Raw genomic sequence first — 288,358 nt, forward strand, 5'->3', positions numbered from 1 at the left:
CTAAGCCACCAAGAATTGAATTAGGGCATTCCTTGGTGCATTTCATTCATTCATATTACAAGAGTTGCTGAAGGAGAACATAATCAACACTTAATCTTGAATTCCTCCCACTAGATGTAAACAGGACACTAGAAACGATTTCTAGTATTTTTAATTCAAGAGATTGTTGGCAAATCTCTTTGAATTGATAAGAGATGAAGAAGATGAGAGGGAGAGGCTGCTAAGGGTGGTGGCACCTTTGTACGAATGAGCAGATTATATTTTTCTTATTTATCCTTTCCCTTATATAGCTAGGTCACCACTTAAAACCCTTGCCACATGTCACCTTCTGATTGACTTTAGGTTTAATTGACCCAATCACACTGTGCCAAGCGTCAAACCTATATTTAATCTTGACTTTGATCATCTTACATGATTAAAAGACATATGGCAAGCTTATGTGTAGTGCCATGTGCCATCATCTCATGATGCCATATGTCACCCTGTGAAATGACCAAAATACCCCTGTGTTTTCATTTTGAGTTCTCAACCCAAAATAATTATTTCTCTTCTTCTAATCAATTTATATCAAATATTTCTCATAATTAAATTCATATTTAAACACTTTAAATATAAATTTAATTTATACAATATATCCAATAACCTAGATTTGGTTTCAAGCCATGCTAGGGACTTTGCAATCTAATTGCAAACCAAACCTATTTAATTAATCAATTAAACTCTTTAATTAATTAATTAAATCATATTTAATTTGGTGATTACTTGTGTATGTGTGTGACTTACTAGGCTCATCACTAATTGGCAATGAGACATGATATCAACTCTTAATATCATCAAAACTCTTTCTTACCATAAATAATTTCTCTGAATCATTTAATACAGCTTATAGACTATGGTTAACACCTTGCATAGCATGCCATAGCCACCCAATTAGTAACAAGGTTTACCTTAAATGAACCTATAATCATATGTTACCATGCCCTAGAATCTCTCTGTTATAAAATCCCAATTCGAGCTGGAGTTATGGTTTTTGTCGAACCCCATTTGCTATGAATATTATGTTCTCTTTTAATTCCAGTTCTTGATTAAAAAGATTTTCTCATCAGAAACTCTTTTCTGATTAAATCTATCTATCCTTGTCAGAAACTTGAAACATCAAGAACAATTAAATGAACATAGGATTTTATCCTTATTTACTTAGGGTAACAGATTCCATCTTGATCAACACCTACCTCCATATATAATTAGTAGGAGCCAACGCATGCCCATATACCCATACACAGTACAAGTATGAAAGTAGTATCAAACTCAAACTACCTATATACAATATAACTATGCTATCTTAGATCTAAAGATTATATGCACTAATATGATTTATGACAATATATTGACAAGAGTAAACTCCACGTGCTTATCATAAATGTCACTGGTTCGACCTACTTATCATGTATAAGTGCCTATCATGTTTGTTATATGGCATGAGACTCATCATTTTATCTTATTTACATCTCATATAAATAACTTAAGAATAAACATGATTACAATATTTTTGGATAAGTCATGTCATTATTGTGAAGTATCCTCGATTGTGAACCAATTTATGATACTTTGTGCTAGAAATACTATCGCTCATATTCTTAACAACTTAATAATAGAATTTCTAACAAAATATCAATGGACCTTTTCTATTACACATAAATATATTATGCAAACGGTAAAGTGAAATTGCCTTTTATTAATAAAATATGTACAAGATACATACTAAATGATATGCTCTAGGGCATACTACTGACAGGCATACCAAGGCGAATTTACAAGAGCATGGACTGTAAAGTCCTTAAATAAATGAAATTACTATCCAAAAATATTACAACCTTTATAATACATGCCACTAAAATTAAATTAATTAATTTACAACCCAAAGAAAAATAAAAGAAAAAAAATCCAATGACATTATTCTTTTATTGTCCATGATCATCCATCATGCATATCACCATTTAACAATTAAATAAAACATACAAACTAAGATTAAATTGAATATCTCATATTCAACTAAAAAATCTAGATTTTAATATCATTCAAACAAATTTAAAAATTCAGATTTGAATCACATTTAAACAAATTTAAAAATTCATATTTGAATCACATTCAAACAAATTTAATTGTGATTATAATTTCTAATTAAAAAATTTAATTAGTCATAGGCACAATTATGGGCATCAAAGCATACAACAATTACACAATTAAAGTCCAATACAATGCGCACCATGGTGGTGCTCAAACCATGCGCACCAAGGTGCACAACCAAGCATACCGCCACACTCTTCTTTGCAACCAGCAATGAATCAATCATCTTATGATCAAATCACACAATTAAATAATATATTAAACAATCTAATTAGGTCAATCAGAATGTTATTTTTTAGTTTTTATTCTTTTCCTTTTATAATTAGGTCATCACTCAAAACCCTTGCCACATGTCATCTTCTGATTGTATCTTAGTTTAATTGACCTAATCACATTAAGCCAAGTGTCAAAGCTAGATTTAATCTTGACTTTGATCATCATGCATGATTGGAAGACAAATGGCAAGCTTATATGGTGCCATTAGTCACCATCCCATGGTGCCACATGTCACCCTATGGAATGACCAAGTTACCCTTGTGTTGTAATTTTGAGTTCTCAGCCCAAAATAATTATTTCTCCTCTTCTAATCAATTTATATCAAATATAAATTAATTAATTAATCTCTATTAATTAATTTCTCATAATTAAATTCATATTTAAACACTATAAATATAAATTTAACTTATACTATATATCCAATAACCTAGATTTGGTTTCAAGCCATGCTAGGGACTTTACAATCTTATTGCAAACCAAACCTATTTAATTAATCAATTAAACTCTTTAATTAATTAATTAAATTTCATTTAATTTGGTGATTAATTGTGTATGTGCATGACTCACTAGGCTCATCACTGATTGGAAATAAGATATGATATCAACTCTTAATATCATCAGAACTTTTTCTTACCATAAATGATTTCTCTAAATCATTTTAGGCATCTCATAGACTAAGGTTAACACCTAGCATAGCATGCCATGCCCACCCAAACAGTAATAAGGAATACCTTAAATAAACCTATAATCATATCTTACCATGCACTAGAATCTCTCTGTTACAAAATCCCCATTCGAGCTGGAGTCATTGTAATAACCCTATTTGCATAGCCTGGTATATTTCACTGTTCCGGTGACCGGTGTCAGTCCGGACAATTAAGGAGATTAGAACCACACTTAAGACAACTAGAGAAGCCATAAACACAAATAATTAGTAATGTTCAATTAGTTAAGTATAAACAAGAAAAATAGAACCTAAGAAGTTAAATGAGCCGAGAGTCACAGCGATGGGTGACCATCTCGGGAACGACTCCGAAGTCATTTTAAACTCAAATTTCGAACTATAAAATATGACGCTGCGGTCCTTAGGACCATTACGAACACAGTGGAAAAGAGAAAATCATGAAAAAGAACTGTTAAGCTAGTCAAATAATTAGGTTAGGAAGCCGGAAGAAATATGGAATTAATTGCAAACTGGGATGAACCGGCGAGGGGCAATTTGTTCAATTGACCTCGATAGCTGACTCCTGACCTAACTGTCAAATTAAATCGGAGAAAATAAAATTTCGGAATCGAGAATTAAATTAAAGAACTAATAGAAAAATAAAAAAAAATAAAAAAAAGAAGAGAATGGAAAAGTTAAAAGGTGATGACATCATGCATGACCTCATGCATGATGCCATAAGAATATAATTAATTAATTTATTTATTTAGATTTTTGGTCTTCCTAAAGAGATAAAAGACAAAAGAAAAGAAAAGAAAAAAAAAAGTAAAATGCCTCATCTTCCTCACCATTTACGTTTCTCTCTCCCTCACCATTGTAAACCTCCATTAAAGCTTGCTTCAAGCTTTGAAACCACCATTAAACCCCAAACCCTCCCATACTTGTCTCAGAAAAACTTGATTTAATCACTTGAGAGGAAGATTGGTCATCAAAGAATTGAAGAAAATTGAGAGGAAGTGAAAGTTCAAAGACACCTAACAAGGTAAGTAATGCAAACTTCAAGTTTTTAGTTTAATTAGTGTATGTATAGCATCAAGAGCATAGAAATAAACTTAAAATAAAAAAAAAAATATGTGTGAGGCACTAAACTAAAATTCATCCAGCAGGGAGGGGAGAGTGATTTGCATGAGTTTGATTGAGTTAAATATGTTAAGATGCTTGAATGAGTTGAAAGATTGTGTTTATATGCTTTGAATTAGTTAATTGCAATGGATTAGAGTGGTTAGGGTTTGAGGCCTAGGGTTTTGAGGCAAAAATTTGGAGAAATTTGTAAATGGTGTCTTTGACCTAATGTGAAGTGAAAACTGGTCATTTGTGACCAAATGAGGTGTGTTAGAAGTGTTGGAATTAAAAGCCAATTCGGATTGGATAAGGTCATGTGGTGGCAGCATGACCAAAATTCCCTTTGAGGGATCAAAAATGAACTTTTACAAGTCCAATGGATATGGACCAATTGGGGATGAAAATAGGCACTAAATGACACAATTTTCATTTAGGAAGCATGCCCAAAAAGTGACTAAAACCTAGTGAACAAATTGACTAAAGTTGAGAAATCATAGTCTGCCTCTGCACAACCTGACCAAATGAACAGTGTTTGTTCATTTGGTCATAACTCGAGCTAGGCAGGTCAAAATGACCTGAAATTTTACCAGTGATTAGATGAGATATAGATCTAAAACTTTAATGAAGAACACAAACCCAAATTATGCTAATAACTAAATCAAATTACTGAACAAATTTGGGTCACTGAATCTGCAGATTGCAGATTTGCCATTTAAACAGTAAAGTTTCAATGGCTATAACTCTCTCTAGAAAACTCTGATTTAGGTGATTCTTGAACCAATGAAAACCTAAGACATAGTAGAACATTTCATATGAAGAAAATTAGATCAAATTATGGACTTAACTTGATCATATTGCTGAACAAAGTTGGAGCAACAAATCTGTAGAACCAAATTCTGCAGCATGAATAGTAAATGTAATTTGCTTATAACTTGAGCTACAAAACTCCAATTAGAGTGATTCAAAAAGGAGAATAAACTTAAGGGAATAGGGAACATTTTCTATGAAGAAAGGTTTGCCAAATTCCAACAGTAAACTAACCAATAAAACAATACAACTAGGGACACCAAAACTGAAAATTTGATAATTTTGCCTAAAGGACTTAAGCTTTGAGAAAATGACCAAAACCAACGAATTTAATGACCAAAATGTGGTATTTGGGTGAAGTTGGAGTTCCCATACCTATTAAGCCTTAGAAAGTCAATAATTTGACTAGAATAGTGTAGTGAATAGTAACCCAAAATGCAAAATTTCAAGAACGTCGAGTTTAGCACGTTAGAGCTAGGTAAAAATGAGGCTAAATTTATTTTAGATTTATGTTAAGTTCTAGTATTGAAACATTATAAAAATTTGTGTTTCAGTTGAAAAGAATACCGGGAAGGAACCCGAGGAACCGAGTCGAGGCCAAGAGGCGACTCACTTGAGGTTTGTACACAACGTATACTTTTTATAATCATCTTTTGCATATTGTTTTGAATAATGTGAAATATTGGATTATGGCATTCTTATGATGTTTGATTTAAATTGTTGAAAGTTATTATGTATATTTGAAATGACAATGTTTAGCAAATTGTTAAGATAAGTTTTGAAACCACAGTATCATGACTATATATTTGAACACCTCACTAGCACGACTAGTGGGGGTAATTAGTTTCGAATTTTGATTCCTTCTCTGGAGAAGTGTTGAGGTGTGCCAGTAGAAGAGGATGTGAATGGATATCTATATATTTGAGCTAGCTAGCCTTGTGATGTGATTTCTCTTTAGCCTCTGGCTATTGAGATTATATTTGTTTCGAATGGCATGATCTAACTGTGGGTTTTATGAAATGTGTTTTGATACTTTGAAATAAACTTGGTTTGCATTAAAATCTCATAATTAATGTTTTGTGTTTAATGCTCATGTTTAGTCAATTTTTTTGAATAAATGTGATTTAAGTTTTGCATAAAGATTATTTTAGTATGTTGTGCACTGCGAGTCCTAGTACTCGTGATAGCTTTATTCTTTATCGCAAATACAGAGACTAGAGGAGCGTGAGCGAGTTGAGGTGTGAGGAGCTATCAGCTTAAAGTCATCGGGTATAATTTATATCCTAATTGTAAATATTTCTTTTGATGTATGTATTGCATATAAAAGTATGGACATGTAAATGGGTCTTGAGCAGTTTGTATAAAATTTGTATAAAGTTGTAATATATATTGTAGTTTGAAATTCTCTTAATGTAAATTTTGTAATGATGTATCTAAATTGTTTTGTCTCTAATGAAATATGAGTGGGACTATTTTATTTAATTTGAATGAAATGTATTGCTAGTATTTTGAGGATTATTAAATTTTGAAATTGAGAAATTGAGTGAAATGATCGTGGAGTTGCTGAAATGGATTGAGTGTGACTGTGAAATTGAAGTAGTTGTTGGGAAAAAATTTTTAGAAGTGCTTTTTACAGGTATTTGAAGAACTGTTTTCTCAAAATACAGAGGGAACTCTATTAAAATTTTTATAAAATTTGCAAAAAAATAAAATAGACCAAAAATATTAACTAGTTTTAATTGTAACTAAATGTTTTAAATACTTATTAGAAAATGCTCACCACTTATCAAAAATAAGAAAATTGTTTTAAAATCCCTTGTAGGGTACTTAATGAGTTATCGGTAGGTGAAGTTTGATAGTTCATTAGGTATTCTACGGTATCATGTTATGCCTTACAGGGGGGTAAGGTGTGACATGTTTTAGTGGTATCAGAGCAAAATTTTTGAAGTATATTTTAACTTGAGAATTTGTGTCTTTCTTGTTAAGTACAACTGCTCAATGTCCATATTTGTTACATACAGTGCATTACATCATGAATATGAACTAACAGAGGGAAATCTCCATGTGTTACTTGTTCAGGAGATACCCTAACTTCAGCTTGAAATGGAAGAAGGGGATCGCTCAGTTGAGCAGTCTGTTGAAGCTAAGGCACAAGGGGAAGCCCCAGCTCTACAGAATGTTAGTGGTTCAGCAGCACCAGCCCCACAAATGCCACAGTTCCCTGCACAGTTTACACAGCAGATGGCGGTAATGTTTCAACAAATGGCTGGGGGTATGCCTGTTCAAGCTCCACCCCAACCACCTGTGGCACAACCATTGCCTCCAGCCAGACAGTATGATAAGTTATTAAAGTATGGTGCTGCAGAATTTAAGAGTACAGTGGACCCTTTGGAGGTAGAACAATGGCTTGAAAGAATAGACAAAGTATTTAAGAAGCTGCACTACCAAGATGAACTGAAGTTTGAGTATTCTGTATCGCTACTGCAAGGGGATGCGTATGATTGATGGAAGACCATCCCCCACAGCTTGGCTGAACCACCAGTGCTGACCTGGGATGACTTCATCAGAGAGTTTAGACAGAAATACATCCCAAATGCATACATTAATCAGAAATTGCAAGAATTTTTGAGTTTGAAATAAGGGAACCGATCAGTGGCGGAGTATGAGAGGGAGTTCTCTCGCTTAAGTCATTATGATGGGAGTCTCCTTACTACCAGTAAGGCAAGGTGCAAGAGATTTGAAACAGGTTTGAAGCCCAGCATAAGGATGCAAGTTGTGGGATTTCGACACAGCAACTTCTCAGAGCTTATGTCTCAAATACTTAAACTGGAGAGAATTGAATTAGAAGCAACCCCAGTGAAAGAAAAATCAGAAAAAGCTGAGAAATAAGAAAAAGACAAGGGGGAAAAGTCGGTGGAGCCGAGTTCTGGTGGTACCTCTGGAAAGAAAAAGAAATTTAGTGGACCCAACAGGGGTCGAGATGGAAGATTTGGTAGGGGCAGATTTTCTGGACAGATACCCCCTAGATCTGGTCAGCAGTCGAGCAGGGGTTCATATTCTGCCCGCCCCTGTGAGACTTGTGGCAAGATTCATGGGAGGGAATGTTATTGGGCCATTGGAGCCTACTTTAACTGCGGAGGCAAGGGTTATTTAGCAAGAGACTGCACTAGTGCTCCGTCTTCGAGATATGGTCCAGCTCCTACTACTGCTGAGGGATCTATTCAGAGTCCTGCTCTGTAACACCCCTATGTTCGATAGTGCATTCTACAGTTCTGGTGACCAGTGTTGTCCTGACAACTAGGATGCCTAGAACTACACTTTGATATGAGTGAGGAGACATAAAATAATGAAATACAAGAAAAGAAAATACAAGAAAAATAAAGGAAAAATAATAGCAAAGAAATGTAACCAAGTTAAGCGAGCCGAGAACCCTAGCGATGGGTGATCGCACCGAAAAGTCACAGCGTGGACCGTTGACTAGCCCTGGACCGCGGGGATGTTAGTAGTATGCCCTAGAGCATATCATTTAGTATGTACATTGTACATATTTTTATTAATAAAAGGCATTTCCACTTTGCAGTTTACATAATATATTTATGTTTAATAGAAAAGGTCCATTGATATTTTATTAGAAATATTATTCTTAAGTTGTTAAGAAAATGAGTGACAATATTTCTAGCACAAAGTATCATAAATAGGTTCACAATCGAGGATACTTGATAGTAAGTACATGACTTATCCAGAAAGATTGTATTCATGTTTGTTCCCAAGTTATTTATATGAGATATAAATAAGATGGAATGGTGAACGTCATGCCATATAACAAACATGATAGGCACTTATAAATGATAAGTAGGCCGAACCAGTGATACTTATGACAAGCACATGGAGTTTGCTCTTGTCAATGTTTTGTCATAAATCATATCAGTGCATATAATCTTTAGACCTGAGATAGCACATTTATCTTGTATATAGGTAGTTTGAGTTTGACACTGCTTTCATACTTGTATTATGTATGGGTATATGGGCATGTGTTGGCTCCTACTAGTTATATATGGAGGTAGGTGCTGATCAAGATGGAATCTATTCCTCTAAGTAAATAGAGATAAAATCCTATGTTCATTTAATTGTTCTTGATGTTTCAAGTTCTGCCGAGACAGATAGATTTATTCAGAAAAGAGTTTCTAATGAGAAAATCTTTTTAATCAAGAACTGGAATTAAAAGAGAACATAATATTCATAGCAAATGGAGTTTGACATAAACCATGACTCCAGCTTGAGTTGGGATTTTGTAATAGAGAGATTCTAGTGCATGGTAACATATGATTATAGGTTCATTTAAGGTAAACCTTATTACTAATTGGGTGGCCATGGCATGCTATGCTAGGTGTTAACCATGGTCTATGAGGTTCATAAAATGATTTAGAGAAATCATTTATGGTAAGAAAGAGTTCTGATGATATTAAGAGTTGATATCATGTCTCATTGCCAATTAGTGATGAGCCTAGTAAGTCACACACATACACAAGTTATCACCTATTTAAATATGATCTAATTAATTAATTAAAGAGTTTAATTGATTAATTAAATAGGTTTGGTTTGCAATTAAATTGCAAAGTCCCTAGCATGACTTGAAACCAAATCTAGATTATTGGATGTATGGTATAAGTTAAATTTATATTTAAAGTGTTTAAATATGAATTTAATTAATGAGAAATTAATTAATAGAGATTAATTAATTAATTTATATTTGATATAAATTGAATATAAGAAGAAAAATAATTATTTTGGGTTAAGAACTCAAAATTAAGACACAGGGACATTTTGGTCATTTCACAGTGTGACACGTGGCACCATGAGATGGTGACACGTGGGATTACACATAAGCTTGCCAAATGTTTTTTAATCATGTAAGATAATTAAATATAGGTTTTACACTTGGCACAATGTGATTGGGTCACTTAAACCTAGAGCTAATCAAGGGGTGACATGTGGCAAGGGTTTAATGTGTTAACCTAGATATTTAAGTGTTGTTATGAAAAGAAAAAGTAACCAGCTACCACTCCTCTCCTTTGTCACGCTACTTTGAGGCTTTTCATCTATTCTTCTTCATCTCTCATCAATTCAAAGAGATTAGCCATCAATCTCTTGAATTAAGAACACGAGAAATTGTTTCTAGTGTCCTTTTTACATCTTTAATCTCTTAAAAGGAAAAACTTGATTTTCTAATTAATAGAAAAGCTTTAGAAGCTGTTCAATGGCTGCCATAGGTGTTCTTGGTGTGGACAAGCTAGAGGGACAACATCTGGTGTCCTGAAGACGAACCTCAAAGGTGCAGACACGCTGCAGTGCATCAAGAGGTTAGTGTAATCGTTCTTGATTTAATCTAGGGTTCTAAAATTAATCTGATTAATTTTAAAATCTTAAATGGCAAATGTAGATCCAACATATTAAAAGAGTTTTAATATGTTGTTTATCATTGAAATCAAATAGATAAAAATAAATCTTGCATGATGCATGTGACCCTAGGTGAAAATTTTTGAATTCAATGGTATAAACTTGTGTTTTTCATGCTTCCGTTCCTTTAATTGGTATCAGAGCCACTATATTTGCCATTTAGATTGTTGATTATATGATTTAATTGTGTGTTTGATCATGAGATCAAAAGATCATTGCTGGTTGCAAAGCAAGGTGGTGGCATATTTAAAAAAAACACCATCAATGGTGCGCATGGTTTGGCTACCATGGGTGGTTCAAGGTTTGGCTTTTAATTCTGCAATTGTTATATGATCTAAGGCCTATTCTTTGACTAATTAAAGTGTTTAATTAGTGATTTTAATCAGACAATTAAATTATGATTCAAATCAGAATTTAAAAAATTGTTTGAATGTGATTCAAATCTGAATTTTAAAAGTTGTTTGAATGTGATTCAAATCTGAATTTTTAAAGTTGTTTGAATCATATTTAAATATGATTTTTTAAAATTGATTGAATAAAATTCAGATCTGATTTTTTAAAAAATGTTTGAATGTGATTCAAATCTGATTTTTTAAAAAAATGTTTGAATGTGATTCAAATCTGAATTTTTAAAGTTGTTTGAATGTGATTCAAATCTGAATTTATAAATTTGTTTGAATGAGATTCAAATATGAATTTTTAAATTTATTTGAATCATATTATATTTAATTGTTAAATATTGATATGCATGATGGATGATCATGGACTATAAAAGACCAATGTGATTGGATTTATTTCTTTTATGTTTCTTTAGGATTGTAAATTAATTAATTTATTTTAATTTATTTTGGGCATGTATTATTAAGTTTGTAATAATTTTTGGGTTGTAATTTCATTTATTTAAGTTCTTGTAAATTCGCCTTGGCATGCCAAGGATTACTATGTAGTATTGGATTACAAGAAGTTCAAGGAGGTCAAGAGCATTGGTGGGACCAGTGGGAGGAATTCAAGATCAAGTGTTGATTATGTACTCCTTCAGCAACTCTTGTAAAATGAATGAAATGCACCTAGGAATGCCCTGATTCAATTCTTGGTGACTCAGAATTGAATCCCTTAGAAATTCCATGATCATACCATATTTATTGCTTATCCATGAATGCATGAGATGTGTGGGAATGTATGCTATTATATGATATATGCATGCTAATTGGATAATGTGCAAAGTGAGACCTTAATAGTAATTAGAATGACCATAAAATCTTCCAAACAAATGATTAAGTTGGAAATGCTATAATTAAAGTAATTATAACATAGGCCCTCCATTGGGGCAATTATTTTAAGAAATTTTAAATAGTTGCATAAGATGCAATTAATTTAAGAGATTTTCTTAAGAATAATTGTTAAGCATGAGATGTTGTAAATATGTAAATGGTTTAGTGGCCAATATTGGATGTACTTGAGGACATTAAAATTATTTGCATAATTACTGGCTCAATGGGATCGACTTAACTAATGCAAGATAAGTCAATAATGGATGTACCTGAGATTTTGAGCATTAGGGGCTAGGTAAAGGATTGAACCTCACATGAGATGTGATGGGCAAGGAGTTTCTCACTTATAGTTTATTATAATTCCAATAATGGATGTACCTGAGGATGATCAATAGAATTATAAGAATTCAATCACCCACTAGAAATCCATCCAACTAGGATTTCCGTTTTTTACTTTGGAAGTGTAGGATTCGCTAAGTTAGTGGGAGGACCAATTTGATTAAAATACCATAATCATTTTGGTTAATTACATGATACATTTACTAATTAATCTGGTTATTTTCTGCAGTTAATTTTCTGATAAAAATGAGCACAAAACAACCACTTGTTAGTAGTATGGCCTAGAGCATATCATTTCGTATGTATCTTGTACATATTTTATTAATAAAAGGCATTTCCACTTTTCCGTTTACATAATATATTTATGTGTAATAGAAAAGGTCCATTGATATTTTGTTAGAAATATTATTCTTAAGTTGTTAAGAATATGAGTGACAATATTTCTAGCACGAAGTATCATAAATAGGTTCACAATCGAGGATACTTCATAATAAGGACATGACTTATCCAGAAAGATTGTATCCATGTTTGTTCCCAAGTTATTTATATGAGATATAAATAAGATGGAATGGTGAGTCTCATGCCATATAACAAACATGATAGGCACTTATAAATGATAAGTAGGCCGAACCAGTGACACTTATGACAAGCACAAGGAGTTTACTCTCGTCAATGTTTTGTCATAAATCATATCAGTGCATATAATCTTTAGACCTGAGATAGCATAGTTATCTTGTATATAGGTAGTTTGAGTTTGATACTGCTTTCATACTTGTACTGTGTATGGGTATATGGGCATGTGTTGGCTCCTACTAGTTATATATGGAGGTAGGTGTTGATCAAGATGGAATCTGTTCCTCTAAGTAAATAGAGATAAAATCCTATGTTCATTTAATTGTTCTTGACGTTTCAAGTTCCTGGTCAGGATAGATAGATTTATTCAGAAAAAGAGTTTCTGATGAGAAAATCTTTTTAATCAAGAACTGGAATTAAAAGAGAACATAATATTCATAGCAAATGGAGTTTGACATAAATCATGACTCCAACTTGAGTTGGGATTTTGTAACAGAGAGATTCTAGTGCATGGTAACATATGATTATAGGTTCATTTAAGGTAAACCTTATTACTAATTGGGTGGCCATGGCATGCTATACTAGGTGTTAACCATGGTCTATGAGGTTCATAAAATGATTTAGAGAAATCATTTATGGTAAGAAAGAGTTCTGTTGATATTAAGATTTGATATCATGTCTCATTGCCAATTAGTGATGAGCCTAGTAAGTCACACACATACACAAGTTATCACCTAATTAAATATGATTTAATTAATTAATTAAAGAGTTTAATTGATTAATTAAATAGGTTTGGTTTGCAATTAGTTTGCAAAGTCCCTAGCATGACTTGAAACCAAATCTAGATTATTGGATGTATAATATAAGTTAAATTTATATTTAAAGTGTTTAAATATGAATTTAATTAATGAGAAATTAATTAATAGAGATTAATTAATTAATTTATATTTGATATAAATTAATTAGAAGAAGTAAAATAATTATTTTGTGTTGAGAACTCAAAATTAAGACACAGAGGCATTTTGGTCATTTTGCAGTGTGACACGTGGCACCATGAGATGGTGACACATGGCATAACACATAAGCTTGCCAAATGTTTTTTAATCATGTAAGATGATTAAAATCAAGATTACATATAGGCTTGACACTTGGCACAATGTGATTGAGTCACTTAAACCTAGAGCTAATCAAAGGGTGACATGTGGCAAGGGTTTAATGTGTTAACCTAGCTATTTAAGTGTTGTTATGAGAAAATAAAATACAACCAGCAGCCACACTCCTTGGTCATGCCATTTTGCAGCCCTCCCTCTATTCTTCTTCATCTCTCATCAATTCAAAGAGATTAGCCATCAATCTCTTGAATTAAGAACACTAGAAATTATTTCTAGTGTCCTGTTTACATCTCTAATCTCTTAAAAGGCAGAACTTGCATTTCTAATTATTAGAAAAGGCTTTAGAAGCTGTTCAAGGGCTGCCATAGGTGTTCTTGGTGTGGACAAGCTAGAGGGACAACATCTGGTGTCCTGAAGATGAATCTCAAAGCGCAGAACATTGCGATTGCATCAAGAGGTTAGTGTAATCGTTCTTGACTTAATCTAGGGTTCTAAAATTAATCTGATTAATTTTAAAATCTTAAATGGCAAATACAGATCCAAAAACATATTAAAAGAGTTTTAATATGTTGTTTATCATTGAAATCAAATAGATAGAAATAAATCTTGCATGATGCATGTGACCCTAGGTGAAAATTTTTGAATTCAATGGTATAAACTTGTGTTTTTCATGCTTCCGTTCCTTCAATTGGTATCAGAGCCACTATATTTGCCATTTAGATTGTTTATTATATGATTTAATTGTGTGATTTGATCATGAGATGATTGATCCATTGCTGGTTGGATCAAGAGGTGTGGCGGCATGCTTGATGAACTCCATCAATGGTGCGCATGGTTTGGCTACCATGGGTGGTTCAAGGTTTGGGTTTTAATTCTGCAATTGTTGTATGATCTAAGGCCTATTCTTTGACTAATTAAAGTGTTTAATTAGTAATTTTAATCACACAATTAAATTATTATTCAAATCAGAATTTTAAAAATTATTTGAATGTGATTCAAATCTGAATTTTAAAAGTTGTTTGAATGTGATTCAAATCTGAATTTTTAAAGTTGTTTGAATCATATTAAATCTGATTTTTTAAAATTGATTGAATAAAATTCAGATCTGATTTTTTAAAAAATGTTTGAATGTGATTCAAATCTGATTTTCTAAAAAATGTTTGAATGTGATTCAAATCTGAATTTTTAAATTTGTTTGAATGAGATTCAAATCTGAATTTTTAAATTTATTTCAATCATATTCAAATCTGGATTTTTAAATTGAATATGAGATATTCAATTTAATTTAAGTATGTATGTTTTATTTAATTGTTAAATAGTGATATGCATGATGGATGATCATGGATTATAAAAGACCAATGTGATTGGATTTATTTCTTTTATGTTTCTTTGGGATTGTAAATTAATTAATTTATTTTAATTTATTTTGGGCATGTATTATTAAGTTTGTAATAATTTTTGGGTTGTAATTTCATTTATTTAAGTTCTTGTAAATTCGCCTTGGTATGCCTAGGATTACTATGTAATATTGGATTGCAAGAAGTTCAAGGAGCTCAAGAGCAATGGTGGGACCAGTGGAAGGAATTCAAGATCAAGTGTTGATTATGTAGTCCTTCAGCAACTCTTGTAAAATGAATGAATGAAATGCACCTAGGAATGCCCTGATTCAATTCTTGGTGGCTCAGAATTGAATCCCTTAGAAAGTCCATGATCATACCATATTTACTGCTCATCCATGAATGCATGAGATGTATGGAAATGTATGCAATTATATGATATATGCATGCTAAATGGATAATGTGCAAAGTGAGACCTTAATAGTAATTAGAATGGCCATAAAATCTTCCAAACAAATGATTAAGTTGGATATGCTATAATTAAAGTAATTATAACATAGGCCCTCCATTGGGGCAATTATTTTAAGAAATTTTAAATAGTTGCATGAGATGCAATTAATTTAAGAGATTTTCTTAAGAATAATTGTTAAGCATGAGATGTTGTAAATATGTAAATGGTTTGGTGGCGAATATTGGATGTATCTGAGGACATTAAAATTATTTGCATAATTACTGGCTCAATGGGATCAACTTAACTAATGCAAGATAAGTCAATAATGGATGTACCTGAGATTTTGAGCATTAGGGGCTAGGTAAAGGATTGAACCTCACATGAGATGTGATGGGTAAGGAGTTGCTCACTTATAGTTTATTGTAATTCCAATAATGGATGTACCTGAGGATGATCAATAGAATTATAAGAATTCAATCACCCACTAGAAATCCGTCCAACTAGGATTTCCGTTTGCTACTTTGGAAGTATAGGATTCGCTAAGTTAGTGGGAGGACCAATTTGATTAAAAGACCATAATCATTTTTGTTAATTACATGATACATTTACTAATTAATCTGGTTATTTTCTGCAGTTAATTTTCTGATAAAAATGAGCACAAAAAAACCACCACTATCCAATATCCTTGCAAGCATACTTGATCACAATAGGTTGACTGGACCTAATCTGTCTGATTGGCTAAGAAATTTGTAACTTGTCCTGAGCCTTGAACATATAGGATATGTTCTAGATTCAAATGTTCCTGGTCCCTTACCTCCAGAGGCCACACAAGAGGAACATCATACTTTGGACAAGTGGAAGGAGCATGATATGAGAGCTAAGTGTTATATGCTTGCTTCCATGAGTAATGAGTTACAGAAGCAACATTAGAACATGCAGAGTGCGAGTGAGATCCTCCTTCACCTACAAGAGTTGTATGGTGAGCACAGCAGGAATGCTAGGTATGAGATATCTAGACAGCTATTCCGTATGAGGATGTCTGAGGGACAGAATGTTGGGGATCATGTCCACAAGATGATTCGGCTGATTGAGCAGTTGGAACATCTTGACTTCAACATGGATTTCCAACTACAGACGGATTTGATCCTTCAGTCCCTTCCTGAGTCTTTTGGGAATTTTGTGACAAATTTCCATATGACTAAACAGGAATGCACCTTAGCTGGTTTACTCAACATGCTGGTTATTGCCCAAAAGAATATGCCAGGCAATAAAGGGAAAGAGGTAGCTTTGGTTGCATCTTCTTCTGCTAGAAAGTCCAACAAGAAGAAGGGCAATAAGAAAAAGAAACCTCAGATTCCTGGTCCTTCCAAGAAGATAGCCAAACAGAAAAAACAAAGATCAAAGTTGATAAAGGTAAAGGAAAGTGTTTCCACTACCAGAAGGAAAGTGTTTCCACTGCCAGCAGTTTCCACTGCCAGCAGGAAAGTGTTTCCACGGTCCAGAGTATAGCAATCTAAAAGAATGTAATGCCATGATGAAAATCAACTAAAAATTCAAAATATATTTGGCACTTAAGATTAGGTTATGTTGCAGAAGATAGGATTGCAAAATTGGAGAAAATGGAGATTTTATCATCATTGGGCTCTGAGCCTACTCCAACTTGTGAATCTTGCCTTCAGGGCAAAATGACTAGATCACCCTTTGTTGGACAAGGGCTAAGAGCTGAAAATATTTTGGAGCTAATACATAGTGATGTATGTGGTCCATTTAAAGAAATGGCTAGAGGGGGTTTTCATTATTTTATTACCTTTACTGATGATAAATCAAGGTTTGGGTATTTGTATTTGATGAAATACAAACATGAATCTTTGAAAAGTTCAAAGAATTTAAATCTGAAGTAGAAAATCAAATAGGAAAGAGTATTAAAGCTCTTCGATCAGATCGTGGAGGTCAATATTTGAGTACTGAATTTGATGAATACTTGAGAGAGCATGGCATTGTTTCTCAGCTGACTCCTCTAGGAACGCCATACGGTGTTGGTGTATCTGAAAGGAGAAATCGTACCCTATTGGATATGGTACGTAGTATGATGAGCTATACTGATATGCCAATCTTCTTTTGGGGATTTGCATTAGAATCAGCTTTGTATATTCTGAATAGGATTCCATCAAAATTAGTTTCTTCCACACCTTATGAGATATGGCATGGAAGAAAACCAAGTCTTAAGCATGTTAAGATTTGGGGTTGTCCAGCTTATATCAAAAAGCTGAACACTGATAAATTGGAGACCAGGTCAGAAAAAGGTCGATTTGTTGGATATCCAAAAGATAGTTTTGGATATTATTTTTATTTGCCTGCTTCATAAAAGGTTGTGATAAGCAAAGATGCCACATTTCTTGAACAACAGTTTATTCAAGAAAGAGGCAAAGGAAGGCAAATAGAGTTAGAATTGGAGAATTCTAACCAACCAACAGATCAGATGGATATAGATCCATCTAGTCAACCTATACCTGTTGATGAAACATCTACAGCTGTTCCTCGTAGAACAACCAGGGTATCTCATCCACCAGTGAGATATGGTTTCTTCATGAAGAAGAACAAGAGTTGTCTACTCATGAAGAAGTAGATCATGGAGATGATCCACTTACCTATGAAGAAGCTATATCAGATATAGACTCTTCAAAATGGATTGATGCTATGAAATCCGAGATTGATTCCATGTATAAGAATCAAGTTTGAGAATTTGTTGACCCACCTGAAGGTATTATACCTATAGGGAACAAATGGGTTTTCAAGAAGAAAATTGGTTCTGATGGAAAGGTAGAGACATATAAGGCAAGGCTAGTAGCGAAAGTGTTTTTCCAAAGGCAAGGAATCGACTATGAGGAGACTTTCTCGCTTGTTGCCATGCTTAAATCAATTAGGATTTTATTAGCAATAGCTGCATACTATGATTATGAGATTTGGCAGATGGATGTCAAAACAGCTTTTCTCAATGGATACATTGAAGAAAACATTTTCATGGAACATCCTAGGGGATTTGAATCCCAATATGGTTCCAAGGTATGCAAGCTAAAGCGATCCATTTATGGGTTGAAACAAGCTTCGAGGAGTTGGAACATCCGTTTTGATGAAGCCATTAAATCCTTTGGTTTTATCAAAAATGAGGATGAGCCATGTGTATATAAGAAGGTTAGTGGATGCTATCACTTTCCTTGTCTTATATGTGGATGACATACTGTTGATGGGTAATGACACAGGTATGTTGACGACTATAAAGGTATGGTTGTCAAATACATTCTCCATGAAAGACTTAGGGGAGGCAACCTATATTCTTGGAATTCGCATCTATAGAGATAGAGCGAAAAGAATAATTGGTTTATTCCAAAGTCTATACTTGGAAAAGGTATTAAAGAGGTTTAACATGCTTAATTCCAAGAGAGGATTGTTACCAGTGAGACATGGTATCCATCTTTCTAAAGAGATGTCTCCAAAGACACCTGAAGAAAGAGATAAGATGGGCAGGATTCCATATGCTTCGGCTATTGGAAGTTTAATGTATGCAATGTTGTGTACTAGGCGGATATCGCATATCTTTATTAGTTTGACAAGCAGGTATCAATCTAATCCAGGTTTGGAACACTGGATAGCTGTCAAGAATATTCTTAAGTACTTGAGAAGAACTAAGGATTTATTCTTGATTTATGGAGGTGGAGACTTGCAATTGGATGGATATCGATTACGATTTCCAATCGGATATCGATGATAGAAAGTCTACCTCTGGATATGTGTTCATTTGTAATGGAGCTGATCGGTTGGAAGAGTTCCAAGCGAGCACGATTGCAGATTCCACTCTGAGGTGAGTATATTCTTTGCATCGAACGCAAAGGAAGTCGTTTGGATAAACAAGTACGTGATAGAACTTACATTAGTTCCTTCCATTGAGTCGGCGGTTCCTACCTTTGTGACAACAATGGAGCAGCGATCATCTGAGCTAAGGAACTAAGGTCTCACCCAAAATCCAAACACATAGAAAGGCACTACCACATTATCGGAGAAATAGTTGGGCGAGCGATGTAGCCATGCAGAAAATAGCATCGGTGAAAATCCGGTGATCCATTCACTAAGCCTATGTCACAGACTCAGTTAGACCGACATCTTAAGAAGATAGGTCTAAGATATTGTAATGAATGGCTCTAGTGCTAGTGGGAGATTGTTAGTAGTATGCCCTAGAGCATATCATTTAGTGTGTATCTTGTACATATTTTATTAATAAAAGGCATTTCCACTTTTCCGTTTACATAATATATTTATGTGTAATAGAAAAGGTCCATTGATATTTTGTTAGAAATATTATTCTTAAGTTGTTAAGAATATGAGTGACAATATTTCTAGCACGAAGCATCATAAATAGGTTCACAATCGAGGATTCTTCATAATAAGGACATGACTTATCCAGAAAGATTGTATTCATGTTTGTTCCCAAGTTATTTATATGAGATATAAATAAGATGGAATGGTGAGTCTCATGCCATATAACAAACATGATAGGCACTTATAAATGATAAGTAGGCCGAACCAGTGACACTTTTGACAAGCACATGGAGTTTACTCTTGTCAATGTTTTGTCATAAATCATATCAGTGCATATAATCTTTAGACCTGAGATAGCACAGTTATCTTGTATATAGGTAGTTTGAGTTTGATACTGCTTTCATACTTGTACTGTGTATGGGTATATGGGCATGTGTTGGCTCCTACTAGTTATATATGGAGGTAGGTGTTGATCAAGATGGAATATGTTTCTCTAAGTAAATAGAGATAAAATCATATGTTCATTTAATTGTTCTTAATGTTTCAAGTTCCTGGCTAGGACAGATAGATTTATTTAAAAAAAGAGTTTCTGATGAGAAAATTTTTTTAATCAAGAACTGGAATTAAAAGAGAACATAATATTCATAGCAAATGGAGTTTGACATAAACCATGACTCCAGCTTGAGTTGGGATTTTGTAACAGAGAGATTCTAGTGCATGGTAACATATGATTATAGGTTCATTTAAGGTAAACCTTATTACTAATTGGGTGGCCATGGCATGCTATGCTAGGTGTTAACCATGGTCTATGAGGTTCATAAAATGATTTAGAGAAATCATTTATGGTAAGAAAGAGTTCTGATGATATTAAGAGTTGATATCATGTCTCATTGCCAATTAGTGATGAGCCTAGTAAGTCACACACATACACAAGTTATCACCTAGTTAAATATGATTTAATTAATTAATTAAAGAGTGTAATTGATTAATTAAATAGGTTTGGTTTGCAATTAGTTTGCAAAGTCCCTTGCATGACTTGAAACCAAATCTAGATTATTGGATGTATAATATAAGTTAAATTTATATTTAAAGTGTTTAAATATGAATTTAATTAATGAGAAATTAATTAATAGAGATTAATTAATTAATTTATAATTGATATAAATTAATTAGAAGAAGAAAAATAATTATTTTGGGTTGAGAACTCAAAATTAAGACACAGAGGCATTTTGGTCATTTTGCAATGTGACACGTGGCACCATGAGATGGTTACACATGGCATAACACATAAGCTTGCCAAATGTTTTTTAATCATGTAAGATGATTAAAATCAAGATTACATATAGGTTTGACACTTAGCACAATGTGATTGGGTCACTTAAACCTATAGCTAATCAAAGGGTGACATGTGGCAAGGGTTTAATGTGTTAACCTAGCTATTTAAGTGTTGTTATGAGAAAATAAAATACAACCAGCAGCCACACTCCTTGGTCATGCCATTTTGCAGCTCTCCCTCTATTCTTCTTCATCTCTCATCAATTCAAAGAGATTAGCCATCAATCTCTTGAATTAAGAACACTATAAATTATTTCTAGTGTCCTGTTTATATCTCTAATCTCTTAAAAGGCAGAACTTGAATTTCTAATTAATAGAAAAGGCTTTAGAAGCTATTCAAGGGCTGCCATAGGTGTTCTTGGTGTGGACAAGCTAGAGGGACAACATCTGGTGTCCTGAAGACGAATCTCAAAGCGCGAGACATATTGCGATTGCATCAAGAGGTTAGTGTAATCGTTCTTGACTTAATCTAGGGTTCTAAAATTAATCTGATTAATTTTAAAATCTTAAATGGCAAATACAGATCCAAAAACATATTAAAAGAGTTTTAATATGTTGTTTATCATTGAAATCAAATAGATAGAAATAAATCTTGCATGATGCATGTGACCTTAGGTGAAAATTTTTGAATTCAATGGTATAAACTTGTGTTTTTCACGCTTCCGTTCCTTCACCACCACCATCCAATATCCTTGCAAGCATACTTGATCACAATAGGTTGACAGGACCTAATCTGTCTGATTGGCTAAGAAATTTGAAACTTGTCTTGAACCTTAAACATATAAGATATGTTTTAGATTCAAATGTTCCTGGTCCCTTACCTCCAGAGGCCACACAAGAGGAACATGAAACTTTGGACAAGTGGAAGGAGCATGATATGAGAGCTAAGTTTTACATGTTTGCTTCCATGAGTAATGAGTTACAGAAGCAACATGAGAACATGCAGAGTGCGAGTGAGATCCTCCTTCACCTACAAGAGTTGTATGGTGAGCACAGCAGGAATGCTAGGTATGAGATATCTAGACAGCTATTCCGTATGAGGATGTCTGAGGGACAGAATGTTGGGGATCATGTCCACAAGATGATTCAGCTGATTGAGCAGTTGGAACATCTTGACTTCAACATGGATTTCCAACTATAGACGGATTTGATCCTTCAGTCCCTTCCTGAGTCTTTTGGGAATTTTGTGACAAATTTCCATATGACTAAATAGGAATGCACCTTAGCTGGTTTACTCAACATGCTGGTTATTGCCCAAAAGAATATGCCAGGCAATAAAGGAAAAAAGGTAGCTTTGGTTGCATTTTTTTCTGCTGGAAAGTCCAACAAGAAGAAGGGCAATAAGAAAAAGAAACCTCAGATTCCTGGTCCTTCCAAGAAAATAGCTAAACAGAAAAGGAAGACTAAAGCTGAAGGAGGCAAAAGAAAGTGTTTCCACTGCCAAAAGGATGGGCACTGGAAAAGGAACTACCCAGAGTATCTTGCTTCTCTGAAGGACAAGAAGGATACACCTTCGGAAGGTATGTCCATATCTTGTTATTTAGATTCTGATGATACTCATAGTTCATCTACAGATTGGGTTTTAGATACTAGTGCCAGTTCTCACATTTCTAATGATATGCAGGAACAAGCAAACAGTAGCAACTTGCGTTCTCAAGATATTAGAGTCCGGATTGGCAATGGTTCAACTGTTGAAGCTTTAGCCATAGGATCTAAATCTTTTTACATATTTGGACATATTTTGTGTTTGGATAATATTTTATATGTGCCTGATGCTTTTAAGAACATCATTTCTATATCTAGTTTGACTAGAAATGGCTATGAATTTCAGTTCACAGATGATGTTTTCAATATTTATTTTGGAAATAAATATGTTAGTTCGAGTTATATGAATGATGCTCTTTATTATTTGGATAATAATGACAAACACAAATTGAATGCAAGTGATCTAAAAGAATGCAATGCCATGATGAAAACCAACTCAAGTTCAAAATATATTTGGCACTTAAGGTTATGTCATGTTGCAGAAGATAGGATTGCAAAACTGGAGAAAATGGGGATTCTATCCTCATTGGGCTCTGAGCCTACTCCAACTTATGAATCTTGCCTTTCAGGGCAAAATGACTAGATCACCTTTTGTTGGACAAGGGCTAAGAGCTGAAAATATTTTGGAGCTAATACATAGTGATGTATGTGGTCCATTTAAAGAAATGGCTAGAGGGGGTTTTCATTATTTTATTACCTTTACTGATGATAAATCAAGGTTTGGGTATTTGTATTTGATGAAATACAAACATGAATCCTTTGAAAAGTTTAAGGAATTTAAATCTGAAGTAGAAAATCAAACAGGAAAGAGTATTAAATCTCTTCGATCAGATCGTGGAGGTGAATATTTGAGTATTGAATTTGATTAATACTTGAGAGAGCATGGCATTGTTTCTCAGCTGACTCCTCCAGGAACGCCACAGCTGAATGGTGTATCTGAAAGGAGAAATCGTACCCTATTGGATATGGTACATAGTATGATGAGCTATACTGATATGCCAATCTTTTTTTGGGGATTTGCATTAAAATCAGCTTTGTATATTCTGAATAGGATTCCATCAAAATTAGTTTCTTCCACATCTTATGAGACATGGCATCAAAGAAAACCAAGTCTTAAGCATGTTAAAATTTGGGATTGTCCAGCTTATATCAAAAACACTGAACACTAATAAATTGAAGACCAGATCAGAAAAAAGGTCGATTTGTTGGATATCCAAAAGATAGTTTTGGATATTATTTTTATTTGCCTGCTTCATAAAAGGTTGTGATAAGCAAAGATGCCACATTTCTTGAACAACAGTTTATTCAAGAAGGAGGCAAAGGAAGGCAAATAGAGTTAGAATTGGAGAATTCTAACCAACCAACAGATCAGATGGATATAGATCCATCTAGTCAACCTATACCTGTTGATGAAACATCTACAGCTGTTCCTCGTAGAACAACCAAGGTATCTCATCCACCAGTGAGATATGGTTTCTTCATGAAGAAGAACAAGAGTTGTCTACTCATGAAGAAGTAGATCATGGAGATTATCCACTTACCAATGAAGAAGCTATATCAGATATAGACTCTTCAAAATGGATTGATGCTATGAAATCCGAAATTGATTCCATGTATAAGAATCAAGTTTGGGATCTTGTTGACCCACCTGAAGGTATTGTACCTATAGGGAACAAATGGGTTTTCAAGAAGAAAATTGGTTCTGATGGAAAGGTAGAGACCTATAAGGTAAGGCTAGTAGCGAAAGGGTTTCGCCAAAGGCAAGGAATTGACTATGAGGAGATTTTCTCGCCTGTTGCCATGCTTAAATCAATTAGGATTTTATTAGCAATAGCTGCATACTATGATTATGAGATTTGGCAAATAGATGTCAAAATAGCTTTTCTCAATGGATACATTGAAGAAAACATTTTCATGGAACAAACTAGGGGTTTTGAATCCCAAGATGGTTTCAAGGTATGCAAGCTAAAGCGATCCATTTATGGGTTGAAACAAGCTTCGAGGAGTTGGAACATCCGTTTTGATGAAGCCATTAAATCCTTTGGTTTTATCAAAAATGAGGATGAGCCATGTATATATAAGAAGGTTAGTGACAGTGCTTTCACTTTCCTTGTCTTATATGTGGATGACATATTGTTGATGGGTAATGACACAGGTATGTTGACGACTATAAAGGTATGGTTGTCAAATACATGCTCCATGAAAGACTTAGGGGAGGCAACCTATATTCTTAGGATTCGCATCTATAGAGATAGAGCGAAAAGAATAATTGGTTTATCTCAAAGTCTATACTTGGAAAAGGTGTTAAAGAGGTTTAACATGCTTGATTCCAAGAGAGGATTGTTACCAGTGAGACATGGTATCCACCTTTCTAAAGAGATGTCTCCAAAGACACCTGAAGAAAGAGATAAGATGGCCAGGATTCCATATGCCTTTGCTATTAGAAGTTTAATATATGTAAAGTTGTGTACTAGGCTGGATATCGCATATGCTATTAGTTTGACTAGCAGGTATCAATCCAATCCAGGTTTGGAACACTGGATAGCTGTCAAGAATATCCTTAAGTACTTGAGAAGAACTAAGGATTTATTCTTGATTTATGGAGGTAGAGACTTGCAATTGGATGGTTATACTGATTCTGATTTCCAATCAGATATCGATGATAGAAAGTCTACCTCTCGATATGTGTTCATTTGTAATGGAGGTGCAGTCAGTTGGAAGAGTTCCAAACAGAGCACGACTGTAGATTTCACTACAGAGGCTGAGTATATTGCTACATCAGATGCTGCAAAGGAAGCTGTTTGGATAAAGAAGTTCGTGACAGAACTTACAGTAGTTCCTTCCACTAAGTCAGCAGTTCCACTGCACTGTGACAATAATGGAGCAGTCATACAGGCTAAGGAACCAAGGTCTCACCAGAAATCCAAACACATAAAAAGGCGCTACCACATTATCAGAAAAATAGTTGGGCGAGGCGATGTAGCCAAGCAGAAAATAGCATCAGCTGAAAATCCAGCTGATCCATTCACTAATCCTATGTCACAGACTCAGTTAGACCGACATCTTGAGAAGATAGGTCCAAGATATTGTAATGAATTGCGCTAGTGCTAGTGGGAGATTGTTAGTAGTATGCCCTAGAGCATATCATTTAGTATGTATCTTGTACATATTTTTATTAATAAAAGGCATTTGCACTTTTCCGTTTACATAATATATTTATGTTTAATAGAAAAGGTCCATTGATATTTTGTTAGAAATATTATTCTTAAGTTGTTAAGAATATGAGTGACAATATTTTTAGCACAAAGTATCATAAATAGGTTCACAATCGAGGATACTTCATAATAAGGACATGACTTATCCAGAAAAATTATATTCATGTTTGTTCCCAAGTTATTTATATGAGATATAAATAAGATGGAACGGCGAGTCTCATGCCATATAGAAAACACGATAGGCACTTATAAATGATAAGTAGGCCGAACCAGTGACACTTCTGACAAGCACATGGAGTTTACTCTTGTCAATGTTTTGTCATAAATCATATCAGTGCATATAATCTTTAGACCTGAGATAGCACAGTTATCTTATATATAGGTAGTTTGAGTTTGATACTGCTTTCATACTTGTACTGTGTATGGGTATATGGGCATGTCTTGGCTCCTACTAGTTATATACGGAGGTAGGTGTTGATCAAGATGGAATCTGTTCCTCTAAGTAAATAGAGATAAAATCATATGTTCATTTAATTGTTCTTGATGTTTCAAGTTCCTGGCCAGGACAGATAGATTTATTCAGAAAAGAGTTTCTGATGAGAAAATCTTTTTAATCAAGAACTAGAATTAAAAGAGAACATAATATTCATAGCAAATGGAGTTTGACATAAACCATGACTCCAGCTTGAGTTGGGATTTTGTAACAGAGCGATTCTAGTGCATGGTAACATATGATTATAGGTTCATTTAAGGTAAACCTTATTACTAATTGGGTGGCCATGGCATGCTATGCTAGGTGTTAACCATGGTCTATGAGGTTCATAAAATGATTTAGAGAAATCATTTATGGTAAGAAAGAGTTCTGATGATATTAAGAGTTGATGTCATGTCTCATTGCCAATTAGTGATGAGCCTAGTAAGTCAAACACATACACAAGTTATCACCTATTTAAATATGATTTAATTAATTAATTAAAGAGTTTAATTAATTAATTAAATAGGTTTGGTTTGCAATTAAACTGCAAAGTCCCTAGCATGACTTGAAACCAAATCTGGATTATTGGATGTATAGTATATGTTAAATTTATATTTAAAATATTTAAATATGAATTTAATTAATGAGAAATTAATTAATAGAGATTAATTAATTAATTTATATTTGATATAAATTGAATAGAAGAAGAAAAATAATTATTTTGGGTTAAGAACTCAAAATTAAGACACAGGGGCATTTTGGTCATTTCACAGTGTGACACGTGGCACCATGAGATGGTGACACGTGGGATTACACATAATCTTGGCAAATGTTTTTTAATCATATAAGATGATTAAAATCAAGATTAAATATAGGTTTGACACTTGGCACAATGTGATTGGGTCACTTAAACCTAGAGCTAATCAAAGGGTGACATGTGGTAAGGGTTTGATGTGTTAACCTAGATATTTAAGTATTGTTATGAATAGAAAAAGTAACCAGCAGCCACTCCTCTCCTTTGTCACGCCACTTTGAGGCTTTTCATCTATTCTTCTTCATCTCTCATCAATTCAAAGAGATTAGCCATCAATCTCTTGAATTAAGAACACTAGAAATTGTTTCTAGTGTCCTGTTTACATCTCTAATCTTTTAAAAGGCAGAACTTGAATTTCTAATTAATAGAAAAGGCTTTAGAAGCTGTTCAAGGGCTGCCATAGGTGTTCTTGGTGTGGACAAGCTAGAGGGACAACATCTGGTGTCCTAAAGACGAATCTCAAAGGCGCAGACACGCTGCAGTGCATCAAGAGGTTAGTGTAATCGTTCTTGATTTAATCTAGGGTTGTAAAATTAATCTGACTAATTTTAAAATCTTAAATGGCAAATATATATCCAAAAACATATTAAAAGAGTTTTAATATGTTGTTTATCATTGAAATCAAATAGATAAAAATAAATCTTGCATGATGCATGTGACCCTAGGTGAAAATTTTTGAATTCAATGGTATAAACTTGTATTTTTCACGCTTCCGTTCCTTCAGGGGAACCCTGGAAAATATTTTTGGGAGTTAGATAAATATCTATTGAAGTATAAATGCTATTAAAAATATCATAGAAAAATTAATTAATTAGTACAAAGAAAAGTGTGAAATCGAAAAACGGACAAAACTCGGTGTTATCGAAAAATCGGGAATGCAACCCGAACAGGGGCATTGTGGTCATTTGACACCCCGAGTTGTCTTTTGACCTAAATCTCCATTAAATATACATGATATTATATTTGTAAAATGTCATGAAAATTAAAATTGTGGTACATAGTATAAATGATGGAAGTTTGGGGCATAAAAATGAAAATTGAGAAAGTTTGAATAATTAAACATTAAAAAAAGTTAAGTGCTCCACTAAGGCAGCTTGGACCACCTATAAAAGACACTTTGGACAGATGAACATCATCTTCAACCTCCAGAAACTGAACCAGCCGAATGCATCCCAAAGAAAACTCCATGGCCATTCATGCATGAAGCTCTAATCCTCCATGATCAAGCCCTAGTTTCTTCAAGAGTCCTTCACTAAAGTTGTTCTATAAAACTTGGGCAGTAGATAGGCAGCAAGAAATGTAAGTTTTAGTGAGGTTTTGAAGAATTTAAAAAGTGGTAAGTATGTATTTTTTATTGTTGTTTCATTAAAGTTTGTGAGGAGGTTATGGGTACTTGAATTGTGGAAAGAATTTTGATGTTTGATGTTTAAAGGGAGAGCTGTATTTTTGGCAGCCATGGAAACTCCTTGAAGACAATATATTTTTGCTTGTAAATGGTGTATTAAAGGATTGATTAAATGTTTATGTGTGTAGGAAATTATTAGGGTTATGTATACTTAGTATATGTGAATGTATAATTGAAATTTGAAGCTTGGGAATTAATGGAATGTAAATGCATGAATCGGCAGCCTGGTTTGGTGAACCATAAGGATGTTATTTCATGTTTGGATTATGGAATATTAATGTTGAATTGGGATAGTTGTTAGGGCAGCTTGGGTATATGTGTGATGGTGTGAGGTTAGGCATGTAAATGAGCATGAATAGGTGATTAAATTATTGTAATTGAGTTTGACAAATTCTGCACTTTATGGTGTATGTTGAATGTGATTGTAAGCTGCCAAAATGATCAATAATATGTGGTAAAATATCTTTAGGTTATGGTACAAACCAGAATGGGCATGAATGTGAGGTTTGGTAAGTGTTAAAGGTGACCTTTGATGAGTATGAACAAAATACAATAGGGTAGTTTGTGTTTTGGGCTTAGAACCTTAAGTGTGTGGCTCCAATTGGTATGAGACCAATTGGAGGTGAAACTAAGCACAAAATGTGCCAACTTTCATGAAGGATGCTTGCCAAAATTCTACTTGTAAGGTAACTTGAAAAGTGACCGAATCCGGATTAGTGCAATTAAGGCCTGAAAATTGACCAATTGGGCAGTAGTTAGTATTTAGGCCATAACTCACTCAAAACAGGTCCAATTGACCTAAGATTTTGACCATAAATAGTTAAGACCTATATCTACAAGTCTTATGAAGGTACCAAAGCCCATAAATGACCGTAAGCAAGTCAAACAGCTTGCACAAGTTCGGGTCCAAAAACTGGCCGAACCTAAAATGACCTAAAAGGACCTAAAGTGACCAATTTTGATGCATTTTGACCAGTAATAGTAAAATGACCATAACTTGGTCTACATAACTCAGAATGACCTGAAATGTTACCCCACTTACAATAAGACATAGATCTACAAGTTTGTAGTTTTGACCGAAACTTGAAAACTGAGGGAGCAAGGTCGTCCGGCTAGGTCAAACTAGTATCCCGGAATCCAGCAAATTGCAAGAAAATGCAAGATACATGGAATTGTATTTGGTAACGTGTACCAACCCTAAAAGACTATCGAATGTGACATATTAGTAACATTAAAACCTAATTTACCTAGAATGCATCGAGAGTCGACATATTAGGCTGACTAAGCAAGTAATAGAATCCAGTGAATTAATTATCAAGCATTATCGTTAGAGATAGTTTAAATGAGAACTGAAACACTTCAAATTGTGTTCTCAGCTAGCAAAGACTCAGGGAAAGGGAAGGAAACACCAAGTCAAGGCCAGGAGACAGTTATCAAAGGTTTGTGCACAACAGTTATTTCTTTTGAATTTTTCAATTAAAATAAATTATGACTATTTATATATTACTGTTTTCAACTATGGATATGTGTTTGAATGGATACTTATTGCTTGAAAAGCATTGTAAATGGTTTGAAACTGTGGAAAAATTGATTTAGTGTGATTTGTGAAAATTGAAGTTAATTATGAATTGTGTTGCCATTTTGTGAATGAAATTATAACTTTGGAAATTTATTGGATTCTTACGAATCATTTGAATAAAATGTTTGGAATTGATTTTGTGTTCGCACTTAGCATGACAGTATCACATCATTCCTTCTCCATTTATGGGGTTGTGATTGTTCATTTTCCTTCTCCATTTATGGGGTTGTGATCATTTATTTTCCTTCTCCATTTATGGGGTTGTGATCATTTATTTTTCCCCCTCTCTGGTTTACCAGTTGAGGTGATCGGATGAGTACTCATTATATAGCTAGCTTCCTTTCTCATTGATTTCGATTAGTGGGGTTGTGATTGCTTTGTCATGGTGTACAACACCACATTGATCGGAAAATTGTGTCATCGTTTAAGTTGTGTATGAATTGGCAACACTGTATTTTTAAATTATTTGACTAAATTGTGTTATTATGAGCTTTGATAATTTGTCAAATGGAGTTTAAATTCTTATTGACATTCACTGTCTTTTGAATTTAACCATGTTTTGACTATTGAGATTTATTGTGATATTGTGAAATAGAGTTTAAATTCCTTATGATATTCATTGTCTTGAAATTAATTATGGTTTTACGTATCCATCATTTATATGATTTATGAATTGTGATTTAATGTTGTATTTGGTTAATGTTGTGCACGACTGAGACATTATCTCAGCGATAGCTTTTTATTGCTATCGCAGGTAGACAAACGGATAGGGCAGCAGACTAGGCTGCTAGTGCATTCAGTAAGAGATCATCGGGTATATTGAGTATATTACATTTTACATTTTGTACTGTAATGTATGTTCACTGTATGTATATATTATTCTTGATTTTGAGCAGTTGTAAATTAAAATTGTACATTAAAGTTGTAAAATAAATTATGAGTTATTTTGGCTTGTAAAAAAAAATTGTACTGTATTTCTTTTATCTTAGTCTTTGAAAAATTATTGTGGATTCGTGTTGAAAAACTTATTGTGTTGAATTATGTTGGAGTTTGAGATTGAGAAAAATATTGAAGTGCTTTTTTTACAGGTTTTCTGAAGAACTGTTTTGTTCAAAATACATATGGCACTATGCCAAAATTTTTACAGAAATCCCTACTAGTCCAAATGTTTTAGCTGTTTCACTTCAGTTCAAAAAGGTTTTTAACACCTGTAAATAGTGCTCACCACTATGAAAAGAAGTAAGAAAAGTTTTAAAATCCCTTGTAGTGTATTTAATGGGTTATCAGTAGACAAAGTTGGTAATTCATTAGGTATACTACGGGATCATGTTATGCCTTATAGAGGGGTGGGGTGTGACATGTTTTAGTGGTATCAGAGCAAGTTTTTAAATTCTGTTTTCACCTGTAATTTGAATATTCTTTCTTCATAGTACAACTGCTCAACATCATTGTTTGATACATACAGTACATTACATTATAAATATGCACTAACGGGAGGAAATCTCCTTTTGTTAATTGTTCGGGAGGTCTAAGATCCTTGAATTGACTATGGAAGAGGGTGATCATTCAGTCGATCAATCGATAGAGGCTGAGGTACAAGTTGAGGCCCCAGCTCCACAAAGTTTTGAAGGCTCGACTGTATCAGTTTTACCGGTACAAATTACTGGACAAATGGCCCAGCAAATGGCCACCTTCTTCCAAGAAATGGCTGATAATCTGTCAGCCCGAGCCCAAGTACAGACCCAACCCCCACAAGGGAAACATGAAATAGAGAAGAGGGAGAAACCTATGGGTCAGAGCTCAAGTAGTAATTTGAGAAAGAGAAAAGAATATGAGGAGCCCCGAGCTCAGGGATATAACAGAGGTGGATCATCAAGGCAGAGACCACCAAGGTCCAATCGTCGAACAACTAGAAGTTCCTACCCTCCCTGCTAATGCGAAACTTGTGGTAGAAATCATGGTGGGGTATGCTACAAGGCCATAGGAGCCTGTTATAACTGCTGAGGCATAGGACACTTTGCCAAGGACTGCACCAGTAGTCGCAGAGTTGGACCACCTCCTACTACTGCAGAAGGTCGCCTGAGCCCCACACCAAGTTCACAACCACCCAGTAGAGGTAGAGGCAGGAGTAGAGGTAGCACAGCAGGCAGCCAAGGCACAGTGAAACATTCAGAGCAAGATAGTGCTCCAGTCAGAGTCTATGCATTGAGACAAAGAGAAGAGGCTGAGACATCTGATGTTGTGGCTGGTACCTTCTCAACTTTTAATCAAGATGTGTTTGAGTTATTTAATCCGGGTTCTGCCCATTCTTATGTGAGTGCTAGCATCATTGATTGCATTGCTGTTCCATGTACAAAAATGGACTTTGAGGTGCTAGTAACAAGTCTGTTAGGACAGGAGGTTAGGGTTAATAAAATGTATAGGGATTGTCATTTGGTGACCCAAGGACACACTTTTCTATCTGATTTCATTAAAATGCCCTTTAGAGATTATGATATCATCTTGGGCATGGATTGGTTAGCCAAGCATCATGCCATGATTGACTGTAGGCTGAAGACAGTCACTTTTGGTCTCCCTCAGTACAGTGATGTGGTAATACATGGGGAGAGGCAGCTATTGCCATCAAACATCATTTTGGCTGCACTAACCAGAAAAATGATCAGAAAGGGGTGTGAAGCATACTTGGCACATGTGGCAGACACCCAAGTGGGGACTCCAGCATTGAAAGACATCCCTACAGTACATGACTTTCCAGATGTGTTTCCTGATGAATTGCCAGGATTACCTCTGGAAAGAGAAGTGCTGTTTAAAATTAATGTTATGCCTGGTGTGGATCTAATCTCCATAACACCATACAAAATGGCACCAGCAGAGTTGAAGGAGTTGAAGGTACCGTTGCAAGAACTACTTGAAAAGGGCTTCATCCGCCCTAGTGTGCCACCTTGGGGAGCACCAGTATTGTTGTTAAGAAGAAGGACGGCACTGTTCGTTTATGTATTGTTTGACCTGGAATCGACATACTTTTATGTTAGTGTTAGAACTATATGTTCTGTTATTATTCCTTTATAGGGGAATAAATTGTGATGCATTAGTGATTAGTCCTTTAAGATAAGGATTGTGATAATAAGTGAAATTAGTTTTGAAAGAGTTTATCGGCGAAAAGTATTTTCTAACACACCATAAATTATAAAGCTAAATGGCAAGGCTACTTAATATAAGGCAAGAAGACATAAAAGTAAGATGCGGTAATAGAATTGTTCTAGATGAAGGCATAAATGTTACAGTTAGTAATTGTTAATGGATATTGTAATCAGAATAAATTTTGGATATCAGTAAATTCGAAAAGGATAAAAGATAAGAAAGTTTGATCTATTGGGATGTATCGTAGTAACTATGCAATGTTCTTGATGTTTATCTTTGTAAGTGCAGATTCTGATCGACTTGAGATTATTGTGTAGAGCTACGTACTACCCGATAGTACACCTAGATGAGAATAGTTGCCAACGGCATCTATTTTGGTATAGTTATGCTAGGACAGAATTTAATTGTTAGAAATAAGTTTAAAAATCCTACTTAGGGATCTAAAACTCAAAAGTTAGAATATCGAAAGGTTATAGTCAATACAAAAGGAAGTAAGTTATAGAATATTGACAGATAAAAAGAGTTATGGACGTAAAAATTCAAAGAGTTGGTTCAGATATAACAAACAAATGCTACGAAGGTGAGGAAGACTATGGCAAGTCTCAGAGTTTCTCCTTTGTCCATGGTATATGAATTGAAAGCACAGTATGCCAGTTTAGAGATTGATGATGAGGGTCAGACAGTGGTTGCATGGCATGTACAACCAGTATTGATTGATCAGATCAGAATGGCTGTTCAGAATGATGATAAATATTAGAAGCTACTGAAAGAAGTCCAGCAGGGCAAGAAACCTGAATTTTCTGTGAAAGATGATGGTTTATTGCTACATCAGGGCAGAATGTGCGTTCCTAATGATGCTGAATTGAGACAGATAATTATGAAGGAAGCACATGAGTCTCCTTTTGCTATACACCCTGGTGGAACTAAAATGTATAGAGGGCTGAAAGAGCATTACTGGTGGATGGGTATGAAGAGAGATATAGCTGAATTTGTTTCCAAATGCCTAACTTGTCAGCAAGTAAAGGTAGAACATCAAGTTCTAGCTGGTTTGCTACATCCGTTGCTAGTACTAGAGTGGAAATGGGAACGAATAACTATGGATTTTATTACAGGACTTCCAAGAACACAGAATAGTCATAATGCAGTATGGGTTATAGTTGACAGATTGACCAAGTCTGCTCACTTTTTGCCAATTCGAATGGACTATAGCCTAAAAAGATTGGCCAGATTGTACATATATGAGATTGTAAAACTGCATGGAGTGCCAGTATCAATTGTGTCTGACAGAGATCCTAGGTTCACTTCTAGATTCTAGGGTAGTCTTCAGAGAACCCTAGGAACTAGATTGAACTTCAAGACAAAGATTCCATCCACAGACAGATGGCCAGTCTGAAAGGGTAATTCAGATATTGGAGGATATGTTACAGGCTTGTGTGATTGAGTTTGAAGGTAGTTGGGATACACACTTGCCTTTGATTGAGTTTGCTTATAACAACAGCTACCAATCAAGCATTGGGATGCCTCCATATGAAGCTTTGTATGGCAAAAAGTGTAGAACTCCTTTATGTTGGGATGAAGTAGGTGAAAGGAAGATGATTGGGCCAAAAATTGTTCAGCAGACAGAGGAAAAGATCAGATTGATCAGAGATAGACTCAAGGCTGCATCAGACCGTCAGAAGTCCTATGTTGATCTGAAGAGAAGAGATATTGAATATGTAGTGGGTGATAAGGTATTCCTCAAAGTTTCTCCTTGGAAGAGGATTATGAGATTAGGCAGAAAGGGGAAACTAAGTCCTCTTTTCATTGGACCGTATGAGGTTCTAGAAAGAGTGGGTCCTTTGGCATATCGGTTGGCATTACCTCCAAAGTTAGCAAGGATACACAATGTTTTCCATGTGTCCATGTTAAGGAGGTACATATCAGACCCATCTCATGTACTATCAGTTTAAGAGATTGAGGTAAATCCAGACCTCTCCTATGAGGAAGAACCCATAGAAATTCTGGCTTATGAGGTGAAGTAGCTGAGGAATAAACAAATACACCTGGTTAAAGTGCTGTGGAACCATCATTCAGGCCAGGAAGCTACTTGGAAACGTGAAAAGGATATGAGGAGATAACACCCACAGCTGTTTAGAGACTAATGCCAGGTAAAATTTCGAGACGAAATTTATTTAAGGGGGGGAGAATTGTAACACCTCTATGTTCAGTAGTGTGTTCTACTGTTCTGGTGACCAGTGTTGTTCGGATAGCTAGGATGCCTAGAACTACACTTTGATATGAGTGAGGAGACATAAAATAATGAAATACAAGAAAAACAAAGGAAAAATAATAGCAAAGAAATGTAACCAAGTTAAGCGAGCCGAGAACCCTAGTGATGGGCGATCGCACCGAGAAGTCACGGCGTGGACCTTTGACTAGCCCTGGACCACGGGGAACCCTGGAAAATATTTTTGGGACTTAGATAAATGTCTATTGAAGTATAAATGCTATTAGAAATATCAAAAAAATTAATTAATTAATTAGTACAAAGAAAAGTGAGAAATCAAAAAATGGACAAAACCCGGTGTTACGGAAAAATCTGGAATGCAACACGAACAGGGGCATTGTGGTCATTTGACACCCCGAGTTGTCTTTTGACCTAAATGTCCATTAAAAATACATGATATTATATTTGTAAAGGATCATAACAATTAAAATTGTGGTACATAGTATAAATGATGGAAGTTTGGGGCATAAAAATGAAAATTGAGAAAGTTTGAATAATTAAACATTAAAATAAGTTAAGTGCTCCACTAAGGCAGCTTGGACCTCCTATAGAAGAAACTTTGGATAGATGAACATTATCTTCAACCTCCAGCAACTAAACCAGCCGAATGCATCCCAAAGAAAACTCCATGGCCATTCATGCATGAAGCTCCAATCCTCCATGATCAAGCCCTAGTTTCTTCAAGAGTCCTTCACTAAAGTTGTTCTATACAACTTGGGCAGTAGATAGGCAGCAAGAAATTTAAGTTTTGGTGAGGTTTTGAAGAATTTCAAAAGTGGTAAGTATGTATTTTTTATTATTGTTTCATTAAAGTTTGTGAGGAGGTTATGGGTACTTGAATTGTGGAAAGAATTTTGATGTTTGATGTTTAAAGGGAGAGCTGTATTTTTGGCAGCCATGGAAACACCTTGAAGATAGTTTATTTTTGCTTGTAAATGGTGGATTAAAGGATTGATTAAATGTTTATGTGTGTAGGAAATTATTTGGGTGATGTATACTTAGTATATGTGAATGTGTAATTGAAATTTGAAGCTTGGGAATTAATGGAATGTAAATGCATGAATCAGCAGCCTGGTTTGGTGAACCATAAGGATGTTATTTCATGTTTGGATTCTGGAATATTATTGTTGAATTGGGATAGTTGTTAGGGCAGCATGGGTATATGTGTGATGGTGTCAGGTTAGGCATGTAAATGAGCATGAATAGGTGATTAAATTGTTGTAATTGAGTTTGACAAATTCTGCACTTTATGGTGTATGTTGAATGTGATTGTAAGCTGCCAAAATGATCAATAATATGTGGTAAAATATGTTTAGGTTATGGTACAAACCAGAATAGGCATGAATGTGAAGTTTGGTAAGTGTTAAAGGTGATCTTTGATGAGTATGAACGAAATACAATAGGGCAGTTTGTGTTTTGGGCTTAGAACCTTAAGTGTGTGGCTCCAATTGGTATGAGACCAATTGGAGTTGAAACTAGGCACAAAATGTGCCAACTTTCATGAAGGATGCTTGCCAAAATTCTGCTTGTAAGGTAACTTGAAAAGTGACCGAATCCGGATTAGTGCAATTAAGGCCTGAAAATTGACCAATTGGGCAGCAGTTAGTGTTTAGGCCATAACTCACTCAAAATAGGTCCAATTGACCTGAAATTTTGACCATGAATAGTTAAGACCTATATATACAAGTCTTATGAAGACATCAAAGCACAGAAATAACCATAAGCAAGTCAAAAAGCTTGCATAGTTTCGGGTCCAAAAACTGGCCGAACCTAAAATGACCTAAAATGACCTAAAGTGACCAATTTTGATACATTTTGACCAGCAATAGTAAAATGACCATAACTTAGTCTACATAACTCAGAATGACCTGAAATTTTTCCCCGCATGTAATAAGACATAGATCTACAAGTTCGTAGTTTTGACCAAAACCCGAAAACCGAGGGAGCTAGGTCGTCCGACTAGGTCAAACTAGCATAACGGAATCCAGCAAATTGCAAGAAAATACAAGATACATGGAATTGAATTTGGTAACATGTACCAACCCTAAAAGACTATCGAATGTGACATATTAGTAACATTAAAACCTAATTTACCTAGAATGCATTGAGAGTCGACATATTAAGCAAGTAATAGAATCCATTGAATTAATTATCAAGCATTATCCTTAGAGATAGTTTAAATGAGAACTGAAACACTTCAAATTGTGTTCTTAGCTAGCAAAGACTCAGGCAAAGGGAAGGAAACATCGAGTCAAGGCCAGGAGACAGTTATCAAAGGTTTGTGCACAACAGTTATTTCTTTTGAATTTTTCAATTGAAATAAATTATGACTATTTGTATATTATTGTTTTCAATTATGGAAATGTGTTTGAATGGATACTTATTGCTTGAAAAGCATTGTAAATGGTTTGAAACTGTGGAAAAATTGATTTAGTGTGATTTGTGAAAATTAAAGTTAATTATGAATTGTGTTGCCATTTTGTGAATGAAATTATAACTTTGGAAATTTATTGGATTATTACGAATCATTTGAATAAAATGTTTGGAATTGATTTTGTGTTCACACTTAGCATGACAGTATCACATCATTCCTTCTCCATTTATGGGGTTGTGATCGTTCATTTTCCTTCTCCATTTATGGGGTTGTGATCGTTTATTTTCCTTCTCCATTTATGGGGTTGTGATTGTTTATTTTTCTCCCTCTCTGGTTTACCAGTTGAGGTGATCGGATGAGTACTCATTATATAGCTAACTTCCTTCCTCATTGATTTCGATTAGTGGGGTTGTGATTGCTTTGTCGTGGTGTACAACACGGCATTGATCGGAAAATTGTGTCATCGCTTAAGTTGTGTATGAATTGGCAACACTGTATTTTTAAATTGTTTGACTAAATTGTGTTATTATGAGCTTTGATAATTTGTGAAATGTAGTTTAAATTCCTATTGACATTCACTGTCTTTTGAATTTAACCATGTTTTGACTATTGAGATTTATTGTGATATTGTGAAATAGAGTTTAAATTCCTTATGACATTCATTGTCTTGAAATTAATTATGGTTTTATGTATCCATCATTTATATGATTTATGAATTTTGATTTAAAGTTGTATTTGGTTAATGTTGTGCACCACTGAGACATTGTCTCAGTGATAGCTTTATTCTTTATCGCGAGTAGGCAGACGGATAGAGGCGTGAGACTAGGCTGGTAGTGCATTCAGCAAGAGATCATCGGGTCTATTGAGTATACCACATTTTGCATTTTGTACTGTAATGTATGTTCACTGTATGTATATATTGTTTTTGATTTTGAGCAGTTGTAAATTAAAATTGTACATTGAAGTTGTAAAATAAATTATGAGTTATTTTGGCTTGTAAAAAAAAATTGTACTGTATTTCTTTTATCTCAGTCTTTGAAAAATTATTATGGATTCTAGTTGAAAAACTTATTGTGTTGAATTATGTTGGAGTTTGAGATTGAGAAAAATATTGAAGTGTTTTTTTTACAGGTTTTCTGAAGAACTGTTTTGTTCAAAATACATATGGCACTCTGCCAAAATTTTTACAGAAATCCCTACTAGTCCAAATGTGTTAGCTGTTTCATTTCAGTTCAAATAGGTTTTTAACACCTGTAAATAGTGCTCACCACTGTAAAAAGAAGTAAGAAAACTTTTAAAATCCCTTGTAGTATATTTAATGGGTTATCAGTAGACGAAGTTGGTAATTCATTAGGTATACTACGGGATCATGTTATGCCTTACAGAGGGGTAGGGTGTGACATGCTCCCAGAGGCTCACAGTCTATTGGCAAATGAAGAGGCAGAGGTGGAGGCACTTCTTCAGGTAGTCAAGGCACAGTTGGTCAGTCGGCACTAGGGAGTGCTTCAGTCAGGGTTTATTCAATGAGACAGCGACAAGAGGCTGAGACTTCTGATGTTGTAGCCGGTACATTCTCTATCTCTTAGTAAGATGTATTTGTGTTGTTTGATCCGGGTTCAACCCATTCATATGTTAGTGCTAGCATAGTCAGTTCACTTGCTGTTCTTTGTGTGCAAATGGGTTTTGAAATGCTAGTAACTAGTCCGTTAGGACAAGAGGTCCTGGTCAACAGATTTTATAGAGACTATCCTTTGGTGATCCAAGGACATGTTTCCTGTCAGACTTGATTGAAATGCCCTTCAGAGAGTATGATATCATCTTGGGTATGGATTGGTTAGCTAGGCATGACGCCACGATTGACTGTAGATTAAAGATAGTCACTTTTGGTCTCCCTTTGTACGGTGATGTGGTAACACTTGGGGAGAGACATTTACTGCCATCAAACATCATTTCGGCTGCACTAGCCAGAAGGATGATCAGAAAGCGGTGTGAAACATACTTGGCACATGTGATAGACACCCAAGTGGGGAGTCCAACACTAAGAGACATCCCTACTGTATGTGATTTTCCGAATGTGTTTCCTGATGAATTACTAGGATTACCTCTAGAAAGAGAGGTGCAGTTTTAGATTGATGTTATACCTTGTGTGGACCCAATCTCCATAACGCCATATAGAATGGCACCTGCAGAATTGAAATAGTTGAAAGTGCAGTTGCAAGAACTGCTTGACAAGGGCTTTATCCGCCCTAGTGTGTCACCTTGGGGAGCGCCAGTGTTGTTTGTTAAGAAGAAGGATGGCACTCTTTGCTTGTGTATTGATTATCGGCAGTTGAATAAGGTGACAATAAAGAATAGATATCCATTGCCCCGTATTGATGACTTGTTTGATGAGTTGAGGGGTGGAGCTGTGTTCTCCAAAATTGACCTGAGATCAGGTTATTATCAGCTGAAAGTACAAGAGCAGAGTATTCCTAAAACTGCCTTCAGAACCCGCTATGGCCATTATGAGTTTTTGGTTATGCCATTCGGGTTAACTAATGCTCCGGCTGCTTTTATGGATATGATGAACACTATCTTCAGACCATACCGCGACCAGTTTGTTGTGTTATTCATAGATGATATATTGGTCTATTTGAGGAATGCAGAAGAGCATGATAGACATCTGCGGATTATACTACAGACTTTGAGAGAGAAACAGCTATATGCCAAAATTGTTGAAGTGTGAATTTTGGCTGAAGGAGATATCCTTTTTGGGGCATGTAGTATCAGAAGAGGGCATTAAGATAGATCCATATAAGATTGAAGCTGTCCTTAATTGGAGGCCACCAAGAAATGTCACAAAGATTCACAGTTTTCTGGGTTTAGCTAGATACTACAGTAGATTTATGAAGGGATTCTCCATGTTGGCATCTCCATTGACCAAGCTGCTTAGAAAAGATGTGAAATTTCAGTGGACGGATAAATGCCAACAGAGTTTTGATGAATTGAAGAAATGTTTGACTGAAGCTCCAGTCCTAACTTTACCTACTCCGGGTAAAGAATACACAGTTTATAGTGATACTTCTCACAATGGGTTAGGCTGTGTATTGATGCAAGATCGAAATTTCATTGCCTATGCATCGTGGCAGCTAAAACTGCATGAGAGGAATTATCCGACACATGATTTGGAGCTTGCAGCTATAGTGTTTGCTCTTAAGATCTGGAGACACTATTTGTATGGGGAAAAGTGTTACATCTACACAGATCATAAGAGTTTGAAGTATTTGGGCACCCAGAAAGAGCTGAATTTGAGACAGAGGAGATGGTTAGAGTTGATAAAAGACAATGATTGTCTGATACACTATCAGTCAGGGAAAGCTAATGTTGTAGCTGATGCCTTAAGTCGCAAGACTATGGCAAGTCTACGGTTACTCCTTTGTCTTTGGTACATGAGTTAAGATCATTGCATGCCAGCTTAGAGATTAATGATGATGGGCAGACAACAGTTGCATGGCATGTACAACCAGTGTTGATTGATCAGATTAGAATGCCTGCTCAGAAAGATCAGAGGTATCAGAAGCTGTTGGAAGAAGTTAGGCAGGGCAATAAACCTGAGTTCTCAGTTAGAGATGATGGCCTACTACTACACTAGGGCAGAATGTGTATTCCTAATGATGTTGAATTGAGGAATATCATTTTGAAGGAAGCACATGAATCTCCTTTTGCCATGCGCCCTGGTGGCACAAAAATGTATAGAGGGCTAAAGGAGCATTACTGGTGGATGGATATGAAGAGAGATGTGGCAGAGTTTATTTTCAAATGCCTAACTTGTCAGCAAGTGAAGGCAGAGCATCAAGTACCCGCCGGGTTGTTACATCCACTACCAATACCAGGATGGAAAATGGGAGAGAATAATAATGGATTTTGTGATGGGACTTCCAAGGACACAAAAGAATTATGATGCAGTATGGGTCATTAATGACAGGCTAACCAAGTCTGCTCATTTTTTACCAGTTCGGATGGACTATAGTTTAGAAAGATTGGCCAAGTTATACATTGATGAGATTGTGAGACTGCATGGAGTGCCAATATCCATTGAATCAGACAGAGATCCTAGGTTCACTTCTAGATTATGGGGTAGTCTTCAGAGAACCCTAGAAACTAGATTAAACTTCAGTACGACATTCCACCCACAGACAGATGGCCAGTCTGAGAGGGTAATTCAAATCTTTGAGGATATGCTATGGGCTTGTGTGATTGAATTTGAGGGCAGTTGGTATACACACTTGCCTTTGATTGAGTTTGCTTACAACAACAGCTACCAATCAAGCATTGGGATGCCTCCATATGAAGCTTTGTATGGCATAAAATGTAGAACCCCGTTGTGTTGAGATGACGTGGGTGAAAGAAAGATGATTAGACCCGAAATTGTTCAGTAGACTGAGGAAAAGATCAGGGCGATCAGAGATTGACTTAAGACTGTATCAGACCATTAGAAGTCCTACATTGATCTGAAGAGAAGGGATATTGAGTATGCAGTGGGTGAGAAAGTTTTCCTCAAAGTTTCTCCATGGAAGAAAATTATGAGATTCGGCAGAAAGGGGAAACTGAGTCCTCATTTTATCGGGCCATATGAGGTTCTGGAAAGAGTGGGTCCTTTGGCATATCGTTTGGCACTACCTCCAGAGTTAGAGAAGATACATAATGTCTTTCATGTGGCTCTGTTGAGGAGGTATCGATCAGACCCATCTCATGTACTACTAGTAGAGGAAATTGAAGTGAATCCAAACCTCAAATATGAAAAAGAACCCATAGAGATTCTGGCTTATGAGGTAAAGCAGCTACGAAACAAACAGATACCGTTGGTAAAAGTGCTGTGGAACCATCATTCAGGCCAAGAGGCTACTTGGAAACGAGAGGAGGACATGAGGAGACAGCACCCACAGCTGTTGAGAGATTAATAATAGGTAAAATTTCAAGACGAAATTTATTTAAGGGGGGGAGAATTGTATTTGCATAGCTTGGTATATTTCACTGTTTCGGTGACCGGTGTCAGTCCGGACAATTAAGAAGATTAGAACCACACTTAAGACAACTAGAGAAGCCATAAACACAAATAATTAGTAATGTTCAATTCGTTAATTATAAACAAGAAAAATAGAACATAAGAAGTTAAACGAGCCGAGAGTCACAACGATGGGTGACCTTATCGGGAACGATTGCGAAGTCGTTTTAAACTCAAATTTTGAACTGTAAAATGTGACACTGCGGTCCTTAGGACCATTACGAACAAAGTGGAAAAGAGAAAATCACAAAAAATAACTGTTAAGCCAGTCAAATAATTAGGTTAGGGAGCCAGAAGAAATATGGAATTATTTGCAAAGTGGGATGAATCGGCGAGGGGCAATTTGGTCAATTGACCCCGAGAGCTGACTCCTGACCTAACTGTCAAATAAAATCGGAGAAAAAAAAATTTTAGAATTGAGAATTAAATTAAAGAACTAATAAAAAAATAAAAAAATAAAAAAAAGAGAAGAGAATGGAAAAGTTAAAAGGTGATGACATCATGCATGACCTCATGCATGATGCCATAAAGAATATAATTAATTACTTTATTTATTTAGATTTTTGGTCTTCTTAAAGAGATAAAAGACAAAAGACAAAAGAAAAGAAAAGAAAAAAAAATGTAAAAAGCCTCATCTTCCTCACCATTTACGTTTCTCTCTCCCTCACCATTGTAAACCTCCATTAAAGCTTGCTTCAAGCTTTGAAACCACCATTAAACCCCAAATCCTCCCATACTTGCTTCAGAAAAACTTGATTTAATCACTTGAGAGGAAGATTGGTCATCAAATAATTGAAAAAAATTGAGAGGAAGTGAAAGTTCAAAGACACCTAACAAGGTAAGTAATGCAAACTTCAAGTTTTTAGTTTAATTAGTGTATGTATAGCATCAAGAGCATAGAAATAAACTTAAAATAAAAAAAAAAATGTGTGAGGGACTAAACTAAAATTCGTCTAGCAGGGAGGGGAGAGTGATTTTCATGAGTTTGATTGAGTTAAACATGTTAAGATGCTTGAATGAGTTGAAAGATTGTATTTATATGCTTTGAATTAGTTAATTGCAATGGATTAGAGTGGTTAGGGTTTGAGACCTAGGGTTTTGAGGCAAAAATTTGGAGAAATTTGTAAATGGTGTCTTTGACCTAATGTGAAGTGAAAAATTGTTATTTGTGACCAAATGAGGTGTGTTAGAAGTGTTGGAATTAAAAGCCAATTCGGATTGGATAAGGTCATATGCTGGCAGCATGACCAAAATTTCCTTTGAGGGACCAAAAATGAAATTTTACAAGTCCAATGGATATGGGACCAATTGGGAATGAAAATAGGCACTAAATGACACAATTTTCATTTAGGAAGCATGCCCAAAAAGTGACTAAAACCTAGTGAACAAATTGACCAAAGTTGAGAAATCACAGTCTGCCTCTGCACAACCTAACCAAATAAACAGTGTTTGTTCATTTGGTCATAACTCGAGCTAGGCAGGTCAAAATGACATGAAATTTTACCAGTGGTTAGATGAGATATAGATCTAAAACTTTCATGAAGAACACAAACTCAAATTATTCCATGAACAAAATCAAATTACCAAGCAAATTTGGGTCACTGAATCTATAGATTGCAGATTTTCCATTTGAACAGTAAACTTTCAATGGCTATAACTCTCTCTAGAAAACTCCGATTTAGGTGATTTTTGAACCAATGGAAACCTAATACATAGTAGAACATTTCATATGAAGAAAATTAGACCAAATTATGGACTTAACCATATTGCTGAACAAAGTTGGAGCAACAAATTTATAGAACCAAATTCTGCAGCATGAATAGTAAACGTAATTTGTTTATTACTTGAGCTACAAAACTCCAATTGGGCTGATTCAAAAGGAGAATAAACTTAAGAGAATAGGGAACATTTTCTATGAAGAAAGTTTTGCCAAATTCCAATAGTAAACTGACCAATGAAACAGTACAACTAGGGACACCAAAACTAAAAATTTGACAATTTTGCCTAAAGGACTTAAGCTTTGAGAAAATGACCAAAACCAATAAATTTAATGACCAAAATATGGTATGTGGGTGAAGTTGGAGTTCCCATACCTATTAAGCCTTAGAAAGTCAACAATTTGACTTGAATAGTGTAGTGAATAGTAACCCGAAATGCAAAATTTCAAGAACGTCGAGTTCAGCACGTTAGAGCTAGGTAAAAATGAGGCTAAATTTATTTTAGATTTATGTTAAGTTATAGTACTAAAACATTATAAAATTTTGTGTTTCAGTTGAAAAGAATACCGGGAAGGAACCCGAGGAACCGAGTCGAGGCCAAGAGGCGACTCGCTTGAGGTTTGTGCACAACGTATACTTTTTATAATCATCTTTTGCATACTGTTTTGAATAATGTGAAATATTAGATTATGGCGTTCTTATGATGTTTGATCTAAATTGTTGAAAGTTATTATGTATATTTGAAATGACAATGTTTAACAAATTGTTAAGATAAGTTTTGAAACCACAGTATCATGACCATATATTTGAACACCTCACTAGCACGACTAGTGGGGGTAATTAGTTTCGAATTTTGATTCCTTCTCTGGAGAGGTGTTGAGGTGTGCCAGTAGAAGAGGATGTGAATGGATATCCATATATTTGAGCTAGCTAGCCTTGTGATGTGATTTCTTTTAGCCTCTGGCTATTGAGATTCTATTTGTTTCGAATGGCATGATATAACTGTGGGTTTTATGAAATATGTTTTGATACTTTGAAATAAACTTGGTTTGCATTAAAATCTCATAATTCATGTTTTGTGTTTAATGCTCATGTTTAGTCAATTTTTTTGAATAAATGTGATTTAAGTTTTGCATAAAGATTATTTTAGTATGTTGTGCACCACTGAGTCCTAGTACTCAGCGATAGCTTTTATTGCTATCACAAATACAGAGACTAGAGGAGCAGCAGACTGAGCTGTTGAGGTGTGAGGAGCTATCAGCTTAAAGTCATCGGGTATAATTTATACCCTAATTGTAAATATTTCTTTTGATGTATGTATTGCATATAAAAGTATGGACATGTAAATGGATCTTGAGCAGTTTATATAAAATTTGCATAAAGTTGTAATATATATTGTAGTTTGAAATTCTCTTAATGTAAATTTTGTAATGATGTATCTAAATTGTTTTGTCTCTAATGAAATATAAGTGGAACTATTTTATTTAATTTGAATGAAATTTATTGCTAGTATTTTGAGGATTATTAAATTGTGAACTTGAGAAATTGATTGAAATGATTGTGGAGTTGTTGAAATGGATTGAGTGTGATTGTCAAATTGAAGTAGTTGTTGGGGAAAAATTTTTAGAAGTGCTTTTTATAGGTATTTGAAGAACTGTTTTCTCAAATTACAGAGGGAACTCTGTCAAAATTTTTATAAAATTTGCGGAAAAATAAAATGGACTAAAAATATTAACTATTTTTAATTTTAACTAAATGTTTTAAATACTTATTAGAAAATGCTCACCACTTATCAAAAATAAGAAAATTGTTTTAAAATCCCTTGTAGGGTACTTAATGAGTTATCGGTAGGTGAAGTTTGATAGTTCATTAGATATTGTATAGGATTATGTTATGCCTTACAGGGGGCTAAGGTGTGATAGTCATGGTCTATGTGAAATGCCATTTGCTATGAATATTATGTTCTCTTTTAATTCTAATTCTTGATTAAAAAAAAAAATTTCTCTTTAGAAACTCTTTTCTGATTAAATTTGTCTATCCTGGCCAGGAACTTGAAACATCGAGAACAATTAAATGAACATAGGATTTTATCCCTATTTACTTACGGTAACAGATTCCATCTTGATCAACACCTACCTCCATATATAACTAGTAGGAGCCAACACATGCCCATATACCCATACACAGTATAAGTATGAAAGCAGTATCAAACTCAAACCACCTATATACAAGATAACTATGTTATCTCAGGTCTAAAGATTATATGCACTAATATGATTTATGACAATGCATTGACAAGAGTAAACTCCATGTGCATGTCATAAGTGTACTGGTACGGCCTACTTATCATGTATAAGTGCCTATCATGTTTGTTATATGGCATGATACTCATCATTCTATCTTATTTATATCATATATAAATACCTTGGGAACAAACATGAATACAATCTTTCTGGATAAGTCATGTCCTGTGTGAAGTATCCTCGATTGTGAACTAATTTATGATACTTTGTGCTCGAAATAATGTCACTCATATTCTTAATAACTTAAGAATAGAATTTCTAACAAAATATCAATGGACCTTTTATATTACACATAAATATATTATGTGAATAGAAAAGTGAAATTGCCTTTTTATTAATAAAACATGTACAAGATACATAGTAAATGATATGCTCTAGGGCATATTACTAACACATGTAACAAAGAAGGAGAATTATTGAAGTTTGTGCACAACTAACTTTTTCTTCGTTTTTAAACTTATAAATTATTTAGAATGAGTTTATTTCAATGAGTTTGCTTTCAACAAGTTTACATTAACTGAAATATAGTTTTTGTCTTGCATTTAAGAAATTTGGGTGTTGCCACCTTTATATGGATATTATGATGAATTTAAATATGTTTATTGGTTTATAAATGTGATTGTTTAGTGGGAAATTTTTTGGAAACTGTTTTGAAACCAAAGTTAGCATGACAGTCCCTTTTGAAATTCCCTAGTAGTAACGCCTATTTGGGGTTGATAATTGATATTGATTATGTCTCCCATTAATAACGGTTAGTAGGGTAAGACTATATAAGTACTCATTAGCTAGCTAGCCCTTCCCTCATTAATAACGGTTAGTGAGGTTGAGATTGCTTTGTCATGGTGTACAACACGGCACTGATCGTGAAATTTTGTGTCATGGCCTAAACTGTGTCTTGATGTTGGCAACACTAATGCTTTGTGAATTATGATTTATGAAGTGTGATTTCATATTTGAAATGTTATTCCAATAAATGGCTCTTATGGACTTAGAACTATTGTGAAGTTTTCATGCTTAAGAAAAATGTGATTTATTATGCTTCGACAAATTGTATTTTACCTTAAGTTTTAAAGTTATTAGTTGTGCACCACTGAGTGATATACTGAACGATAGCTTTTTTATGCTGTCGCAGGTAAGGGAAAGGAGAAGGCTACCGAGTGATAGACTTGGAAGTAGCATTTTGGTATTGATTGTGGGTATTTACGTTAGGTATACCCTTGTGATTCTTTTAGATATATTTTGTACCTATATATATGGATGTATAGAAATTGAGCAGTTTGTATTAAAAAGCACTGTATTACTAAAGTATTTTTAGTTTGTAACTATTTGTATTTTATTTTGAAGCTTATGGAAATGTAGCTTTTGCAATATTTAGTCTATCATTATTTCCAATGAATGTTTACATTGAATTTTAACTATTCCCATGCAGTTTTCAGCAAAAGAATTGATAAAATCAAAAGCTATAATTTGTTTAAAATCCCTTGTAGCATAATTAATGGATTATCGGTAGGTGTAGTCGACAATTCATTAGGTATGCTATGAAAACATGTCATGCCTTATGAGGAAATAGGTGTGACAAATTAACTAATTTATATTTGATATAAATTGATTAGAAGAGGAGAAATAATTATTTTGGGTTGAGAACTCAAAATTACAACACAAGGGTAATTTGGTTATTTCACAGGGTGACATTGTTAGTAGTATGCCCTAGAGCATATCATTTAGTATGTATCTTGTATATATTTTTATTAATAAAAGGCATTTCCACTTTTCTGTTTACATAATATATTTATGTGTAATAGAAAAGGTCCATTGATATTTTGTTAGAAATATTATTCTTAAGTTGTTAAGAATATGAGTGACAATATTTCTAGCACAAAGTATCATAAATAGGTTCACAATCGAGGATACTTCATAATAAGGACATGACTTATCCAGAAAGATTGTATTCATGTTTGTTCCCAAGTTATTTATATGAGATATAAATAAGATGGAATGGTGAGTCTCATGCCATATGACAAACATGATAGGCACTTATAAATGATAAGTAGGCCAAACCAGTGACACTTATGACAAGCACATGGAGTTTACTCTTGTCAATGTTTTGTCATAAATCATATCAGTGCATATAATCTTTAGACCTGAGATAGCACAGTTATCTTGTATATAGGTAGTTTGAGTTTGATCTGCTTTCATACTTGTACTGTATGGGTATATGGGCATGTGTTGGCTCCTACTAGTTATATATGGAGGTAGGTGTTGATCAAGATGGAATCTGTTCCTCTAAGTAAATAGAGATAAAATCCTATGTTCATTTAATTGTTCTTGATGTTTCAAGTTCCTAGCCGGAGACAGATAGATTTATTCGAAAAGAGTTTACGATGAGAAAATCTTTTAATCAAGAACTGGAATTAAAAAGAACATAATATTCATAGCAAATGGAGTTTGACATAAACCATGACTCGGCTTGAGTTGGGATTTTGTAACAGAGAGATTCTAGTGCATGGTAACATATGATTATAGGTTCATTTAAGGTAAACCTTATTACTAATTGGGTGGCTATGGCATGCTATGCTAGGTGTTAACCATGGTCTATGAGGTTCATAAAATGATTTAGAGAAATCATTTATGGTAAGAAAGAGTTACGATGATATTAAGAGTTGATATCATGTCTCATTGCCAATTAGTGATGAGCCTAGTAAGTCACACACATACACAAGTTATCACCTAATTAAATATGATTTAATTAATTAATTAAAGAGTTTAAATTGATTAATTAAATAGGTTTGGTTTAATTAGATTGCAAAGTCCCTAGCATGACTTGAAACCAAATCTAGATTATTGGATGTATAATATAAGTTAAATTTATATTTAAAGTGTTTAAATATGAATTTAATTAATGAGAAATTAATTAATTGAGATTAATTAATTAATTTATATTTGATATAAATTAATTAGAAGAAGAAAATAATTATTTTGGGTTAAGAACTCAAAATTAAGACACAGGGGCATTTTGGTCATTTTGCAGTGTGACACGTGACACCATGAGATGGTGACACATGGCATAACACATAAGCTTGCCAAATGTTTTTTAATCATGTAAGATGATTAAAATCAAGATTAAATATCGGTTTGACACTTGGCACAATGTGATTGGGTCACTTAAACCTAGAGCTAATCAAAGGGTGACATGTGGCAAGGGTTTAATGTGTTAACCTAGCTATTTAAGTGTTGTTATGAGAAAATAAAACATAACCAGCAGCCACACTCCTTTGTCACGCCACTTTGAGGGTTTTCATCTCTTCTTCTTCATCTCTTATCAATTCAAAGAGATTAGCCATCAATCTCTTGAATTAAGAACACTAGAAATTGTTTATAGTGTCCTGTTTACATCTTTAATCTCTTAAAAGGCAGAACTTGATTTTCTAATTAATAGAAAAAGCTTTAGAAGCTATTCAAGGGCTGCCATAGGTGTTCTTAGTGTGGACAAGCTAGAGGGACAACATCTGGTGTCCTGAAGACGAATCTCAAAGGCGCAGACACGCTTCAGTGCATCAAGAGGTTAATGTAATCGTTCTTGATTTAATCTAGGGTTCTAAAATTAATCTGATTAATTTTAAAATCTTAAATGGCAAATACAGATCCAAAAACATATTAAAAGAGTTTTAATATGTTGTTTATCATTGAAATCAAATAGATAAAAATAAATCTTGTATGATGCATGTGACCCTAGGTGAAAATTTTTGAATTCAATGATATAAACTTGTGTTTTTCACGCTTCCGTTCCTTCAGACATGTGGCACCATGAGATGGTGACACATGGCATCATGGTTTGTCATTTGTCTTCCTATCATGCAAGATGATCAAAGTCAATATTAAGTCTAGCTTTGACACTTGGCTTAATGTGATTAGGTCAATTAAAATTAAGATGTAATCAAGTGATGACATGTGGCAAGAGTTTTAAGTGATGATCTAATTATAAAAGGGAAAAAATGAAAGAACAAATATAACATTCTGATTTTTCTAAAGAGGTGCCGCCACCCATAAAGCTATCATGCTCTCTTCTTCTTCTTTTCTCATCAATTTAAAGAGAATTGCCCATAGTCTCTTGAATTAAAATTGCTAGAAATTATTTATAGTGTCTTATATACATCTACAACCTCTCTAAAGGTAAATCCCTAATTTCTAATTGGTTGGCAAGGCTTGAGAAGTTGTTCAAGGGCCTGCAATTGGTGATCTTAGTGTGGACAAACTAGATGGACAACATTTGGGGTCCTAGGTGCTTCCCAAAAGTATAATCACATCTGCAGTACATCAAAAGATTAGTGCACATATTCTTGTATTAATCTAGGGTTCTAATAAATTAATTTGTTAATTCAAAAATCTTAAATGGAAAATGTAGATCCTAATACATATTAAAAGGTGGTTTAATATGCAATTGAACATTGAAATCAATTAGGCAAATAGTGAATATTGCATGATGCATGAGATCCTAGAAGAAAATTTTTGAATTCAATGTTATAATCTATCAATTTTCATGCTTCCGCTCCTTCAATTGGTATCAGAGCTACTATATTTGCCATTTAGATTGTTTAATATGATTTAATTATGTGATTTGATCATAAAATGATTGATTCATTGCTGGTTACAAAGAAAAGTGTGGCGGCATCATGGTTTGATGAATCATGGAGTGTATGGTTTTGGGTCTTCAATGGTACGCATGGTTTGGGCTTTGAATGTGCAATTATTGTATGATCTAAGGTCCATCCCATGACTAATTAAAATGTTTAATTAGAAGTTTTAATCACACACTTAAATTTTGATTCAAATCTGTCACACCCTACCCCTCTGTAAGGCATAACATGATCCCGTAGTATACCTAATGAATTACCAACTCCGTCTACTGATAACCCATTAAATACACTACAAGGGATTTTCAAAACTTTTCTTACTTCTTTTACAGTGGTGAGCACTATTTACAGGTGTTAAAAACCTTTTTGAACTGAAGTGATAAAACTGACACATTTGACTTAATTGGAGTTTCTGTAAAAATTTTGGCAGAGTGCCATCTGTATTTTGGATAAAACAGTTCTTCAGAAAACCTGTAAAAAGCACTTCAATATGTATTTGCAAATCTCAACTCCAATATATTTCTCAACACAACATATTTCTCAATTCAAATCCATAGTGATTTTTCAAAGACTGAGATACAAGAAATATAATACAAAACTATTTAAGTAAATGAAATCTCAGATTTACATTCACGATAATTTACATTTAATTACATACCAAAATATTTTACAAGAGTTTCTATACAACTGCTCAAATAATTTACATACATATTATTACATGCTTACATCAAAACCTATGTACATGGGTATATCTATGATATACCTGGAGCTGATCTGAATGTATCCTCAAAGCAACTTAATCACTGCTCTATGCTCGCTTACTGCGACGACATACAAAGCTATCATTGAGTGGTGAACTTCGATGGTGCACAACTATAATTTAAAGCGTAATACAATATACATTGACAAATTTCTGATAAATAATTTGAGAATCGAATCTTGATCAAATTTCACAACTCAAAATATTCATTGCCAATAATGTAAATCATTTGTATAAATAACTTGGAGCACAAAATTCAATTTATCAAATCTTGACTATCCATTTAAGTAATTCCAACAAAATCAATTACACACAAACCATAATTGAAATCACCATTCCTTGCCATTCAAAAGCCATTACGTATCTCAAAATCATTTTGTATCTCAAAAATCATACGGTATCTCAAAAGTCATTATGCATCTCAAAAACCATGTTGTATCTCAAAAATCAATCTTTATCTCACTAACTATGCAAGACTAATCCGAAAGGGCCATATTCGATGTGATTCTAACTCCCTATGGTCGGGGAGGTCGAATCTGATTCTAACTCCCTATGGTCGGGAGGTCGAATCATCGTGCCTGATACCATCACAATAATGAATCTTCCGTAAGGGCCATAACGATAAAATAAACTTAGATCTAACCTCAAATCGGAGGAGAATCTAAGCTTTGTGCACGTACCATGGTAATCAAAACACAACTCACTCCATTGTCTTCTCAACAAATGAGAGAGACGGGTAATAACCTAGTCAAGCATCTATAGTGAGATATAAAACAATATCACAATCCTTTTAGCGAGCATAAATCACAATATAATTCGATTCAAAGTCAATTCCAATATCCAATAATTTTTATGCTCATCACAATTCAAATAATAAAGTTTTCATTTTTTCCATGAATATTACCATCACAATTCAAAACATATTCTATCACAATTTTCCAAAACATAATTTACTTAATCCATAACAATGCTTAATACTTATGGAAATACCATTTCACAAAGCCAAATTCATACATACAATAACAATTTTCAATAATCATGGAATTAAATCCAATGCTTGTTAAACATAATTCATAAGAAAATATATCATTTAATCATATGAAATATTCAAAACAAAATCAGTTAAAAACTAGTTGTGCACAAACCTCTGATGATTGTCTCACGATCGGACTCGGTGTTTCCTTCCCTTTTCTTTGAGTCCTTGTTAACTGAGAAACACAATTTGAAGTGTTTCAGTACTAAATTAAACTATCTCTATCGATGGTGTTTGGTAAATAATGCACTGAACTCAATTATTCACTTAATCACCTAATATACCGACTCTCATTGCGTTTTAGGTAAATTAGGTTTTAGTGTCGTTAATATGTCACATTCGATAGGGTTTTAGGTTTGGTACGTTTTACCAAAGTCATTTCCTTGTTTAGTGCATTTTAATGCAAATTGCTGGATTCCGGAACACTGGTTTGACCTAACCGGACGATCTAGTTCCCTTGGTTTTTGGGTCTCGGTCGAAACTACAAACTTGTAGATCTAGGTCTTATTGCACGCGGGGCAAAATTTCAGGTCAATCCGAGTTAAGTAGACCAAGTTATGGTCATTATACTATTGCTGGTCAAGTGGTACCATTTTAGGTCAATTTTAGGTCAAATTGGTCAATTCTGGTTCGGCCAGTTTTTGGACCCGAACTTGTGCAAGTTGTTTGACTTGCTTATGGTCATTTCTGGGTTTTGGTGTCTTCCTACGACTTGTAGGTATGGGTCTTAATTATTCATGGTTAAAATTTCAGGTCAATTGGACCTGTTTTGAGTGAGTTATGGCCTAAAAACTAACTGCTGCCCAATTGGTAAATTTTCAGGCCTTGTTGCACCTTAATCCGAATTGGTCATTTTTCATGTCACCTTGCAAGCAGAATTTTGGTATGCTTTCTCAATGAAAGTTGGCACATTTTGTGCCTAGTTTCACCTCCAATTGGTCTCATACCAATTGGAGTCATACAATTCCATTTAGAGCCTAAAATACACACTGTTTTTACTAACACACTTTGCATTGCAAATTTTTGCAATTCTAATAGACATTATGCACTTTATACTTAGGTCAATTGTCCAATATCAATATACTACAACCAATATCCAGCCACAATATATGTGATCAAATATCCAGCAATTAAATCAATGTCCAAATACAAATTCAACTCAAGTAATTCTCCATCACACTCAATTGATCAAATCCATGTCTAACAACAATTTAATTGCTCAAACTTAATCCAACTAACCAAGATCAATAACATACATCTCATTGTTCTTAAATCAACATTAAATATACATGAATTTAAGGCCTTCCTAAGCACATCAAGGCTGCCCAATTTACACATATACTTCAATCTCCCATATTGACTTCCTAACCTCATTTTCAATGCACAATTTACACATACAAATGGTAATTAAGCTCTTATACATTTAAGCACTTTAATCCCCACTAATTCTCATCAATTAACATCAATTACAAGTGAGAATAATCTGCTCACCTTTCCTTTCCATGGCTGCCAAAAGTTACACCCAATAATTATTCAAGTAATTCTTTCAATTTTTCAACCAAAATACTACCCACAACCTCAACACAAGTTTTAATTAAGCAAGGGAAGAAAATGGACACTTACCTCTTGTTGGAGTTTAAAACCTCACCAACCATGCTTCTTTTGCTGCCATAACACTTCCCAAGCTGTGTAGACTAAATTTAATGAAGGAAATCATGTGGAAAATGGCTTGAAAATGGATGCATGGAGCTTGGTTTAGGGACATCAATGGAGGTTTCTATGGGAGAGCAATACGGCAATTGAAAAAAATGAAGAAGAAGATGAAATATTCTGCCCATTTTAGCTCTTAAGTGTCCCACATAATATTTATTTAATCCCCATAGTGCTCCACTTACATAAAATCAATTATTTTATATGTTTAATTATGTTAATTACCTAATTTGAACTCCATTTTGCTATTTATATTAGGTACCCCTAAATTAATTTTTCATTATATTTTCCAAGTGTAATATTATTTATTTTTAATGGACATTTAGGTCAAAAGACAACTCGGGGTGTCAAATGACCACAATGCCCCTGTTCGGGTTGCATTCCCGATTTTTCTGTAACACCGGGTTTTGTCTGTTTTTCGATTTCTCACTTTTCTTTGTACTAATTATTTAAATTTTCTTTGATATTTCTAATGATATTTATACTTCAATAAGGGTCTATTTAAGTCCAAAAAATATTTTCCGTGGTTCCCATGATCCGAGGAGCTAGTCAACGGTCCACGCAGTAACTTCCGGTCATGTCACCCATCGCTAGGATTCCGGCTAAGCTTAACTTGGTTACATTTCTTTGCTATGATTTTTCCTTTGTTTTTCTTGTACTTTCTTTTCTTGTATTTCATTATTTTATGTCTCCTCACTCATATCGAAGTACGGTTCTAGGCATCCTAGCTGTCTGGACAGCACTGGTCACCGGAGCAGTAGAACGCACTACCGAACTTAGGGGTGTTACAATTCTCCCCCCCCTTAAATAAATTTCGTCTCGAAATTTTACCTGGCATTAGTCTCTGAACAGCTGTGGGTGCTGTCTCCTCATATCCTCTTCACGTTCCCAAGTGGCTTCCTGGCCTGAATGATGGCTCCACAGCACTTTAACCAGGTGTATCTTTTTGTTCCTCAGCTGCTTCACCTCATATGCCAGAATTTTTATGGGTTCTTCCTCATATGAGAGGTCTGGATTTACTTCAATCTCTTCAACTGACAGTACATGAGATGGGTCAGATCTGTACCTCCTTAACATGGACACATGGAAGACACTGTATCCTTGCTAGCTCTGGAGGTAATGCCAACCGATATGCCAAAGGACCCACTCTTTCCGAACCTCATATGGTCGATGAAACGAGGACTCGCTTTCCCCTTTACGCCAAATCTCATAATCCTCTTCCAAGGAGAAACTTTGAGGAATACCTTATCACCTTTGCATATTCAATATCTCTTCTCTTGAGATCAACATAAGACTTCCACGTATGCGATGCGACCTTAAGTCTATCTTTGATCAATCGATCTTTTCCTCTATCTACTGAACAATTTCTGGCTCAATCATCTTCCTTTCACCTACTTCATCTTAACATAAGGGAGTTCTGCACTTTCTGCCATACAAAGCTTCATATGGAGGCATCCCAATGCTTGATTGGTAGCTATTGTTATAAGCAAACTCAATCAAGGAAAGTGTGTATCCCAACTACCTTCAAATTCAATCACACAAGCCCGTAGCATATCCTCCAATATTTGAATAACCCTTTGAGGTTGGCCATGCATGCGTGGATGGAATCTTTGTCTTTGAAGTTCAATATAGTTCTTAGGGCTCTCTGAAGACTACCCCAGAATCTAGAAGTGAACCTAGGATCTCTGTCAGACACAATCGATACTGGCATTCCATGCAGTTTTACAATCTCATATACGTACAATCTGGCTAATCTTTCCAGGCTATAATCCATCCGAACTGGCAAAAAGTGAGCAGACTTGGTTAGTCTATCAACTATAACCTATACTGCATTATGACTATTCTATGTCCTCGGAAATCTCATCACAAAATCCATAGTTATCTATTCCCTTACAATGTTTCATAGGGTGCCACTTGTATGCTAGCTTGACACTTATTAATGTATACAAATTCTATTAGTGGGATGTATCTGTCCCATCTCCCCTCGGATTCAAGGACAGAAGTTCTCAGTATTTTCTCGAGGGTTTATCACATTTTACAGGTTATTTTTATCATTTCATTTCATTATTTATAGGAACTCAATGAGTTTCCGAATTTACCTGAATTACTTGTTTATTTGTCCATCCGTTTGAGGATGATAAGTAAATCTTGATATCTTTAAGCTTATAGCAATTACTAACAGTAACATCTTTGCCCTCATCTAGAGCAATTCTATTACTGTAACTTACTTTTAGGTCCTCTTGCCTTACATTAAGTAGGCTCGCCAATTAGCTTTATAATTTATGGTATGTTAGAAAATACTTTTAGCTAACAATTCTTCCAAAATTAATGTCAATCATACTTGTTATTGTAGTTTTAATCCTAAAAGACTAGTCACTAACACATCAAAATTCATTCCCATGTAAAGGAATAACAACAGAACATATAGTTCTTACACTAACTCACAACTAAGTAGTCTTTGGGATCAAATAATAACTAATTGTTTCTTTCAAAATTAAGAACTTACCACAGCCTACATCTGAAGTTCTGCTCTTTCTCCTTGGAGCATAGTGGGCCTTTCGGTGAGTGCGCTACTATATTCGGGTTGATTCATTTGTGTTATAGTGGTGAGGAGTACTAACTCTATTTCTATCTTGACTCTGACTAACGGTCTGTGAACTCCGGAGAGCAGATCGAGGTGGTTTAGTACAATCTTTAGCAAAGTGTCCAAGTTTTCCACAATTGTAGCAGGCTCGGAGGCCTTATAGCATATCCCACCATGATATTTTCCACAAGTTTCACACTGGCGGGAAGGGTAGGAACTTCTAGTTGTTCGACGACTGGACCTTGATGGTCTCTGTCTTACTGATCCACCTCTATCATATCCTTGAGCTCGGGGTTCCTCAAATTCTTTTCTCTTTCTCAAATTACTGTTCGAGCTCTGACCCATAGGTTTCTCCCTCTTTTCCATTTCACACTGCCCTTGTGGGGTTGGAGTGCATGCTTGGGCTTGGGGTGACAGTTATTAGCCATTTGTTGGAAGAAAGTGGCCATTTCTTTGGGCCATTTGTGCGATAATTTGTACTTTGGTAAAAGCCCAGTACAGTCGGGCCTTCGACACTTTGTGGAGTTGGGGCCTCAACTTGTACTTCTGCCATCACGGACTGTTCTATTGTCTCATTCCTCTCTTCCATATCTTTTCACAGGATTTTCTATTCCTGTACAACCAACATAAGGAGATTCCTCTCCATTAGTTCACATTTATGATGTAAATGTACTATATGTATCAAACATTTGAGCAGTTGTAGTTACCGACAAAAAGATTTCAAATTCACAGTTCGAAATTCACTTTAAAACCATTGCTCTGATACCACTAAAACATGTCACACCCTACCCCTCTGTAAGGCATAACATAATCCCGTAGTATACCTAATGAATTACCAACTCCGTCTACTGATAACCCATTAAATACACTACAAGGGATTTTCAAAACTTTTCTTACTTCTTTTACAGTGGTGAGCACTATTTACAGGTGTTAAAAACCTTTTTGAACTGAAGTGATAAAACTGACACATTTGACTTAATTGGAGTTTCTGTAAAAATTTTGGCAGAGTGCCATCTGTATTTTGGATAAAATAGTTCTTCAGAAAACCTGTAAAAAGCACTTCAATATGTATTTGCAAATCTCAACTCCAATATATTTCTCAACACAACATATTTCTCAATTCAAATCCATAGTGATTTTTCAAAGACTGAGATACAAGAAATATAATACAAAACTATTTAAGTAAATGAAATCTCAGATTTACATTCACGATAATTTACATTTAATTACATACCAAAATATTTTACAAGAGTTTCTATACAACTGCTCAAATAATTTACATACATATTATTACATGCTTACATCAAAACCTATGTACATGGGTATATCTATGATATACCCGAGTCGATCTGAATGTATCCTCAAAGCAACTTAATCACTGCTCTATGCTCTGCTTACCTGCGACAGCATACAAAGCTATCGCTGAGTGGTGAACTCAGTGGTGCACAACTATAATTTAAAACGTAATACAATATACATTGACAAATTTTACAGTAAATAATTTGAGAATCTGAATACTGATCAAATTTCACAACTCAAAATATTCATTGCCAATAATGTAAATCATTTGTATAAATAACTTGGAGCACAAAATTCAATTTATCAAATCTTGACTATCCATTTAAGTAATTCCAACAAAATCAATTACACACAAACCATAATTGAAATCACCATTCCTTACCATTCAAAAGCCATTCTCAGATCTCAAAATCATTTTGTATCTCAAAAATCATATCAGATCTCAAAAGTCATTATGCATCTCAAAAACCATGTTGTATCTCAAAATCAATCTTTATCTCACTAACTATGCAAGACTAATCCGAAGGGCCATATTCGATGTGATTCTAACTCCCTATGGTCGGGAGGTCGACCGATTCTAACTCCCTATGGTCGGGAGGTCGAATCATCGTGCAGCATACCATCACAATAATGAATCTTCCGTAAGGGCCATAACGATAAAATAAACTTAGATCTAACCTCAAATCAGAGGAGAATCTAAGCCTGTGCACGTACCATGGTAATCAAAACACAACTCACTCCATTGTCTTCTCAACAAATGAGAGAGACGGGTAATAACCTAGTCAAGCATCTATAGTGAGATATAAAACAATATCACAATCCTTTTAGCGAGCATAAATCACAATATAATTCGATTCAAAGTCAATTCCAATATCCAATAATTTTTATGCTCATCACAATTCAAATAATAAAGTTTTCATTTTTTCCATGAATATTACCATCACAATTCAAAACATATTCTATCACAATTTTCCAAAACATAATTTACTTAATCCATAACAATGCTTAATACTTATGGAAATACCATTTCACAAAGCCAAATTCATACATACAATAACAATTTTCAATAATCATGGAATTAAATTCAATGCTTGTTAAACATAATTCATAAGAAAATATATCATTTAATCATATGAAATATTCAAAACAAAATCAGTTAAAAACTAATTGTGCACAAACCTCTGATGACTGTCTCCCTGATCTGGACTCAGTGTTTCCTTCCCTTTTGCTGAGTCCTTGTTAACTGAGAAACACAATTTGAAGTGTTTCAGTACTAAATTAAACTATCTCTATCGATGGTGTTTGGTAAATAATGCACTGAACTCAATTATTCACTTAATCACCTAATATACTGACCCTCATTGCGTTTTAGGTAAATTAGGTTTTAGTGTCGTTAATATGTCACATTCGATAGGGTTTTAGGTTTGGTACGTTTTACCAAAGTCATTTCCTTGTTTAGTGCATTTTAATGCAAATTGCTGGATTCCGGAACACTGGTTTGACCTAACCGGACGATCTAGTTCCCTTGGTTTTTGGGTCTCGGTCGAAACTACAAACTTGTAGATCTAGGTCTTATTGCACGCGGGGCAAAATTTCAGGTCAATCCGAGTTAAGTAGACCAAGTTATGGTCATTATACTATTGCTGGTCAAGTGGTACCATTTTAGGTCAATTTTAGGTCAAATTGGTCAATTCTGGTTCGGCCAGTTTTTGGACCCGAACTTGTGCAAGTTGTTTGACTTGCTTATGGTCATTTCTGGGTTTTTGTGTCTTCATAAGACTTGTAGGTATGGGTCTTAACTATTCATGGTTAAAATTTCAGGTCAATTGGACCTGTTTTGAGTGAGTTATGGCCTAAAAACTAACTGCTGCCCAATTGGTAAATTTTCAGGCCTTGTTGCACCTTAATCCGAATTGGTCATTTTTCATGTCACCTTGCAAGCAGAATTTTGGTATGCTTTCTCAATGAAAGTTGGCACATTTTGTGCCTAGTTTCACCTCCAATTGGTCTCATACCAATTGGAGTCACACAATTCCATTTAGAGCCTAAAATACACACTGTTTTTACTAACACACTTTGCATTGCAAATTTTTGCAATTCTAATAGACATTATGCACTTTATACTTAGGTCAATTGTCCAATATCAATATACTACAACCAATATCCAGCCACAATATATGTGATCAAATATCCAGCAATTAAATCAATGTCCAAATACAAATTCAACTCAAGTAATTCTCCGTCACACTCAATTGATCAAATCCATGTCTAACAACAATTTAATTGCTCAAACTTAATCCAACTAACCAAGATCAATAACATACATCTCATTGTTCTTAAATCAACATTAAATATACATGAATTTAAGGCCTTCCTAAGCACATCAAGGCTGCCCAATTTACACATATACTTCAATCTCCCATATTGACTTCCTAACCTCATTTTCAATGCACAATTTACACATACAAATGGTAATTAAGCTCTTATACATTTAAGCACTTTAATCCCCACTAATTCTCATCAATTAACATCAATTACAAGTGAGAATAATCTGCTCACCTTTCCTTTCCATGGCTGCCAAAAGTTACACCCAATAATTATTCAAGTAATTCTTTCAATTTTTCAACCAAAATACTACCCACAACCTCAACACAAGTTTTAATTAAGCAAGGGAAGAAAATGGACACTTACCTCTTGTTGGAGTTTGCTAAAACCTCACCAACCATGCTTCTTTTTGCTGCCATAACACTTCCCAAGCTGTGTAGACTAAATTTAATGAAGGAAATCATGTGGAAAATGGCTTGAAAATGGATGCATGGAGCTTGGTTTAGGGACATCAATGGAGGTTTCTATGGGAGAGCAATACGGCAATTGAAAAAAATGAAGAAGAAGATGAAATATTCTGCCCATTTTAGCTCTTAAGTGTCCCACATAATATTTATTTAATCCCCATAGTGCTCCACTTACATAAAATCAATTATTTTATATGTTTAATTATGTTAATTACCTAATTTGAACTCCATTTTTGCTATTTATATTAGGTACCCCTAAATTAATTTTTCATTATATTTTCCAAGTGTAATATTATTTATTTTTAATGGACATTTAGGTCAAAAGACAACTCGGGGTGTCAAATGACCACAATGCCCCTGTTCGGGTTGCATTCCCGATTTTTCTGTAACACCGGGTTTTGTCTGTTTTTCGATTTCTCACTTTTCTTTGTACTAATTATTTAATTTTTCTTTGATATTTCTAATGATATTTATACTTCAATAAGGGTCTATTTAAGTCCAAAAAATATTTTCCAGGGTTCCCCGCAGTCCAGGGCTAGTCAACGGTCCACGCCGTAACTTCCCGGTGCGGTCACCCATCGCTAGGATTTCCGGCTCGCTTAACTTGGTTACATTTCTTTGCTATGATTTTTCCTTTTGTTTTTCTTGTATTTTCTTTTCTTGTATTTCATTATTTTATGTCTCCTCACTCATATTGAAGTACGGTTCTAGGCATCCTAGCTGTCCGGACAGCACTGGTCACCGGAACAGTAGAACGCACTACCGAACTTAGGGGTGTTACAAAATCTGAATTTTTAAATTTGTTTGAATCATATGCAAATCTGGATTTTTTAGTTGAATATGAGATATTCAATTTAATCTTAGTATGTATGTTTTATTTAATTGTTAAATAGTAATATGCATGATGGATGATCATGAACAACAAAAGACCAATGTGACTGGATTTATTTCTTTTATTTTTCTTTGGGTTGTAAATTAATTAATTATTTTGGTGGAATGTATTATAAAGGTTGTAATATTTTGGGTTGTAATTTCATTTATTTGAGGACTTTAAAGTCTATGTTCTTGTAAATTTGCCTTAGTATGCCAAAGATTACTATGTAATTAGATTGCAAGAATATCAAGGAGGTCAAGAGCGTTGGTGGGACTAGTGGGAGGAATTCAAGATCAATTGTTGATTATGTACTTCTTCAGCAACTCTTGTAATATGAATGAATGAAATGCCCTGATTCAATTCTTGGTGGCTCAGAATTGAATCCGTTAGAAAGTCCATGATCATACCATATCTATTGCTTATCCATATATGCATGAGATATATGTGAATGTATGCAAGTATATGATATATGCATACTAATTAGATAATGTGCAAAGTGAGACCATAATAGTAATTAGGCTGACGACTAAATCTTCCAAACAAATGATTAAGTTGGAAATGGTATAATTAAAGTAATTATATCATAGGCCCTCTATTGAGGCAATTATTTTGAGAAATTTTAGATACTTCAATATGATGCAATTAATTTAAGATATTTTCTTAAAAATAATTGTTAAGTATGAGATGTTGTAAATATGTAAATGGTTTGGTGGCCAATAATGGATGTGCCTGAGGACATTAAAATTATTTGCATGTTTACTAGCTCAATGGGATCAACTTAACTAATGCAAGATAAGTCAATAATGGATGTGCCTGAGATTTTGAGCATTAGGGGCCAGATAAAAGATTGAACCTCACATGAGATGTGATGGGCAAAGAGTTGCTCACTTATAGTTTATTGTAATTCCAATAATGGATTTGCTTGAGGATGATCAATAAGACTATAAAAATTCAATCACCCACTAGAAATCCATCCAACTAGGATTTTCGTTTCCTACTTTGGAAATGTAGGATTCGCTAAGTTAGTGGGAGGACCAATTTGATTAAAATACCATAATCATTTTAGTTAATCACATGATACATTTTTGAATTAATCTGGCTATTTTCTGCAGTTAATTTTCTGATAATAATGAGCACACAACAACCACCACCATCTAATATCCTTGCGAGCATACTTGATCACAATAGGTTGACAGGACTTAATCTTTCTAATTGGCTAAGAAATTTGAAACTTGTCCTGAACCTTGAACATATAGGATATGTTCTAGACTCCAAGGTTCCTGGTCCCTTACCTTCAGAGGCCACTCAAGAGGAACATGAAACTTTGGACAAGTGGAAGGAGCATGATATGAGAGCCAAGTGTTACATCCTTGCTTCTATGAGTAATGAGTTATAGAAGCAACATGAGAACATATAATATGCAAGTGAGATCCTCCTTCACCTATAAGAGTTGTATGGTGAACATAGCAGGAATGCCAGGTATGAGATATCTAAGCAGCTATTTCGCATGAGGATGTCTGAGGGAAAGAATGTTGGGGATTATGTCCACAAGATGATTTAACTTATTGAGCAACTGGAACATCTTGACTTTAACATGGATATTCAACTGCAAATAGATTTGATCCTTCAGTCCCTTCCTGAGTCATTTGGGAATTTTGTGACAAATTTCCATATGACTAAGCAGGAATAGACCTTGGATGGTTTACTTAACATGTTGGTTATTGCCCAAAAGAATATGTTGGGCAATAAAGGAAAAGAGGTAGCTTTGATTACATATTCTTCTACTAGAAAGTCCAATAAGAAGAAGGGCAATAAGAAAAAGAAACCTTAAATTCCTGGTCCTTCTAAGAAGATAGCCAAACAGAAGGGGAAGACCAAAGCTGATAGAGGCAAAGGAAAGTGTTTCCACTGCCAGAAGGATGGGCATTGGAAAAGAAACTTCCCAGAGTATCTTGCTTCTCTGAACGACAAGAAGGATAGACCTTCAAAAGGCATGTGTGTGTCTTATTATTTAGATTCTGATGATACTCATAGTTCATCTACAGCTTGGGTTTTAGATACTGGTGCCAGTTCTCACATTTCTTATGATATGCAGGAACTAGTAAACAGTAGCAGCTTGCGTTCTTGAAATGTTAGACTTCGGATTAACGATGGCTCAATTGTTAAAGCTTTAGTTATAGGATCTAAATCTTTTTACATGTGTGGACATGATTTGTGTTTGAATGATATTTTATGTACCTGATGCTTTTAAGAACGTCATTTCTATATCTAGTTTGACTAGAAATGGCTATGAATTTCAGTTCACAGATGATGTTTATAACATTTATTTTAGAAATAAATATGTTGGCTCGGGTTACATGCATGATGGTCTTTATTATTTGGATAATAATGATAAACACAAATTGAATGCAAGTGATCTAAATGAATGCAATGCCATGATGAAAATCAACTCGATTTTAAAACATATTTGGCACTTAAGGTTAGGTCATGTTGCATAAGATAGGATAGAAAAACTGGAGAACATGGGGAATTTATCCTCATTGGGTTCTGAAACTACTCTAACTTGTGAACCCTACTTTTAAGGCAAAATGACTATATCACCCTTTGTTGGACAAGGACTAAGAGCTGAAAATATTTTAGAGGTAATACATAGTGATGTATGTGGTCCATTTAAAGAAATGGCTAGAGGTGGTTTTCATTACTTTATTACCTTTACTGACAATAAATCAAGGTTTGGGTATTTGTATTTGATGAAATACGAACATGAATCCTTTGAAAAGTTCAAAGAATTTAAATCTGAAGTAGAAAATCAAACAGGAAATAGTATTAAAGCACTTCAATAAGATCGTGGAGGTGAATACTTGAGTACTGAATTTGATGAATACTTGAAAGAGCATGGCATTGTTTCCCAGTTGACTCCTCCAGGAATGCCACAGCTGAATGGTGTATCTGAAAGGAGAAATCGTACCTTATTAGATATGGTATGTAGTATGATGAGCTACACTGATATGCCAATCTCCTTTTGGGGATTTGCATTAGAATCAACTTTGCATATTCTGAATAGGATTCCATCAAAATCAATATCTTCCACACCTTATGAGATATGGCATGGAAGAAAACCAAGTCTTAAGCATGTTATGATTTGGGGTTGTCCAGCTTATATGAAAAAGCTGAACACTGATAAATTAGAAACCAGATCAGAAAAGGGTCGATTTGTTGGATATCCAAAAGTGAGTTTTGGATATTATTTTTATTTGCCTACATCACAAAAGGTTGTGATAAGTAGAAATGCCACATTTCTTGAATAACAATTTATTCAAGAAGGAGGCAAAGGAAGGCAAATAGAGTTAGAATTTGAGAATTCTAACCAACCAACAGATCATATGGATATAGATCCATCTAGTCAACCTACACCTACTGATGAAGCATCTACAACTATTCCTCGTAGATCAACTAGGATATCTCACCCACTAGTGAGATATGGTTTTCTTCATGAAGATGAACAAGGGTTGTTTACTCATGAAGAAGTAGATCATGGAGATGATCCACTTACCTATAAAGAAGCTATATCAGATATAAACTCTTTAAAATGGATTATTGCTATGAAATCTAAAATTGATTCCATGAATAAGAATCAAGTTTGGGATCTTGTTGACCCACCTGAAGGTATTGTACCTATTGGAAATAAATGGGTTTTCAAGAAGAAAAATAATTCTGATGGAAAGGTAGAGACCTTTAAAGCAAGGCTAGTAGTGACAGGGTTTCGTGAAAGGAAAGGAATCGACTATGAGGAGACTTTCTCGCCTGTTGCCATGCTTAAATCAATTAGGATTTTATTAGCAATAGTTGCACACTATGATTATGAGATTTGGCAGATGGATGTTAAAAAAGCTTTTCTCAATGGATATATTGAAGAAAACATTTCATGGAACAACCTAGGGGTTTTGAATCTCAAGATGGTTCTAAGGTACGCAAGCTAAAGTGATCCATTTATGGGTTGAAACAAGCTTCGAGGTGTTGGAACATCCATTTTGATGAAGCCATTAAGTCATTTGGTTTTATCAAAAATGAAGATGAGCCATGTGTATATAAGGAGGTTAGTGATAGTGCTATCACTTTCCTTGTCTTATATGAAGGAGCGGAAGCATGAAAAACACAAGTTTATACCATTGAATTCAAAAATTTTCACCTAGAGTCACATGCATCATGCAATATTTATTTTTATCTATTTGATTTCAATGATAAACAATAAAACTCTTTTAATATGTTTTTGGATCTGTATTTGCCATTTAAGACTTTAGAATTAATCAGATTAATTTTAGAAACCTAGATTAAAACAAGAACAAATACACTAACCTCTTGATGCACTGCAGCGTATTTGTACCTTTAGGATGCGTCTTTGGGACACCAGATGTTGTCCCTCTAGCTTGTCCATCCCAAGATCACCTATAGCAGACCTTGAACAACTTCCAAAGCTTTTTCTATGAATTAGAAAATCAAGTTTTGCCTTTTAAAAGATTAAAGATGTAAACAGGACACTATAAACAATTTCTAGTATTTTTAATTCAAGAGATTGATTGCTAATCTCTTGGAATAGATGAAAGATGAAGAAGAACAGAGAATGGGAGCTTCAAACATGGCAGCAAAAAGGAGGGAGCAGCTGATTGTTATTTTATCTTTTTATAACAACAATTATATAGCTAGGTCACCACTCAAAACCCTTGCCACATGTCACCTTCTGATTGGCTCTAGGTTTAATTGACCCAATCACATTGTGCCAAGTGTCAAACCTATATTTAATCTTAATTTTAATCATCTTACATGATTAAAAGATATTTGGCAAGCTTATGTGTAGTGCCATGTGTCACCATCGCATGGTGCCACATGTCACCCTGTGAAATAACCAAAATGCCCCTGTGTCTTAATTTTAAGTTCTCAATTTTTTTAAGAAATTTTAAATAGTTGCATAAGATGCAATTGATTTAAAAGATTTTCTAAGAAAATTTGTTAAGCATGAGATGTTGTAAATATGTAAATGGTTTGGTGGACAATATTGGATGTACCTGCAAACATTAAAATTATTTGCATAATTACTGGCTCAATGGGATCAACTTAACTAATACAAGATAAGTCAATAATGGATGTACCTGAGATTTTGAGCATTAGGGGCTAGGTAAAGGATTGAACCTCACATGAGATGTGATGGGTAAGGAGTTGCTCAGTTATAGTTTATTGTAATTCCAATAACGGGTGTACCTGAGGATGATCAATAGAATTATAAGAATTCAATCACCTGCCAGAAATCCATCCAACTAGGATTTCCATTTTCTACTTTGAAAGTGTAGGATTCTCTAAGTCAGTGGGAGAACCAATTTGATTAAAAGACCATAATCTTTTTGGTTAATTACTTGATACATTTACTAATTAATCTGGTTATTTTCTGCAATTAATTTTCAGATAATAATGAGCACAGAACAACCACCACCATCTAATGTTCTTGCAAGCATACTTGATCGCAATATGATGATAGGACCTAATCTCTCTGATTGGCTAAGAAATTTGAAACTTGTCCAGAACCTTGAACATATAGGATATGTTCTAGATTCAAATGTTCCTGGTCCCTTACCTCCAAAGGCCACTTAAGAGGAACATGAAACTTTGGACAAGTGGAAGGAGCATGATATGAGAGCTAAGTGTTACATGCTTGCTTCCATGTGTAATAAGTTACAGAAGCAGCAAGAGAACATACAGAGTGCGAGTGAGATCCTCCTTCACCTATAAGAGTTGTATGGTGAGCATAGTAGGAATGTTAGGTATCTAGGCAGCTGTTCCACATGAGGATGTCTGTGGGACAGAATGTTGGGGATCATGTCCACAAGATGATTTGGCTGATTGAGCCATTGGAACATCTTGACTTCAACATGGATTTCCAACTAAAAACGGATTTGATCCTTCAGTCCCTTCCTGAGTCTTTTGGGAATTTTGTGACAAATTTTCATATGACTAAACAGGAATGCACCTTAGCTGGTTTATTCAACATGCTGGTTATTGCCCAAAAGAATATGCTGGGCAATACAAGAAAAGAGGTAGCTTTGATTGCATCTTCTTCAGCTGGAAAGTCCAATAAGAAGAAGGGCAATAAGAAAAAGGAACCTTAGATTCCTGGTCCTTCTAAGAAAATAGCTAAATAGAAAGGGAAGATTAAAGCTGATGGAGGCAAAGGAAAGTGTTTCCACTGCCAGAAGGATGGCCACTAGAAAAGGAACTACCCAGAGTATAGCAATCTAAAAGAATGTAATGCCATGGTGAAAACCAACTCAAGTTCAAAATATATTTGGCACTTAAGGTTATATCATGTTGCAGAAGATAGGATTACAAAATTAGAGAAAATGGGGATTCTATCCTCATTGGGCTCTGAGCCTACTCCAACTTGTGAATCTTGCCTTAAGGGCAAAATGACTAAATCACCCTTTGTTGGACAAGGGCTAAGAGCTGAAAATATTTTAGAGCTAATACATAGTGATGTATGTGGTGCATTTAAAGAAATGGCTAGAGGGGGCTTTCATTATTTTATTACCTTTACTGATGATAAATCAAGGTTTGGGTATTTGTATTTGATGAAATACAAACATGAATCCTTTGAAAAGTTCAAAGAATTTCAGTCTGAAGTAGAAAATCAAATAGGAAAGAGTATTAAAGCTCTTCGATCAGATCGTGGAGGTGAATATTTGAGTACTGAATTTGATGAATACTTGAGAGAGCACGGCATTGTTTCCCAGCTGACTCCTCCAGGAACGCCACAGCTGAATGGTGTATCTGAAAGGAGAAATCATACCTTATTAGATATGGTACGTAGTATGATGAGCTATACTGATATGCCAATCTCCTTTTGGGGATTTGCATTAGAATCAACTTTGTATATACTGAATAGGATTCCATCAAAATCAGTTTCTTCCACACCTTATGAGATATGGCATGGAAGAAAACCAAGTCTTAAACATGTTATGATTTGGGGTTGTCCAGCTTATATCAAAAAGCTGAACACTAATAAATTGGAGACCAGATCAGAAAAGGGTCGATTTGTTGGATATCCAAAAGATAATTTTGGATATTATTTTTGTTTGCCTACTTCACAAAAGGTTGTGATAAGTAGAGATGCCACATTTCTTGAACAACAGTTTGTTCAAGAAGGAGGCAAAGGAAGGCAGATATAGTTGGAATTGGAGAACTCTGATCAACCAACAGATCAGATGGATATAGATCCATCTAGTCAAACTACACTCGTTGATGAAACATCTACAGTTGTTCCTCGTAGAGCAACCAGGGTATCTCACCCACTAGTGAGATATGGTTTCCTTCATGAAGAAGAATAAGAGTTGTCTACTCATGAAGAATTAGATCATGGAGATGACCCACTTACCTATGAAGAAGCTATATCAGATTTAAACTCTTCAAAATAGATTGATGCTATGAAATCCGAGATTGATTCCATATATAAGAATCAAGTTTGGGATCATGTTGACCCACCTGAAGGTATTGTACCTATAGGGAACAAATGGGTTTTCAAGAAGAAAATTGGTTCTGATGGAAAGGTAGAGACCTATAAGGCAAGGCTAGTAGCGAAAGGGTTTCGCCAAAGGCAAGGAATTGACTATGAGGAGACTTTCTCACTTGTTGCCATGCTTAAATCAATTAGGACTCTATTAGCAATAGCTACATACTATAATTATAAGATTTGGCAGATGGATGTCAAAACAGCTTTTCTCAATGGATACATTGAAGAAAACATTTTCATGGAACAACTTAGGGGTTTTGAATCCCAAGATGGTTCCAAGGAATGGGTTGAAGCAAGCTTCGAGGAGTTGGAACATCCTTTTTGATGAAGCCATTAAATCCTTTGATTTTATAAAAAATGAGGATGAGCCATGTGTATATAAGAAGGTTAGTGATAGTGCTATCACTTTCCTTGTCTTATATGTGGATGACATACTATTGATGGGTAATGACACAGGTATGTTGACAACTGTAAAGGTATGATTGTCAAATAAATTCTCCATGAAAGTCTTAGGGGAGGCAACCTATATGCTTGGGATTTGCATCTATAGAGATAGAGCGAAAAGAATAATTGGTTTATCCCAAAGTCTATGCCTGGAAAAGGTGTCACACCCTACCCCTCTGTAAGGCATAACGTGATCCCGTAGTATACCTAATGAATTACCAACTTCGTCTGCTGATAACCCATTAAATACACTACAAGGGTTTTAAAACTTTTCTTACTTCTTTTTTTTTTTACAGTGGTGAGCACTATTTATAGGTGTTAAAAACTTTTTGAACTGAAGTGATAGAACTAACACATTTGAATTATTAGGAATTTCTGTAAAAATTTTGGCAGAGTGCCATCTGTATTTTGGATAAAATAGTTCTTCAGGAAACCTGTAAAAAAAACACTTCAATATATTTCTCAATCTCAACTCCAACAGTTAAACACAATATTTTCCTCAACTCAATTCCACAATAAATTTTCAAAGACTGAGATTAAAGAGATACAGTACAAATTTTAAAAGTCAAAATAACTCATAATTTATTTTACAACTTCAAGGTACAATTTTATTTTACAATTGGTCACACCAAGAACAAAATATACATACAGTGAATATACATTACAGTACAAAATGCAAAATGGAGTATACTCAATATACCCGATGCTCTCTCACTGAATGCTCTAGTAGCCTAATCACGCCTGTCTGCTCTGCTCACTGCGACAAGAATAAAGCTATCGCTGAGACAATGTCTCAGTGGTGCACAACATTTACCAAATACAACTTTAAATCACAATTCATAAATCATATAAATAGTGGATATGTAAAACCATAGTTAGATTCAAGACAATAAATGTCATGAGGAATTTAAACTCTATTTTACAATATCACAATAAATCTCAGAAATCAAAACATAGTTAAATTCAAAAGACAATGAATGTCAATAAGAATTTAAACTCCATTCACAATCTTACAATACATATCAATAAATCACACACAGCTTAATCATGTTCCAAAGTTCAATTCATCCCAAAAGACAATGGCTAATGAGGTATTCAATTCGTCCCAGAAGCCGATGACTAATGAGGAATAACATAGCTAGCAAAAATATGAGTACTCATTCTATTCGTCCTCAACAGGCACACACCTCAACACTTCAGCCAGAGAGGGAATTCAATTCGTCCCATTAGACAAGCTAGCGAGGAATACAATCAATATACATGATAGCTGTAGTTTCAAATCATTTCCAATGCTTTTCAATCAATAAGTATCCATCAATATCATTTAAACAAATTTTCACAGTTTCAAACCATTTACAATGCTTTTCAAGCAATAAATATTCATTCAAACACATTTCCACAATTTAAAACAATAATGTACAAATAGTCATAATTCATTTCAACTGAAAAAATTCAAAAGAATTAGTTGTTGTGCACAAACCTCTGATAACTGTCTCCTGGCCTTGACTCAGTGTTTCCTTCCCTTTCCCTGAGTCTTTGCTAACTGAGAAACACAATTTGAAGTGTTTCAGTATTCATTTAAACTGTCTCTAACAATAATGCTCGATAATTAATTCACTGAATTCTATTATTTGCTTAGTCAACCTAATATGTTGACCCTAAATGCGTTCTAGGTAAATTAGGTTTTAATGTTACTAATTTGTCACATTCAATAGTCTTTTAGGGTTGGTACATGTTACCAAATTCATTTCCTTGTATATTGCATTTTCTTGCAATTTGCTGGATTCCGGAATACTAGTTTGACCTAGCCGGACAACCTAGTTCCCTTAGTTTTCGAGTTTCGGTCAAAACTACAAACTTGTAGATCTATGTCTTATTGCACGCGGAGCAAAATTTCAGGTCATTCTGAGTTATGTAGGCCAAGTTATGGTCATTTTACTATTGCTGGTCAAAATGCATCAAAATTGGTCACTTTAGGTCAATTTTGGTTCGGCCAGTTTTTGGACCCGGACTTGTGCAAGCTGTTTGACTTGCTTATCGTCATTTATGGATTTTGGTGTCTTCATAAGACTTGTAGATATGGGTCTTAACTATTCATTTTCAAAATTTCAGGCCAATTGGACCTGTTTTGCGTGCGTTATGGCCTAAACACTAACTGCTGCCCAAATGGTAAATTTTCAGGCCTTAATTGCACTAATTCGGCTTTGGTCATTTTTCAAGTTACTTTACAAGCAGAATTTTGGCATGTTTCCTTCATGAAAGTTGGCACATTTTGTGCCTAGTTTCACCTCCAATTGGTTTCATACCAATTGGAGTGACCACACTTAAGGTTCTAAGCCCAAAACACAAACTGCCCTATTGCATTTTGTTTATACTCATCAAAAATCACTTTTAACACTTACCAAACTTCACCTTCATGCCAATTCTGGTTTGTACCCTAACCTAAACATATTCCAAAACATATTATTGATCATTTTGGCAGCTTACAATCACTTTCAACATACACCATAAAGTGCAGAATTTGTCAAGCTCAATTACCACAATTTAATCACTTAATCATGCTCATTTACATGTCCACTATCATAACATATATCTTCACTACTAATTTACATACATATTTGGCAAACTTTAGGATCACAATTCATTAAACAACTTCATGAATTCCAGCATCCTTTAAAGAGTTAACAAGCTGCCATATTTGTCAAGCCTCCATAATTGCCTTCAAACTCAATTTCCACTTGGTCCACCATTACATATGCATGAAGTTAACTTACCAACACTTTAAATCACATTAGTCAACATTAATTCTTCACAATACATGTAATAATATTTCATTTAGGGTACAATTTCATGGCTGTCCATTTAGGCACTCACGCATAGAATTTTAAATTCAACAAAATTTTCAACTCAAGTGCTCAAGTTTAACATACACCAAGAATTAACCTACTAAAACTTTTATTCACTTTTATCAACATCAATACCCATCAATTGCATGTGAAAATAATTCAAAATATTTAAGTACCATGGCTACCTAACTAGTGCATAATAACAACTCACCAAAACCTTAAATTTTCTTCATCAATTTGTTCATCTCAAGCTTCCCATAAACTTTACTTAAGAAATAAATCAATTTAAACACTTACCTATTATTGGGGCTTGTTAAATCTTCACCAAACTCCCTTGAATTTAGTATCTACTTCTTCCTTGTGAGGTGGGGATCAAAATTAGTGAAGAAACTTTGGTTTTTGGAGGTGGAAATGATGGAGATTATGAAACTCTAAACAAAACGGCCATGGAGGATTTTCAAGCTTTTCATTTCGGCAATGGTGAGTGAATGAAGAAGATGAAGGTGTTAGTGGGGTTTACACTTGCCCACATATTGATTATTTTAACCCCATAGTGCTCCACTCACTAATATTTAATTACATTATAAGTTAAATGTGTTAATTACTCAATTTGAATCCCATTTTTGTTATTTACATTAGGTACCCCTAATTTAATTTTTCATTATATTTTCCAAGTGTAATATTATTTATTTTTAATGGACATTTAGGTCAAAAGGCAACTCGGGGTGTCAAATGACCACAATGCCCCTGTTCGGGTTGCATTCTCGATTTTTCGATAACACCGGGTTTTGTCCGTTTTTCGATTTCTCACTTTTCTTTGTACTAATTAATTACTTTTTCTTTGATATTTCTAATGATATTTATACTTCAATTGTTGTCTCTTTAAGTCCTAAAAATATTTTTCAGGGTTCCCCGTAGTCCAGGGCTAGTCAACGGTCCACTCCATGACTTTCCGATGCGGTCACCCATCGCTAGAGTTCTCGGCTCGCTTAACTTGGTTACATTTCTTTGTTATTATTTTTCCTTTGTTTTACTCGTATTTTCTTTTATTGTATTTCATTATTTTATGTCTCCTCACTCATATCGAAGTGTAGTTCTACGCATTCTAGCTGTCCGAACAACACTGGTCATTGGAACAGTAGAACGCACTACCGAACATAGGGGTGTTACAATTCTCCCCCCCTTAAAATAAATTTCGTTTCGAAATTTTACCTAGCATTAGTCTCTGAACAGTTGTCGGTGTTGTCTCCTCATATCCTCTTCACGTTCCCAAGTAGCTTCCTAGCCTGAATGATGGTTCCACAACACCTTAACCAGGTGTATCTGTTTGTTCCACAACTGCTTCACCTCATATGCCAGAATTTCAATGGGTTCTTCCTCATATGAGAGGTCTAGATTTACCTCAATCTCTTCAACTGATAGTACATGAGATGGGTCAGATCTGTACCTCCTTAACATGGATACATGGAAGACACTGTGTATCCTTGCTAGCTCTGGAGGTAATGCCAACCGATATGCCAAAGGACCCACTCTTTCCAGAACCTCATATGGTCCGATGAAACGAGGACTCAGTTTCCCCTTTCTGCTAAATCTCATAATCCTCTTCCAAGGAGAAACTTTGAGGAATACTTTATCACCCACTGCATATTCAATATCTCTTCTCTTCTGATCAACATAGGACTTCTGGCGGTCTGATGCAGCCTTGATTCTATCTCTGATCAATCTGATCTTTTCCTTTGTCTGCTGAACAATTTCTGGCCCAATCATCTTCCTTTCACCTACTTCATCCCAACATAAGGGAGTTCTGCACTTTCTGCCATACAAAGCTTCATATGGAGGCATCCCAATGCTTGATTGGTGGCTCTTGTTATAAGCAAACTCAATCAAAGGCAAGTGTGTATCCCAACTACCTTCAAACTCAATTACACAAGCCCGTAGCATATCCTCCAATATCTGAATCACCCTTTCAGACTGGCCATCTGTCTGTGGGTGGAATGCTATGCTGAAGTTCAATCTAGTTCCTAGGGCTCTCTGAAGACTACCCCAGAATCTAGAAGTGAACCTAGGATCTCTGTCAGACACAATTGATACTGGCACTCCATCCAGTTTTACAATCTCATATATGTATAATATGGCCAATCTTTCCAGGCTATAGTCCATCCGAACTGGCAAAAAGTGAGCAGACTTGGTCAATCTGTCAACTATAACCCATACTGCATCATGACTATTCTGTGTCCTTGGAATTCCTGTAACAAAATCCATAGTTATTTGTTCCCATTTCCACTCTGGTACTGACAAAAAATGTAACAAACCAGCTGGAACTTGATGTTCTTCCTTTACTTGCTGACAAGTTAGGCATTTGGAAACAAACTCAGCTATATCCCTCTTCATACCCATCCACCAAAGAATGCTCTTCAAATTTCTCCAGTACATTTCAGTTCCACCAGGTTGCATAGCAAAAGGAGACTCATGTGCTTCCTTCATAATGATTTGTCTCAATTCCACATCACTAGGAACGTACATTCTGCCTTGATGTAGTAATAACCCATCATCTCTCACAGAGAATTCAGGTTTCGTGCCTTGCTGGACTTCTTTCAGTAGCTTCTAATATTTATCATCACTCTGAGCAGCCATTCTGATCTGATCAATCAACACTGGCTGTACATGCCATGCAACTACTATCCGTCCCTCATCATCAATCTCTAAACTGGCATGCTTTGCTTTCAATTCATATACCATGGATAAAGGAGAAACTCTGAGACTTGCCATAGTCTTGCGACTTAAGGCGTCAGCCACCACATTTGATTTCCTTGGCTGATAGTCTATTAAGCAATCATAGTCTTTAATCAGTTCTACCCATCTCCTCTGCCTCAAATTTAATTCCTTCTGGGTGCCCAAATACTTGAAGCTCTTGTGATCTGTGTAAATGTAACATTTCTCCCCATACAAATAGTGTCTCTAGATCTTCAGAGCAAAAACAATAGCTGCTAGCTCTAAATCATGTGTTGGATAGTTCCTCTCATGTGGTTTCAGCTGGCGTGACGCATAAGCAATGACATTCCGATCTTGCATCAGTACACAGCCTAACCCATTGTGAGAAGCATCACTATAAACTGTGTATTCTTTACCCGGAGTAGGTAAAGTGAGGACTGGAGCTTTAGTCAAACACCTCTTAAACTCATCAAAACTCTGTTGACATTTATCTATCCACTGAAATTTTACATCTTTCCGAAGCAGTTTGGTCAATGGAGAAGATAACATAGAAAACCCCTTCACAAATCGACGGTAATATCCAGCTAAACCAAGAAAACTGCGAATTTCTATGATGTTCCTGGACGGCTTCCAATTAAGGATAGCTTCTACCTTGCTGGAATCTACCTTGATCCTTTCAGCTGACACAACATGTCCCAAAAAGGAGATTTCTTCCAGCCAAAATTCACACTTCGGTAATTTGGCATATAGTTGTTTCTCCCTTAAAGTCTGCAGTATAATCCGCAGATGTCTGTCATGCTCCTCTGCATTCCTTGAATATATCAAAATGTCATCAATAAACACCACCACAAATTGGTCGAGATATGGTCTGAAGATAGTGTTCATCATATCCATAAAAGCAACTGGAGCATTTGTTAACCCGAATGGCATTACTAGATACTCATAGTGGCCATACCGAGTTCTGAAAGCAGTTTTTGGAATACTCTGCTCTTACACCTTCAACTGATAATAACCAGATTGCAAATCAATTTTGAAGAATACAGTTGCACCCTTCAACTGATCAAACAGATCATCAATGCGAGGCAATGGATATCTGTTCTTTATTGTCACCTTATTCAACTACCGGTAATCTATACATAAGTAGAGAGTACCATCCTTCTTCTTAACAAAAAACACTGGTGCTCCCCAAGGTGACACACTAGGGTGGATGAAGCCCTTTTCAAGTAATTATTGCAACTGTATCTTCAACTCCTTCAACTCCATTCTATATGGTGTTATGGAGATTGGATCCACACCAGGCATAACATTAATTTCAAACTGCACTTCTCTTTCCGGAGGTAATCCTGGCAATTCATTAGGAAACACATCTGGAAAGTCATATACTATAGGGATGTCCTTCAATGCTGGACTCCACACTTGGGTGTCTACCACATGTGCCAAGTATGCTTCACACCCCTTTCTGATCATTTTTCTAGCTAATGCAGCCGAAATAATATTTGATGGCAATAACTACCTCTCCCCATGTATTACCACATCACTATACTGAGGGAGGCCAAAAGTGACTATCTTCAGCCTACAGTCAATCATGGCATGATGCCTGGCTAACCAATCCATGCCCAAAATGATATCATAATCTCTGAAGGGCATTTCAATGAAATCAGATAGAAAAGTGTGTCCTTGGATCACCAAAGGACAATCCCTATACATTCTATTAACCCTGACCTCCTGTCCTAGCGGACTTGTTACTAGCACCTCAAAGTCCATTTTTGTACATGGAACAGCAATGCAATCGATGATGCTAGCACTCACATAAGAATGGGTAGAACCTGGATCAAATAACACAAACACATCTTGATTAAAAGTTGAGAAGGTACCAGCCACAACATCAGATGTCTCAGCCTCTTCTCTCTGTCTCATTGCATAGATTCTGACTGGAGCAATATCTTGCTCTGAATGTTTCACTGTGCCTTGGCTGCCTGCTGGGCAACCTCTACCCCTGCCTCTACCTTTGCTAGGTGGTTGTGAACTTCTAGTGATGTGGCTCGAATCGACCCTTCGCAGCAGAGTAGGAGGTGGTCCAACTCTGCGACTACTGGTGCAGTCCTTGGCAAAGTGTCATGTGCCTCCATAGGTATAACAGGCTCCAATAGCCTTATAGCATATCCCACCATGATTTCTTCCATAAGTTTCACATTGGCGGGGAGGGTAGGAATCTCTGCATCACGACTGTGATAGAGGAGGCTTCTGTCCGAATATCTTCCCCTACTGCACTTCTTGCCACCTCTGCCGTGTCCCCATGGTTCTTCCTCTTCCAAAGAGGACCACCGAACTCGTTTCTACCGATTTTCCTCTTTCTCTGCCTTCTCCGATTTCTTTTCTCAGAGCCTGCACTCAATTCTTTCCAACTCTAGGGCTTGAGAAACAAGTTCAGAGAAGTTAGTGTGTTTGAATCCGACTACTTGTAATATGATACTGGGCTTCAAGCCGGTTTCAAACCTCTTGCATCTCTCCCTGCTGGTAGAAAGTAGACTTACTGCATAATGGCTTAGGCGGGAAAATTCTGTTTCATACTCAGCCACTGATCTGCTCCCCTGTTTTAGACTTAGGAACTCTTGTAGCTTCTTGTCTACATAAGCATCAGGGATATATTTTTGTCTGAATTCCCTGAGAAAGTCATTCCATGTTAGCACTGCAGGTTCTACCAGACCGTGGGGAATTGTTTTCCACCAGTCATAAGCATCCCCCTGTAGCAAAGATACTGAGTATTCAAATCTGAGTTCCTCCGTCCAATGCAGTTTCTTAAATACCCTATCCATCCTCTCTAACCACTATTCAGCCTCTAGAGGATCTACTGTCACCTTGAACTCTATAGCCCCATATTTCATCAATTGGTCATACTGCCTAGCAGGAGACTGTGGTTGTATCACTGGTGTCTGTATTGGGACTTGAGTAGGCACATTACCAGCCATTTGTTGGAACATTGCAGCCATTTGCTGAGCGAACTGAGCAGAAATCATGCAGATCAGAGGGGCCTTGTCACGAACCACTGAAATTATGTGGGGCTGGGGCATCCCCTTGCACCTCAGCCTCTATAGGTTGATCGACTGAATGATCACCCTCTTTCATAGTCAATGCGAGGATCTTAGATCTCCTGAACAAATAACACAATAAGATTTCCTCCCGTTAGTGCATATTTATAATGTAATGTACTGTATGTATCAAACAATGATATTGAGCAGTTGTACTATGAAGAAAGAATATTCAAGTAACAGGTGAAAACAGAATTTAAAAACTAGCTCTGCACTAAAACATGTCACACCCTACCACTCTGTAAGGCATAACATGATCCCGTAGTATACCTAATGAATTACCAACTTCGTTTACTGATAACCCATTAAATACACTACAAGGGATTTTAAAACCTTTCTTACTTCTTTTTTTTTACAGTGGTGAGCACTATTTACAGGCGTTAAAAACTTTTTGAACTGAAGTGATAGAACTAACACATTTGAATTATTAGGAATTTCTATAAAAATTTTGGCAGAGTGCCATCTGTATTTTGGATAAAATAGTTCTTCAGGAAACCTGTAAAAAAAACACTTCAATATATTTCTCAATCTTAACTCCAACAGTTAAACACAATATTTTCTTCAACTCAATTCCACAATAATTTTCAGAGACTGAGATTAAAGATATGCAGTACAAATTTTAAAAGTCAAAATAACTCATAATTTATTTTACAACTTCAAGGTACAATTTTATTTTACAACTGGTCACACCAAGAACAAAATATACATACAGTGAATATACATTACAGTACAAAATGCAAAATGGAGTATACTCAATATACCCGATGCTCTCTCACTGAATGCTCTAGTAGCCTAGTTTGCTGCCTTGTCTATCTGTCTACCTGCAACAGCAACAAAAAGCTATCGCTGAGACAATGTCTCAGTGGTGTACAACATTTACCAAATACAACTTTAAATCACAATTCATAAATCATATAAATAGTGGATATGTAAAACCATAGTTAGATTCAAGACAATAAATGTCATGAGGAATTCAAACTCTATTTCACAATATCACAATAAATCTCATAAATCAAAACATAGTAAAATTCAAAAGGCAGTGAATGTCAATAAGAATTTAAACTCCATTTCACAATCTTACAATACATATCAATAAATCACACACAACTTAATCATGTTCCAAAGTTCAATTCGTCCCAAAAGCCGATGGCTAATGAGGTATTCAATTCGTCCCAGAAGCCGATGGCTAATGAGGAATAACATAGCTAGCTAGCAAAAATATGAGTTCTCATTCTATTCGTCCTCAACAGGCACACACCTCAACACTTCAGCCAGAGAGGGAATTCAATTCGTCCCATTAGACAAGCTAGCAAGGAATACAATCAATATACATGATAGCTATGGTTTCAAATCATTTCCAATGCTTTTCAATCAATAAGTATCCATCAATATCATTCAAACAATTTTTCACAGTTTCAAACCATTTACAATGCTTTTCAAGCAATAAATATTCATTCAAACACATTTTCACAATTTAAAACAATAATGTACAAATAGTCATAATTCATTTCAATTGAAAAAATTCAAAAGAATTAGCTGTTGTGCACAAACCTCTGATAACTGTCTCCTGGCCTTGACTCAGTGTTTCCTTCCCTTTCTCTGAGTCTTTGCTAACTGAGAAACACAATTTGAAGTGTTTCAGTATTCATTTAAACTGTCTCTAACGATAATGCTCGATAATTAATTCACTGAATTCTATTATTTGCTTAGTGTGACACCCCTTACCCGTCTACAGTATATCCGAGTAAGATATGTCACACTGTGTACCAAAACACTCTACTTTATCTCAATCATTTTTATTCTTCCTTAATTTACTTTTATCATAGTTTTGAATATAATTTATGAAAAAAAATTTATTTAAGTCATTTATTGAAATTATAATTTATTTGAGGTTCCGAAAATTTTATAGAAAATCCGGCAGAGTACCGACTAAAAATGGAGAAAACAGTTCTTCAGAACCTGTGAAAAACACTTCCAATAATCATATTCAATCATTCTCAAGCTCCAATATCAAAATCTCAATATGTTTTCCAACAACATTTCCATTTCTCAATCATTCATCTCATGTAATAATCATGTAAAAGTCATAAATAAATATTCACTTTTCCATTCACAAACACAATTTCCATTATTTACATGAACATCAAAATGCATTACATACGTTTCAATTACACAAAAGAAAATAAAAGTTAGTTACAAAATACCCAAATGAAACCTAGTGTCCTACCAATGCACTGAAGATGGTGAGGTGACACGGACACTATGCAGAACTGCAGGAGGTCTCACCCAGCTTGTGGTCTATCGGCTCGCTCAAGATTCTCAGAACCTACGCATGGCAAAAGCAATGCGCTAAGCAATAATGCTTAGTGGTGCCAATAATAAAATAAAAAGAAATAACAGGAAGTAAATATGCAGTGAATGTATCGGTGTCTTATTGCAAATAAATTTTCGATGAGTATTTGTAGTCTTACTTATTTTGTACTTGTTATATTCATTATTTCATTAAATTTATCCACTTTCATTTTTGGTTGCCCAAGTAACCTATACTGGACGACTGGACTGGATAAACGGGTAAACTGGCACTGGTTATCTAGTACCTCGGGCCGTCACACCATCGTTTACATTCAAAATTTGTTGGTATTGGTTAACAATACCATTTCTAAGCTTAAAATTAATGGAGCAGAATTTTCAATTTTCATACCCTATCTTTATTGTTTCATTAGTTACTGTTACAGTGGGAATTTGGAAAAATGATAAACATGAAAGTTGTTCCTTATTTTGTCTAGTTGAATTTATTTTTTTGAATCACTCCATTTGGAGTTTTATAGCTCAAGTTATAGTCCAAAAACCACAACTGGATTGAAAATTTTCAGGGCTGACCATATCTACAAAGGCAAAGTGAATAAAGGATCGCAACTCAATTATTGGATAGGTTCTGGTCATAATTTTGGGTAGGTTTCTTCATGAAAGTTGTTGGTCTATATCTTAGCTTGTTGCTGAAAAAATTTCAGGTCAATTGGGCCATTCTATAATGAGTTATGGCCAAATGAATAATCACTGTTCATTTGATCATTCTGCATAAACTGGTTGCAGGACACCCGGATTGGGGCAAGTTTTTGGTCCACTTAGTTTGGTCTTATGGGCATGGTTTCTTCACCAAAGTTGTGCAATTATGTGTCTAGTTTCATGTCCAATTGGCCAAACACCAATTGAACTTACATAGCCCATGTTATGGCTGTCCAAATAGGCTTGACGCACAGCCACCCTGGAAGTCTCACTAGGCAGCATACCAAATCAGTTTTCTAATGCTACAATTCACTCCAAGTTATGGTCAAATTACCTCAAATGGTCACTAATTGACCATTAAAACTTTAGTTTGTGTCCATTTTCATTCACCACCAAAATTAAATTTCAAAACCCTAACCCTAATTGTCCAAGCCTCCAATTCATGCATCTTACTCCTAATTTGCTATACTAATCATATAATTTATAAGAGGGGCAGCTAATATATCACTTTAACCAAAGAATTCTCCTAACTCTAACTCATGTCAAGGCTGCCAAAATTTCATGAAATATAACCATGCTTCATTAATTCAATTTTCATCAAATTTTCAACTTAACTTAGCTCAAATTCATGATTAGAAAGGTATAAAAGCAAAGTATATGGCACTAACCTTAGTAGGGCAGAATTTTCTCTTGTTAATTCTTCACTTTCTTTGGCTTTCTTGGCAGCCAAACACTTGCTTAAGATGTAGAGACAAATTTTATTGAAGTGGACTTAGGGTTTTAAGTGAGATTTGGGTGGGTTATAAAGCTTTGGTAAGCTTTCAATGGTGGAATGGTTATGGAGTTTGAGGGATACGGGAAGGTGATGGGCTGCTGGATTTTTATGAGTTTTTTGCTGTATTCTATCCACATTTTATTAGTTAATGTAAGTGTTGATTCAATATGATTGGTGGGTAAGTGTTTAATGACATCATATGATGTCATAATTGGTATTTTCTTCCATTTTTTTTTTCTTCTCTTCTCTACTCATTTTTAATTTAATTTTTAGCATTATTTATTCACATTTTATATTACAATAATTATTTACTTAACTGGAAAAGTCGGCCAAAAATCACCTCTGAAAGGCGAAATGACCAAAATGCCCTCCGTTTGGCTCAACTGGCCAAAATTGTCTGTACCGATTGAAAAATTTATCTAAATATTTTCTTGGAATTCTAATGCTATAGGAACCTCAATGACCCTTCTCTGGAGTCCCAAAAATAATTTTATGAATTTTCTCTCGGGGCTAGGGCTCCTAGTTGCGAGAACCGCAACTTCCCACTGGGTTACCCATTGCTTGGGCATCGGCTCATTTTACTTGGTTGTATTTTATTTCTAAAATTTTTTCTAAATTTTTCTTATTAATATTTAAGTTAATTATGGTTCCTCACTTTAGTTTAAATATTTTTTTCGGACGTTCTAGCTGTCCAGACCGACACTGGTCACTGAAACAGTAGAATGTACGGAGTTGCTACAGGGAGGGTGTTACACTTAGTCAGCCTAATATGTTGACCCTAAATGCGTTCTAGGTAAATTAGGTTTTAATGTTACTAATTTGTCACATTCAATAGTCTTTTAGGGTTGGTACATGTTAACAAATTCATTTCCTTGTATATTGCATTTTCTTGCAATTTGCTGGATTCCGGGATACTAGTTTGACCTAGCCGGACGACCTAGTTCCCTCGGTTTTTGAGTTTTGGTCAAAATTAAAAACTTGTAGATCTATGTCTTATTGCACGCGGGGTAAAATTTCAGGTCATTCTGAGTGATGCAGACCAAGTTATGGTCATTTTACTATTGCTGGTCAAAATGCATCAAAATTGATCACTTTAGGTCATTTTAGGTCAATTTTGGTTCGGCCAGTTTTTGGACCCGAACTTGTGCAAGCTGTTTGACTTGCTTATGTTCATTTCTGGGTTTTTCTGTCTTCCTAAGACTTGTAGATATGGGTCTTAGCTATTCATGGTCAAAATTTCAAGTCAATTGGACCTGTTTTGAGTGAGTTATGGCCTAAACACTAACTGCTGCCCAAATGGTAAATTTTCAAGCCTTAATTGCACTAATACGGATTTGGTCATTTTTCAAGTTAATTTATAAGCAGAATTTTGGCATGCTTCCTTCATGAAAGTTGGCACATTTTGTGCCTAGTTTCACCTCCAATTGGTTTCATACCAATTGGAGCCACACACTTAAGGTTCTAAGCCCAAAACACAAACTACCCTATTGCATTTTGTTTATACTCATCAAAAATCACCTTTAACACTTACCAAACTTTACCTTCATGCCAATTTTGGTTTGTACCCTAACCTAAACATATTCCACAAAATATTATTGATCATTTTGGCAGCTTACAATCACTTTCAACATACACCATAAAGTGCAGAATTTGTCAAGCACAATTACCACAATTTAATCACTTAATCATGCTCATTTACATGTCCACTATCATAACATATATCTTCACTACTAATTTACATACATATTTGGAAAACTTTAGGACCACAATTCATTAAACAACTTCATGAATTTCAGCATCCTTTAAAAAGTTAACAAGCTACCATATTTGTCAAGCCTCCATAATTGCCTTCAAACTCAATTTCCACTTGGTCCACCATTACATATGCATGAAGTTAACTTACCAACACTTTAAATCACATTAGTCAACATTAATTCTTCACAATACATGTAATAATATTTCATTTAGTGTAAAATTTCATGGCTGTCCATTTAGGCACTCACGCATAGAATTTTAAATTCAACAAAATTTCCAACTCAAGTGCTCAACTTTAACATACACCAAGAATTAACCTACTAAAACTTTTATTCACTTTTATCAACATCAATACCCATCAATTGCATGTGAAAATAATTCAAAATATTTAAGTACCATGGCTGCCTAACTAGTGCATAATAACAACTCACCAAAACCTCAAATTTTCTTCATCAATTTGTTCATCTCAAGCTTCCCATAAACTTTACTTAAGAAATAAATCAATTTAAACACTTACCTATTGTTGGGGCTTGTTAAATCTTCACCAAACTCCCTTGAATTTAGTATCTACTTCTTCCTTGTGAGGTGGGGATCAAAATTAGTGAAGAAACTTTGGTGTTTGGAGGTGGAAATGATGGAGATTATGAAACTCTAAACAAAATGGCCATGGAGGATTTTCAAGCTTTTCATTTCGGCAATGGTGAGTGAATGAAGAAGATGACGGTGTTAGTGGGGTTTACACCTGCCCACATATTGATTATTTCAACCCCATAGTGCTCCACTCACCAATATTTAATTACATTATAAGTTAAATGTGTTAATTACTCAATTTGAATCCCATTTTTGTTATTTACATTAGGTACCCCTAATTTAATTTTTCATTATATTTTCCAAGTGTAATATTATTTATTTTTAATGGAAATTTAGGTCAAAAGGAAACTCGAGGTGTTAAATGACCACAATGCCCCTGTTCGAGTTGCATTCCCGATTTTTCGGTAACACCGAGTTTTGTCCGTTTTTCGATTTCTCACTTTTCTTTGTACTAATTAATTAATTTTTCTTTGATATTTCTAATGATATTTATACTTCAATTGATGTCTCTTTAAGTCATAAAAATATTTTTCAAGGTTCCCCACAATCCAAGGCTAGTCAACGGTCCATGCCGTGACTTCCTGGTGCGGTCACCCATTGCTAGGGTTCTCAGCTCTCTTAACTTGGTTACATTTCTTTGCTATTATTTTTCCTTTGTTTTTCTTGTATTTTATTTTCTTGTATTTCATTATTTTATGTCTCCTCACTCATATCGAAGTGTAGTTCTAGGCATTCTAGCTATCCGGACAACACTGGTCATTGGAACAGTAGAACGCACTACCGAACATAGGGGTGTTACAAAAGGTGTTAAAGAGGTTTAACATGCTTGATTCCAAGAGAGGATTGTTACTAGTGAGACATGGTATCCATCTTTCTAAAGAGATGTCTCCAAAGACACCTGAAGAAAGAGATAAGATGGCCAGGATTCCCTATGCTTCGGCTATTGAAAGTTTAATGTATGCAATGTTGTGTACTAGGCTGGATATTGCATATGCTGTCAGTTTGACTAGCAGGTATCAATCCAATCCAGGTTTGGAACACTGGATAGCTGTTAAGAATATCCTTAAGTACTTGAGAAGAACTAAGGATTTATTCTTGATTTATGGAGGTGGAGACTTGCAATTGGATGGTTATACTGATTCTGATTTCCAATCAGATATCGATGATAGAAAGTCTACCTCTGGATATGTGTTCATTTGTAATGGAGGTGCAGTCAGTTGGAAGATTTCCAAACAGAGCACGACTGCAGATTCCTCTACAGAGGCTGAGTATATTGCTGCATCAGATGCTGCAAAGGAAGCTGTTTGGATAAAAAAGTTCGTGACAGAACTTACAGTAGTTCCTTCCATTGAGTCAGCAGTTCCACTACACTGTGACAACAATGGAGCAATCATACAGGCTAAGGAACCAAGGTCTCACCAAAAATCCAAACACATAGAAAGGAGCTACCACATTATCAGAGAAATAGTTGGACAAGGCGATGTAGCCATGCAGAAAAGATGGGTCTAAGATATTGTTAGACCAACATCTTGAGAAGATGGGTCTAAGATATTGTAATGAATGGCTCTAGTGCTGGTGGGAGATTGTTAGTAGTATGCCCTAGAGCATATCATTTAGTATGTTTCTTGTACATGCTTTTATTAATAAAAGGCATTTCCACTTTTCCATTTACATAAGATATTTATGTGTAATAGAAAAGGTCCATTGATATTTTGTTAGAAATTCTATTCTTAAGTTGTTAAGAATATGAGTGGCAGTATTTCTAGTATAAAGTATCACAAGTAGGTTCACAATTAAGGATACTTCATAATAAGGACATGACTTATCCAGAAAGATTGTATTCATGTTTGTTCCCAATGTATTTATATGAGATATAAATAAAATGGAATGGTGAGTCTCATGCTATATGACAAACATGATAGGCACTTATAAATGATAAGTGGGCCGAACCAATGACACTTATGACAAGCATATGGAGTTTACTCCTGTCAATGTTTTGTCATAAATCATATCAGTGCATATAATCTTTAGACCTGAGATAGCACAATTATCTTGTATATAGGTAGTTTGAGTTTGATACTGCTTTCATACTTGTACTGTGTATGGGTAAATGGGCATGTGTTGGCTCCTACTAGTTATATATGGAGGTACGTGTTGATCAAGATGGAATCTGTTGCTCTAAGTAAATAGAGATAAAATCCTATGTTCATTTAATTGTTCTTGATGTTTCAAGTTCCTAGCTAGGACAGATAGATTTATTCAGAAAAGAGTTTCTGATGAGAAAATCTTTTTAATCAAGAACTGGAATTAAAAGAGAACATAATATTCATAGCAAATGGAGTTTGACATAAACCATGACTCCAGCTTGAGTTGGGATTTTGTAAATGTAGAGATTCCAAAGGCATGGTAACATATGATTATAGGTTCATTTAAGGTAAACCTCATTACTAATTGGGTGGCCATGGCATGCTATGCTAGGTGTTAACCATGGTCTATGAGGTGCATAAAATAATTTAGAGAAATCATTTATGGTAAGAAAGAGTTTTGGTGATATTAAGAATTAATATCATATCTCATTGCCAATTAGTGATGAGCCTAGTAAGTCACACACATACATAAGTTATCACCAAATTAAATATGATTTAATTAAGTAATTAAAGAGTTTAATTGATTAATTAAATAATTAAATAGGTTTGTTTTGCAATTAGATTGCAAATTCCCTAGTATGACTTGAAACCAAATCTAGATTATTGGATTTATAGTATAAGTTAAATTTATATTTAAAGTGTTTAGATATGAATTTAATTAATGAGAAATTAATTAATAGAGATTAATTAATTAATTTATATTTGATATAAATTGATTAGAAGAAGAGAAATAATTATTTTGGTTAAGAACTCAAATTTAAGACACAGGGACATTTTGGTCATTTCACAGGGTGACATGTGGCACCATGAGATGGTGACATATGGCATTACACATAAGCTTGTCAAATGTCTTTTAATCATGTAAGATGATTAAAATTAAGATTAAATATAGGTTTGACACTTAGCACAATGTGATTAGGTCAATTAAACCTAGAACCAATCAGATGGTGACATGTGGCAAGGGTTTAATGCGTTGACCTAGCTATATTAGTGTTGTTATGAATTAAAAATAAGACAACCAGCAGCCACTCCTCCTTTTTCATGCCATTTTGAGGCTCTCCATCTATTCTTCTTCATCTCTCATCAATTCAAAGAGATTAGCCAGCAATCTCTTGAATTAAGAACACTAGAAATTATTTCTAGTGTCCGATTTACATCTTTAATCTCTTAAAAGGCAGAACTTGAATTTCTAATTAATAGAAAAAGCTTTAGAAGCTGTTCAAGGGCTGCCATAGGTGTTCTTGTTGTGGGCAAGCTAGAGAGATAACATCTGGTATCCTATAGATGAATCTCAAAGGCACAGACACGCTGTAGTGCATCAAGAGGTTAGTGTGTTTCTTCTTGATTTAATCTAGGGTTCTAAAATTAATATGATTAATTTTAAAATTTTAAATGGCAAATACAGATCCAAAAACATTTTAAAAGAGTTTTAATACGTTGTTTATCATTGAAATCAAATAGATAAAAATAAATCTTGCATGATGCATGTGACCCTAGGTGAAAATTTTGAATTCAATGGCACAAACTTGTGTTTTTCCTCGCTTCCGCTCCTTCATTTGGTATCAGAGCCACTATATTTTTCATTTAGATTGTTGATTATATGATTTAATTGTGTATTTGATCATGAGATGATTTACCCATTGCTGGTTGCAATGGATATGTGGCGGTATGCTTGAAGAACACCATCAATGGTGCGCATGGTTTGGCTTCATGGGTGGTGCAAAGGTTTGGGTTTTTAATTTGCAATTGTTGTATGATCTAAAAGCTCATCCTATGTCTAATTAAATTGTTTAATTAGAATTTTAATCACACAATTAAATTTTGATTCAAATCAGAATTTTAAAAAATTGTTTGAATGTGATTCAAATCTGAATTTTTAAAGTTGTTTGAATAATATTTAGATCTGAATTTTTAAAAATTGTTTGAATGTGATTCAAATCTGATTTTTTAAAAATTATTTGAATGTGATTCAAATATGAATTTTTAAGGTTTTTTGAATGAGATTCAAATATTAATTTTTAAATTTATTTGAACTATATTCAAATCTGGATTTTTAAGTTGAATATGAGATATTCAATTTAATTTAAGTATATATGTTTTATTCAATTGTTAAATAGTGATATGCATGATGGATGATCATGGACAATAAAAGACCAATGTGATTGGATTTATTTCTTTTATGTTTCTTTGGGATTGTAAATTAATTAATTTATTTTAATTTATTTTGGGCATGTATTATTAAGTTTGTAATAATTTTTGGGTTGTAATTTCATTTATTTAAGTTCTTGTAAATTCGCCTTGGTATGCCAAGGATTACTATGTAATTGGATTGCAAGAAGTTCAAGGAGGTCAAGAGCATTGGTGGGACCAGTGGGAGGAATTTAAGATCAAGTGTTGATTATGTACTTCTTCAGCAACTCTTGTAAAATGAATGAATGAAATACACTTAGGAATGCCCTGATTCAATTCTTGGTGGCTCAGAATTGAATCCCTTAGAAAGTCCATGATCATACCATATTTACTGCTTATCCATGATTACATGAGATGTATGGGAATGTATGCAATTATATGATATATGCATGCTAAATGGATAATGCACAAAGTGAGACCTAAATAGTAATTAGGATGACCATAAAATCTTCCAAACAAATGATTAAGTTGGAAATGCTATAATTAAAGTAATTATAACATAGGCCCTCCATTGGGGCAATTATTTTAAAAAATTTTAAATAGTTGCATAAGATGCAATTAATTTAAGAGATTTTCTTAAGAATAATTATTAAGCATGAGATGTTGTAATATGTAAATTGGTGGCCAATATTGGATGTACCTGAGTACATTAAAATTATTTGCATAATTACTGGCTCAATGGGATCAACTTAACTAATGCAAGATAAGTCAATAATGGATGTACCTGAGATTTTGAGCATTAGGGGCTAGGTAAAGGATTGAACCTCACATGAGATGTGATGGGCAAGGAGTTGCTCACTTATAGTTTATTGTAATTCCAATAATGGATGTACCTGAGGATAATCAATAGAATTATAAGAATTCAATCACCCGCTAGAAATCCATCCAATTAGGATTTCCATTTTCTACTTTGGAAGTGTAGGATTCGCTAAGTCAGTGGGAGGACCAATTTGATTAAAAGACCATAATCATTTTGGTTAATTACTCGATACATTTACAAATTAATCTGGTTATTTTCTGCAATTAATTTTCTGATAATAATGAGAACAGAACAGCCACCACCATCTAATATCCTTGCAAGCATACTTGATCGCAATAGGTTGACAGGACCTAATCTCTCTGATTGGCTAAGAAATTTGAAACTTGTCCTGAACCTTGAACATATAGGATATGTTCTAGATTCAAATGTTCCTAGTCCCTTACCTCCAGAGGCCACTCAAGAGGAACATGAAACTTTGGATAAGTGGAAGGAGCATGATATGAGAGCTCAGTGTTACATGCTTGCTTCCATGAGTAATGAGTTACAAAACAGCAAGAGAACATGCAGAGTGCGAGTGAGATCCTCCTTCACCTACAAGAGTTGTATGGTGAGCACAGTAGGAATGCTAGGTATGAGATATCTAGGCAGCTGTTCCACGTGAGGATGTCTGAGGGAAAGAATGTTGGGGATCATGTCCACAAAATGATTCGGCTGATTGAGCAGTTGGAACACCTTGACTTCAACATGGATTTCCAACTACAGACGGATTTGATCCTTTAGTCCCTTCTTGAGTCTTTTGGGAATTTTGTAACAAATTTCCATATGTCTAAATAGGAATGCACCTTAGCTGGTTTACTCAACATGCTGGTTATTGCCCAAAAGAATATGTCGGGCAATACTAGAAAAAAGGTAGCTTTGATTGCATCTTCTTCAGCTGGAAAGTCCAACAGGAAGAAGGGTAATAAGAAAAAGAAACCTCAGATTGCTGGTCCTTCTAAGAAAATAGCTAAACAGAAAGGGAAGACTAAAGCTGATGGAGGCAAAGGAAAGTGTTTCCACTGCCAGAAGGATGGGCACTGGAAAAGGAACTGCCCAGAGTATAGGAATCTAAAAGAATGCAATACCATGGTGAAAACCAACTCAAGTTCAAAATATGTTTGGCACTTAAGGTTATATCATGTTGCAGAAGATAGGATTACAAAATCTGAGAAAATGGGGATTCTATCCTCATAAGGCTTTGAGCCTCTCCAACTTGTGAATCTTGCCATCAGGGCAAAATAACTAAATCACCCTTTGTTGGACAAGGGCTAAGAGCTGAAAATATTTTGGAGCTAATACATAGTGATGTATGTGGTCCATTTAAAGAAATGGCTAGAGGGGGGCTTTCATTATTTTATTACCTTTACTGATGATAAATCAAGGTTTGGGTATTTGTATTTGATGAAATACAAACATGAATCCTTTAAAAAGTTCAAAGAATTTAAATCTGAAGTAGAAAATCAAACAGGAAAGAGTATTAAAGCTCTTCGATCAGATCGTGGAGGTGAATATTTGAGTACTGAATTTGATGAATACTTGAGAGAGCACGACATTGTTTCCTAGCTGACTCCTCTAGGAACGCCACAACTGAATGGTGTATCTGAAAGGAGAAACCGTACCTTATTAGATATGGTACGTAGTATGATGAGCTATACTGATATGCCAATCTCCTTTTGGGGATTTGCATTAGAATCAGCTTTGTATATTCTGAATAGGATTCCATCAAAATCAGTTTCTTCCACACCTTATGAGATATGGAATGGAAGAAAACCAAGTCTTAAACATGTTAAGATTTGGGGTTGTCCAGCTTATATCAAAAAGCTGAACACTAATAAATTAGAGACCAGATCAGAAAAGGGTCGATTTGTTGGATATCCAAAAGATAGTTTTGGATATTATTTTTATTTGCCTACTTCATAAAAGGTTGTGATAAGTAGAGATGCCACATTTCTTGAACAAAAGTTTGTTCAAGAAGGAGGCAAAGGAAGGCAGATAGAGTTGGAAATGGAGAAATTTGATCAACCAATAGATCAAATTGATATAGATCTATCTAGTCAACCTACATCCGTTGATGAAACATCTACAGTTGCTCTTCGTAGAACAACCAGGGTATCTCACCCACTAGTGAGATATGGTTTCCTTCATGAAGAAGAACAAGAGTTGTCTACTCATGAAGAATTAGATCATGGAGATGATCCACTTACCAATGAAGAAGCTATATCAGATATAGACTTTTCAAAATGGATTGATGCTATGAAATCTGAGATTGATTCCATGTATAAGAATCATGTTTGGGATCATGTTGACCCACCTGAAGGTATTGTACCTACAGGGAACATATGGGTTTTCAAGAAGAAAATTGGTTCTGATGGAAAGGTAGAGACCTAAAAGGCAAGGCTAGCAGCAAAAGGGTTTCGCCAAAGGCAAGGAATCGACTATGAGGAAACTTTCTTGCCTGTTACCATGCTTAAATCAATTAGGATTCTATTAGCAATAGTTGCATACTATGATTATGATATTTGACAGATAAATGTCAAAACAGCTTTTCTCAATGGATACATTGAAGAAAACATTTTCATGGAACAACCTAGGGGTTTTGAATCCCAAGATGATTCCAAGGTATGCAAGCTAAAGCGATCCATTTATGGGTTGAAGCAAGCTTCGAGGAGTTGGAATATCCTTTTTGATGAAGCCATTAAATCCTTTGATTTTATTAAAAATGAGGATGAGCCATGTGTATATAAGAAGGTTAGTGACAGTTCTATCACTTTCCTTGTCTTATATGTGGATGACATACTGTTGATGGGTAATAACACAGGTATGTTGACAACTGTAAAGGTATGGTTGTCAAATGCATTCTCCGAGAAAGACTTAGGGGAAGCAACCTATATTCTTGGGATTCGTATCTATAGAGATATAGCGAAAAGAATAATTGGTTTATCCCAAAGTCTATGCTTGGAAAAGGTGTTAAAGATGTTTAACATGCTTGATTCCAATAGAGGATTGTTACCAGTTAGACATGGTATCCATCTTTCTAAAGAGATGTCCCCAAAGACACCTGAAGAAAGAGATAAGATGGCCAAGATTCCATATGCTTCGACTATTGGAAGTTTAATGTATGCAATGTTGTGTACTAGGCCAGATATCGCATATGCTGTTAGTTTGACTAGCAGGTATCAATCCAATCTTGGATTGGAATGCTGAATAGCTGTTAAGAATATCCTTAAGTACTTGAGAAGAACTAAGGATTTATTCTTGACTTATGGAGGTGGAGACTTGTAATTAGATAGTTATACTGATTCTGTTTTCCAAATTAGATATCGATGATAGAAAGTCTACCTCTGGATATGTGTTCATTTGTAATGGACGTGCAGTCAGTTGGAAGAGTTCCAAACAGAGCACGACTATAGATTCCATTACAGAGGTTGAGTATATTGCTCCATCAGATGCTGCAAAGGAAGCTGTTTGGATTAAAAAAGTTCGTGATAGAACTTACAGTAGTTCCTTCCATTGAGTCAGCAATTCCACTACACTGTGATAATAATGGAGTAGTCATACAGGCTAAGGAGTCAAGGTCTCAACAAAAATCCAAACACATAGAAAGGCTCTACCACATTATCAGAGGAATAGTTGGACGAGGCGATGTAGCCATGTAGAAAATAGCATCAGCTGAAAATCCAGCTGATCCATTCACTAAGCCTATGTCACAAACTCAGCTAGACCGACATCTTGAGAAGATGGGTCTAAGATATTATAATGAATGGCTCTAGTGCTAGTGGGAGATTGTTAGTAGTATGCCCTAGAGCATATCATTTAGTATGTATCTTGTACATGTTTTTATTAATAAAAGGCATTTCCACTTTTTCATTTTCATAAAGACATTTAAGTGTAATAGAAAAGGTCAATTGATATTTTGTTAGAAATTCTATTCTTAAGTTGTTAAGAATATGAGTGACAGTATTTCTAGTACAAAGTATCATAAATAGGTTCATAATCGAGGATACTTCATAATAAGGACATGACTTATCCAGAAAGATTGTATTCATGTTTGTTCCCAATGTATTTATATGAGATATAAATAAGATGGAATGTGAGTCTCATGCTATATGACATGTAACACCCCAAAGTTCGGTAGTGCGTTCTGCTGCTCCGGTGACCAGTGTTGTCCGGACAGCTAGGATGCCTAGAACCGTACCTCAATATGAGTGAGGAGACATAAAATAATGAAATACAAGAAAAGAAAAACAAAGGAAAAATCATAGTAAAGAAATGTAACCGAGTAAGTGAGCCGGGAAACCTAGCGATGGGTGATCAGACCGAAGTCACAGCGTGGACCGTTGACTAACTCCTCGGATCATGGAACCTGAAAAACATTTTTTGGACATAAATAGACCCTTATTGAAGTATAAATCTCATTAGAAAGATTAAAGAAAAATTAAATAATTAGTACAAAGAAAAGTGAGAAATCGAAAAACAGACAAAATACGGTGTTATCGAAAAATCGGGAAAGCCACCCGAACAGGGGCATTATGGTCATTTGACATCCCGAAGTGTCTTTTGACCTAAATGTCCATTAAAAATAAATAGTATTACACTTAGAAAATGAAATGAAAAATTAATTTGGTGGTACCTAAAATAAATAGTGGAAATCATGGGTTAAATGTGGATTATGGGAAAGTTAACTTAATATATGATTTAATTCTTCTTAGTGGACCACTATAGGATTAATTAAACATTAAGTATGGCAGGTGTAAGTCCACTAAACCCACCAGATAGTTCATCTTCTCCATTCCATCAAATATGCCGAATTGATGGTGAGAGAAAACATCCATGGCCATTTCACTTAAGCTCTCTTAACTCCCTTCATTCCAACTCAAATCACTTAGTGTTCTTCACTAAAATTTGTCTACACACCACAAGGAAGATATTAATACCAATTTTGGGAAGTTTGGTGAAGGTTTAGCAAGTTACAAATAAAGGTAAGTTTGCATTTTTGAGAAATCCTTTGTTAAAGTTTTTGTGCATGTTATGGGTATTAGTTTGGTGAAGGAAAATTTTGAGTTTGAAAGGTTATTGTTATTTTCATTTTGGACAGCCATGGGTCACGTTTATGATGAGGTATTTTTGCATATAATTGATGGGAAAGAATGTTAATAATGGTGATTTAGTAACTTAGTGAGTTATTGCATGTTTATATGGTGAATTATTCACTTTGATGGGAATTGGCATATGGTACGGCAATGTGATGTTGATGAATGATTTGTGGCAGCTTGTGGACACTTGAGAAATGGTGTATATTGAAGGAAGAGTGGGCAGAATATTGACCTAGAAGGATTGATGATATGTATGTGAATGAATGTTGTAAAGTGTATGTAAAGTTTGTAATGTTTAGGTGTGGTTGTAATGGTATTTAGAAATTGTAATTGTGAATGATATTTGGTGTGTTGAGGGTGATTGGAATCTGCCCAAAATAATGCTAATGTAATGTAGAAAATGTTTTTGGTAATGTGCCAAAACAGTTTGGTAGGGTATGGAAGTAAACCTTGCAAGGTGAGTATGTGTTTGAAGTTGGGGTGAAATGCATATTGAGGGCAGTGTATATTTTAGCCTATAACCTTGAATGTGTAACCTCAATTGGTATGAGACCAATTTGGGGTGAAACTAGGCACAAAATGTGCCAACTTTCATTGAGAAACCATGCCAAAATTCTGCTTGCAAGGTGACCTAAAAATTTGACCAATTCGGATTAGGTGCAATTAGGACCTGAAAAATGACCAATTGGGCAGCAGTGAGTTTTTAGGCCATAACTCACTCAAACCAGGTCCAATTGACCTGAAATTTTAACCATGAATAGTTAAGACCCATACCTACAAGTCTTATGAAGACACCAAAACCCAGAAATGACCATAAGCTAGTCAAACAACTTGCTCAAGTTCGGGTCCAATAACTGGCCGAACCAGAATTGACCAATTTGACCTAAAATTGACCTAAAATGGTACCACTTGACCAGCAATAGTGTAATGACCATAACTTGGTCTACTTAACTCGGATTGACCTGAAATTTTGCACCGCGTGCAATAAGACCTAGATCTACAAGTTTGTAGTTTCGACCGAGACCAAAACCGAGGGAACTAGATCGTCCGGTTAGGTCAAACCAGTGTTCCGATCCAAAGAATTTGGATTAAAATGCACTAAGCGAGGAAATGACTTTGGTAAAACATACCACACCTAAAAACCTATCGAGTGTGACATATTAACGACACTAAAACCTACTTTACCTAAAACCCATCGAGGGTCGGGATATTAGGTGATTAAGCTAATAATAGAGTTAATTGCAATATTTACCAAACCCCATCGATAGAGACGGTTTAATTTGGTAATCAAACACTTCAAATTGTGTTTCTCGATTAACAAGGACTCAAAGAAAAGGGAAAGAAATCTGAGTCAAGACCAGAGACAAATATCGAGGTTTGTGCACAACAACTGTTTCTTTTGAATTATTTTCAATGTTATTATATTTTGATTATTTGTTTATCTTTATTTTAATTTGTTGAAATGTGTTTGAGGACTATTTATTGATTGAAAAATATTGTGAATAGTTTGAAATCGTGAAAAATGGTTTGAATGACATTGATGGATACTTATTGATTAAAAAGCATTAGAAATGGTTTGAAACCACACTATCATGTATATTGATTGTATTCCTCTCTAGCTTGTCTAGTGGGATGAATTGAATTCCCTCTCTGCTGAAGTGTTGAGGTGTGTGCTGTTGAGGACGAATAGAATGAGTACTCATATTTTTGCTAGCTAGCCATGTTATTCCTCATTAGTCATCGACTTTTGGGATGAATTGAATACCTCATTAGCCATCGGCTTTTGGGATGAATTGAATTATGGATCATGATTAAGTCTGTGTGATTTATTGATGTGGATTGTGAGATTGTGAAATGGATTTAAACTCTCCTTGACATATACTGTCTTTTGAATTCAAACCTGATATGACTGATGGAAAATTCGTGTGATATTGAGACATGGAGTTTAAATTCTTGTTGACAATTATTGTCTTGAATTTAATTATGATTTTAAGTATCCACTATTGACATGACTTATGAATTGTGATTTAAATTGGATTTGGTTAATGTTGTGCACCATCGAGACATTGTCTCAAATGATAGCTTTTATTGCCGCAGTAGAGAGATAGACAGTAAGGCAGACTAGGCGCATATACATCCAAATGAGGGATTATCCGTATATTGAGTATACCGCTTTTGCTTTTTGTAATCAGAATGTATGACACTGTATGTACATATTGTATTTGGTTTTGAGCAGTTGTAAATTAAATTGTACCTTGAAGTTGTAAATTAATTATGAGTGTTTTGGATTGTAAAAGTTGTATTATATTTCCTTATCTCGGACTTTGAAAAATTCCTATGGAATTGTGTTGATAAATTGTTGTGTTGAGAAATGTATTGGAGTTGAGATTTGGAAAATTATTGAAGTGCTTTTTTTACAGGTTTTCTGAAGAACTGTTTTATCCAAAATACAGATGGCACCTTGCTAAAATTTTTACAGAAATTCCAAATAAATCAAATGAGTTAGTTGTTTCACCTTAGTTCACCAAAGTTTTTAACACCTGTAAATAGTGCTCACCACTGTAAAAGAAGTAAGAAAAGTTTTTAAAATCCCTTGTAGTGTATTTAATGGGTTATCAGTAGACGGAGTTGGTAATTCATTAGGTATACTACGGGATCATGTTATGCCTTACAGAGGGGTAAGGTGTGACATGACAAACATGATAGGCACTTATAAATGATAAGTAGGCCGAACCAGTGACACTTATGACAAGCACATGGAGTTTACTCTTGTCAATGTTTTATCATAAATCATATCAGTGCATATAATCTTTAGACCTGAGATAGCATAGTTATCTTGTATATAGGAAGTTTGAGTTTGATACTGCTTTCATACTTGTACTGTGTATGGGTGTATGGGCATGTGTTGTCTCCTACTAGTTATATATGGAGGTAGGTGTTGATCAAGATGGAATCTGTTCCTCTAAGTAAATAGAGATAAAATCCTATGTTCATTTAATTGTTCTTGATATTTCAAGTACCTGGCCAGGACAGATAGATTTATTCAGAAAAGAGTTTCTGATGAGAAAATCTTTTTAATCAAGAACTGGAATTAAAAGAGAACATAATATTCATAGCAAATGGAGTTTGATATAAACCATGACTCCAGCTTGAGTTGGGATTTTGTAACAGAGAGATTCTAGTGCATGGTAACATATGATTATAGGTTCATTTAAGGTAAACCTTATTACTAATTGGGTGGCCATGGCATGCTATGCTAGGTGTTAACCATGGTCTATGAGGTGCATAAAATGATTTAGAGAAATCATTTATGGTAAGAAAGAGTTCTGGTGATATTAAGAGTTGATATCATATCGCATTGCCAATTAGTGATGAGCCTAGTAGGTCACACACATACACAAGTTATCACCTAATTAAATATGATTTAATTAAGTAATTAAAGAGTTTAATTGATTAATTAAATAGGTTTGTTTTGCAATTAGATTGCAAAGTCCCTAGTATGACTTGAAACCAAATCTAGATTATTGGATGTATAGCATAAGTTAAATTTATATTTAAAGTGTTTAGATATGAATTTAATTAATGAGAAATTAATTAATAGAGATTAATTAATTAATTTATATTTGTTATAAATTGATTAGAAGAAGTGAAATAATTATTTTGGGTTAAGAACTCAAAATTAAGACACGGGGGCATTTTGGTCATTTCATAGGGTGACATGTGGCACCATGAGATGGTGACACATGACATTACACATAAGCTTGTCAAATGTCTTTTAATCATGTAAAATGATTAAAATTAAGATTAAATATAGGTTTGACACTTGGCACAATGTGATTAGGTCAATTAAACCTAAAACCAATCAGATGGTGACATGTGGAGAGGGTTTAATGTGTTGACCTAGTTATATAAGTGTTGTTATGAATTAAAAATAAGACAACCAGCAGCCACTCCTCCTTTTTCGCACCATTTTGAGGCTCTCCATCTATTCTTCTTCATCTCTCATCAATTCAAAGAGATTAGCCATCAATCTCTTGAATTAAGAACACTAGAAATTGTTTCTAGTGTCCGATTTACATCTTTAATCTCTTAAAAGGCAGAACTTGAATTTCTAATTAATAGAAAAAGCTTTAGAAGCTGTTCAAGGGCTGCCATAGGTGTTCTTGGTGTGAACAAGCTACAGGGACAACATCTGGTGTTCTGAAAACGAATCTCAAAGGCACAGACACGCTGCAGTGCATCAAGAGGTTAGTGTGCTTGTTCTTGATTTAATCTAGGGTTCTAAAATTAATCTGATTAATTTTAAAATCTTAAATGAGAAATACAAATCCAGAAACATTTTAAAAGATTTTTAATATGTTATTTATCATTGAAATCAAATAGATAAAAATAAATCTTGCATGATGCATGTGACCCTAGGTGAAAATTTTGAATTCAATGGCATAAACTTGTGTTTTTCCTCGCTTCCGCTCCTTCATTTGGTATCAAAGCCACTATTTGCCCTTTAGATTGTTGATTATATGATTTAATTATGTGTTTGATCATGAGATGATTTACCCATTGCTGGTTGCAATGGATATGTGGCGGCATGCTTGAAGAACACCATCAATGGTGCGCATGGTTTGGCTTCATGGGTGGTGCAAAGGTTTGGGTTTTTAATTTGCAATTGTTGTATGATCTAAAAGCTCATCCTATGTCTAATTAAATTGTTTAATTAGAATTTTAATCACACAATTAAATTTTGATTCAAATCAGAAATTTAAAAAATTGTTTGAATGTGATTCAAATCTGAATTTTAAAAGTTGTTTGAATGTGATTCAAATATGAATTTTTAAAGTTGTTTGAATCATATTTAAATATGATTTTTTAAAGTTGTTTGAATAATATTTACATCTGAATTTTTAAAAATTGTTTGAATGTAATTCAAATCTGAATTTTCAAAAATTGTTTGAATGTGATTCAAATCTGAATTTTTAAGGTTGTTTGAATGTGATTCAAATATGAATTTTTAAATTTGTTTGAATGAGATTCAAATCTAAATTTTTTAATTTATTTGAACAATGTTAAAATCTGGATTTTTAAGTTGAATATGAGATATTCAATTTAATTTAAGTATATATGTTTTATTTAATTATTAAATAATGATATGCATGATGGATGATCATGGACTATAAAAGACCAATGTGATTGGATTTATTTCTTTTATGTTTCTTTGGGATTGTAAATTGATTAATTTATTTTAATTTATTTTGGGCATGTATTATTAAGTTTGTAATAATTTTTGGGTTGTAATTTCATTTATTTAAGTTCTTGTAAATTCGCCTTGGTATGCCAAGGATCACTATGTAATTGGATTGCAAGAAGTTCAAGGAGGTCAAGAGCATTGGTGGGACCAGTGGGAGGAATTCAAGATCAAGTGTTGATTATGTACTTCTTCAGCAACTCTTGTAAAATGAATGAATGAAATGCACTTAGGAATGCCCTGATTCAATTCTTGGTGGCTCAGAATTGAATCCCTTAGAAAGTTCATGATCATACCATATTTACTGCTTATCCATGATTGCATGAGATGTATGGGAATATATGCGATTATATGATATATGCATGCTAAATGGATAATGCGCAAAGTGAGACCTAAATAGTAATTAGGATGATCATAAAATCTTCCAAACAAATGACTAAGTTGGAAATGCAATAATTAAAGTAATTATAACATAGGCCCTCCATTGGGGCAATTATTTTAAGAAATTTTAAATAGTTGCATAAGATGCAATTAATTTAAGAGATTTTCTTAAGAATAACTGTTAAGCATGAGATGTTATAAATATGTAAATGGTTTGGTAGCCAATATTGGATGTACCTGAGGACATTAAAATTATTTGCATAATTACTGGCTCAACGGGATCAACTTAGCTAATGCAAGATAAGTCAATAATGGATGTACCTGAGATTTTAAGCATTAGGGGCGAGGTAAAGGATTGAACCTCACATGAGATGTGATAGGCAAGGAGTTGCTCACTTATAGTTTATTGTAATTCCAATAATGGATGTACATGAGGATGATCAATAGAATTATAAAAATTCAATCACCCGCTAGAAATCCATCCAACTAGGATTTCCATTTTCTGCTTTGGAAGTGTAGGATTCGCTAAGTCAGTGGGAGGACCAATTTGATTAAAAGACCATAATCATTTAGGGTAATTACTTGATACATTTACTAATTAATCTGGTTATTTTCTGCAATTAATTTTTTGATAATAATGAGCACAGAACAACCACCACCATCTAATATCCTTGCAAGCATACTTGATCGCAATAGGTTGACAGGACCTAATCTCTCTGATTGGCTAAGAAATTTGAAACTTGTCCTGAACCTTGAACATATAGGATATGTTCTAGATTCAAATGTTCCTGGTCCCTTACCTCCAGAGGCCACTCAAGAGGAACATGAAACTTTGGACAAGTGGAAGGACCATGATATGAGAGCTAAGTGTTACATGCTTGCTTCCATGAATAATAAGTTACTGAAGCAACAAGAGAACATGCAGAGTGCGAGTGAGATCCTCCTTCACCTATAAGAGTTGTATGGTGAGCATAGTAGGAATGCTAGGTATGAGATATCTAGGCAGCTATTCCGCATAAGGATGTCTGAGGGACAGAATGTTGGGGATTATGTCCACAAGATGATTCGGCTGATTGAGCAGTTGGAACATGTAACACCCCTAAGTTCGGTAGTGCGTTCTGCTGCTCCAGTGACCAGTGTTGTCCGGACAGCTAGGATGCCTAGAACCACACTTCAATGAGAGTGAGGAGACATAAAATAATGAAATAAAAGAAAAGAAAGTACAAGAAAAACAAAGGAAAAATGATTGCAAAGAAATGTGATCAAGTTAAACGAGCCGGGAAACCTAGCGATGGGTGACCGCACCGGGAAGTCACGGCGTGGACCGTTGACTAGCCCTGGACTGCGGGGAACCTTGGAAAACATTTTTAGGACATAAATAGAACCTTATTGAAGTATAAATCTCATTAGAAAGATTAAAGAAAAATTAAATAATTAGTACAAAGAAAAGTGAGAAATCGAAAATGTACAAAATACGGTTTCTTAGAAAAATCGAATGCAACCCAGCAGGGCATTATGGTCATTTGACATCCCAAGTATCTTTTGACCTAAATGTCCATTAAAAATAAATAGTATTACACTTAGAAAATAAAATGAAAAATTAAATTGGTGGTACCTAAAATAAATAGTGGAAATAATGGGTTAAATGTGGAATAAATGGGAATTTGGCTTATTATATTGTTAAATGGGTGAGTGGTCCACTAATGAATAAATTAAACATGTAATGGGGCAGGTGTAACTCAAAAATGCCATCTGAAATTCCATCTCCCTCAAATCCTCTCAAATGGCCGAATTGAAGAATCCTTGAAATCTCCATGAACGTTTTCTTTGAGCTTGATTTCCTCTCTCCATTTCAACTCCATTCACTTAGGTTCTTTCATGAAAAATGGTCTAAACACCACAAGGAAGATATTGATACCAATTTTGAGAAGTTTGGTGAAGGTTTAGCAATTTACAATTAAAGGTAAGTTTGCATTTTTGAGAAGTTCTTTGTTAAAGTTTATGTTTATGTTATGGGTGTTAGTTTGGTGAAAGAAAATTTTGAGTTTGAAGGGTTATTGTTGTTTTCATTTTGGACAGCCATGAGTCACGTTTTTGATGAGATATTTGTGCATATAATTGATGAGAAATGGTGTTGATCATGATGAATTAGTAACCTAGTGAATTATTTCATGTTTATGTGGTGATTTATGCACTTGGATGGGAAATTGTAAAATGGACGGCACTTTGATGTTGAAGAATGGTTTGTGGCAGCTTGGGGACACTTGAGTAATGGTATATATTGAAGGAAATGTATGCAGAATATTAACCTAGAAGGATTGATGATATGTATGTAGATTGATCTTGTAAAGTGTGTGTAAAATTTGTAATGGTTAGGTGTGTTTGTAATAGTACTTAGAAATTGTAATTGTGAATGATATTGGTGTGTTGAGGCTGATTGGAATCTGCCCAAAATAATGTTAATGTAAAGTAGAAAGTGCTTTTGGTAATGTACCAAAACTGATTTGGTAGGGTATGGAAGTAAACTTTGCAAGGTAAATATGTGTTTTGAATGGGGTGTGAAAAGCATATTGAGGGCAGTACACATTTTAGCCTATAACCTTAAATGTGTAACCTCAATTGGTATGAGACCAATTTGAGGTGAAACTAGGCACAAAATGTGCCAACTTTCATTGAGAAACCATGCCAAAATTCTGCTTGCAAGGTGACCTAAAAAAATGACAAATTCGGATTAGGTGCAATTAGGACCTGAAAAATGACCAATTGGGCAGCAGTGAGTGTTTAGGCCATAACTCACTCAAACCAGGTCCAATTGACCTGAAATTTTAACCAAGAATAGTTAAGACCCATACCTACAAGTATTATGAAGACACCAAAGCCCAGAAATGACCATAAGCAAGTCAAACAACTTGCACAAGTTCGGGTCCAAAACTGGCCGAACCAGAATTGACCAATTTGACCTAAAATTGACCTAAAATGGTACCATTTGACCAGCAAGAGTGTAATGACCATAACTCGGTCTACTTAACTCGGATTGACCTGAAATTTTGCACCGCGGTCCATAAGACCTAAATCTACAAGTTTGTAGTTTCGACCGAGACCGAAAACCGAGGAACTAGATCGTCCGGTTAGGTCAAACCAATGTCCCTGATCCAAAGAATTTGCATTAAAATGCACTAAGCAAGGAAATGACTTTGGTAAAACATACCAAACCTAAAACCCTATCAAATGTGACATATTAACGACACTAAAACCTAATTTACCTAAAACGCAACGAGGGTCGGTATATTAGGTGATTAAGTGAATAATTGAGTTCAATGCATTATTTACCAAACACCATCGATAGAGACAGTTTAAATTAGTAATCAAACACTTCAAATTGTGTTTCGCTACCAAAGACTCAGGAAAAGGGAAGGAAACACTGAGTCCAGATCAGGGGGACCATCAACAGAGGTTTGTGCACAACAACTGTTTCTTTTGAATTATTTTCAATGGAAATAAATATTGACTATTTGCATATCATTGTTTTAAATTGTGGAAATGTGTTTGGTGGACACTTATTGATTGAAAAACATTGTGAATGGTTTGAAATTGTGAAAAATTGTTTGAATGGTATTTGATGGATACTTATTGATTGAAAAGCACTGTAAATGGTTTTTGTGGAAATTGAAGTGAATTACGAATTGTGTTGCCATTTTGTGAATGAAATTATAACTTTGGAAATTTATTGGATTCTTACGGATCATTTGAATAAAATGTTTGGAATTGTTTTGACTCACAATTGGCATGACACTGATAATATGTTCCTCCTCCATTAATGGGGTGAGTGTGATTATTCCTCCCTCTTTGACTTATTAGTCTGGGGTGAGTATGATTATGTTCCTTCCTCTTTGACTTCCCAGTCTGAGGTGAGTATGGATGAGTTCTCATTATATAGCTAGCTTCCTCCCTCATTGATTTCGATTATTGGGGTGAGCATGTCTTGTCGTGGTGTACAACACGGCATATATGGAAAAATTGTGTCATGGCCTAAATTGTGTTATAGATTGGCAACCTTTGTATTCTTGATTATTTGATCGAATTGTGTTATTATGTATTGTGAGATTGTGAAATTGATTTAAACTCTTATTGACATATACTGTCTATTGAATTCAACCATGATCTGACTTATTGAAAATTATTGTGATATTAACAAATGGAGTTTAAATTCTTGTTGACATTTATTGTCTTGAATTTAACTATGGTTTTAAGTATCCACTATTGATATGATTTATGAATTGTGATTTAAAATTTGTATTTGGTAAATGTTGTGCACCACTAAGACATTGTTTCAGCGATAGCTTTTTATTGTTGTCGCAGGTAGACAGAGACAGAGCGTGAGACTAGGCTGCTAGTACCTCTAGCGAGAGATTTTTCGGGTATAACGAGTATACCGCTTTTTGCATTTTGTACTGTAATGTATGACCACTGTATGTACATATTGTTTTGGTTTGAGCAGTTGTAAATTTAAATTGTAACTTGAGGTTGTAAAATAATTATGAGTTATTTTGACTTGTAAAAAATTGTATTATATTTCCTATATCTCAGCTTTTGAAAAATCACTGTGGATTTGAGTTGAGAAATATGTTGTATTGAGAAAAATGTTGGAGTTGAGATTTGGAAAATAATTGAAGTGCTTTTTATAGGTTTTCTGAAGAACTGTTTTATCCAAAATACAGATGGCATTCTGCCAAAATTTTTACAGAAATTCCAAATAAATCAAATGTGTTAGTTCTATCACTTCAGATCAAAAAGGTTTTTAACACCTGTAAATAGTGCTCACCACTGTAAAAGAAGTAAGAAAAGTTTTTAAAATCCCTTGTAGTATATTTAATGGGTTATCAGTAGACGGAGTTGGTAATTCATTAGGTATACTACGGGATCATGTTATGCCTTACAGAGGGGTAGGGTGTGACATGTTTTAATGGTATCAGAGCAAAGTTTTTTTAAATTCTATTTTCACATGTTGTTTGAATATTCTTTCTTCACAGTACAACTGCTCAATATCATTGGTTGATACATACAGTACATTACATTATAAATATGCACTAACGGGAGGAAATATCCTTATATTATTGTACAGGAGGTCTAAGATCCTCGAATTAACTATGGAAGAGGGTGATCGTTCAGTCGATCAATCTATAGAGGCTGAGGTGCAAGGATGCTGACCCTACATAATGTCGATGGTTCAAGAAGACACCGGCCGCATGATCGCGATTCTGCTCGATTCGCTCAACAGAGCCACGCAATGTTCCAACAAATGGCTGGTAATGTGCCTACTCAAGTCCCAATACAGACACCAGTGGTACAACCACAGTCTTCTGCTAGACAATATGACAAATTGATGAAATATGGGGCTACAGAGTTCAAGGGGACAGTAGATCCTCTAAAGGCAGAACATTGGTTAGAAAGGATGGATAGGGTATTCAAGAAACTGCACTGCACAGAGGAGCTTAGATTTGAATACTCAATATCTTTGCTACAGGGGGATGCTTATGACTGGTGGAAAACCATTCCCCACGATGCAGTAGAACCTGCAGTGCTAACATGGAATGACTTCCTCAGGGAATTCAGGCAGAAATATGTCCCTGATGCTTATGTAGACCAGAAGCTGCAAGAGTTCCTAAGTCTGAAACAGGGGAGCAGATTAGTGGCTGAATATGAAAGGGAATTTTTCCGCCTGAGCCATTATGCAGTAAGTCTACTTTTTACTAGTAGGGAGAGATGTAAGAGGTTTGAAACCGGCTTGAAGCCTAGTATCAGATTACAAGTGGTCGGATTCAAACATAACAACTTCTCTGAACTTATTTCTCAAGCACTAGAATTAGAAAGAATTGAATCTGAAGCGGCTCTTGAGAAAAAGAAATCAGAGAAGGCAGAGAAAAAGAGGAAAGTCACAGTGACGAGTTCTAGTGGTCCTACTGGAAAGAGGAAAAACTTTGGGGGATACGACAGAGATAGTAAGAAGTCCGGTAGAGATAGATCTTTTGGACGAAAACCACCTCGATCGGATCAGCAAACTCAACAGAAACCCAGGAATGCGCTGTCAAATCGACTTTGTGAAACTTGTGGTAAACCACATAGTGGGGTATGTTATAGAGCCGTAGGAGCATGCTTTAATTGTGGAGAGACTGGTCATTTTGCTAAGGATTGTGTAAATCCAGGTCGTTATGGATCATTTACTACACCAAAGGGATCAACCCAAGTTTCTACCCCAAAGAGTTCACCATCAGTTAGTAGAGGCAAAGGTAGAGGTAGGGGTAGTACACCTAGAAGTCAGACTACTGTGAATCAGCCAAAACAGGGTGATGCTTCAACGAGAGTATACGCTATACGACAGAAAAGAGACTGAGACTTTTGACATCATTGCTGGTACTTTCTCAATTAGCAACTGAGATATATATATGTATTGTTTGACCTGGAATTTTCATATTTTTACATTAGTGTTAGAACTATATGTTCTGTTGTTATTCGTTTACAGAGGAATAAATTTTGACGCATTAGTGATTAGCCCTTAAGATAAGGATTGTGATAATAAGTGAAATTAGTTTTGAAAGAGTTTATCGGCGAAAAGTATTTTCTAACACACCATAAATTATAAAGCTAATTAGTGAGCCTACTTAATGTAAGGCAAGAGGACGTAAAAGTAAGATGCAGTAATGGAATTGCTCTTGATAAGGGCAAGGAGGTTACTGTTAGAAATTGCTAATGGATATTGTAATCAGAATAAGATTCGAATATCAGTGAATTCAAAAAGAATAAAAGATAACAAAGTTTGATCTATTGGGATGTATCGTAGTAACTATGCAATGTTCTTGATGTTTATACTGTAAGCTGCAGATTACAGTACTAACTTGAGATTATTGTGTAGAGCTACGTACTAACCGATAGTACACCTAAATGAGAATAGTTGCCAACGGCATCTGTTTTGGCATAGTTATGCCAGGACAGAATTTAATTGTTAGAAATAAGTTTGAAAATCCTACTTAGGGATCTAAAACTCAAAAGTTAAAATATCGAAAGGTTATAGTTCAAGACAAAAGGAAGTAAGTTATAGAACATTGTGAGATAAAAGAGTTATGGAAGTAGAGACTTGAGCAGTTGATTCATATGTAACAAAGAAATATTCGAATGTGAGGAAGACTATGGACTAGAATGGTCGAGGACCAATGCACGATGAATGATTCTAATATGACCTCAAGGGTCATTCAAGAAGGAACGTGAGCTGAAATATTAGACAACATAATAGTAAGAGGAGATTGGTGTTATCCAAACAAAGTAAACATTGTATTAGATTGTTAAAAGTCTTACGATCATATAGAAAGGAGAAAATAAACGTATGACTATTGTAAGATGATTACTGGGTAAAATTTCGTGGACGAAATTTATTTAAGGGGGGGAGAATTGTAACACCCCTAAGTTCGGTAGTGCGTTCTGCTGCTCCAGTGACCAGTGTTGTCGGACAATAGGATGCCTAGAACCACACTTCAATGAGTGAGGAGACATAAAATAATGAAATAAAAGAAAAGAAAGTACAAGAAAAACAAAGGAAAAATGATTGCAAAGAAATGTGATCAAGTTAAACGAGCCGGGAAACCTAGCGATGGGTGACCGCACCGGGAAGTCACGGCGTGGACCGTTGACTAGCCCTGGACTGCGGGGAACCTTGGAAAACATTTTTAGGACATAAATAGAACCTTATTGAAGTATAAATCTCATTAGAAAGATTAAAGAAAAATTAAATAATTAGTACAAAGAAAAGTGAGAAATCGAAAAACAGACAAAATACGGTTTTACCGAAAAATCGGGAATGCAACCCGAACAGGGGCATTATGGTCATTTGACATCCCGAAGTATCTTTTGACCTAAATGTCCATTAAAAATAAATAGTATTACACTTAGAAAATAAAATGAAAAATTAAATTGGTGGTACCTAAAATAAATAGTGGAAATAATGGGTTAAATGTGGAATAAATGGGAATTTGGCTTATTATATTGTTAAATGGGTGAGTGGTCCACTAATGAATAAATTAAACATGTAATGGGGCAGGTGTAACTCAAAAATGCCATCTGAAATTCCATCTCCCTCAAATCCTCTCAAATGGGCGAATTGAAGAATCCTTGAAATCTCCATGAACGTTTTCTTTGAGCTTGATTTCCTCTCTCCATTTCAACTCCATTCACTTAGGTTCTTTCATGAAAAATGGTCTAAACACCACAAGGAAGATATTGATACCAATTTTGAGAAGTTTGGTGAAGGTTTAGCAATTTACAATTAAAGGTAAGTTTGCATTTTTGAGAAGTTCTTTGTTAAAGTTTATGTTTATGTTATGGGTGTTAGTTTGGTGAAAGAAAATTTTGAGTTTGAAGGGTTATTGTTGTTTTCATTTTGGACAGCCATGAGTCACGTTTTTGATGAGATATTTGTGCATATAATTGATGAGAAATGGTGTTGATCATGATGAATTAGTAACCTAGTGAATTATTTCATGTTTATGTGGTGATTTATGCACTTGGATGGGAAATTATAAAATGGACGGCACTTTGATGTTGAAGAATGGTTTGTGGCAGCTTGGGGACACTTGAGTAATGGTATATATTGAAGGAAATGTATGCAGAATATTAACCTAGAAGGATTGATGATATGTATGTAGATTGATCTTGTAAAGTGTGTGTAAAATTTGTAATGGTTAGGTGTGTTTGTAATAGTACTTAGAAATTGTAATTGTGAATGATATTGGTGTGTTGAGGCTGATTGGAATCTGCCCAAAATAATATTAATGTAAAGTAGAAAGTGCTTTTGGTAATGTACCAAAACTGATTTGGTAGGGTATGGAAGTAAACTTTGCAAGGTAAATATGTGTTTTGAATGGGGTGTGAAAAGCATATTGAGGGCAGTACACATTTTAGCCTATAACCTTAAATGTGTAACCTCAATTGGTATGAGACCAATTTGAGGTGAAACTAGGCACAAAATGTGCCAACTTTCATTGAGAAACCATGCCAAAATTCTGCTTGCAAGGTGACCTAAAAAAATGACCAATTCGGATTAGGTGCAATTAGGACCTGAAAAATGACCAATTGGGCAGCAGTGAGTGTTTAGGCCATAACTCACTCAAACCAGGTCCAATTGACCTGAAATTTTAACCAAGAATAGTTAAGACCCATACCTACAAGTATTATGAAGACACCAAAGCCCAGAAATGACCATAAGCAAGTCAAACAACTTGCACAAGTTCGGGTCCAAAAACTGGCCGAACCAGAATTGACCAATTTGACCTAAAATTGACCTAAAATGGTACCATTTGACCAGCAAGAGTGTAATGACCATAACTCGGTCTACTTAACTCGGATTGACCTGAAATTTTGCACCGCGGTCCATAAGACCTAAATCTACAAGTTTGTAGTTTCGACCGAGACCCGAAAACCGAGGGAACTAGATCGTCCGGTTAGGTCAAACCAATGTCCCGGAATCCAGCAATTTGCATTAAAATGCACTAAGCAAGGAAATGACTTTGGTAAAACATACCAAACCTAAAACCCTATCAAATGTGACATATTAACGACACTAAAACCTAATTTACCTAAAACGCAATGAGGGTCGGTATATTAGGTGATTAAGTGAATAATTGAGTTCAGTGCATTATTTACCAAACACCATCGATAGAGACAGTTTAAATTAGTACTGAAACACTTCAAATTGTGTTTCTCGATTTACCAAAGACTCGGGAAAAGGGAAGGAAACACTGAGTCGGATCGGGGGCGATCATCGAGGTTTGTGCACAACAAGCTGTTTCTTTTGAATTATTTTCATAGGAAATAAATATTTACTATTTGCATATAATTGTTTTAAATTGTGGTTTTGTGTTTGGTGGACACTTATTGATTGTAAAACATTGTGAATGGTTTGAAACTGTGAAAAATTGTTTGAATGGTATTTGATGGATACTTATTGATTGAAAAGCACGTAAATGGTTTTTGTGGAAATTGAAGTGAATTACGAATTGTGTTGCCATTTTGTGAATGAAATTATAACTTTGGAAATTTATTGGATTCTTACGGATCATTTGAATAAAATGTTTGGAATTGTTTTGACTCACAATTGGCATGACACTGATAATATGTTCCTCCTCCATTAATGGGGTGAGTGTGATTATTCCTCCCTCTTTGACTTATTAGTCTGGGGTGAGTATGATTATGTTCCTTCCTCTTTGACTTCCCAGTCTGAGGTGAGTATGGATGAGTTCTCATTATATAGCTAGCTTCCTCCCTCATTGATTTCGATTATTGGGGTGAGCATGTCTTGTCGTGGTGTACAACACGGCATATATGGAAAAATTGTGTCATGGCCTAAATTGTGTTATAGATTGGCAACACTGTATTCTTCAGTTATTTGATCGAATTGTGTTATTATGTATTGTGAGATTGTGAAATTGATTTAAACTCTTATTGACATATACTGTCTATTGAATTCAACCATGATCTGACTTATTGAAAATTATTGTGATATTAACAAATGGAGTTTAAATTCTTGTTGACATTTATTGTCTTGAATTTAACTATGGTTTTAAGTATCCACTATTGATATGATTTATGAATTGTGATTTAAAATTTGTATTTGGTAAATGTTGTGCACCACTAAGACATTGTCTCAGCGATAGCTTTTTATTGCTGTCGCAGGTAGACAGACAGACAGGGCAGCAGACTAGGCTGCTAGTACCTCCAGCGAGAGATTTTTCGGGTATAACGAGTATACCGCTTTTTGCATTTTGTACTGTAATGTATGACCACTGTATGTACATATTGTTTTGGTTTGAGCAGTTGTAAATTTAAATTGTAACTTGAGGTTGTAAAATAATTATGAGTTATTTTGACTTGTAAAAAATTGTATTATATTTCCTATATCTCAGCTTTTGAAAAATCACTGTGGATTTGAGTTGAGAAATATGTTGTATTGAGAAAAATGTTGGAGTTGAGATTTGGAAAATAATTGAAGTGCTTTTTACAGGTTTTCTGAAGAACTGTTTTATCCAAAATACAGATGGCATTCTGCCAAAATTTTTACAGAAATTCCAAATAAATCAAATGTGTTAGTTCTATCACTTCAGATCAAAAAGGTTTTTAACACCTGTAAATAGTGCTCACCACTGTAAAAGAAGTAAGAAAAGTTTTTAAAATCCCTTGTAGTATATTTAATGGGTTATCAGTAGACGGAGTTGGTAATTCATTAGGTATACTACGGGATCATGTTATGCCTTACAGAGGGGTAGGGTGTGACAGAACACCTTGACTTCAACATGGATTTCCAACTACAGAAGGATTTGATCCTTCAGTCCCTTCCTGAGTCTTTTGGGAATTTTGTGACAAAATTCCATGTGACTGAAAAGGAATGCACCTTAGCTGGTTTACTCAACATGCTGGTTATTGCCCAAAAGAATATGCCGGGCAATACAGGAAAAGAGGTAGCTTTGATTGCATCTTCTTCAGCTGGAAAGTCCAATAAGAAGAAGGGCAATAAGAAAAAGAAACCTCAGATTCCTGGTCCTTCTAAGAAAATAGCTAAACAGAAAGGGAAGACTAAAGCTGATGGAGGCAAAGGAAAGTGTTTCCACCGCCACAAGGATGGGCACTGGAAAAGGAACTGCGGAGAGTATAGCAATCTAAAAGAATGCAATGCCATGGTGAAAACCAACTCAAGTTCAAAATATATTTGGCACTTAAGGTTATGTCATGTTGCAGAAGATAGGATTACAAAATTAGAGAAAATGGGGATTCTATCCTCATGGGGCTCTAAGCCTACTCCAACTTGTGAATCTTGCCTTAAGGGCAAAATGACTAAATCACCCTTTGTTAGACAAGGGCTAAGAGCTGAAAATATTTTAGTGCTAATATATAGTGATATATGTGGTCCATTTAAAGAAACGGCTAGAGGGGGCTTTCATTATTTTATTACCTTTACTGATGATAAATCAAGGTTTGGGTATTTGTATTTGATGAAATACAAACATGAATCCTTTGAAAAGTTCAAAGAATTTAAATATAAAGTAGAAAATCAAACAGGAAAGAGTATTAAAGCTCTTCGATCAGATCGTGGAGGTGAATATTTCAGTACTAAATTTGATGAATACTTGAGAGAGCACGACATTGTTTCCCAGCTGACTCCTCTAGGAACGCCACAGCTGAATGGTGTATATGAAAGGAGAAATCGTACCTTATTAGATATGGCACGTAGTATGATGAGCTATACTGATATGTCAATCTCCTTTTGGGGATTTGCATTAGAATCAGCTTTGTATATTCTGAATAGGATTCCATCAAAATCAGTTTCTTCCACACCTTATGAGATATGGCGTGGAAGAAAACCAAGTCTTAAACATGTTAAGATTTGGGGTTGTCCAGCTTATATAAAAAAGCTGAACACTAATAAATTGGAGACCAGATCTGAAAAGGGTCGATTTGTTGGATATCCAAAAGATAGTTCTGGATATTATTTTCATTTGCTTACTTCACAAAAGGTTGTGATAAGTAGAGATGCCACATTTCTTGAACAACAGTTTGTTAAAAAAGGAGCCAAAGGAAGGCAGATAGAGTTGGAATTGGAGAATTCTGATCAATCAACAGATCAGATGGATATAGATCCATCTAGTCAACCTACACCCGTTGATGAAACATCTACAGCTATTCCTCGTAGAACAACCAGGGTATCTCACCCACTAGTGAGATATGGTTTCCTTCATGAAGAAGAACAAGAGTTGTCTACTCATGAAGAATTAGATCATGGAGATGATCCACTTACCTATGAAAAAGCTATATCAGATATAGACTCTTCAAAATGGATTGTTGCTATAAAATCCAAGATTGATTCCATGTATAAGAATCAAGTTTGGGATCATGTTAACCCACCTGAAGGTATTGTACCTATAGGGAACAAATGCATTTTCAAGAAGAAAACTGGTTCTGATGGAAAGGTAGAGACCTATAAGGCAAGGCTAGTAGCGAAAGGGTTTCGCCAAAGGCAAGGAATCGACTATGAGGAGACTTTCTCACCTGTTGCCATGCTTAAATCAATTAGGATTCTATTAGCAATAGCTGCATACTATGATTATGAGATTTGGCAGATGGATGTCAAAACAACTTTTCTCAATGGATACATTGAAGAAAACATTTTCATGAAACAACCTAAGGGTTTTGAATCCCAAGATGGTTCCAAGGTATGCAATCTAAAGCGATCCATTTATGGGTTGAAGCAAGCTTCAAGGAGTTGGAACATCATTTTTGATGAAGCCATTAAATCCTTTGATTTTATCAAAAATGAGGATGAGCCATGTGTATATAACAAGGTTAGTGACAGTGCTATCACTTTCCTTGTCTTATATGTGGATGACATACTGTTGATGGGTAATGACACAGGTATGTTAACAACTGTAAAGGTATGGTTGTCAAATACATTCTCCATGAAAGACTTAGGGGAGGCAACCTATATTCTTGGGATTCGCATCTATAGAGATAGAGCGAAAAGAATAATTGGTTTATCCCAAAGTCTATGCTTGGTATGTAACACCCTAGGCAAATCCCACATCGACAAAACACGGGAGAGATGCTGGGTTTATAAGATGGAGGTTCCTAACCCCTATTGACGCGTTTTAAAACCGTGCGGGCTTCGGCCCAGAGCGGACAATATCACTAGTGGGCCGGGCCATTACATTTGTGGTATCAGAGCTGCTCTGCGTGCAACCTTGAACAATGGTGGGGCAAACCTCAGCGAGGATGCTGAGTCCCATAAGGGGGGTGGATTGTAACACCCTAAGCAAATCCCACATCGACAAAACACAGGAGAGATGCTGGGTTTATAAGATGGAGGTTCCTAATCCCTATTGACGCGTTTTAAAACTGTGAGGGCTTCGGCCCAGAGCGGACAATATCACTAGTGGGCCGGGCCATTACATGGTAAAGGTGTTAAAGAGGTTTAACATTCTTGATTCCAAGAGAGGATTGTTACCAGTGAGACATGGTATCCATCTTTCTAAAGAGATACCTCCAAAGACACCTGAAAAAAGAGATAAGATGCCCAGGATTCCATATGCTTCAGCTATTGAAAGTTTAATGTATGCAATGTTGTGTACTAGGCTGGATATCGCATATGCTGTTAGTTTGACTAGCAGGTATCAATCCAATCCAGGTTTGGAACACTGGATAGCTGTTAAGAATATCCTTAAGTACTTGAGAAGAACTAAGGATTTATTCTTAATTTATAGAGGTGGAGACTGGCAATTGGATGGTTATACTGATTCTGATTTCCAATCAGTTATCGATGATAGAAAGTCTACCTCTGGATTTGTGTTCATTTGTATTGGAGGTGCAATCAGTTGGAAGAGTTCCAAACAGAGCACGACTGCAGATTCCACTACAGAGGCTGAGTATATTGCTACATCAGATGCTGCAAAGGAAGCTGTTTGGATAACAATGTTCGTGACAGAACTTATAGTAGTTCCTTCCATTGAGTCAGCAGTTCCATTACACTGTGACAACAATGGAGCAGTCATACAGGCTAAGGAACCAAGGTCTCACAAAAAATCCAAACACATAGAAAGGCGCTACCACATTATCAGAGCAATAGTTGGACGAAGCGATGTAGCCATGCAGAAAATAGCATCAGCTGAAAATCCAGCTGATCCATTCACTAAGCCTATGTCACAAACTCAGTTAGACTGACATCTTGAGAAGATGAGTCTAAGATATTGTAATGAATGGCTCTAGTGCTAGTGGGAGATTGTTAGTAATATGCCCTAGAGCATATCATTTAGTATGTATCTTGTACATGTTTTTTATTAATAAAAGGCATTTCCACTTTTCTGTTTACATAAGATATTTATGTGTAATAGAAAAGGTCCATTGATATTTTGTTAGAAATTCTATTCTTAAGTTGTTAAAAATATGAGTGACAGTATTTCTAGTACAAAGTATCATAAATAGGTTCACAATCGAGGATACTTCATAACAAGGACATGACTTATCCAGAAAGATTGTATTCATGTTTGTTCCCAATGTATTTATATGAGATATAAATAAGATGGAATGGCGAGTCTCATGCCAGATGACAAACATGATAGGCACTTAAAAATGATAAGTAGGCCGAACCAGTGACACTTATGACAAGCACATAGAGTTTACTCTTGTCAATGTTTTGTCATAAATCATATTAGTGCATATAATCTTTAGACCTGAGATAGCACAATTATCTTGTATATAGGTAGCTTGAGTTTGATACTGCTTTCATACTTGTACTGTGTATGGGTATATGGGCATGTGTTGGTCCTACTAGTTATATATGGAGGTAGGTGTTGATCAAGATGGAATCTGTTCCTCTAAGTAAATAGAGATAAAATCCTATGTTCATTTAATTGTTCTTGATGTTTCAAGTTCCTGGCCAGGATAGATAGATTTATTCAGAAAAGAGTTTCTGATGAGAAAATCTTTTTAATCAAGAACTGGAATTAAAAGAGAACATAATATTCATAGCAAATAGAGTTTGACATAAACCATGACTCCAGCTTGAGTTGGAATTTTGTAACAGAGAGATTCCAGTGCATGGTAACATATGATTATAGGTTCATTTAAGGTAAACCTTATTACTAATTGGGTGGCCATGGCATGCTATGCTAGGTGTTAACCATGGTCTATGAGGTGCATAAAATGATTTAGAGAAATCATTTATGGTAAGAAAGAGTTTTGGTGATATTAAGAGTTGATATCATATCTCATTGCCAATTAGTGATGAGCCTAGTAGGTCACACACATACACAAGTTATCACCTAATTAAATATGATTTAATTAAGTAATTAAAGAGTTTAATTGATTAATTAAATAGGTTTGTTTTGCAATTAGATTGCAAAGTCCCTAGTATGACATGAAACCAAATCTAGATTATTGGATGTATAGTATAAGTTAAATTTATATTTAAAGTGTTTAGATATGAATTTAATTAATGAGAAATTAATTAATAGAGATTAATTAATTAATTTATATTTGATATAAATTGATTAGAAGAAGAGAAATAATTATTTTGGGTTAAAAACTCAAAATTAAGACAGAGGGGCATTTTGGTCATTTCACAGGGTGACATGTGGCACCATGAGATGGTGACACATGGCATTACACATAAGCTTGTCAAATGTCTTTTAATCATGTAAGATGATTGAAATTAAGATTAAATATAGGTTTGACACTTGGCACAATGTGATTGGGTCAATTAAACCTAGAGCCAATCAAAGGGTGATATGTGGCAAGGGTTTAATGTGTTGACCTAGCTATATAAGTGTTGTTATGAATTAAAAATAAGACAACCAGCAGCCACTCCTCCTTTTTCACGCCATTTTGAGGCTCTCCATCTATTCTCCTTCATCTCTCATCAATTCAAAGAGATTAGCTATCAATCTCTTAAATTAAGAACACTAGAAATTGTTTCTAGTGTCTTGTTTACATCTTTAATCTCTTAAATAGTAGAACTTGAATTTCTAATTAATAGAAAAAGCTTTAGAAGCTGTTCAAGGGCTGCCATAGGTGTTCTTGGTGTGGACAAACTAGAGGGACAACATCTGGTGTTCTGAAGACGAATCTCAAAGGCACAGACACGCTGCAATTCATTAAGAGGTTAGTGTGTTTGTTCTTGATTTAATCTAAGGTTCTAAAATTAGTCTGATTAATTTTAAAATCTTAAATGGCAAATACAGATCCAAAAACATATTAAAAGAGTTTTAATATGTTGTTTATCATTGAAATGAAATAGATAAAAATAAATCTTGCGTGATGCATGTGACCCTAGGTGAAAATTTTGAATTTAATGGCATAAACTTGTGTTTTTCCTCGCTTCTGCTCCTTCACTCCATACAATGTAGCTTCTTGAATACCCTATCTATTCTTTCTAACCATTGTTCTGCCTCTAGAGGATCTACTGTCCCTTGAACCCAGTAGCCCCACATTTAATCAGCTTGTCATACTGCTTAGCTGAAGACTGTGGTTGTACCACTGGTGTCTGTAGTGAGACTTGAGTAGGCATATTTCCAGCCATTTGTTGGAACACTGTAGCCATCTGCTATGCAAACTGAGCCAGAAACTGCGGTACTGAGGGCGGCTGGTGCGGTTGATACACTCACATTATATAGGGCTGGGGGATCCCCTTGTACCTCAGCCTCTATTGATTGATCGACTGAACAATCCCCCTCTTCCATAGTCAATTTGAGGATCTTAGACCTCTTGAACAAATAACATAAGGAGATTTCCTCCTGTTAGTGCATATTTATAATGTAATGTACTGTATGTATCAAACAATGACATTGAGCAGTTGTACTATGAAGAAAGAATATTCAAATTAAAAGTGAAAATAGAATTTAAAAACTAGCTCTGATACCACTAAAACATGTCACACCCTACCCCTCTGTAAGGCATAATATGATCCCGTAGTATACCTAATGAATTACCAACTTTGTCTGCTAATAACCCATTAAATACACTACAAGAGATTTTAAACCTTTTCTCACTTCTTTTTACAGTGGTTAGCACTATTTACAGGTTTTAAAAATTTTTTTACTGAAGTGAAACCAGATAACACATTCGAAGTATTGATAATTTCTTTAAAAATTTTGGCAGAGTGCCATCTATATTTTAAATAAAACAGTTCTTCAAAAACCTGTAAAAAGCACTTCCAATATTATGTTCAATCCCTAAAGTCCAATATCCAATCAATACAATAAGTTTCTCAACATTTGCCAACTCAAATCCATAATAATTTTTCAGTGTTTTCAAAAGCTGAGATAAAAGAAATATATCACAATATTTACAAGCCAAAATAATTTACAAAATTAGTTTACAACTTTAATGTACAATTTTAATTTACAACTGCTCAAAACCAAGAACAATATATACATACAGTGAACATACATTACAATACAAAATGCAAAATATAGTATACTCAATACACCCGAAGAACTCTTAATGTAGCACTAGCAGCCTAGTCTACTGCCCTGTCAGTCTGTCTACCTGCGACAACAATGAAAAGCTATCGCTGAGCCAATGTCTCAGTGGTGCACAACATTAACAAAATGCAACTTTAAATCATAAGTCATAAGTCGTATAAATAGTGGATACTTAAAACCATAGTTAAATTCAAAGACAGCGAATGTCATAAAAAGTTTAAACTCCATTTCACAATAATACACACAGCTTAATCATGTTGCTAAAGTCCAATTCGTCTCAAAAGTTGATGGCTAGTGAGGAATAACACAGCTAGCTAGCAATAATATGAGTACTCATTCTATTCGTCTTCAACAGGCACACACCTCAACACTTCAGCCAGAGACGAAATTCAAAGTTAATTCGTCCCACTAGACAAGCTAGCGAGGAATTCAATCAATATACATGATAGCTGTGGTTTCAAACCATTTACAATGTTTTTCAAGCAATAAGTATCCATAAAAAATCATTCAAACAAATTTTCACAATTTAAAAAATAGTAGACAAATTGTCATAATTCATTTCAATTGAAAATTCAAAAGAAATAACAGTTGTGCACAAACCTCTGATAAATGTCTCTTGGCCCTGACTCAATGTTTCCTTCCCCTTCCCTGAGTCTTTGCTAACTGAAACACACAATTTGAAGTGTTTCAGTACTCATTTAAATTATCTCTAATAATGAGGCTTTATAATTAATTTATTAAATTCTATTATTTTCCTTAGTCAACCTAAAATGTTGACCCTCGATGCACTCTAGGTGAATTAGGTTTAATGTTACCAATATATCACATTTTATAGCCCTTTAGCGTTGGTATATCTTACCAATTTCATTTCTAAGTGTATTACAATTTATTACAATTTATCGAATTTCGGTGTACTATTTTGACCTAGCCGGACGACCTAGTTCTGTCGGTTTTCAGGTTTCGGTCCAGACTACAAACTTGTAGGTCTATCTCTTATTATATGCGGGGCAAAATTTTAGGTCATTCTGAGTTGTATAGACCAAGATATGGTCAATTTACCAATGCTAGACAGAATGCACAAAATTTCAGCTGGTTGGCTCAAGGTTGAAGATAACAGAATTTTCTATCCATATGCTGATTAAAAGTCCACTTAGGTGGTGTTAGTGGAGCACTAATGAAGTTATAATATTTGTTTAGTCAAAAGTTTCACAATTCCCACATTTAGCCTCATTTCTTTTACTATTTAAATTATGGGCCACTATTTTAATTTTCATGATATTTTCAAAGTTTAATATCATTTATTTTTAATGGATATTTAGGTCAAAAGGCAACTCGGAGTGTCAAATGATCACAATGCCCCTATTCGGGTTGTATTCCCGATTTTTTGGTAACACTGAGTTTTGTCGTTTTCTCGATTTCTCGTTTTTCTTTGTATTAATTAATTAAATTTTCTTTGATATTTCTAATGATATTTATACTTCAATAGATATTTATTTAAGCCTAAAAAAATATTTTCCAGAGTTCCCCGTGCTCCAAGGCTAGTCAACGGTCCACACCACAACTTTCCGGTGCGATCACCCATCGCTGCGGTGCTAGCTCGTTTAACTTGGTTTCATTTCATTGCTATTATTTTTCCTTTGTTTTTCTTGTATTTTATTTCCTTGTATTTCATTATTTTATGTCTCCTCATCAATATTTAAGTGTAGTTCTAGGCATCCTAGCTATCCGGACAGACACTAGTCACCGGAACAGTAGAACACACTACCAAACATAGGGATGTTATAATATGTAACCACCCTTTTTGCATAGCCTGGTATATTTCACTATCCCGGTGACCAGTGTCGGTCCTGTAACATCCCCACCGTATGTATTCTGTACGTTCTAGTGCTCTAGTGGCCAAATATCAGTCCAGGCAAGTCAGGATGTCTGGAACTACACTTCGGTGATAGTGAATAGACATATAATGATGAAATAAACAAAAAGAAAATACAAGAAAAATCAAAGAAAAAGTGAAAGAGAGAAAATGAAGCTAAGTTAAATGAGTCGGCACTGCAGCGATGGGTGACCGCACCGGGAAGGCCGTTGCCGACCCCAGGACCACGGGGAACCCTCAGAATTTAATTTTGAGACATAAGTAAAGGTTTATTGAAATGTAATTGACACTAGTATTATTAAAGAAAAATTAATAAATTAGTACAAAGAAAAACAAAAAATCGAGAAACAAACAAAAATTAGTGTTATCGAAAAATAGGGAATATAACCCGAAGTGGGGTATTTTGGTCATTTGACACCTAGAGTTGCCTTTTGACCTCAATGTCCATTAAAAATAAATGATATTACACTTTAAAAATGTCATGAAAAATTAAATTGTGATACATTATGTAAATTGTGAAAGAAAGGAGATAAATGTGTAAATAAAGGAAACTTAGTATAATTAAACATTAAACAATTGATTAGTGCTCCACTAACTACATTATAAGGTACATAAATTAACCATTAGTGGGCAGAAATGGGTCATCTTCAACCTTGAGAGAAAGCTAGCCGAAGTGAATTCCACCATTGAAGTCCATCATGGCCGAATGAACTCTTCTTCCATGCAACCTTGATCAAGCCATCATTTCGTCTTGATTCCTTCATTAAAGCTTGCCTACTTACCTTGGGGAAGATATTGGCAACAAGAAAAGCAAGATTTGGTGAAGTTTTGATAAGCTTCAAAAGTGGTAAGTGTCCAAAACCTCTCCCTTGCTTTAGTAAACCTTCTGTTTAGGTTGAGGTGAGTATTTTGGTGAAGAGAAATGAAGAAAACAATGAGAAATGAAATGGTCCATTTTTGGCAGCCATGAATATGTGTTGTATTTGAATTTTTCTTGCCTCTAATAGATGGAAATTATGGTTGATTAACTCAAATGGAGGATGTAGTAAGTTAAAATCTAAGTATATACATGTAGTGCTTGAATTAAGGGTGTGAAATGGAACCTTAATGCTTTGGGCAAACTGCCATGTTTGGCAGCCTATTAAATCATGAATTTGTGTGTGAATATGTAGTTTATTAATGAAATATGCTAGTGTTAAATTATGGGTAGCATGTGTAAGTGATATTGAAGTATGATTATGTTGAAGTGTATGTGTAATATTGACATTGAGATGTGTTGAATTTTGGTGGAAGTGAATGTTGAACTTAATGGTGAACTGTGTACATTGAGCACTTGAATGTTCTGCCCAAAACTATTTCTGGAATTGTGTACAATATATATGTGGAAGTGCCATTGATTGAATATTGAAGTAATGAGGAGGAGAAGGAATATCAAATTGAAAGTGTATGTGATTTGTGCAGGTTATGTATTGAAGGCAGTATCTAAATTAGGTCATAAGTGCCCAACTATGAACCCAATTGGTATGAGGCCAATGGGGGGTGAAACTAGACACCAAATAGGCCAACTTTCATGTAGAAATGTTACCAAAATTCTGCCTAGAAACTGACCTTAAAAATGACCAAATCCAGAATAGCAACCTTGCAACCTAGATTTTTTATCATATGAACAGTAATCATTTGGATGACCATAACTCACTCAAAACATGTCTAATTGACCTGAAATTTTTACCATCGATAGCTTAGATATAGGGCTACATTTCTTATGAAGACACCAAAGCCCAGAAATGACCAGAACCAAGTCAAATAGCTTGTACATATTCGGGTACCAAAACTGCTAGGACTAAAAGTGACCTAAAATTGATCAAATTTTGCACTAAAGGTGCAATCTGTCCAGCTTTAGTAAATTGACCATAGCAAATTTACAAATTTTTAGTTTTGGTGTTTTAAGTTGCACTATTCCATTGGTCACTTTTCTGTTGGAATTTGGCAGAACTTCCTTGATAGAAAATGTTCCCTATCGTCTTAAGTTTATTCTCCTTTTTGAATCGCTCCAATTGGAGTTTTGTAGCTCAAGTTATAGTTTGAACCATGGTCTGGATTGGACTCAACCTGAATTTTGGGCAATTTTGGTTCGACAGTTTTGGGTCACCAAATTTGGGTGGCCAAACGACTTGGTTAATGGCATAATTTTGGTTTGTCTTCTTCATGAAAGTTTTAGGTATATATCTCATCTAACCACTGGTAAAATTTCAGGTCATTTTGACCTGCCTAACTCAAGTTATGGCCAAATGAACAAATACTGTTCATTTGGTCGGTTTATCTGAGAGATCGAGATTTTCGAATTGAGTCAATTTGTTCACTAGGTTTTAGTCACTTTTTGGGCATGCTTCTTAAATGAAAATTGTGTCATTTAGTGTCTATTTTCATTCCCAATTTGTCTCATACCAATTGGACTTGTAAAATTTCATTTTTCGTCCTTCAAAGATAACCTGGTCATCTTTGCCCGAGCATGACCACACTCAATCTGAATTTGGCCTTAACTCCAACCATTCCAACACACTTCATTTGGTCACAAATGACCATTTCTCACTTCACATTAGGTCAAAGATATCATTTACAAGTTTCTCCCATTTTTGGTCTCTAAACCCTAATGTCCAAAACCCTAATTCACATATTGGTTATATTTAACCAATTCAATGCATACCAATACCATTTCTCACTCATTCAAGTTTACATACACTTTTAATTCTATCAAATTCATGCATACATTTATCAAACCCTTTGACTGAAATTTCTATCTAGTCCTCCAAATAAGTTTTCTTTTCATTTTATGTTAATTCCTAAGTTCTTGATGCTATACATACACTAATTAAACTAGAAATTTGAAGTTTGCATTACTAACCTTAGGTGAAGTCTTTGATCTTCACTTTCTCGCTATTTTCTTCAATTCTTCTCCTTCTAATCTTTCTTCCATGATTTTCTTATAAATTTTCATCAAGAAAATTAAAGGATTTATGGTGGAATTAATGTTTAGAAAGCTTAAAAATAAGCTTTCATGGAGGAAAATTTGAGAGAGAACTTGGAAGAGAAAGAGGCACTGTGAGGAAGATGAAGACTTTTGGTTTTTTTTTTTTTTTCTTTTCTTTTCCTTCTTTTATGTCTTATGAAAGACCAAAAATCAATATAATTAAATTTATTAATAATAGGATTTATGGCATCATGCATGATGTCATCTCCCTACACCTTTTTCATTTCTTTTTTTTTATTTTATTTTACATTAGTTCTTTAATTTAATTCTCGATTCTGAAATTTTCTTTTCTCCAATTTTATTTGACAGTTAGGTCAGGAGTCAGCTCTCGGGGTCAATTGACCAAATTGCCCCTCACCGGTTCAACCCGGTTTGTAAATAATTCAATATTTCTTCTGGCTCAGTAACCTAATTATTTGACTAGCTTAACAATTCTTTTTCATGATTTTCTCTTTTCCACTGTGTTCGTAATAGTCCTAAGGGCACGTCACATTTAAAATTCTAAACTTGAGTTTAAATCGACTTTGCAGTCATTCTCGAGAAGGTCACCCATCGCTGTGACTCTCGGCTCGTTTAACTTATTATGTTTTGTTTTTTCTTATTTATACTTAACTAATTGACAATTACTAATTATTTGTGTTTATGGCTTATCTAGTTATCTTAAGTGTGGTTCTAATTCCCTTAATTGTCCGGACCGACTCCGGTCACTCGAACAGTGAAATATACCAGGCTATGCAAATAGGGGTGTTACAATTCTCCCCCCATAAAACAATTTCGTCCTCGAAATTTTACCTAGTATCAGTCTCTGAACAGTTGTGGGTGCTGTCTCCTCATGTCCTATTCACACTCTCAAGTAGCTTCCTGGCCTGAATGATGGTTCCTTAACACTTTAACCAATACTATTTACTCATCGATTGCTCACCTCGTGTGCTAAGTTTCTTATGAGCCTCTGTTATAAGTTAGATTCAATTTCATTTCAATTTTAGAGGTAAGAAAATCTATGTGCTAGTGGATCCACTCTTTCTAGGACCTCGTATGATCCTTATGGGTGATAACTTAGTTCTTTAGTTTAGTTTAGAATATTTTAGTTTTTTTCTTATTGTTGTTTTAGCAATTATTTTCCTTTGTAGTCTCTTTTTTTTTTTTTAAAAAAAATGCTTTTGTTGGTCATATATGAATTGATTATCTCTTTCTTGGCCATAGGTCCATAACCATTATCTTACCATCTCCATTTATGACCAAGGCCTATGTGCCATTTGCACTATCTTATTTGCTTTTGTTTAACTTATTTCCTTCTTGATAAAATAGTTTGGGATATCGTTACGTATCTTAAGTAGGTTGTTTGCCCTGGTGGCAATTCCTTATCTAGTGTTTTTCTCATTTCTTAATGTTCTATTTGTTTTTTTCTTTCATTCCACAACTTAACTTTAATTATTTTATTTCTTAATCTAATCTTCTTCCTTAACTTGACTGTCGAGTAGTAATTTAGCACCTCTTATCGTCCCTAACAAATCTACTATACTTCAATATTACTTTAATTTGGTTCTCTGACCATTCTAGTCAACACTTTAACTAATATTCATAACGTTTCTTTATTACATTCGCACTAACTATTCTAATTTTTACTTCCACAACTCTTTTATCTATCAATATTCTATAGCTTATTTTCCGCTGGTTTGCGATCATTACCCTTTATATATATATATATTTTTAACCATAAACAATTTTGTAATCTTAAGAAGGGAGTCTACCGGACTCTCCTGTTTCCCATGCTATTCAAAAGTTTTGCTTAAATTCTAATCTAATCCTTATGATCCGCACAATAAAATTGTGCTCTTCCTAAAGAATACTTGGCCAACTAGTTCCTATCGAATTACTGTTATCAGTAGAATATCATTTCTTAACTATTTTATAAGTTATAATTGTCATCCATAGCACCCTGTCTCTTCTAGGGGAACAAAATTATATTTTGTGTCTTCTTTGCTACAAAAATAGAATCTTGTTCCTTACTAAACTTTGATCAAAAGATCCATTGCAATATCAAAACAACTATAAACTCCATATCGGAATTTGGATGACTTAGCCCTATAGGTGTTATTTTTACATTTTTACCATGCTAAAATCTCTAGTCTCATAACAATTCTTGATGTACTATAATTCATGCTAGGGTAACGGAGTCTTTAACTCTAACTACCTTGCAACCATGATCTTTTGATATTCTAATTATAGAGTTTTAAATCCCAGATTAGGATTTTCAAACTCAATTCTAGTAATAAAACTCTATTCTGGTATATTTATACCAGAGCGAAAGTCATTTATAACTATTCTTAGCCTTATGTACTATTGGGTAGTACGTAGCTCTACACAATAAATCTTAAGTCAGTACTGTAATCTACAGCTTATAGCACAAACATCAAGAATATTACATAGTTACTACGATACATCCCAATAGATCAAACTTCCTATGTCTTATTTCTTTCAAATCCACTAATATCTTAAACTTATTTTGATTATGGTATTTACTGACATCTATCAACGGTAGTACCTTTACTTCCATCTAGGGCAAATATATTGCTATAACTTATTTTTTTGGTCCTCTTGCCTTCCTAATTAGGCTTACTAATTAACTTTATAATTTATCGTAGTCTAGGAGATGTCTCTCACTAGAAACTTTCCAAAATTAACTCCAATCATGCTTATTATCGTAATTCTTATCCTAAAAGACTAATTACTAACACATTAAAATTTATCTCCATGCAAGGGAATAGCAGTAGAACATATAATTTTAGCATTAGCATATAAATAAGTAGAGCCGAAATCAAATAGTACATAATTATTCCTTTCACAAGTTAAGAACATATCGGCAACTACATCTGAAGTCTCTGCTTCTTCCCCTCAATGCATGGCATTCCCTCTTTCTAATGTATTCTTCTGCTCGGGTTGGTCCATTGTGCGAGGATTACCCGAAGTGTTGTCTCTACTTCTGCCTCTGCCCCTACTGACTATTAATGAGCCTTTAAAATCAGAATCTTGAACTGATTCCTCTAGTATAGTATGTGGCATAAATCGACGTGCGCTAGTACAATCTCGGGCAAAATGTCCAATTCCACCATAATTGAATAAGGCTCCAGTGACCCTATGGCATATACCCCCATGAAATTTTCCACAAACGTCACAGAGACGGATAGGGTAGGAACTTCTGATTCTTTGACGAATGACTCTTGGTTGCTTTCGCCTTGAAGATCCGCTTCTGTCATACTTAGGAGCTCGAGGTCCCTTAACATATTTTCTCTTTCCCAAATTACTACACGAACTTTGACCGATGGGTTTCCCACTTTTCTCTTTTTCATGCTGCTCTTGAGGGGGTTGGGTTTGTACTTGGGCCTGGGCTGACAGATTATCAGCCATTTGCTGAAAGAACATGGCCATCCGCTGGGCTGTTTGTGCATTATCTTGTATAGGAGGGACTGGTGCAATTGGACCTCCAACGATCTGCGAAACTGGGGCCTCTCGTTCTACGTTAGCTGTATCAGACTGCTCTACCATTTTATCCCTCTTGTCCATATATATTCACAGGATTTTTTTTTCTATTTCCTACACACCCAACATAAGGAGATTTCTCCTTATTAGTTCATATTTATGATGTAAATGTCTTGCATGTAATAAATATGGACTTTGAGATTAATACTTAACAAGGAAAGACACAAATTCTCAAGTTAAAACATACTTCAAAATTTTGCTATAATACCACTAAAACATGTCACACCCTACTCCTCGTAAGATGTAACATGCTCCCGTAGTACACCTAATGAATTACCATACTTCGCCTACCGATAACTCATTAAATATACTACAAGGGATTTTAAAACAATTTTCTTACTTTTATAAGTGGTGAGCATTTTTTAATAGGTATTAAAACCATTTACTTCAAGTTGAAAATTAGTTAAAATTTTTGACCCATTTTATTTTTCTGTAAATTCTATAAAAATTTTGGCAGAGTTTCGTTTGAATTTTGAGAAAACAGTTCTTCAATTCCCTGAAAAAAAAAAAAAAAACACTTCCAATAATTGTTCCACCACTTCTTCAAATTCACAATCAATCTCAACCATTTTCCCAAATTTCCAAATTCAAAAATTCTCAAGATACTATCAATCACTATCATTCATTCATATTTTATTAAAGATAAACAATTTATATATATATATATATATATATATATATATATACATATATATATATATACAACATACTAAAATTTAAATTCAGAAAATCCAAACTAAAATTTATTACAAATTTTATACAACTTTGTACAAGCTACTCAAGACCCATTTTCACATGTCCATAAATTTACGTACATTACATACATCAAAATAAACTTCTACAACAGGGTATAAAATATACCCGATATAACTTCAAGCTGATGGATCCTCAATCCTCAGCAGCTCAGTCTGCTACTCCTCTAGTCTCTATATCTGCGACAGCATACAAAGCTATTGCTGAGTGGTGAACTCAGTGGTGCACAAACTAATAATTTAAAACTTAATACAAATTATTCTTAATAATTCATAATGAGTAAAAATCTAAAATTTTTAAATTCTTCAAAATCCATTACATACAAAAATCATTATTTTCATTCCTGCAAATTATTCATTTGAATAACATTTTGATCAACTAATAACTATTTATTTACATTTCTTTTAAATTCCAAAACAATACAAAGACATTTTGAATCACTAACAAATTATTTATTTCAATCACAATTTTGTCAAATTATGCATAATTTAAAGGGCGTTGCCAACAATTCACCTGATTTATCTCATGGCCCAAAATTCAAATAGATGTCGTGTTGTACACCACGACATTTCACATTCTCCCAATAACCGAGGCTAAAAGGGAGAAACAAAGACTAGCTAGTATATATGAGTATTCATTCAAATTCTTCCCCAAGCGGCAAGCGGAGAGGAAGTAACTCGCCCCATCTAGAGGAGGAGATATCTCACTAGACAAGCTAATGAGAATTCACAACAAATTTTGCCATGTCAACTATGGTTTCAAATCATATTCAAAACAATTTCTAATCACAAAGTGTTTACAAATCAACATATTTAATCAGCATAAATTCATGCTCAAGGTTGAGAACACATGAAACTTAAAATTTACGATTCTCAAAACCATGCAATAAATCCTTAAATGCATAAGAAAATGTACATTTAATTTATACAATTTCATTCAACAAACTATAATTCTCAACACATCAAAATTTATAAATCATAAAATAAACTTATTCAAATTGATTTAGAAGTAAAAATATAACAAAACAGTTAGTCGTGCACAAACCTTGTATGCAGTCGCCTCTTGGCCTTTACTCGATTCCTCTGGTTCCTTCACGGTATTACATTTCCCTTTGAAACACAGTTTCACAGTGTTTTAGAATCATAACTCATCATTAATCCAAAAATAAATTCAAATTCATTTATACCTAGCTTTAATATGCTAAACTTAACGTTCTTTAAAATTTGTGTTTCGAGTTACTATTTACGATACTATTCAAGTCAATTTGTTGACTTTCGAAGACTTAATAGGTATGGGAACTCCAACTTCACCCACATACCACATTTTGGTCACTAAATTTGATGGTTTTGGTGGTTTACTCAAATTCTAAGTCCTTTAGGCAAATTTACAAATTTTTAGTTTTGGTGTCTTAAGTTGCACTATTCCATTGGTCACTTTTCTGTTGGAATTTGGCAGAACTTCCTTGATAGAAAATGTTCCCTATCGTCTTAAGTTTATTCTCCTTTTGAATCGCTCCAATTGGAGTTTTGTAGCTCAAGTTATAGTTTGAACCATGGTCTTTGGATTGCACTCAACCCAGAATTTTGGGCAATTTTTGGTTCTGACAGTTTTGGGTCACCAAATTTGGGTGGCCAAACGACTTGGTTAATGGCATAATTTTGGTTTGTCTTCTTCATGAAAGTTTTAGGTATATATCTCATCTAACCACTGGTAAAATTTCAGGTCATTTTGACCTGCCTAACTCAAGTTATGGCCAAATGAACAAATACTGTTCATTTGGTCGGTTTATCTGAGGACAGACTGAGATTTTCCGAATTGAGTCAATTTGTTCACTAGGTTTTAGTCACTTTTTGGGCATGATTCTTAAATGAAAATTGTGTCATTTAGTGTCTATTTTCATTCCCAATTTGTCTCATACCGATTGGACTTGTAAAATATCATATTTAGTCATTCAAAGATAAACTGGTCATCTTTGCCCGATGCATGACCACACTCAATACGAATTTGGCCTTAACTCCAACCATTCCAACACACTTCATTTGGTCACAAATGACCATTTCTCACTTCACATTAGGTCAAAGATATCATTTACACGTTTCTCCCATTTTTGGTCTCTAAACCCTAATGTCCAAAACCCTAATTCACATATTGGTTATATTTAACCAATTCAATGCATACCAATACCATTTCTCACTCATTCAAGTTTACATACACTTTTAATTCTATCAAATTCATGCATACATTTATCAATCCCTTTGACTGAAATTTCTATCTAGTCCTCCAAATAAGTTTTCTTTTCATTTTATGTTAATTCCTAAGTTCTTGATGCTATACATACACTAATTAAACTAGAAATTTGAAGTTTGCATTACTAACCTTAGGTGAAGTCTTTGATCTTCACTTTCTCGCTATTTTCTTCAATTCTTCTCCTTCTAATCTTTCTTCCATGATTTTCTTATAAATTTTCATCAAGAAAATTAAAGGATTTATGGTGGAATTAATGTTTAGAAAGCTTAAAAATAAGCTTTCATGGAGGAAAATTTGAGAGAGAACTTGGAAGAGAAAGAGGCGGCACTTTGAGGAAGATGAAGACTTTTGGTTTTTTTTTTTTTTTTCTTTTCTTTTCCTTCTTTTATGTCTTATGAAAGACCAAAAATCAATATAATTAAATTTATTAATAATAGGATTTATGGCATCATGCATGATGTCATCTCCCTACACCTTTTTCATTTCTTTTTTTTTTTTATTTTATTTTCTGTTAGTTCTTTAATTTAATTCTCGATTCTGAAATTTTCTTTTCTCCAATTTTATTTGACAGTTAGGTCAGGAGTCAGCTCTCGGGGTCAATTGACCAAATTGCCCCTCACCGGTTCAACCCGGTTTGTAAATAATTCAATATTTCTTCTGGCTCAGTAACCTAATTATTTGACTAGCTTAACAATTCTTTTTCATGATTTTCTCTTTTCCACTGTGTTCGTAATAGTCCTAAGGACGGCAGCGTCACATTTTACAATTCGAAACTTGAGTTTTAATCGTATTTTCAGTCATTCTCGAGAAGGTCACCCATCGCTGTGACTCTCGGCTCGTTTAACTTATTATGTTTTGTTTTTTCTTATTTATACTTAACTAATTGACAATTACTAATTATTTGTGTTTATGGCTTATCTAGTTATCTTAAGTGTGGTTCTAATTCCCTTAATTGTCCGGACCGACTTCGGTCACTCGAGCGATGAAATATACCGAGCTATGCAAATAGGGGTGTTACAATTCTCCCCCCATAAAACAATTTCGTCCTCGAAATTTTACCTAGTATCAGTCTCTGAACAGTTGTGGGTGCTGTCTCCTCATGTCCTATTCACACTCTCAAGTAGCTTCCTGGCCTGAATGATGGTTCCTTAACACTTTAACCAATACTATTTACTCATCGATTGCTCACCTCGTGTGCTAAGTTTCTTATGAGCCTCTGTTATAAGTTAGATTCAATTTCATTTCAATTTTAGAGGTAAGAAAATCTATGTGCTAGTGGATCCACTCTTTCTAGGACCTCGTATGATCCTTATGGGTGATAACTTAGTTCTTTAGTTTAGTTTAGAATATTTTAGTTTTTTTCTTATTGTTGTTTTAGCAATTATTTTCCTTTGTAGTCTCTTTTTTTTTTTTTAAAAAAAATGCTTTTGTTGGTCATATATGAATTGATTATCTCTTTCTTGGCCATAGGTCCATAACCATTATCTTACCATCTCCATTTATGACCAAGGCCTATGTGCCATTTGCACTATCTTATTTGCTTTTGTTTAACTTATTTCCTTCTTGATAAAATAGTTTGGGATATCGTTACGCATCTTAAGTAGGTTGTTTGCCCTGGTGGCAATTCCTTATCTAGTGTTTTTCTCATTTCTTAATGTTCTATTTGTTTTTTTCTTTCATTCCACAACTTAACTTTAATTATTTTATTTCTTAATCTAATCTTCTTCCTTAACTTGGTATCGAGTAGTAATTTAGCACCTCTTATCGTCCCTAACAAATCTACTATACTTCAATATTACTTTAATTTGGTTCTCTGACCATTCTAGTCAACACTTTAACTAATATTCATAACGTTTCTTTATTACATTCGCACTAACTATTCTAATTTTTACTTCCACAACTCTTTTATCTATCAATATTCTATAGCTTATTTTCCGCTGGTTTGCGATCATTATCCTTTATATATATATATTTTTAACCATAAACAATTTTGTAATCTTAAGAAGGGAGTCTACCGGACTCTCCTGTTTCCCATGCTATTCAAAAGTTTTGCTTAAATTCTAATCTAATCCTTATGATCCGCACAATAAAATTGTGCTCTTCCTAAAGAATACTTGGCCAACTAGTTCCTATCGAATTACTGTTATCAGTAGAATATCATTTCTTAACTATTTTATAAGTTATAATTGTCATCCATAGCACCCTGTCTCTTCTAGGGGAACAAAATTATATTTTGTGTCTTACTGCTACAAAAATAGAATACTTTTCCTTACTAAACTTTGATCAAAAGATCCATTGCAATATCAAAACAACTATAAACTCCATATCGGAGACTGGATGACTTAGCCCTATAGGTGTTATTTTTACATTTTTACCATGCTAAAATCTCTAGTCTCATAACAATTCTTGATGTACTATAATTCATGCTAGGGTAACGGAGTCTTTAACTCTAACTACCTTGCAACCATGATCTTTTGATATTCTAATTATAGAGTTTTAAATCCCAGATTAGGATTTTCAAACTCAATTCTAGTAATAAAACTCTATTCTGGTATATTTATACGGAGCGAAGTCATTTATAACTATTCTTAGCCTTATGTACTATTGGGTGATGCGTAGCTCTACACAATAAATCTTAAGTCAGTACTGTAATCTACAGCTTATAGCACAAACATCAAGAATATTACATAGTTACTACGATACATCCCAATAGATCAAACTTCCCTATGTCTTATTTCTTTCAAATCCATTAATATCTTAAACTTATTTTGATTATGGTATTTACTGACATCTATCAACGGTAGTACCTTTACTTCCATCTAGGGCAAATATATTGCTATAACTTATTTTTTTGGTCCTCTTGCCTTCCTAATTAGGCTTACTAATTAACTTTATAATTTATCGTAGTCTAGGAGATGTCTCTCACTAGAAACTTTCCAAAATTAACTCCAATCATGCTTATTATCATAATTCTTATCCTAAAAGACTAATTACTAACACATTAAAATTTATCTCCATGCAAGGGAATAGCAGTAGAACATATAATTTTAGCATTAGCATATAAATAAGTAGAGCCGAAATCAAATAGTACATAATTATTCCTTTCACAAGTTAAGAACATATCGGCAACTACATCTGAAGTCTCTGCTTCTTCCCCTCAATGCATGGCATTCCCTCTTTCTAATGTATTCTTCTGCTCGGGTTGGTCCATTGTGCGAGGATTACCCGAAGTGTTGTCTCTATACGCCTCTACCCCTCGACTATTAATGAGCCTTTAAAATCAGAATCTTGAACTGATTCCTCTAGTATAGTATGTGGCATAAATCGACGTGCGCTAGTACAATCTCGGGCAAAATGTCCAATTCCACCATAATTGAATAAGGCTCCAGTGACCCTATGGCATATACCCCCATGAAATTTTCCACAAACGTCACAGAGACGGATAGGGTAGGAACTTCGATTCTTTGTGAATGACTCTTGGTTGCTTTCGCCTTGAAGATCGCTTGTCATACTTAGGAGCTCGAGGTCCCTTAACATATTTTCTCTTTCCCAAATTACTACACGAACTTTGACCGATGGGTTTCCCACTTTTCTCTTTTTCATGCTGCTCTTGAGGGGGTTGGGTTTGTACTTGGGCACAGGTGTGATTATCGACCATTTCTTTGAAAGAACATGGCCATCCATTTGGCTGTTTGTGCATTATCTTGTATAGGAGGGACTGGTGCAATTGGACCTCCAACGATCTGCGAAACTGGGGCCTCTCGTTCTAAGTTAGCTGTATCAGACTGCTCTACCATTTTATCCCTCTTGTCCATATATATTCACAGGATTTTTTTTTCTATTTCCTACACACCCAACATAAGGAGATTTCTCCTTATTAGTTCATATTTATGATGTAAATGTACTGCATGTAATAAATATGGACTTTGAGATTAATACTTAACAAGGAAAGACACAAATTCTCAAGTTAAAACATACTTCAAAATTTTGCTATAATACCACTAAAACATGTCACACCCTACTCCTCGTAAGATGTAACATGCTCCCGTAGTACACCTAATGAATTACCATACTTAGCCTCACGATAACTCTTTATATATACTACAAGGGATTTTAAAACAATTTTCTTACTTTTATAAGTGGTGAGCATTTTTTAATAGGTATTAAAACCATTTACTTCAAGTTGAAAATTAGTTAAAATTTTTGACCCATTTTATTTTTCTGTAAATTCTATAAAAATTTTGGCAGAGTTTCGTTTGAATTTTGAGAAAACAGTTCTTCAATTCCCTGAAAAAAAAAAAAAAAAAACACTTCCAATAATTGTTCCACCACTTCTTCAAATTCACAATCAATCTCAACCATTTTCCCAAATTTCCAAATTCAACAATTCTCAAGATACTATCAATCACTATCATTCATTCATATTTTATTAAAGATAAACAATTTATATATATATATATATATATATATATATATATATATATATATATACATATATATATATATACAACATACTAAAATTTAAATTCAGAAAATCCAAACTAAAATTTATTACAAATTTTATACAACTTTGTACAAGCTACTCAAGACCCATTTTCACATGTCCATAAATTTACGTACATTACATACATCAAAATAAACTTCTACAACAGGGTATAAAATATACCCGATATAATTTCAAGCTGATGGATCCTCATTCCTCGTATTTCGATCTCTACTCCTCTAGTCTCTATATCTGCGACAGCATACAAAGCTATTGCTGAGTGGTGAACTCAGTGGTGCACAAACTAATAATTTAAAACTTAATACAAATTATTCTTAATAATTCATAATGAGTAAAAATCTAAAATTTTTAAATTCTTCAAAATCCATGACATACAAAAATCATTATTTTCATTCCTGCAAATTATTCATTTGAATAACATTTTGATCAACTAATAACTATTTATTTACATTTCTTTTAAATTCCAAAACAATACAAAGACATTTTGAATCACTAACAAATAATTTATTTCATTCACAATTTTTTCAAATATTGCATAATTAAAAGGCCGTTGCCAACAATTCACCTGATTTATCTCATGGCACAAAATTGAAATAGATGTCGTTTTGTACAGCACGACATTTCACATTCTCCCAATATCCGAGGGTAAATGGGCGAAAAAAAGACTAGCTTGTATATATGAGTATTCATTCAAATTCTTCCCCAAGCGGCAAGCGGAGAGGAAGTAACTCGCCCCATCTAGTGGAGGAGATATCTCACTAGACAAGCTAATGAGAATTCACAACAAATTTTGCCATGTCAACTATGGTTTCAAATCATATTCAAAACAATTTCTAATCACAAAGTGTTTACAAATCAACATATTTAATCAGCATAAATTCATGCTCAAGGTTGAGAACACATGAAACTTAAAATTTACGATTCTCAAAACCATGCAATAAATCCTTAAATGCATAAGAAAATGTACATTTAATTTATACAATTTCATTCAACAAACTATAATTCTCAACACATCAAAATTTATAAATCATAAAATAAACTTATTCAAATTGATTTAGAAGTAAAAATATAACAAAACAGTTAGTCGTGCACAAACCTTGTACGAGTCGCCTCTTGGCCTTTACTCGATTCCTCTGGTTCCTTCCTGGTATTCTGTTCCACTGAAACACACAGTTTCACAGTGTTTTAGTATCATAACTCATCATTAATCCAAAAATAAATTCAAATTCATTTATACCTAGCTTTAATATGCTAAACTTAACGTTCTTTAAAATTTGTGTTTCGAGTTACTATTTACGATACTATTCAAGTCAATTTGTTGACTTTCGAAGACTTAATAGGTATGGGAACTCCAACTTCACCCACATACCACATTTTGGTCACTAAATTTGATGGTTTTGGTGGTTTACTCAAATTCTAAGTCCTTTAGGCAAATTTACAAATTTTTAGTTTTGGTGTCTTAAGTTGCACTATTCCATTGGTCACTTTTCTGTTGGAATTTGGCAGAACTTCCTTGATAGAAAATGTTCCCTATCGTCTTAAGTTTATTCTCCTTTTTGAATCGCTCCAATTGGAGTTTTGTAGCTCAAGTTATAGTTTGAACCATGGCTGCTGGATTGGACTCAACCCAGAATTTTGGGCAATTTTTGGTTCTGACAGTTTTGGGTCACCAAATTTGGGTGGCCAAACGACTTGGTTAATGGCATAATTTTGGTTTGTCTTCTTCATGAAAGTTTTAGGTATATATCTCATCTAACCACTGGTAAAATTTCAGGTCATTTTGACCTGCCTAACTCAAGTTATGGCCAAATGAACAAATACTGTTCATTTGGTCAGTTTATCTGAGGGACAAGTGAGATTTTCCGAATTGAGTCAATTTGTTCACTAGGTTTTAGTCACTTTTTGGGCATGCTTCTTAAATGAAAATTGTGTCATTTAGTGTCTATTTTCATTCCCAATTTGTCTCATACCGATTGGACTTGTAAAATTTCATTTTTCGTCCTTCAAAGATAACCTGGTCATCTTTGCCAGATGCATGACCACACTCAATCTGAATTTGGCCTTAACTCCAACCATTCCAACACACTTCATTTGGTCACAAATGACCATTTCTCACTTCACATTAGGTCAAAGATATCATTTACACGTTTCTCCCATTTTTGGTCTCTAAACCCTAATGTCCAAAACCCTAATTCACATATTGGTTATATTTAACCAATTCAATGCATACCAATACCATTTCTCACTCATTCAAGTTTACATACACTTTTAATTCTATCAAATTCATGCATACAATTATCAATCCCTTTGACTGAAATTTCTATCTAGTCCTCCAAATAAGTTTTCTTTTCATTTTATGTTAATTCCTAAGTTCTTGATGCTATACATACACTAATTAAACTAGAAATTTGAAGTTTGCATTACTAACCTTAGGTGAAGTCTTTGATCTTCACTTTCTCGCTATTTTCTTCAATTCTTCTCCTTCTAATCTTTCTTCCATGATTTTCTTATAAATTTTCATCAAGAAAATTAAAGGATTTATGGTGGAATTAATGTTTAGAAAGCTTAAAAATAAGCTTTCATGGAGGAAAATTTGAGAGAGAACTTGGAAGAGAAAGAGGCGGCACTTTGAGGAAGATGAAGACTTTTGGTTTTTTTTTTTTTTTTTCTTTTCTTTTCCTTCTTTTATGTCTTATGAAAGACCAAAAATCAATATAATTAAATTTATTAATAATAGGATTTATGGCATCATGCATGATGTCATCTCCCTACACCTTTTTCATTTCTTTTTTTTTTTTATTTTATTTTCTGTTAGTTCTTTAATTTAATTCTCGATTCTGAAATTTTCTTTTCTCCAATTTTATTTGACAGTTAGGTCAGGAGTCAGCTCTCGGGGTCAATTGACCAAATTGCCCCTCACCGGTTCAACCCGGTTTGTAAATAATTCAATATTTCTTCTGGCTCAGTAACCTAATTATTTGACTAGCTTAACAATTCTTTTTCATGATTTTCTCTTTTCCACTGTGTTCGTAATAGTCCTAAGGACGGCAGCGTCACATTTTACAATTCGAAACTTGAGTTTAAATCGACTTTGCAGTCATTCTCGAGAAGGTCACCCATCGCTGTGACTCTCGGCTCGTTTAACTTATTATGTTTTGTTTTTTCTTATTTATACTTAACTAATTGACAATTACTAATTATTTGTGTTTATGGCTTATCTAGTTATCTTAAGTGTGGTTCTAATTCCCTTAATTGTCCGGACCGACTCCGGTCACTCGAACAGTGAAATATACCAGGCTATGCAAATAGGGGTGTTACAATTCTCCCCCCATAAAACAATTTCGTCCTCGAAATTTTACCTAGTATCGATCTCGAGCAGTTGTGAGTCTTTGTCTCCTCATGTCCTATTCACACTCTCAAGTAGCTTCCTGGCCTGAATGATGGTTCCTTAACACTTTAACCAATACTATTTACTCATCGATTGCTCACCTCGTGTGCTAAGTTTCTTATGAGCCTCTGTTATAAGTTAGATTCAATTTCATTTCAATTTTAGAGGTAAGAAAATCTATGTGCTAGTGGATCCACTCTTTCTAGGACCTCGTATGATCCTTATGGGTGATAACTTAGTTCTTTAGTTTAGTTTAGAATATTTTAGTTTTTTTCTTATTGTTGTTTTAGCAATTATTTTCCTTTGTAGTCTCTTTTTTTTTTTAAAAAAAAAAATGCTTTTGTTGGTCATATATGAATTGATTATCTCTTTCTTGGCCATAGGTCCATAACCATTATCTTACCATCTCCATTTATGACCAAGGCCTATGTGCCATTTGCACTATCTTATTTGCTTTTGTTTAACTTATTTCCTTCTTGATAAAATAGTTTGGGATATCGTTACGCATCTTAAGTAGGTTGTTTGCCCTGGTGGCAATTCCTTATCTAGTGTTTTTCTCATTTCTTAATGTTCTATTTGTTTTTTTCTTTCATTCCACAACTTAACTTTAATTATTTTATTTCTTAATCTAATCTTCTTCCTTAACTTGACTGTCGAGTAGTAATTTAGCACCTCTTATCATCCCTAACAAATCTACTATACTTCAATATTACTTTAATTTGGTTCTCTGACCATTCTAGTCAACACTTTAACTAATATTCATAACGTTTCTTTATTACATTCGCACTAACTATTCTAATTTTTACTTCCACAACTCTTTTATCTATCAATATTCTATAGCTTATTTTCCGCTGGTTTGCGATCATTACCCTTTATATATATATATTTTTAACCATAAACAATTTTGTAATCTTAAGAAGGGAGTCTACCGGACTCTCCTGTTTCCCATGCTATTCAAAAGTTTTGCTTAAATTCTAATCTAATCCTTATGATCCGCACAATAAAATTGTGCTCTTCCTAAAGAATACTTGGCCAACTAGTTCCTATCGAATTACTGTTATCAGTAGAATATCATTTCTTAACTATTTTATAAGTTATAATTGTCATCCATAGCACCCTGTCTCTTCTAGGGGAACAAAATTATATTTTGTGTCTTACTGCTACAAAAATAGAATACTGTTCCTTACTAAACTTTGAGCAAAAGATCCATTGCAATATCAAAACAACTATAAACTCCATATCGGAGACTGGATGACTTAGCCCTATAGGTGTTATTTTTACATTTTTACCATGCTAAAATCTCTAGTCTCATAACAATTCTTGATGTACTATAATTCATGCTAGGGTAACGGAGTCTTTAACTCTAACTACCTTGCAACCATGATCTTTTGATATTCTAATTATAGAGTTTTAAATCCCAGATTAGGATTTTCAAACTCAATTCTAGTAATAAAACTCTATTCTGGTATATTTATACCAGAGCGAAAGTCATTTATAACTATTCTTAGCCTTATGTACTATTGGGTAGTACGTAGCTCTACACAATAAATCTTAAGTCAGTACTGTAATCTACAGCTTATAGCACAAACATCAAGAATATTACATAGTTACTACGATACATCCCAATAGATCAAACTTCCCTATGTCTTATTTCTTTCAAATCCACTAATATCTTAAACTTATTTTGATTATGGTATTTACTGACATCTATCAACGGTAGTACCTTTACTTCCATCTAGGGCAAATATATTGCTATAACTTATTTTTTTGGTCCTCTTGCCTTCCTAATTAGGCTTACTAATTAACTTTATAATTTATCGTAGTCTAGGAGATGTCTCTCACTAGAAACTTTCCAAAATTAACTCCAATCATGCTTATTATCGTAATTCTTATCCTAAAAGACTAATTACTAACACATTAAAATTTATCTCCATGCAAGGGAATAGCAGTAGAACATATAATTTTAGCATTAGCATATAAATAAGTAGAGCCGAAATCAAATAGTACATAATTATTCCTTTCACAAGTTAAGAACATATCGGCAACTACATCTGAAGTCTCTGCTTCTTCCCCTCAATGCATGGCATTCCCTCTTTCTAATGTATTCTTCTGCTCGGGTTGGTCCATTGTGCGAGGATTACCCAAAGTGTTGTCTCTACTTCTGCCTCTGCCCCTACTGACTATTAATGAGCCTTTAAAATCAGAATCTTGAACTGATTCCTCTAGTATAGTATGTGGCATAAATCGACGTGCGCTAGTACAATCTCGGGCAAAATGTCCAATTCCACCATAATTGAATAAGGCTCCAGTGACCCTATGGCATATACCCCCATGAAATTTTCCACAAACGTCACAGACGGATAGGGTAGGAACTTCGATTCTTTGACGAATGACTCTTGGTTGCTTTCGCCTTGAAGATCCGCTCATCATACTTAGGAGCTCGAGGTCCCTTAACATATTTTCTCTTTCCCAAATTACTACGAACTTTGACCGATGGGTTTCCCACTTTTCTTTTTCATGCCTCTTGAGGGGTTGGGTTTGTACTTGGGCACTGGTGATTATCACCATTTGTTGAAAGAACATGGCCATCCATTGGCTGTTTGTGCATTATCTTGTATAGGAGGGACTGTGCAATTGGACCTCCAACGATTCGCTAAATCAGGGCCTCTCGTTCTAAGTTAGTCAGACGCATCGCTTCTACCATTTTATCCTCTTGTCCATATATATTCACAGATTTTTTTCTATTTCCTACACACCCAACATAAGGAGATTTCTCCTTATTAGTTCATATTTATGATGTAAATGTACTGCATGTAATAAATATGGACTTTGAGCAGTTGTACTTAACAAGGAAAGACACAAATTCTCAAGTTAAAACATACTTCAAAATTTTGCTATAATACCACTAAAACATGTCACACCCTACTCCTCGTAAGATGTAACATGCTCCCGTAGTACACCTAATGAATTACCATACTTCGCCTACCGATAACTCATTAAATATACTACAAGGGATTTTAAAACAATTTTCTTACTTTTATAAGTGGTGAGCATTTTTTAATAGGTATTAAAACCATTTACTTCAAGTTGAAAATTAGTTAAAATTTTTGACCCATTTTATTTTTCTGTAAATTCTATAAAAATTTTGGCAGAGTTTCGTTTGAATTTTGAGAAAACAGTTCTTCAATTCCCTGAAAAAAAAAAAAAAAAAACACTTCCAATAATTGTTCCACCACTTCTTCAAATTCACAATCAATCTCAACCATTTTCCCAAATTTCCAAATTCAACAATTCTCAAGATACTATCAATCACTATCATTCATTCATATTTTATTAAAGATAAACAATTTATATATATATATATATATATATATATATATATATATATATATATACATATATATATATATATACAACATACTAAAATTTAAATTCAGAAAATCCAAACTAAAATTTATTACAAATTTTATACAACTTTGTACAAGCTACTCAAGACCCATTTTCACATGTCCATAAATTTACGTACATTACATACATCAAAATAAACTTCTACAACAGGGTATAAAATATACCCGATATAACTTCAAGCTGATGGATCCTCAATCCTCAGCAGCTCAGTCTGCTACTCCTCTAGTCTCTATATCTGCGACAGCATACAAAGCTATTGCTGAGTGGTGAACTCAGTGGTGCACAAACTAATAATTTAAAACTTAATACAAATTATTCTTAATAATTCATAATGAGTAAAAATTTAAAATTTTTAAATTCTTCAAAATCCATGACATACAAAAATCATTATTTTCATTCCTGCAAATTATTCATTTGAATAACATTTTGATCAACTAATAACTATTTATTTACATTTCTTTTAAATTCCAAAACAATACAAAGACATTTTGAATCACTAACAAATTATTTATTTCAATCACAATTTTGTCAAATTATGCATAATTTAAAGGGCGTTGCCAACAATTCACACAGTTTATCTCATGGCCCAAAATTCAAATAGATGTCGTGTTGTACACCACGACATTTCACATTCTCCCAATAACCGAGGCTAAAAGGGAGAAACAAAGACTAGCTAGTATATATGAGTATTCATTCAAATTCTTCCCCAACTGGCAAGCCAGAGAGGAAGTAACTCGCCCCATCTAGTGGAGGAGATATCTCACTAGACAAGCTAATGAGAATTCACAACAAATTTTGCCATGTCAACTATGGTTTCAAATCATATTCAAAACAATTTCTAATCACAAAGTGTTTACAAATCAACATATTTAATCAGCATAAATTCATGCTCAAGGTTGAGAACACATGAAACTTAAAATTTACGATTCTCAAAACCATGCAATAAATCCTTAAATGCATAAGAAAATGTACATTTAATTTATACAATTTCATTCAACAAACTATAATTCTCAACACATCAAAATTTATAAATCATAAAATAAACTTATTCAAATTGATTTAGAAGTAAAAATATAACAAAACAGTTAGTCGTGCACAAACCTTGTACGAGTCGCCTCTTGGCCTTTACTCGATTCCTCTGGTTCCTTCCTGGTATTCTGTTCCACTGAAACACACAGTTTCACAGTGTTTTAGTATCATAACTCATCATTAATCCAAAAATAAATTCAAATTCATTTATACCTAGCTTTAATATGCTAAACTTAACGTTCTTTAAAATTTGTGTTTCGAGTTACTATTTACGATACTATTCAAGTCAATTTGTTGACTTTCGAAGACTTAATAGGTATGGGAACTCCAACTTCACCCACATACCACATTTTGGTCACTAAATTTGATGGTTTTGGTGGTTTACTCAAATTCTAAGTCCTTTAGGCAAATTTACAAATTTTTAGTTTTGGTGTTTTAAGTTGCACTATTCCATTGGTCACTTTTCTGTTGGAATTTGGCAGAACTTCCTTGATAGAAAATGTTCCCTATCGTCTTAAGTTTATTCTCCTTTTTGAATCGCTCCAATTGGAGTTTTGTAGCTCAAGTTATAGTTTGAACCATGGCTGCTGGATTGGACTCAACCCAGAATTTTGGGCAATTTTTGGTTCTGACAGTTTTGGGTCACCAAATTTGGGTGGCCAAACGACTTGGTTAATGGCATAATTTTGGTTTGTCTTCTTCATGAAAGTTTTAGGTATATATCTCATCTAACCACTGGTAAAATTTCAGGTCATTTTGACCTGCCTAACTCAAGTTATGGCCAAATGAACAAATACTGTTCATTTGGTCAGTTTGTACAGGGACAGACTGAGATTTTCCGAATTGAGTCAATTTGTTCACTAGGTTTTAGTCACTTTTTGGGCATGCTTCTTAAATGAAAATTGTGTCATTTAGTGTCTATTTTCATTCCCAATTTGTCTCATACCAATTGGACTTGTAAAATTTCATTTTTCGTCCTTCAAAGATAACCTGGTCATGCTGCCAGTAGCATGACCACACTCAATACGAATTTGGCCTTAACTCCAACCATTCCAACACACTTCATTTGGTCACAAATGACCATTTCTCACTTCACATTAGGTCAAAGATATCATTTACACGTTTCTCCCATTTTTGGTCTCTAAACCCTAATGTCCAAAACCCTAATTCACATATTGGTTATATTTAACCAATTCAATGCATACCAATACCATTTCTCACTCATTCAAGTTTACATACACTTTTAATTCTATCAAATTCATGCATACATTTATCAAACCCTTTGACTGAAATTTCTATCTAGTCCTCCAAATAAGTTTTCTTTTCATTTTATGTTAATTCCTAAGTTCTTGATGCTATACATACACTAATTAAACTAGAAATTTGAAGTTTGTATTACTAACCTTAGGTGAAGTCTTTGATCTTCACTTTCTCGCTATTTTCTTCAATTCTTCTCCTTCTAATCTTTCTTCCATGATTTTCTTATAAATTTTCATCAAGAAAATTAAAGGATTTATGGTGGAATTAATGTTTAGAAAGCTTAAAAATAAGCTTTCATGGAGGAAAATTTGAGAGAGAACTTGGAAGAGAAAGAGGCGGCACTTTGAGGAAGATGAAGACTTTTGGTTTTTTTTTTTTTTTTCTTTTCTTTTCCTTCTTTTATGTCTTATGAAAGACCAAAAATCAATATAATTAAATTTATTAATAATAGGATTTATGGCATCATGCATGATGTCATCTCCCTACACCTTTTTCATTTTTTTTATTTTTTATTTTTGTATTAGTTCTTTAATTTAATTCTCGATTCTGAAATTTTCTTTTCTCCAATTTTATTTGACAGTTAGGTCAGGAGTCAGCTCTCGGGGTCAATTGACCAAATTGCCCCTCACCGGTTCAACCCGGTTTGTAAATAATTCAATATTTCTTCTGGCTCAGTAACCTAATTATTTGACTAGCTTAACAATTCTTTTTCATGATTTTCTCTTTTCCACTGTGTTCGTAATAGTCCTAAGGACGGCAGCGTCACATTTTACAATTCGAAACTTGAGTTTAAATCGACTTTGCAGTCATTCTCGAGAAGGTCACCCATCGCTGTGACTCTCGGCTCGTTTAACTTATTATGTTTTGTTTTTTCTTATTTATACTTAACTAATTGACAATTACTAATTATTTGTGTTTATGGCTTATCTAGTTATCTTAAGTGTGGTTCTAATTCCCTTAATTGTCCGGACCGACTTCGGTCACTCAATGATGAAATATACCAGGCTATGCAAATAGGGGTGTTACAATTCTCCCCCCATAAAACAATTTCGTCCTCGAAATTTTACCTAGTATCAGTCTCTGAACAGTTGTGGGTGCTGTCTCCTCATGTCCTATTCACACTCTCAAGTAGCTTCCTGGCCTGAATGATGGTTCCTTAACACTTTAACCAATACTATTTACTCATCGATTGCTCACCTCGTGTGCTAAGTTTCTTATGAGCCTCTGTTATAAGTTAGATTCAATTTCATTTCAATTTTAGAGGTAAGAAAATCTATGTGCTAGTGGATCCACTCTTTCTAGGACCTCGTATGATCCTTATGGGTGATAACTTAGTTCTTTAGTTTAGTTTAGAATATTTTAGTTTTTTTCTTATTGTTGTTTTAGCAATTATTTTCCTTTGTAGTCTCTTTTTTTTTTTAAAAAAAAAATGCTTTTGTTGGTCATATATGAATTGATTATCTCTTTCTTGGCCATAGGTCCATAACCATTATCTTACCATCTCCATTTATGACCAAGGCCTATGTGCCATTTGCACTATCTTATTTGCTTTTGTTTAACTTATTTCCTTCTTGATAAAATAGTTTGGGATATCGTTACGCATCTTAAGTAGGTTGTTTGCCCTGGTGGCAATTCCTTATCTAGTGTTTTTCTCATTTCTTAATGTTCTATTTGTTTTTTTCTTTCATTCCACAACTTAACTTTAATTATTTTATTTCTTAATCTAATCTTCTTCCTTAACTTGACTGTCGAGTAGTAATTTAGCACCTCTTATCGTCCCTAACAAATCTACTATACTTCAATATTACTTTAATTTGGTTCTCTGACCATTCTAGTCAACACTTTAACTAATATTCATAACGTTTCTTTATTACATTCGCACTAACTATTCTAATTTTTACTTCCACAACTCTTTTATCTATCAATATTCTATAGCTTATTTTCCGCTGGTTTGCGATCATTACCCTTTATATATATATATTTTTAACCATAAACAATTTTGTAATCTTAAGAAGGGAGTCTACCGGACTCTCCTGTTTCCCATGCTATTCAAAAGTTTTGCTTAAATTCTAATCTAATCCTTATGATCCGCACAATAAAATTGTGCTCTTCCTAAAGAATACTTGGCCAACTAGTTCCTATCGAATTCAAGTATCGTGAGAATATCATTTCTTAACTATTTTATAAGTTATAATTGTCATCCATAGCACCCTGTCTCTTCTAGGGGAACAAAATTATATTTTGTGTCTTACTGCTACAAAAATAGAATACTGTTCCTTACTAAACTTTGAGCAAAAGATCCATTGCAATATCAAAACAACTATAAACTCCATATCGGAGACTGGATGACTTAGCCCTATAGGTGTTATTTTTACATTTTTACCATGCTAAAATCTCTAGTCTCATAACAATTCTTGATGTACTATAATTCATGCTAGGGTAACGGAGTCTTTAACTCTAACTACCTTGCAACCATGATCTTTTGATATTCTAATTATAGAGTTTTAAATCCCAGATTAGGATTTTCAAACTCAATTCTAGTAATAAAACTCTATTCTGGTATATTTATACCAGAGCGAAAGTCATTTATAACTATTCTTAGCCTTATGTACTATTGGGTAGTACGTAGCTCTACACAATAAATCTTAAGTCAGTACTGTAATCTACAGCTTATAGCACAAACATCAAGAATATTACATAGTTACTACGATACATCCCAATAGATCAAACTTCCCTATGTCTTATTTCTTTCAAATCCACTAATATCTTAAACTTATTTTGATTATGGTATTTACTGACATCTATCAACGGTAGTACCTTTACTTCCATCTAGGGCAAATATATTGCTATAACTTATTTTTTTGGTCCTCTTGCCTTCCTAATTAGGCTTACTAATTAACTTTATAATTTATCGTAGTCTAGGAGATGTCTCTCACTAGAAACTTTCCAAAATTAACTCCAATCATGCTTATTATCGTAATTCTTATCCTAAAAGACTAATTACTAACACATTAAAATTTATCTCCATGCAAGGGAATAGCAGTAGAACATATAATTTTAGCATTAGCATATAAATAAGTAGAGCCATAATCAAATAGTACATAATTATTACTTTCACAAGTTAAGAACATATCGGCAACTACATCCAAGTCTCTGCTTCTTCCCCTCAATGCATGGCATTCCCTCTTTCTAATGTATTCTTCTGCTCGGGTTGGTCCATTGTGCGAGGATTACCCAAAGTGTTGTCTCTACTTCTGCCTCTGCCCCTACTGACTATTAATGAGCCTTTAAAATCAGAATCTTGAACTGATTCCTCTAGTATAGTATGTGGCATAAATCGACGTGCGCTAGTACAATCTCGGGCAAAATGTCCAATTCCACCATAATTGAATAAGGCTCCAGTGACCCTATGGCATATACCCCCATGAAATTTTCCACAAACGTCACAGAGACGGATAGGGTAGGAACTTCTGATTCTTTGACGAATGACTCTTGGTTGCTTTCGCCTTGAAGATCCGCTTCTGTCATACTTAGGAGCTCGAGGTCCCTTAACATATTTTCTCTTTCCCAAATTACTACACGAACTTTGACCGATGGGTTTCCCACTTTTCTCTTTTTCATGCTGCTCTTGAGGGGGTTGGGTTTGTACTTGGGCCTGGGCTGACAGATTATCAGCCATTTGCTGAAAGAACATGGCCATCCGCTGGGCTGTTTGTGCATTATCTTGTATAGGAGGGACTGGTGCAATTGGACCTCCAACGATCTGCGAAACTGGGGCCTCTCGTTCTAAGTTAGCTGTATCAGACTGCTCTACCATTTTATCCCTCTTGTCCATATATATTCACAGGATTTTTTTTTCTATTTCCTACACACCCAACATAAGGAGATTTCTCCTTATTAGTTCATATTTATGATGTAAATGTACTGCATGTAATAAATATGGACTTTGAGCAGTTGTACTTAACAAGGAAAGACACAAATTCTCAAGTTAAAACATACTTCAAAATTTTGCTATAATACCACTAAAACATGTCACACCCTACTCCTCGTAAGATGTAACATGCTCCCGTAGTACACCTAATGAATTACCATACTTCGCCTACCGATAACTCATTAAATATACTACAAGGGATTTTAAAACAATTTTCTTACTTTTATAAGTGGTGAGCATTTTTTAATAGGTATTAAAACCATTTACTTCAAGTTGAAAATTAGTTAAAATTTTTGACCCATTTTATTTTTCTGTAAATTCTATAAAAATTTTGGCAGAGTTTCGTTTGAATTTTGATAAAACATTTCTTCAATTCCCTGAAAAAAAAAAAAAACACTTCCAATAATTGTTCCACCACTTCTTCAAATTCACAATCAATCTCAACCATTTTCCCAAATTTCCAAATTCAACAATTCTCAAGATACTATCAATCACTATAATTCAATTATATTTTTTTAAATATAAAAAATTTTTATATATATATATATATATATATATATATATATATATATATATATATATATATATACATATATATATATATACAACATACTAAAATTTAAATTCAGAAAATCCAAACTAAAATTTATTACAATTTTTATACCACTTTGTAAAAGCTACTCAAGACACATTTTCACATGTCCATAAATTTATTACATTACATACATCAAAATAAACTTCTACAACAGGGTATAAAAAATACCCCATAAAACTTCAAGCTCAAGGAACCTCAATCCTCAGCAGCACAGTCTGCTACTCCTCAATACTCTATATCTGCGACAGCATACAAATCTATTGCTGAGTGTGGTGAACTCAGTGGTGCACAAACTAATAATTTAAAACTTAATACAAATTATTCTTAATAATTCATAATGAGTAAAAATCTAAAATTTTTAAATTCTTCAAAATCCATGACATACAAAAATCATTATTTTCATTCCTGCAAATTATTCATTTGAATAACATTTTGATCAACTAATAACTATTTATTTACATTTCTTTTAAATTCCAAAACAATACAAAGACATTTTGAATCACTAACAAATTATTTATTTCAATCACAATTTTGTCAAATTATGCATAATTTAAAGGGCGTTGCCAACAATTCACACAGTTTATCTCATGGCCCAAAATTCAAATAGATGTCGTGTTGTACACCACGACATTTCACATTCTCCCAATAACCGAGGCTAAAGGGAGAAACAAAGACTAGCTAGTATATATGAGTATTCATTCAAATTCTTCCCCAACTGCAAGCGGAGAGGAAGTAACTCGCCCCATCTAGTGGAGGAGATATCTCACTAGACAAGCTAATGAGAATTCACAACAAATTTTGCCATGTCAACTATGGTTTCAAATCATATTCAAAACAATTTCTAATCACAAAGTGTTTACAAATCAACATATTTAATCAGCATAAATTCATGCTCAAGGTTGAGAACACATGAAACTTAAAATTTACGATTCTCAAAACCATGCAATAAATCCTTAAATGCATAAGAAAATGTACATTTAATTTATACAATTTCATTCAACAAACTATAATTCTCAACACATCAAAATTTATAAATCATAAAATAAACTTATTCAAATTGATTTAGAAGTAAAAATATAACAAAACAGTTAGTCGTGCACAAACCTTGTACGAGTCGCCTCTTGGCCTTTACTCGATTCCTCTGGTTCCTTCCTGGTATTCTGTTTCCATCAAACACAGTTTCCAGTTGTTTTAGTATCATAACTCATCATTAATCCAAAAATAAATTCAAATTCATTTATACCTAGCTTTAATATGCTAAACTTAACGTTCTTTAAAATTTGTGTTTGAGTTACTATTTACGATACTATTCAAGTCAATTTGTTGACTTTCGAAGACTTAATAGGTATGGGAACTCCAACTTCACCCACATACCACATTTTGGTCACTAAATTTGATGGTTTTGGTGGTTTACTCAAATTCTAAGTCCTTTAGGCAAATTTACAAATTTTTAGTTTTGGTGTTTTAAGTTGCACTATTCCATTGGTCACTTTTCGTTGGAATTTGGCGTAACTTCCTTGATAGAAAATGTTCCCTATCGCCTTAAGTTTATTCTCCTTTTGAATCGCTGCCATTGGAGTTTTGTAGCTCAAGTTATAGTTTGAACCATGGCTGCTGGATTGGACTCAACCCAGAATTTTGGGCAATTTTTGGTTCTGACAGTTTTGGGTCACCAAATTTGGGTGGCCAAACGACTTGGTTAATGGCATAATTTTGGTTTGTCTTCTTCATGAAAGTTTTAGGTATATATCTCATCTAACCACTGGTAAAATTTCAGGTCATTTTGACCTGCCTAACTCAAGTTATGGCCAAATGAACAAATACTGTTCATTTGGTCAGTTTATCTGAGGGACATCGAGATTTTCGAATTGAGTCAATTTGTTCACTAGGTTTTAGTCACTTTTTGGGCATGCTTCTTAAATGAAAATTGTGTCATTTAGTGTCTATTTTCATTCCCAATTTGTCTCATACCGATTGGACTTGTAAAATTTCATTTTTCGTCCTTCAAAGATAACCTGGTCATGCTGCCAGTAGCATGACCACACTCAATACGAATTTGGCCTTAACTCCAACCATTCCAACACACTTCATTTGGTCACAAATGACCATTTCTCACTTCACATTAGGTCAAAGATATCATTTACACGTTTCTCCCATTTTTGGTCTCTAAACCCTAATGTCCAAAACCCTAATTCACATATTGGTTATATTTAACCAATTCAATGCATACCAATACCATTTCTCACTCATTCAAGTTTACATACACTTTTAATTCTATCAAATTCATGCATACAATTATCAATCCCTTTGACTGAAATTTCTATCTAGTCCTCCAAATAAGTTTTCTTTTCATTTTATGTTAATTCCTAAGTTCTTGATGCTATACATACACTAATTAAACTAGAAATTTGAAGTTTGCATTACTAACCTTAGGTGAAGTCTTTGATCTTCACTTTCTCGCTATTTTCTTCAATTCTTCTCCTTCTAATCTTTCTTCCATGATTTTCTTATAAATTTTCATCAAGAAAATTAAAGGATTTATGGTGGAATTAATGTTTAGAAAGCTTAAAAATAAGCTTTCATGGAGGAAAATTTGAGAGAGAACTTGGAAGAGAAAGAGGCGCACTTTGAGGAAGATGAAGACTTTTGGTTTTTTTTTTTTCTTTTCTTTTCCTTCTTTTATGTCTTATGAAAGACCAAAATCAATATAATTAAATTTATTAATAATAGGATTTATGGCATCATGCATGATGTCATCTCCTACACCTTTTCATTTCTTTTTTTTTTTATTTTATTTTCTCATAGTTCTTTAATTTAATTCTCGATTCTGAAATTTTCTTTTCTCCAATTTTATTTGTGATTAGGTCGAGTCACTCTCGGTCAATTGACCAAATTGCCCTCACCGGTTCAACCCGGTTTGTAAATAATTCAATATTTCTTCCGCTCAAGAACCTAATTATTTGACTAGCTTAACAATTCTTTTTCATGATTTTCTCTTTTCCACTGTGTTCGTAATAGTCCTAAGGACGGCAGCGTCACATTTTACAATTCGAAACTTGAGTTTAAATCGACTTTGCAGTCATTCTCGAGAAGGTCACCCATCATTTGTGACTCGGCTCGTTTAACTTATTATGTTTTGTTTTTTCTTATTTATACTTAACTAATTGACAATTACTAATTATTTGTGTTTATGGCTTATCTAGTTATCTTAAGTGTGGTTCTAATTCCCTTAATTGTCCGGACCGACTTCGGTCACTCGAACAGTGAAATATACCAGGCTATGCAAATAGGGGTGTTACAATTCTCCCCCCATAAAACAATTTCGTCCTCGAAATTTTACCTAGTATCAGTCTCTGAACAGTTGTGGGTGCTGTCTCCTCATGTCCTATTCACACTCTCAAGTAGCTTCCTGGCCTGAATGATGGTTCCTTAACACTTTAACCAATACTATTTACTCATCGATTGCTCACCTCGTGTGCTAAGTTTCTTATGAGCCTCTGTTATAAGTTAGATTCAATTTCATTTCAATTTTAGAGGTAAGAAAATCTATGTGCTAGTGGATCCACTCTTTCTAGGACCTCGTATGATCCTTATGGGTGATAACTTAGTTCTTTAGTTTAGTTTAGAATATATATATATTTTTTTATTGTTGTTTTAGCATTATTTTCCTTCGTAGTCTCTTTTTTTTTTTAAAAAAAAAATGCTTTTGTTGGTCATATATGAATTGATTATCTCTTTCTTGGCCATAGGTCCATAACCATTATCTTACCATCTCCATTTATGACCAAGGCCTATGTGCCATTTGCACTATCTTATTTGCTTTTGTTTAACTTATTTCCTTCTTGATAAAATAGTTTGGGATATCGTTACGCATCTTAAGTAGGTTGTTTGCCCTGGTGGCAATTCCTTATCTAGTGTTTTTCTCATTTCTTAATGTTCTATTTGTTTTTATCTAAAATTCCACAACTTAACTTTAATTCTTTTATTTCTGAATCTAATCTTCTTCCTTAACTTGGTATCGAGTAGTAATTTAGCACCTCTTATCATCCCTAACAAATCTACTATACTTCAATATTACTTTAATTTGGTTCTCTGACCATTCTAGTCAACACTTTAACTAATATTCATAACGTTTCTTTATTACATTCGCACTAACTATTCTAATTTTTACTTCCACAACTCTTTTATCTATCAATATTCTATAGCTTATTTTCCGCTGGTTTGCGATCATTACCCTTTATATATATATATTTTTAACCATAAACAATTTTGTAATCTTAAGAAGGGAGTCTACCGGACTCTCCTGTTTCCCATGCTATTCAAAAGTTTTGCTTAAATTCTAATCTAATCCTTATGATCCGCACAATAAAATTGTGCTCTTCCTAAAGAATACTTGGCCAACTAGTTCCTCTCGAATTCAAGTATCGTGAGAATATCATTTCTTAACTATTTTATAAGTTATAATTGTCATCCATAGCACCCTGTCTCTTCTAGGGGAACAAAATTATATTTTGTGTCTTACTGCTACAAAAATAGAATACTTTTCCTTACTAAACTTTGATCAAAAGATCCATTGCAATATCAAAACAACTATAAACTCCATATCGGAGACTGGATGACTTAGCCCTATAGGTGTTATTTTTACATTTTTACCATGCTAAAATCTCTAGTCTCATAACAATTCTTGATGTACTATAATTCATGCTAGGGTAACGGAGTCTTTAACTCTAACTACCTTGCAACCATGATCTTTTGATATTCTAATTATAGAGTTTTAAATCCCAGATTAGGATTTTCAAACTCAATTCTAGTAATAAAACTCTATTCTGGTATATTTATACCAGAGCGAAAGTCATTTATAACTATTCTTAGCCTTATGTACTATTGGGTAGTACGTAGCTCTACACAATAAATCTTAAGTCAAGATCAGAATCTCAAACTTATAGCACAAACATCAAGAATATTACATAGTTACTACGATACATCCCAATAGATCAAACTTCCCTATGTCTTATTTCTTTCAAATCCACTAATATCTTAAACTTATTTTGATTATGGTATTTACTGACATCTATCAACGGTAGTACCTTTACTTCCATCTAGGGCAAATATATTGCTATAACTTATTTTTTTGGTCCTCTTGCCTTCCTAATTAGGCTTACTAATTAACTTTATAATTTATCGTAGTCTAGGAGATGTCTCTCACTAGAAACTTTCCAAAATTAACTCCAATCATGCTTATTATCGTAATTCTTATCCTAAAAGACTAATTACTAACACATTAAAATTTATCTCCATGCAAGGGAATAGCAGTAGAACATATAATTTTAGCATTAGCATATAAATAAGTAGAGCCGAAATCAAATAGTACATAATTATTCCTTTCACAAGTTAAGAACATATCGGCAACTACATCTGAAGTCTCTGCTTCTTCCCCTCAATGCATGGCATTCCCTCTTTCTAATGTATTCTTCTGCTCGGGTTGGTCCATTGTGCGAGGATTACCCAAAGTGTTGTCTCTACTTCTGCCTCTCACCGACTATTAATGAGCCTTTAAAATCAGAATCTTGAACTGATTCCTCTAGTATAGTATGTGGCATAAATCGACGTGCGCTAGTACAATCTCGGGCAAAATGTCCAATTCCACCATAATTGAATAAGGCTCCAGTGACCCTATGGCATATACCCCCATGAAATTTTCCACAAACGTCACAGAGACGGATAGGGTAGGAACTTCTGATTCTTTGACGAATGACTCTTGGTTGCTTTCGCCTTGAAGATCCGCTTCTGTCATACTTAGGAGCTCGAGGTCCCTTAACATATTTTCTCTTTCCCAAATTACTACACGAACTTTGACCGATGGGTTTCCCACTTTTCTCTTTTTCATGCTGCTCTTGAGGGGGTTGGGTTTGTACTTGGGCCTGGGCTGACAGATTATCAGCCATTTGCTGAAAGAACATGGCCATCCGCTGGGCTGTTTGTGCATTATCTTGTATAGGAGGGACTGGTGCAATTGGACCTCCAACGATCTGCGAAACTGGGGCCTCTCGTTCTACGTTAGCTGTATCAGACTGCTCTACCATTTTATCCCTCTTGTCCATATATATTCACAGGATTTTTTTTTCTATTTCCTACACACCCAACATAAGGAGATTTCTCCTTATTAGTTCATATTTATGATGTAAATGTACTGCATGTAATAAATATGGACTTTGAGCAGTTGTACTTAACAAGGAAAGACACAAATTCTCAAGTTAAAACATACTTCAAAATTTTGCTATAATACCACTAAAACATGTCACACCCTACTCCTCGTAAGATGTAACATGCTCCCGTAGTACACCTAATGAATTACCATACTTCGCCTACCGATAACTCATTAAATATACTACAAGGGATTTTAAAACAATTTTCTTACTTTTATAAGTGGTGAGCACTTTTTAATAGGTATTAAAACCATTTACTTCAAGTTGAAAATTAGTTAAAATTTTTGACCCATTTTATTTTTCTGTAAATTCTATAAAAATTTTGGCAGAGTTTCGTTTGAATTTTGAGAAAACAGTTCTTCAATTCCCTGAAAAAAAAAAAAAACACTTCCAATAATTGTTCCACCACTTCTTCAAATTCACAATCAATCTCAACCATTTTCCCAAATTTCCAAATTCAACAATTCTCAAGATACTATCAATCACTATCATTCATTCATATTTTATTAAAGATAAACAATTTATATATATATATATATATATATATATATATATATATATATATATATATATATATATATATATATATATACAACATACTAAAATTTAAATTCAGAAAATCCAAACTAAAATTTATTACAAATTTTATACAACTTTGTACAAGCTACTCAAGACCCATTTTCACATGTCCATAAATTTACGTACATTACATACATCAAAATAAACTTCTACAACAGGGTATAAAATATACCCGATATAACTTCAAGCTGATGGATCCTCAATCCTCAGCAGCTCAGTCTGCTACTCCTCTAGTCTCTATATCTGCGACAGCATACAAAGCTATTGCTGAGTGGTGAACTCAGTGGTGCACAAACTAATAATTTAAAACTTAATACAAATTATTCTTAATAATTCATAATGAGTAAAAATTTAAAATTTTTAAATTCTTCAAAATCCATGACATACAAAAATCATTATTTTCATTCCTGCAAATTATTCATTTGAATAACATTTTGATCAACTAATAACTATTTATTTACATTTCTTTTAAATTCCAAAACAATACAAAGACATTTTGAATCACTAACAAATTATTTATTTCAATCACAATTTTGTCAAATTATGCATAATTTAAAGGGCGTTGCCAACAATTCACACAATTTATCTCATGGCCCAAAATTCAAATAGATGTCGTGTTGTACACCACGACATTTCACATTCTCCCAATAACCGAGGCTAAAAGGGAGAAACAAAGACTAGCTAGTATATATGAGTATTCATTCAAATTCTTCCCAATCGGCAAGCCAGAGGAAGTAACTCGCCCCATCTAGTGGAGGAGATATCTCACTAGACAAGCTAATGAGAATTCACAACAAATTTTGCCATGTCAACTATGGTTTCAAATCATATTCAAAACAATTTCTAATCACAAAGTGTTTACAAATCAACATATTTAATCAGCATAAATTCATGCTCAAGGTTGAGAACACATGAAACTTAAAATTTATGATTCTCAAAACCATGCAATAAATCCTTAAATGCATAAGAAAATGTACATTTAATTTATACAATTTCATTCAACAAACTATAATTCTCAACACATCAAAATTTATAAATAATAAAATAAACTTATTCAAATTGATTTAGAAGTAAAAATATAACAAAACAGTTAGTCGTGCACAAACCTTGTACGAGTCGCCTCTTGGCCTTTACTCGATTCCTCTGGTTCCTTCCTGGTATTCTGTTCCACTGAAACACACAGTTTCACAGTGTTTTAGTATCATAACTCATCATTAATCCAAAAATAAATTCAAATTCATTTATACCTAGCTTTAATATGCTAAACTTAACGTTCTTTAAAATTTGTGTTTCGAGTTACTATTTACGATACTATTCAAGTCAATTTGTTGACTTTCGAAGACTTAATAGGTATGGGAACTCCAACTTCACCCACATACCACATTTTGGTCACTAAATTTGATGGTTTTGGTGGTTTACTCAAATTCTAAGTCCTTTAGGCAAATTTACAAATTTTTAGTTTTGGTGTCTTAAGTTGCACTATTCCATTGGTCACTTTTCTGTTGGAATTTGGCAGAACTTCCTTGATAAAAAATGTTCCCTATCGTCTTAAGTTTATTCTCCTTTTTGAATCACTCCAATTGGAGTTTTGTAGCTCAAGTTATAGTTTGAACCATGGCTGCTGGATTGGACTCAACCCAGAATTTTGGGCAATTTTTGGTTCTGACAGTTTTGGGTCACCAAATTTGGGTGGCCAAACGACTTGGTTAATGGCATAATTTTGGTTTGTCTTCTTCATGAAAGTTTTAGGTATATATCTCATCTAACCACTGGTAAAATTTCAGGTCATTTTGACTTGCCTAACTCAAGTTATGGCCAAATGAACAAATACTGTTCATTTGGTCAGTTTGTACAGGGACAGACTGAGATTTTCCGAATTGAGTCAATTTGTTCACTAGGTTTTAGTCACTTTTTGGGCATGCTTCTTAAATGAAAATTGTGTCATTTAGTGTCTATTTTCATTCCCAATTTGTCTCATACCAATTGGACTTGTAAAATTTCATTTTTCGTCCTTCAAAGATAACCTGGTCATGCTGCCAGTAGCATGACCACACTCAATACGAATTTGGCCTTAACTCCAACCAATCCAACACACTTCATTTGGTCACAAATGACCATTTCTCACTTCACATTAGGTCAAAGACATCATTTACAAGTTTCTCCCATTTTTGGACTCTAAACCCTAATGTCTAAAACCCCAATTCACATATTGGTTACATTTAACCAATTCAATGCATACCAATACCATTTCTCACTCATTCAAGTTTACATACACTTTTAATTCTATCAAATTCATGCATACATATATCAAACCCTAGTTGACTGAAATTTCTATCTAGTCCTCAAAATAAGTTTTCTTTTCATTTTATGTTAATTCCTAAGTTCTTCATGCAATACATACACTAATTAAACTAAAAATTTGAAGTTTGCATTACTAACCTTAGGTGAAGTCTTTGATATTCACTTTCTCTCAATTTTCTTCAATTCTTCTCCTTTTAATCTTCCTTCCAAGATTTGCTTATAATTTTTCTTCAAGAAAATTAAAGAATTTATGGTGTAATTAATGTTTAGAAAGCTTAAAAATAAGCTTTCATGGAGGAAATTTTGAGAGAGAACTTGGGAGAAAGAGAGGCGGCACTTTGAGGAAGATGAAGACTTTTGGTTTATTTTTTTTTTCTTTTCTTTTCCTTCTTTTATGTCTTATGAAAGACCAAAAATCAATATAATTAAATTTATTAATAATAGGATTTATGGCATCATGCATGATGTCTCTCCCTTCACCTTTTTCTTTTTTTTTTATTTTATTTTTCTATTACTTCTTTAATTTAATTTTCGATTCTGAAATTTTCTTTTCTCCAATTTTATTTGACAGTTAGGTCAGGAGTCAGCTCTCGGGGTCAATTGACCAAATTGCCCCTCACCGGTTCAACCCGATTTGCAAATATTTCAATATTTCTTTTGGCTCTCTGACCTAATTATTTGACTGGCTTAACAATTCTTTTTCATGATTTTCTCTTTTCCACTGTGTTCTTAATGGTCCTAAGGATCGCAGCGTCACATTTTATGGTTCGAAATTTGAGTTTAAATCGACTTCGCAATCGTTCTCAAGAAGGTCACCCATTGTTGTGACTCTCGGCTTGTTTAACTTCTTATGTTCTGTTTTTCTTATTTATACTTAACTAATTGACAATTACTAATTATTTGTGTTTATGGCTTATCTAGTTGTCTTAAGTGTGATTCTAATCCCCTTAATTGTCCGGACTGAATTCGGTCACCGGAACAGTGAAATATACCAGGCTATGCAAATAGGGGTGTTACAACTAGGTACCCAGTGCCAGTATATCCGTTTACCTAGTCTGGTCAGTATATAGGCTACACGGACAGTAATTCAAGTACTATTAAGTTCAAATAACTAAATCCAGTCTACTGATATATAGCACTACCAAAATTTAGCAAATATTGATGTGTTAGTAAATAAAGGTAGAATCAACAATTGTAAAGAATACCGATGTCATAAATTCAATTACTTTATTTTAGTGTATATTTCTTTATATTTGGCACCACTAAGCAAAATTGCTTAGCGCGTTGCTTTTGTAACGCGCAGGATTGGAGACACAGCTGAGGAGCCCAGTAGACCTACGACCGGGTGAGACATCGGATCTGCACAGAAGTCCAGAGTCATCTACACTGCATTGCATACATGGTAGGACTTAGGATATCCAGTATTTTGTACTTTTGTTGTATTTTTGAAATTCGGCCCTGTATTTTATAATTTTATGAAAGCTCTAAAGTTTGTAATATTTTGTACATATTAAATAACATGGAGATTTTCTGAATATATTTAAATTTATTATGAACTGTATTATAGAACTGTTTAATAACTATAAAAGTCTATTAACTTTACTGAGAAATGGAGACTGTGAAATATATGAGATTTTGATATTATCATATTAGACTATTTTCAACAGGTTTGGAAGGACAGTTTGTTCGAAATACAGATGGCACCTTGCCAAATTTTTATTACTATTTTTAAAACACTGATTTTATCAAAGTATGGAAATAGTATCAGCATGATATGAATATTACATAAAAGACTTGTTAAAATCAAATTGAGCTCAGGAAATGAGATAATCACAGACTAGGTATTCCGGCACGCCATGTAGCATGCCTTGCTCGGCTATACTGTAGACGGGTGAGGGGTGTTACAGGTCCGGACAATTAAGGGGATTAGAACCGCAATTAAGACAACTAGATAAGCCATAAACACAAATAATTAGTAATTGCAAATTAGTTAAGTATAAATAAGAAAAACATAACATAAGAAGTTAAATGAGCCGAGAGTCACAGCGATGGGTGACCTTTTCGGGATGTTTAAACTCAAATTTCAAACCATAAAATGTGACGCTGCGGTCCTTAGGACTATTGCGAACACAGTGGAAAAGAGAAAATCACAAAAAAGAACTGTTAAGCTAGTCAAATAATTAGGTCAGGGATCCGAAAGAAATATTGAATTATTTGCAAACCGGATCGAACCAGCGAGGGGCAATTTGGTCAATTAACCTCGAGAGCTGACTCCTGACCTAACTGTCAAATAAAATTAGAGAAAAGAAAATTTCATAATCGGAAATTAAATTAAAGAACTAATGAAAAAATAAATAGAAAAATAAAATAAAAATGAAAAAGGTGAAAAGAGATGACATCATGCATGACATCATGCATGATGCCATAAATATTATAATTAAAATTTTATTTAATTTAATGTGTGGTCTTCCAAGAGAATAAAAATTCATAAAAGAAAGAAAAAAAAAAACAAAATGTCATCTTCTTCATCAAGGTGCCGCCCCACTTCTCTCTCAACTCTCCCTCACCAAATCACCATTAAATCTCATCTTTGAGCTTGAGAAACTAAAAACCTCACCATAGAAAAATTACTCACCATAGTTAAAACTTGCTTTGGTAACTAGAAGAGGAGATTGAGCAAGAAAGAAAGAAGAAAAGAAAGAAGAAATTGGGTTATTGAACTTCAAAGTTGAGGTAAGCTATTTACTTTGGAATTTTGAGTTTAATACATGTGTTTATCATTGAATGAACTTGGAAATAAACTTAAAATGAAATGAAAACAAGTGTTAGGGGACAAAGTTGAATTTCGGCCAGCTAGGATTTGATGGGTGTATACATGTGTTTTGATTGAATTAGTAGAGTAGGTGAGTGTGAATGAGTTAAGGAAGCATGTGTATAGGTATTTAATTTGTTAAATGCAACAAATGGCTTGAACTAGGGTTTTAGCATCTAGGGTTTTCGAGAAAAAATGGTGAGAATGTGTTAAATGGTGTGTTGGACTTGGTTTGAGGTGAGAAATGGTCATTTGTGACCAATTGGAGTATGTTGGAAGTATTGGAACTAAATGCAAATTCGGGTTGCTTAGGTTATGCTGCAGGCAGTAGGACCAAGGTCCCTTTCAGGGACCAAAACTGAAAATTTACAAGTCCAATTGGTGTGAGACCAATTGGGAATGAAAATAGACACAAAATGGAACATTTTTCATTTAGGAAGCATGCCCAAAAAGTGACCAAAACTTAGTGAACAAATTGATCAAATCCGAAATTGGCAATCTGACCTATACAAAAATGACCAAATGAAAAGTGTTAATTTGGCCATAACTTGGGCTAGGTAGGTCTAAATGACCTCAAATTTTACCAGTGGATAGTTGAGATATAGGCCTAAAATTTTCATGAAGAACACAAACCCAAATTATGCCCTTAACCAAGTCATTTGGCCACCCAAAATTGGTGACCTAAAACTGCCAGAACCAGTTTGGTGCCCAGTAATCTGGGTTAAGTCCAATCCGGCAGCCATGATTCAAATGGCTAAAACTTGAGCTAAAAAACTCCAATTGGAGTGATTCAAAAAGGAGAATAAAGTTAAGACAATAGGAAACATTTTCTATGAAGAAAGTTTTGCCAAATTCTAACAAAAAAATGACCAATGGAGCAGTGCAACATAAGACACCAAAACTAAAAAATTGTAAATTTGCCTAAAAGACTTAGATTTTGAGTAAACAACGAAACCCAACAAATTTAGTAACCAAAATGTGGTATGTGGGTGAAGTTGGAATTTCCATACCTATTAAGCCTTAGAAAGTCAACAAATTGACTTGAATAGTGTCGTGAATAGTAACCCCGAAACACAAATTTTAAATAACATCAAGTTTAGCATATTAAAGCTAGGTATAAGTGAATTTGAATTTTTTTTGGATTAATCATGAGTTGTGATACTAAAACACTGTGAAATTGTGTGTTTCAGTGGAAAAGAACACCGGGAAAGAACCCGAGGAATCGAGTCAAGGCCAAGAGGCGACTCGCTTAAGGTTTGTGCACAACGTAGAATTTCTATAAATTTTCTCCTGCATATTGTTTTGAACAATTTGAAATATTAAATTGTGACATCATTGTGACGAAATATTTATTATGCTTTTGATTTAAATTGTTGAAAGTTATTTGTGTATATTTGAGATGGCATAAATGTTTAGTAAATTGCTAATATAAGTTTTGAAACCACAGTGTCATGACCATATATTTGAACATCTCACTAGCATGACTATTGGGGGTAATCAGTTTCGAATTTGGATTCCTTCTCTGGCTGAAGTGTTGAGGTGTGTGCTAGTAGTAGAAGAAATTGAATGGATATCCATATATTTGAGCTAGCTAGCCTTGTGATGTGACTTCTCCTTAGCCTCTGGCTATTGAGATTATATTTGTTTCGAATGGCATGATATGACTGTGGATTTTATGAAATTGGTTTTGACACTTCGAAATGAAATTGTTTGGATTAAAATCTCATAATTCATGTTTTGTATTTAATTCTCATGTTCAGTCAAATTTTTAAACAAATATTATTTAAATTATGCATAAAGATTATTTTATTATGTTGTGCACCACTGAGTCCTAGTACTCAGCAATGGCTATTATTGCTGTCGCAGATTTAGAGACTAGAGGAGTAGCAGATTGAGCTACTGAGGATTGAGGAGCTACCTACTTTGAAGTTATCGGGTATATTTTATGCCCTGATTGTAAAAATTTATTTTGATGTATGCAATGTATGTAAAGGAATGGACATGTAAAACTGGTCTTGAGTAGTTTGTATAAAGTTTGTAATAAATTTTAGTTTGAATTTCTCTTAATATAAATTTTTGTAATGATATATATAAATTGTTTTATCTTTAATGAAATATGAATGGAAGTATTTTGCTTTAAATTGAATGAAATTGATTAGTGATAGTTTGATGAATGTTGAATATTGGAAATTATGGATTTGAATTTTTGGAAGTTGATAAATAATGTTGAAATTGATTGGGATGATTGTGAATTTGAAGAAATGGTTGAGATAAATAATTGGAAGTGCTTTTTTTCAGGTATTTAAAGAATTGTTTTCTCAAAATACAGACGACACTCTGCCAAAATTTTTATAAAATTTGCGAAAAAATAAAATGGGAAAAAAAATTTAACTAGTTTTCAACTTTAATTAAATGTTTTAATACCTATAAAAAAATGCTCACCACTTATAAAAAGTAAGAAGATGATTTTAAAATCCCTTGTAGGGTACTTAATGAGTTATCGGTAGGTGAAGTTTGGTAGTTCATTAGGTATTTTATGGGATTATGTTATGCCTTACAAAGGGGTAAGGTGTGACACAATACAACCTCAAATTTAGAAATTCTTAAACCTGTGTAACCATGAGATATAGGAGAATAACTCATATGAAGAACACCAAGCCAAATTATGACCATAACTAGTTCGATTAGCTTGACTAAGTTGAGTTCTAGAGTCTATCCTATTCTGGAACAATATTGGTCACTGGACCAACACTTGGTAAATTGACTATAACTAGAGCTACACAACTCCAAATTAAATGATTCAAATTGGATACAAAACTTAACACATAAAAAAATAACTTTCATTGAGATCACTTCACCAAATTTGGACAGGAACTAGGTTGAATTTGGATTCAAACCTCAGAGTCTGGTATTATCCATAACAAAAATTTCTTGAAATTGCTAAAGTGATTTAGCCATTCATTAGGCATTTAATTAATTAGCTATTAGTGTTAGTTGAATTAAGTATTGAGATATCTCCATTGTGTATTTTCAGTGGAGAAAGAAACCTTAAAGGACAAAGAGAAGTGAGCTAAGGGAAGAAGGGATACAATAAAGGTTTATGCACAACTAAACCCTTTTTTGATTTTCCAATTTGAAATTGATTGCATTGAACTAATGTGAATGAATTTTGAACTTTCCTTTGTATATTGAAGACTTTTAATGTGTAAATGAAATTATGTGTTGCCAACCTTATACAGGAAATTTGATAAATAACATGTTTTATTGTAAATTGTAATACAATTCTTTAGAAGGAAATTTATGAACTTGTTTTGAAACCACAATTAGCATGGCAATTATAATTTTGTCCCACATTTATAATGATTAATAGGGTGAGATTGATTATGTTATCCCCCATTTATAATAATTAGTGGGGTGAGATTGATTATGTCCCTCTCTGGCTTGCCAGTTGAGATGAGATTGGATGAGCACTCATATAGCTAGCTAGCCCTTCTGTCCCCCTTTAGCCTTGGTTATTGGGGTGAGATTCCTTTGTCGTGGTATACAAGATGGCATTGATCAAAAATTTTGTGTCATGTTCCTAATTGTGTGAATTATTGGCAACATCTTTAAATTGTGAATATTTTGGATAAATGTGATTGAAATAAATGATTTACAATTATTAAAGTTGTGATTTCTGGTTTCATGGATTATGGTGAATTTACAAATATATTAAGTTTATTGTTATGTTTTGTTAGAATTTTCTTATTATGGTATTTTAAAAATTTTAGTTATACACCACTGAGTATAATACTCAATGATGGCTTGTTTATGCTATCGCAGATAAGGAGAAGGGCAAAGCAACAGAGTGAACAGCTAGTAGCAGTGATTAAAGCCATTTTGGATCATTTTCGGGTATATTATTTATACCTTTGTAAATTCCTTTTTGGATGTAATTTAATGCATATGTATCTAATAGACAAATGAGCAGTTGTACAAATGGATTTGTAATAATATTTGTTTATCCTTGAATTTGTAAATTTGTAATTAAGTTCCCTTGTTGATTTATATATGTGATAATCACCATTACTTGATGTGGTTGAATGAAATGACTTTGATTGAGTTGATTTGTGGATGAAAATTTTAATAAATTATTTTTAACAGGTTTTGAAGAACTGTTTATTCTATTTTTTGTCGTTACTCTGCTGAAATTTTTGTAAAAATTATAAAACTGCTAAAGAAATTCTAAATGAATTGTATGGTATTTACCTAATCTAAAGGCATTTTAATAACTCTTTCACCCTTATTTTCACTTAAATAAGAAATGGATTTGTTTAAAATCCCTTGTAGTATATTTAATAGATTATTGGGAGACGTAGTTACGCAATTTATTAGATATGCTACGGGAATATGTCATGCCTTACAAAGGAGTAAGGTGTAACACTTCTTACACAGATCTACTACTTGCATGACCTTGGGGACCCACACACCTCTATTTTATTTATTTTGGGCCTTAAACAAAATAATTAAACCCACCAATTAAAGCCTTAACTCCTGATCCCTCATAATTAACTATAAAGAGCCCAAACACACTTTACATGTGACTCTTAATGTAATCTAGCTTAATTACTCTCATTGTTCATATATCACCTTCAAATATATCAATTAAGGCCCATATAAGCCCACAAGGTCATATTCACACTCTAAATAATGGATCATATATAAGCTCCATTAAGGCTGTCCAAAGAAGCTCAACATGGATTGATGTTCGAATCTGTCTGTTTTTCACCCTTAACATCCAAATACCATTAATAAGATACCTCTAAGCCCATTTTGTCATTGGCTAAGTCTTCATCAAAATCACAGCTCCTTTTGCCTTAAAATGCTTAATGTGTGTTTTGCTTCTTTTTGGGCTCAATTCACCTCTTTATGCTTCATAAGCTCTTACATGCTCTTGTAAACACCTAATAACATAAAAATAAGCATTAACAAGCTAATTGAACAAGAAACAAACTCAAAAGACTAAGTATGCAATGATAAAGATATGACATTTTAAGTAACTATCAATTTGCCTTGTTAAAATATTCATGAGAGTAGCTTCAGATTTTGGAGAGGGTTCTTTTGGGATGCATTAGTTGATTCTATAATGTGGCTTGATTTTCTAATTTGTAGTGGAGATTTTCTAGTTTGGGTTAGTATAAGTGGTCTAGATTTTATTAGTAGTATGCTCTTGAGCAACGCCTAAGTATTATGTATTGTAAACATTTATTCTTATTTAATGGCAATTATTAATTTCTCTTAAATTTGAATGGTTTGAATATAATTGAAAAAGTCCATTAATATCTTGTTAGATGTTCTATTCTTAAGTTGTTAAGAATATAAATGATAGAACATTTTAGCATAAGTATTATAAATTTGATTCATAATCAAGGATACTTCATTAGGCATGACTTATCCAGAAAGATTGACACTTTTGTTTATTTCCATGATTAGTATGAGATACTAACGGGATGGAATGGTGAGTCTCATGCCACATGGCAAACATGGTGGGTACTTATAAGATAAATAGGCAGAACCAGTGACACAAGATGACTTGTATATGGAGTTTACTCTTGGCAATACAAAGTCATCTAGATCATAATAGTACATATAATCCCTTGACCTGAGATAACATAGTTATCTTGTATATAAGTGGTTTGAGTTTGATATTGCTATCATACTTGTACTATGCATGGGTATATGGGCATGTGTTAGCTCTGACTAGTTGTATATGCAGATAAGTGTTAATCGAGATAAGATCCATTATCCTAAGTAAATAAGGATAAAATCCGATGTCCATTTAATTGTTCTTGATGAATTCAAGTTTCTAGCCACAACAGAAAGACTTAGTCAGAAAAGAGTTTCTGACAGAAAAGTCTTATTAATAAAAAATTAGAATTAAAAGAGGCATATGATTCTAAGCATAAGAGTTTGACATGAACCATGACTCTAGCTGGAATCGGGATTTGTAACGGAGACATTTTAATGAATGGTATGTATGATCAAGGTTCATGAATTGGGGAATCAATTCATAACCAATTGGGTAGTCATAGCACATTATGCTAGATGTCAACTATGACTTATGAGAACTTTAATGAAAAGAGGATTTCATTTTAAGTTTGGAATGGTTCCAATAATATTAAGGAGTTAATATTATTCTCATTGCCAATCAGTAATGAACCTCGTAAGACACACACATAAGAGCAACTTGATCAAAGTAAAATTAATTTGATTAATTAATTAAATGACTTTAATTAATTAATTGAATTAACAAATTTAGTTTGTAATTAGATTACAGAGTCCCTAGCATGACTTGAAATCAAAATTTACCAATGGAAGTGTTCAAAATAATATTTAAAGTGTTTAAATATAAACTTGAATGAACAAGTTTATGAAAGAAATGGACTTAGTCAAAATTTGGAGAGTTTGACTTCTTAAACTTTGACAATTTGACCATTTTGACTAGGTCAAAAATGGAAGAAAAAATCCTAATTAATTAGTGGTTAATTAATTAGTTAATTAGTATTTAGAATATTAATTAATCAAGGTTTAATTTATTGATTAAGATTAATGGTTGACATATGGACCAATCAAGATTGGAAACATCATTTTGATACTTGAATCAAATGGTGACAAATGTCAAATTAATTTTAATTACAGAAATTTAAGATAAAGATAAAAGGAAGAAAAAGTTGTCTTCTTTCTCATTCTATCTTGGCCGAACCATCTCCTCCCAAATACCAAAAGAATTCCTTTTTTCTTCCTTGTTCTAATTCAAGAGATTCAAGTGTTGTACTCTTGAATTAAGTTTAGATAAATTGTTTCTCACTACTTCCAACTACTAAGAATTCCTACCACTAAGAACTAAGAAAACTTTCTCCTTAGCACTTCCTATCTTGGCCAAACCATAAAGGAAGAACAAGGAGAGCTTTTGCTTGGGTCAAGGGTGATTTGATCAAGGACTTTTGTGGACAAGCTAGAGGGCTAGCACTTGATAGTCTTCACTCCCTGGAATTGGTGTTGTGTCACACCCTACTCCTTCGTAAGATGTAACATGATCCTGTAGTACACCTAATGAATTATGTACTTTGCCTACCAATAACCCATTAAATATACTACAAGGGATTTTAAATCAATTGTAACACCCCTAAGTTCGGTAGTGCGTTCTACTGTTCCGGTAACCAGTGTTGTCCGGACAGCTAAGATGCCTAGAACTACACTTAGATATGGATGAGGAGACATAAAATAATAAAATACAAGAAAAGAAAATACAAGAAAAACAAAGGAAAAATAATAGCAATGAAATGTAACCAAGTTAAACGAGCCGAGTACCCTAGCTATGGGTGACCGCACCGGGAAGTCGCGGCGTGGACCGTTGACTAGTCCTGGACCACGAGGAACCCTGAAAAATATTTTTAGGACTTAAATAAATGTCTATTGAAGCATAAATATCATTAGAAATATCAAAGAAAAAAATTAATTATTTAGTACAAAGAAAAAGTGAGAAATTGAAAAACGGACAAAACTCGGTGTTACCGAAAAATCGGGAATGCAACCTGAATAGGGGCATTGTGGTCATTTGACACTCTGAGTTGTCTTTTGACCTACATGTTCATTAAAAATATATGATATTACACTTGGAAAATGTCATGAAAAATTAAATTGGTGGTACCTAATGTAAATAGCTAAAGTTAGGAGCTTAATGTGGGAATAAGGAAAATTATGATTAAATAAACATTAAATCTAACTTAGTGCTCCACTCACTCACCAAAGTGGACCACTTAATCTTCATCTTGGGCAGAATATTCATCATCTTCTTCAACCTTAGAACCAGCCAAAAGTGGTCTTGAGAGAACCTCCATTGCCGTCCACGTGAAAGCTCCATGCAAGCTTCATCTAAGCTTCTTTCTTTGCACTTTCCTTCATTAAAAGTTGCCCATACACCTTGGGCAGTAGATAGGCAACAAGAAGACCAAGTATTGGAGAGGTTTTGAAGAGTTTCCAAAGTGGTAAGTAGGTATTTTTGATGCTTGCTTCATTAAAGTTTGTGTGGATGTTATGGGTACTTAAATTGTGGAGAGATTTTTGGAGTTTGATGTTTAAAGGGAGATGTGTACTTTTTGCCAGCCATGGAAACTCCTTAAGGGCAGTTTATTCTTGCTTCTAAATGATAGATTAAAGTGTTGATGAAGTATTTATGCGTGTAGGAATAAGTTAGGTGATGTATATTAGATGTATGTGAATGTATACTTGATTTTGGAAGCTTGGAAATTTATTCAAGGAGAGGTACGAATCGGCAGCTTGAAGTGTGGACCATAAAAATATTGTTTCATGGTTTGGTTTGTGAAATATTATTGTTGAATTATGGTATTTGTTATGGCAGCTTGTGTATGTGTATGAGGGTTTGAATGTGGACATGTAAATGAGCCATATTGTGTAGTTAAATTGTATGTAAATTGGACTTGGTAAATTCTATACTATAAGGTGCATATTGAGTGTGGTTATAAGCTACCAAAGTGACCAAAAATGTGTTGTGAAATGTGTTTAGGTTATGGTACAAAACAGAAATGGCATGAATGTGTAACTTGGTAAGTGTTAAAAGTTTCCTTTGATGAGTAATGAACAAAATGCAATAGGGCAGTTTATGTTTTTGGCCTAGAACCTTAAGTGTGTGGCTCCAATTGGTATGAGACCAATTGGAGGTGAAACTAGGCACAAAAAGTGTCAACTTTCATGAAGGAAGCTTACCAAAATTCTGCTTGGAAGGTAACTTGAAAAATGACCAAATCCGGATTAGTGCAATTAAGGCCTGAAAATTGACCATTTGGGCAGCAGTTAGTATTTTGGCCATAACTCACTCAAAACAGGTCCAATTGACCTGAAATTTTTACCATGAATAGTTAGACATATATCTACAAGTCTTATGAAGACACCAAAGCCCAGAAATGACCATAAGCAAGTCAAATAGCTTGCACAAGTTCGAGTCTAAAAACTGGCCGAACCAAAAGTGACCTAAAATGACCTAAAGTGACCAATTTTGATGCATTTTGACTAGCAATAGTAAAATGACCATAACTTGGTCTAGTAAACTCAGAATGACCTGAAATTTTGCCCCACGTGCAATAAGACATAGATCTACAAGTTTTTAGTTTTGACCGAAGCCCGAAAATCGAGGAAACTAGGTCATCCGGCTAAGTTAAATTAGTATACCGAGATCCGATAAATTGCAATAAAATGCAATATGCATGGAAATGAATTTGGTAACATGTACCAACCCTTAAAGGCTACAAGTGTGACATATTTGTGGCATTAAAACCTAATTCACCTAGAATGCATCGAGGGTCGGCATCTTAGGTTGACTAAGGAATTAATAGAATTCAATGAATTAATTATTAAGCATTATCGTTAGAGACAATTTAAATGAGTACTGAAGCACTTCAAATTGTGTTTCTTAGTTAGCAAAGACTCAGGGAAGGGGAAGGAAAAACTGAGTCAGAGCCAAGAGACAGTCATCAGAGGTTTGTACACAACAGTTATTTCTTTTGAATTTTTTAATTGAAATAAATTATGACTATTTGTATATTATTATTTTAAATTGTGGAAATGTGTTTGAATGGATACTTATTGCTTGAAAAGCATTATAAATGGTTTGAAACTGTGGAAAATTGTTTGAATGATATTTGATGGATACTTATTGATTGAAAAGCATTGTAAATGGTTTGAAACCATAGCTATCATGTATATTGATTGAATTCCTCGCTAGCTTGTCTAGTGGAACAAATTGAATTCTCTCTCTGCCTGAAGTGTTGAGGTGTGTGCCTGTTGAGGATGAATTGAATGAGTACTCATATTTTTGCTAGCTAGCTATGTTATTCCTCATTAGCCATCGGCTTTTGGGACGAATTGAATTCCTCATTAGCCATCGGCTTTTGGGACGAATTGAACTTTGGAACATGATCAAGCTGTGTGTGATTTATTGATATGTATTGTGAGATTGTGAAATGGAGTTTAAATTCTCATTGACATTCACTATCTTTTGAATTTAACCATGTTTTGATTTATTGAGATTCATTGTGATATTGTGTAATAGAGTTTAAATTCTTATTGACATTCACTGTCTTTGAATTTAACTATGGTTTTAAGTATCCACTATTTATATTACTTATGATTTATAATTTAAAGTTGTATTTGGCTAATGTTGTGCACCACTGAGCCATTGTATCAGCGATAGCTTTTCATTGTTATCGCAGGTAGACAGACTGACAAGGCAGCAGACTAGGCTGCTAGGGCAACACTGAGAGATCATCAGGTATATTGAGTATACCGTATTTTACATTTTATATTGTAATGTATGTTCACTGTATGCATATAGTGTTTTTGGTTTTGAGCAGTTGTAAATTAAAATTGTACATTGAAGTTGTAAAATAAATTGTGAATTATTTTGGCTTGTACTATATTTCTTTGTCTCAGCCTTTGGAAATATTGAAAAATTATTATGGATTTGAGTTGAGAAACATATTGTCTTGATTAACTGTTGGAGTTGAGATTGAGAAATATATTTGAAGTGCTTTTTACAGGTTTTCTGAAGAACTGTTTTGTTCAAAATACAGATGGTACTCCGCTAAAATTTTTACAGAAATTCCTAATAATTCAAATGTGTTAGCTGTTTCCCTTCAGTTCAAAAAAATTTTTAACACCTGTAAATAGTGCTCACCACTGTATTAAAAAAGTAAGAAAAGTTTTAAAATCCCTTGTAGTGTATTTAATGGGTTATCAGTAGACGAAGTTGGTAATTCATTAGGTATACTACGAGATCATGTTATGCCTTACAGAGGGGTAGGGTGTGACATCAATTTTCGTGAAATTTAAATCATCGATTAAAATCTAGTTTTATAAAATTTTTTCGAAATTTCGAGAGAGTGTCGGCTATATTTTGAGAAAACAGTTCTTCAAACCTGAAAAAGAAACACACTTCCAATATGATTTGTCAAATACAACTCCAAGAAACTTTATTTCATCTCACAATTCAATCTCAATAATCAATCATTTCATTTTCAAATCAATCTCATCATAAAAGAAACATTTCATTGATTACAAGACTCAAAAATTAATATTACAAAACTATTTAGGCAAGTGAAATCTCAAATTTACATTTACAATAATTTACATTTACATTTACAATAATTTACATACCAAAATATTTTACAAGAGCTTTTATACAACTGCTCAAATAATTTACATACACATTATTACATGCATACATCAAAACCTATGTACATGGGTATACCTATGATATACTTGGAGCTTATCTGAATGTATCCTCAAAGAAGCTTACTCAATTGCCCTATGCTCTTTTCACCTGCGACAGCATACAAAGCTATCGCTGAGTGGTGAACTCAGTGGTGCACAACTATAACTTAAAACACAGTTCAGTATACCTTATCAAAATTACAGCAAATAATTTGGAAATCAGGATACTCATCAAAGTCTAAAAATTAAATCATTCATTGCCAATAATATAAATCATTTGTACGAAATGACTTTGATCACAAAATTCAATTTATTAAATCACAAAGAAACATTTAAGGTAATTCTAACAAAATCAATTATGCATAAATCATAATTAAAATCACAATTCTTTACAATTCAAAAATCATTCTTTATCTCAAAAGCCATTCTTTATCTCAAAAGCCATACTTTATCTCAAAAACCATTCTTTATCTCAAAAGCCATTCTTTATCTCAAAAGCCATGCTTTATCTCAAAAACCATTCTTTATCTCACTAACTATGCAAGACTAATCCGAAAGGGCCATCTTCGGGGTGATTCTAACTCCCTATGGTCGGGGAGGTCGAATCATTATGCATAGTACACATCACAATAATGAAACTTTTGAAAGGACCATAACATATAAACTTAGATCTAACCTCTAACAAGAGGAGAATCTAAGCCTGTGCACGTACCATAGTAATCAAAAGAAAGCTAACTCTATTGTCTCCTCAACAAATGAGATAGATGGGTAATAACCTAGTCAAGCATCTATAGTGAGATATAAAACAACATCACAATCCTTTTAGTGAGCATAAATCACAATACAGTTCGATTCAAAGTCAATTCCAATATCCAATAATTTTTATGCTCATCATAATTCAAACCATAAATTTGCATTTTTCCATGCAAATTGCCCATCACAATTCAAAATATGTTCTATCATAATTTTCCAAAATATAATTTATTCAATTCACAACAATGCTTAATACTTATGGAAATACCATTTCACAAAGCTAAATTCATACATACTATAACAACTTCAATAATCATTGAATTAAATCCAATGCTTGTTAAACATAATACATAAGAAAAATATCTCATTTAATCATATGAAATATTCAGAACAAAATCAGTTAAAAACTAGTTGTGCACAAACCTAATTTGAGTCGCCCCTAGGCCTTCACTCAATGTTCCTTATGCTTCCCAATATCCTTTTCAACTGAAACACACAATTTAAAGTGTTTCAGTACTCAATGAATTTGTTTCTAACAATAAAATCCAATATTTAAATTTTCTTGATACTATTCCCTTCAATTCATTTCATTAGTCAACCTATAATATTGACCCTTGATGCACTCTAAGTGAGTCAATTCTAATGTTACCAATATGTCACATTTTATAGCCCTTTAGTGTTGGTATATGTTACCAATCTCATTTCGAAGTGTATTGCATTTTATTGCAATTTATCGGATTTCGGTGTACTATTTTGACCTAACTGGATGACCTAGTTCCCTCGGTTTTCAGGTTACGATCCAAACTACAAACTTGTAGGCCTATGTCTTATTGCATGCGGAGCAAAGTTTCAGGTCATTCTGAGTTGTGTAGACCAAGATATGGTCAATTTACCAATGCTGGACAGAATGCACTAAAATGGTAGGCTTAGGTCATTTTTAGGTCACTTTTGATTCGGCTAGTTTTGGTACCTGAACTTGTGCAAGCTATTTGGCTTGATTCTGGCTATTTTTGGGCTTTTGTATCTTCATAAAAATTTTAGATCTATGTCTAAGCTATTCATGGTAAACATTTCAGCTCAATTGGACCTGTTTTGAGTAAGTTATGGTCAAAACACTAACTGCTGCCCAAATGGTCAATTTTCAGGCTTTCAAGTCACGAATCCTGATTTGGTCATTTTTCAAGTCACCTTCTAGGCAGAATTTAGGTAAGCTTCCTTCATGAAAGTTGGCACATTTTGTGCCTACTTTCACATCCAATTGGTCTCACACTTAAGGTTCTAAGCTAAAACATACACTGTCCTACTACACATTCTTCATCACTTACCAATTACACATTATATACTTATCAAGCTAACTCTCTCATGCCAATTCTCGTTTGTACCATACCATTGACACACTTAACAATACATTTTGGTCATTTTGGACAGCCTGTAACCATTCTCAACATAAACATTGGCACACCTTACTCCTCTGCAAGGCATAACATGATCCCGTAGAATACCGAATGAACTATCGAACTTCACCTACCGAAAACTCATTAAGTACGCTACAAGGGATTTTAAAACAATTTTCTTATTTTTGATAAGTGGTGAGCATTTCTAATAAGTATTTAAAACATGTAATTAAGTGGAAGGCTAGTTGGAAATTTTGGCCCATTTTACTTTTCCGTAAATTTTATAAAAATTTTGACAGAGTTCTGTCTGTATTTTGAGAAACCAGTTCTTCAAATACCTGTAAAAAGCACTTCCAAAAATTTTCTCAATCACTACTTCAATTTCACAATCAATCTCAACAATTTCATAAATCTCAAAATTCAACGGTCAACATTTCTCAAATTTCTAAAATTTGATCATCAGTAAAATAATATCTATCAATCTCATTCAAATTAAAATAAAAATTTCCATTCATTAAAGACAAACAATCTATATATACATCATACTAAAATCTACATTGGGAAAATCCAAACTAAATTTTAGTACAACTTTATATAAACTTTGTACAAGCTGCTCAAGACCGAATTTACATGTCCATATATTTATGTGCAATACATACATCAAAAGAAATACTTACAGTCAAGATATAAATTATACCGATAACTTCAAGCTGATAAATCCTCAATCCTCAGCAGCTCAGTCTCCTACTCCTCTAATCTCTATATCTGCGACAGCAATAAAAGCTATCGCTGAGTACTAGGACTCAGTGGTGCACAACATACTAAAATAATCTTTATGCAGAACATAAATCACATTTATTCGAAATTTTGATTGAACATGAGAATTAAATACAAATCATGCATTATGAGATTTTAATCCCAAACAATTTTATTTTGAAGTATCAAATCACATTTCATAAAACCCACAGTTAGATCATGCCATTCAAAACAAATAGAATCTCAATAGCCAGAGGCTAAAGAGAAATCACATTACAAGGCTAGCTAGCTCAAATATATGGATATCTATTCACATCCTCTTCTACTGGCACACCTCAATACTTCTCCAGAGAAGGAATTAAAATTCGAAACTAATTACCTCCACTAGTCGTGCTAGTGAGGTGTTCAAATATATGGTCATGACACTGTGATTTCAAAACTTATCTTAACAATTTGCTAAACATTGTCATTTCAAATATACACAATAACTTTCACAATTTAAATCAAAACATCATAAATAAGGTCACAATAAACTTTCAACAATTCAAAGCAAAAGTAAAATGCATACTTTATTCACTTTATCAATGAATTTTAAAGCATAGTGATGTTGTGCACAAACCTTAAACGAGTCGCCTCTTGGCCATGACTCGGTTCCTCGGGTTCTTTCCCAGTATTCTTTTCAACTGAAACACACAATTTTACAGTGTTTCAGTACCATAACTTAGCATAAATCCAAAAATAAATTTAACTTCACTTTTACCTAGCTCTAACGTGCTAAACTCGACGTTCTTGAAACTTTATGTTTTAGGGTTACTATTCACTATACCATTCAAGTCAAATTGTTGACTTTCTAAGGCTTAATAGTTATGGGAATTCCAACTTCACCCACATACCACATTTTGGTCACTAAATTTGTTGGTTTTAGTTGTTTACTTAAATTCTAAGTCTTTTTAGGCAAATTTGAAAATTTTCAGTTTTGGAGTCTAAGGTTGCACTGTTCCATTGGTCACTTTTCTGTTAGAATTTGGCAAAACTTCCTTCATAGAAATTGTTCCCTATTGTCTTAAGTTTATTCTCCTTTTTGAATCACTCCAATTGGAGTTTTGTAGCTCAAGTTATAGCCATTTGAACCATGGCTACCGGATTGGACACAACCTAAAATTCTGGGCAATTTTCTGTGCTGGCAGTTTTAGGTCACCAACTTGGGGTGGCCAAATGAATTGGTTAATGGCATAATTTTGGTTTGTGTTCTTTATGAAAGTTTTAGGTCTATATCTCATCTAACCACTAGTAAAATTTCAGGTCATTTAGACCTGCCTAACTCGAGTTATGGCCAAATGAACAACACTGTTTATTTGATCAGTTTGTACAGAGGCAGACTGTGATTTTTCAACTTTGGTCAATTTGTTCACTAGGTTTTGATCACTTTTTGGGCATGCTTCCTAAATGAAAATTGTGTCATTTAGTGTCTATTTTCATCCCCAATTGGTCCCATACCAATTGGACTTGTAAAATTGCATTTTTGGTCCCTCAAAAGAAATTTCTTATAAAATTGCATTTTTGATCCCTCAAAAGAAATTTGGTCATGCTACCAGCAGCATGACCATACTCCATCCGAATTTTGCTTTGATTCAAACACTTCTAACGCACTTAATTAGGTCATAAATGACCATTTTTCACTTCACATTAGGTCAAAGACATCATTTACCACTTCCTCACATTTTTTTCTATAAACCTTAATTCCAAAACCCTAGTTCACAATTTCTTTGCATTTAACCAAATCTAAACATTTCAATCTCACTACCACATTCACATAAGCTTGCCTAACATATTAAATTCAATCAAAACACATGCTTTTCATCACAGACCCTAGCTGCCAAAATTTCCATCTAGTCCTCCAATAATTAATTTCTTTTCATTTTAAGCATATTTCCATGTTCTTCATGCTATAAATACTTAAATTAAACTATAATTTCCAAGTTTAGCTACTAACCTTGAATGTAGAATTTTCAATCCCCCTTTTCTTAATTTTCTCCTTCTTTCTTTCCCTTGAATCTTCTTTTCTAGTTGCCCAAACAAACTTTAACCATGGTAAGACAATTTTTATGGTGGGATTTTGTAGTCTTCAAGCTCAAAGATGAGCTTCAATGATGGTTTTTGGTGAGGAAGGGAGGAAAGAGATGGGTCATGTTTTTTTGAAGAAGATGACTTTATTTTTTTTTTCTTTTCTTTTCTTTTCTTTTATGTCTTAGGAAGACCAAAAATTCCAATTAATTAAATATATTAATTATTATTTTTATGGCGTCATGCATGATGTCATCACCTTTTTAACTTTTTTATTTTTTTTTCTATTTATTTTTCTATTAGTTCTTTAATTTAATTCTTGATTTTAAAATTTTCTTTTCTCCGATTTTATTTTATAGTTAGGTCATGAGTCAGCTCTCGGGGTCAATTGACCAAATTGCCCCTCGCTGGTTCATCCCGGTTTGCAAATACTTCAATATTTCTTCCGACTCCCTTACCTAATTATTTGACTGGCTTAACAGTTCTTTTTCGTGATTTTCTCTTTTCCACTGTGTTCGTAATGGTCCTAAGGACCACAGCGTCACATTTTACGGTTCGAAATTTGGGTTTAAAATGACTTCGCAGTCGTTCCCGATAAGGTCACCCATCGTTGTGACTCTCGGCTCGTTTAACTTCTTCTGTTCTGTTTTTCTTATTTATACTTAACTAATTGAACATTACTAATTATTTGTGTTTATGGTTTATCTAGTTGTCTTAAGTGTGGTTCTAATCCCCTTAATTGTCCGGACCGACATCGATCACCGGAACAGTGAAATATACCAGGCTATACAATTAGGGGTGTTACAATTCTCTCCCCCTTAAATAAATTTTGTCTCGAAATTTTACCTGGTATCAATCTCTAAATAGCTGTGGGTGTTGTCTCCTCATGTCCTCTTCTCGTTCCCAAGTAGCCTCCTGGCTCGAATGATGGTTCCACAGCACTTTTACCAACGGTATCTGCTTGTTTCGTAGCTGCCAGAATCTCTATGGGTTCTTCTTCATATGTGAGATCTGGATTCACTTCAATTTCTTCTACTAGTAGTACATGAGATGGGTCTGATCGGTACCTCCTCAACATAAACACATGGAAAACATTATGTATCTTCTCCAACTCTGGAGGTAGTGCCAACCGATATGCCAAAGGACCCACTCTTTCCAGAACCTCATATGGCCCAATGAAACGAGGACTCAGTTCCCCTTTCTACCGAATCTCATAATTCTCTTCCAAGGAGAAACCTTGAGGAAAACTTTCTCACCCACTGCATACTCAATATCCCTTCTTTTCAGATCAATGTAGGACTTTTGACGGTCTGATGCAATCTTAAGTCGATCTCGAATCACCCTGATTTTCTCTTCAGTTTGTTGAACAATTTCGGGTCCAATCATCTTTCTTTCACCCACGTCATCCCAACACAACGGGGTTCTACATTTTCTGCCATACAAAGCTTCATATGGAGGCATCCCAATGCTTGATTGGTAGCTATTGTTGTAAGCAAACTCAATCAAAGGCAAGTGTGTATCCCAACTGCCCTCAAACTCAATCACACAAGCCCGTAGCATGTCTTCCAAGATCTGAATTATCCTCTCAGACTGGCCATCTATCTGTGGTGGAATGCAGTACTGAAGTTCAATCTAGTTCCTAGGGCTCTCTGAAGACTACCCCAGAATCTAGAAGTGAACCTAGGATCTCTGTCTGACACGATGGATACTGGCACTCCATGCAGTCTCACAATCTCATCGATGTATAACTTGGCCAATCTTTCTAAACTATAGTCCATCCGAATCGCGTAAAATGAGCGATTTAGTCGATGTCAATAATGACCCAAACTGCATCATGACTCTTCTGTGTCCTCGAAAGTCCCATCACAAAATCCATCGTTATTCTCTCCCATTTTCATTCTGGTACTGGTAGTGGATGTAACAACCAAGCAGGTACTTGATGCTCTGCCTTCACTTGCTGACAAGTTAGGCATTTGGAAACAAACTCTGCCACATCTCTCTTCATACCCATCCACCAGCAATGCTCCTTTAGCCCTCTATACATTTTTATGCCACCAGGGTGCATGGCAAAAGGAGACTCATGTGCTTCGTTCAAAATGATCTGCCTCAATTCAACATCATTAGGAGCACATATTCTGCCCTGGTGTAGCAGTAGACCATCATCTCTGATTGAGAATTTGGGTTTCTTGCCCTGCCTGACTTCTTCCAACAGCTTCTGATACTTCTGATCATTTTGAGCAGCCATTCTAATCTGATCCATCAACACTAGCTGTACATGCCATGCAACTGCTGTCTGCCCATCATCATTAATCTCTAAGCTGGCATGCAATGATCTCAACTCATGTACCAAAGACAAAGGAGTAACCCGTAGACTTGCCATAGTCTTGCGACTTAAGGCATCAGCCACAACATTAGCTTTCCCTGGCTGATAGTCTATCAGACAATCATAGTCTTTTATCAACTCTAACCATCTCCTCTGCCTCAAATTCAGCTCTTTCTGGGTGCCCAAATACTTCAAACTCTTATGATCTGTGTAGATGTAGCACTTCTCCCCATACAAATAATGTCTCCAGATCTTAAGAGCAAACATAATAGCTGCAAGCTCCAAATCATGTGTCAGATAATTCCTCTCATGCGGTTTTAGCTGGCGTGATGCATAGGCAATGACATTTCGATCTTGCATCAACACACAACCTAAACCATTGTGAGAAGCATCACTATATACTGTATATTCTTTACCCGGAGTAGGTAAAGTCAGGACTAGAGCTTAAGTCAAACATTTCTTCAATTTATCAAAACTGTGTTGGCATTTATCCGTCCACTGAAATTTTACATCTTTTCGGAGTAACTTAGTCAATGGAGATGCCAACATGGAGAATCCTTTCACAAATCTACGGTAGTATCCAGCTAAACCCAGAAAACTGTGAATCTCTGTGACATTTTTGGGTGGCCTCCAATTAAAGACAGCTTCAATCTTACTTAGATCTACCTTGATGCCCTCTTCTGATACTACATGCCCCAAGAAAGATATTTCTTTTAGCCAAAATTCACACTTCGACAATTTGGCATATAGTTGTTTCTCCCTCAAAGTCTGCAGTACAATCTGCAGATGTCTATCATGCTCTTCTGCATTCCTCGAATAGACCAATATATCATCTATGAATACCACAACAAACTGATCGAGGTATGGTCTGAAGATAGTGTTCATCAGATCCATAAAAGTAGCCGGAGGATTAGTTAACCCGAATGGCATGACTAGAAATTCATAATGGCCATAACGGGTTCTGAAGGCAATTTTAGGAATACTCTGCTCTTGTACTTTCAGCTGATAATAACGTGATCTCAGGTCAATTTTGGAGAACACAGCTGCATCCCTCAACTGATCAAACAAGTCATCAATGCGGGGCAATGGATATCTGTTCTTTATAGTCACCTTATTCAACTGTCGATAATCAATACATAAGCGGAGAATGCCATCCTTCTTTTTTACAAACAATACTGGCGCTCCCCAAGGTGACACACTAGGGTGGATTAAGCCCTTGTCAAGCAGTTCTTGCAACTGCACTTTCAACTCTTTCAATTCTGCAGGTGCCATTCTATATGGCGTTATGGAGATTGGATCCACACTAGGCATAACATCAATCTCAAACTGCACCTCTCTTTCTGAAGGTAATCCTGGCAATTCATCAGGAAATACATCTGGAAAGTCACATACCGTAGGGATATCCCTTAGAGCTGAACTCCCCACTTGGGTGTCTATCACATGTGCCAAGTATGCTTCACACCCCTTTCTGATCATCCTTCTGGCTAGTGCAGCCGAAATGATGTTTGATGGCAGTAAATGCCTCTCCCCGTGTATTACCACATCACCGTACAAAGGGAGACCAAAAGTGATTGTCTTCAGTCTACAGTCAATCATGGCGTCATGCCAGGCTAACCAATCCATGCCCAAGATAATATCATACTCTCTAAAGGGCATTTCAATCAAGTCTGGCAGGAAAACATGTCCTTGGATCACCAAAGGACGGTATCTATAAATTCTGTTGACCCGGACCTCTTGTCCTAATGGACTAGTTACTAGCACTTCAAAATCCATTTGCACACATGGAACAGCAAGTGAACTAACTATGCTAGCACTAACATATGAATGGGTTGAACCCGGATCAAATAATACAAATACTTCTTGATCAGAGATAGAGAATGTACCAGCTACCACATCAGAAGTCTCAGCCTCTTCTCGCTGTCTCATTGTGTAGATTCTGGTTGAAGCACTTCCTTGTCCTGACTGACCAACTGTGCCCTGACTGCCTGAAGCAGTGCCTCTACCTCTACCTCTTCCTCTGCCAACTGACTGTGAACCTCTGGGAGTGGGACTCTGAATAGATCCCTCGGCAGTAGTAAGAGCTGCATCATATCTTGAAGATGGAGCACTAGTGCAGCCTCTTGCTAAATGACCCTTGCCTCCGTAATTAAAGCAGGCTTTAGTGGCCCAATAACATTCCCCCCCATGAATCTTGTCACAAGTCTCACAGAGGCGGGCAGAATGTGAACCCCTGCTCGACTGTTGTCCAGACCTAGGAGGTCTCTGTTCAGAAAATCTGCCTTTACCAAATCTTTCACCTCGACCCCTGCTGGGTCCACTAAATTTCTTTTTCTTTCTAGAGGTAGCACCAGAACTCTGTTCAACTGATTTTTCCCCCTTGTCTTTTTCTGATTTCTCAGCTTTTTCTGATTTTTCTTTTACTAGGGTTGCTTCTTACTCAATTCTCTCCAGTTCAAGTGCTTGAGACATAAGCTTTGAGAAGTTGTTGTGTCGGAATCCCACAACTTGCATCCTTATACTGGGCTTCAAACCCGTCTTAAATCTCTTGCATCTTCCCTTGCTGGTAGTAAGGAGACTCCCCGCATAGTGACTCAGGCGGGAGAACTCCCTCTCATACTCTGCCACTGATCGATTTCCTTGTTTTAGACTCAGAAACTCTTGTAACTTCTGATCAACATATGCATCTGGGATGTATTTCTGTCTGAACTCTCTGATGAAGTGATCCCAGGTCAGCACTGGTGGTTCAGCTAAGCTGTGGGGGATGGTCTTCCACTAATCATATGCATCCCCTTGCAGTAGCGACACAGAATACTCAAACTTCAACTCATCTTGGCAGTGCAGCCTCTTAAATACTCTGTCCATTCTTTCAAGCCATTGCTCTACCTCTAAAGGGTCCAATGTACCCTTAAATTCTGCAGCCCCATACTTCAAGAACTTGTCATACTGTCTGGCTGGAGGCAATGGTTGTGCTACTAGTGGTTGGGGTGGAGCTTCAACAGGCATACCCCCAGCCATTTCTTAAAACATTGCCACCATCTGCTGTGCGAACTGTGCAGGAAACTGCGGCATTTGCGGGGCTGGTGCTACTGACCCACTAACATTCGGTAAAGCTGGGGCTTCCCCTTGTGCCTCAGCTTCAACAGACTGCTCAACTAAGCGATCCCCTTCTTCCATTTCAGGCTGAAGTTAGGGTATCTCCTGAACAAGTAACACATGGAGATTTCCCTCCGTTAGTTCATATTCATGATGTAATGCACTGTATGTAACAATTATGGACATTGAGCAGTTGTACTTAACAAAGAAAGACACAAATTCTCAAGTTAAAACATACTTCAAAAATTTTGCTCTGATACCACTAAAACATGTCACACCTTATCCCTCTGTAAGGCATAACATGATCCCGTAGAATACCTAATGAACTACCGCACTTCATCTACTGATAACTCATTAAGTACCCTACAAGGGATTTTAAAACAATTTTCTTATTTTTGATAAGTGGTGAGCATTTCTAATAAGTATTTAAAACATTCAATTGAAATTAAAAACTAGTTAAAACTTTTGGCCCATTATATTTTTCCTCAAATTTTATAAAAATTTTGACAGAGTTCCGTTTATATTTTGAGAAAACAATTCTTCAAATACCTGTAAAAAGCACTTCCAAAAATTTTCTCAACCACTACTTCAATTTCACAATCAATCTCAACAATTTCTTAAATCTCAAAATTCAACGGTCAACATTTCTCAAATTTCTAAAATTCGATCATCAGTAAAATAATATCTATCAATCTCATTCAAATTAAAATAAAAATTTCCATTCATTAAAGACAAACAATCTATATATACATCATACTAAAATCTACATTGGGAAAATCCAAACTAAATTTTAGTACAACTTTATATAAACTTTGTACAAGCTACTCAAGACCGAATTTACATGTCCATATATTTATGTGCAATACATACATCAAAAGAAATATTTACAGTCAAGGTATAAATTATACGCGATAACTTCAAGCTGATAAATCCTCAATCCTCAGTAGCTCAGTCTCCTGCTCCTCTAGTCTCTATATCTGCGACAGCAATAAAAGCTATCGCTGAGTACTAGGACTCAGTGGTGCACAACATACTAAAATAATCTTTATGCAGAACTTAAATCACATTTGTTCGAAAATTTGATTGAACATGAGAATTAAATACACTAAAACATTTCTCAACTACTACTTCAATTTCACAATCAAACTCAATCAATTTCACAATCATTTTAATAAATTTCTCAAGTTTAAAATTAAATAATCCTCAGCATACTAGCAACACATTTCATTTAAATTAAATAAAATAGTTGTACTCATATTTCATTAAAGACAAAATAATTTATATACATCCTTACAAAATTTACATTAAGAGAGTTTCAAACTACAATATATATTACAACTTTATACAAATTTTATACAAACTGCTCAAGACCCATTTTTACATGTCCATACATTTATGTGCAATATATACATCAAAAGAAATATTTACAGTTAGGGTATAAATTATACAGAAGACTTTAAGGTGATAGCTCCTCACACCTCAGAATTTCGATCTGCGCTCCTCTAGTCTCTGTATACTGCAATGATAGAAGCTATCGCTGAGTACTAGGACTCAGTGGTGCACAACATACTAAAATAATCTTTATGCAAAACTTAAATCACATTTATTCAAAAATTTGGCTGAACATGAGAATTAAGTACAAATCACGCATTGTGAGATTTTAAATGCAAACAAAGTTCATTTCAAAATATTAAAACACATTTCATAAAACCCACAGTTAGATCATGCCATTCGAAACAAATAGAATCTCAATAGCTTGAGGCTAAGAGAAATCACATCACAAGGCTAGCTAGCTCAAATATATGGATATCCATTCACATCCTCTTCTACTAGCACACCTCAACACTTCTCCAGAGAAGGAATCAAAATTCGAAACTAATTACCTCCACTAGTCATGCTAAACATATGGTCATGACACTGTGGTTTCAAAACTTATCTTAACAATTTACTAAACATTGTCATTTCAAATATACATAATAACTTTCACAATTTAAATCAAAACATCATAAATAAGGTCACAATAAACTTTCAACAATTCAAAGCAAAAGTAAAATGCATACTTCATTCACTTTATCAATGAATTTTAAAGCATACTGATGTTGTGCACAAACCTCAAACGAGTCGCCTTTTGGCCATGACTCGGTTCCTCGGGTTCTTTCCCGGTATTCTTTTCAACTGAAACACACAAATTTACAGTGTTTCAGTACCATAACTTAGCATAAATCCAAAAATAAATTTAACTTCACTTTTACCTAGCTCTAACGTGCTAAACTCGACGTTCTTGAAATTTTGTATTTTAGGGTTACTATTCACTATACCATTCAAGTCAAATTGTTGACTTTCTAAGGCTTAATAGATATGGAAATTCCAACTTCACCCATATACCACATTTGGGTCACTAAATTTGTTGGTTTTAGTTGTTTACTCAAATTCTAAGTCTTTTTAGGCAAATTTGAAAATTTTCAGTTTTGGAGTCTAAGGTTGCACTATTCCATTGGTCACTTTTCTGTTAGAATTTGGCAAAACTTCCTTCATAGAAAATGTTCCCTATTGTCTTAAGTTTATTCTCCTTTTTAAATCACTCCAATTGGAGTTTTGTAGCTCAAGTTATAGCCATTTGAACCATGGCTGCCGGATTGGACACAACCCAAAATTCTGGTCAATTTTCTGTGCTGGCAGTTTTAGGTCACCAACTTGGGGTGGCCAAATGACTTGGTTAATGGCATAATTTGGGTTTGTGTTCTTTATGAAAGTTTTAGGTCTACATATCATCTAACCACTGGTAAAATTTCAGGTCATTTAGACCTGCCTAACTCGAGTTATAGCCAAATGAACAACACTGTTTATTTGATCAGTTTGTACAAAGGTAGACTGTGATTTTTCAACTTTGGTCAATTTGTTCACTAGGTTTTAATCACTTTTTGGGCATGCTTCCTAAATGAAAATTGTGTCATTTAGTGTCTATTTTCATCCCCAATTAGTCCCATACCATTTGGACTTGTAAAATTACATTTTTGGTCCCTCAAAAGAAATTTCTTATAAAATTGCATTTTTGGTCCCTCAAAAGAAATTTGGTCATGCTACCAGCACATGACCATACTCCATCTGAATTTGGCTTTGATTCAAACACTTCTAACACACTTAATTAGGTCATAAATGACCATTTTTCACTTCACATTAGGTCAAAGGCATCATTTACCACTTCCTCACATTTTTTTCTATAAACCCTAAGTCCAAAACCCTAGTTCACAATTTCTTTGCATTTAACCAAATCTAGACATTTCAATCTCACTACCACATTCACATAAGCTTGCCTAACATATTAAATTCAATCAAAACACATGCTTTTCATCACAGACCCTAGCTGCCAAAATTTCCATCTACTCCTCCAACAATTAATTTCTTTTCATTTTAAGCATATTTCCATGTTCTTCATGCTATAAATACTTAAATTAAACTATAATTTCCAAGTTTAGCTACTAACCTTGAATGCATAATTTTCAATCCCCCTTTTCTTTATTTTCTCCTTCTTTCTTTCCCTTGAATCTTCTTTTATAGTTGCCCAAACAAACTTGAACCATGGTAAGACAATTTTTATGGTGGGATTTTGTAGTCTTCAAGCTCAAAGATGAGCTTCAATGATGGTTTTTGGTGAGGAAGGGAGGAAAGAGATGGGTCACGTTTTTTTGAAGAAGATGACTTTTTTTTCTTTTCTTTTCTTTTCTTTTATGTCTTAGGAAGACCAAAAATTCCAATTAATTAAATATATTAATTATTATTTTTATGGCGTCATGCATGATGTCATGCATGATGTCATCACCTTTTTAACTTTTTTTATTTTTTTTTTCTATTTATTTTTCTATTAATTTAATTCTCGATTCCAAAATTTTCTTTTCTCTGATTTTATTTGATAGTTAGGTCACGAGTCAGCTCTCGGGGTCAATTGACCAAATTGCCCCTCACTGGTTCATCCCGGTTTGCAAATACTTCAATATTTCTTCCGACTCCCTGACCTAATTATTTGACTGGCTGAACAGTTCTTTTTCGTGATTTTCTCTTTTCCACTGTGTTCGTAATGGTCCTAAGGACCGCAGCGTCACATTTTACAGTTCAAAATTTGGGTTTAAAATGACTTCGCAGTCGTTCCCGATAAGGTCACCCATCGCTGTGACTCTCGGCTCGTTTAACTTCTTCTGTTCTGTTTTTCTTGTTTATACTTAACTAATTGAACATTACTAATTATTTGTGTTTATGGTTTATCTAGTTGTCTTAAGTGTGGTTCTAATCCCCTTAATTGTCCGGACCGACACCGGTCATCGGAACAGTGAAATATACCAGGCTATACAAATAGGGGTGTTACAAACATTATAACTCATAATTTTCAAAGTCCAATTACACAATTTAACCACATGAACATACCTCATTTACATATCCAAATCCAAACAGTTATACACATACAAATGCTGCCACCATAAGCATCATAATTCAATAAACCAAACCATGAAACAACACATTTCAACTACACTTTAAAGTTGCCGAATTACCTCATTCAACACATCTCCTTCAAATTGCTTTCAAGCTTCCAAAACCAATTGCACCATTACACATACACTTAGTATACATTGTCTAAATCATTCCTATACACATAAACACTTATATCAACATCTTAAACAACCATTTACAAGTGAAAACAAGCTAAATATACTAAATTCCAATGGCTGCCGAAATGGTGTATCACCATTAAATCATCAAACTTCAAAACTTCCTCCACAAAACAACTCACCACAACATCCACTCAAAGTTTAATGAAATAAGAATGGAAAATACTCACTTACCACTTTTGAAGCTTGATCAAAACCTCACCAAACTTCTTAAAATTACTATCAAACTCTTCCTTGCAAGGTGAGGATTAACTTTAATGAAGGAACCTAGTGGAAATGGTGGCTTAAGGTTGGTTGCATGAAGCTCCTTCAAGCTCAGCCATGGAGGTTTTTCTCTCAAATTGTTTCAGCTGGTTGTCCCAAGGTTGAAGATGACAGAATTTTCTGTCCATATGCTGATTAAAAGTCCACTTAGGTGATATTAGTGGAGCACTAATGAAGTTATAATATTTGTTTAATCAAAAGTTTCACAATTCCCACATTTAGCCTCATTTTTTTTACTACTTAAATTATGGACCACCATTTTAATTTTCATGATATTTTCAAAGTTTAATATCATTTATTTTTAATGGACATTTAGGTCAAAAGGCAACTTGGGTTGTCAATTGACCACAATGCCCCTATTCGGGTTGCATTTCGACTTTTTCGATAACACCGATTTTTGTCCGTTTCTCAATTTTTTGTTTTTCTTTGTACTAATTATTTAATTTTTCATTGACATTTCTAATATCATTTATACTTTAATAAGTCTTCAATTATGTCTCGAAACTAAATTTCGAGGGTTCTCTGCAGTCCTGGGGTCAGCTATTTCTTGCGCCGTAACTTCCTCATGCGGTCACCCATCGTTGCAGTGCTGGCTCATTTAATTTAGTTTCATTTCATTGCTATTATTTTTCCTTTGTTTTTCTTGTATTTTCCTTTCTTTTATTTTATTATTTTATGTCTCCTCATTAACATTTAAATGTAGTTCTAGGCATCCTAACTGTCCGAACAACACTGGTTATCGGAACAGTAGAATGTACTACAGAACATAGGGGTGTTACATGTTGGAATTTGATTTTATGCCTAATTGGGTAAGTTTTCTCCAAAACCCTAACTTGAAGGAATTTGGGAGTTTTGTTTCCTAATGGCTAATTAGGCATATTAACAATCGGTTATGACCTAATGTAAGTGTTTTGCAATAGCATAAAATGTTTATATGTGTTACATGTAACTTAGGGCTATAAAATTTTAAAATTGCTAACTTTTCACCTTAAGGCTTGTTTAAGTTTATTTTTTCTTTAAGATTTTGGTACGATGAAGTGAAGTAGTGTGCTTAAAGTGTTTGTGCATATTTGGCAATGAGTTGGTTCAGAATTTAGAAGAAGACAATTTAGAAAATAATAAAGGGCATTTATGATATGTGAAGTGGAAGTCAAGTTGGTACAGCTATGCAAGAAAAATTTTACATTTTGTCCATATTGAGCAAATAGTAAAATTGATAGAAGTACTACAAATCAAGTTTGCAAGTAGTTAGTTTGGAATTTCCCAAAAAAGTAGCAAAGTGTCAATTTATGCAGTGGACAATAGTTTGTGATGGACAAGAAAATTGGTGTTAAGGTAGATTTTGATTCCATAAAAATTTTGAAAGTATTTCCTCTAAAAATGTGTTGTGCCAAATTTTCTCAATACCGCAAAGGGTTACAATCTAGACATAATCCACAAACAATTAAGATGTTATTCAAGGTCTGCAAGTGAGTAAGTCACACAGTTCAACATGTGTTAAAGGTTTTCTCAATAATCAGAGGTCCAAAAAAATCACAGAAACTCAATTTTCAAGTACCGTCTATCAATTACATGGCACATGCAAAAATCATGCAGTATAGTATCAGTTCATTCAAAGGTGCATTAATCGAACAATTTTGATACTCAAAATTCGTCAGTTTTATTCAAAGGTATGCTACCCTTTTTTGATATTCAAATTTCATCTTTTCCATAAAATTCATTACCCAAGAAATTCAATATCCTAGTTTATCCGTTTCAATCAATTTTTCATTACTCGAAAAATTATGATATCCACATTTGTTAATTGCATCAAGTCTATTTGTTACTCGAAAAATTTCGATACTCAAGAAATTCATGTAATCTGTTCAAATTCGTCAATAATTCATCAACCATTAATTTTTTAATACTCAAAATCATACAATTTCACATTATTCTCATCAAATTAAGTAATTGTTCACTACCCAAAAATTTCTAATACATCAAAAACTGCCAAAAAATTTAAGAAAGCATACCTTTTCCTTTATGTTTTTTCATTTTTCTTTCTCTTATACTTCTTTTCTTCCTCTTACCATCTTTTCTTTTCTTTTCTTTCCTTCCCTTTTCCTCCTTGGCACTACTACTTATGCTTCTTCCCTTGCACTGCGCCACCTTGGGTCCTCCCTTGGCTGGCAATTGCACTTATTTTCCTTCTTTGGTCAACAAAAATGGATGCATTTTCTCCTTGCTTGCCTATTTTGGGTTTGAGTGGTATGGGTTTGTGGGGATTAAGAGTGTTTGGTGATTTTCTTAAGAAAGTTGAGAAGAAAATTAGGGATTATATGTGATTGGGAGGGAAATTAAGGGAAGAACTATGAGATTAGAGTGTGAAACAGAGAGATCAATGAAGAAAGTGAGAGAGATGGCGAGAGATTGAGAGGGAGAGAGACAGATAAATTGGGTGAGTGAAAGAGTGTGTGTTGGTGATTTGGGAATCTGTGTGAACTAATGGGCTTGCAATTGCTGAGTGAAAGTTATGATTTTACGCCCATTAGTAAGAGAAATGTGAGATTGGGACAAAAGAATTGGATTGGGTTCAGTCCATTTGAAAGAGTTATTGGGTTCAACATATTTAGGTAATAAGATTGAGATACTAGGCTCATTATAGTTGAAGAGTTAACAGGTTTATAAGAATTGAGATTGAGCCCATTTTGAAAGACAGTTAATGGTCCATTATATGTGGATAAGGAAATTGTGAGATTGGGTTTATCATCTATGGGTAAGAGAGTTGATGTGTAACACCCTCACTGTAGCAATTCCATACATTCTACTGTTCTAGTGATCGGTGTTGGTCCAAACAGCTAGAACATCTAGAAAAATATTTAGACTAGAGTGAGGAGTCATAAATAACTCAAATAATTTTAAGAAAAATTTAGGAAAAATTTTTAAAATAAAATACAACTAAGTTAAATGAGCCGGTGCCCTAGTGATAGGTAACCCAGTGGGAAGTTGCAGTTTTCGCAGCTAGAAGCCCTAAACCCAAGGAAAAATTCATAAAATAATTTTTGGGGCTCCAAAGAAGAGTCATTGAGGTTTCTATGGCATTAGAATGCCAAGAAAAGGCTTAGAAATTTTGTTCGATCGGTACAGATGATTTGGCTCAATAAGCCAAACGGATGACATTTTGGTCATTTGGTCTTCAGGGATGATTTTTGACCGACTTGTCCAGTTAAGTAAATAATTATTATGACATAAAATGTGAATAAATATTGCTAAAAACTAAATTAAAAATGAGTAGAAAAGAAAAAAAATGAAGAAAATTGGAATTATGACATCATGATGATGTCATTTAAAGTCTACCCACCAATCACCATTCAACAAATATATTTAAAACACATAAAAGAGGATAAAAAACCACCCAAAAATCTACTTCTTCATTTCTTTCCTTCCATGGCCGGAATTTGTTTTTTCTCTCCTCCATTTTCTTCATTTTTCAAGCTTAATTCCCTTGATGAATGTCCAATAAACCCTAATCCCCAAAACAAAAGCTTAATTCTAGACCTTGCCTAAGAGATTTGAAGCAAAAGGGAGAGGAGAAAGTGGAGTTGGCAAGCTTGAGAATTTCTTCAATGGAGGTTAGTGCATATTAACCTTTAAATCTTGTTTATTCCTTAAAAGTTAGCTTAAATATGAGCAAATGATTAAGAGATTGAAAGAAATCATGTATAAAAGTGAGAGGTAAAATTTGGACAGCAACCATAAGAGGAGGAATTGATGTGTTTTGTTGAATTAAAACTTGAATACAAGCTTAGATAAGGATATATATATATATATATATATATATATATATATATATATATATAATTGATAACCTTGGTTGGTATGAATTTACATGAGAGTTGATTTTGGAAATTAGAGTTAAGGTTTGGGGCATAAATTTGAGATTTGCTCATGTATTGGTGAAAGGAAGTTCTAATGGTCAATTAGTGACCATTTGGCTATGTGTGATTAGGAAGTGAAGTGATTTGTGCCATGGAAATTGAGGTTAGGTATGCTGTCCAATGTACCCTGTAGGTCTGGATGAGAGTCTAGCAAAGTTGGATAGCTATAACTTGAGTTGTGTAGGTTCAATTAGTGCAAGGCTAAATGGACATGAAATTAGACACATAATGGCACAACTTTGATGAAGGAACCTGTCCAAAAACCAAACTTAGGATGACCTAAAAATTGACCAAATCTGGGTAACACACATTCTGCCTAGGCAAAATGACCAAATGAACAGTGTTCATTCATTTGGTCATAACTCAGTGTAGAAAGGTCCAATTGACCTGAAATTTATGTCAATGAAAATCTTAGACAATTTAGAACAACTTTTATATTGAACACAAACTCTAATTCTGGACTTAACCAAATGAAATTATTGGCCAAAATTGAACTACCAAATCTAGCATAATGGTATTCTGCCTAGAATTTCTAGGTAGATACCAATCCGGCCAGCCTTTCTCAAAATGGCATATCTTGAGCTAGAAAACTCCAAATGGAGTGATTCAAAAAGGGAATTAAAGAAGACACATAAAGGAACAACTTTCATGAAGACAATATTGCCAAATTCTTACTAAAAGATTGACCAATGGAACAGAAAGCCAAGTATTTGAAATCTAAAAATTTTAAATAACGAACCCTAAGTTTTGAAATGGAATTGGCAACCAATGCCAATAATTTAGAATGCAAAATGTGGTATGCTGGTGATATTAGAACCAATATACCTATTGTGTATGAAAAAGTCAACATTTTAGTTGACTAATGAAATGAATAGTAGCCATAAAATTTCAATTTCAAAGAATTATATAAATTAAAAGTGTTAAATGCCTTAGTAGGCCTAGTGTGATTGGTTTGGATAGGTTGGCATGCCAATAGGGTTCTGAGAGCAGTACTGCATATGTATGGCTTCATGCCATTCTGTGATATGATAGCCTATGGCTGTACTGATTATGATGTTATACTTGGCTTTATGCCTTATTGGTTTTATGGCTTATTAGCCATTCTGTCTGCACACCGGGAGACACATTGTGACCAATGGTGAGACAGCCCGAGGTACCTGGTACCTAGTGTTAGTTTACCCGTTTATCCAGTCCGGTCAATTTGTGTAGGTTACTTAGGCATGAAAAAGTATTAATAAAAATTAAATTAAGTTTAAAGGCAACAAATTGATGAAATATTAAGTTAAGAAACAAGAATGATTCCAATAAAAATAAATGTTCTTAAGGGTCAGAAAATGAAGATAAATAAATACATGGGGCTTAAAATCATTATGAGATTGATAAATAATATTCTAGGAAGAGTTAATCTCATAAGATTTAATTAGCCTTAAACAAAACAAAAATTTGAAAATTATTTATTATTCTTATAAGCACAATAACTAAGAAATTATTATTTTTATTTGTATATTATATTTTCTTGTATTATTGGCACCATTAACCTTTATGCTTAGTGCGTCGTTGTTTGCAACACGTAGGTACTGAAGATTTGGCTAGAGAACCCAGTAGACCACAGACTGGGATTTTGGAGTCCAGATCTACAGAAGTGTCAGAAGTGTATAAGGTTATCACTTCCTCAGCAATACATGTAGATAGGGCTCACATTAGTCATATTATGTAATTTGTGCATTATAATTATTTATTGTGTTGTAATGAAAATTAGGAAATTGTATGTAATATGCACCTGATGTAAATTATGAATTTATGCAATTAGTTTGCAAATTATGTAAACTAATGAAATTGAGAATTTTGATATATGTAATAAGCATGAATGAATTTGTACAAATGAGTATGGATTTGAATTAAATAATGATTTTTGAAATGATGATATGAGTATGGATGAATTATTGTATAGAAAATATTATTAAGATTTTTTAAGCAGGTAAATATTGAAATACGCCAAACAATAATAAAATAGGGAAAACTCCGCTGGTTTCTCCTTAGAAAAATAATTGATATTAAAATATAACGATAACAAAATTATTAAAGGAATAAAGTAAGATAAGATAGGGTGCTCCGGCACCGAATATAGCACGTCTTGCTCAGCTACACTGTAGTCGGGTGAGGGGTGTTACATGATGGGTCCATTATAATTGGGTAAGAGAAAAATAATTTTGAGCATGTCTCTGAGGAGTAAAATGCCACATTATTTTAATTTTCAGGGTTTTTGTGGATTGTGATAATATTGATCCATGGGTTGTGAAAGAAAAAAATGGGTTGTGAAAGAATGAGATAAAAGAAAAAAAAAATTGTGGTGTGCACATAAAAAAAAAGAGAGAAAAAGAAAATGTAACACCCCTATTTGCATAGCCTGGTATATTTCACTGTTCCGGTGATCGGTGTCGGTCCAGATAATTAAGAGGATTAGAATTACATTTAAGACACCTAGATAAACCCTGAACACAAATAATTAGTAATTGCCAAATCGTTAAGTATAAAGAAGAAAAACAAAACATAAGAACTTAAATGAGCCAGGAGTCATAGCGATGGGTTACCTTATCGGGAAATGACTGCGAGATCAGTCTAAACTCTAATTTTAAACCATAAAATGTGACGTTGCGGCCCTTAGAACTATTGCGAACACAGTAGAAAAGAGAAAATCACAAAAAAGAATTGTTAAACAGGTCAAATAATTAGGTCAGAGATCCAGAAGAAATATCGAATAACTTACAAACCGGATTAAACCAGCGAGGGGCAATTTGGTCAATTCACCCCTAGAGCTAACACTTGACCTAACTGTCCAATCAAATCGAAGAAATGAAAATTTCACGATCAAGAATTAAATTAAGGAAGTAAATGGAAAAGAAATAAAAAAAAAAAAAGAAATGAAATGAAAAATCCAAAAATCAAAAAGTTATGATATCATGCATGACATAAGCATGATGCAATAAATCTAATATTTAAAAATTAAAATTTGTGAGATAATTATGTATTAAAAGAGCATAAAATAACAAAAAGAAAAGAAAAAAATTACACTTCTTCTTCTTCCATTTCCGTCACCTCTCTCATCTCTCTCTTTTCTCTTCCACTTCCTCCGTGAAAGCTCATTTTGAGCTTAAAAGACACCCTAAAATTTGCCATATTTTCCATAGCCCTAGAATGAAAACTTACCATTTGGCCTTGTTAGAGTGATTGGAAGCAAAAGAAATAAGAAATCTTGAAGTTTGGGAGGTTGAGAAAATTAATCAATTGAGGTAAGTCCAACTTCAAGATTAAATTCTTATTAAGTTCATGAATTTAAGTTTAATGGAGATGAAATGCCATGAGAAATAGAGGAAATTGTATGAGTGGAAGAGTGTGGAATTCAGCTAGGTTGGGTGGATGATGAATTGAGTGGTTTGGTTTAATCAAATATGAACTCTAGTATTGTATGAAGTATATGCATGATTTAGGTAGTTGAAATTGAGTGAATTGTGTTACTTAGAAAATTAGGGTTCTTGACTTAGGGTTTAGAAAAAAAAATTGTAGAAATCGGTCAATGAATGTAAATGACCTCATTTGAGTTGAGAAATGGTCAATTGTGACCATTTGTAGTGTGTATGAATTGTTGGAAACAAGTTTAAATTCGGATTGGTGAGGGTCAATCTACAGGCAGCTTGACCTAGGTCTGTTTCAGGGACCAAAACTGAAAATTTACCAACGCAATTGGTGTGAGGCCAATTGGGAATGAAATTAGACACAAAATGGCACATTTTTCATTTAGGAATTATGCCCAGAAAGTGACCATAACTTAGTGAACAATTAGGCCAAATCTAGAATTGACAAATTGACTTGTACAAAAATGACCAAATGAATAGTAGTTATGTAAATGACCATAACCTCGTCTAGGAAGGTCCAAATGACCTGAATGTTTACCAGTAGAAAGCTGAGACATAGCCCTACAACTTTTATGAAGAAACCAAACCCAAATTTTGACTATAACCTATTTGAAAATCCACCTATATTCAACCACAAAAATTGTCAAAATCCAGAATTTGACCAGAATTCTAGGTAACACCAAATCCTGCCAGCCATATTCAAATAGCTATAACTTAGGCTACAAAACTCCAAATGGAGTGATTCAATAAGGGAAATAAAGTTAAGACGATTAGGAACAACTTCTATGAAGAAAACTTAGCCAAATTTCCATAGCAACATACCAATGGAACAGTACAAAATAGGACATCAAATCTAGAAAATTGAAATTTGTACTTAAGAGACTTGAAGTTAAGTTTGAGGAAACAACCAAAACCAACAAATTAGGTAACCAAAATGTGGTATGTGGGTGAAATTAGAATTCCCATATCTATTAAGTATTAGAAATTCAACAAATTGACTTGAATAGTATCATGAATAGTAACACCGACATGAAAATTTTCAAGAACATAAGTTTAAGCATATTGGGGCTATAGTTGAGCATATATGAGTTTGATTATTGGATTTATTGTGAGATAAGATACTGAAAGACTGTCAATTGTGTATTTCAACTGAAAAAGACCTGGAAAATCTAAGGGACTGAGTCAAGGCCTAGAGGCGCCTCATGTAAGGTTTGTGCACAATAAATTTATGTAATTATTTTCTAAGTGAAAAGTTGAATTGTTATGCTTTATGAAATCGCTGTGCTGTTTATAAATTATGTTGCCATTTTGTGAATGCAAAAATGACTTTGGAAATTGTTTGGGATCTTTCCTAAATTATTTGAGTACTTTGTTTTGAATTGATTTTGTGTTCACACTTAGCATGACAGTACCACATTATTTCTCCTCTATTTATGGGGTTGAGATCATTTATTTTCCTCCCTCTCTAGCATACCAGTTGAGGTTGTAGATCGGATAAGTATTCATTAGCTAGCTAGCCACCTCCCTCATTGATTTCAATTAGTGGGGTTGTAGATTGCTTTGTCGTGGTGTACAACGCAGCATTAATAGGAAATTTTGTGTCATGGCTTAAGTTGTGTATGAATTGACAACACTATATTTATTAAATTATTTGACCAAAATTATGTTATAATGAGTTTTGATAAATTGTGAAATGTTATTGTGAAATATTTAAATTATAATTTATCAATGAATGTTTTATGTAATGCATTTCGAATTTTTATTATGCACACTGAGTATTTTTATACTCAGTGATAGCTTATTTTGCTGTCGCAGATAAAGGTAAGGAGAAAGCAACAGAGTGAGCTACTATTGAGATAGAGAACTACATTGACCTTTTTGGTATGGGTATTTATTTATACCCTTGTAGTTATTTTGATGTAAATATTGTAATGTCATATGTATTAACATAAAGTTGAGTAGTTGTATAGTAAATTATAATATAGTATTTTGGATTTTCTTTTTGTAAATTAAGATCTGCATTTGTAAATTAAATATTAAATGCAATGTGAGTGAATTTATTAGATATTTTAAAATGACAAATTTTGATTGAATTGTGGACTTAAATTGTATTATGATGAACTAAGTTATTTTAGTGGTTGGAGCCCGATCATTACAGAAAAAAAAATAAAGAGCTGAGAGAAAAATGTGAGCATAGTTATAGGAAAAATTCATAGATAATTTTGTTAAATAAATTTTGGTTGGCACATCGCTAGTTAAATTTTATTTAATAGAATTAAAATTTTCTCTTATTTAATTTATTGGATAAAATTTTGACTTTACTATTGTTGTCCGTTGTAGCAAACCTAGAGGGGGAGTGAATTGGGTTCTAATTGCAAAATTAAAGATTAAAAGAAATTTAAACACAAAGAAGAGAAAAGGAAGAATGATAACACAAGAGATTTATAGAGGTTCGGCTGTCCCAAGCCTATGTCCTCTCCTCAAGGCCCTCTTTGAGAGTTAACTCCACTAAAATTTTTCTTTAGGTGAAGAATACACCCCTTACAATAACTACAAGAGCAAACCCTTGCTCTTTTACAAATCCCTTTACACTCAAGAGCTATTTAAAGCTCTATCACACTCAAAATTATAATAAGTGCTCACAACAACTTTGAAGGAACTCTCAGAACAATGAATTTACAACTCAAATATCAAGTTCTCAACATTAACTCTGGTAGCCCAAGTTCTAGAGAGAGAGAATGAAGAAAATCTTTAGAACACATTAAATTTCTAAAAGATTGTTGTTGTCTAAACTTGTTTCCAGTCATAAATGGTGACTATTTACAATTTTTGCAAGAAAATAGCCGTTCGGGGTGCATTGTAACACCCTTACTGTAGCAAATCTGTACATTCTACTATTTCGGTGATCGGTGTCGGTCCGGATTGCTAAAACGTCTGGAAAAACATTTAAACTAAAGTGAGGAGCCAGAATTAACTCAAATATTAATGAGAAAAATTTAGGAAAAATTTTAGAAATAAAATACAACCAAGTTAAATGAGCCGGTGCCCTAGCGATGGGTAACTCAGTGGGAAGTTGCGATCCTCACAACTAAGAGCCCTAAACCTGGGAGAAAATTCATAAAATAATTTTTGGGACTCCTGAGAAGAGTCATTGAGGTTTCTATGGAATTAAAATACCAAGAAAATACTTAAAAAAATTTTTCAATCGGTACAGACAATTTTAGTCTGTTAAGCCAAACGGAGGGTATTTTGGTCATTTCGTCTTCAAAGATGATTTTTGGCCGACTTTTCTAGTTAAGTAAATAATTATTATGACATAAAATGTGAATTAATATTACTAAAAATTAAATTAAAAATGAGTAGAGAAGAAAATAAAAGAAAATAAAATAAAATAGCAATTATGACATCATTGTGATGTCATTTAAAAAAATTTCACCAATCACATTTAATAGCCACTTAATTAACTAATAAAAGAGGATAATTGAGACAAGAAAAAAATCAAAATGCAATCTGCTTCTTCCTCCCTCAAACTAGCCGAAACCCTCTCCCTAACCCAACCTTCATAGAAGCTTGAGCAAGCTTGTGATAACCCACTAAAACACCCTAAAACCACTAACTTGCTTCACTAAAAATTAATCTTGCATCTTAAACAACCTCTAGCCAGCAAAAAAAAGAAGGAAAATGGAAGCTTTGGAAACTTGGAAGAGTTATCAATTGAGGTTAGTGTCTAATCTCCTACCTCTTTTACTTAATTCATGCTCAATGCCATGAGATAAGTGGAAATTGTAATAACAACAAAATAAAATTTATGTGTGTTCATCCATATAATTTTGGAAGCTTAGGGATGGTTAGGGTTGATGAATTTACTTGAAGCAAAGTGGTTTAGGAGCTGCCCTTGGCATGAGATGAGTGATTGAACATGTAAGTGTAAGTGAAATGCAAGTGTAATGCATGAATGGAACTTGAAAACTTGGACACTTGAACAACATTAGGGTTTGCTCGTGTAATGGTATATTAACTTTGTAATGGTCAATTAGTTACCATTTGAATGTGTGTGAGGAGGAATTGAAGTGAGTAAGGATAATGGAGTTGAGCTTAGGCATGCTGCCCTTGGTGACCTGCAGGACTGGGTGTGAGTCCAGCAGGTTTGGGCAGCTATAACTGGAGTTGTATAGGTTCAATTGGTACAAGGCCAATTGGACATGAAACTAGACACATAATGGCACAACTTTGATGAAGAAACCTGCCCAGAAAACCAAACCAAGTTAACCTAAAAATTACCCTAATCCGGGTGACCAACATGCTGTCCCTAGAAAATGACTAAATAAACAGTATTTGTTCAAATGGTCATAACTCAGTGTAGAAAAGTTCAATTGATATGAAATTTTACCAGTAGAAAGATGAGACATAGCCCTACAACTTTAATGAAGAAAATAAACCTAAATTTTGATCATAACATGTCCAAAAACTAACCTACAGTTAGTGTACAAAAACTATAGAATTGGTTCTGCCCAGAAATTTTGGAAAAATTTTAATCCGACCAGTTATGGTATTTAGGGAATATCTTGAGTTAGAAAACTCCGAATGGAGTGATTCAAAAAGGGAATTAAAGAAGACATATAAAGGAACAACTTTCATGAAGACAATTTTATCAAATTCCTATTATACAAATGACTAATAGAACAGTAAACTTAGTATTTGAAATTTGAAAATTGTAAATAACCAACACTAAGCTTTGAAATGGTATTGGCAACCAATACCAACAACTTTAGAATGCAAAATGTGGTATGTTAGGGATATTAGAACCAATATACCTATTGTCTATGATAAAGTCAACATTTTAGTTGACTAATGAAATGAATAGTAACAATTAAACTTCAATTTCAAAGAATTGTAAAATTTAAAAGTGTAACATGCCCTAGTAGGCCTAATGTGGTTGGTTTGGATAGGTTGGCATGCCAATAGGGTTCAGTTAGCAGTACTGCACATGGCATTATGCCATTCTGTGATTTTATGGCTTTTAGCCATTCTGATATTATGATGATACTTGGCCTCATGCCTAATATTTATTACAGCTTATCAGCTATTCTGTTACACACCGGGAGATACATATGTGACCGATGGTGTGACGGCCCGAGGTACTTGATACCCAGTGCCAGTTTACTTGTTTATCCAGTCCAGTCATCTAGTATAGATTACTTGGGCAACCAAAAATGAAAGTTGATAAATTTAATGAAATAATGAATATGACAAGTATCAAATAAATAAGACTACAAATAATTATCAAAAATTTTTCTGCATTAGACAGCAATACACTCACTGCATATATATTTCCTTTTAGTTCTTTTTATTTTATCATTGGCACCACTAAGCATTATTGCTTAGTGCGTCACTTTTGCCACTCATAGGTTCTAGAGAGACAAACAGAGAGCCCAGCAGACCACAGACTGGGTGAGGTCACAGATCTGCCTAGAGTCAGAGTCACCTCTCATCTACAGTGCATCAGTGGTAGGACCTTGAGGTCCCTTTTGAAATTATGTTTTTGCATTTTGTAAATTATGAACTCATGTAAATAGTAAATTTATGTAATCATATTTTGATGTACATATTTTTTAAAATTTTGTTAATTAATATAATTTAAGAATATCTTCATGAAATTTTAGTTGATTTTGAGTTTGAATGAAATTATGGATTCATGTTGAGAATTTGAGATGATTACTAATGTTGAGAATTGATGAGACCATGTTGATGGTTATTGGAGTTTGAGAATGATTGAAAATGATTACTGGAAGTATTTTTCACAGGTTTTGAAGAACTGTTTCCTCCATTTTTAGTCGATACTCTGTCGGATTTCCTATAAAATTTTTGAAACTTTAAATGAATTTATAATTTTTATAAATGACTTAAATGAGTTAAATTTCACAAATTGCACTTTATAACTATGAAGAAATAAATTAAAGAAGGATAAAAATAATTGAGATAAAATATGGTGTTCCGGTACACTGTGTGACATTTCTTACTCGGCTATACTGTAGACAGGTAAGGGGTGTCACATACATTAAATGCAAAACTAGCTGTTCAACCACCCAAAGGTCTGTTTTGTAGAGTTGCAGAAACCCAGGTTCAGCTGCTGGAGTTATTTACTTTGGCTGCCAAAGGTTGAAGCGCCAAAAAACAGCTTTTGAAATGTCACCTTCGGCAGTCGAAGTTTGAACTTTCTGTTGCCGAAGTTTCCACTTTCGCCTGCCAGAGTGCTCTCTGGACAAAATGAATTTTAACACTCAAAAACCATGATTTAAAGAGTGAACTTTGGCTGCCGAACTTCCCACTTTTGGCTACCAAAGTGCTCTCTGGACAGAAAGTGTCAAAAGGGCACTTAGGCTTCGGAAATGCATAACTTTTTAACTGGAACTCAGATTTTCGATCCGTTTGAACCGTTGGAAAGCTAATTTGATAAAAATTTCAATGAAAATACTTTCAAAAACAAATTTTCATTTCTTAAATGTGAAAATTTCATTTTAGTCCCCCTTGGTCAATAAAAAGTTACAAGTAAATACACTGAGAAATTAAGAGTTTAAAAAACTCATAACTTTTTTATCCGAACTTGGATTTTTGATCCGTTTGAACCATTGGAAAGCTAATTCAATTTATTTTGCAACTAAAATACTTTTCAAAATTAATTTTGCATTTTTGAAAAATTTATTTAATTTCCCCTTGATAAAAAATTAGGTGAAAACTAAGTTGAACAAGATATTCTTAGTACCACCTAGACTTGAGCCAACATAATTAATAAAATGAGATTTACAAGATATACAATAAATAAAAGTTACATTTTAGGTTCCCTTAAATATTTGCTTCCTTATGTTGCTCTTCCTTAACTTTGATTTGAAGTAATTTGGCAATTTTAAGTCTATGGCTTACAAACTCAACATAAACACTTCCAAAGTATATTAGTAACAATCTCTCACTTTTTGATGATGACAAACAATTAGTGGATGGGAAAAATTAAGCACAAGTGAAGTGTGTGTTTTGCATAAATTCTCCCCCTTAATGTACTCCCCCTTTCAAAAATATTTTGTGCCTTACTAAATAGAATTTAGAGAGCACATAGGAGAGGCTTTGACTCAATGAATTCAATGCCATGAGTCCTAAGTGAATGATGAAGCAAAGTTATTTTTATATCAAAAACAATTTAGAACATGTATCAAAGAATTGCCAACAAGCATCACATAAGTATACCCAAAACATGTATCCCACTAAATCATCATTTATATCTCATGTTTAAAGCTTAACATTTGGAATTATTCATCCACTTAGCTAATTCATCCACTGGCTATATATCTCCCCCTTTGGCATCATTCAAAGGCTTACTACCATGCCAAAAGCTTAAGCTTTTAGTATCATTGTCAATTCAGTAAGCATTTTAAGAATAACTTCCAATTAGAAGGTTTACATTTCAGCACAGAAAGTGATACCATTAAGGTGGTTATATGGTAGTTAAGCAAATGTGCATAATTAACTTGATTTGAAACTAAACATGAGTATGATTATGTCATTGAGACACTTAGAACACATGTATAGTATATGTTTAATCATAACAACTATTCTAAAGAATAGCCTATAAAAAGCCAAGAAGACTATAATACAAATTTACTAATTTCATTTGCATAGGACTTGTAAAACCATCATGGATTCTATTCAAAGCAATAATAGAATTTTGGCAAATAACCTTCATTGAACAATTAAAGAGAACAATCTAAATTAATGAGGAATGGTATTATGATAATGTGGCAGCCAAAAATAGGAAAATAGTCATGTGAACAGTAACGTGAACAGTAATGTGAACAGTATATCACAATCTCGAGCATTAAGGTTGTCAAGCATACCTAATTCTCTCTTAATGAAATTAAACCTCTTGATCAATTCATTGGTGTACTTGGCTTGGTTGATGAAGATGTTATCCTTAGCTTGTTTGATTTAAAGCCCAAGGAAGAATTTAAGTTCTCCCATCATGCTTATCTCAACCTCACTCATCATTGTATTAGCAAACTCTTCACATAAACACTCATTAGTAGCACCAAATATAATATCATCAACATATATTTGTACTACAAGGATGTCATTTACATGATTTTTAACAAAAAGAGTTGTATCAACTTTTCCTTTTGAAAAACTATTTTGCAAAAGAAAGTTACTAAGCCTTTCATAATAAGCTCTAAGAGCTTGTTTCAAACCATACAAGGCTTTAGTCAATTTAAAAACATGGTTTGGAAACTCATGAATTTCAAAACCAAGAGGTTTCTCAACATATACCTCCTCATCAATAAAACCATTTAGAAAAGCACTTTTGACATCCATTTGGAAAAACTTAAAATTCATGTATGATGCATATGCAAGCAAGATTCTAATGGCTTCAAATCCAGCTACGGGGGCAAAGGTTTCATCATAGTCAATGCCCTCCTATTGGTTGTAGCCTTTGGCTACTAACCTAGCCTTATTCCTAGTTATGTTTCCATCCTCATCTAATTTGTTTCTAAACACCCATTTGGTACCTATAGATGGATGCTCCTTTGACCTAGGAACTAAGGTCGAAACCTTATTTCTTTCAAATTGATTGAGCTCCTCTTGTATTGCAAGTACCCAACTCTTATCATTAATGGCCTCATCTATGCTCCTAGGTTCTATTTGAGAAATGAATGCAAGGTTATTACATATATTTCTAAGAGACGATCTAGTTGTTACCCCTTTTGATGTATCACCAATGATTAGGTCTTTAGGACAATCTTTCTTGAATGTCCAATTTTTGGGTAGATCTTATTGAACTTCTTGATATATAATTGGTTGACCTTGTTGCTCTTGAGGCTCAACTTGATTAACTCCTAAGTCCTTCAAGGTATCTTCCATGTGTTGATCTTGAATTCTACTAGATTGAGGATCTTCAAGAGTCAACTCATCAAGATTACCTACAACATCATCATCACGAGAAATATCCTTTCTAGGACCAAAGGGGTTAGCTTCATCAAATACAACATGCATTGACTCCTCAATAACTAAGGTTCTCTTATTGAAGACTCTATATGCTTTACTAGATGTAGAGTAACCCAAGAAGATACCTTCATCAATTTTGGAACTAAATTTATCTAAGTTATCTTTGGTATTCAAAATGAAGCATTTACAATCAAAAACTCTAAAATAACCTATTTTAGGTTTCTTGCCATTCCATAGCTCATAAGGGTTTTTCTTTAAAATAGGCTTAATCAAACCTCTATTTGAAACATAGCAAGCCGTATTAATGGTTTTCGCCCAAAAATAAGTAGGCAAATTATATTCGTTTAACATAGTCCTCCCCATGTCTAAAAGAGTTCTATTTTTTCTTTCAACAACACCATTTTGTTGGGGAGTCCTAGAAAAAGAAAAATTGTGAGTGATGCCTAGTGAGTTACAAAACTTATCAAATTTCTCATTTTCAAATTCTCTACCATGATCACTCCTAATAGAGAATATTTGAAAACCCTTTACATTTTGAACCCTTTTTGAAAATCTCTAAAAAATGTCAAAACATTCATCCTTATGAGCAAGGAATGTAACCCAAGTATACCTAAAGTAGTCATTAACAATCACCAAGGCATAATATGCACCACCTAAGCTAGCTACTCTAGTAGGACCAAACAATATGCAACAATTGAAGGGGTCTAGAAGTAGATACCTTATGAATAGATTTAAAAGAGCTCTTGACTTGCTTACCCATTTGGCATGCATTACACACTTTATCCTTTTGAAACTTGATCTTTGGTAGCCCATCAACTAGCTCATCCATGTTCAAGTTTGCAAGAAGGTGCATGCTAGCATGTTCAAGCCTTCTATGCCAAGTCCAAGAGTCATCACTAATAGAAACAAAGCACTTGACATCTTTGTTAGACAAAGCATGCAAATCAATAACATAAATATTTCAATTCTTTCACTAATAAACAACATTTTGTTATCACTCATCCTAGACAAAAAGCAAGATTTGGAGTAAAAAATAACTCTACAGCCCTTATCACATAATTGACTAACACTAAGCAAATTATATTTTAAACCATCAACCAAAATCACTTTTTCAAGAATAGGGGAGTTTTCCTTACCAAATTTACCTATTCCCACAATTTTACCTTTACATTAATCACCAAAAGTCACTTGCCTACCTCCATCTTTATTTTCAAGTGAAAGGAAGAGATAGGCATTTCCGGTCATGTGTCTTGAACATCCACTATCCAAGTACCACTTTCTTTCAAGCTTTGAGGATTTCAAGCACATCTACACATGATAATTCAATTTACTTTAGGTACCCAAATGTACTTGGGCCCTTAGAGGTTAGTAGTTCCATCATTAAAATCAAATATTCTACCATATCCATGATGGATTTTCCTAATAGCACACCTATAGTTGGTGTGACCAATCTTACTTGTGACACCCCTTACCCATCTACAGCGTAACCGAGCAAGTTATGTCACACAGTGTGCCGGAACACTAGATTTTAACTCATTGATATTTATCATTCTAAAATTTATTTATTTACAGGTCACTAAGTGAAACCTATGAAATTGATATCAATTACATCATTTATTGAAATTTTAAATTTATTTGAGGTTCCGAAGATTTTTTAGAAAATCTGGTAGAGTGCCGGCTAAAAATAAAGAAAACAGTTCTTCGAAACCTGTGAAAAACACTTCCAAATATTTTTCTAATCATACTCAACTCCAAATAATCACCATCATCTCAACATTTCTCAACAATTTTCATTCATTCAATCCATATCATATATAATTTAATTTGAACTCAAGTTTTTGAAGGCAATACTTAATTTCATTAATTTACAATACAAAATGATACAAGTGATTATAATTTACATGATAATATAAAGACCTAAATACAAAATATAATTTACAAAAATACAAAAGAGAAAAAAATACAAAAGAGAATCCTAGTGCCCTACCAAAATACACTGCAGATGAAAGGTGATACAGAACACTGGCAGATCTGACTCTCTCCCAGTTGGGGTCTACTAGGCTCACGCTCCATATCTCCTATACCTACGTATGGTAAAAGCAACGCGCTAAGCAATACTACTTAGTGGTGCCAATAATAAAACAAAAATAACTAAAATAAAATAAACATGCAGAGTGCATACTGTCATTTTATGCAGACCGAGTTTCTGGCAATTATTTACAGTAATATGATATTTTTATGTTAATCATTTGAGTTAAAATTTGGTAAGATTTATTTTGATTGCCTAAGTAACCTATACTAGTCGATTGGATTGGATAAATGAGTAAACTGGCACTGGGTACCAAGTACCTCGGGCCATCACACCATCGGTCACAATGTGTCTCCCGGTGTGCAACAGAACAGCTAATGAGCTGTGATAATTATTAGGCATGAAACCAAGTATAGAAATCTCAATCAAAATAGCCAAAGGCTATTCTATCACAGAATGGCACGAAAGGCCATAAAATACAGAATGGCATGAAGCCACATGCAGTACTACTAATAGAACCCTATTGGCATACCAACCTATCCAAACCAATCTTACTAGGTTTACTAAGGCATATTACAAAGCTCTTAATTAAATATTTATGTTTAACATGTAAGGTTACTATTCATTTTACTATTTGAGTCAAAATATTGACTTTTTCATATATACTAATTATATGAATTCTAACCACATGAAATTATCACATTTTGATTCACAAAATTGTTTGCAATGGTTGCCAATCAATACTTAAATGCAATAGGAAATAAATTAAAATTTGCAATTTTGGATGTTAGAGTTCACTGTTCCATTAGGCAGTTCTACAATGAGAATTTTTCCAAATGTTCTTGATCAAAGTTGTTCCTTTATATGTCTTATTTAATTCTCTTTTTGAATCACTCTATTTGGATTTTTCTAGCTCAAGTTATGCTAATTTCTTTAAGGCTGGCCGAATTGTATCTACCCAGAATTTTTGGGCAGAAATGGTTCTGGCAGTTTTGATACTCTAACTTTGGTTAGCAATTCAGATGGGTTATGTTCAGAATTTAGTTTGGTGTTCTTCATAAAAGTTGTTCTAAATTGTCTAAGCTTTTCTTTGATATAAATTTCAGTTTCTACACTGAGTTATGACTATTTGAATAAATACTGTTTATTTGGTCATTTTCAAGGGACAGTATGTTGGTCACCTAGATTAGGGTAGTTTTTAGGTCAAGTTAGGTTGGTTTTCTGGGTAGGGTTTCTTCACCAAAGTTGTGTCATTATGTGTCTAGTTTCATATCCAATTGGGCTTGCACCAATTGAACCTACACCTTTCAAGTTACAGCTACCCCAACTTGCTGGACTCACACCCAGGCCTGCAGGTCACCTAGGGCTGCATACCTAACCTTAATTCCATTGTCATAAATCACTTTAATTTCTCATCAAATATAGCCAAATGGTCACTAATTGACCATTACAATGTTCATATACCATCACATAAGCAAACCCTAATTTTGCTCAAGTCTCCAAGTTTTGAAGTTCCATTCATGCATTAAACTTGCACTTAAATGTTCAATTACTCAACTCATGTCAAGGGCAGCTCACATACCACTTTGTTTCAAGGAAATTCATCAAACCCTAACCATCCCTAAGCTGCCGAAATTGTAGGGATGCATACACATAAATTTTATTCTATTTTTCTTATAATTTCAACTTATCTCATGTCCTTAAACATGAATTGAGTGAGAGAGAGAAGAAATTGGACACTGACCTTGAATGGAGTCAATTCCAAGCTTGCAAAAACTCTTCTTTTCTACTTCTTTTTGCTCCCAAAATCTTCATTAAGATGAAATGTTAAGGTTTTATGTTGGAAACTTAAGGCTTGGTTGAAGAAAAACCAAATAACTTAAGCTTTGGTAAACAAGAAAATGGAAGAGAGAGAAAAGAATATGGTTCGGCCAAGAGAGGAGGAAGATGGCTGATGGTTTGTTCCTAATTTTTTACTTCTTCTCATTCTTTTCAATTTATTATAAATGTATTTATTGAATTTTGATTGGCCAAAAATTTTTAAATGACCTCATGCTTACTTAATAATTCAATGTTATCTTCATTTCTTTTCTTTTCTTTACTCCTCACTTTTAAATTTCATTTTTAGCAATGTATATTTATATTTGATATCATATAATTTATGTACTTAATTGGACAAGTTGGTCAAAAATCATCTCTGAAGACAAAATGACCAAAATGCCCTCCGTTTGGCATAACGAGCTAAAATTGTGTGTACCGATTGATTAAATTTTTCTTGTGTTTTCTTAGCAGTTTATTGTCATTGAAACCCCAATAATCCTTCCCTGAAATCTCAAAAATTATTTCATAGAGTTTTCCCCGAGTCTAGGGTTGCTAATTGCCTTCACCGTCACTTCCCATTAGGGTCACTCATCACTGGGGCTGCGGCTCATTTAACCTTAATGCATTTCATTTCTAAAAATTTTCCTTAATTTTTCTTATCATTATTTGGTTTATTTATAACTCCTCACTCTAGTCTAATTATGAGTCCAAATATTTTAGCTGCTCGGACTGACATTGGTCACCGGAATAGTAGAACGTACGGATTAGCTAAAGTGAGGATGTTACAGCTCTTTCCCTCTAATAAAAATTTCATCCTCGAAATTTACCTGATGCAAACAGTTGAGGGAACTGTTACCTCATCATCTCTTCATTTCCCAAGTTGCCTCTTCGGTATTATGGTGCCTCCAAAGTACTTTCACCAGTAGAATTTGTTTATTTCTCTGTAACACCCCTATATTCGATAATGTGTTCTACTGTTCCGGTGACAAGTGTCTGTCCAGATAGCTAGAATGCCTAGAGCTACACTTAAATGTTAGTGAGGAGACATGAAATAATGAAATATAATAGAGGAAAATACAAGAAAAACAAAGGAAAAAATAAGAGCAATGAAATGTGACTAAGTTGAATGAGCTAAACCCGTAGCGATGGGTGACCACACCGAGAAGTTACGGCAGGGACCGTTGACTAGCCCTAGACTGCGGGAAACTCGGGGAAATTTTTTTGGGATCAAATTAAAGGTCTAAAAAGGTGTAATTGACATTGGAAATGTCAAAAAAAATTTAGTAAGTCAATATAAACAAAAACGAAAATTAAAGAAATCGACGGGTCAAGAAGTTAATTGGTAACACCGAAAAATTCGAAATTCAACCCGAAGGAGGGCATTTTGGTCATTTGAAACCTAGAGTGGACTTTTGACCTAAATTTCCATTAAAAATAAGTAATATTAAACTTTAAAAATGTCAAAGAAAATTAAAGAATTAGTACAAAGAAAAACGAAAAAAAAATCGAGAAATAGATAAAAATCGGTGTTACCGAAAAATCGGGAATATAACCCGAAGAGGGACATTTTAGTCATTTGACACCTAGAGTTGACTTTTGATCTCAATTTCCATTAATAATAAGTGGTATTAAAATTTTAAAATGCCATGAAAATAAGAAATTGGATATATAATATAAATAGTAAAAGATTGGTGGCAAATTACAATTAAAGGGACTTGGATTAATTTAATCATTTAATTATCAATTAGTGCTCCACTAACCATGAATTATGGGATCTATATAAAGCAAAGTGGATAGAATTTCAATCCATCTTTAACCTCCCATATAACTAGCCGAATACATCCACCCTTAAACCTCCATGGCCAAAGCTTGATCAACCTTCATGCACTCCATTTCTAGCCACCTTTCACACTAATTTCCTTCATTAATCTTTGCCTACTCAACTTGGGAAGCTACTGGGAGCAAGAAAGGAGAGTTTTGGTAAAGATTTAGGAAAGTCTAAAAGAGGTAAGTGGCCATTTCTTCTTCCTTTCTTTAGTAAACTTGATTATTAGGTTGAGGTGAGTTAAATAGTGACGAGAATTGAAGGATTTGTTGAGTTATTAAATTGTTCAAATTTGGCAGCCATGATAGTCAAAGATGTTGAGTTTATCTTACATTTAATTGATGGTAATTATTGTTGATTAAGTTAATTTTAAGTACTAGCAAATTAATTTCCGTGTATGTGTAATTGAGCAATTGAATTTAGGGGTTTGGAAAGACATTTTGGAAGCCTTGGCAAACTGCCACTTTTTGCAGCCTTAAAGAGCATGGATTAGTATTTGATCTCATGAAATTAATTGATGAATTCTATTAGTGATGGTTTGAGGGCAGTGTATGAAGTGATAGTGGAAGTATATGTAACAAATTAAGTGATTACATGTATATATATTGTGTTGAATGTAACTTTGAGAATTAAAGTTGTAATGTGTGTATTGAGAATTGTTATATTCTGCCCAAAGTGACCAAAATGTGAAGTGATGACTGGATTTGGTATGGTACCAAATCAGAATTTGTATGAGAAGTTTAAATTTGGCAAGTTGAATGTATATGTGATTGGTGTTTGAGGAAAGTGTAAAGGGCAGTATGCATTTCAGCCTATAACCCTAAATGTGTGACCCCAATTGGTATGAGGCCAATTGGAGGTGAAAGTAGGCACAAAATGCGCCAACTTTCATGTTGAAAGCCTATCAAAATTCTGTCCGAAAACCACCCGTAAAATTGACCTAATCCGGAATTGCAAACTTAGTAACCCTGAAATCTAACCATATGAATAGTAGTCAGTCTTATGGCCATAACTCACTCAACACAGGTCCAAATGACCTGAAATTTATACTGTTGGAAAGCTTATACTTAGGGCTGCATCTTTTGTAGAGACCACCAAACCCAAAAATGACTATAAGCAAGTCAAAATGCTTGTACAAGTTCGGGTATAAAACTTGCCATAATTAGAAGTGACCTAAAAATGACCTAAGTTTGCCATTTTAGTGCAACCTATCCAGCATTGGTAAAATGACTATAACTTGGTCAAGTATACTCCAAATGTAATGCCCTCACTTTACGTAGCCCGTACATTCGACCACTCTGGTGACCTAGTGTCAGTCCGGACAAGTCAGAATGTTTAGGACTACACTTCAGTGATAGTGAGAAGGTATAAAATGATGAAATAAATAATAAGAAAATACAAGAAAAATTAAGGAAAAATAAAAGAGAGGAAATGAAAATAGGTTAAACGAGCCGGCACCGTAGCGATAGGTGACTGCACTGGGATGTTGCGGCATGGACCGTTGACTAGCTCTAGATTGCGGGGAATCCTAGAAAATATTTTTAAGACTTAAATAAATATCCATTGAGGTATAATTGACTTAGAAAATGTCAAAGAAAATTTAATTAATTAGTACAAAGAAAAATAAAAAATAAGATACCGACACAAAAATCGGTGTTACAGAAAAATTGGGAATACAAACCGAATAGGGGCATTTTGGTCAATTGACACCTAGAGTTGACTTTTGACCTAAATGTCCATTAAAAATAAATAGTATTAAATTTTAAAAATCACATGAAAAATGAACTTATGTATAAAATGTAATTAAAGGAAGTATGGGGTGTTAATTGCAAATAATGAAAACTTGATTATTTTAATAATTTATTAATTATTAATGGGGGGTATAAAAGCCAAAAGTGGACAGAATTTTCTACTATCTTCATTCATCTTCTTCACCTCTCAAGCTGTCGAATTTAAATTCCTCTCAAACCTCCATTGAAACACCTTTATGCAAGCTTTAATTTCACTCAATCTCACCATGATTTCCACTAATCCTTTTCACAAGAAATTGTCCACACATCATGGGAAAGCTATAGCCAGCAAGAAAAGGAGCGTTGGTGAAGGTTGAGAAGTGGTCAACTAAAGGTAAATGCTTATATCTGTAACTTGCTTTATTAAAGTTTGTGTTGAGGTTATGGGGAGTATTTTGGGTGAAGAAATTTGAAAAACTATTAAGTTATTGGACTGCCCAATTTTAGGCAGCCATGAGAGCCTATATTATTTGAGTATTCTGCCCAATTTACTTTGCTGGAATTGTGTTGAATAAATATAGAAGTGCCAAGAATGAATGTTGAAGTATTGGGAGGAGGAGGATTGCCAAATTGGGAGTACAAATTCTCTTATGTAAGTTTTGATTATTAGCAGTGTATAAATTAGGTTATAAGTGCAAAGTTGTGACTCCAATTGGTATGAGGCCAATTGGAGGTGAAACTAGACATAAAATAGGGCAACTTTCATGCAGAGAGCTTTTCCAAATTCTGCCTAGAAGTGACCTAAAAGAATGACCAAATCCGGAATTGCATGACATGAAAATCCAGAATTTTGACTATATGAATAGTATTCAGTATTTTGGCCATAACTCACTCAAAATAGGTCCAAATGACCTGAAATTTATACCATGGAAAGCTGAGACATAGAGCTACAACTCTTATAAAGACACAAAAGCCCATAAATGACCATAATTAAGTAAAAATGCTTGCACAATTTGGGTTATAAAAACTGGCCGAATTGACTTTGACCTAAAAATGACCTAAACTTTGCAATATAAGTGTAACTTGACCAGCAATAGTAAAATGACCATAACTTGGTCCATAGAACTCCAAATGACATGAAACTAGTGCCAAATTTTCACTAAGACATATGCCTACAATAATGGTATTTTGACTAAAACCTAGAAACTTAGAGAACTAGGTCAATTAACTTGATTAAGTTGGCATACCAAATCTAGAAATGGTTCAAATGATCATTAACTCTAGCAAAGTTTTTTAAGTATAACTCCCACTAGAAGTCTTCAAACAAAATGAGCCATATCATTCTGGAAAGCTAAGAAATAGACCTTCAACTTTGTTTTAGACCTCTCCCTCACCTTATGAATGTAAGAAGCTCAAATGTTGGGTCAAATCTACTGCCCTAGTTGAACATCTTGTCACTACAAGACCATTGAGTCCAGTCCAATAACTTGATCATAAGTAACACTATAAGACTTGAAAAATTACAACAAAAAATTCTTAGTGACCATAAGACATAGGGTAATATATCCTATGAGAGTAATAGACCTAAATATGGTAGTAACCTACTCAAATAAAATTGGCAAAGTGTAATACTAAAACTGCCTAGTAGGGGAACCAAAATTCATAATAGACCTAGTTATGGTCAATTGACCATAACTTGAGTTATACAAATCCAAATGAAATGATTTAAAAAGAAAATTAAAGAAGACACAATGAGAAACAATTTAATGAAGAGAAATCTGTTAAATTTACATTGTAGCTTGGTCCAATAGACAGTAAACATTGGCCATGAAATATAAACAATTAAAATAAAATGCAATAAGCTTTGAAATGAAATTGGCAACATATGTCAACATGTGAAGAATGAAAAAAGGAACATATTAGTGACATTAAAACTAATTCACTTAGTGTGCATTAAAGGTCAACATTATAGGTTGATTAATGAAAGGAATAGTATTAATAAAATTTAATTATTGAACCTTATTATTAGAAACAATTTAAATGAGTACTGAAATACTTTAAATTGTGTGTTTCAGTTAGAAAAGACACTGGGAAAGAAAAAGACCCACTGAGTCAAGGCCAAGATGTGACTCATCAGAGGTTTGTGCACAACTAGTTTTTAATTGATTTTATTCTGAAATTTTCATATGACTAAATGACGTATTTTCCTTCTGTATTATGTTTATCAAGTATTGGATTTAATTCAATGATTATTGAAATTTTTATAGTATATATGAATTTAGCTTTGTGAAATGGTATTTTAACAAGTATTAAGCATTGTTGTGGATTGAATAAATTATGTTTTGGAAAATTTTAATGGAATATGTTTTGAATTGTGATGGGCAATTTGCATGGAAAAATACAAATTTATGTTTTGAATTGTGATGAGCATAAAAAATTATTGGATATTGGAATTGACTTTGAATCGAATTATGTTGTGATTTATGCTCACAAAAAGGACAAAGAGAATTATGATATTGTTTTATATCTCACTATAGATGCTTGACTAGATTATTTCCTGTCTCTCTCATTTGTTGAGGAGACAATGGAGTTAGCTTTGTTTTGATTACCATGGTATGTGCACAAGCTTAGATTCTCCTCTTATTAGAGGTTAGATCTAAGTTCTTATTTGTTATGGCCCTTTCGAAAGTTTCATTATTGTGATGTGTACTGTGCACGATGATTTGACCTCCCCGACCATAGGGAGTTAGAATCTGATTCGACCTCCCCGACCATAGGGAGTTAAAATCACCTCGAAGATTGCCCTTTCGGATTAGTCTTGCATAGTTAGTGAGATAAAGAATGATTTTTGAATAGTAAAGAATTTTGATTTCAAATGGGATTTATGCATAATTGATTTTGTTCGAATTAATCTTTATTTCCATGATTGCTGGAATTACTTTAATTGTTTAATTATGATTTGAAAATTTTAAATTCTTGATCAAGGTTATTTTAGCAAATGATTATATTATTGGCAACAATTATTTTGACCTTTGGAATTTTTATGAAGTTCAAGATTTCCAAATTATTTATTATAATTCTGTCAACATACATATGGTATTAGATTTTAAATTATAGTTGTGCACCACTGAGTTCACCACTCAGCGATAGCTTTGCATGTTGTCGCAAGTGAAAAGAGCATAGAGCAGTTGAGTAAGCTTCTTTGAAGACACATTCAGATCAGCTCTAGGTATATCATAAGTATACCCATGTACGTAGGTTTTGATGTATGCATGTAATAATATGTATTTAAATTATTTGAGTAGTTGTATAAAAACTCTTGTAAAATATTTTGGAATGTAATTAAATGCAAATTATTGTAATGTAAATTTGAGATTTCATTTACTTGTATAGTTTTGTAATATTAATTTTTGAGTCTTGTAATCAATGAAATGTTTTTTTTATGATGAGGTTAGTTTGAAAATGAAATGATTTGATTATTGAGATTGAATTGTGAGATGAAATGAAGTTTATTGGAGCTGTATTTGAGAAATCATATTGGGAGTGTTTTCCTTTTCAAGTTTGAAGAACTGTTTTCCCAAAATATAGCTGTAACACCCCGTTTGCATAGCCTGGTAGATTTCACTGTTCCGGTGACCGGTGTCGGTCCGGATAATTAAGGAGATTAGAACCATACTTAAGACAACTAGAGAAGCCATAAACACAAATAATTAATAATGTCCAATTAGTTAAGTATAAATAAGAAAAACAGAACATGAGAAGTTAAACTAGCCGAGAGTCACAGCGATGGGTGACCTCTTTGGGAACGACTGCGAAGTCGTTTTAAACTCAAATTTCGAATCGTAAAAAGTGACGCTGCGGTCCTTAGGACCCTTATAAACATAGTGAAAAAAAGAAAATCACGAAAAAGAACTGTTAAGTCAGTCAAATAATTAGGTCAGGGAGCCGGAAGAAATATGAAATTCTTTGCAAACCGGGATGAACCGGCGAGGGGCAATTTGGTCAATTGGCCTCGAGAGCTGACTCCTGACCTAACTGTCAAATAAAATCAGAGAAAAGGAAATTTCGGAATCGAGAATTAAATTAAAGAACTAATAAAAAAAAAGAGAGGAAAATGAAAAAGTCAAAAGTGATGACATCATGCATGATCTCATGCATGATGCCAAAAATAAATTAATTAGTTGAATTATTTAATTGGACTTTTTGTGGTCTTCCATAAGCCTAAATAAATAAAGAAAAAAAAAAAAAAAACAAAAATCCTTTCTTCTTCCACCTCTCTTTGCCGCCCCACTCCTCCCAAAATTCTCCATGGAAGTTTCTTCATTAAGCTTACACTTAAGCTTAATTTTCTCCACTTAACCTTTATAACTTCCCTAAAAACTTCACTAAAGCTTGTTATTACAACTTGAGAAGAAGAATTACAAGAAGAAAGAAGAGTTAAAGATAGGGTTTGAAGGATTTAAGAAAGGTTAGTGTGCTAACTTACCATTTTACTTCTTTAAATGCATAATTAGTTGTGAAAGAGAGCTTAGAACTTGATTAAATGAAACAAATATGGGGGAAGGACCATTGCTGAAATTTTGGTCTGGTTGAAGGGAGTATGAATTGTATGAATTTAATGAGTTTGAATGAGTTTATGGATCTCCATTAGTTGAATGATTAGCACTAAAACCATTAAATATAGTTAAATGCATGAGATGAATAAGTTAGGGTTGAATGTTAGGGTTTGTAAACCAAATTTTAAAGAAATGTATAAATGATATCTTTGACCAATTGTGGACTGAAAAATGGTTAATAATGACCAAAGGAAATGTGTGGGAATTGTTAGAATGGAAGTTAAATTCGTAGGTCAAATGGTCATGCTGCTGGCAGCATGACCAAACCAACTTTGAAGGACCAAAATGGAAATTTTACAAGTCCAATTGATATGCCACCAATTGGGGATGAAAATAGACATAAAAGGGCACAAACTGACCAAATGAACAGTAATTGTTCATTTGGTCATAACTCGAGCTAGGAAGGTCAAAAGGACTTGAGATTTTACCAGTAATTAGATAAGACATAGATCTAAAACTTTCATGAAGAACACCACCCTAAATTATGCCATTAACCTAGTCAAATTATTGAGCAAAGTTGAGTTATTAAACCTGCAACTCTGCAGAATTGCCATTGAGCAGTAAAGTTCCAATGGCTATAACTCTCCCTAGAAAACTCTGATTTAGGTGAATCTTGAACCGATGGAAACCTAAGACATAGTAGAACATTTTGTATGAAGGGAATTAGACCAAATTATGGACTTAACTTGATCAAATTATTGAATGAAGTTGGATAAAAAATCTACTAGAACCAAAATTGCAGCATGAACAGTACACGTGAACAGTAATTGTATTTTGGTTATAACTTGAGCTACAAAACTTCGATTGGGGTGATCCAAAAATGAGAATACACTTAAGACAATAAGGAACATTTTCTATGAATGAAGTTTTGCCAAAGTCCAACAGTAGATGGACCAATGAAACAGTGCAATTTAGAACTCCAAAACCGAAAATTGGCAATTTTGCCTAAAAGACCTAAGCTTTGAGAAAATGGCCAAAACCAACAAGTTTAGTGACCAAAATGTGGTATGTGGGTGAAGTTGGAATTCCCATACCTATTAAGCCTTAGAAAGTCAACTATTTGACTTGAATAATGCAGTGAATAGTAACCCAAAACACAAAATTTAAAGAACGTCGAATTTAGCACGTTAGAGCTAGGTAATTGTGAAGCTAAATTTATTTTGGATTTATGTTAAGTTCCAGTACTGAAACATTGTAAAATTGTGTATTTCAGTTGAAAAGAATATCGGGAAGGAACCCGAGGAACCGAGTCAAGGCTAAAGGACGACTCGCTTGAGGTTTGTGCACAATAAACCCTATTTAAGCATTTTATCTTTGAAAAATTGATTTAGTGCGCATTATGAATTTATGAACTTTTGTGTTGCCACCTTGTGATCAAATTGTAACTTGGAAATTGATTTGATTTTTGTATGCAATATTTGAATGAAATGTTTGAAATAGATTTTTGATTCACACTTAGCATGACAGTTACTTATTATTCCTCCTCCATTTATGGGGTTGAGATCGTTTATTTTCCTCCCTCTCTGGCTTGCCAGTTGAGGTTGTAGATCGAATGAGTACTCATTAGCTAGCTAGGCACCTCCCTCATTGATTTTCATTAATGGGGTTGAGATTGCTTTGTCGTGGTGTACAACGCGGCATTGATCGGAAATTTTGTGTTATTGCTTAAGTTGTGTATAACTTTGGCAACACTGTGTTTATAAAATTGTTTGACTAAACTGAGTTTAATAGATTATTTGACAAAATGATGTTATTATGAACTTTAATATTTATGAAATGTAATTGAGAAATATTTAAATTGTGTTTGGCAATGAATGATTTATTTATTGCATTTTAAATTTTTATTGTGCACCACTGAGTATTTTTATACTCAGCGATAGCTTATTTTGCTGTCACAGATAAAAGCAAGGAGAAAGCAGTAGAGTGAGTTGTTGTTAAATCGAGGACTACTCTGATCATTTTGTACGGGTATTATTTTATACCCTTGTAGATAATCTTGATGTAAATATAGAAATTTATTTGTATCAATGTAAGTTGAGCAGTTGTAAATAAATTGTAATGATATTATTTTGGACTTTCTTCTGTAAATTTAATATTTGTACATATGAAATTCCTACTTTATGCTTTGTGAATGGAATTATTAATTATTCTGAGTTGATAAATTTGATTTGGATTGTGGAACTGTTTTGAAATGAATTGATTAGAGTTGAATTGTGATTTATTGGAGATTGGAAATTGTGAAACATTTTTAGGAGTGTTTTTCTCAGGTATTTGAAGAACGGTTTTCCCCAAAAGCAAACGAAACACTGTGAAAATTTTTATAAAAAGTTGCGGCTAAAGTAAAATGGACAAAAAATTTTACTAGTATTTAAACTTGAGTAAATGGTTTTTAATTCTCACTAAAATGCTCACCACTTCCAAAATGTAAGAAAATCGTTTTAAAATCTCTTGTAGGGTACTTAATGAGTTATCGGTAGGGGAAGTTCGATAGTTCATTAAGTATTCTACGGGATCATGTTATGCCTTACGGAGTGTCACACCCTACCCCTCTGTAAGGCATAACATGATCCCATAGTATACCTAATGAATTACCAACTTCGCCTACTGATAACCCATTAAATACACTTCAAGGGACTTTCAAAAACTTTTCTTACTTCTTTCATAATGGTGAGCACTATTTACAGGTGTTAAAAACCTTTTTGAACTGAGATGAATTAACTAACACATTTAGACTATTAGTAATTTCTGTAAAAAAATTTTGGCTGAGTGCCCTCCGTAATTTGGATAAAACAGTTCTTCAAAAACCTGTAAAAAGCACTTCAATATTTTTCTCAATCTCAAACTCTAGCATAATTCAACACAAATCCACAATAATTTTTCAAAGACTGAGATACAAGAAATATAATACAATTTTTACAAGTCCAAATAACTCATAATTTATTTTACAACTTTAATGTACAATTTTAATTTACAACTGCTCAAAACCAAGAACACTATATACATACAGTGAACATACATTACAATATAAAATGCAGAATATGGTATACTCAATATACCCGATGATTTCTCGCTGAATGTACTAGCAGCCTAGTCTGCTGCCCTGTCAGTCTGTCTACCTGCGATAGCGATGAAAAGCTATCGCTGAGTAAAATTTACTCAGTGGTGCACAATAACAATTTGAAATGCGATATATAAATCTTTTATTGACAGTTCACAAATCAAATGATTCACAATTCCATTTCACAATTTACAAAATTCACCTAACACAAATTTGATCAAGTAATTGAATAATACCGTTTTGCAAATCAATAACACAATTCGATCAAATAACTGAATAATACCATTTTGCAAATCAATAACACAATTCGATCAAATAACTGAATAATACCGTTTTGCAAATCAATAACAAAATTCGATCAAATAACTGAATAATACAATGTTGCCAATCGATAACATAATTTAGGCCATGACACAATTTTTCCGCACATGCCGTGTTGTACACCACGAAAAGACACACTCACCCCAATAATCAAAATCAATGAGGGAGGAAGCTAGCTGAATAATGAGTACTCATCCACACTCACCTCAGACTGGGAAGTCAAAGAGGGAGGAACATAATCACACTCACCCCAGACTGATAGGTCAAAGAGGGAGGAATATATCAACAGTGTCATGCCAAATGTGAATCAAAAAAATTTCAAATCACAATATTTCATACAAACCATAAATCACATTTTATCTCAAAATTTCCATTTGCAAAGTTGGCAATACAATAAGTTCCAAATAATATTCCCAAAACCAAAGTAATCAAAACTTATTCATAACTCATTTCTCCAAATAAATTTGCTAGTAAAAGTAATGAATATAAAAGTATTGTGCACGGACACAATTTAAAACTATAATGTTCAATTAAATTTTTAAGTAGAAAATGAGAAGTCAAAATTATTGTGCACAAACATAATTTAAAACAATGACATACAAATAATCATAATTTATTTCAACTGAAAAATTCAAAAGAAATACTTATTATGCACAAACACAATTTAAAATAATAACATAGAAATAATCATAATTTATTTCAATTCAAAAATTCAGAAGAAATACTTATTATGCACAAACCTCTGATAACTGTCTCTTGGCTCTGAGTCAGTGTTTCCTTCCCCTTCTCTGAGTCTTTGCTAACTGAGAAACACAATTTGAAGTGTTTCAGTACTTAATTAAACTATCTCTAACGATAATGTTTGATAAATAATTCACTGAATGCTATTATTTGCTTAATCAACCTAATCTTTCGACCCTCGATGCATTCTAGGTAAATTAGGTTTTAATGTTACTAACATGTCACATTCGATAGTCTTTTAGGGTTGGTACATGTTACCATATTCATTTCCGTGTATACTGCATTTTCTTGCGATTTGCTGGATTCCGGGATACTAGTTTGACCTAGCCGGACGACCTAGTTCCCTTGGTTTTCGGATTTTGGTCAAAACTACAAACTTGTAGATCTATATCTTATGGAACGGGGGACAAAATTTCAGGTCATTCTGAGTTGTGTAGGCCAAGTTATGTTCATTTTACTATTGCTAGTCAAATTGCACCAAAATTGGTCATTTTAGGTCACTTTAGGTCATTTTAGGTTCGGCCAGTTTTTGGACCCGAACTTGTGCAAGCTGTTTGACTTACTTATGGCCATTTTTGGGATTTGGTGTCTTCATAATACTTGTAGATATGGGTCTTAACTATTGATGGTTAAAATTTCAGGTCAGTTGGACCTGTTTTGAGTGAGTTTTGTCCTAAACACTAACTGCTGCCCAAATGGTCAATTTTCAGGCCTCATTTGCACTTAATCCGGATTTGGTCATTTTTCAAGCTACCTTGCAAGCAAAATTTTGGCAAGCTTCCTTCATGAAAGTTGGCACATTTTGTGCCTAGTTTCACCTCCAATTGGTCTCATACCAATTGGAGCCACACACTTAAAGTTATAGGCCTAAAATACAAACTGCCTTATTGCAATTCTTGCATACATATCAAACATCACTTTTAACACTCACCAAACTTAACATTCAAACTAATTTTGGTTGTACCATGACCTAAACATAATGCACAACACATTATAGGTCATTTTGGTAGCTTACAATTACATTCAATGTGCACCAACAAGTGCAAAATTTGCCCAACTCAATTTACAACAATTTAATTCCATAACCAAGCTTATTCACATGTCCAACCTTCACATCACTAAATTGCCTTCAAGGTGTTTCCATGGCTGCCAAAAGTGCACATTCCCATTCAACATCAAAACTCAAAAATTTCTCCATAAATCAAACACTCATAACACCCTTACAAACTTTAACAAAGCAACAATTAAAAACTCAAACTTACCTATGGATGAGACTTCTTAAATCTTCACCAAAACTTGGTCTTCTTGCTGCCAATCTACTGCCCAAGTGGTGTAGACTAACTTTGATGAAGGAAGGTAGAAGGAAAGAAGCTTGAATCTCATATGCATGGAGCTTCAACCATGCGTCAATGGAGTTTTTTGGGAGCAAATTTTATGCTGGTTCTAAGGTTGAAGATGAAGATGTATATTCTGCCCAAATGAAGCTTTAGTGGTCCACTTAAATGAGTTAGTGGACCACTATGTAAGAATTAAATCATTGTTTATTCTAGGGTTTCATTTTTCCACATTTAACTCCCAATTTTTGCTATTTACATTAGGTACCACCAATTTAATTTTTCATGACATTTTCCAAGTGTAATATTATTTATTTTTAATGGACATTTAGGTCAAAAGACAACTCGGGGTGTCAAATGACCACAATGCCCCTGTTCGGGTTGCATTCCTGATTTTTCGATAACACCGGGTTTTGTCCGTTTTTTGATTTCTCGCTTTTCTTTGTACTAATTATTTAATTTTTCTTTGATATTTCTAATGATATTTCTACTTCAATTGATGTCTCTTTAACTCCTAAAAATATTTTTCAGGGTTCCCCGTGATCCAGGGCTAGTCAACGGTCCACGCCGTGACTTCCCGGTGCGGTCACCCATCGCCAGGGTTCTTGGCTCGCTTAACTTAGTTGCATTTCTTTACTATTATTTTTCCTTTATTTTTCTTGTATTTTCTTTTCTTATATTTCATTATTTAATGTCTCCTCACTCATATCGAAGTGTAGTTCTAGGCATTCTAGGTATGTCGACAACATCAGTCACCTAACGAGAGAACGCACTACCGAACTTAGGGGTGTTATAATTCTCCCCCCCTTAAAATAAATTTCGTCCACGAAATTTTTCCCAATAGTCATACGTTTATTTTCTCCTTTCTATGTGATCGTATAATCTTCTTTCTCTCAAATTTGTATAAGACTTTTAACAATCTAATACAATATTTAATTTGTTTATATAACACCAATCTTCTCTTACTATTGTCCTGTCTAATATTTCGATTCATGTTCCTTCTTGAATGACCCTTGAGGTCATGTTAGAATCATTTATCTAGTCATTGGTCCTCTAACCATTCTAGTCCATAGTCTTCCTCACATTCGTAACATTTCTTTGTTATATTTGAACCAACTGTTCAAATTTTTACTTCCATAACTCTTTTTATCTGTCAATATTCTATAACTTACTTTCTTTTGTACTGAACTATAACCTTTCGATATTCTAACCTTTGAGTTTTAGATCCCCAAGTAGGATTTTCAAACTTATTTCTAATAATTAAATTCTGTCATGGCATAACTATACCAAAATAGCTACCGTTGGCAACTATTCTTATCTAGGTGTACTATCGAGTAGTACATAGCTCTACACAATAATCTGAAGTCAGTACTGTAATCTGCAGCTTATAGTATAAACATCAAGAACATTGCATAGTTACTACGATACATCCCAATAGATCAAATTTTCCTATTTTTTATCCTTTTCGAATTCACTAATATCCCAAACTTATTATGATTACAATATCCATTAACAATTACTAACAGTGACATCCTTGCCCTCATCTAGAGCAATTCCATTACTGCATCTTACTTTTACGTCCTCTTGCCTTACATTAAGTAGGCTCGCCAATTAGCTTTATAATTTATGGTGTGTTAGAAAATACTTTTCGCTAATAAATTCTTTCAAAACTAATTTCACTTATTATCACAATCCTTATTTTAAAGGGCTAATCACTAATGCATCAAAATTTATTCCCCTGTAAAGGAATAACAATAGAATATATAGTTCTAACACTAACATAAAAGTATGCAAACTCTAGGTCAAATAATACATATATATATCTTAGTTACTATTTGAGAAAGTACCAGCAATAATATCAAAAGTCTAAGTCTCTTCTCTCTGCCGTATAGCGTATACTCCAGCTGGAGCATCACCCTGTTCTAGCTGATTCACAGTACTCTGACTTCTAGGTGTACTACCCCTACCTCTACCTTTGCCTCTACTAACTGATGGTGAACTCTTTCGAGTAGAAACTTGGGTTGATCCCTTTGGCGTAGTAAATGATCCAGAACGACCTGGATTTAGACAATCCCTAGCAAAATGGCTAGTCTCTCCACAGTTAAAACATGCTCCTATTGCTCTATAACATACCCCACTATGTGGTTTACCACAAGTTTCACAAAGTCGATCTGACAGTGCATTCCTGGGTTTCTGTTGAGTTTGCTGATCGGATCGAGGTGGTTTCTGTCCAGAAGATCTATCTCTACCGGACTTCCTACTATCTCTGTTGTATCCCCCAAAGTTTTTCCTCTTTCCAGTAAGACCACTAGAACTCTGTTCTACTGACTTTCCCTCTTTTTCTGTCTTCTTTGATTTCTTTTTCTCAGAAGCTGCTTCAAATTCAATTCTTTCTAATCCTAGTGCTTGAGAAATAAGTTCAGAGAAGTTGTTATGTTTGAATCCGACCACTTGTAATCTGATACTAGGCTTTAAGCCAGTTTCAAACCTCTTACATCTCTCCTTACTGGTAGAAAGTAGACTTACTGCATAATGGCTCAGGCGCAAAAATTCCCTTTCATATTCAGCCACCGATCTACTCCTGTTTGCACTTAGGAACTCTTGCGCTTCGATCTACATAAGCATCGAGGACATATTTTTGTCCGAATTCCTCGTAAAGTCACTCCAGTTAGCACTACTGAGTTCTACCAAAATGTGGGAATGGTTTTCCACCACCATAAGCATCCCCTGTAGCAAAGATCTCGAGTATTCAAATCGAGTTCCTCTGTGCAATGCGCTTCTTGAATACCCTATCCATCCTTTCTAACCACCATTACGCCTCTAGAGGATCTACTGTCCCCTTGAACTCTGTAGCCCCATATTTCATCAATTTGTCATATTGTCTAGCAGAAGACTGTGGTTATACCACTGGTGTCTGTATTGGGGCTTGAGTAGGCACATTACCGGCCATTTGTTGGAACATTGCAGCCATCTGCTGAGTGAACTGAGCAAGGAACTGCGGTACTGCGTGGGCTGGTGCTGCTAAACCACTGACATTATGTAGGGCTAGGGCATCCCCTTGCACCTCAGCCTCTATAGATTGATCGACTGAACGATCACTCTCTTCCATAGTCAATGCGAGGATCTTAGACGTCCTAAACAAATTACACAAGGAGATTTCCTCCCGTTAATGCATATTTATAATGTAATGAACTGTATGTATCAGACAATGATATTGAGCAGTTGTACTATGAAGAAAGAATATTCAAGTAACATGTGAAAACAGAATTTAAAAAACTAGCTCTGATACCACTAAAACATGTCACACCCTACCTCTCTGTAAGGCATAACATGATCCCGTAGTATACCTAATGAATTACCAACTTCGCCTACTGATAACCCATTAAATACACTACAAGGGATTTTCAAAAACTTTTCTTACTTTTTTTACAATGGTGAGCATTATTTACAGGTGTTAAAAACCTTTTTGAACTGAGGTGAATTAACTAACACATTTAGACTATTAGTAATTTCTGTAAAAAAATTTGGCAGAGTGCCCTCCGTAATTTGGATAAAACAGTTCTTCAAAAACCTGTAAAAAGCACTTCAATATTTTTCTCAATCTCAAACTCTAGCATAATTCAACACAAATCCACAATAATTTTTCAAAGATTGAGATACAAGAAATATAATACAATTTTTACAAGTCCAAATAACTCATAATTTATTTTACAACTTTAATGTACAATTTTAATTTACAACTGCTCAAAACCAAGAACACTATATACATACAGTGAACATACATTACAATATAAAATGCAGAATATGGTATACTCAATATACCCGATGATTTCTCGCTGAATGTACTAACAGCCTAGTCTGCTGCCTTATCAGTCTGTCTACCTGCGATAGCGATGAAAAGCTATCGCTGAGTAAAATTTACTCAGTGGTGCACAATAACAATTTGAAATGCGATATATAAATCTTTTATTGACAGTTCACAAATCAAATGATTCACAATTCCATTTCACAATTTACAAAATTCACCTAACACAAATTTGATCAAGTAATTGAATAATACCGTTTTGCAAATCAATAAAACAATTCGATCAAATAACTGAATAATACCGTTTTGCAAATCAACAGTGTCATGCCAAATGTGAATCAAAACAATTTCAAATCACAATATTTCATACAAACCATAAATCACATTTTATCTCAAAATTTCCATTTGCAAAGTTGGCAATACAATAAGTTCCAAATAATATTCCCAAAACCAAAGTAATCAAAACTTATTCATAACTCATTTCTCCAAATAAATTTGCTAGTAAAAGTAGTGAATATAAAAGTATTGTGCACGGACACAATTTAAAACTATAATGTTCAATTAAATTTTTAAGTAGAAAATGAGAAGTCAAAATTATTGTGCACAAACATAATTTAAAACAATGACATACAAATAATCATAATTTATTTCAACTGAAAAATTCAAAAGAAATACTTATTATGCACAAACACAATTTAAAATAATAACATAGAAATAATCATAATTTATTTCAATTGAAAAATTCAGAAGAGATACTTATTATGCACAAACCTCTGATAACTGTCTCTTGGCTCTGATTCAGTGTCTCCTTCCCCTTCTCTGAGTCTTTGCTAACTGAGAAACACAATTTGAAGTGTTTCAGTACTTAATTAAACTATCTCTAACGATAATGTTTGATAAATAATTCACTGAATGTTATTATTTGCTTAATCAACCTAATATGTCGACCCTCAATGGATTCTAGGTAAATTAGGTTTTAATGTTACTAACATGTCACATTCGATAGTCTTTTAGGGTTGGTACATGTTACCAAATTCATTTCCGTGTATACTGCATTTTCTTGCGATTTGCTGGATTCCGGGATACTAGTTTGACCTAGACGGAAGACCTAGTTCCCTCGGTTTTCGGATTTCGGTCAAAACTACAAACTTGTAGATCTATGTCTTGTCGAACGCGGGGCAAAATTTCAGGTCATTCTGAGTTGTGTAGGCCAAGTTATGGTCATTTTACTATTGCTGGTCAAATTGCACCAAAATTGGTCATTTTAGGTCACTTTAGGTCATTTTAGATTCGGCCAGTTTTTGGACCCGAACTTGTGCAAGCTGTTTGACTTACTTATGGTCATTTCTGGGCTTTGGTGTCTTCATAAGACTTGTAGATATGGGTCTTAACTATTCATGGTTAAAATTTCAGATCAATTGGACCTGTTTTGAGTGAGTTATGTCCTAAACAATAACTGCTGCCCAAATGGTCAATTTTCAGGCCTCATTTGCACTTAATCCGGATTTGGTCATTTTTCAAGCTGCCTTGCAAGCAGAATTTTGGCAAGCTTCCTTTATGAAAGTTGGCACATTTTGTGCCTAGTTTCACCTCCAATTAGTCTCATACCAATTGGAGCCACACACTTAAAGTTATAGGCCTAAAATACAAACTGCCTTATTGCAATTCTTGCATACATATCAAACATCACTTTTAACACTCACCAAACTTAACATTCAAACTAATTCTGGTTGTAGCATGACCTAAACATAATTCACAACACATTATAGGTCATTTTGGCAGCTTACAATTACATTCAATGTGCACCAACAAGTGCAGAATTTGCCCAACTCAATTTACAACAATTTAATTCCATAACCAAGCTCATTCACATGTCCAACCTTCACACCACTATACATACATTCAAACTGCCATAACAACCAACACATTTTAACATCATTATTCCATAAACCAAGCATGAATTCCAGCATTCTTCAAGAGTTAACAAACTGCCACAATGGTACACTTACATTCCATTACTTTCCAAGCTTTAAATCACATTTTACATTTACATATACTAAGTATACATTACCCAAACAATTTCCTACACAATATACATTTTGTTAGTAGTATGCCCTAGAGTATATCATTTAGTATGTATCTTGTACATAATTTTATTAATAAAAGGCATTTCCACTTTTCCGTTTACATAATATATTTATGTGTAATAGAAAAGGTCCATTGATATTTTGTTAGAAATATTATTCTTAAGTTGTTAAGAATATGAGTGACAATATTTTTAGCACAAAGTATCATAAATAGGTTCACAATCAAGGATACTTCATAATAAGGACATGACTTATCCAGAAAGATTGTATTCATGTTTGCTCCCAAGTTATTTATATGAGATATAAATAAGATGGAATGGTAAGTCTCATGCCATATGACAAACATGATAGGCACTTATAAATGATAAGTAGGTCGAACCAGTGACACTTATGACAAGCACATGGAGTTTACTCTTGTCAATGTTTTGTCATAAATCATATCAGTTCATATAATCTTTAGACCTGAGATAGCACAGTTATCTTGTATATAGGTAGTTTGAGTTTGATGCTGCTTTCATACTTGTACTATGTATGGGTATATGGGCATGTGTTGGCTCCTACTAGTTATATATGGAGGTAGGTGTTGATCAAGATGGAATCTGTTCCTCTAAGTAAATAGAGATAAAATCCTATGTTCATTTAATTGTTCTTGATGTTTCAAGTTCTGGCAGAGATGTATAGATTTATTCGTAAAAGAGTTTCGATGAGAAAATCTTTTAATCAAGAACTGGAATTAAAAGAGAACATAATATTCATAGCAAATGGAGTTTGACATAAACCATGACTCCAAATTTGAGTTGGGATTTTGTAATGTAGAGATTCTAGAGCAAGGTAAAATATGATTATAGGTTCATTTAAGGTAAACCTTATTACTAATTGGGTGGCTATGGCATGCTATGCTAGATGTTAACCATGGTCTATGAGGTTCATAAAATGATTTAGAGAAATCATTTATGGTAAGAAAGAGTTCTGATGATATTAAGAGTTGATATCATGTCTCATTGCCAATTAGTGATGAGCCTAGTAAGTCACACACATACACAAGTTATCACCTAATTAAATATGATTTAATTAATTAATTAAAGAGTTTAAATTGATTAATTAAATAGGTTTGGTTTGCAATTAGATTGCAAAGTCCCTAGCATGACTTGAAACCAAATCTAGATTATTGGATGTATAATATAAGTTATATATTTAAAGTGTTTAAATATGAATTTAATTAATGAGAAAATAATTAATAGAGATTAATTAATTAATTTATATTTGATATAAATTAATTAGAAGAAGAAAATAATTATTTTTGGGTTAAGACCTCAAAATTAAGACACAGGGGCATTTTGGTCATTTTGTAGTGTGACACGTGGCACCATGAGATGGTGACACATGGCATAACACATGAGCTTGCCAAATGTTTTTTTAATCATGTAAGATGATTAAAATCAAGATTAAATATAGGTTTGACACTTGGCACAATGTGATTGGTTCACTTAAACCTAGAGCTAATCAAAGGATGACATGTGGCAAGGGTTTAATGTGTTAACCTAGCTATTTAAGTGTGGTTATGAAAAGAAAAATAACCAGCAGCCTCTCCTCTCATTTGTCACGCCTCTTTGAGCCTCTCCAGCTATTTCTCTTCATCTCTCATCAATTCAAAGAGATTAGCCATCAATCTCTTGAATTAAGAACACTAGAAATTGTTTCTAGCGTCCTGTTTACATCTTTAATCTCTTAAAAGGCAGAACTTGATTTTCTAATTAATAGAAAAAGGCTTTAGAAGCTGTTCAAGGGCTGCCATAGGTGTTCTTAGTGTGGACAAGCTAGAGGGACAACATCTGGTGTCCTGAAGACGAATCTCAAAGGCGCAGACACGCTGTAGTGCATCAAGAGGTTAGTGTAATCGTTCTTGATTTAATCTAGGGTTCTAAAATTAATCTGATTAATTTTAAAATCTTAAATGGCAAATACAGATCCAAAAACATATTTAAAGAGTTTTAATATGTTGTTTATCATTGAAATCAAATAGATAAAAAATAAATCTTGCATGATGCATGTGACCCTAGGTGAAAATTTTTGAATTCAATGGTATAAACTTGTGTTTTTCACGCTTCCGTTCCTTAACTTTTAATCAATCATTTAATTCACCATTTACAAGCACAATTAAACTGCCTTCAAGGTGTTTCCATGGCTGCCAAAAGTACACATTCCCATTCAACATCAAAACTCAAAAATTTCTCCATAAATCAAACACCCATAACACCCTTACAAACTTTAACAAAGCAACAATTAAAAACTCAAACTTACTTATGGATGAGACTTCTTAAATCTTCACCAAAACTTGGTCTTCTTGCTGCCAATCTACTGCCCAAGTGGTGTAGACTAACTTTGATGAAGGAAGGTAGAAGGAAAGAAGCTTGAATCTCATATGCATGGAGTATGGAGCTTCAACCATGCGTCAATGGAGTTTTTTGGGAGAAAATTTTCTGCTGGTTCTAAGGTTGAAGATGAAGATGTATATTCTGCCCAAATGAAGCTTTAATGGTCCACTTAAATGAGTTAGTGGACCACTATGTAAGAATTATATCATTGTTTATTCTAAGGTTTCATTTTTCCACATTTAACTCCCAATTTTTGCTATTTACATTAGGTACCACCAATTTAATTTTTCATGACATTTTCCAAGTGTAATATTATTTATTTTTAATGGACATTTAGGTCAAAAGACAAATCGGGATTTCAAGTGACCACAACACTGGTCACCGGAACAGTAGAACGCACTACCGAACTTAGGGGTGTTACACGGAGGGGTAAGGTGTGACATCTTTTAGTGGTATCAGAGCATCCGTTTTTCAATAAATTTTGACTATGTTTATGAACATTTTATTGACAAGTACAACTGCTCAAGTGTCTTTAATTGATACATATGACATATTTACATCATGAATATGCACTAACGGAGGTCAACCTCCTTGTGTTTGATCTCAGGAAGTAGAAAATTGTGAAAAACAGAATGGAAGGATTAGATCATTCCGAAGAACAATCTGTTGAGGCTGAGGTTTAAGGGGAAGCCCCAGCACTCCAGAACGTGAGTAGGTCAGCCACTCCACTCTGCTCAAAGACCGCAGCTTCTGCTCAATTTGTACAAAGATGGTCGCGTTCTTCCAACAAATGGCGGGTAATGTGCCACCCCAAGCTCGGATGCCAAGATCAGTAACACAACCACAGCCCTCAGCTCGGCAATATGAAAAATTGATGAAATTTGGGGCCACCGAGTTTAAAGGCACTGTGGATCCACTGGAGGCAGAACAGTGGTTGGAAAGAATGGAACGAGTTTACAGAAAACTGCAGTGCACGAAAGAGATGAAGTTCGAGTATTCTGTTTCCTTGTTACAAGGGGATGCATATGAATGGTGGAAGACCATCCCCCACAGCCTGGTTGAGCCGCCTGTGCTGACATGGATAGACTTCCTGAGGGAATTCAGGCAGAAATGGGTTCCCGATGCGTATGTAGATAAGAAATTGCAAGAATTCCTGAGTTTGAAGCAAGGGGACTGAACCATAGCAGATTATGAGAGAGACTTCTTAAGGCTAAGCCACTATACTGGAAGCTTAGTCTCCACCCCCAGAGACAGATGCAAGAGGTTTGAGTCTGGGCTAAGGCAGAATTTGAGAATGCAAGTAGTGGGTTTCAGACATCAGAATTTTGCTGAATTGATCTCACAGGCCCTGGAATTGGAAAGGATAGAATCAGAAGGGGCAGTGAAGAAGGGTACACAAGAAAAAACTGAAAAGACTACGGGGCAAGCATCTGAAAGTGGTTTTGGGAAGAGGAAACAGTTTGGGGGATCTAGCTCCCGTAAATCTGGCAGAGGCAGATTTTCTGGCCAAAGACCACCCCGGTCTGGTCAGCAGACCCAACAAACTTCTCGAGGATCTCTATCAGTACGACAATGTGAGACTTGTGGGAAAACTCATGGCGGGGTTTGTTTTAAAGCTACTGGCGCATGTTTTAACTGTGGAGGGAGCGGACATTTCGCGAAGGATTGCACTAGCCCACACCGGTCTGGATCTTTCACTACATCTGAAGGATCAACCCAAGTCTCTGCACCCAAAGGGTCACAGTCAGCTGCTAGAGGCAGAGGCAGAGGTAGGGGTCCTGGTAACACCCCTGGAAGTCAAAGCACTGTTAACCAGCCAGTACCTAGTAGTGCACCAGTCAGAGTGTATACCATGTGTCAGAGGGAGGAGGTTGAAACATCAGACGTAGTAGCTGGTATTTTCTCCATCCTTGACCAAGATGTGTATGTGTTATTTGATCCTGGCTCCACACATTCATATGTTAGTGCTAGTGTGATGTGCTCTACTACTATTCAGTGTGTACCAATGGACTATGATGTGCTAGTAATTAGTCCATTAGGCCAGGAGGTCAGGGTAAATAGGCTATATAGGGACTGTTCTTTGGTGATCCAAGGACATACTTTTCTATCTGATTTAATTGAAATGCCTTTCAGAGATTATGACATTATCTTGGGCATGGATTGGTTAGCCAGGCATCATGCTATGATTGGATCAGATCAAGATCACTTTTGGTCTCCCTCAGTATGGTGACGTAGTAATACATGGGAAGAGGCAGTTATTACCTTCAAACATCATTTCAGCTGCACTGGCCAGAAAAATGATTAGAAAAGGGTGTGAGGCGTACTTGGCTCATGTGATAGACACCCAAGTGGGGAGTCCAAAGACCGAGGACATTCCTATCAGATGTGACTTTCCGGATGTGTTTCCTGATGAATTGCCAGGATTACCTCCAGAAAGAGAGGTGAAGTTTGAAATTGATGTTATGCCTGGTGTGGACCCAATCTCCATAACACCATACAGAATGGCATCTGCAGAATTAAAGGAGTTGAAAGTGCAATTGCAAGAATTGCTTGATAAGGGCTTTATCCGCCCTAGTGTGTCACCTTGGGGAGTGCCAGTATTGTTTGTTAAGAAGAAGGATGGCACTCTCCGGTTATGCATTGACTATCGGCAATTGAATAAGGTGACAATAAAGAACAGATATCCATTCCCCGTATTGATGATTTGTTTGATCAGTTGAGGGGTGCAGCTGTATTCTCCAAAATTGACCTGAGATCAGGTTATTATCAGCTGAAAGTTCAAGAGCAGAGTATTTCAAAAACTGCCTTTAGAACCCGCTATAGTCATTATGAGTTCTTGGTCATGCCATTCGGGTTAACTAATGCTCCGGCTGCTTTCATGGATCTGATGAACACTATCTTCAGACCATACCTCGACCAGTTTGTTGTGGTATTTATTGATGATATATTGGTCTATTCGAGGAATGCAGAAGAGCATGATAGACATCTGCGGATTGTACTGCAGACTTTGAGAGAGAAACAGCTATATGCCAAACTGTCGAAATGTGAATTTTGGCTGAAGGAGATATCCTTTTTGGGGCACATAGTATCAGCAGAGGGTATTAAGGTAGATCCTAGCAAGATTGAAGCTGTCCTTAATTGTAAGCCACCCAGAAATGTCACAGAGATTCACAGTTTTCTAGGTTTAGCCGGATACTACCGTCGATTTGTGAAGGGATTCTCCATGTTGGCATCTCCATTGACCAAGTTGCTTAGAAAGGATGTGAAATTTCAGTGGACGGACAAATGCCAGCAAAGTTTTGATGAATTGAAAAGATGTTTGACTGAGGCTCTAGTCCTGACTTTACCTACACTGGGTAAAGAATATACAGTTTACATCGATGCTTCTCACAATGGGTTAGGTTGTGTGTTGATGCAAGATCGAAATGTTATTGCCTATGCATCACACCAGCTGAAACCGCATGAGAGGAATTATCCAACACATGATTTGGAGCTTGCAGCTATTGTGTCTGCTCTTAAGATCTGGAGACATTATTTGTATGGGGAGAAGTGCTACATCTACACAGATCATAAGAGCTTAAAGTATTTGGGCACCCAGAAAGAGTTGAATTTGAGACAGAGGAGGTGGTTAGAGTTGATAAAAGACTACGATTGCCTGATAGACTATCAGCCAGGGAAAGCTAATGTTGTGGCTGACGCCTTAAGTCATAAGACTATGGCAAGTCTACAGGTTACTCCCTTGTCTTTGATACATGAGTTGAGATCATTACATGCCAGTTTAGAGATTAATGATGAGGGGCAGACAGTAGTTGCATGGCATGTACAGCCAGTGTTAATTGATCAGATCAGAATGGCTGCTCAGAATGATGAAAAGTATCAGAAGCTGTTGGAAGAAGTTAGACAGGGCAAGAAACCAGAGTTCTCAATCAGAGATGATGGTTTAGTGCTACACCAGGGCAGAATGTGTGTTCCTAATGATGTTGATTTGAGGTAGATCATTTTGAAGGAAGCACATGAGTCTCCTTTTGCTATGCACCCTGGTGGTACAAAAATGTATAGAGGGCTAAAGGAGCATTACTGGTGGAGGGGTATGAAGAGAGATGTGGCAGAGTTTGTATCCAAATGCCTAACTTGTCAGCAAATAAAGGCAGAGCATCAAGTGCCAACTAGGTTATTACATCCATTGTCAGTGCCAGAATGGAAATGGGAAAGAATAACAATGGATTTTGTAATGGGACTTCCGAGGACACAGAAGAGTCACGATGCAGTGTGGGTCATTGTTGACAGAATGACTAAGTCTGCTCATTTTCTGCCAGTTCGAATGGACTACAGTTTGGACAGATTGGCCAGCTTGTACATTGACAAGATTGTGAGACTGCATGGAGTGCTAGTATCCATTGTATCAGACAGAGATCCTAGGTTCACTTCTAGATTATGGGGTAGTCTTCAGAGAGCCCTAGGAACTAGATTGAACTTCAGTACGGCATTCCACCCACAGACAGATGGCCAGTCTGAGAGGGTAATTCAGATCTTGGAGGACATGCTACGGGCTTGTGTGATTGAGTTTGAGGGTAGTTGGGATACACACTTGCCTTTGATTGAATTTGCTTACAATAACAGCTACCAATCAAGCATTGGGATGCCTCCATATGAAGCTTTGTATGGCAGGAAATGTAGAACCCCGTTGTGTTAGGATGACGTGGGTGAAAGAAAAATGATTGGACCCGAAATTATTCAACAGACTGAAGAGAAAATTAGGGTCATCAGAGGTCGACTTAAAGCTGCATCAAACCGTCAGAAGTCCTATATTGATTTGAAAAGAAGAGATATTGAGTATGCAGTGGGTGAAAAAGTTTTCCTCAAAGTTTCTCCTTGGAAGAGAATTATGAGATTCGGCAGAAAGGGGAAACTAAGTCCTCGTTTTATTAGGCCATATGAGGTTCTGGAAAGAGTGGGTCCTTTGGCATATCGGTTGGCACTACCTCCAGAGTTGGAAAAGATACATAATGTCTTCCATGTGTCTATGTTGAGGAGGTATCGATCAGACCCATCTCATGTACTACCAGTAGAAGAAATTGAAGTACATCCAGGCCTCACATATGAAGAAGAACCCATAAAGATTCTGGCTTATGAGGTGAAGCAGCTACGGAACAAGCAGATACCGTTGGTGAAAGTGCTGTGGAACCATCATTCGGGCCAGGAGGCTACTTGGGAACGAGAGGAGGACATGAGGAGACAGCACCCACAGCTATTCAAAGATTGATACCAGGTAAAATTTTGAGACGAAATTTATTTTAAGGGGCAGAGAATTGTAACACCCCGTTTGCATAGCCTAGTAGATTTTACTGTTCCGGTGACCGGTGTCGGTCCGGATAATTAAGGGGATTAGAACCATACTTAAGACAACTAGAGAAGCCATAAACACAAATAATTAGTAATGTCCAATTAGTTAAGTATAAATAAGAAAAACAGAACATAAGAAGTTAAACGAGCCGAGAGTCACAGCGATGGGTGACCTCCTCGGGAACCACTGCGAAGTCATTTTAAACTCAAATTTCGAACCTTAAAAAGTGACACTGCGGTCCTTAGGACCCTTATAAACATAGTGGAAAAAAGAAAATCACGAAAAAGAACTGTTAAGTCAGTCAAATAATTAGGTCAGGGAGCCGGAAGAAAAATGGAATTATTTGCAAACCGGGATGAACCGGCGAGGGGCAATTTGGTCAATTGACCCCGAGAGCTGACTCCTGACCTAACTATCAAATAAAATCGGAGAAAAGGGAATTTTGGAATCGAGAATTAAATTAAAGAACTAATAAAAAATAAAAAAAATAAAAAAATATAGGAAAATGAAAAAGTCAAAAGTGATGACATCATGCATGATCTCATGCATGATGCCAAAAATAAATTAATTAGTTGAATTATTTAATTGGACTTTTTGTGGTCTTCCATAAGCCTAAATAAATAAAGAAAAGAAAAGAAAAAAAAAAACAAAAATCCTTTCTTCTTCCACCTCTCTTTGCCGCCCCACTCCTCCCAAAATTCTCCATGGAAGTTTCTTCATTAAGCTTACACTTAAGCTTAATTTTCTCCACTTAACCTTTATAACTTCCCTAAAAACTTCACTAAAGCTTATTATTACAACTTGAGAAGAAGAATTACAAGAAGAAAGAAGAGTTAAAGATATGGTTTGAAGGATTTAAGAAAGGTTAGTGTGCTAACTTACCATTTTACTTCTTTAAATGCATAATTAGTTGTGAAAGAGAGCTTAGAACTTGATTAAATGAAACAAATACGGGGGAAGGACCATTGCTGAAATTTTGGTCTGGTTGAAGGGAGTATGAATTGCATGAATTTAATGAGTTTGAATGAGTTTATGGATCTTCATTAGTTGAATGATTAGCACTAAAACCATTAAATGTTATTAAATGCATGAGATGAATAAGTTAGGGTTGAATGTTAGGGTTTGTGAACCAAATTTTGAAGAAATCTATAAATGATATCTTTGAACAATTGTGGACTGAAAAATGGTCAATAATGACCAAAGGAAATGTGTGGGAATTGTTAGAATGGAAGTCAAATTCGTAGGTCAAATGCAGCATGACCAAACCAAATTTGAAGGACCAAAACAGAAATTTTACAAGTCCAATTGATATGCCACCAATTGGGGATGAAAATAGACATAAAAGGGCACAATTTTCATTAAGGAACCATGCCCAAAAAACTGACCAAAACCTAGTGAACCAATTGACCAAAGTGAAATCAGAGCAGGCTGCCACTGCACAAACTGATCAAATGAACAGTAATTGTTCATTTGGTCATAACTCGAGCTAGGAAGGTCAAAAGGACCTGAGATTTTACCAGTAATTAGATAAGACATAGATCTAAAACTTTCATGAAGAACACCACCCCAAATTATGCCATTAACCTAGTCAAATTATTGAGCAAAGTTGAGTTATTAAACTTGCAACTCTGCAGAATTGCCATTGAGCAGTAAAGTTCCAATGGCTATAACTCTCTCTAGAAAACTCCGATTAAGGTGAATCTTGAACCGATGGAAACCTAAGACATAGTAGAACATTTCGTATGAAGAGAATTAGACCAAATTATGGACTTAACTTGACCAAATTATTGAATGAATTTTGGACCAAAAATCTCCCAGAACCAAAATTGCAGCATGAACAGTGCACGTGAACAGTAATTATATTTTGGCTATAACTTGAGCTACAAAACTCCGATTGGGGTGATCCAAAAAGGAGAATACACTTAAGACAATAAGGAACATTTTCTATGAAGGAAGTTTTGCCAAATTCCAACAGTAGATGGACCAATGAAACAGTGCAATTTAGAACTCCAAAATCGAAAATTGGCAATTTTGCCTAAAAGACCTAAGCTTTGAGAAAATGGCCAAAACCAACAAGTTTAGTGACCAAAATGTGGTATGTGGGTGAAGTTGGAATTCCCATACCTATTAAGCCTTAGAAAGTCAACTATTTGACTTGAATAGTGCAGTGAATAGTAACCTGAAACACAAAATTTAAAGAACATCGAATTTAGCACGTTAGAGCTAGGTAATTGTGAAGCTAAATTTATTTTGGATTTATAATAAGTTCTAGTACTGAAACATTGTAAAATTGTGTGTTTCAGTTAAAAAGAATATCAGGAAGGAACCCGAGGAACCGAGTCAAGGCTAAAGGACGACTCGCTTGAGGTTTGTGCACAATAAACCCTATTTAAGCATTTTATCTTTGAAAAATTGATTTAGTACGCATTATGAATTTATGAACTTTTGTGTTGCCACCTTGTGATCAAATTGTAACTTTGGAAATTGATTTGATTTTTGTATGCAATATTTGAATGAAATGTTTGAAATGGATTTTTGATTCACACTTAGCATGACAGTTACTTATTATTCCTCCTCCATTTATGGGATTGAGATCGTTTATTTTCCTCCCTCTCTGGCTTGCCAGTTGAGGTTGTAGATCGAATGAGTACTCATTAGCTAGCTAGCCACCTCCCTCATTGATTTTCATTAATGGGGTTGAGATTGCTTTATCGTGGTGTACAACGCGGCATTGATCGGAAATTTTGTGTCATTGCTTAAGTTGTGTATAACTTTGGCAACACTGTGTTTATGAAATTGTTTGACTAAACTGAGTTTAATAGATTGTTTAACAAAATGATGTTATGATGAACTTTAATATTTGTGAAATGTAATTGAGAAACATTTAAATTGTGTTTGGCAATGAATGATTTATTTATTGCATTTTAAATTTTTATTGTGCACCACTGAGTATTTTTATACTCAGCTATAGCTTATTTTGTTGTCGCAGATAAAAGCAAGGAGAAAGCCGTAGAGTGAGCTGCTGTTAAATCGAGGACTACTCTGATCATTTTGTACGGGTATTATTTTATACCCTTGTAGATAATCTTGATGTAAATATAGAAATATTATTTGTATCAGTGTAAGTTGAGCAGTTGTAAATAAATTGTAATGATATTATTTTATACTTTCTTCTGTAAATTTAATATTTGTACATATGAAATTTCTACTTTATGCTTTGTGAATGGAATAATTAACTATTCTGAGTTGATAAATTTGATTTGGATTGTGGAACTGTTCTGAAATGAATTGATTGGATTTGAATTGTGATTTATTGGAGGTTGGAAATTGTGAAACATTTTTGGGAGTGTTTTTCTCAGGTATTTGAAGAACAGTTTTCCCCAAAACCAAATGGAACTCTGTCAAAATTTTTATAAAAATTGCGGCAAAAGTAAAATGGACAAAAACTTTTACTAGTACTTAAACTTGAATAAATGGTTTTTAATTCTCACTAAAATGCTCACCACTTCAAAAATGTAAGAAAATCGTTTTAAAATCTCTTATAGGGTACTTAATGAGTTATCGGTAGGAGAAGTTCGGTAGTTCATTAAGTATTCTACGGGATCATGTTATGCCTTACGGAGAGGTAAGGTGTGACAATAGCCGGCACTCTGCCGAAATTTTGAAAAATATTTATAACACCAGATTTTAATTGATGATTTAAATTTCATGAGAATTGTTTTAAAATCCCTTGTAGCATATTAATAGGTTACCGGTAAGCGAAGTACGGTAATTTATTAGGTGTACTACAGGATCATGTTACATCTTACGAAGGGGTAAGGTGTGACACCAAATGACCTAAAATTTGTGGAAAAAGTTCAATAAGACATAGACCTACAAGTTTGTAATTCTGACCAGAACCCAGAACCTGAGGGAACTAGGTCATCCGGCTAGGTCAAAACAGCATACCAAAATCCAATAAACTGCAATAAAATGTAATATACTTGGAAATGAAATTGGTAACATATACCAACACTTGAGAACTATAAAATGTGACATATTGGTAACATTAAAATTAATTCACCTAGTGTGCATTAAAGGTCAACATTATAGGTTGACTAATAAAAGGAATAGTATCAATAAAATTTAATTATGGAACCTTATGATTAAAAACAATTTAACTGAGTACTGAAACACTTTAAATTGTGTGTTTCAGTTGAAAAGGATATTGAAGAGCATAAGGAATATTGAGGCAAGGCCAAGAGGCTACTCATCCGAGGTCTGTGCATAATACTTTTTATATTCACTGCTTTTACTAGAAAATCTATTTGGAGAAATGAGTTATGAATAATTTTTTATTGTTTTGGCTTTGAGAATTTTATTTGGAAATTATTGTGTTGCCTACTTTGCAAATGGAAATTTTGAGATAAAATGTGATTTGTGGTTTGTATGAAATATTTAAATATTGTGATTTGGAATTGTTTTGATTCACGCTTGGCATGGCAATATTACTATGTTCCTCCTCCATTTATGGGTGAGTATGACTATATTCCTCCCTCTTTGACTTACCAGTCTGAGGTGAGTATGGATGAGTACTCATTAGCTAGCTAGCCACCTCCCTCATTGATTTCAATTAGTGTGGTGAGTATGTCTTATCGTGGTGTACAACACGGCATGTTCGAAAAATTTGTGTCATGACCTAAGTTGTGTTATTTATTGGCAACACTGTGTTATTCAATTGTTTGATCAAATTTGTGTTATGTGAACTTTGAAAATTGTGACATGAAATTGTGAATTATTTGAATTGTAAATTGTTAATAAAAGTTTTATATACCGCATTTTAAGTTGTTATTGTGCACCACTAAATAAATTTTACTCAGCGATAGCTTTTTCATTATTGTCGCTGGTAGACAGACTGATAAAGTAGCAGAGTAGGCTGCTTGTGCTATACTTTTGGGATTTTGCCAGGTATTTTGAGTATACCACCTCCTTGTAATTTTTATTGTAATGTATGTGAACTGTATGTATATATTGTACTTGGTCTTGAGCAGTTGTAAACTAAAGTTGTAAATTATTTTGACCTGTAAAAATGTTGTATTACAATTCTTTTATTTCAGCATTTGAAATACTCATTTATTTTGCACTTTATCTTTAGAATTACTGAAAATGATATTGAATTAAGTTGAAATGTGTTAAAGACACTGATTTGAGTTGAGCCATATTGGAGTTTGGAATTGAAGAAATATATTGGAAGTGCTATTTTACAGGTTTTTGAAGAACTGTTTTCACAAAATATAGACGGCTCTCTGCCAAAATTTTTACAGAAATTATTGATACTTTAGATTTGTTATTTGATATCACTTCAATTAACTCAACTCAACTCAACTCAACTAATCCTTTGTCCCAAAAATTTGGGGTAAAATTTTCCTTTCAATTTATTGGGAATCTTACGATCACATAAAGCTCCCGTGGCAGGTCTCCACTTCAACCATCCGACTTTAATCCTATGACTAACATCCTCCTCACATCCCCCATCTACTTGAAGGACTGAGCCTAGATATTTAAAGTGATTACTTTGGGACAGTACCACTCCATTTAAAATAACTCCTTCCCTATCACCAATTTGGCCTTCACTAAACTTGCAATGCATGTATTATGTCTTCGTTCTACTTAACTTAAAACCCTTTGACTCTAGAGTACTTCTCCAAAGTTCTAGCTTTCTATTGACTCCTTCTCGTGTCTCATCTATTAGAATAATATCATCCGCAAACATCATGCACCAAGGAATACTCTCTTGTATATGTTTCGTTAGTTCATCTAAAACTAATATAAAAAGGTAAGGGCTTATGGCTGATCCTTGGTGTAATCCAATTGAGATCGGAAAATCTCTTGTGTCCCCTCCCCCTGTGCGCACAATAGTAGTTGCTCCTTCATACATATCTTTCAATACTTGTATGTACCTAATAGATACCCTCTTTTGTTCTAACACATTCCATAAGACCTCTCTTGGAACACTATCATAAGCCTTCTCCAAATCAATAAAAACCATGTGTAGATCTTTCTTCACATCTCTATATTTCTCCATCAAGCTTCTAATGAGAAAGATCGCTTCTATAGTTGAACGACCGGGCATGAAACCAAATTGATTGAGAGAGTTAGAAGTATCATGACGTAGTCGATGCTCCACAACTCTCTCCCACAACTTCATAGTATGGCTTATGAGTTTAATTCCCCTATAGTTTGAGCAACTCTGTATGTCTCCCTTATTTTCAAAAATAGGTACTAAAATACTCTTCCGCCATTCATCAGGCATTTTCTTTGAGTTTAGAATCTTATTAAATAATTTAGTTAACCATGCCACTCCCATATCTCCCAAATACTTCCACACTTCAATTGGTATTTCATCGGGTCCACAGGCTTTAGCCACTTTCATTCTCTTAAGTACTTCATTTACTTCTAAAGATCTAATCCTTCTAGTATAATTCACATTCTTTTCTATTGTTCTATAATCTATATTCACGCTATTACCATTTTGACTACTATTAAAGAGATCATTAAAATAATTTCTCCATCTTTTTTTAATGTCCTCATCTTTCACCAACACTTTTCCTTATTTATCCTTAATGCACCTAACTTGATTGAGATCTTGACATTTCCTTTCTCTCCTCCTTGCTAATCTATAAATATCTTTCTCCCCTTCTTTAGTTCCAAGTTTCTCATATAACTTTTCAAAGGCCTGTGCTCTTGCTTGACTAACTGCCTTTTTTGCCTCTTTCTTTGCTATCTTATACTGTTGATATGCCTCATTATTATCACATTTAGGTAATTTCTTATACCATTCCCTTTTTCTCTTCACTAACTTTTGTACTTCCTCATTCCACCACCATCTCTCTTTTGAGGGTGGTCCATGTCCTTTAGACTCTCCAAGTACTTTTCTAGCTACTTCTCTAATCTTTGATGCCATCTGTATCTACATATCATTGGCCTCCATATCCAACTTCCATACTTCGGACTCGATAAGCTCATTTTTGAACTTCACTTGCTTTACTCCTTTGAACTCCCACCACTTTGTTCGAGCTACATTACTTCTTCTGACCTTACTTGAATTATTCCTAAACTTGAAATCCAAGACCACCAGCCGATGTTGACTTGTTAAAGCCTCTCTTGCAATGACCTTGCAATCCTTGCATAGAGCTCTATTTGTCTTCCTGGTTAAGAGGAAGTTGATTTGGCTTCTATGTTGCCCACTTTTGAAAGTCACTAAATGTGACTCTCTTTTTATATAGTAGGTATTTGCTAGTATTAGGTCGTATGCCATAGCAAAATCCAGGATGCTTTTTCCCTCCTCATTTCAACTACCAAAACCAAAACCTTCATGAACATTCTCATAACCTTGTCTATCACTTCCTACATGTCCATTCAAATCTCCACCAATGAAAACATTCTCTTAATTCGGTATGCTTTGCATTAAATCATCCATATCTTCCCAAAACCTATGTTTACTCTCACTGTCTAGTCCTATTTGTGGGGCATAAGCACTAACTATATTTATTGTTTCTCCTTCTAGTACTAGCTTTACTAGTATAATTCTATCTCCTACTCTTTTCACAACTATTACTACGTCTTTCAATGTCCCGTCTATTATTATGCCCACTCCGTTCTTGTTTCTCTCCTTTCCAGTAAACCACAGTTTGTACCCTGAATTACTTACTTCCTTACTTTTCTCTCCTACCCATTTAGTCTCCTGAATGCAAGCAATATTCACCCTTCTCCTTTTCAAGGTATCCACAAGCTCCATTAATTTTCCTGTAAGTGATCCAACATTCCAAGTACCAACCCTGATCCTCCTCCTATCCTGCTCCTTCCTAATTGGTCTCCTTCTATGATAACTTCTATTGTTTTCTATGTCTATCTTGTGTTCTGTTCTACTATTTATTCTACTATCTATCCTATGGACTAACTTCTTTATCGACACCCGTCCATGATGTGGGAACCCTTACTCACTTAACACCACACCCGGGCACCGGCATGGCGCGTCTCTTGCACTATATTTAATAAGTTATCGGTAGGCGAAGTATAGTAATTCATTAGGTGTACTAAGAGATCATGTTATGCCTTATGGATGGGTAGGGTGTGACATGTTTTAGTGGTATCAGAGCAAGTTTTAAAATTCTTTTTTGACCTGTAATTTGAATATTTTTCCTTCATAGTACAACTGCTCAATGTCATGGTTTAATACATACAATACATTACATCATAAATATGATCTAATGGAGAGAAATCTCCTTGTGTTGGTTGTATAAGAAATAGAAAATCCCGTGAAAAGATATGGAAGAGAATAATAAGACAATAGAACAGTCTATGACGGCGGAAGTACAAGGTGAGTCCCCAGTCCCTCAGAGAGTCGAAAGTCCAACTTTACCAGCTTCACCTGTACAAATTACTGCACAAATGGCTCAGCAAATGGCCACTTTCTTTCAATAAATGACTGATAATCTATCAGCCTAAGCCCAAGTACAAACCCAACCCCACAAGGGCAATGTTAAATAGAGAAGAGGGAGAAACCTATGAGTCAGAACTCGAATAGTCATTTGGGAAATAAAGACAAGACATAAAAGAACAATTTCCTTTTAGCAAATGGAGCCAAACAATGGCCACAAACTGTCCAAAGTGATATGTAAAGTTAAAATCTTGAAATTGAACCTAAAGAAAGGTTCTTGAAAAATATTATTGGCTTATCCCTACTAAGTCACTATATACTAAATTACTTGAAACAGGTATGTGGGACCCACTTTCCCACTGTACATTGATATGGAAATTTCGTTATCACTACATGCTAAATCACATGAAATAGTGATGTGAGACCCACCTTTTCCATAATACATGGACAAGAAGATTTTGTTAGACAATTAATAATGTTTAATTCCTCAAAGTAAACCTAGGCTTATGTATATTGTATGGATCAATCGGTATACCAATTAGGGATTACAAATAACAGTACTGCCTACATGGAAAGTCATGGATAGACAATAAATGGTTGATATGATTTTAAAAGACAATGAATATCGGCATCAGGGGGCTTGTAGGGATGGCGATACATAATGCCTGCAAGTGCTTTGATAGGTTACTTGGGCATAAATATAAGTAATGAGTTTTAAATTTAAATAATATCATGAAGAGACCACTGATATGACTTTAAAAGACAGAGAACAAAATAAGTGTACAGATAAGATGTTAGAAAACCTAGTCCATGAGGTTATAACATAGTAACTATCTAATGTTCTCGATGTTTGTATTGTAAGCTGTAGATTACAATATCGACATGGAATTATTGTGTAGAGCTATGTGCTTCCTCGTGGTATAACAAGATAAAGATGTTTGTAAGTAGTCTTTGATTTGGTACAGAAGAGTACTATTACAGGAAATAAATATGAAAATTTCAGTTCGAAATTGAAAACTTTAAAACTAACATATCGAAAGGTCACTATTATTCAGTGACTCGATTACACTAATGTGAGCTACCGATACGATAGGAATTACTATAAAATTTGAGATTTTAGTATGATTATAAATTAAAAAGAATACCTTGAGGATAAAGATATCTAGACCTCGATATGGAGTCTTATAGTTATTTTGATATTTTTGTCAGAAAGAAATGATTTAGGCATTTGAGACATTTGTGTGAGATAAATGTAGAATACCTAGAAGAGGGCAAGTTAACAGGATTGGAGTAAGTAAAGGAGATGGAAGGACTAGTAAGGATTCTAGCATGAGAAATCAAGGAACTAATGAATAAGAAAATTTCATGAGTGGAAACATAAAAGGCAAAGGACACAATGATGGGAAAGTGAGTAAGATTATTGACTAGAATGGTCAGAGGACCAATGATTAGATAAATAATTCTAACATGACCTCAATGGTCATTCAATAAGGAAACATGAATCAAAATATTAGACAGAACAATAGTAAAAGAAGATTGGTGTTATACAAACAAATTAAATGTTGTATTAGATTGTTAAAAGTCTTATACAAATTCAAAGGAAAGAAGATTATACGATCATATAGAAAGGAGAAAATAAATGTATGACAATTGTAAGATGGCTATTAGGTAAAATTTCGCAGATAAATTTTATTTAAGAGGGGGAGAATTGTAACACCCCAATATTCGGTAGTGCGTTCTACTGTTCCGGTGACCAGTGTCTGTTCAGATAGTTAGAACGCCTAGAACTACACTTAAATGTTAGTGAGGAGACATGAAATAATGAAATACAATAGAGAAAAATACAAGAAAAACAAAGGAAAAATAAGAGCAATGAAATGTGACTAAGTTAAATGAGCCAAACTCGTAGCGATGGGTGACTGCACCAGGAAGTTACGGCAGGGACCTTTGACTAGCCCTGGACCGCGGGGAACTCAGGGAAACATTTTCGGGATCAAATTAAAGGTCTACATAGGAGTAATTGACATTGGAAATTTCAAAGAAAATTTAGTAAGTCAATATAAACAAAAACGAAAATTAAAGAAATCGGAGGGTCAAGAAGTTAATCAGTAGCACCAAAAAATTCGAAATGCAACCCGAAGGGGGGAATTTCAATCATTTGACACCTAAAGTATACTTTTGACCTAAATGTACATTAAAAATAAGTGATATTAAACTTTAAAAATGTCAAAGAAAATTAAAGAATTAGTACAAAGAAAAATCGAGAAATAGACAAAAATTGGTGTTACCGAAAAATCAGGAATATAACCCGAAGACGGACATTTTGGTCATTTGGCACCTAGAGTTGACTTTTGACCTCAATGTCCACTAATAATAAGTGGTATCAAATTTTAAAAATGCCATGAAAATAAGAAATTGGATATATAATATAAATAGTAAAAGATTGGTCGCAAATTGCAATTAAAGGGACTTGGATTAATTTAATCATTTAATTATCAATTAGGGCTCCACTAACCATGAATTATGGGACCTATATAAAGAAAAGTGGACAGAATTTCAGTCCATCTTCGACCTCCCATATACCTAGCCGAATACATCCACCATTAAACCTCCATGGCCAAAGCTTGATCAGCCTTCATGCACTCCATTTCTAGCCACCTTTCACACTAATTTCATTCATTAATCTTTGCCTACTCAACTTGGGGAAGCTACTGGGAGCAAGAAAGGAGAGTTTTGGTGAAGATTTAGGAAAGTCCAAAATTGGTAAGTGTCCATTTCTTCTTCTTTTCTTTAGTAAACTTAATTATTAGGTTGAGGTGAGTTGAATGGTGAAGAGAATTGAAGGATTTGTTAAGTTATTGAATTGTTCAATTTTGGCAGCTATGATAGTCAAAGATGTTGAGTTTTTCTTATATTTAACTGATGGTAATTAGTGTGACACCCCTTACCCGTGTACTGTATACCCGAGTAAGTATTGCCACACGGTGTACCGGCACACTCTAATATACCTTAATTAATTTTCATCATAATTTTGAATATAACTTGTGAAATATAATTCATTTATTGAAATTGTAATTTATTTGAGGTTCCGACAATTTTAAAGAAAATCCGGCAGAGTACCGGCTAAAACTGGAGAAAACCGTTCTTCGGAACCTGTGAAAAACACTTCCTATATTCTTATTCATTCATCTCAACTCCATTTATCAAAATCTCAATATTTTTCAGTTCACATTCATTTCTCAATCATTCATTTCATGTGATAATCATATATATATCACAGATAAACATTCACTTTTTCATTTACAAACACAATTCTCATTATTTACATGAGCATCAAATTACATTTCATAAGTTCATTTACACATGAGAAAATAAGATCAATTACAAAATACCAAAATGACACCTAGTGTCCTACCAATGCACTGTAGCCTGTGAGGTGACACGGACACTATGCAGAACTGCAGGATGGACTTACCCAATCTGTGGTCTACTGGCTCTCGATCAGTATCTTCAGTACCTACGCGTTGCAAAAGCGACGTGCTAAGCATAAAGCTTAGTGGTGCAAATAATAAAATAGAAAGAAATAATATGCAAATAAAAATCATAATTTCTTAGCCATTGTGTTCATAAGAATTGAATAATTACCAACTTAATGTTTAGTCGAGGGCTAATTACGTTTTATGATATTAACTTCTTCATGCATTTTGTTTATTTATTTTCTTCATGATCTTGAGTTTCTTTGTATTCTATCGTAATCATTTCTGATATTTAATTTTCATATTTTCTTTAACAATCAGTTCAATTACAGTTATACTTTTCCATGCCCAAGTAACCTATACAAATTGACCAGACTGGATAAACGGGTAAACTAGCACTGGGTACCAGGTACCTCGGGCCGTCACACCATCGGTCACAATGTGTCTCCCGGTGTGCAAACAGAATGGCTAATAAGCCATATAAGCAATAAGGCATAAAGCCAAGTAAAACATCATAATCAGTATAGCCATAGGCTATCACATCACAGAATGGCAATGAAGCCATACATCATGCAGCGATCGCTATCAGAACCCTATTGGCATGCCAACCTATCCAAACCAATCACATTAGGCCTACTAGGGCATTTGATACTTTTGAATTCTTTAATTTTTGAATTTCAAGTTTTTATGTCACTATTCACTTCAATAGTCAACAAAAAGTTGACTTTTGCATAGATCATAGGTGCATTGGTTTTAACACTCCCAATCTACCACATTTTGCATTTAAAACTTGTTGGTTTTGGTCACTTTCTCAAAGCTTAGGTCATTTTGGCAAAATTGCCAATTTTCGGTTTTGGTGCTCCGAAGTTGCACTGTTCAATTGGTCGATCTACTGTTGGAATTTGACAAAACTTCCTTCATAGAAAATGTTCCTTATTTTGTCTAGTTGAATTTCTTTTTTTGAATCACTCCATTTGGAGTTTTGTAACTCAAGTTATGGCCAAAATAAGTTTACTGTTCACGTGCACTGTTCATGCTGCACTTTTGGGTTTTGGCAGATTTTGGTCCAACTTTGGTCAGTAATTTGACCAAGTTAAGTTCATAATTTGGTCTAACTTTCTTCATATGAAATGTTCTACTATGCCTTAGGTTTCCATCGGTTCAAGAATCGCCTAAATCCGAGTTTTCTAGAGAGAGTTATAGCCATCCAAACATTACTGCTCAAATCAAAATCTGCAGAGTTGCAGGTTTGAACAGTGACTGTGACTGCCATTTGGGTTAGGTTCTGGTCATAATTTGGGGTAGGTTTCTTCATGAAAGTTGTTTTTCTATGTCTTAAATTGTTTCTGTAAAAATTTCAGGTCAATTGACCAAATCTACAGTGAGTTATGGCCAAATGAACAGCATTATTCATTTGGTCATTCTGCAGGGTCGCTTTGTGGTATCCGGATTGGGGCCAAGTTTTGGTCCTCTTGCTTTGGTCTTTTGGACATGGTTTCTTCAGCAAAAATGTGCCATTATAAGCCTAATTTCATGTCCAATTGGCCAAACACCAATTGGACCAACACAGCCCAAGTTATGGCAGTGCAAGTGGACTGAATTTTCAGTCCCTCTCACTTGCCCTAGGGCAGCCTACCTCTTCACTTTGCAATTCTATTTTTCAATCCAAATTGTGCTTAACTTACCTAAAATGGTCACCAATTGACCATTATAATGTTCTTTAATCAATTCAAATGCCAAGTCCAATTTTTCACTTCTCAAAACCCTAATTCCTATCTCCATTTCACCACATGCTTGAATTTACTAACTAATCCATTTTACTTATATTTATATACTTTAAACATAATCCCTAGTGCACTCCAAGTCCATTAAAGAACTAAATCTTGTTCCTTACTTAGGGGCTGCCGAAATCCATGGGCCACATACACTTAGTTTTTGTTCATTTAAGTCACAAGTTCTTACTCAATTCAAGTTGCTAATCATGAAAGTAAAAAAAAAATTTGGGTATCTAATGCACTAACCTCAACTTGAAGAATCTCCAAGCTTGCCAACTTTAATTTCTCTTCTCCCTTTTGCTCCCAAACACCTTAGCAAGCTTCTAGAATAAATTTTTGTGTTGAGAACTTGAGGAAATATGGTGGGAGTTTAGGGCTTCATGAGCTTGCCAAGCTCATCAATGGAGGAAGGGGAACATGGGTTTCGGCTGTTTTTTTGGGGAGGGATGGCTGCTCACGTTTTTCTTTTCCTTTAGTCCATTTTTAGTCTCTTTTATTGGTTAGTCAAAGGATAGCTTAATTGTGATTGGTCATACTTTATAAATGACATCATCAAGATGTCATAAATGAGCTTTTCTTTGATTTTTCTTTTCTTTTCATCACTACTCAATTTCAATTTAATTTCTAGTAATGTTTATTCATATTTTATGTCATATTAATTATTTACTCAACTGGACAAGTCGGCCAAAAATCACCTCTGAAGGCAAAATGACCAAAATGCCCTCCGTTTGGCTTAACGGGTCAAAATTGTCTGTACCGATTGAAAAAATTTTCTAGGTATTTTCTTGGCATTCTAATGCCATGGGAACCTCAATAACCCTTCTCTAGAGTCCCAAAAATTATTTTATAATTTTTCCCCCGAGTCTAGGGCTCCTCGTTGCGCGAACCGCAACTTCCCTCTGGTTACCCATCGCTAGGGCACCGGCTCGTTTAACTTGGTTGTATTTTATTTCAAAAATTTTTACTAAATTTTTCTTATTAATATTTGAGTTAATTATGATTCCCGACTTTAGTTTAAATATTTTTCCGGATGTTCTAGCTGTTCGGACCAACACCGGTCACCGGAACAGTAGAATGTACGGAGTTGCTACGGGGAGGGTGTTACAACTCTTCCCCTCTAATTTAAATTTCGTCCTCGAAATTTACCTGACTTAAGTAATCGAGGAGTTGCTACCTCCTTGTTTCTTCACTTCCTTGTATCGCCTCATCAGTGTCTGGGTTTGGCTCTTCCTGAGCTTCCATAGCATATACTTGTGGTGCCACCCTGACTTCGGGCTTTTCAACTGTCTCAGAAACAATCTTCTGTGTAATGTTAGCCGTTTCTGCTCTACCCGATCTTTTACCCCTTTGAACTATAGGGGAAGGTCTATCAACTTGTACCGGAGCTATTGAACTACTCCTCTGAGGGCAATCTCTTATGAAATGATCCGTATCCCCACATTTGAAACACTCTCCGCTTAATACCAACACTCCTCTCGTGTCTTCTACCACAATGCATACATTCAGTGCTTTGGGGTTGATCCTTGTTATTGTGCCTGTGGAACTAGTTATAGATATTCCAATCGCCTCTCGTGGCCCCGTGTCCGATCTTGTGAACTAGAACCCTTAAACTTCTTACTATCGGTTGGTATACTTGACTGCCCCGGGCCCCTCTTCTGTCTCTCCCTTCCAGTCCGCTTCACCGATTCTTACCTTTTCAACGTTTATTGCTGCTTCGACTAGCTTGGTAAATTTCGTGATTCCCAAGGCAATGAGCTGGATCTTGATGTTGTCATTTAGTCCTCTTCAAATCTCTTGCACCTTTTGGCTTCATTAGGGACTATCTCCTTCCATAGCGGCTCAATCTTACGAATTCCTTCTCATATTCGGCCACCGACAACCGTCTCAAAGTTAATAAACTCTCTTCTTCTCTCATCCAGGTATACATTACCCACAAATTTTTCTTAAATTTCAAAGAAAGAAGTCCCAAGTTACTGACTTTCCGTCAGACTTCATCGACATAGTGTCCCACCATTCGTAGGCATCGTCTTGTAACAAGGATACAACAGCTTCTAAGTTCTGCTCTGGGGTGCAGTGGAGTTGTTTTAAGACTCTGCCCATTCTGTTCAACCAATTTTCGGCTGCAATAGAGTCATCTTCTCTCTTGCCATAGAAATCCACTACTCCAAACTTTCTTAGCATTTCCAGATGTGATTTATGCTGTGGAGCTGGTGGTGGTGGTGGTGCTGGCATTACCCCGGCCATTTGTCTAAAGAAATCGGCCATTTGCCGAAACATGGCCTGTGGAGGCTGAGCAGGCTCTGCTTGAGCTGGCGGAGCAGATTCTCTCATGCCCCCAGTCACATACCGCCGGGTGGAGCATGACTCTCCACTTCCTCCTCGACTGCTCTCTGAGATGAAGGGTCCATATCCTATTCAAAATAAGAAAGATAAACAGATCTGCATTAGTGTCACCTCGACTCTTACAAATACAATGCATGGTATGGACTCAATCTAGGCCCAGAAACGCCTAAACCGTGCTCTGATACCACTAAATGTGACACCCCTTACCCGTGTACTGTATACCCGAGTAAGTAATGCCACACGGTGTACCGGCACACTCTAATATACCTTAATTAATTTTCATCATAATTTTGAATATAACTTGTGAAATATAATTCATTTATTGAAATTGTAATTTATTTGAGGTTCCGAAAATTTTAAAGAAAATCCGGCAGAGTACCGGCTAAAAAAGGAGAAAACCGTTCTTCGGAACCTGTGAAAAACACTTCCTATATTCTTATTCATTTATCTCAACTCCATTTATCAAAATCTCAATATTTTTCAGTTCACATTCATTTCTCAATCATTCATTTCATGTGATAATCATATATATATCACAGATAAACATTCACTTTTTCATTTACAAACACAATTCTCATTATTTACATGAGCATCAAATTACATTTCAAAAGTTCATTTACACATGAGAAAATAAGATCAATTACAAAATACCAAAATGACACCTAGTGTCCTACCAATGCACTGTAGCCTGTGAGGTGACACGGACACTATGTAGAACTGCAGGATGGACTTACCCAATCTGTGGTCTACTGGCTCTCGATCAGTATCTTCAGTACCTACGCGTTGCAAAAGCGACGCGCTAAACATAAAGCTCAGTGGTGCAAATAATAAAATAGAAAGAAATAATATGCAAATAAAAATCATAATTTCTTAGCCATTGTGTTCATAAGAACTGAATAATTACCAACTTAATGTTTAGTCAAGGGCTAATTACGTTTTATGATATTAACTTCTTCATGCATTTTGTTTATTTATTTTCTTCATGATCTTGAGTTTCTTTGTATTCTATCGTAATCATTTCTGATATTTAATTTTCGTATTTTCTTTAACAATCAGTTCAATTACAGTTATACTTTTTCCATGCCCAAGTAACCTATACAAATTGACCTGACCGATAAACGGTAAACTAGCACTTGGTACTGTGTACCTCGGGCGTCACACCATCGGTCACAATGTGTCTCCCGGTGTGCAAACAGAAAGGCTAATAAGCCATATAAGCAATAAGGCATAAAGCCAAGTAAAACATCATAATCAGTATAGCCATAGGCTATCACATCACAGAATGGCAATGAAGCCATACATCATACGCAGTACTGCTATCAGAACCCTATTGGCATGCCAACCTATCCAAACCAATCACATTAGGCCTACTAGGGCATTTGATACTTTTGAATTCTTCAATTTTTGAATTTCAAGTTTTTATGTCACTATTCACTTCAATAGTCAACAAAAAGTTGACTTTTGCATAGATCATAGGTGCATTGGTTTTAACACTCCCAATGTACCACATTTTGCATTTAAAACTTGTTGGTTTTGGTCACTTTCTCAAAGCTTAGGTCATTTTGGCAAAATTGCCAATTTTCGGTTTTGGTGCTCCGAAGTTGCACTGTTCTATTGGTCGATCTACTATTGGAATTTGACAAACCTTCCTTCATAGAAAATGTTCCTTATTTTGTCTAGTTGAATTTTTTTTTTTTTTTGAATCACTCCATTTGGAGTTTTGTAACTCAAGTTATGGCCAAAATAAATTTACTGTTCACGTGCACTGTTCATGCTGCACTTTTGGGTTTTGGCAGATTTTGGTCCAAATTTGGTCAGTAATTTGACCAAGTTAAGTTCATAATTTAGTCTAACTTTCTTCATATGAAATGTTCTACTATGCCTTAGGTTTCCATCGGTTCAAGAATCGCCTAAATCCGAGTTTTCTAGAGAGAGTTATAGCAATCCAAACATTACTGCTCAAATCAAAATCTGCAGAGTTGCAGGTTTGAACAGTGACTGTGACTGCCATTTGGGTTAGGTTCTGGTCATAATTTGGGGTAGCTTTCTTCATGAAAGTTGTTTTTCTATGTCTTAACTTGTTGCTGTAAAAATTTCATGTCAATTGACCAAATCTACAGTGAGTTATGGCCAAATGAACAGTAGTTACTGTTCATTTGGTCATTCTGCAGGGGCTGTTTGCAGGGTATCCGGATTAGGGCCAAGTTTTGGTCCTCTTGCTTTGGTCTTTTGGACATGGTTTCTTCAGCAAAAATGTGCCATTATAAGCCTAGTTTCATTTCCAATTGGCCAAACACCAATTGGACCAACACATCCCAAGTTATGGCAGTGCAAGTGGACTGAATTTTCACCCTCTCTCCGCCCTAGGGCACCTACCTCTTCACTTTGCAATTCTATTTTTCAGTCCAAATTGTGCTTAACTTACCTAAAATGGTCACTAATTGACCATTATAATGTTCTTTAATCAATTCAAATGCCAAGTCCAATTTTTCACTTCTCAAAACCCTAATTCCTATCTCCATTTCACCACATGCTTGAATTTACTAACTAATCCATTTTACTTATATTTATATACTTTAAACATAATCCCTAGTGCACTCTAAGTCCATTAAAGCACTAAATCTTGTTCCTTACTTAGGGGCAACCGAAATCCATGGGCCACATACACTTAGTTTTTGTTCATTTAAGTCACAAGTTCTTACTCAATTCAAGTTGCTAATCATGAAAGTAAAAAAAAAATTTGGGTATCTAATGCACTAACCTCAACTTGAAGAATCTCCAAGCTTGCCAACTTTAATTTCTCTTCTCCCTTTTGCTCCCAAACACCTTAGCAAGCTTCTAGAATAAATTTTTGTGTTGAGAACTTGAGGAAATATGGTGGGAGTTTAGGGCTTCATGAGCTTGCCAAGCTCATCAATGGAGGAAGGGGAACATGGGTTTCGGCTGTTTTTTTGGGGAGGGATGGCTACTCACGTTTTTCTTTTCCTTTAGTCCATTTTCAGTCTCTTTTATTGGTTAGTCAAAGGATAGCTTAATTGTGATTGGTCATACTTTATAAATGACATCATCAAGATGTCATAAATGAGCTTTTCTTTAATTTTTCTTTTCTTTTCATCACTACTCAATTTCAATTTAATTTCTAGTAATGTTTATTCATATTTTATGTCATATTAATTATTTACTCAACTGGACAAGTCGGCCAAAAATCACCTCTGAAGGCGAAATGACCAAAATGCCCTCCGTTTGGCTTAACGGGTCAAAATTGTCTGTACCGATTGAAAAATTTTTCAAGGTATTTTCTTGGCATTCTAATGCCATGGGAACCTCAATAACTCTTCTCTGGAGTCCCAAAAATTATTTTATAATTTTTCCCCCGAGTCTAGGGCTCCTCGTTGTGAGAACCGCAACTTCCCTCTGGTTACCCATCGCTAGGGCACCGGCTCGTTTAACTTGGTTGTATTTTATTTCAAAAATTTTTACTAAATTTTTCTTATTAATATTTGAGTTAATTATGATTCCCGACTTTAGTTTAAATATTTTTCCGGATGTTCTAGCTGTCCGGACCGACACCGGTCACCGGAACAGTAGAATGTACGGAGTTGCTACGAGGAGGGTGTTACAATTAGCGTTGATTAAGTTAATTTTAAGTACTAGAAAATTAATTTCCATGTATGTGTAATTGAGCAATTAAATTTAGGGGTTTGGAAAGAAATTTTGGAAGCCTTGGCAAACTGCCATTTTTGGCAGCCTTGAAGAGCATGGATTAGTGTTTGATCTCATGAAATTAATTGATGAATTCTGTTAGAGATGGTTTGAGGGCAGTGTGTATGAAGTGATAGTGGAAGTATATGTAACAAATTAAGTGATTACATGTATATATATTGTGTTGAATGTAACTTTGAGAATTAAAGTTGTAATGTGTGTATTTAGAATTGTTATATTCTACCCAAATTGACAAAAATTTGAAGTGATGACTAGGTTTGGTATGGTACCAAATTAGAATTGGTATGAGAAGTTTAAATTTGGCAAGTTGAAGGTATATGTGATTGGTGTTTGAGGAAAGTGTAAAGGGAAGTATGCATTTCAGCCTATAACCCTAAATGTGTGACCCCAATTGGTATGAGGCCAATTGGAGGTGAAAGTAGGCACAAAATTTTCCAACTTTCATGTTGAAAGCCTATCGAAATTCTGTCCGGAAACTGCCCGTAAAATTGACCTAATCCAGAATTGCAAACTTGGTAACCCTAAACTCTGACCATATGAACAGTAGTCAGCCTTTTGGCCATAACTCACTCAAAACAGGTCCAAATGACCTGAAATTTATACCTTTGGAAAGCTTAGATATAGGGCTACATCTTTTGTAGAGACCACCAAACCCAAAAATGACCATAAGCAAGTTAAAATGCTTGTACAAATTCGGGTATAAAACCTGCTAGAATTAGAAGTGACCTAAAAATGACCTAAGTTTGCCATTTTAGTGCAACCTGTCCAGCATTGGTAAAATGACCATAACTTAGTCTAGTAAACTCCAAATGACCTAACATTTGTGGCAAAAGTTCAATAAAATATAGACCTACAAGTTTGTGTTTCTGACCAGAACCCAGAACCTGAGGGAACTAGGTCATCCGGCTAGGTCAAAACAGTACCAAAATCCAATAAATTGCAATAAAATGCAATACACTTGGAAATGAAATTGGTAACATTTACCAACACTTGAAGACTATAAAATGTAACATATTGGTAACATTAAAATTAATTCACCTAGTGTGCATTAAAGGTCAACATTATAGGTTGACTAATGAAAGGAATAGTATCAATGAAATTTAATTATGGAACCTTATGATTAAAAACAATTTAACTGAGTACTGAAACACTTTAAATTGTGTGTTTCAGTTGAAAAGGATATTGAAGAGCATAAAGAACATTGAGTCAAGGCCAAGAGGCAACTCATCCGAAGTCTGTGCATAATACATTTTATATTCACTGCTTTTACTAAAAAATCTATTTGGATAAATGAGTTATGAATAATTTTTTATTGTTTTGGCTTTGAGAATTTTATTTGGAAATTGTTGTGTTGCCTACTTTGCAAATGGAAATTTTGAGATAAAATGTGATTTGTGGTTTATATAAAATATTTAAATATTGTGATTTAGAATTGTTTTGATTCACGCTTGGCATGGCAATATTACTATATTCCTCCTCCATTTATGGGGTGAGTATGACTATGTTCCTCCCTCTTTGACTTGCGAGTCTGAGGTGAGTATGGATGAGTACTCATTAGCTAGCTAGCCACCTCCCTCATTGATTTTGATTTGTGGGGTGAGTATGTCTTGTCGTGGTGTACAACATGGCATGTTCAGAAAATTTGTGTCATGACCTAAGTTGTGTTATTGATTGGCAACACTGTGTTATTCAATTGTTAGATCAAATTTGTGTTATGTGAGCTTTGAAAATTGTGACATGAAATTGTGAATTATTTGAATTATAAATTGTCAATAAAAGTTTTATATACAGCATTTTAAGTTGTTATTCTGCACCATTGAGTAAATTTTACTCAGCGATAGCTTTTTCATTGCTGTCGCAGGTAGACAGACAGATAAAACAGCAGAGTAGGCTGCTTGTGCTACACTTTTGGGATTTTGCTAGGTATTTTGAGTATACCACCTCCTTGTAATTTTTGTTGTAATGTATGTGAACTGTATGTATATATTGTACTTGATCTTGAGCAGTTGTAAACTAAAGTTGTAAATTATTTTGACCTGTTAAAATGTTGTATTACGATTCTCTTATTTTAGCTTTTGAAATACTCATTTATTTTGCACTTTATCTTTAGAATTGCTAAAAATGATATTTAATTGAATTGAACTGTATTGAAGACACTGATTTGAGTTGAGCCATATTAGAGTTTTGAATTGAACAAATATATTGGAAGTGCTATTTTACATGTTTTTGAAGAACTGTTTTCACAAAATACAGACGGCACTCTGCCAAAATTTTTATAGAAATTATTGATACTTCAGATTTGTTATTTGATTTCACTTCAGTTAAAAAAATTTTTTTTTAACACCTATCAAAAGTGCTCACCACTGTAAAAAGAAATAAGAAAAGGTTCAAAATCCTTTGTAGTATATTTAATGAGTTATTGGTAGGCGAAGTACAGTAATTCATTAGGTGTACTACAGGATCATGTTATGCCTTACGGAGGGGTAGGGTGTGACATTTTCAGTTCCTTCATTTCCCGAGCCGGGATCCGTATGGGTTCTTCTGCATATGTCAAGTCCGATTGAATTTCATTCTCTTCCATATAGATGACATGTGAAGGGTCTATAACACCCCTCACCTGTCTACAGTGTAGCCGAGCAAGGCGTGTCACACGGAGTACCGGAGCACCTAATCTTATCTGATTTCATTATAGTTCTTGATTTACTTGTTTAAAAACTTTATCTAAGGTTTAGGCTATTTTTACTATTTATCAAAATCTGACTAATTTGGAAAATTCAAAAATTTTCCAACAGAGTGCCTGCAGTAATTTAGACTAACAATTTTTCTGAACCTGCCAAAAACAATTTCAATATATACTCAATCTCAATCAGAATCATCATGATCAGATACTTAACTCATATATCAGAATTCTTACATTTCATTATCTTACGTAATTTTCCAACTAATTACAGAAGTTCTGTCACACCCTACCCCTCCGTAAGGCATAACATGATCCCGTAGTATACCTAATGAATTACCAACTTCATCTACTGATAACCTATTAAATACATTACAAGGGATTTTAAAACTTTTTTTTACTTCTTTTTACAGTGGTGAGCACTATTGACAGGTGTTAAAAAGTATTTTAACTGAAGTGAAACCAAATAACACATTTGAAGTATTAATAATTTCTGTAAAAATTTTGGCAGAGTGCCATCTATATTTTGATTAAAACAGTTCTTCAAAAACCTGTAAAAAGCACTTCAAATATATAATTCCCCAATCCCAAACTCCAACAATTTGTTCAACACAATAAATTTCTCAAACATTATCAACACAGTTCAACAATCAATTTCCCAGTATTTCCAAAAATCGAGATAAAATAAATATATCACAATTTTTACAAGCCAAAATAATTTACAAATTTAGTTTACAATTTTAATGTACAAATTTATTTTCCAACTGTTCAAAACTAAGAAGAATATATACATACAGTGAATATACATTACAATGCAAAATGCAAAAATTATGGTATACTCAATATACCCGATGAACTCTCAATATAGCATTAGCAGCCTAGTCTGCCGCTCGCTCATTGTCTAATCATGACAAAGAATGAAAAGCTATCGCTGAGTAAAATTTACTCAGTGGTGCACAATAACAATTTGAATTGCGATATATAAATCTTTTATTGACAATTCACAAATTAAATAATTCATAATTCCATTTCACAATTTACAAAGTTCATATAACAAAAATTTGATCAAACAATTGAATAACACAGTTTTGCCAATTAATAACATCATTTGATTAAATAACTAAATAATACAGTTTTATCAATCAATAACACCATTTGATCAAATAACTGAATAATACAGTTTTGCCAATCAATAACACCATTTGATCAAATAACTGAATAATACAGTTTTGCTAATCAATAACACCATTTGATTAAATAACTGAATAATATAGTGTTGTCAATCAATAACACCATTTGATCAAATAACTTAATAATACAGTGTTGCCAATCAATAACACAATTTAAGCCATGACACAATTTTTTTGCACATGCCGTGTTGTACACCACGACAAGACACACTTACCCCAATAATCGAAATCAATGAGGGAGGAAGCTAGCTAAATAATGAGTACTCATCCACACTCACCTCAGACTGGCAAGTCAAAGAGGAAGGAATATAATCACACTCACCCCATAAATGGAGGAGGATCATAGTAACATTGTCATGCCAAGTGTGAATCAAAACAAATCCAAATCACAATATTTCATATAAACCACAAATCACATTTTATCTCAAAATTTCAATTTGCAAAGTAGGCAACACAATAATTTCCAAATACAATTCTCAAAGTTAAAACAATAAAAAATTATTCATAACTCAATTCTCCAAATAAATTTTTTGATAAAAGCAGTGAATATAAAAAGTATTGTGCACAGACACAATTTAAAACTATAATGTTCAATTAAATTTTTAAGTAAAAAATGAGAAATCAAAATTATTGTGCACAAACACAATTTAAAACAATAACATACAAATAATCATAATTTTTTTCACTTGAAAAATTCAAAAGAAATAACTATTGTGCACAAACCTCTGATATATGCCTCTTCGCCCTGACTCAGTGTTTCTTATGCTTCTCAATATCCTTTTCAACTGAAACACACAATTTAAAGTATTTCAGTACTCAATGAATTTGTTTCTAACAATAAAATCCAGTATTTAAATTTTCTTGGTACTATTCCCTTCAATTCATTTCATTAGTCAACCTATAATATTGACCCTTGATGCACTCTAAGTGAGTCAATTCTAATGTTACTAGTATGTCACATTTAATAGCCTTTTACTGTTGGTACATGTTACCAAATTCATTTTCAAGTATATTGCATTTTATTGCAATTTGCCGGATTTTGGTATACTAATTTGACCTAGCCGGATGACCTAGTTCCCTCGATTTTCGGGTTTCGGTCCAAGCAACAAACTTGTAGGTCTATGTCTTATTGCATGCAGGGAAAAATTTTAGGTCATTCTGAGTTATGTAGACCAAGTTATGGTCAATTTACCAACGCTGGACAGAATGTACCAAAATGATAACTTTAGGTCATTTTTCGTTCGGCCAGTTTTGGTACCTAAACTTGTGCAAGCTATTTGACTTGCTTATAGTCATTTATGAGTGTTGGTGTCTTCATAAGAATTGTAGATATATGTCTAAACTATTCATGGAAAAAATTTCAGGTCAATTGGACCTATTTTGAGTGAGTTATGGCCAAAAAACCAACTGCTGCCCAAATGATAAATTTTCAGGCTTTCAATTCACTAATCCGGATTTGGTCATTTTTCAAGTTACCTTCTAGGCAGAATTTTGGTAAGCTTCCTTCATGAAAGTTGGCACATTTTGTGCCTAGTTTCACCTCCAATTGGTCTCATACCAATTGGAGTCACACATTTTCATTTATAACCTAAAATGTATACTGTTTTTACTAACCTTACTTTGCATTGAAAATTGGCACTTCTAATGAACACCATTCACATTTCATTTTGGTCAATTGTCCAACCACAACTCAATTTGTTAATTTGTCCAGCAACAACTCAGTTTAATAAAATGAAATGTCCAACAATACTGAATTCACTTAAACATCCATCAGCTATTCTATTTAATTCAATATCCATTACACTCAATTCAATGAAATCAATATCCAACTCTTATACAAACCTTCAAACCCTAATCCATTGATCAAAACCACTAATGTACATTCCATTAACTCATAATCAACATTAATCTCCATGAAATTAAAGCTCTCTTACATACATCAAAACTGCCCAATTACACATACACTTCAAGCTCTCATTTTCAATTCAGAACCTCACTTCACATACACAATTCAAACTATACCTATGGTAATTAAACTCTTATATATTTAAACACTCTAATCAACATCATTCCCCAACAAATGCATGTAAAAATAAACCAATTCCTTTAATCACCATGGCTGCCAAAATTGAAGTCCACCAATTGCCCATCTAATTCTTCAAATTTCTCCATAAATCTCATTACAACTTTAACTCAAAGATTAATTAAGAAAGGGAAGGAAAATTAATACTAACATTGACTTGAGCTTGACAAAACTTCACCAAATCCTCTCCTTCTTGCTGCCTATCTCTTTCCCATGTTGTGTAGACAAACTTTAGTGAAGAAATCAAGTGGAAAAGGGGCTCACTTCATGCTTGCATGGAGGTTAGGAAGCTTTGGCCATGGTGTTTCCATGGTAGATTCAATTCGGCTGGTGAGAGTGAGTGTAACACCCTCCCGGTAGCCACTCCGTATATTCTACTGTTCCGGTGACCGGTGTCGGTCCGGATAGCTAGAACGTCCGGAAAAATATTTAAATCAAAGTGAGGGACCATAATTAACTCAAATATTAATAAGAAAAATTTAGGAAAAATTTTAGAAATAAAATACAACCAAGTTAAATGAGCCGGTGCCCAAGCGATGGGTAACCAGAGGTAAGTTGCGGTTCTCGCAACGAGGAGCCCTAAACCCGGAAAAAAAATTCATAAAATAATTTTTGGGACTCCAGAGAAGGGTTATTGAGGTTCCCATGGCATTAGAATGCCAAGAAAATATTTAGAAAAATTTTTCAATCGGTACAGCCAATTTTGACCCGTTAAGCCAAACGGAGGGCATTTTGGTCATTTCGCCTTCAGAGGCGATTTTTGGCCGACTTGTCCAGTTAAGTAAATAATTAATATGACATAAAATATGAATAAATATTACTAAAAATTAAAGTGAAAATGAGTAGAGAAAAGAAGAAAAGAAAATGAAAGAAAAACCTAAATATGACATCACATGATGTCATTTGGAAGGCGTCCACCAATCACAACCCAACAAGCCAAATTAAAAAGAGAAAAATGACAAATAAAGAAACAAATTTTCTGGTTCTTCTTCTTCATTTGGACGTGAACCTCTTCTTCCATAGCTAAGTATATTCAAGCTTTTCAAAGCTTGATTCACCCATTTCTACCCAACAAAATCATAACCTAGCTTCACAAAAAATTAACCTAGCAACTTGAGTAACCTCTAGGCAGCCAAAAGAAGAAGAAAGAAGGAGTTTGGGTAGTTTGAAATTCTGCCCTATTCAAGTTTAGTGCCTATTTACACTTAAATCTCTTTTAATTCATGTTAAATACTTAAAGTGAGTAAGGTTTTGTGAATTCAATGAATGGAATCTATGTATATGGACCCTATGAATTTTCGGCAGCCCTAGGAAGGAATGAGTTTGATTGTATTAATGGACTTAGAGTGAATTGGAGATTATGTTTAAAGTGTATACATATATATATACAAGAATGAAAGAGTTAACTAAAGAAATTGTGAAAACCATGACTTTGAGCTAGGGTTTAGGAGTGAAAATTTGACTTTGCTTATGAAATTGTTAAAGAAAATTCTAATAGTCAATTAGTGACCATTTGAGGTAAGTTGACCATAATTAGGAGTGAATTATTGCATGGCAAAGTGGAATGGGCAGGCTGCCCCATGAGTGCAAAGAGGTGATCAAATTTCAGTCCACTTGGACTGCCATATCTTGAGCTGTATTGGTCCAATTGGTGTTTGGACAATTGGACATGAAACTAGGCTTGTAATGGCACATTTTTGCTGAGAAACCATGCCCAAAAGACCAAAGCAAGAGGACCAAAAGTTGGCCCCATTCTGGATACCCTACAACCAGCACCTGCAGAAATGACCAAATGAACAGTAACTGTTCATTTGGCCATAACTCACTGTAGATATGGTCAATTGACCTGAAATTTTTACAGCAACAAGATAGGATATAGACAAACAACTTTCATGAAGAACATCACCCCAAATTATGCCATTAACCCATTCAAATTATTGGGCAAAGTTGAGTTATCAAACCTGCAACTCTGCATATTTTCATTTGAGCAGTAATGTTTGGAGGACTATAACTCTCTCTAAAAAACTTGGATTTAGGCGATTCTTCAACAGATGGAAACCTAAGGTATGGTAGAACATTTCATATGAAGAAAGTTAGACCAAATTATGAACTTAACTTGATCAAACTACTGACCAAATTTGGACCAAAATCTGCCAAAACCCAAAATTGCAGCATGAACAGTACACGTGAACAGTAAAACTTATTTTGGCCATAACTTGAGCTACAAAACTCCAAATGGAGTGATTCAAAAAAGGAAATTCATCTAGACAAAATAAGGAACAACTTTCATGTTTACCATTTCCTCAAATTCCCACTGTAACAGTGCTTAATGGAATAGTAAAATTAAGCTTCAAAAACTAAAAATTTTGTTTCCCTTGGTTTAAGCCTAGAAATGGTAATGGTGATCACTTCCAACTAGTTTTAAATGAAAAATGTGGTATGTTTGAACTACCAAAGCCAATGTACCTACTTTCTATGCAAAAGTCAACTTTTTGTTTGACTAATGAAGTGAATAGTGACACCAAAACTTGAAATTCAAAAATGTGAAACTTAAAAATTCAAAATGCCCTAGTAGGCCTAATGTGATTGGTTTGGATAGTTTGGCATGCCAATAGGGTATTGTTTTAGCAAGATCTTGCGAAGGCTTTATGCTCGTGTTCGTGGCTTTATGCCCGTATACATGTCTTTCAAGCCCGTATACAAGGCTTTTATGCCCGATTATGTGATATCATGGCTTTTTAGCCATATACCGATCGCATACATGGTTGACGCTCACGTCCCATGGTATGACGCCCGAGGCATCGGTGTCCAGTGCCAATGACCCGTTATCCAGTCCAGTCGTCCAGTATAGGTTACTTGGGCATGGAAAAGTATAACTGTGATTGAACTGATTATTAAAGAAAATACGAAAATTAAGTATTAGGAACGATTACAAAAATACAAAGAAGCTCAAGATCATGAAGAAAATAATTAACGAAATGCATGAAGAAGTTAATATCATAAAACATGATTAGCCCTCGACTAAACAATAAGTTAGTAATTATTCATCTCTTATGAACACAATAGCAAGGAAATTATTATTTTTATTTGCATATTATATTTTCTTGTATTATTGGCACCACTAAGCTTTATGCTTAGCGCGTCGCTTTTGCAACGCGTAGGTACTGAAGATTTGGACAGAGGGCCCAGTAGACCACAGATTCGTAAGGCGGTTCACGCTCAAGATAGTGTCCGTGTCACCTCACCATCCACAGTGCATTGGTAGGACACTAGGTCCCATTTTGTATTTTGAGGTTTTTGTAAATTTTGTAATTAAACTCTTATTTTATCATGTGTATTTGAAACAAATGTAATATAATTTTGTATTAATGTAAGTACTTGTAAATTGTGATTATAAATCACATGTGAGAATTTATTTATGATTTGAGTCTAATGATGATGTGAAATGAATGAATGACAAATAGAGGAATTGTTAAGAAAATTGTGTTTGTGAAAGGAAAAGTGAATACATAACTGTGACTTATACATGATTATCACATGAGATGAATGATTGAGAAATGAATGGTGAAAAATGTTGAGATTTTGATATTGAAGATTGAGAGTGATGAGATGATTGAATATGATCATAGGAAGTGTTTTTCACAGGTTCCGAAGAACTGTTTTCTCTATTTTTAGCCGGTACTCTGCCGGATTTTCTATAAAATTCTCGGAACCTCAAATAAATTATATTTCACAAATTATATTCAAAAGCATGATATAAATTAATTAAGATAAAATAGAGTGCTCGGCACACTGAGTGGCATAACTTGCTCGGCTACACTGTAGTCGGGTAAGGGGTGTCACAGTGAGGTTGAAGAAGAAGATGTTTCTGCCCATTTCCACTTTGATATATCTCTTTTTTTTTTTTAAGGATAGTGGAGCACTAACCAATAATTTAATGTTTAATGATTTAAAGTTTCCCTAATTTGCACATTTAGCTCAATTCTTTCACTATTTACATAATGTATCACCATTTAATTTTTTCATGACATTTCTAAGTGTAATATCATTTATTTTTAATGGACATTGAGGTCAAAAGGCAACTCTAGGTGTCAAATGACTAAAATGACCCACTTCGGGTTATATTCCTGATTTTTCGGTAACACCAATTTTTGTCTGTTTCCCGATTTTTCAGTAACACTGATTTTTTTCTGTTTCTCGATTTTTTGTTTTTCTTTGTAATAATTATTTAATTTTTCTTTGATATTTCTAATAACATTTATACTTCAATAGATGTTTATTTAAGTCCTAAAATTATTTTCCAGGGTTCCCCACGATCCAGGGCTAGTCAACGGTCCACGCCGCAATTTCTCGGTGCGGTCACCCATCGTTATGGTTCTCGGCTCGTTTAACTTGGTTACATTTCATTGCTATTATTTTTCCTTTGTTTTTCTTATCTTTTCTTTTCTTGTATTTCATTATTCTATATCTCCTCTGTAACACCCCTAAGTTCGGTAGTGCGTTCTGCTGCTCCAGTGACCAGTGTTGTCCGGACAGCTAGGATGCCTAGAACCACACTTCAATGAGAGTGAGGAGACATAAAATAATGAAATAAAAGAAAAGAAAGTACAAGAAAAACAAAGGAAAAATGATTGCAAAGAAATGTGATCAAGTTAAATGAGCCGGGAAACCTAACGATGGGTGATCAGACTGAAGTCACTACGTGGACCGTTGACTGCCCTCGGATCATGGGAACCTCAGAAACATTTTTGGGACATAAATAGACCCTTGTTGAAGAATAAATATCATTAGAAATATCAAAGAAAAATTAAATAATTAGTACAAAGAAAAGTGAGAAATCGAAAACAGACAAAACCCAGAATACTGAAAATCGTGAATGCCACCCGAACAGGCATTATGGTCATTTGACATCCCAAGTGTCTTTTGACCTAAATTTCCATTAAAAATAAATAATATTACACTTAGAAAATGAAATGAAAAATTAAATTGGTGGTACCTAAAGTAAATAGTGAGAATTAAGGGTTTAATGTGGGATTAAGTGAAAGTAACTTATAATATGAATTAATTAGAGTAAGTGGACCACTAAGAGAATAAAATAAACACATTATGGGGCTGATGTAAGTCCACTATGTCCAGCAGCCACTTCATCTTCTTCATTTACCATCCAAGCCGTGAATGAAGGGAGAGAAAACTCCATGGACATTTTCATGCAAGCTTGATCCCTCCTTCCATTTCAACTCCAAACACTTGAGTTCCTTCATTAAACTTTGTCTACACATCACAAGGAAGATATTGACACCCAATTTGAGAAGTTTGGTGAAGGTTTAGCAAGTTACAAATAAAGGTAAGTTTGCATTTTGAGAAATCCTTTGTTAAAGTTTTTGTGCATGTTATGGGTATTAGTTTGGTGAAGGAAAATTTTAAGTTTGAAAGGTTATTGTTATTTTCATTTTGGACAGCCATGGGTCACGTTTATGATGAGGTATTTGTGCATATAATTGATGGGAAAGAATGTTAATAATGGTGATTTAGTAACTTAGTGAGTTATTGCATGTTTATATGGTGAATTATGCACTTTGATGGGAATTGGCATATGGTACGGCAATGTGATGTTGATGAATGTTTTGTGGCAGCTTGTGGACACTTGAGAAATGGTGTATATTGAAGGAAGAGTGGGCAGAATATTGACCTAGAAGGATTGATGATATGTATGTGAATGAATGTTGTAAAGTGTATGTAAAGTTTGTAATGTTTAGGTGTGGTTGTAATGGTATTTAGAAATTGTAATTGTGAATGATATTTGGTGTGTTGAGGGTGATTGGAATCTGCCCAAAATAATGCTAATGTAATGTAGAAAATGTTTTTGGTAATGTGCCAAAACAGTTTGGTAGGGTATGGAAGTAAACCTTGCAAGGTGAGTATGTGTTTGAAGTTGGGGTGTGAAATGCATATTGAGGGCAGTGAATATTTTAGCCTATAACCTTGAATGTGTAACCTCAATTGGTATGAGACCAATTTGGGTGAAACTAGGCACATAATGTGCCAACTTTCATTGAGAAACCATGCCAAAATTCTGCTTGCAAGGTGACCTAAAAATTTGACCAATTCGGATTAGGTGCAATTAGGACCTGAAAAATGACCAATTGGGCAGCAGTGAGTATTTAGGCCATAACTCACTCAAACCAGGTCCAATTGACCTGAAATTTTAACCATGAATAGTTAAGACCCATACCTACAAGTCTTATGAAGACACCAAAACCCAGAAATGACCATAAGCAAGTCAAACAACTTGCACAAGTTCGGGTCCAAAAACTGGCCGAACCAGAATTGACCAATTTGACCTAAAATTGACCTAAAATGGTACCACTTGACCAGCAATAGTGTAATGACCATAACTTGGTCTACTTAACTCGGATTGACCTGAAATTTTGCACCGCGTGCAATAAGACCTAGATCTACAAGTTTGTAGTTTCGACCGAGACCCGAAAACCGATGGATCTAGATCGTCCGGTTAGGTCAAACCAGTATCCCGAAATCCAAAGAAGTTGCATTAAAATGCACTAAACAAGGAAATGACTTTGGTAAAACGTACCAAACCTAAAACCCTATCGAGTGTGACATATTAATGACACTAAAACCTAATTTACCTAAAACGCATCGAGGGTCGGTATATTAGGTGATTAAGTGAATAATTGAGTTCAGTGCATTATTTACCAAACACCCTCGATAGAGACAGTTTAATTTAGCATCAAACACTTCAAATTGTGTTTCTCGATTAACAAGGACTCAAAGAAAAGGGAAAGAAATACTGAGTCAAGACCAGGAGACAAATATCAGAGGTTTGTGCACAACGGCTATTGCTTTTGAATTTTTCAATTGAAATAAATATTGAATATTTGTATATTATTGTTTTAAATTGTGTTTGTGCACAACAACTGTTTCCTTTGAATTATTTTCAATGGAAATAAATATTGACTATTTGCATATCATTGTTTTAAATTGTGGAAATGTGTTTGGTGGACACTTATTGATTGAAAAACATTGTGAATGGTTTGAAATCGTGAATAATTGTTTGAATGGTATTTTATGGATTCTTATTGATTGAAAAGCACTGTAAATGGTTTTTGTGGAAATTGAAGTGAATTACGAATTGTGTTGCCATTTTGTGAATGAAATTATAACTTTGGAAATTTATTGGACTCTTACGGATCATTTGAATAAAATGTTTGGAATTGTTTTGACTCACAATTGGCATGACATCGATAATATGTTCCTCCTCCATTAATGGGGTGAGTGTGATTATTCCTCCTCTTTGACTTATTAGTCCAGGGTGAGTATGATTATGTTCCTCCCTCTTTGACTTCCCACCGAGGTGAGTATGGATGAGTTCTCATTATATAGCTAGCTTCCTCCTCATTGATTTCGATTATTGGGGTGAGCATGTCTTGTCGTTGTGTACAACACGGCATATATGGAAAAAATTGTGTCATGGCCTAAATTGTGTTATAGATTGGCAACACTGTATTCTTCAGTTATTTGATCGAATTGTGTTATTATGTATTGTGAGATTGTGAAATTGATTTAAACTCTTATTGACATATACTGTCTATTGAATTCAACCATGATCTGACTTATTGAAAATTATTGTGATATTAACAAATGGAGTTTAAATTCTTGTTGACATTTATTGTCTTGAATTTAACTATGGTTTTAAGTATCCACTATTGATATGATTTATGAATTGTGATTTAAAATTTGTATTTGGTAAATGTTGTGCACCACTGAGACATTGTCTCAGCGATAGCTTTCTATTGTCCGCAGTAGAGAGACAGATGCAGAAAGTTAGGTCGCTAGTATCGCCAATGAGAGATTTTTGGGTATAGTGAGTATACCACATGTGGCATTTTGTATCAGTAATGTATATTCACTGTATGTATATTTTGTTCTTGGTTTTGAGCAGCTTGTAAATTTAAGTTGTACAAAGAAAGTTGTAAAATAATTATGAGTTATTTGGCATTGTAAAAATTGTGTTATATCTTTGTATCTTAGTCTTTGAAAATCACTGTGGATTTGACTTGAGAAATGTGTTGTGTTGATAAAAATGTTGGAGTTGAGATTTGAAAATATATTGAAGTGCTTTTTACAGTTTTTTCAAGAACTGCTTTGTCCAAAATACAAATGGCACCTTGCCAAAATTTTTACAGATATTCCAAATAAATCAAATGAGTTAGTTGTTTCACTTCATTCACCAAAGTCTTTCACACTGTAAATAGTGCTCACCATCGTAAAAGAAGTAAGAAAGTTTTTAAAATCCCTTGTAGTGTAATTAATGGATTATCGTGAGACGGAGTTGGTAATTCATTAGGTATACTACGGATCATGTTATGCCTTACAGAGGGGTAGGGTGTGACATGTTTTAGTGGTATCGAGCAATGGTTTTAAAGTGAATTTCGAATCGTGAATTTGAAATCTTTTGTCGGAACTACAATCGCTCAAATGTTTGATACATACAAGACATTACATTATAAATATGCACTAACGGGAGGAAATCTCCTTGTATTATTGTACAGAGGTCGGAAATAAATTTTGATGCATTAGTGACTAGTCCTTTAGGATAAGGATTGTGATAACAAGTGAAATTAGTTTTGGAAGAGTTTATCGTGAAAAGTATTTGATGACACACCATAAAATTATAAGCTAATTGGCGAGCCTACTTAATGTAAGGCAAGAGGACGTAAAAGTAAGATGCAGTAATGGAATTGCTCTAGATGAGGGCAAGGAGGTTACTGTTAGAAATTGCTAATGGATATTGTAATCAGAATAAGATTAGAATATAACTGAATTCAAAAAGAATAAAAGATAACAAAGTTTGATCTATTGGGATGTATCGTAGTAACTATGCAATGTTCTTGATGTTTATACTGTAAGCTGCAGATTACAGTACTGACTTGAGATTATTGTGTAGAGCTACGTACTACCCGATAGTACACCTAGATAAGAATAGTTGCCAACGGCATCTGTTTTGGTATAGTTATGCCATGACAGAATTTAATTGTTAGAAATAAGTTTGAAAATCCTACTTAAGGATCTAAAACTCAAAAGTTAGAATATCGAAAGGTTACTGATTCGATAAAAGGAAGTAAGTTATAGAATATTGACAGATAAAAAGAGTTACAGAAGTAGAGATTTGAACAGTTGATTCATATGTAACAAAGAAATATTACGAATGTGAGGAAGACTATGGATTAGAATGGTCAGAGGACCAATGATCGATGAATGATTCTAACATGACCTCAAGGGTCATTCAGAAGCAACGTGAACCAAATATTAGACAAAGATAATAGTAAGAGGAGATTGGTGTTATCCAAACAAATCAAACATTGTATTAGATTGTTAAAAGACTTATACAAATTTGAGGAAAAGAAGATTATACGATCATATAGAAAGGAGAAAATAAACGTATGACTATTGTAAGATGACTACTGGGTAAAATTTCGTCCACGAAATTTATTTAAGGGGGGGAGAATTGTAACACCCCTAAGTTCGGTAGTGCTCGCCGCTCCAGTGACCGGTGTTGTCCGGACAGCTAGGATGCCTAGAACCACACTTCAATGAGAGTGAGGAGACATAAAATAATGAAATAAAAGAAAAGAAAGTACAAGAAAAACAAAGGAAAAATGATTGCAAAGAAATGTGATCAAGTTAAACGAGCCGGGAAACCTAACGATGGGTGATCAGACTGGAAGTCACGCGTGGACCGTTGGACTGCCTCGATCATGGAACCTCGAAAACATTTTTGGGACATAAATAGACCCTTGTTGAATAATAAATATTATTAGAAATATCAAAGAAAAATTAAATAATTAGTACAAAGAAAAGTGAGAAATCGAAAACAGACAAAACCCAGAATACTGAAAATCAGAATGCCACCCGAACAGGCATTATGGTCATTTGACATCTCGAAGTGTCTTTTGACCTAAATTTCCATTAAAAATAAATAATATTACACTTAGAAAATGAAATGAAAAATTAAATTGGTGGTACCTAAAGTAAATAGTGAGAATTAAGGGTTTAATGTGGGATTAAGTGAAAGTAACTTATAATATGAATTAATTAGAGTAAGTGGACCACTAAGAGAATAAAATAAACACATTATGGGGCTGATGTAAGTCCACTATGTCCAGCAGCCACTTCATCTTCTTCATTTACCATCCAAGCCGTGAATGAAGGGAGAGAAAACTCCATGGACATTTTCATGCAAGCTTGATCCCTCCTTCCATTTCAACTCCAAACACTTGAGTTCCTTCATTAAACTTTGTCTACACATCACAAGGAAGATATTGACACCCAATTTGAGAAGTTTGGTGAAGGTTTAGCAAGTTACAAATAAAGGTAAGTTTGCATTTTGAGAAATCCTTTGTTAAAGTTTTTGTGCATGTTATGGGTATTAGTTTGGTGAAGGAAAATTTTAAGTTTGAAAGGTTATTGTTATTTTCATTTTGGACAGCCATGGGTCACGTTTATGATGAGGTATTTGTGCATATAATTGATGGGAAAGAATGTTAATAATGGTGATTTAGTAACTTAGTGAGTTATTGCATGTTTATATGGTGAATTATGCACTTTGATGGGAATTGGCATATGGTACGGCAATGTGATGTTGATGAATGTTTTGTGGCAGCTTGTGGACACTTGAGAAATGGTGTATATTGAAGGAAGAGTGGGCAGAATATTGACCTAGAAGGATTGATGATATGTATGTGAATGAATGTTGTAAAGTGTATGTAAAGTTTGTAATGTTTAGGTGTGGTTGTAATGGTATTTAGAAATTGTAATTGTGAATGATATTTGGTGTGTTGAGGGTGATTGGAATCTGCCCAAAATAATGCTAATGTAATGTAGAAAATGTTTTTGGTAATGTGCCAAAACAGTTTGGTAGGGTATGGAAGTAAACCTTGCAAGGTGAGTATGTGTTTGAAGTTGGGGTGTGAAATACATATTGAGGGCAGTGAATATTTTAGCCTATAACCTTGAATGTGTAACCTCAATTGGTATGAGACCAATTTGGTGTGAAACTAGGCACAAAATGTGCCAACTTTCATTGAGAAACCATGCCAAAATTCTGCTTGCAAGGTGACCTAAAAATTTGACCAATTCGGATTAGGTGCAATTAGGACCTGAAAAATGACCAATTGGGCAGCAGTGAGTATTTAGGCCATAACTCACTCAAACCAGGTCCAATTGACCTGAAATTTTAACCATGAATAGTTAAGACCCATACCTACAAGTCTTATGAAGACACCAAAACCCAGAAATGACCATAAGCAAGTCAAACAACTTGCACAAGTTCGGGTCCAAAAACTGGCCGAACCAGAATTGACCAATTTGACCTAAAATTGACCTAAAATGGTACCACTTGACCAGCAATAGTGTAATGACCATAACTTGGTCTACTTAACTCGGATTGACCTGAAATTTTGCACCGCGTGCAATAAGACCTAGATCTACAAGTTTGTAGTTTCGACCGAGACCGAAAACCGAGGAACTAGATCGTCCGGTTAGGTCAAACCAGTATCCCGAATCCAAAGAAGTTGCATTAAAATGCACTAAACAAGGAAATGACTTTGGTAAAACGTACCAAACCTAAAACCCTATCGAGTGTGACATATTAATGACACTAAAACCTAATTTACCTAAAACGCATCGAGGGTCGGTATATTAGGTGATTAAGTGAATAATTGAGTTCAGTGCATTATTTACCAAACACCATCGATAGAGATGATTTAATTTAGCAATCAAACACTTCAAATTGTGTTTCTCAGTTAACAAGGACTCAGCAAAAGGGAAAGAAATACTGAGTCAAGACCAGGAGACAAATATCAGAGGTTTGTGCACAACGGCTATTGCTTTTGAATTTTTCAATTGAAATAAATATTGAATATTTGTATATTATTGTTTTAAATTGTGTTTGTGCACAACAATCAAGCTTTCTTTTGAATTATTTTCAATGGAAATAAATATTGACTATTTGCATATCATTGTTTTAAATTGTGGAAATGTGTTTGGTGGACACTTATTGATTGAAAAACATTGTGAATGGTTTGAAATCAGAAAATTGTTTGAATGGTATTTGATGGATACTTATTGATTGAAAAGCATCAGAAATGGTTTTTGTGGAAATTGAAGTGAATTACGAATTGTGTTGCCATTTTGTGAATGAAATTATAACTTTGGAAATTTATTGGACTCTTACGGATCATTTGAATAAAATGTTTGGAATTGTTTTGACTCACAATTGGCATGACACTGATAATATGTTCCTCCTCCATTAATGGGGTGAGTGTGATTATTCCTCCCTCTTTGACTTATTAGTCTGTGGTGAGTATGATTATGTTCCTCCCTCTTTGACTTCCCAGTCTGAGGTGAGTATGGATGAGTTCTCATTATATAGCTAGCTTCCTCCCTCATTGATTTCGATTATTGGGGTGAGCATGTCTTGTCGTGGTGTACAACACGGCATATATGGAAAAATTGTGTCATGGCCTAAATTGTGTTATAGATTGGCAACACTGTATTCTTCAGTTATTTGATCGAATTGTGTTATTATGTATTGTGAGATTGTGAAATTGATTTAAACTCTTATTGACATATACTGTCTATTGAATTCAACCATGATCTGACTTATTGAAAATTATTGTGATATTAACAAATGGAGTTTAAATTCTTGTTGACATTTATTGTCTTGAATTTAACTATGGTTTTAAGTATCCACTATTGATATGATTTATAAATTGTGATTTAAAATTTGTATTTGGTAAATGTTGTGCACCACTGAGACATTGTCTCAAATGATAGCTTTTATTGCCGCCGCAGTAGAGAGAGATGCAGGCAGCAGGCTAGGCTGCTAGTATCGCCAGTGAGAGATTTTTGGGTATAGTGAGTATACCACATGTGGCATTTTGTACTGTAATGTATATTCACTGTATGTATATTTTGTTCTTGGTTTTGAGCAGTTGTAAATTTAAGTTGTACAGTAAAGTTGTAAAATAATTATGAGTTATTTGGCTTGTAAAAATTGTGTTATATCTTTGCATCTTAGTCTTTGAAAATCACTGTGGATTTGACTTGAGAAATGTGTTGTGTGTTAGTAGTATGCCCTAGAGCATATCATTTAGTATGTATCTTGTACATATTTTTAATAATAAAAGGCATTTCCACTTTTCCGTTTACATAATATATTTATGTGTAATAGAAAAGGTCCATTGATATTTTGTTAGAAATATTATTCTTAAGTTGTTAAGAATATGAGTGACAATATTTCTAGCACAAAGTATCATAAATAGGTTCACAATCGAGGATACTTCATAATAAGGACATGACTTATCCAGAAAGATTGTATTCATGTTTGTTCCCAAGTTATTTATATGAGATATAAATAAGATGGAATGGTGAGTCTCATGCCATATAACAAACATGATAGGCACTTATAAATGATAAGTAGGCCGAACCAGTGACACTTATGACAAGCACATGGAGTTTACTCTTGTCAATGTTTTGTCATAAATCATATCGTGCATATAATCTTTAGACCTGAGATAGCACAGATTATCTTGTATATAGGTAGTTTGAGTTTGATCGCTTTCATACTTGTACTATGTATGGGTATATGGGCATGTGTTGGCTCCTGCTAGTTATATATGGAGGTAGGTGTTGATCAAGAAGGAATCTGTTCCTCTAAGTAAATAGAGATAAAATCCTATGTTCATTTAATTGTTCTTGATGTTTCAAGTTCCTGGCCAGGACAGATAGATTTATTATTGAAAAGAGTTTCGATGAGAAAAATCTTTTAATCAAGAACTGGAATTAAAGAGAACATAATATTCATAGCAAATGGAGTTTGACATAAACCATGACTCGGCTTGAGTTGGGATTTTGTAACAGAGAGATTCTAGTGCATGGTAACATATGATTATAGGTTCATTTAAGGTAAATCTTATTACTAATTGGGTGGCCATGGCATGCTATGCTAGGTGTTAACCATGGTCTATGAGGTTCATAAAATGATTTAGAGAAATCATTTATGGTAAGAAAGAGTTCTGATGATATTAATAGTTGATATCATGTCTCATTGCCAATTAGTGATGAGCCTAGTAAGTCACACACATACACAAGTTATCACCTATTTAAATATGATTTAATTAATTAATTAAAGAGTTTAATTGATTAATTAAATAGATTTGGTTTGCAATAAAATTGCAAAGTCCCTAGCATGACTTGAAACCAAATCTAGATTATTGGATGTGTAGTATAAATTAAATTTGTATTTAAAGTGTTTAAATATGAATTTAATTGATGAGAAATTAATTAATAGAGATTAATTAATTAATTTATATTTGATATAAATTAATTAGAAGAAGAAAATAATTATTTTGGGTTAAGAACTCAAAATTAAGACACGAGGCATTTTGGTCATTTTGCAGTGTGACACGTGGCACCATGAGATGGTGACACATGGCATAACACATAAGCTTGCCAAATATTTTTAATCATGTAAGATGATTAAAATCAAGATTAAATATAGGTTTGACACTTGGCACAATGTGATTGGGTCACTTAAACCTAGAGCTAATCAAAAGGTAACATGTGGCTAGGGTTTAATGTGTTAACCTAGCTATTTAAGTGGGGTTATGAAAAGAAAACACAACCAGCAGCCTCTCCTCTCATATGTCACGCCACTTTGAGCCTCTCCAGCTATTTCTCTTCATCTCTCATCAATTCAAAGAGATTAGCCATCAATCTCTTGAATTAAGAACACTAGAAATTGTTTCTAGTGTCCTGTTTACATCTCTAATCTCTTAAAAGGCAGAATTTGAATTTCTAATTAATAGAAAAGGCTTTAGAAGCTGTTCAAGGGCTGCCATAGGTGTTCTTGGTGTGGACAAGCTAGAGGGACAACATCCGTGTCTCAAGACGAATCTCAAAGCGCAGACACGCGGCACATCAAGAGGTTAGTGTAATCGTTCTTGATTTAATCTAGGGTTCTAAAATTAATCTGATTAATTTTAAAATCTTAAATGGCAAATACAGATCCAAAAACATATTAAAAGAGTTTTAATATGTTGTTTATCATTGAAATTAAATAGATAAAAATAAATCTTGTATGGTGCATGTGACCCTAGGTGAAAATTTTTGAATTCAATGGTATAATCTTGTGTTTTTCACGCTTCCGTTCCTTCAATTGGTATCAGAGCCACTATATTTGCCATTTAGATTGTTGATTATATAATTTAATTGTGTGTTTGATCATGAGATCAAGAGATTCATTGCTGGTTGGATCATGAGATGTGGCATCACACATGTAGAAGCCACCATTGGTGGCGGCAACAATGGTTCCATGGGTGATTCAAGGTTTGGCTTTTAATTCTGCAATTGTTGTATGATCTAAGGCCTATTCTTTGACTAATTAAAGTGTTTAATTAGTTGTTTTAATCACACAATTAAATTATGATTCAAATCAGAATTTTAAAAAATGTTTGAATGTGATTCAAATCTGAATTTTAAAAGTTGTTTGAATGAGATTCAAATCTGAATTTTTAAAGTTGTTTGAATCATATTTAAATCTGATTTTTTAAAATTGATTCAATAAAATTCAGATCTGATTTTTTAAAAAATATTTGAATGTGATTCAAATCTGATTTTTTAAAAAATGTTTGAATGTGATTCAAATCTGAATTTTGAAGTTGTTTGAATGTGATTCAAATCTGAATTTTTAAATTTGTTTGAATGAGATTCAAATCTGAATTTTTAAATTTATTTTAATAATATTCAAATATCGAAATTTAAGATGAATATGAGATATTCAATTTAATTTAAGTATGTATGTTTTATTTAATTGTTAAATAGTGATATGCATGATGGATGATCATGGACTATAAAAGACCAATGTGATTGGATTTATTTCTTTTATGTTTCTTTGGGATTGTAAATTAATTAATTTATTTTAATTTATTTTGGGCATGTATTATTAAGTTTGTAATATTTTTGGGTTGTAATTTCATTTATTTAAGTTCTTGTAAATTCGCCTTGGTATGCAAAGGATTACTATGTAATATTGGATTGCAAGAAGTTCAAGGAGGTCAAGAGCATTGGTGGGACCAGTGGGAGGAATTCAATATCAAGTGTTGATTATGTACTCCTTCAGCAACTCTTGTAAAATGAATGAATGAAATGCACCTAGGAATGCCCTGATTCAATTCTTGGTGGCTCAGAATTGAATCCCTTAGAAAGTCCATGATCATACCAGATTTACTGCTTATCCATGAATGCATGAGATGTATGGGAATGTATGCAATTATATGATATATGCATGCTAAATGGATAATGTGCAAAGTGAGACCTTAATAGTAATTAGGATGGCTATAAAATCTTCCAAACAAATGATTAAGTTGGAAATGCTATAATTAAAGTAATTATAACATAAGCCCTCCATTGGGGCAATTATTTTAAGAAATTTTAAATAGTTGCATGAGATGCAATTAATTTAAGAGATTTTCTTAAGAATAATTGTTAAGCATGAGATGTTGTAAATATGTAAATGGTTTGGTGGCCAATATTGGATGTACCTGAGGACATTAAAATTATTTGCATAATTCTGGCTCAATGGGATCAACTTAACTAATGCAAGATAAGTCAATATTGGATGTACCGAGATTTTGAGCATTAGGGGCTAGTAAAAGGATTGAACCTCACATGAGATGTGATGGGCAAGGAGTTGCTCACTTATAGTTTATTGTAATTCCAATAATGGATGTACTGAGGATGATCAATAGAATTATAAGAATTCAATCACCCACTAGAAATCCATCCAACTAGGATTTCCGTTTTCTACTTTGGAAGTGTAGGATTCGCTAAGTTAGTGGGAGGACCAATTTGATTAAAAGACCATAATCATTTTGGTTAATTACATGATACATTTACTAATTAATCTGTTATTTTCTGCGATTAATTTTACGATAAAAATGAGCACAAAACAACCACCACCATCCAATATCCTTGCAAGCATACTTGATCACATGAGTTAACAGGACCTAATCATGCGATTGGCTAAGAAATTTGAAACTTGTCTGAACTGGAACATATAGGATATGTTCTATATTCAAATGTTCTGGTCCCTTACCTCCAGAGGCCACACAAGAGGAACATGATACTTTGGACAAGTGGAAGGAGCATGATATGAGAGCTAAGTGTTACATGCTTGCTTCCATGAGTAATGAGTTACAGAAGCAACATGAGAACATGCAGAGTGCTAGTGAGATCCTCCTTCACCTACAAGAGTTGTATGGTGAGCACAGCAGGAATGCTAGGTATGAGATATCTAAACAATTATTCCGTATGAGGATGTCTGAGGGACAGAATGTTGGGGATCATGTCCACAAGATGATTCGGCTGATTGAGCAGTTGGAACATCTTGACTTCAACATGGATTTCCAACTACAAACGGATTTGATCCTTCATCCCTTCTGAGTCTTTTGGGAATTTTGTGACAAATTTCCATATGACTAAACAGAATGCACCTTAGCTGAATTACTCAACATCTGGTTATTGCCCAAAAGAATATGCCGAGCAATAAAGGAAAAGAGGTAGCTTTGGTTGCATCTTCTTCACTGGAAAGTCCAACAAGAAGAAAGGCAATAAGAAAAAGAAACCTCAGATTCCTGGTCCTTCCAAGAAAATAGCTAAACAGAAAAGGAAGACTAAAGCTGATGAAGGCAAAGGAAAGTGTTTCCACTGCCAAAAGGATGGGCACTGGAAAGGAACTGCCCAGAGTATCTTGCTTCTCTGAAGGACAAGAAGGATACACCTTCGGAAGGTATGTCCATATCTTGTTATTTAGATTCGATGATACTTATAGTTCATCTACAACTTGGGTTTTAGATCTTGGTGCAGTTCTCACATTTCTAAAGATATGCAGAACTAGCAAGATGGCGACTTGCATTCTCAAGATATTAGAGTCGGATTGGCAATGGCTCAACTGCTGAAGCTTTAGCCATAGGATCTAAATCTTTTACATGTTTGGACATGTTTTGTGTTTGGATAATATTTTATATGTACTGATGCTTTTAAGAACATCATTTCAATATCTATTTTGACTAGATATTGCTATGAATTTCATTTAACATATGATTTTTGATATATTTATTTTGGAAATAAATATGTTGGTTCAAGTTATATGAATGATGGTCTTTATTATTTGGATAATAATGACAAACACAAAATGAATGCAAGTGATCTAAAAGAATACAATGCCATGGTGAAAACCAACTCAAGTTCAAAATATATTTGGCACTTAAGGTTATGTCATGTTGCAGAAGATAGGATTGCAAAATTGGAGAAAATGGGGATTCTATCCTCATTGGGCTCTGAGCCTACTCCAACTTGTGAATCTTGCCTTCAAGGCAAAATGACTAGATCACCCTTTGTTGGACAAGGGCTAAGAGTGAAAATATTTTGGAACTAATACATAGTGATGTATGTGGTCCGTTTAAAGAAATGGCTAGAGGGCTTTCATTATTTTATTACCTTTACTGATGATAAATCAAGGTTTGGGTATTTGTATTTGATGAAATACAAACATAAATCCTTTGAAAAGTTCAAAGAATTTAAATCTGAAGTAGAAAATCAAATAGGAAAAAATATTAAAGCTCTTTGATCACATCGTGGAGGTGAATACTTGAGTATTGAATTTGATGAATACTATAAAGAGCATTGCATTGTTTCTCGGTGACTCCTCCAGAACGCCATACGGTGAATGGTGTATCTGAAAGGAGAAATCGTACTATTGGATTTGGTACGTAGTCTGATGATGTATACTGATATGCCAATCTCCTTTTGGGGATTTGCATTAGAATCAGCTTTGCATTTTGTGAATAGTATTCCATCAAAATCAGTATCTTCCACACCTTATGAGATATGGCATGGAAGAAAACAAAGTCTTAAGCATGTTAAGATTTGGGGTTGTCGACTTATATCAAAAGTGAACAACGATAAATTGGAGACCGGATCGTAAAAGGTCGATTTGTTGGATATCCAAAAGATAGTTTTGGATATTATTTTTATTGCCTACTTCACAAAAGGTTGTGATAAGTAGAGATGCCACATTTCTTGAACAACGGTTTGTTCAAGAAGGAGGCAAAGGAAGGCAAATAGAGTTAGAATTGGAGAATTCGACCAACCAATGCATCGGATGGATATAGATCCATCTAGTCAACCTATACCCATTGATGAAACATCTACACTGTTCCTCGTAGAACAACCGGTATCTCACCCACGGTGAGATATGGTTTTCTTCATGAAGAAGAACAAGAGTTGTCTGCTCATAAAGAAGTAGATCATGGAGATGATCCACTTACCTATGAAGAAGCTATATCGGATATAGACTCTTCAAAATGGATTGATGCTATGAAATCGAGATTGATTCCATGTATAAGAATCAAGTTTGGGATCTTGTTGACCCACACCAAGGTATTGTACCTATAGGGAACAAATGGGTTTTCAAGAAGAAAATTGGTTACGATGGAAAGGTAGAGACCTATAAGGCAAGGCTAGTAGCGAAAGGGTTTCGCCAAAGGCATGGAATAGACTATGAGGAGACTTTCTACTTTGTTGCCATGCTTAAATCAATTAGGATTTTATTAGCAATAGTGCATACTATGATTATGAGATTTGGCGGATGGATGTCAAAAGCGACCTTTCTCAATGGATACATTGAAGAAAACATTTTCATGGAACAACCTAGGGATTTGAATCCCAAGATGGTTCCAAGGTATGCAAGCTAAAGCGATCCATTTATGGGTTGAAACAAGCTTGAGGAGTTGGAACATCCGTTTGATGAAGCCATTAAATCTTTTGGTTTTATCAAAAATGAGGATGAGCCATGTGTATATAAGAAGGTTAGTGACAGTGCTATCACTTTCCTTGTCTTATATGTGGATGACATCTTGTTGATGGGTAATGATACAGTATGTTGTGACTATAAAGGTATGGTTATCAAATACATTCTCCATGAAAGACTTAGGGAGGCAACCTATATTCTTGGGATTCGCATCTATAGAGATAGAGCGAAAGAATAATTGGTTTATCCCAAAGTCTATACTTGAAAAAGGTGTTAAAGAGGTTTAACATGCTTGATTCCAAGAGAGGATTGTTACCGTGAGACATGGTATCCACCTTTCTAAAGAGATGTCTCCAAAGACACACGAAGAAAGAGATAAGATGGCAGGATTCCATATGCTTGGCTATTGGAAGTTTAATGTATGCAATGTTGTGTACTAGGCGGATATCGCATATCTTTGTTAGTTTGACTAGCGGTATCAATCCAATCCAGTTTGGAACCTTTGGATAGTGTCAAGAATATTCTTAAGTACTTAAGAAGAACTAAGGATTTATTCTTGATTTATGGAGGTGGAGACTTGCAATTGGATGGTTATCTGATTCGATTTCCAATCGGATATCGATGATAGAAAGTCTACCTTTGGATATGTGTTCATTTGTAATGGAGGTGCGATCGGTTGGAAGAGTTCCAAGCAGAGCACATTGCAGATTCCACTCATCGAGGTCGAGTATATTCTTTGCATCGAGATCTTTGCAAAGGAAAGTCGTTTGGATAAAGAAGTTCGTGACAGAACTTACAGTAGTTCCTTCCATTGAGTCAGCAGTTCCATTACACTGTGACAACAATGGAGCAGTCATACAGGCTAAGGAACCAAGGTCTCACCAGAAATCCAAACACATAGAAAGGCGCTACCACATTATCAGAGAAACAGTTGGGCGAGGCGATGTAGCCATGCAGAAAATAGCATCAGCTGAAAATCCAGCTGATCCATTCACTAAGCCTATGTCACAGACTCGATTAGACCGACATCTTGAGAAGATAGGTCTAAGATATTGTAATGAATGGCTCTAGTGCTAGTGGGAGATTGTTAGTAGTATGCCCTAGAGCATATCATTTAGTATGTATCTTGTACATATTTTTAATAATAAAAGGCATTTCCACTTTTCCGTTTACATAATATATTTATGTGTAATAGAAAAGGTCCATTGATATTTTGTTAGAAATATTATTCTTAAGTTGTTAAGAATATGAGTGACAATATTTCTAGCACAAAGTATCATAAATAGGTTCACAATCGAGGATACTTCATAATAAGGACATGACTTATCGGAAAGATTGTATTCATGTTTGTTCCCAAGTTATTTATATGAGATATAAATAAGATGGAATGGTGAGTCTCATGCCATATAACAAACATGATAGGCACTTATAAATGATAAGTAGGCCGAACGGTGACACTTATGACAAGCACATGGAGTTTACTCTTATCAATGTTTTGTCATAAATCATATCGATGCATATAATCTTTAGACACGAGATAGCACAGTTATCTTGTATATAGGTAGTTTGAGTTTGATCTGCTTTCATACTTGTACTATGTATGGGTATATGGGCATGTGTTGGCTCCAGCTAGTTATATATGGAGGTAGGTGTTGATCAAGAAGGAATCTGTTCCTTTAAGTAAATAGAGTTAAAATCCTATGTTCATTTAATTGTTCTTGATGTTTCAAGTTCCTGGCCAGGACAGATAGATAGATTTATTCAGAAAAGAGTTTCGATGAGAAAAATCTTTTAATCAAGAACTGGAATTAAAAGAGAACATAATATTCATAGCAAATGGAGTTTGACATAAACCATGACTCGGCTTGAGTTGGGATTTTATGTAGAGAGATTCTAGTGCATGGTAACATATGATTATAGGTTCATTTAAGGTAAATCTTATTACTAATTGGGTGGCCATGGCATGCTATGCTAGGTGTTAACCATGGTCTATGAGGTTCATAAAATGATTTAGAGAAATCATTTATGGTAAGAAAGAGTTCGATGATATTAATAGTTGATATCATGTCTCATTGCCAATTAGTGATGAGCCTAGTAAGTCACACACATACACAAGTTATCACCTATTTAAATATGATTTAATTAATTAATTAAAGAGTTTAATTGATTAATTAAATAGATTTGGTTTGCAATAAAATTGCAAAGTCCTAGCATGACTTGAAACCAAATCTAGATTATTGGATGTGTAGTATAAATTAAATTTGTATTTAAAGTGTTTAAATATGAATTTAATTGATGAGAAATTAATTAATAGAGATTAATTAATTAATTTATATTTGATATAAATTAATTAGAAGAAGAAAATAATTATTTTGGGTTAAGAACTCAAACTTAAGACACGAGGGCATTTTGGTCATTTTGCGGTGTGACACGTGGCACCATGAGATGGTGACACATGGCATAACACATAAGCTTGCCAAATATTTTTAATCATGTAAGATGATTAAAATCAAGATTAAATATAGGTTTGACACTTGGCACAATGTGATTGGGTCACTTAAACCTAGAGCTAATCAAAAGGTGACATGTGGCTAGGGTTTAATGTGTTAACCTAGCTATTTAAGTGGGGTTATGAAAAGAAAACACAACCAGCAGCCTCTCCTCTCATATGTCACGCCACTTTGAGCCTCTCCAGCTATTTCTCTTCATCTCTCATCAATTCAAAGAGATTAGCCATCAATCTCTTGAATTAAGAACACTAGAAATTGTTTCTAGTGTCCTGTTTACATCTCTAATCTCTTAAAAGGCAGAATTTGAATTTCTAATTAATAGAAAAGGCTTTAGAAGCTGTTCAAGGGCTGCCATAGGTGTTCTTGGTGTGGACAAGCTAGAGAGACAACATCTGGTGTCCTGAAGACGAATCTCAAAGGCGCAGACACGCTGCAGCACATCAAGAGGTTAGTGTAATCGTTCTTGATTTAATCTAGGGTTCTAAAATTAATCTGATTAATTTTAAAATCTTAAATGGCAAATACAGATCCAAAAACATATTAAAAGAGTTTTAATATGTTGTTTATCATTGAAATTAAATAGATAAAAATAAATCTTGCATGGTGCATGTGACCCTAGGTGAAAATTTTTGAATTCAATGGTATAATCTTGTGTTTTTCACGCTTCCGTTCCTTCATTGTGTTGATAAAAATGTTGGAGTTGAGATTTGAAAATATATTGAAGTGCTTTTTACAGGTTTTCTGAAGAACTGTTTTGTCCAAAATACAAATGGCACCTTGCCAAAATTTTCTGAATATTCCAAATAAATCAAATGAGTTAGTTGTTTCACTTCAGTTCACCAAAGTCTTTCACACCTGTAAATAGTGCTCACCACTGTAAAAGAAGTAAGAAAAGTTTTTAAAATCCCTTGTAGTGTAATTAATGGATTATCAGTAGACGGAGTTGGTAATTCATTAGGTATACTACGGGATCATGTTATGCCTTACAAAGGGGTAGGGTGTGACATCCTCACTAATATTTAAATATAGTTCTAGGCATTCTAGCTGTCCAGACAGACATTGGTCACCGGAGCAGTAGAACGCACTACCGAACATAGGGGTGTTACAAGTTCGTCAAGTACATGATATACAAATAATTTGCAATATACTTAGAATGAATAAAATACATAACAGGTGTAAATATGAGCCCTATCTACATGCATTGCTGAAGAGGTGACAACCTTGTACTCTTCTGACACTTCTGCAGATCTGGACTATAAAAATCTTAGTCGACAATCTAATAGTTTTACCTTCAGTACCTGCATGAGGAAGCAATTCCATCCCGCTAAGTATTTCTGCTTAATGGTGTAGTAGTATAACAAGAAATAATATATACAAATAAAGAAAGAAATAAATCATAATTCGGATATCAAGGAATTAATTATTCTAATTGTATTGTATTTTAAGTCTCTACGGTTTTGCAAATTGTATTTTTGTTATGTTTCTATTGCTAATCTCTTTTACTCATTTCATTCAATGCTTAATTTAATTGTACTGTAATTTTTATATAGTTAACTCAACTTAACTGCCTGAATTGAATAATGTTTTAATTGACTGCCCGTGTAGCTTATACACTAACCAGACTGGATAAACGTGTCACACCTTATCCCTGGTAAGGCATGACATGATCCCATAGCATACCTAATGAATTACCGAACTCCACCTACCGATAACCCATTAGTTATGCTACACAGGATTTTAAAACAAATCATAACTTTTTATCTTATCAATTCTTTTGCTGAAAACTGCATGAGAATAGTTAAAATTCCATGTAAACATTCATTGGAAATAATGATAGAATAAATATTACAAAAGTTACATTTTCATAAGTCTCAAAGTGAAATACAAAATAGTTACAAACTCAAAATGTGATAGCAATGCTGTGCTTTTAAATACAAACTGCTCAATGTCCGTACATCCATACATATAGGTACAAAATACATCAAAAGGAAATTATAGGGGTATACCTATGATATATACCTACAATCAATACCAAATGCTGCTTCCAAGTCTCTCACTCGGTAGCCTTCTCCTTTCCCTTACCTGCCACAGCATAAAGAAGCTATCGCTGAGTATATCACTCAATGGTGCACAACTAATAACTTTAAAACTTAAGGTAAAATACAATTTGTCAAAGCATAATAAATCACATTTTTCTTATACATGAAAACTTCACAATAGTTCTAAATCCATAAGAGCCATTTATTGGAATAACATTTCAAATGAGAAATCACACTTCATAAATCACAATTCAAAAAGCATTAGTGTTGCCAACATCAACACACAGTTTAGGCCATGACACAAAATTTCATGATCAGTGTCGTATTGTACACCACAACAAAGCAATCTCAACCTCACTAACCGTTATTAATGAGAGAAGGGCTAGCTAGCTAATGAGTACTCATGTAGTCTTACCCACTAACCGTTATTAGTGGGAGACATAATCAATATCAATTATCAACCCCAAGTAGCCGTTACTACTGGGGAGTTCCGAAAGGAACTATCATGCTAACTATGGTTTCAAAACAGTTTCCAAAAATTTCCCACTCAACAATCACATTTATAAATCAATAAACACATTTAAATTTATCATAATATCCATATAAAGGTGTGTCGCAAGGGATTTTGCGGTCGCCTGGACGATCACTCACCGAAGTGGGAAAGAGCGAGGAGTCGCCACCTTAGTTTTGAGGGTAACTAAAGAAAACCATTTGTGAAGATAAATTGAAATAAAACCACTTCAAAACAGAGATTCTAGGTTCGGGGTCCGTAAACGGGTGGAGAAGGTGTTAGGCACCCCACCTCGTCCCTTAATAAGGGTAAGTAGATTTAACTTTGTATTAGTTAGAAAGGCTTGAATGGATATGTTGATCCTTTTGACTAAAGGAACACTTGATTTTTCACTAAATTTGGATCACCCAGATACATAAGTAAATGAGACAACCTTAGTGACTTGACGTCGTGAATCATTTTTGGGTTTTGGGATTATCTTGCGTACAGGTTAAGATTTGGTGTGAGGACCGGATAAGAACTCTCCTCCGATCTCTCTTGGGGTATTTAAAATTTAGGATTGAGAATCGGATAAGAACTCTCCTCCGATCTCTTTTAAGTATTCATAAAAATTTTAGCTTAGGGATCGGATAAGAATTTTCCTTCGATCTTTATTTAATGTTTATTAAAATTTTGAGTTGAGACCGGATAAGAACTCTCTTTCGATCTCTATTTAATATTTATTAAAATTTTGAGTTGAGACCGGATAAGAACTCTCTTCCGATCTCTATTAAGTATTTATTTAAATTTTGATTTGAGACCGGATAAGAACTCTCCTTCGATCCCTTTTTAATTAAAGTTTTGAGTTGAGAATCGGATAAGAACCCTCTTCCGATCTCTTTTTAAATTAACAAGAACCTTAATGGGATCTTTCCGATCTCCCAAATTTTAATTTCAGCTACATGTCATAAGGTCCTAAAGCTAAAGATTCTGGCGTTCTAAGGTGCTGGGGATAAGGCTTCTTTTAACTAATTGATATTTTGTGACTAAATAAGAAAAGCTGGAATAAATTTTGCTGACCTCCCCTAAGGTCACTTTACCAGTACCTATTAATGTCCGATCTATTCTGTTTCGTTTACTTTGGTTTTATCCCACTTTATGGCATCTTGCCGAATTGCCGTTTACGTCAGCCTAATATTGTGGCTATTTTCCTGACGTGTTATTCAGGCTCTCTCTCTTAAAAGAGACCCGTAAGTTGCAGTTATCTATATTTTACCCAACCACTTACACGCTACTAGGAGCTAGAAAATTTGCATTCAGAAACGACGAAGGTTAATAAAATGATAGACTGATCACTAAAGAAATAAACTCGAGAGTAAGATTCTTTAAGGTTCTTTAGCACTAAATGAACTTGAAGAAAATCACATGCATAAAAAGGACAAAGAGAATGCGAAAAGTAAACGTAAACACTTAACAAAATGGCAATATGAGCTCTTACCTGTAAGGAACCAAATAGTAATAAGACAGCAGACTGATTAGCTTGAGGGCTGATGTTCTTTGTGAACTGAAGGGTGCTTAGCTAAAACGCAATAAGATTAAGATAAAAACCGAGTGAAATGAAGTTGAGCTTGGATAATGGGAATGAAGACAGAGATGATAAAAGGCTGAAAGTGAGAGTGTGACCGGATAATGAACAAACTGAAAATGTAGAGTTTCAGTATTCAAAATCCTTTTCAAGAAAACACTTCATAAAACTAGTTTCAAAAGTCTTTCTAATTAAAACTTCAAAGTAGCAGAGTAACAAACTGAATCAAGTTTCAGAGTTCTTCCGCTATAATAACTACCTCTCTTTTTGCCCGTCCTTTGAACAGTTTTTCATGCAGGTATTTATAGGAATCGGGTGTTCCCCATGAAGGGTCAGGATTTATTTTAAGGGAGATGGAGGGTCAAGATTTCGAAGGACATGATCGGATGTTCAGGAATTAAAGAGAATCAAAATGAATGGCTGAGATCACTCTTCAGAATTTTTGTCCTTTTCTTCTTTCAATCTGACGGTCCCAAATCTTCTTGTCCGGAACGATCTGAGGGCTAAGAGCGAAAGACGCTGGTATTGTCATCTTCTCTCTTGATCCAAGGGTTCCGGGTTTGTCCTTACCAGTGAGATCAACGGTGGGGATTGGGATGTACAGGACTGTCATGACATATCCTGGCACCTGTCAGCATTGTGGGCGATTCTTATGCGTGCGGTGGAGATCTCGTCTGCAACGCTTTAACTACCTCGGCTCTGATTCTGATGACGGTTATTTCGGATTTGTCTTATTCCTTTTGTCTTCCGATCCCTCTTCTTGACACGCTCCTATTTCGATCTCTCATGCTAATCTCCCATCTTCCGATCTATTATTCCGATCTTTCCCTTTATCTGGTCCGGTCTGGTCAAAGCATTAATTTCCCCTCGATTCCCGAGGCGTTCGCTTCGTTTTCTGCTCAGCAATAAATGCCTGTTTTCCCCTATATATACCCCTGACAACAGAGACATTTCCTTCATCTGATTTTTCTCTCTTCCTTCTTTCTTTCCTAGTTCTAGCTGCTCCGGCGGTCGTTCCGGCCATGATTGTGGTTTTTGATCCCTCTCCGATGGACTTTCTGTTAGTAGTATGCCCTAGAGCATATCATTTAGTATGTATCTTGTACATATTTTTAATAATAAAAGGCATTTCCACTTTTCCGTTTACATAATATATTTATGTGTAATAGAAAAGGTCCATTGATATTTTGTTAGAAATATTATTCTTAAGTTGTTAAGAATATGAGTGACAATATTTCTAGCACAAAGTATCATAAATAGGTTCACAATCGAGGATACTTCATAATAAGGACATGACTTATCCAGAAAGATTGTATTCATGTTTGTTCCCAAGTTATTTA

Source organism: Hevea brasiliensis, chromosome 6 (assembly GCF_030052815.1).
Source record: "Hevea brasiliensis isolate MT/VB/25A 57/8 chromosome 6, ASM3005281v1, whole genome shotgun sequence".
NCBI lineage: Eukaryota > Viridiplantae > Streptophyta > Magnoliopsida > Malpighiales > Euphorbiaceae > Hevea > Hevea brasiliensis.